Consider the following 253,272-nt stretch of genomic DNA (forward strand, 5'->3'; position numbering starts at 1 on the left):
ATTGGGCTTCATGATAGTGGTAAATTTAGGTCAATAAATTCTGTGTTTATTTGTGATAAAAACGGAAATTTGGCGAAAATTTTGAAAATTTCGCAATTTTCACATTTTGAATTTTTATTCTGTTAAACCAGAGAGGTATGTGACACAAAATAGTTAATAAATAACATTTCCCACACGTCTACTTTACATCAGCACAATTTTGGAAACAAAATTTTTTTTTGCTAGGAAGTTATAAGGGTTAAAATTTGACCAGCGATTTCTCATTTTTACAACGAAATTTACAAAACCATTTTTTTAGGGACCACCTCACATTTGAAGTCAGTTTGAGGGGTCTATATGGCTGAAAATACCCAAAAGTGACACCATTCTAAAAACTGCACTCCTCAAGGTGCACAAAACCACATTCCAGAAGTTTATTAACCCTTCAGGTGCTTCACAGCAGCAGAAGCAACATGGAAGGAAAAAATGAACATTTAACTTTTTAGTCACAAAAATGATTTTTCAGCAACAATTTTTGTATTTTCCCAATGGTAAAAGGAGAAACTGAACAACGAAAGTTGTTGTCCAATTTGTCCTGAGTATGCTGATACCTCATATGTGGGGGTAAACCACTGTTTGGGCGCACGGCAAGGCTTGGAAGGGAAGGAGCGCCATTTGACTTTTTGAATGAAAAATTGGCTGCACTCTTTAGCGGACACCATGTCACGTTTGGAGAGCCCCCGTGTGCCTAAAAATTGGAGCTCCCCCACAAGTGACCCCATTTTGGAAACTAGACGCCCCAAGGAACTTATCTAGATGCATAGTGAGCCCTTTAAACCCCCAGGTGCTTCACAAATTGATCCGTAAAAATGAAAAAGTACTATTTTTTCACAAAAAAAATTCTTTTAGCCTCAATTTTTTCACTTTCACATGGACAACAGGATAAAATGGATCCTAAAATTTGTTTGGCAATTTCTCCTGAGTACACCGATACCTCACATGTGGGGGTAAACCACTGTTTGGGCACATGGTAAGGCTCGGAAGGGAAGGAGCGCCATTTGACTTTTTGAATGAAAAATTATCTCCATCGTTAGCGGACACCATGTCGCGTTTGGAGAGACCCTGTGTGCTTAAACATTGGAGCTCACCCACAAGTGACCCCATTTTGGAAACTGGACCCCCCAAGGAACTTATCTAGATGCCTAGTGAGCACTTTAAACCTTCAGGTGCTTCACAAATTGATCTGTAAAAATGAAAAAGTACTTTTTTTTCACAAAAAATTTCTTTTCGCCTCAATTTTTTCATTTTCACATGGGCAATAGGATAAAATGGATCCTAAAATTTGTTGAGCAATTTCTCCCGAGTACGCCGATACCTCATATGTGGGGGTAAACCACTGTTTGGGCACACGGCAGGGCTCGGAAGGGAAGGCGCGCCTTTTGACTTTTTGAATGGAAAATTAGCTCCAATTGTTAGCGGACCCCGTGTCGCATTTGGAGAGCCCCTGTGTGCTTATGCAATGGAGCTCCCCCACAAGTGACCCAATTTTGGAAACTAGACCCCCCAAGGAACTTATCTAGATGCATACTGAGCACTTTAAACCCCCAGGTGCATCACAGAAGTTTATAATGCAGGGCCATGAAAATAAAAAATAATTTTTCTTTTCTCAAAAATGATTTTTTAGCCTGGAATTTCCTATTTTGCCAATGGTAATAGGAGAAATTGGACCACAAATGTTGTTGTCCAGTTTGTCCTGAGTACGCAGATACCCGATATGTGGGGGTAAACTACTGTTTGGGCGCACGGCAGGGCTCAGAAGGGAAGGCACGCCATTTGGCTTTTTAAATGGAAAATTAGCTTTAATCATTAGCGGACACCATGTCGCGTTTGGAGAGCCCCTGTGTGCCTAAACATTGGAGATCCCCCACAAATGACCCCATTTTGGAAACTAGACCCCCAAAGGAACTAATCTAGATGTGTGGTGAGCACTTTGAACCCTCAAGTGCTTCACAGAAGTTTATAACGCAGAGCCATGAAAATAAAATAAAAAATTTCTTTTCTCAAAAATGATTTTTTAGCCCGCAATTTTTTATTTTCCCAAGGGTAACAGGAGAAATTTGACCCCAAAAGTTGTTGTCCAGTTTCTCCTGAGTACGCTGATACCCAATATGTGGGGGTAAACCACTGTTTAGGCACATGCTGGGGCTCGGAAGTGAAGTAGTGACGTTTTGAAATGCAGACTTTGATGGAATGGTCTGCGGGCGTCACGTTGCGTTTGCAGAGCCCCTGGTGTGCCTAAACAGTAGAAACCCCCCACAAGTGACCCCATTTTGGAAACTAGACCCCCAAAGGAACTTATCTAGATATGTGGTGAGCACTTTCAACCCCCAAGTGCTTTACAGAAGTTGATAACGCAGAGCCGTGAAAATAATAAATATGTTTTCTTTCCTCAAAAATAATTTTTTAGCCCAGAATTTTTTATTTTCCCAAGGGTTACAGGAGAAATTGGACCCCAATAGTTGTTGTCCAGTTTCTCCTGAGTACGCTGATACCCCATATGTGGGGGTAAACCACTGTTTGGGCACACGTCGGGGCTCAGAAGGGAAGTAGTGACTTTTGAAATGCAGACTTTGATGGAATGGTCTGCGGGCGTCATGTTGCGTTTGCAGAGCCCCTGGTGTGCCTAAACAGTAGAAACCCCCCACAAGTGACCCCATTTTGGAAACTAGACCCCCAAAGGAACTTATCTAGGTATGTGGTGAGCACTTTCAACCCCCAAGTGCTTTACAGAAGTTTATAACGCAGAGCCGTGAAAATAATAAATACGTTTTCTTTCCTCAAAAATAATTTTTTAGCCCAGAATTTTTTATTTTCCCAAGGGTTACAGGAGAAATTGGACCCCAAAAGTTGTTGTCCAGTTTCTCCTGAGTACGCTGATACCCCATTTGTGGGGGTAAACCACTGTTTGGGCACACTTCGGGGCTCAGAAGGGAAGTAGTGACTTTTGAAATGCAGACTTTGATGGAATGGTCTGCGGACGTCATGTTGCGTTTGCAGAGCCCCTGGTGTGCCTAAACAGTAGAAACCCCCCACAAATGACCACATTTTGGAAACTAGACCCCCCAAGGAACTTATCTAGATATGTGGTGAGCACTTTGAACTCCCAAGTGCTTCACAGACGTTTACAACGCAGAGCCGTGAAAATAAAAAATCATTTTTCTTTCCTCAAAAATAATGTTTTAGCAAGCAATTTTTTATTTTCACAAGGGTAACAGGAGAAATTGGACCCCAGTAATTGTTGCGCAGTTTGTCCTGAGTATGCTGGTACCCCATATGTGGGGGTAAACCACTGTTTGGGCACACGTCGGGGCTCGGAAGTGAGGGAGCACCATTTGACTTTTTGAATGCAAGATTGGCTGGAATCAATGGTGGTGCCATGTTGCGTTTGGAGACCCCCTGATGTGCCTAAACAGTGGAAACCCCTCAATTCTAACTCCAACACACCCCTAACCCTTATCCCAACTGTAGCCATAACCCTAACCACAACCCTAACCCCAACACACCCGTAACCCCAACACACCCCTAACCCTAACCACAACCCTAATTCCAACCCAACCCAAACCCTAAGGCTATGTGCCAACCTTGCGGATTCGTATGAGATTTTTCAGCACCATTTTTGAAAAATCCGCGGGTAAAAAGGCACTGCGTTTTACCTGCGGATTTACCGCGGATTGCCAGTGTTTTTTGTGCGGATTTCACCTGCGCATTCCTATTGAGGAACAGGTGAAAAACGCTGCGGAATCCGCACAAAGAATTGACATGCTGCGGAAAATACAACGCAGCGTTTCCACGCGGTATTTTCCGCACCATGGGCACAGCGGATTTGGCTTTCCATATGTTTACATGGTACTGTAAACCTGATGGAACTCTGCTGCGGATCCGCAGCCAAATCCGCACCGTGTGCACATAGCCTAATTCTAAAGGTATGTGCACACGCTGCGGAACACGCTGCGGATCCGCAGCAGTTTCCCATGAGCTTACAGTTCAATGTAAACCTATGGGAAACAAAAATCGCTGTACACATGCTGCAGAAAAACTGCACGGAAACGCAGCGGTTTACATTCCGCAGCATGTCACTTCTTTCTGCGGATTCCACAGCGGTTTTACAACTGCTACAATAGAAAATCGCAGTTGTAAAACCGCAGTGAAATGCACAGAAAAAACATGGTAAATCCGCCATAAATCCGCAGCGGTTTAGCACTGCGGATTTATCAAATCCTCTGCGGAAAAATCCGCATAGGACCAGAATACGTGTGCACATCCCGAACCCTAACCCTAGCCCTAACCCTAGCCCTAACCCTAACCCTAACCCTATCCCTACCCCTAACCCTACCCCTAACCCTACCCCTACCCCTAACCCTAACCCTACCCCTAACCCTAACCCTACCCCTAACCCTAGTTCTTACCCCAACCTTAGTGGAAAAAAAATATTTTTTTTTTTATTGTCCCTACCTATGGGGGTGACAAAGGGGGGGGGGTCATTTACTTTTTTTTAATTTTGATCACTGAGATAGGTTATATCTCAGTGATCAAAATTCACTCTGGAACGAATCTGCCGGCCGGCAGATTCGGCGGGCGCTGTTGTGAATTCTGTGGCTGAATTCACTCCTGTGGTCACAAGTGGTACTGCAGCTTCTGAGCTTCCTCCCTCAGGTGTTCTGGTGAGCTCGTTGGCTGCTTTGTTATTTAACTCCACCTGATTCTGTCTTCCTTGCTCCTTGTCAATGTTCCAGTGTTGGATCTGAGCTTCTGGATCTTTCCTGTGGCCTGCTGCTCTGCTTAGATAAGTGCTTCTTTGCTTTTGTTGCTACTTTTTCTGTCCAGCTTGTTAATTCGTTTTGCTGGAAGCTCTGAGACGCAAAGGGTGTACCGCCGTGCCGTTAGTTCGGCACGGTGGGTCTTTTTGCCCCCTTTGCGTGGTTTTTTGCTTTAGGGTTTTTTGTAGACTGCAAAGTTCTCTTTGCTATCCTCGCTCTATCTAGAATATCGGGCCTCACTTTGCTGAATCTATTTCATCCCTACGTTTGCCTTTTCATCTTGCTAACAGTCATTATATGTGGGGGGCTGCCTTTTCCTTTGGGGTATTTCTCTGAGGCAAGTCAGGCTTGTTTTTCTATCTTCAGGCTAGTCAGCTCCTAAGGCTGTGCCGAGTTGCATAGGTAGTGTCAGGCGCAATCCACAGCTGCCTTTAGTTGTGTTTAGGATAGGTTCAGGTATTGCGGTCTACAGAGATTCCACGTCTCAGAGCTCGTTCTATTGTTTTTTGGGTTATTGTCAGATCACTGTATGTGCTCTGATTGCTGGCACACTGTGTTACTGGATTGCCTACATAACAGTACAAGGAGCCAACCTAATGATTCTCAATAGAGGGAAAAAAGAAGTTCTGACATCATTTTTTTTTCTCAGCTCTGTGTTCAGTCTTTTTTTTCCCCTAGACATTTGGGTGTTTCAGGACACAGGTGTGGACATGGATATTCAGGGTCTGTGCTCTTCAATGGATAATCTCGTTACAAATGTACAAAGGATTCAAGATACTATTGATCAGAAATCTATGTTAGAACCAAGAATTCCTATTCCTGATTTGTTTTTTGGTGATAGAACTAAGTTTCTTAATTTCAAAAATAATTGTAAGCTATTTCTGGCCTTGAAACCTCATTCTTCTGGTAATCCTCTTCAACAGGTTTTGATTATTATTTCTTTTTTGCGCGGCGACCCTCAGGACTGGGCATTTTCTCTTGCGCCAGGAGACCCTGCATTGAGTAATGTCAATGCGTTTTTCCTGGCGCTCGGATTACTTTACGATGAGCCTAATTCAGTGGATCAGGCTGAGAAAAATTTGCTGGCTTTGTGCCAGGGCCAGGATGATATAGAAGTATATTGTCAGAAATTTAGGAAGTGGTCAGTACTCACTCTGTGGAATGAATCTGCGCTGGCAGCTTTGTTCAGAAAGGGTCTCTCTGAGGCTCTTAAGGATGTCATGGTGGGTTTTCCTATGCCTACTGGTTTGAATTAGTCTATGTCTTTGGCCATTCAGATCGGTCGACGCTTGCGCGAGCGTAAATCTGTGCACCATTTGGCGGTATTGTCTAAGATTAAACCTGAGCCTATGCAGTGCGATAGGACTATGACCAGAGTTGAACGGCAAGAACACAGACGTCTGAATGGTCTGTGTTTCTACTGTGGTGATTCCACTCATGCTATTTCTGATTGTCCTAAGCGCACTAAGCGGTTCGATAAGTCTGCCGTCATTGGTACTGTACAATCCAAATTCCTTCTGTCCATTACCTTGATATGCTCTTTGTCATCGTATTCTGTCATGGCGTTTGTGGATTCAGGCGCTGCCCTGAATCTGATGGATTTGGATTATGCTAAACGTTGTGGGTTTTTCTTGGAGCCTTTGCGGTGTCCTATTCCGTTGAGAGGAATTGATGCTACACCTTTGGCCAAGAATAAACCTCAGTACTGGACCCAGCTGACCATGTGCATGGCTCCTGCACATCAGGAAGTTATTCGCTTTCTGGTGCTACATAATCTGCATGATGTGGTCGTGTTGGGGTTGCCATGGCTGCAAACCCATAATCCAGTATTGGATTGGAACTCTATGTCGGTATCCAGCTGGGGTTGTCAGGGGGTACATGGTGATGTTCCATTTTTGTCTATTTCGTCATCCACTCCTTCTGAGGTCCCAGAGTTCTTGTCTGATTATCAGGATGTATTTGAAGAGTCCAAGTCCGATGCCCTACCTCCGCATAGCGATTGTGATTGTGCTATCAATTTGATTCCTGGTAGTAAAATCCCAAAAGGTCGATTATTTAATTTATCCGTGCCTGAACACGCCGCTATGCGCAGTTATGTGAAGGAATCCCTGGAGAAGGGACATATTCGCCCATCGTCATCACCACTGGGAGCAGGGTTCTTTTTTGTAGCCAAGAAGGATGGTTCGCTGAGACCGTGTATTGATTACCGCCTTCTTAATAAAATCACTGTTAAATTTCAGTATCCCTTGCCATTGTTATCTGACTTGTTTGCTCGGATTAAGGGGGCTAGTTGGTTCACTAAGATAGATCTTCGTGGTGCGTATAATCTGGTGAAAATCAGGCAAGGAGATGAATGGAAAACTGCATTTAATACGCCCGAGGGTCATTTTGAGTATCTAGTGATGCCGTTCGGACTTGCCAATGCTCCATCTGTGTTTCAGTCTTTTATGCATGACATCTTCCGTGAGTATCTGGATAAATTCCTGATTGTTTACTTGGATGACATTTTGATCTTCTCAGATGATTGGGACTCTCATGTGAAGCAGGTCAGAATGGTTTTCCAGGCCCTGCGTGCTAATTCTTTGTTTGTGAAGGGATCAAAGTGTCTCTTCGGTGTGCAGAAAGTTTCATTTTTGGGGTTCATCTTTTCCCCTTCTACTATCGAGATGGATCCGGTTAAGGTCCAAGCCATCCAGGATTGGACTCAGCCGACATCTCTGAAAAGTCTGCAAAAGTTCCTGGGCTTTGCTAATTTTTATCGTCGCTTCATCTGTAATTTTTCTAGCATTGCCAAACCATTGACCGATTTGACCAAGAAGGGTGCTGATTTGGTTAATTGGTCTTCTGCTGCTGTGGAAGCTTTTCAGGAGTTGAAGCGTCGTTTTTGTTCTGCCCCTGTGTTGTGTCAACCAGATGTTTCTCTTCCGTTCCAGGTCGAGGTTGATGCTTCTGAGATTGGAGCAGGGGCGGTTTTGTCACAGAGAGGTTCTGGTTGCACAGTGTTGAAACCATGTGCTTTCTTTTCCAGGAAGTTTTCGGCTGCTGAGCGTAATTATGATGTGGGCAACCGACAGTTGCTGGCCATGAAGTGGGCATTCGAGGAGTGGCGTCATTGGCTTGAAGGAGCTAAGCATCGCGTGGTGGTATTGACTGATCATAAGAACCTTACTTATCTCGAGTCTGCCAAGCGCTTGAATCCTAGACAGGCCCGTTGGTCGTTATTTTTTGCCCGCTTCGATTTTGTGATTTCGTACCTTCCGGGCTCTAAAAATGTGAAGGCGGATGCTCTGTCTAGGAGTTTTGTGCCCGACTCTCCGGGTTCATCTGAGCCGGCGAGTATCCTCAAGGAAGGAGTCATTGTGTCTGCCATCTCCCCTGATTTGCGGCGAGTGTTGCAAAAATTTCAGGCGAATAAACCTGATCGTTGTCCGGCGGAGAAACTGTTCGTCCCTGATAGGTGGACTAGTAAAGTTATCTCTGAACTTCATTGTTCGGTGTTGGCTGGTCATCCTGGAATCTTTGGTACCAGAGAGTTAGTGGCTAGATCCTTCTGGTGGCCATCTCTGTCACGGGATGTACGTACTTTTGTGCAGTCCTGTGGGATTTGTGCTAGGGCTAAGCCCTGCTGTTCACGTGCCAGTGGGTTGCTTTTGCCCTTGCCAGTCCCAAAGAGGCCTTGGACACATATTTCGATGGATTTCATTTCTGACCTTCCCGTTTCTCAAAAGATGTCAGTCATTTGGGTGGTCTGTGATCGCTTTTCTAAAATGGTCCATCTGGTGCCCTTGGTTAAATTGCCTTCCTCCTCTGATTTGGTGCCTTTGTTCTTCCAGCATGTGGTTCGTTTGCATGGCATTCCTGAGAATATTGTTTCTGACAGAGGTTCCCAGTTTGTTTCAAGGTTTTGGCGAGCCTTTTGTGGTAGGATGGGCATTGACCTATCTTTTTCCTCGGCTTTCCATCCTCAGACTAATGGCCAGACCGAACGAACCAATCAGACCTTGGAAACATATCTGAGATGTTTTGTTTCTGCAGACCAGGATGATTGGGTGTCCTTTTTGCCGTTGGCTGAGTTCGCCCTTAATAATCGGGCCAGCTCGGCTACCTTGGTCTCTCCATTTTTCTGCAATTCTGGGTTCCATCCTCGTTTCTCTTCAGGACAGGTTGAGTCTTCGGACTGTCCTGGTGTGGATTCTGTGGTGGACAGGTTGCAGCAGATCTGGACTCAGGTAGTGGACAATTTGACCTTGTCCCAGGAGAAGGCTCAACTTTTCGCTAATCGCAGACGCCGTGTGGGTCCCCGACTTCGTGTTGGGGATCTGGTTTGGTTATCTTCCTTTCATATTCCTATGAAGGTTTCCTCTCCTAAATTTAAACCTCGTTTTATTGGTCCATATAGGATTTCTGAGATTCTCAATCCTGTGTCTTTTCGTCTGACCCTCCCAGACTCCTTTTCCATACATAATGTATTCCATAGGTCGTTGTTGCGGAGATACGTGGCACCTATGGTTCCATCTGTTGAGCCTCCTGCCCCGGTTTTGGTGGAGGGGGAATTGGAGTATATTGTGGAGAAAATTTTGGATTCTCGTGTTTCTAGACGGAAACTCCAGTATCTGGTTAAATGGAAGGGTTATGCTCAGGAAGATAATTCCTGGGTTTTTGCCTCTGATGTCCATGCTCCAGATCTTGTTCGTGCCTTTCATGTGGCTCATCCTGGTCGGCCTGGGGGCTCTGGTGAAGGTTCGGTGACCCCTCCTCAAGGGGGGGGTACTGTTGTGAATTCTGTGGCTGAATTCACTCCTGTGGTCACAAGTGGTACTGTAGCTTCTGAGCTTCCTCCCTCAGGTGTTCTGGTGAGCTCGTTGGCTGCTTTGTTATTTAACTCCACCTGATTCTGTCTTCCTTGCTCCTTGTCAATGTTCCAGTGTTGGATCTGAGCTTCTGGATCTTTCCTGTGGCCTGCTGCTCTGCTTAGATAAGTGCTTCTTTGCTTTTGTTGCTACTTTTTCTGTCCAGCTTGTTAATTCGTTTTGCTGGAAGCTCTGAGACGCAAAGGGTGTACCGCCGTGCCGTTAGTTCGGCACGGTGGGTCTTTTTGCCCCCTTTGCGTGGTTTTTTGCTTTAGTGTTTTTTGTAGACTGCAAAGTTCTCTTTGCTATCCTCGCTCTATCTAGAATATTGGGCCTCACTTTGCTGAATCTATTTCATCCCTACGTTTGCCTTTTCATCTTGCTAACAGTCATTATATGTGGGGGGCTGCCTTTTCCTTTGGGGTATTTCTCTGAGGCAAGTCAGGCTTGTTTTTCTATCTTCAGGCTAGTCAGCTCCTAAGGCTGTGCCGAGTTGCATAGGTAGTGTCAGGCGCAATCCACAGCTGCCTTTAGTTGTGTTTAGGATAGGTTCAGGTATTGCGGTCTACAGAGATTCCACGTCTCAGAGCTCGTTCTATTGTTTTTTGGGTTATTGTCAGATCACTGTATGTGCTCTGATTGCTGGCACACTGTGTTACTGGATTGCCTACATAACAGTACAAGGAGCCAACCTAATGATTCTCAATAGAGGGAAAAAAGAAGTTCTGACATCATTTTTTTTTCTCAGCTCTGTGTTCAGTCTTTTTTTTCCCCTAGACATTTGGGTGTTTCAGGACACAGGTGTGGACATGGATATTCAGGGTCTGTGCTCTTCAATGGATAATCTCGTTACAAATGTACAAAGGATTCAAGATACTATTGATCAGAAATCTATGTTAGAACCAAGAATTCCTATTCCTGATTTGTTTTTTGGTGATAGAACTAAGTTTCTTAATTTCAAAAATAATTGTAAGCTATTTCTGGCCTTGAAACCTCATTCTTCTGGTAATCCTCTTCAACAGGTTTTGATTATTATTTCTTTTTTGCGCGGCGACCCTCAGGACTGGGCATTTTCTCTTGCGCCAGGAGACCCTGCATTGAGTAATGTCAATGCGTTTTTCCTGGCGCTCGGATTACTTTACGATGAGCCTAATTCAGTGGATCAGGCTGAGAAAAATTTGCTGGCTTTGTGCCAGGGCCAGGATGATATAGAAGTATATTGTCAGAAATTTAGGAAGTGGTCAGTACTCACTCTGTGGAATGAATCTGCGCTGGCAGCTTTGTTCAGAAAGGGTCTCTCTGAGGCTCTTAAGGATGTCATGGTGGGTTTTCCTATGCCTACTGGTTTGAATTAGTCTATGTCTTTGGCCATTCAGATCGGTCGACGCTTGCGCGAGCGTAAATCTGTGCACCATTTGGCGGTATTGTCTAAGATTAAACCTGAGCCTATGCAGTGCGATAGGACTATGACCAGAGTTGAACGGCAAGAACACAGACGTCTGAATGGTCTGTGTTTCTACTGTGGTGATTCCACTCATGCTATTTCTGATTGTCCTAAGCGCACTAAGCGGTTCGATAAGTCTGCCGTCATTGGTACTGTACAATCCAAATTCCTTCTGTCCATTACCTTGATATGCTCTTTGTCATCGTATTCTGTCATGGCGTTTGTGGATTCAGGCGCTGCCCTGAATCTGATGGATTTGGATTATGCTAAACGTTGTGGGTTTTTCTTGGAGCCTTTGCGGTGTCCTATTCCGTTGAGAGGAATTGATGCTACACCTTTGGCCAAGAATAAACCTCAGTACTGGACCCAGCTGACCATGTGCATGGCTCCTGCACATCAGGAAGTTATTCGCTTTCTGGTGCTACATAATCTGCATGATGTGGTCGTGTTGGGGTTGCCATGGCTGCAAACCCATAATCCAGTACTGGATTGGAACTCTATGTCGGTATCCAGCTGGGGTTGTCAGGGGGTACATGGTGATGTTCCATTTTTGTCTATTTCGTCATCCACTCCTTCTGAGGTCCCAGAGTTCTTGTCTGATTATCAGGATGTATTTGAAGAGTCCAAGTCCGATGCCCTACCTCCGCATAGGGATTGTGATTGTGCTATCAATTTGATTCCTGGTAGTAAAATCCCAAAAGGTCGATTATTTAATTTATCCGTGCCTGAACACGCCGCTATGCGCAGTTATGTGAAGGAATCCCTGGAGAAGGGACATATTCGCCCATCGTCATCACCACTGGGAGCAGGGTTCTTTTTTGTAGCCAAGAAGGATGGTTCGCTGAGACCGTGTATTGATTACCGCCTTCTTAATAAAATCACTGTTAAATTTCAGTATCCCTTGCCATTGTTATCTGACTTGTTTGCTCGGATTAAGGGGGCTAGTTGGTTCACTAAGATAGATCTTCGTGGTGCGTATAATCTGGTGAAAATCAGGCAAGGAGATGAATGGAAAACTGCATTTAATACGCCCGAGGGTCATTTTGAGTATCTAGTGATGCCGTTCGGACTTGCCAATGCTCCATCTGTGTTTCAGTCTTTTATGCATGACATCTTCCGTGAGTATCTGGATAAATTCCTGATTGTTTACTTGGATGACATTTTGATCTTCTCAGATGATTGGGACTCTCATGTGAAGCAGGTCAGAATGGTTTTCCAGGCCCTGCGTGCTAATTCTTTGTTTGTGAAGGGATCAAAGTGTCTCTTCGGTGTGCAGAAAGTTTCATTTTTGGGGTTCATCTTTTCCCCTTCTACTATCGAGATGGATCCGGTTAAGGTCCAAGCCATCCAGGATTGGACTCAGCCGACATCTCTGAAAAGTCTGCAAAAGTTCCTGGGCTTTGCTAATTTTTATCGTCGCTTCATCTGTAATTTTTCTAGCATTGCCAAACCATTGACCGATTTGACCAAGAAGGGTGCTGATTTGGTTAATTGGTCTTCTGCTGCTGTGGAAGCTTTTCAGGAGTTGAAGCGTCGTTTTTGTTCTGCCCCTGTGTTGTGTCAACCAGATGTTTCTCTTCCGTTCCAGGTCGAGGTTGATGCTTCTGAGATTGGAGCAGGGGCGGTTTTGTCACAGAGAGGTTCTGGTTGCACAGTGTTGAAACCATGTGCTTTCTTTTCCAGGAAGTTTTCGGCTGCTGAGCGTAATTATGATGTGGGCAACCGACAGTTGCTGGCCATGAAGTGGGCATTCGAGGAGTGGCGTCATTGGCTTGAAGGAGCTAAGCATCGCGTGGTGGTATTGACTGATCATAAGAACCTTACTTATCTCGAGTCTGCCAAGCGCTTGAATCCTAGACAGGCCCGTTGGTCGTTATTTTTTGCCCGCTTCGATTTTGTGATTTCGTACCTTCCGGGCTCTAAAAATGTGAAGGCGGATGCTCTGTCTAGGAGTTTTGTGCCCGACTCTCCGGGTTCATCTGAGCCGGCGAGTATCCTCAAGGAAGGAGTCATTGTGTCTGCCATCTCCCCTGATTTGCGGCGAGTGTTGCAAAAATTTCAGGCGAATAAACCTGATCGTTGTCCGGCGGAGAAACTGTTCGTCCCTGATAGGTGGACTAGTAAAGTTATCTCTGAACTTCATTGTTCGGTGTTGGCTGGTCATCCTGGAATCTTTGGTACCAGAGAGTTAGTGGCTAGATCCTTCTGGTGGCCATCTCTGTCACGGGATGTACGTACTTTTGTGCAGTCCTGTGGGATTTGTGCTAGGGCTAAGCCCTGCTGTTCACGTGCCAGTGGGTTGCTTTTGCCCTTGCCAGTCCCAAAGAGGCCTTGGACACATATTTCGATGGATTTCATTTCTGACCTTCCCGTTTCTCAAAAGATGTCAGTCATTTGGGTGGTCTGTGATCGCTTTTCTAAAATGGTCCATCTGGTGCCCTTGGTTAAATTGCCTTCCTCCTCTGATTTGGTGCCTTTGTTCTTCCAGCATGTGGTTCGTTTGCATGGCATTCCTGAGAATATTGTTTCTGACAGAGGTTCCCAGTTTGTTTCAAGGTTTTGGCGAACCTTTTGTGGTAGGATGGGCATTGACCTATCTTTTTCCTCGGCTTTCCATCCTCAGACTAATGGCCAGACCGAACGAACCAATCAGACCTTGGAAACATATCTGAGATGTTTTGTTTCTGCAGACCAGGATGATTGGGTGTCCTTTTTGCCGTTGGCTGAGTTCGCCCTTAATAATCGGGCCAGCTCGGCTACCTTGGTCTCTCCATTTTTCTGCAATTCTGGGTTCCATCCTCGTTTCTCTTCAGGACAGGTTGAGTCTTCGGACTGTCCTGGTGTGGATTCTGTGGTGGACAGGTTGCAGCAGATCTGGACTCAGGTAGTGGACAATTTGACCTTGTCCCAGGAGAAGGCTCAACTTTTCGCTAATCGCAGACGCCGTGTGGGTCCCCGACTTCGTGTTGGGGATCTGGTTTGGTTATCTTCTTGTCATATTCCTATGAAGGTTTCCTCTCCTAAATTTAAACCTCGTTTTATTGGTCCATATAGGATTTCTGAGATTCTCAATCCTGTGTCTTTTCGTCTGACCCTCCCAGACTCCTTTTCCATACATAATGTATTCCATAGGTCGTTGTTGCGGAGATACGTGGCACCTATGGTTCCATCTGTTGAGCCTCCTGCCCCGGTTTTGGTGGAGGGGGAATTGGAGTATATTGTGGAGAAAATTTTGGATTCTCGTGTTTCTAGACGGAAACTCCAGTATCTGGTTAAATGGAAGGGTTATGCTCAGGAAGATAATTCCTGGGTTTTTGCCTCTGATGTCCATGCTCCAGATCTTGTTCGTGCCTTTCATGTGGCTCATCCTGGTCGGCCTGGGGGCTCTGGTGAGGGTTCGGTGACCCCTCCTCAAGGGGGGGGTACTGTTGTGAATTCTGTGGCTGAATTCACTCCTGTGGTCACAAGTGGTACTGTAGCTTCTGAGCTTCCTCCCTCAGGTGTTCTGGTGAGCTCGTTGGCTGCTTTGTTATTTAACTCCACCTGATTCTGTCTTCCTTGCTCCTTGTCAATGTTCCAGTGTTGGATCTGAGCTTCTGGATCTTTCCTGTGGCCTGCTGCTCTGCTTAGATAAGTGCTTCTTTGCTTTTGTTGCTACTTTTTCTGTCCAGCTTGTTAATTCGTTTTGCTGGAAGCTCTGAGACGCAAAGGGTGTACCGCCGTGCCGTTAGTTCGGCACGGTGGGTCTTTTTGCCCCCTTTGCGTGGTTTTTTGCTTTAGTGTTTTTTGTAGACTGCAAAGTTCTCTTTGCTATCCTCGCTCTATCTAGAATATTGGGCCTCACTTTGCTGAATCTATTTCATCCCTACGTTTGCCTTTTCATCTTGCTAACAGTCATTATATGTGGGGGGCTGCCTTTTCCTTTGGGGTATTTCTCTGAGGCAAGTCAGGCTTGTTTTTCTATCTTCAGGCTAGTCAGCTCCTCAGGCTGTGCCGAGTTGCATAGGTAGTGTCAGGCGCAATCCACAGCTGCCTTTAGTTGTGTTTAGGATAGGTTCAGGTATTGCGGTCTACAGAGATTCCACGTCTCAGAGCTCGTTCTATTGTTTTTTGGGTTATTGTCAGATCACTGTATGTGCTCTGATTGCTGGCACACTGTGTTACTGGATTGCCTACATAACAGGGCGCACTGCACATGCGCCCGCCATTTTGGAAGATGGCGGCGCCCAGGAAAGAAGACGGACGGACCCCGGGAGGCCAGGTACGTATAAGGGGGGGGGAGATCGGGGCACGGGGGGCGTCGGAGCACGGGGGGGTGGATCGGAGCATGGGGGGGTGGATCGGAACAACACGGGGGGGTGGATTGGAGCACGGAGTGGGGGATCGCTGTGCGGGCGGGTGGATCGGAGCACGGGGGGGGATCGCTGTACGGGGGGGAGGATCGCTGTGCGGGGGGGATCGGAGCGCGGGGGGGTTTGATTGGAGCACGGGGGGTGTGATTGGAGCACGGGGGGAGCGGACAGGAGGACGGGGGAGCGGAGCACAGGACGGAGGGGATCGGACCACAGATCGGGGGACTGGGGGGGCGATCGGTCGGGTGGGGTGGGTGCACATTAGTGTTTCCAGCCATGGCCGATGATATTGCAGCATCGGCCATGGCTGGATTGTAATATTTCACCATTTTTTTAGGTGAAATATTACAAATCGCTCTGATTGGCAGTTTCACTTTCAACAGCCAATCAGAGCGATCGTATCCACGGGGGGGTGAAGCCATCCCCCCTGGGCTAAACTACCACTCCCCCTGTCCCTGCAGATCGGGTGAAATGGGAGTTAACCCTTTCACCCGATCTGCAGGGACGCGATCTTTCCATGACGCATATGCTGCGTCATGGGTCGGAATGGCACAGACTTTCATGACGCAGCGTATGCGTCAAAGGTCGGGAAGGGGTTAAGGATGGACTGGAGAGGGGAAAGTCACGTGAGGGGGAGGCCAATTAATAGAGCATTGCAGTAGTCCTGGCGGGAGTGGATCAAGGCGACAGTGAGGGTTTTTGTTGTTTCCATGGTGAGAAAAGGATGGATTCTAGAGATGTTCTTTAGGTGTAAGTGGCACGAGCGGGCAAGAGATTGTATATTGGATGTGAAGGAGAGATCAGAGTCAAACATAACACCCAGACAGCGCGCCTGCTGCCGGGGTGTTATTATGGTGCCATCCACGGAGAGGGAAATGTCAGATTTAGGGAGGTTAGTAGAAGGCGGGAGCAGAAGAAGTTCAGTTTTGGAGAGGTTTAGTTTCAGATAGATAAAACACTGATCTTATTGATACAACTGCACACAGTGCTGCAATGGTGACACACACCTGGAATCAGGGTCATCTCCTTCATATCATGCTGTTCTGACATTCCCTTTAACTTTTAATTATGCATTTCACCATAAAATGAACGAATGATGCTTAAATAACCGGCCATTTCCATATACGGTAGTATGAAAAGTATTAAGAGATAACAATATGAGTGTGAAGTACATAGTTTGTGAATTGTTGTGTCCTGCCATTTTTTTTCTGGTTTCAGCATCATTTTGTTTTGCTCAGTTGTTTTTGTATTTTTTGCTGGGCTTTCTTGGAAGGTAGAAGACACAAAAGAGCACAGTGAAGTCAAAAATACTCTGTTGTAAAAAAAAATCACAGTAATAAGCGAGTGCTAGTCAAAAGATGGAAAAAAAACAGGGTATTTAGTTGATACGTTTTTTTGCAAAAAAATGTAAACTAAGCTGCTCCACCAATCACTCACCTATCCACACTCTCTCTTTCTCGATGTGCTGACTTCTCCCGTCTGTGCTCTCTTCTTTGACCTATCTACCCCATGTGCTATGCGCTCCTCCTGTACAAAGATGGCGGCAGTCAGTGAATCATTCGGCTGATCCCGGCGGCGTGTTCGTGATGGTGTTCCGCTGGTGGCACCACGCAAGAGGCTGCGTTCGGCGTATAGTGTGTGTGTGGTGCGTGCGGCGTATACAGTGTATGTGTGGTGCGTACGGTGTATACAGTGTGTGTGTGTGTGTGTGTGGTTCGACGGTGTTCCGCTGGTGGTACCGCGCAAGAGGCTGGTACCACCGTTAGTTTCCATATTGAGACACCCATGACTTGGATGTCCCAATATGGAGGTCGGTAAACTTCCGCCGCTTGAAATTCTGGGATCCAGACACATCTGGACGGAGCAGGATGTGAAGCCATTACAAGGTAAGTATATATTAAGATGACTTTCTCCTATTTGTTTGGTTACATAAGCTGTAGAAATCTAGCAGTTCATTAACCCCTTCACCACCTTGGGTTTTTTTCCCTTTTAGAGTTTCCGTTTTTTGCTCCTCTTCTTCCCAGAGCCATAACTTTTTTATTTTTCCATCATTATGGCCATGTGAGGGATTCTTTTTTGTGTGACGAGTTGTACTTTTGAACAACACCATTGTTTTTGCCATATAGTGTACTGGAAAACAGGAAAAAAAATTCAAAGTGCGGAGAAATTGCAAATAAAAGTGTAATTCCATAATTGTTTTTATTTTACCATGATCACTAAATGCTAAAACTGACCTGTCATTATGATTCTCCAGGTCATTACGAGTTCACAGACACCAAACATGTCTAGGTACTTTATCATTTAAGTGTTGAAAAAAAACGGTAACGTCTCCATTTTTCGTGATCTTGGGTTGGGTGAGGGCTTATTTTTTGCACGCCGACCTGACATTTTTATTGATACCATTTTAGTGTAGATATGATCTTTTGAGCGCCCATGATTGCATTTTTTTCTTGTTACGCCATTTACCGATCGAATTCTTTTCATATATTGATAGATCTGGCGTTTTTTAACGCGGCAATACCAAATATGCATATTTTTTACTGTTTTATGTTGAATGGGGTGAATGGGGGGTATTTAAACTTTTATATTTTTCTTATATTTTGTTTATATTTTTAAAAACATTTTTTTTACTTTACACTTCCTTCTATAGTCTCCATTGGAGACTAGAAGCTGCGATCATCCGATCGCTTATGCTTCAGTCCTTCTCTGTGTAGCAGAAATGCTCACTTGCTATGAGCGCCAACCACACATAGCTATATGGAATTGACAACCACAGGGGCCTACTGCAAACCCCGGGTTTTAATGCCAACCCATTGGCAACCCGCGGTCAGGGCCGGTTTTAGGCAAAGTGGGGCCCTAGGCAAAGTTTAAAATGGGGCCCCAAATGCTAACATTTTGCCCATCACACAGAAGCATTTCCGTTGTAGTTACATGCGCTGATCTCGGGCCGCTAAACTAGTGTCATTGACAATACTGAAGTCATTGGACGCTTGTTTCCCATCCTCTTTCCACCGTCTGAGAAAGAATGATGGGGACAGAACGATCACTAGTAGATCACTAACAGATCACCATACAGTATCATGTTATCTGCAGCACATCTACAGTTTACACCAGTGATGTGCTGCTGAGAACAAGGATTTTTATTCTGGTATAAACAATCCAATCACCCAATGAATATGCAGCAGTTTGCTTGTTTAGTATAATACACCCGATACTCCTCCACTTAAATGATAAAGTACCTAGACATGTTTGGTGTCTGTGAACTCATAATGACCTGGAGAATCATAATGACAGGTCAGTTTTAGCATTTAGTGATCATGGTAAAATAAAAACAATTATGGAATTACACTTTTTTTTTTTCAATTTCTCCGCACTTTGAATTTTTTTTCCTGTTTTCCAGTACACTATATGGCAGAAGAGGAGCAGAAAACGGACACTCTAAAAGGGAAAAACCCAAAGTGGTGAAGGGGTTAATGAACTGCTAGATTTCTACAGCTTATGTAACCAAACAAATAGGAGAGAGTCATCTTAATATAAACTTACCTTGTAATGTCTTCACATCCTGCTCCGTCCAGATGTGTCTGTATCCCAGAATTCCAAGCGGCAGAAGTTTACCGACCTCCATATTGGGACATCCAAGTCATGGGTGTCTCAATATTATTATTATTATTTATTATTATTATAGCAGCATTTATTCCATGGCGCTTTACATCTGAGGAGGGGTATACATAATAAAAACAGGTACAATAATCTTGAACAACACAAGTCACAACTGGTACAGGAGGAGAGAGGACCCTGCCCGCGAGGGCTCACAATCTACAAGGGATGGGTGAGGATACAGTAGGTAAGGATAGAGCTGGTCGTGCAGTGGTTTGGTTGATCGGTGATTACTGCAGGTTGTAGGCTTGTCGGAAGAGGTGAGTCTTCAGGTTCTTTTTGAAGGTTTCCATGATAGGTGAGAGTCTGATATGTTGTGGTAGAGAGTTCCAGAGTAGGGGTGATGCGCGAGAGAAATCTTGTATGCGATTGTGGGAAGAGGAGATAAGAGGGGAATAGAGAAGGAGATCTTGTGAGGATCGGAGGTTGCGTGTGGGAAAGTACCGGGAGACGAGGTCACAGATGTATGGAGGAGACAGGTTGTGGATGGCTTTGTCTCTGCTCCTCCTGTTGATACCCCCCTTGGCTATGTACAGAGCTTGAACAGCTCCTGGGTTTGCATACTGGTTTTTTGTTATTGGTGATCTGAATCCTCACTCCTCAGCAGATATTTTATTTCCCTTACTATGGGAGCTTTTGCAATTTAATGGCACAGGTTATATACCACGTTAGACTAGACCAGTGGAATCGCTACACAACTAACTCTGTATTATATACAACTCTATACCTTAATGGAGTAGACCTACATGCCATATGTGTGGTTTGGGGTCAATTTGATTCAGTGTGTATGCTTTATTAAGCTTTTGTCTATGTCTTACGTTATTGCAAAAAGGCTTTTTTTTTTTTTTTTTTTGTATATCTGCTTATTTGTGTTACATAGGTAATCCTGCTGGTGTGAGGTATTCACAGACTGGTGCATTATATATCATGGTCACACCTATACTCCTTAGGTTGTGCTGCTTTACCCTATATTCCAATAGTGCTGTTCATGCAGACATCTTACACTGTACTATATATTATTATTAGCCATTACAGTGCGTTTGGGGAGGGATCGCATCTAGGAGGAGGGTTCTATTACGGGCCATTTGTTCATGTTTCTAGGTCCTATGTGTGACCAATTTTAAATGCTTTTAATTGTGTGCTCCATGTGGTTGTTTCCTATGTCCATGAGTGTTATTCTAATAAAATTTGTAATTTTCATATTTAATCCATTGCCTTGGGTGATCCCCTTTTATGGTCTATTTCTTGTGTTGTTTTTTCATGGCTTAGTATAGCATAGACCAGGTTGGATCCCCGTTTCCTATGTGGTGCCCCCGCTCTAGTTATTAGGTTGTGGATGGCTTTGTATGTCATGGTTAGGCTTTTGTACTGGAGTCACTGGGTAATGGGGAGCCAGTGAAGGGATTGACAGAGGAGTGGAGAGGCTGGGGAATAGCGGGGGGACAGGTGGATAAGTCGGGCAGCTGAGTTTAGAATAGATTGGAGTGGTGCGAGAGTGTTAGAGGAGAGGCCACAAAGCAGGAGGTTACAGTAGTCGAGGCGAGAGATGATGAGGGCATGGACTAGGGTTTTTGCAGATTCTTGGTTTAGGAATGTACGGATCCGTGAAATATTTTTGAGTTGAAGGGGGCAGGAAGTGGAAAGGGCTTGGATATGCGGTTTGAAGGAGACATCAGTGTCAAGGATTACCCCGAGACAGCAAGCTTGTGGGACTGGGGAGAGTGGGCAGCCGTTTACTGTAATGGATAGGTTCGTTGGGGGGTCGCGTGAGATGGGGGAAAGACAATGAATTCTGTTTTGTCCATGTTAAGTTTTAGAAATCTAGCGGAGAAGATGGATGGAATAGCGAATAGACATTGAGGGATTCTGGTTAGTAGTGTGGTGGTATCTGGTCCCGAGATGTAGATCTGTTTGTCATCAGCATAGAGATGATACTGAAAACCATGAGATTCTATGAGCTGTCCCAGGCCAAAAGTGTAAATGGAGAAGAGCAGGGGCCCTAGAACTGAACTTTGCGGGACTCCGACAGATAGGGGACGAGGTGAGGAGGTGGTGTGTGAATGGGAGACGCTGAATGTTCGGTCATTTAGGTATGACGAGATCCAGGATAGAGCCAAGTCTGTGATGCCAAGGGATGAGAGTGTCTGTAGTAATAGGGAATGGTCCACTGTCTCAAAGGCAGAGGACAGGTCCAGGAGGAGGAGGATAGAGTAGTGTCGCTTGCTCTTGGCGGTTAATAGGTCATTGATGACCTTAGTTAGGGCAGTTTCAGTGGAGTGGTGTGACCGGAAGCCAGATTGTAAGCGGTCAAAAAGTGAGCAGGAAGATAGATGGCAGGACAGTTCAAGATGGACGTGTTGTTCCAGTATTTTTGAGGCATAGGGGAGAAGTGATATAGGACGATAATTAGATACAGAGGATGGATCAAGAGAGGGCTTTTTGAGGATAGGTGTGATTGAGGCATGTTTAAAGCTTGAGGGGAAAACACCAGTAGTTAGTGATAGGTTGAAGAGATGGGTTAGAGTTGGGATGAAGACTGTGGCGAGGTTTTGGATGAAGTGGGAAGGGATCGGGTCAAGTGCACAGGTGGTGAGATGCGATCTTGAGAGTAGAGTGGAGAGTCGGTCTTCTGTAATGGTGGAGAAGTTGGTTTTGGAGGTGGAGGGCTGGGCAGTTGGGAGGAAGGGCTCTGGGGGTTGTCGACTAAAACTGTCTCTGATGTTCTTAATCTTCTGCTTGAAAAATGAGGCAAAGTCTTCAGCTGAGATGAGTGGGGAGGGAGGAGGTGCTGGGGGACGGAGGAGAGAATTGAAGGTGTTGAATAACTGTTTAGGGTTGTGAGAAAGGGAGGATATGAGAGATGAGAAGTAGGTTTGTTTAGCTGTGGCGAGTGTGGTCTTGAAAGTAGTGAGGGACTGTTTGAATGTGATAAAGTGCTCGTTGGAGTGGGATCTTTTCCATCTCCGCTCTGCAGCCCTGGAGTATCGCCTCAGTTCTTTGGTCAGGCTGGGGTGCCTGTTATGACCTGGTGGTCAGGACAATAATGGACCTGGTGGTTAAGAGCACACGGAAAGACCTGATAGTTACTGATAATAAAGGACGAGCTCTGGGACGTGGGAACTCTGCTGACCGCAATCCCTAATCCTATCAAACACACTAGAAATAGCCGTGGATTGCGCCTAACGCTCCCTATGCAACTCGGCACAGCCTAAGGAACTAGCTAGCCCTGAAGATAGAAAAATAAAGCCTACCTTACCTCAGAGAAATTCCCCAAAGGAAAAGGCAGCCCCCCACATATAATGACTGTGAGTAAAGATGAAAATACAAACAGAGATGAAATAGATTTAGCAAAGTGAGGCCCGACTTACTGAACAGACCGAGGATAGGAAAGGTTACTTTGCGGTCAGCACAAAAACCTACAAAAAGACCACGCAGAGGGCGCAAAAAGACCCTCCGCACCGACTCACGGTGCGGAGGCGCTCCCTCTGCATCCCAGAGCTTCCAGCAAGCAAGACAACAAAAAAAATAGCAAGCTGGACAGAAAAATAGCAAACCAAAGAAATACAAGCTGGAACTTAGCTTCTGCTGGGAAGAAAGGTCACAAGAACGATCCAGGAGTGAACTAGACCAATACTGAAACATTGACAGGTGGCATGGAGCAAAGATCTAAGTGGAGTTAAATAGAGCAGCCAGCTAACGAATTAACCTCGTCACCTGTGGAAGGAAACTCAGAAACACCCACCAGAGGAAGTCCATGGACAGAACCATGACCACAGGAGGGAGCCCGACAACAGAATTCACAACAGGTGCCAGGGCTGTCTGTTGATTTTGCAAGCTTTGGTATTTGTGAGAGGGGCAAGAGATTCCAAAGCTGCAGCTATTGTGGTGTTATATAGAGCGGCAGCATCATCCGCATTGTGTTGGGAACTTATGTCTGTGAGAGGGAGGAGGAATTCAGAGAGTAAGTGTAGATTGAGGTGTTTAAGATCTGCGAGAGTGTGCAAGTTTGTGGGGTGGGGATTGTAGACAAGGAGTAGAGAGGGAAGAAAATGTGAGTAGATTGTGGTCAGAAAGAGGAGAGGTGAGCTAGAGAGGTTAGATAGGGAGCAGAGGCGTGTGAAGATGAGGTCCAGTGTGTGACCATCTTTGTGAGTGGCTGCAGAAGACCATTGAGTGAGGCTGAAGGAGGAAGTGAGAGATAGAAGTTTAGTGGCAGCTGAGAGGGAAGTGTCAATGGGTATGTTGAAGTTGCCCATGATGATAGTGGGGATGTCCCCAGAAAGGAAATGAAGTAGCCAGGTGGTGAAGTGGTCAAAGAAGGTGGTGGCTAGCCCTGGGGGGCGGTAAATGACAGCCAGTTGGAGGTTGGTGGGGGCATAGATGTGCACAGAGTGCACCTCAAAGGAAGGGAGGAAGTGGAATTGGGGTGAAGGAGCAGGTACCTGACAGGAGAAAACCAACTCCTCCGCCATGCTTGCTGCTGGGGCGGGGTGTGTGAGAAAGGTGGAAGCCACCATAGGAAAGTGCAGCAGGAGAGGCTGTGTCAGACGGGGTGAGCCAGGTTTCAGTGATGGCGAGGAAGGAAAGTTTGGTAGTAAAAAAAATATTGTGGATGTAGGAAAGCTTGTTGCAGACAGAGCGAGCGTTCCACAGAGCTCCTGTTAGTGGGACTGGGGAAGTGGGGGCTGGGCGAATGGGTATAAGGTTAGAGAGGTTACGGAAATTTATGATGGAGCATGGATGGGAGGTAGAACTGACTGTGGGGATGTGGTGAGGAGGACCAGGATTTGGAGAGATATCACCAGCAGTGAGAAGGAGCAGAGAAAGTGTTAGCAGGTGGGAGCAGGAGAGGGCATGAGGTGGCTGTTTGTGCTTGGAGACAGAGGATTGTATGTTAAGGAACGGTTCTGAGGAGGAGGTGAGATGGATGGGGAGGATTGAAGAGGAGATGAATAGTTCTTTACTAGGAGTAGGGATTAAGGGAGTTTGCAGAAAGTGAAGAATTATAGGGGTGAAAGTGAAAACAAACAGAAACATTGTTTACAGTGACTGGCCAGTTACCTTCAGTTCCCATCTGGTTCAATTCTGGTTTTAATTCTAAAATTAATCTTCACACTTCTAGGACACACTTATAGGAATCACACAGCAGACTAAAGTCATTGCAGACTTGTGCTATGCAATATATGTACAACTAAGTGCATTCAGGTGTGAAGCAGAGAGGAGTGGTCTCTGCTCATCTTGGTCATTGAATTAAGGGTGGACCAGATGCATACAACAAGCATTGAATAAACAAGGTCATAAATAACACAGGGTAAGCTGGGGTTAGCTGAAAGACATACCATGTGAATGCTAGGAGCAGAGGGAAGTCTGTGTGGAAAGCTGGGTGATGTACTATGTGCACTTTATAGACAGACAAGGCAGGAGAGCTGGGTGCATGAACATACCTGTAGGAAGAATAGACATGCTGTTTAGAGTGCGATGGTAGCAGATAGCAGGGCACAGTCTGTATACATCCTTCTGGTTTTAATTCTAAAATTAATCTTCACACTTCTAGGACACACTTATAGGAATCACACAGCAGACTAAAGTCATTGTAGACTTGTGCTATGCAATATATGTACAACTTTGAATATGGAAACTAATGGTGGTACCAGCATCTTGCGCGGTACCACCAGCGGAACACCGTCACACCACACACAGACACACACACTGTATACGCCATATGCACCACACACACACACACACACACACACACACACTGTATATGCTGTATGCACCACACACACACACTGGATACACCATACGCACCACACACACACATACACTGTATACGCCGTACGCACCACACACACACACTATACGCCGTACGCAGCCTCTTTCGTGGTGCCACCAGCGAAACACCATCGCAAACACGCCGCTGGGATCAGCCGAATGATTCACTGACTGCCGCCATCTTTCTACAGGAGGAGCGCATAGCACATGGGGTAGACAGGTCAAAGAAGAGAGCACAGACGGGAGAAGTCAGCACATGGGGAAAGAGAGAGTGGATAGGTGGGTGAGCACATGAAGGGGGATTCTCAACGCTGCAAAGCCTGCCCCCATCGTGACATTACCGCCCTCCCGATGCGAGAGCATCGGGCCTCCATCTAGTAATATATACTTGCCTTGTAATGTCTTTACATCTTGTTCTGTCCAGATTTGTCCGGAGGCCAGAATTCCAAGCAGCGGAAGTTTACTGACCGCCATATTGGGACATCCAAGTGATGGGTGTCTCAATGTGGAAACGGCTGGTGGTACCAACCTCTTGTGCGGTACCACCAGCGGAACACCGTCGAACCACACACACACTGTACATGCCGTATGCACCACACACACACAAACACACTGTATGCATCACACACTTTTTAAAAACAGTCTGAGTCTGACCATGTATGGAGCATACCACATCTCATCTCCTGGGCAGGGGAGGAAGCAAAAGACAATACTGACATTACAGGAGGATTTCTTTTGTCAGGTAAAATATTTCACTGACTGTTTTAAAACAATATTTTACCTCAAAAAATGTATCCTTTGCGATCTCCTGCTGTAATGTCAGTATTGTCTTTTGCTTCCTCCCCTGCCCAGGAGCTGTGGTATGTTCTGTACATGGTCACGGACAATTTTTAAAATGAACTTTCATTCGTGGGAAAACCCATTTAACCCCTTCATGACCTTGGGATTTTTCATTTTTCCGTGTTCGTTTTTCACTCCCCTCCTTCCCAGAGCCATAACTTTTTTATTTTTCCGTCAATTTGGCCATGTGAGGGCTTATTTTTTGCGGGACGAGTTATACTTTTGAACGACATCATTGGTTTTAGCATGTCGTGTACTAGAAAACGGGAAAAAAATTCCAAGTGCGGTGAAATTGCAAAGAAAGTGCAATCCCACACTTGTTTTTTGTTTGGCTTTTTTGCTAGGTTCACTAAATGCTAAAACTGACCTGCCGTTATGATTCTCCAGGTCAGTACGAGTTCATAGACACCTAACATGACTAAGTTATTTTTTATCTAAGTGGTGAAAAAAAATTCCAAACTTTGCTAAAAAAATACCCGTAGCGTCTCCATTTTTCGTGATCTGGGGTCGGTTGAGGGCTTATTTTTTGCGTGCCGAGATGACGTTTTTAGTGATAGCATTTTGGTGCAGATACGTTCTTTTGATCGCCCGTTATTGCATTTTAATGCAATGTCGCGGCGACCAAAAAAACGTAATTCTGGCGTTTTGAATTTTTTCCCGCTACGCTGTTTAGCGATCAGGTTAATGTTTTTTTTTAGTTGATAGATCGGGCGATTCTGAGCGCGGCGATACCAAATATGCGTAGATTTTAAATTTTTTTTATTGATTTATTTTGATTGGGGCGAAAGGGGGGTGATTTAAACTTTTATATTTTTTTTATTTTTTTCACATTTTTTTCAACTTTTTTTTTTTACTTTTGCCATGCTTCAATAGCCTCCGTGGGAGGCTAGAAGCAGGCACAACTCGATCGCCTCTGCTACATAGCAGCGATCTGCTGATCGCTGCTATGTAGCAGAAATGGAGGTGTGCTGTGAGCGCCGACCACAGGGTGGCGCTCACAGCCACCGGTGATCAGTAACCATAGAGGTCTCAAGGACCTCTATGGTTACCATCCTGATGCATCGCCGACCCCCGATCATGTGACGGGGGTCGGCGATGACGTCATTTCCGGCCGCCCGGCCGGAAGCGGTAGTTAAATGCCGCTGTCTGCGTTTGACAGCGGCATTTAACTAGTTAATAGGTGCGGGCAGATCGCGATTCTGCCCGCACCTATTACGGGCACATGTCAGCTGTTCAAAACAGCTGACATGTCCCGGCTTTGATGCGGGCTCACCGCGGAGCCCTGCATCAAAGCAGGGGATCTGACCTCGGACGTACTATCCCGTCCGAGGTCAGAAAGGGGTTAAAAAGCAAATATCAATGCCAACATGGCTCCTCCTAAAAACAGGAAGGAGAGAGACAGCAGACAAGGGGGATAGCACATGGGGTAGACAGGTCAAAGAAGAGAGCACAGATGGGAGAAGTCAGCACATGGGGAAAGAGAGTGGATAGGGGGGGAGCACATGGGGGGGGGGAGAGATTCTCAACGCTGCAAAGCCTGCCCCCATCGTGACATTACCGCCCTCCCAATGTGATGATAGCATCGGTCCTCCATTTAGTAGATATATAAAAACCGGGACTATTAGTAAATGTGGTTACACAGTGCAGTTTTACGCTTTTTCATCCGTTGATGTACCAACCAATTTGACTGTAACAGGTTTCTTGCCACAATGGCCATAAACATTTCGCATTGTGTACTGGGCTTTTCCATGAAGTCATCCACATGGCTTACCGATATTATTTGTCTTGCTTAGTGAAGCACGGCACATCATCAAGATAGTTTCTCCACAATGTTATAAGCTTTAGTTTATTACTCAGCTTTGCAAGCAATCTACATGGATGACACCTCTAATAAGCCATCAGTCTTGTCCCACTCCAAACCTTTATGATAATGAATAACCGCAAACAGGAGAATTCTGAGCTCGTTAAGTGTTTATACATAAATATTTCTGGCAGAGAAGAATGACGTTTCTCGCTTAGTCTGTGCACGTTCTCGCAGGTTTTTCTATTAGATGCTCTGTTGTGTCAACACATCCTGCGATGATCTGGGCTGTTTATAATGATACATGTGGTCTGGTATATTGAAAATCATGCTTTATTATAAAAAAGTCAGATCTCTTTGTTCCACATCCCAATGTCTGTACATACTTTTTCCTCTACAAGGCAATGGTTAGTTATTCTGCTGCAATTCCATGTTCTAGGATGTGCTGTAGAGTGAAGGAAAGCGCACACAATAGGGTCACCCTATTAGGGGAGTAAGAATATATCAGAAAATGGTATTGCTCACCTGGAAGGATACGGTGTAGTTCTTTATAACTAAAGGTACCTTCACACTGAACAACATTACAACGATATCGCTAGCTATCCGTGACGTTGCAGCGACGTTGCAGCGATCCAGGACGGCTAGCGATATCGTTGTGTTTGACACACAGCAGCGATCTGGATCCTGCTGTGACATCGTTGGTCGGAGCAGAAAGTCCAGAACTTTATTTCGTCGCTGGATCTCCCGCAGATATCGCTGAATCGGCGTGTGTGACACCGATCCAGCGATGTCTTCACTGGTAACCAGGGTAAACATCGGGTTACTAAGCGCAGGGCCGCGCTTAGTAACCCGATGTTGACCCTGGTTACCAGCGTAAACGTAAAAAAACAAACACTACATACTTACATTCCAGTGTCTGTCCATCGGCGTTCTGCTTCCCTGCACTGTCAGCGCCGGCTGGCCATAAAGCACAGCACAGCAGTGACGTCACCGCTCTGCTTTCCGGCCGGCGCTTACACAGTGCAGAGAAGCAGAGCGCCGGGGGACAGACACTCTAATGTAAGTATGTAGTGTTTGTTTTTTTTACGTTTTTCGCTGGTAACCAGGGTGAACATCGGGTTACTAAGTGCGGCCCTGCGCTTAGTAACCCGATGTTTACCCTGGTTACCCGGGGACTTCGGGATCGTTGGTCGCTGGAGAGCGGTCTGTGTGACAGCTCTCCAGCGACCACACAGCGACGCTGCAGCGATCGGCATCGTTGTCGGTATCGCTGCAGCGTCGCTAAATGTGACGGTACCTTTACAGTCGCTCCTGCATTGTGTCTGGGAGATACTGTAACTCAGATAAAATTAACCAGTAGGAAAAAACACTTTAGAGATAGGCTGCTGGATAAACAGTTATTTCTGCTGTTTGTTTGTTTTTTTATTTAACTAGGTGTTTCAATGCCGAATTGGTGTTTTTTCAAGTTAAAAAAAAAAAGTTGGACAACTAGTTCCTGTCAAGTCTTGTATCTTTGTGTGTTCCTGATCCGGTTTTTGACCTAAACTTTTATATGACTCTCCTTCTTGTATTTGTCGGATAAAATCTTGGTACTTGCTGTTCTTCTCTAATATTAATCTTGTCTTTCTTTCTGACTGATTTTAGTGACTGTGTGTTGTCACCGATGAGGCAACCACTCACAACCTACCAAACTAATGGAGGGGGTGGCTGCTTGGCATATTACTGCACGTAAAAGACTTGTATGTGGCGCTGTTCAGGCTTTTTACTATGTGCTCAAAACAATTGGTTCAGCGCTAGTCACATGAGACATTGTGATCATGCCACCTGACCAACAAGCGCAGCTGTCCGGCGCAAAAACTGATGAACTGAACAGGCGGGAATGATAGCATTGGAACAATGGCATCAGATCCTCCATCAGTTTCCTTCCTACATTACTGGTAACCTCTGAATGGAAATGATGACTCAAGGCCAGACATTTGTTACCCAGCATTAGGGAAACATGAGTTAGGTACATTCCCTTTTACAGGAAATCTGTGACCAGTTTTTGCCACTTAATCTGAGTGCAGTATGATGTAGGGTCAGAAACACTGATTCCAGGGATGTTCCACATACTGAGCTGCTTGCTGCAGTTTTGTTGAAATTTCTTGTTTATTGGCAGTAAATTATCACTAGAACACCAGTAAACCTGCTGCCATGTAGTCTTCCTTATATATGAGCTCTGTAAAAACCTCGCCCCCACCACTGATTGATGACTTTCTGTATACATGGTACATAGGCAGAAAGCTGCCAATCAATGGTGAGGGCGGCGTTATAAGAGCTCAGCATTCAGAGAACTGGCAGAACTACAGCCAATTAAACAGCAATTTTATCAAAACTACAGCAAGTAGCCCAGTAAGTGATACATCGCGGCAATCAGAATCTCTGAGGCACCTGTATCATGCTGCAATCAGATGAGGTCACTTTATTTATGTAGTATTGTCTTCACAGTCTCTGCACAATTTTCTATCCAATTTGCCTACCTTTATTTTAGTCCTCTAACAGGCAAACTCTATACACTCCTTGTCTGTGTCAGTGTAATTGGGTGTTTGCATGACCCACTGATACAGGGATATCCAGGAGACTAGGGGTCAACTTTCGAGGAGCCGGGGCGCCACTCTCATCTGTGTTTAGGGTGCCAACCTCCGCTATTAGGTAGGTTTATGTTTGTCAGGTGGCAATAGGGTTTTGGTAGGCAGCACGGTTGTATGATCGTGTGTGTTTTTAGCTTTATTAAACGTTATGTTTTATCTGCTTGATATTTGAATTACATAAGGTTCCATATTGGCAAACTTGAGTTTTTGACCTTATAGACTTATTTACAATTTTCTCTGTAAAACCCCGCCCCCACCACTGATTGACAACTTTCTGTATACATGGTACATGTATTATTGAATTAAAAAAAAAGATTTTTTTTAGAGAGCGAACGAGAGAGAGAACGGAAAATGTGCATGATTTGAATGGAAAAATGTATGAAAAAATGGATTCGGAGACCGGATTCATCATTTCACATCTCAGTTTTATACGCTTTTCGCTGGATCAGTCGCTGGGCGTTTTTTTGCCGGACAGAAAAACGTTCTTCTGTACGTTTTTTCCGTCCGCTGGAAACAGCTTTTCTGACGGATCCGGCAAAAAATGGGTGAAACAGGTGGCCATCAGGCGTAATCCGGCGCTAATGCAACAAGAAAAAACGGATCCGGCGGAAAAAAAACACGGATCTTTTTTTTCAAAACTCGCCAGATTGTGCCTGACGGCAAAAACCTGATGTGTGAAAGTAGCCAGATATATATATGGATAGATATATCTATGTATCTATAGATATATCTACATAGTTATATCCATAGACATATAATAGCAAGGCCTATGTTTCTTAATGAACGTTTAATTAAAACAAAACAAAAAAACGGCGTGGGCTCCCGTGCAATTTTCTGCACCAGAGGGGGAAAGCCGACAGCCGGGGGCCAATATTTGTAGCCTGGGAAGGGGGTAATACCTATGACCCCCTCCCAGGCTATTAATATCAACCCGCAGCTGTCTGCGTAGCCTTTACTGGCTATTAGGCCGGGATCACACATGCGAGAAACACGTCCGTGTCTCGCATGTGAAATCCAAGCTCTGGCGCCGGCACTGTGGAGCGGAGCATGCAGCTCCATGTGTTGCTATGCGGCCGCACACTCCGCTCTGGAGTGCCGGCGCCAGAGGAGGGATTTCACATGCGAGACTCCAACGTGTTTCTCGCGTGTGTGATCCCGGCCTTAAAGGGACTCTGTCACCTGAATTTGGAGGGATCAATTTTCAGCCATAGGAGCAGGGTTTTCGGGTGTTTGATTCACCCTTTCCTTACCCGCTAGCTGCATGCTGGCTGCAATATTGAATTGAAGTTCATTCTCTGTCCTCCGTAGTACACGCCTGCACAAGGCAATCTTGCCTTGCGCAGGCGTGTACTATGGAGGACAGAGAATGAACTTCAATTCAATATTGCAGCCAGCGGGTAAGGAAAGGGTGAATCAAACACCCGAAAACCCCACCCCTATGGCTGAAAATTGTTCCCTCAAAATTCAGGTGACAGAGTCCCTTTAAAATAGGAGTACCCCCAAAAAAATGACTTGGGGTCCCCGTATATTTTATAGCCAGAGAGGCTACGCAGACAGCTGCGGGCTGATATTCATAGCCTAGAGAGGGGCCATGGATATTGCCGCCCCCGGCTACAAATACCAGCCCGCAGCCACCCCAGAAATGGCGCATCTGTAAGATGCGCCAATTCCAGCACTTAGCCCCTCTCTTCCCACTCCCGAGTAGCGGTGGGATATGGGGTAATAAGGGGATAATGTCACCTTGCTAATGTAAGGTGACAGTAAGCCCGGTTAATAAAGGAGAGGCGTCAATAAGACGCCTATCCATTATCAATCCTAGAGTAGTGAAAAAGTTTAAAAAAAATAAAGACACAACCAGAAAAAAGAATTTTAATATTCTTAATTTCACCATACTTGCCATACTCGAAATCCAAACAGGAAGAAAATAGCAGCACCACACAAGTCTTCCAGTAAAAAAAAAATCTTTGTTCTTTATTTTAACAACATGCTTTGGACATGGTTACAGAGGGCAGGATAATTGCAAGACGAACTGGTTAGGTTAATGGACTACGGCCGTTTTGCGTGGTATACGCTTCAACGGGTCATCAGCCCCGCACAGACCCCCGGCAGCCCGCACTGACCCCCAAGAACGCCGCACAAACCCCCGAGAGGCCCGCACAGACCCCCGGCAGCCCACACAGACCCCCGAGAGGCCCACACAGACCCCGACAGCCTGCACAGACCACCGAGAGGCCCGCATAGACCCCCCAAGAGGCCCGCACAGACCCCCGGCAGCCCGCACAGACCCCCGAGAAGCCCGCACAGACCCCCGACAGGCCCACATAGACCCCCGAGAGGTCCGCACAGACCTCGGCAGCCCGCACAGACCCCCGGCAGCCCGCACAGACCCCCGAGAGGCCCACATAGACCCCCGACAGCCCGCACAGACCCCCGAGAGGCCCGCACAGACCCCCGGCAGCCCGCACAGACCCCCGGCAGCCCGCACAGACCCCCGGCAGCCCGCACAGACCCCCGAGAGGCCCGCACAGACCCCCGGCAGCCCGTACAGACCCCCGGCAGCCCGCACAGACCCCCGAGAGGCCCACATAGACCCCCGACAGCCCGCACAGACCCCCGAGAGGCCCGCACAGACCCCCGGCAGCCCGCACAGACCCCCGGCAGCCCGCACAGACCCCCGAGAGGCCCGCACAGACCCCCGGCAGCCCGCACAGACCCCCGACAGGCCCGCACAGACCCCGCCCGCACACACAGACATGCACAGTCTCCCATACTCCGCCCACACACTTCCCTCCTCCCGATCTGCAGTGTTTCACACGCAGCTAAACTGCAGATCTTTTTTACATCTGCGGTTTTGTTGCTGATGTGCCTGACTCAATACAAGTCAATGGGCGCAGAAACGCTGCAGATCCGCACAAAGAATTGACACGCGGCGGAAAAAACAACACTGCATTTCCGCGTGTTTTTTTCCACAGCATGTGCACTGCGGATTTGGTTTTCCATAGGTTTACATTGTACTGTAAACCGCATGGGAAACTGCTGCAGATCCGCAGCGTCAAAAGCGCTGGGGATCCGCAGTAAAAACCACAACGTGTGAACATGGCCTTAACAGTGCAGTATATGTTTATAGTAACTAAAGTTTAATTTTTTTTAATATCATTTTGTCCAGTTATGAAACATTTCAAATCTCTTCATTAGTGGATTTGTCTTTATACCTGAAAAAAAAACAACTGTATGTAAGTGGCTTCAAAAGCCTGCTTCTCCCAGTCTATTTGCCTGCATTAATATCAGAATGTGAACATTTGGAGTACAAATGATAGCAGTGAAAAGAACAGCACTTGTGTTCTTAAGGTACCGTCACACTTAGCGACGCTGCAGCGATACCGACAACGATCCGGGTCGCTGCAGCGTCGCTGTTTGGTCGCTGGAGAGCTGTCACACAGACCGCTCTCCAGCGACCAACGATGCCGGTAACCAGGGTAAACATCGGGTAACTAAGCGCAGGGCCGTGCTTAGTAACCCGATGTTTACCCTGGTTACCATCCTAAAAGTAAAAAAAAACAAACACTACATACTTACCTACCGCTGTCTGTCCTCCAGCGCTGTGCTCTGCTCTCCTCCTGTACTGGCTGTGTGAGCACAGCGGCCGGAAAGCAGAGCGGTGACGTCACCGCTCTGCTTTCCGGCTGACCGACGCTCACAGCCAGTACAGGAGGAGTGCAGAGCACAGCGCTGGAGGACAGACAGCGGTAGGTAAGTATGTAGTGTTTGTTTTTTTTTACTTTTAGGATGGTAACCAGGGTAAACATCGGGTTACTAAGCGCGGCCCTGCGCTTAGTTACCCGATGTTTACCCTGGTTACCAGTGAAGACATCGCTGAATCGGTGTCACACACGCCGATTCAGCGATGTCTGCGGGGTCTCCAGCGACCAAATAAAGTTCTGGACTTTCTTCCCCGACCAGCGACAGCACAGCAGGGGCCTGATCGCTGCTGCCTGTCACACTGGACGATATCGCTAGCGAGGACGCTGCAACGTCACGGATCGCTAGCGATATCGTCTAGTGTGACGGTACCTTTAGCGTTCTGCATATCAGTCTCCTGCAGAAGGCTTATCCCCACACTTAGGGCTGAGTCTGATGGCCATATAACTCGTGCGAGAATTGCATCGCACTGCACAGACTGGCCTGGCACCTCTCCTGACCTGAGCAAGACAGTATGAATGATGTATTTCTATGCAACTGTCAAGCTCAGGTCAGGACAGCCGACAGTGCGAGGTTTACAATGCGATTCTCGCACGAGAAATACGGCAGTCTGTCTCTGCCCTTAGGCTGGAAACAGACTAGCGTATGTTAGGTGTCGAGTTCCCGCCGCTGCACAGGGGGAATCTCGAACCATGTCCGCTGCGGTCTCCCATTCTCCTCCAGCTGCAGTGGAACATGCTCAGCAGAGACGTCGATCCCAGCGCCTGGCTCAAGCTGATACTGTGCGCTTGGTTTCTGCTGTCTTTCCAGGCTCAGCCCCTGTAGCCAGCACTGATCAGTGGCAAGCTATGTCCTGCTTTTCCCCTACTGAGCATGCCCACTGGTCGGCCTCTCATTGAAGGTCGGGGGTCACATGCTCAGGTCGTGTAGCAGCTCATATTGGATCACTAGGAAGGTCCTGGAGAGCTACAGCTATAAAAGGTTCGCATGGCCGCATGGCCATGCGCTAGTATAAGGCTATGTGCACACGTAGGCGGTTATCCCTGCAGATTTATCCCGTTTTTTCTTGCGGTTTCCGCTGCGGTTATTACTCCTGCACTTGTTTTACTATTGATGCTGCATATGCATCAATAGTAATGTTAAAAATAAAAAAAAATGGTTATACTCACCCTCTGACGTCCCAATCTCCTCGGCGCTGCACGCGGCGGTCCGGTTCCAAAGATGCTATGTGAGCAGGACCTTTGTGACGTCGCGGTCATGTGACCGCGACGTCACCGCAGGTCCTGCTCGCATAGCAACCTAAGACCGGACGGCCGCGTACAGCATTGGGAGGTGAGTATATCATTATTTTTTATTTTAATTCTTTTTTTTTACCACAAAAATGGTTCCCAGGGCCTGGAGGAGAGTCTCCTCTCCTCCACCCCGGGTAGCAACCGCACATTATCCGCTTACTTCCCGCATGGTGGGCACAGCCCCATGCGGGAAGTAAGCGGATCAATACATTTCTATGGGTGCAGAATCACTGCGATTCTGCACAAAGAAGTGACATGCTGCGGGTTGTAAACCACTGCGTTTCTGCGCGTTTTTTCCCGCAGCATGTGCACAGCGGTTTGCGGTTTCCCATTGGTTTACATGTTTACTGTAAACGCAATGGAAACTGCTGCGGACCCGCAGCATCAAAATCGCTGCGGTTCCGCGGTAAAAACCGCAACGTGTGCACATAGCCTTAATCAGTTATTGTGTGTGTGTGTGTGTGTGTGTGTGTGTGTGGATGTATGCCTGTATGCCTGTTCTGGTGAAAGCTCCGAATGATTCCCATCCCTAGTGTTGACGAATGTTGGAGCTGTGTAGCGCCAGTTAGTGCCATCCAGCACCAGGCACAATCGACAGCATCTATCAGCAACGTTAGCCAGTGCGGCACCGTGCACAACCAGTGCGCTTACCCGTCCCTAGTTAGGGCGGTTAGTGGTGTTAGCCAGAGCAGCGCTGCATGCACCCAGGGCGCTAAACCTATTTTAGTTTAGTTTACTCCTGACACCACTGTAGCGGTGTTGAGTGCAGGAGGTCTCGAGGGACTCTGACCCTGAGTCTTGGAGCAGAGTTCTGTGACTCCTTGCTTGCGCTCTCTGTGCGGTATCGCGACCCTGTGACGCAACAGGGTTTGTTTCCTTCATACCGGGTGAAGCTAACCCATGTGTGTTTTCTCTTAATACCGCCATGTAGTCCGCCATTACCGAGCAGCAGGTGTCTTCTCTGCACGGTGGACCCCGGACTGCGAACGCATCTTATATTGCCTCTTATTTATATTTGGTGCCACACGTATATTTTTCCCTTGCCACACGCACATATTGTGACTGCCTCCCTGACTGTGATGTGCTGGTCTCAGGAGAACATAAAGGAGCTGGCAACCAGTACTAATGGGTTACTCAGGCAGCTCCACCTAGAAATATCTGCAGCAGAGAAGCCTTCGCCCTTTATTGCAGCCAGATGATTGTGTTGCCTAGAGAGCTACAAGTGTGCGTCCATGAAGTAATAAAGACAGTGTATCCTTTAGTGAGAAGGAGACAAATAATCGGAGACCTGTTGAACTGCCCACATGATGAAACAAAGGTCACTGATAGTGATGAGTGAGTATACTCGTTACTCAAGATATCCTGAGCACGTATTTGTAAGTGCTCGGAGATTTAGTTTTCATCTCTGCAGCTGAATGATTTACATCTCTTAGCCAGCTTGATTACATGTGGGGATTCCCTAACAACCAGGCAACCCCCACATTACTTATGCTGGCTAACAGATGTAAATCATGCAGCTGCGTCAACAAAAACAAAATCTCCGAGCACTAAAAAATACTCGGAGACCCCCCGAGCGTGCTCGAGAAATCTCGAGCAACGAGTATACTCATCACTAATCGATGATCATTTTTTTTTTAAAAACATGGTTATACTTGCACCTATATATCCCCCATACTCTGGAACTCTCTACCGCAACATATCAGACTCTCACCTACCATGGAAACCTTCAAAAAGAACCTGAAGACCTACCTCTTCTGACAAGCCTACAACCTGCAGTAACCACTGATCCACCAAACCGCTGCACGACCAGCTTTATCCTCACCTACTGTATCCTCACTCATCCCTTGTAGATTGTGAGTCAGCTTTATTATTATCTGGGGGACACAAAGATAAAATTATTAATACTTTGGGATACTTGGTTTACTAGTGCCACAAAGAAGGCATTTTTACTTGGCACAAAGGTGGGGGTTCTTCTATGGTGAACACAAAGGGGAAGTATTATTTTGTAAAGGGCACAAAGTGGGTTTAGAAGTATCCCAGTACTTTGTGGGGAGCACAAAGTGGAAATATTTATTTCTAAGGGGCACAAAGTAGGAATAGCAGTATCCCTTTCAAATGGAAGTCAGTTGTGACTCCAAATCAAAACCGCAGGAAAATTATTAGTTTTTTTTCATTCATTGATTATTTTTTAATTATATTTCTTATGGTATTATAACATGTAGTTCAACATAACATCATAGAAAAGACTGAGAGCACAAACTGAGTCACTGATTGTTTTATTATTCTGGTCAGTAATAGTGTGTACTGGTATCATGATGAACACTCAGTACGGATCAATAAGGTGATATTACAGCCCATTCAGCAGTCCTGCTCAGCAATGATTTATTCCTCTGAGCTCCGAGTACGCTGATAAAAGTGTGGGAAAATAACGTCTCCTAAAACAAGTTAAATACACAAGGCAGAGGAAAATATTGACCGCCCATTCATAGCAGCTGCATACAAATAGAAGAGATCAAGGAGCGTTTGATGAAATCTTTTTTCCATTTCAACTTAAAAGATTTTTCCCAAAAACTCAACTTCTCACCATCCATTGCATAGGGGATAACTTGCTTATATATTGTGATCCAACAACTCGGATTCCCCAACAATTCACGGCATAGGATAGTTGTAAATCTTTATTCATTACATAGTGGAATGTGTTGAGAACAATAAAACCTAAAAATGATCAACATAAATCACAACTAATATCCCATGGAGGTCTGGAGTTGGAATGATGCTTAGAATCAAAGTGGAAAATGAAGTTACAGGCTGATCCACCTTCAGTGGAAATGCCTCAAGACAAGGAAATGATGCTCAGTAGTGTGTGGCCTCCATGTGCCTGTATGACCGCCCTACAATGCCTGGGCATGCTCCTGATGAGGCGGCGGATGGTCTCCTGAGGGATCTCTTCCCAGACCTGGAGTAAAGCATCCGCCTACTCCTTGACAGTCAGTGGTGCAACGTGACGTTGGTGGATGGTGCGAAACATGATGTCCCAGATGTGTTCAGTCGGATTCAGGTCCGGGGAACGGGCAGGCCAGTCCATAGCTTCAGAGCCTTCATCTTGAAGGAACTGCTGACACACTCGAGCCACATGAGGTCTGGCATTGTCCTGCATTAGGAGGAACCCAGGGCCAACCGCACCAGCATATGGTTTCACAAGGGGTCTGAGGATCTCATCTCGGTACCTAATTGCAGTCAGCCTACCTCTGGCGAGCACATGGAGGGCTGTGCGGCCCTCCAAAGAAATGTCACCTCACACCATTACTGACTCACTACCAAACCGGTCATGCTGAAGGATGTTGCAGGCTGCAGATCACTCTCCACTGGGTCTCCAGACTCTGTCACGTCTGTCACATGTGCTCAGTGTGAACCTGCTTTCATCTGTGAAAAGCACAGAGTGCCAATGGCAAATTTGCCAATCCTGGTGTTCTGTGGCAAATGCCAAGCGTCCTGCACGGTGTTGGGCTATGAGCCCAACCCCCATCTGTGGACGTTGGGCACTCAGACCATCCTCATTGAGTTGGTTTCTAATCGTTTGTGCAGACACATGCACATTCGTGGCCTGCTGGAGGTCATTTTGCAGGGCTCTGGCAGTGCTCCTCCTGTTCCTCCTTGCACAAAGGCTGAGGAAGTGGTCCTGCTGCTGGGTTGTTGCCCTTCTACGGCCCCCACCATGTCTCCTGGTGTACTGGCGTGTTTCCTGGTAGTGCCTCCAGCCTCTGGACACTACGCTGACAGACACAGCAAACCTTCTTGCCACAGCTCGCATTGATGTGTCATCCTGGATGAGCTGCACAACCTGAGCCACTTGTGTGGGTTGTATAGTCCGTCTCATGCTACCACGAGTGTGAAAGCACAACCAACATTCAAAAGTGACCAAAACATCAGCCAGAAAGCATTTGTACTGAGATGTGGCCTGTCGTCCCCACTTGCAGAACCACTCCTTTATTGAATGTGTCTTGATAATTGCCAATAAATTGGCAATAAAGATTATTTATTATTTATTATTATTATTTTCATCTGTTGTCTATTCCATTTGCACAACAGCATGTGAAATTGATTGCCAAACATTGTTGCTTCCTAAGTTTGATTTCACAGAAGTTTGATTTATTTGGAGTTATATTCTGTTGTGCAAGATCATCAAAAAGTTATGGTAATTTATTTCAGTTCTTCAATACAAAAAGTGAAACTCATATATTATATAGAGTCATTACAGAGTGATCTATTTCTGTTAATGTTGATGATTATGGCTTATAATAATAATAATAGTTAACAAAAAAACACCTGCAAAGGCTTCCTAAGCGCTTAAAAAGGGCTCTTATTCTGTTTTAGTAGTCTCCACAATCAGGGCCAGCTCCAGGTTTTTGAGGGCCCCGGGCGAAAGAGTCTCAGTGGGCCCCCCCTTAACACATACAATGATTCATGATGCACAGATACAGTAGAGAATTATAGGCATAGTACAATGCCAGATTTCACTCCTTACATGAGTGATAGCTATTGTAAATTCTACAGTACCATACAGCAGAGGGGCTTTATATAAGTCAACCCCTTATATGCCAATTTTTGTGACCTACTCCCTCTTCCTCAGGTACGGCTAGGCATTTTATTGTTAGCTGAATTTGCTGCAAAGAAAAAACTGCATACGTTGAATATGACAATTTTTTAATGGAAAACTTTTTAAAGCAAACATTAGAAAGTATTAACGTAGAACATTTGTAAAAGTGCAAAATGGGTAGTATATAGCATAGCCATGTAGTATACAGCACAGCCACGTAGTATATAACACAGCCACGTAGCATATAACACAGCCCATGTAGTATATAGCACAGCCACGTAATATATAACACAGCCACGTAGTATATAACACAGCCACGTAGTATATAACACAGCCCACATAGCTGACGTTCTCTCCTCCATCATTGCTTTGAACTGTAGCGGCAGATGCTGTTATAGTTCAATGCGGCGGCGGGCGTCAGGGGAGTCGGCACTGGCGGCAGGTGGGCCCCCTGACTCACAGGGGCCCCATAGCGGATGCGCGATGTGCCACTAGCTGAGGGCCCCTGGGGGAGCGGGGGCCCTAGGCAGCTGCCTACCCCTAACGCTGGCCCTGCCTGCAGGGGCCCCCTGGAGCCTCAGTGTACTGTACCGTGAATGGGCCCCCATCTCACCAGGGCCCCGGCTCTTGCATTAGAAACATTAGAAAGTATTAACGTAGAACATTTGTAAAAGTGCAAAATGGGTAGTATATAGCATAGCCATGTAGTATACAGCACAGCCACGTAATATATAACACAGCCACATAGCATATAACACAGCCCATGTAGTATATAGCACAGCCACGTAGTATATAACACAGCCACGTAGTATATAACACAGCCACGTAGTATATAACACAGCCCACATAGCTGACGTTCTCTCCTCCATCATTGCTTTGAACTGTAGCGGCAGATGCTGTTGTAGTTCAATGCGGCGGCGGGCGTCAGGGGAGGCAGCACTGGTGGCAGGTGGGCCCCCTGACTCACAGGGGCCCCATAGCGGATGCGCGATGTGCCACTAGCTGAGGGCTCCTGGGGGAGCGGGGGCCCTAGGCAGCTGCCTACCCCTAACGCTGGCCCTGGCTGCAGGGGCCCCCTGGAGCCTCAGTGTACTGTACCGTGAATGGGCCCCCATCTCACCAGGGCCCCGGCTCTTGCCCGGGTGCACCGGGTGCTGACGCCGGTCATGTCCACAATCATGGGGAAGACTACTGACTTGACAGATGTCCAGAAGGCAATCATTGACACACTCCACAAGGAGGGTAAGCCACAAAAGGCCATTGCTAAAGAACCTGGCTATTCACAGATAGGATGACGTCCTGTTTTGGTCTTCACACTGTGGCTCCGGCCCAGGCGTACTTTGTCTGCCCTGTTGAGGGCAGAGCAAAGTACTGCAGTGCGCAGGCGCCGGAAAGGTCAGAGAGGCCCGGTGCCTGCGCACTGCAGTACTTTGCTCTGCCCTCAACAGGGCAGACAAAGTACGCCTGCGCCGGAGCCGCAGCGTGAAGACCAGAAGAGGACGTCATCTGATGAAGGTAGGAGGCGCCGGACCGGACCGTGATACCCATTGGACCAGGACCGCCCCTGGGTGAGTATAATATAACGTCTTTTTCTCATCTTTTAGGATACATCGGGGGCTTATCTACAGCATTCCAGAATGCTGTAGATAAGCCACTGATGCTGGTGGGCTTACCTCACCCTCGATTTTGGGTGTGACAGGTTCCCTTTAATGGAAAGTTGAGTGAAGGAAAAAGTGTGGTAGAAAAAGGTGCACAAGCAACCCGGATAACCGCAACCTTGAAAGGATTATTAAGAAAAGGGCATTCAAAAATCTGGGGGAGATTCACAAGGAGTGGACTGCTGCTGAGTCATTGCTTGAAGAGTCACCACAAGCTGCTTGAGGTCTAATGTGAAATTTCCACAATCAATGATGGTTTGGGGAGTCTTGTCATCTGCTGGTGTAGGTCCACTGTATTTTATCAAGACCAAAGTCAGTGTAGCCATCTACCAGGAAATTTGAGAGCACTTTATGCTTCCCTCTGCCAACAAGCTTTTTAGAGATGGAAATGTAATTCTCCAGCAGGACTTGGCACCTGTCCACTCTGCCAAAAGTACCAATACCTGGTTTAAAAATAACAGTATCACTGTGCTTGATTGGTCAGCAAACTCGCCTGACCTTAACCACATAGAGAATCTATGGGGTATTGTCAAGAGGAAGATCAGAGACATCAGACCCAACAATGCGGATGAGCTGAAGGCTGCTATCAAAGCAACCTGGGCTTCCATAACACCTCAGCAGTGCCACAGGCTGATCGCCTCCATGCCACGCCACATTGATGCAGTAATTGATGCAAAAGGAGCCCCGGCCAAGTATTGAGTGCATTTACTGAACATACATTTCAGTAGGCCAACATTTCAGATTTTAAAATCATTTTTCAAGCTGTTGTTATCAAGTATTCTAATTTACTGAGGTAATGACTTTTGTGTTTTCATTGGCTGTAAGCCATAGTCATCAACATTAACAGAAATAAACACTTGAAATAGATCACTGTTTGTAATGACTCTATATAATGTATGATTTTCACTTTTTATATTGAAGAACTGAAATAAATTAACTTTTTGATGATATTCTAATTTTGTGAGATGCACCTGTACTACGGTAGTTTAATCTTCTCCAAAGAGTTAAACACATGCTTGTAAATGTAAAATGTTTAATCTTTTTTTTTTATTAGCGCCGTTCATAACAAAAAGAAAGTCTGAGGTCTTTAAGCCTCTCTGCAGGATTGTGTTGTAACAAGGTAGTGTGCTGCTGAGAGTTTGTTTTGATCTTTGGATGATATCAAGTAGTTCGTTAAATGAAGTAGCACTTCCCACTGATTTTGGATCAGAGATGAGAATGAAAAGAACTGCATAAATTGAATATAAAGTTGTATAAAACTGATCAGAAAAAAGTGCACTTTTTTAATATTAAACTGCAGGAGAAACTCGTACAGATTCATGGACCTCAGACATTTTGGGGATCCCCAAGAGTCAGATGAGGGTATGAGAAGCTTGCAGTGTTGACTAGGAAGCCAATTCATCAAACAGTTTGCAACAAACATAGCATAAATTAATAAAGAAATGTACTCCAGCTTAAGCTAAGACAGTCTAAGGCTGGAGTGCATTTTTTATGCTGCCAACCGACAGATAAAAGATGCACCAAAGTCATGCATCGCTTAATTAATTTGGTGCATCTTACTCCAGTGAACCCTAGATCAAGACTGGTGTGCAGAATCATTCTTGATAGACCATTTTTATACACATGGATTGGATCTAAGGGGTAATGTTTCTCCTCGAGGAGAATGACAAGTCAGGCCTGGCATGTCAGAGTGAGGAGACTCATGCTCCAAGGCTCCTTTGGGAAATCAAATATGCAAATTGCCTCTTCAGAAAAGAAAAGTGAAATCTAGTGCCACCTATTGGAAGAAGCAATCATACACATGTATGAAATAGTTGATGAATTTACCCATTATAGCTATTCTTGAAAACAAGCAAGCAAATAATTACCGTATACAATTTTTAAAAACTGAGCCAAAGTCAGGAACAGTTTTTCAGGTTGCCCCTAGATTTGTGTATGGGCACTGGCAGTTTTCCAACCAAAGAACCAACCAACTGATACTTGCATCCTGAGGCTATGTTCCCACGATGAGCTTTTGTTGGGTTATTGATGTTGCAGAATTTCTGCACCAGTTATTAAAATTAGGTTACTTGTAATGATAGAGTGTTTGAAGGAGGACGGGAAAATGCCTGAGGAGAGTGAGAGATTAAAGATTATAGTTAGGTGAGTAGTGACGACTGAAGAGAGAGACTGGAGGAGATGAGAGGAAATGGGGTCGGTAGTGCATGTAGTCAGATGAGAAGAAGAGAGGAGCCTGGAGACTTCTTCTTCTGTGATGGGATCAAATGTGGAGAGTGAGCCAGGGGAGATGCAGGGAGGGATGGGATTCACTGAACTTGGTGATTGGGAGCGGATTTGCTGATGGATATTGTCTATTTTCTCTATAAAGTGGGAGGCCAGGTCATAAGCACAAATGTCTGTGATAGGGGTTTGTGCTTTTGGCCTGAGGAGGGAGTGAAAGGTGTCAAAAAGTTTCTTGGGGTAGTTGGATAGTGAGGAGATCAGGGTGGTGAAGTAGGTCTGTTTGGGGAGGTGAAGGGCAGAGTTATAGGTTTTTAACATAAATTTGAAGTGTATGAAGTGTTCTGGTGAGCGAGTTTTCCTCCATAAGCGTTCAGCACTCCTAGAGCATTGCTGGTGAAATCGGGTTTGCGATGTGAGCCAGCGCTGTTTTACTATGTGTTTGGAGGTTCTAATGATGAGGGGAGCTACTTGGTCCAGGGTGCTTTTAAGAGTGTCATTGTAGTGATGTACCGCCAGATCAGGATAGGAGAAAAAGGAGATTGGGGACAGTGATGAGTGTAAGGAGTCTGAAAAAATATGAGGGTCAATGGCTTGTAGGTTTCTGACTGAATGGTAGGTAGGAGGGTGCTGGAGTGAGCAAGGATTTGTGAGCATGAAGGAGAGAATGTTGTGGTCAGAGAAGGGAAGAGGTGAGTTATTTAAGTAGGAGATTGAACACAGCCGGACAAAAACCAGGTCAAGGGTGTTACCGTCCTTGTGTGTCTCAGAGGTTGAGAGCTGTGATAGGCCGAGCGAAGTGGTTAGTGATAGAAGCTGGGATGCAGATGTAGAAGTGGGGCTGTTTATGGGGATGTTGAAGTCTCCCAGGATAAGGGTTGGGAGTTCTGAGGACATGAAGTGCGGCAGCCAGGCAGAGAAATGGTCCAGGAAGTGGGTGGGTGAGCCTGGGGGCCGGTATATGACCGCTACTCTGAGGGAGGGGGAAGGAAGAGCCTGATGGTGTGGACCTCAAAAGAAGGGAATGAGAGTGATGGATCTGGGGTGATGACCTGGAAGGTGCATTGTGGGGAGAGGAGTATGTCGACTCCACCACCAGGTGTGTTTGTGGGTCTCGGGAATGGGAGAATTGTAGGCCACCATGGGAAATGGCAGCAGGAGAGACAGTGTCAGAAACCTAGATCCAGGTTTCAGTGAGGGCCAATAGATTTAGAGAGTTGTTCAGAAAGTAGTTGTGCAGAATAGGAAGCTTGTTACATACAGACCGTGGATTCCAAAGGGCACAATTAAAAGGAGATGAGGGAGTGCAAGTAATATTAATAAGGTTAGAATGGTTTTGATGCGAGGTAGAGTAGCAGTTGAGGTTGTGGGATGGTGGACCAGGGTTTGGGGAGATGTCTCCCAAAATCAGTAGGAAAAGGAAGATAAAAAGCAAGAAGTTTTTGGAATTGTAAGACGTTTTTTGTGCAGTGTGTTTGGGCAAGACGGGCTGAGGTTTTTTAGGAGGGCGAGAAGTGCATGGGAGCTGTACATGGGAGAGGGAAGGAGAGAGGATCTAATGTATATGAGTGGTAATGGAGGGGGGATTGGGTGGTGGATGTGAATGGTAAGGGTACATAGGAGGATAGGATTACAGCACATGGATAGAAGGGAGAGCAGAGTGTGGGTTACCTGACTCCTGCCCTGACTAACTGCCATGGAATAAACTGCTCTATAACTTGATGCTTGTCTAATGCAATGCTTTGCTGAATGCGTGCGACCCCACACATGCGTGCACCCCTAAGAATGAGTCTAAATTTATAGGCCCTCAGTGCAGGGAAAGGACAGCGGGATTATGGGAGCTGGTTAGTTATAAATTAAGGCCCCTTCACATTAAGCGACGCTGCAGCGATACCGACAACGATCCGGATCGCTGCAGCGTCGCTGTTTGGTCGCTGGAGAGCTGTCACACAGACAGCTCTCCAGCGACCAACGATGCCGGTAACCAGGGTAAACATCGGGTAAGTAAGCGCAGGGCCGCGCTTAGTAACCCGATGTTTACCCTGGATACCATGCTAAAAGTTAAAAAAAACAAACACTAGATACTTACCTACAGCCGTCTGTCCTCCAGCGCTGCGCTCTGCTTCTCTGCTCTCCTCCTGTACTGTCTGTGAGCCGGAAAGCAGAGCGGTGACGTCACCGCTCTGCTTTCCGGCTCACAGACAGTACAGGAGGAGTGCAGAGCACAGCGCTGGAGGACAGACAGCGTTAGGTAAGTATGTAGTGTTTGTTTTTTTTAACTTTTAGCATGGTATCCAGGGTAAACATCGGGTTACTAAGCGCGGCCCTGCGCTTAGTTACCCGATGTTTACCCTGGTTACCAGTGAAGACATCGCTGGATCGGTGTCACACACGCCGATCCAGCGATGTCTCCAGGGAGTCCAGCGACGAAATAAAGTTCTGGACTTTATTCAGCGACCAACGATCTCCCAGCAGGGGCCTGATCGTTGGTCGCTGTCACACAGAATGATTTCATTAACGATATCGTTGCTACGTCACAAATAGCAACGATATCGTTAACAATATCGTTATGTGTGAAGGTACCTTTAGGGACAGCTGCTCAACACATCCTGGTGTGGATAGATGATCAAGGGTGTAGTCCTGATTACATCTCTATGCTAAACACCTCTCCTGTGATAAACATCTACAGAGACCCCTCTGGAGCTACAACAGTGAGTACTGAAAACCATGTAACTAATGATGAATTCTAGCAAAGGAGTTGAATGACATGAAATTACCATTCAGGGTGCTTGCTGACACACAGAAAATCATTGCAATATACAAAGACATTCAGGATCCAGGGAGAGCTGGGGATATTCAGTGCATACCATTCAGGGTGCTTGCTGACACACACAAAATCATTGCAATATACAAAGACATTCAGGATCCAGGGAGAGCTGGGGATATTCAGTGCATACCTAGTGAATGTGTAACAGCATAACTTGTGCTTAGCTTTATAGTTTTCCATGAGTGTGAGTTCTGGTAAGTAGTAGAGCTATAGTATAAAGCCACATTCAATATTTTGGTCAGTGTTTTTTACATCAGTATTTGTTAGTCAAAACCAAGAGGGGGTGAATAATGCAGAAGTGGTGACGTGTTTCTACTATACTTTTCCTCCACGAGAATCTTTGCCTACCTTTGAAAATAGGGTAGTAGATGGAGTCACTTTGGACTGTCTGACCTCTGTTCCGATGATAAAAAAAAAACACCAGAACATAGGCGAAAAGGTACTTTACCTGTCACGGCCACTGACCACTTGCACTATCAAGGTGCAGCGGACCCAAGTTCAGATGGCAACTTCACAGGTGCATAAATACCGATGAGGCAGCCAGCCTATAATCAGGGATTGGCAGCTTGGTACACCAGTGAAAAAAGAAAAAAGATAATCTGTATGTGGCATGTTCACACAGAGAATGCAGAGTTTATGGCTCAAAGCCTATTAATAACGCCATATGAGGGGCTAACCAGTGCTGAGTAATGCATCCTGTGTGAACAGAGGCCACAGTTTACAGAGCCATCTAGGACCCACCCGAACTCAGAAAAATATAAACTGCACCAAAAGATAACAATATATGCAAGGTATTGGTTGATATTATTGCCACAATACTTAAGCCAAGGGTCCTTACTAGGGTTGAGCGAAACAGATCGGACAAATTCAAAAATCGCCGACTTTCGGCAAAGTCGGGTTTCATGAAACCCGACCCGATCCTAGTGTGGGATCGGCCATGAGGTCGGCGATCTGCCCGCAAAATTCGCGTTTCTGATGACGCTTTCAGCTCCATTTTTCAGCCAATGAAGGAGGACGCAGAGTGTGGGCAGCGTGATGACATAGGTATCGGTCCCCACCATCTTAGAGAAGGGCATGACAGTGATTTGCTTGCTTTCTGCAGCGTCACAGGGGCTATAAAGGGGCGTGCACGCCGACCGCCATCTTACTTCTGCCGATCTTAGCATAGGGAGAGGTTGCTGCAGCTTCATCAGAAGAAGGGATATAGTTAGGGAGGGAAGATTAACCCCCAAACCGCTTGTGCTGTAGCGATTTCCACTGTCCAACACCACCATTTTTTTTGCAGGGACAGTGGAGGCTATATTTTTGTGCATCAGCTCTGTAGCTTATTAGGCTGCCTTATAAGGCTCCCTGATAGTTGCATTGCTGTTTGTACGCCGCTGTGCAAACCAACTGCTTTTTTAAAAGCAAAAATCCTGTTGCTCCTTTCGGCACAGTTATCTTGTTTATTTGTCCACACTTTTGTGTGCAGCAGTCCTTTTTATTGCTGCCATACTTTTTGTGAGATCATTGTAGGGAGATTGAAATTGTACTACAGTCCTTGTATTTTTTCATATATCTTCCAGCCACTTTCTGCAACATAAATTGTGTTGTTTTATGCACTGGGCCTTAGTTTTGGTTCAGTCTCCCCCCAAATAAGTGAGATTCAAATTCTCACAAAGTGGATATACTGCAGTCCTGTTAGTTTGTCGTATGTCAGCCAGCCACTTTCTGCCACTTAGATTGCATTGTTATATACACTGGGCCTGAGTTTTGGTTCAGTCTCCCCAAAAAAAAGTGAGATTCAAATTCTCACAAAGTGAATATACTGCAGTCCTGTTAGTTTGTCGTATGTCAGCCAGCCACTTTCTGCCACTTACATTGTGTTGTTTTATGCACAGGGCCTGAGTTTTGGTTCAGTCTCCCCACAAAAAAGTGAGATTCAAATTCTCACAAAGTGGATATACTTTAGTCCTGTTAGTTTGTCGTATATCAGCCAGCCACTTTCTGCCACTTACATTGTGTTGTTTTATACACTAGGCCTGAGTTTTGGTTCATTTCAAAAAACCTGATCTGCACATCCAAACATAGACACAGTGTGAACAGGTGCTGAACCCAGAGTCGCCAACTCGTATATATTTAAGTAAATAGGGCAGCACACTGCAGCGCCAAAACATGCAAACTTGAAAACACAAAATTTGAACTGCATTACTGCACTGAAAATATGAAAAATGAGAGCTTTTAGCGCATAAAAATGGCCAATTTTATGTGTACCTCGTAGCCACGATAAGGCATCTCTCTTATACGAGGCCCTACGCTTGACCTACCTCTCTGAGAATAAACGTCTCCATCTGAATGGGTACATGTGAAACCTCTCCTTGGACTCAAATTCTCTCTCACTGTGGAGGGGTATTGGACCTATTGTAATTAAAACACCTGAAGCTAGGAGGCGGGGAGTGCACGATCAGAAGGCTAGAGAATACATTTCAAAAAACCTGATCTGCACATCCAAACATAGACACAGTGTGAACAGGTGCTGAACCCAGAGTCGCCAACTCGTATATATTTAAGTAAATAGGGCAGCACACTGCAGCGCCAAAACATGCAAACTTGAAAACACAAAATTTGAACTGCATTACTGCACTGAAAATATGAAAAATGAGAGCTTTTAGCGCATAAAAATGGCCAATTTTATGTGTACCTCGTAGCCACGATAAGGCATCTCTCTTATACGAGGCCCTACGCTTGACCTACCTCTCTGAGAATAAACGTCTCCATCTGAATGGGTACATGTGAAACCTCTCCTTGGACTCAAATTCTCTCTCACTGTGGAGGGGTATTGGACCTATTATAATTAAAACACCTGAAGCTAGGAGGCGGGGAGTGCACGATCAGAAGGCTAGAGAATACATTTCAAAAAACCTGATCTGCACATCCAAACATAGACACAGTGTGAACAGGTGCTGAACCCAGAGTCGCCAACTCGTATATATTTAAGTAAATAGGGCAGCACACTGCAGCGCCAAAACATGCAAACTTGAAAACACAAAATTTGAACTGCATTACTGCACTGAAAATATGAAAAATGAGAGCTTTTAGCGCATAAAAATGGCCAATTTTATGTGTACCTCGTAGCCACGATAAGGCATCTCTCTTATACGAGGCCCTACGCTTGACCTACCTCTCTGAGAATAAACGTCTCCATCTGAATGGGTACATGTGAAACCTCTCCTTGGACTCAAATTCTCTCTCACTGTGGAGGGGTATTGGACCTATTATAATTAAAACACCTGAAGCTAGGAGGCGGGGAGTGCACGATCAGAAGGCTAGAGAATACATTTCAAAAAACCTGATCTGCACATCCAAACATAGACACAGTGTGAACAGGTGCTGAACCCAGAGTCGCCAACTCGTATATATTTAAGTAAATAGGGCAGCACACTGCAGCGCCAAAACATGCAAACTTGAAAACACAAAATTTGAACTGCATTACTGCACTGAAAATATGAAAAATGAGAGCTTTTAGCGCATAAAAATGGCCAATTTTATGTGTACCTCGTAGCCACGATAAGGCATCTCTCTTATACGAGGCCCTACGCTTGACCTACCTCTCTGAGAATAAACGTCTCCATCTGAATGGGTACATGTGAAACCTCTCCTTGGACTCAAATTCTCTCTCACTGTGGAGGGGTATTGGACCTATTATAATTAAAACACCTGAAGCTAGGAGGCGGGGAGTGCACGATCAGAAGGCTAGAGAATACATTTCAAAAAACCTGATCTGCACATCCAAACATAGACACAGTGTGAACAGGTGCTGAACCCAGAGTCGCCAACTCGTATATATTTAAGTAAATAGGGCAGCACACTGCAGCGCCAAAACATGCAAACTTGAAAACACAAAATTTGAACTGCATTACTGCACTAGAAATATGAAAAATGAGAGCTTTTAGCGCATAAAAATGGCCAATTTTATGTGTACCTCGTAGCCACGATAAGGCATCTCTCTTATACGAGGCCCTACGCTTGACCTACCTCTCTGAGAATAAACGTCTCCATCTGAATGGGTACATGTGAAACCTCTCCTTGGACTCAAATTCTCTCTCACTGTGGAGGGGTATTGGACCTATTATAATTAAAACACCTGAAGCTAGGAGGCGGGGAGTGCACGATCAGAAGGCTAGAGAATACATTTCAAAAAACCTGATCTGCACATCCAAACATAGACACAGTGTGAACAGGTGCTGAACCCAGAGTCGCCAACTCGTATATATTTAAGTAAATAGGGCAGCACACTGCAGCGCCAAAACATGCAAACTTGAAAACACAAAATTTGAACTGCATTACTGCACTGAAAATATGAAAAATGAGAGCTTTTAGCGCATAAAATGTGTTTTAATTATAATAGGTCCAATACCCCTCCACAGTGAGAGAGAATTTGAGTCCAAGGAGAGGTTTCACATGTACCCATTCAGATGGAGACGTTTATTCTCAGAGAGGTAGGTCAAGCGTAGGGCCTCGTATAAGAGAGATGCCTTATCGTGGCTACGAGGTACACATAAAATTGGCCATTTTTATGCGCTAAAAGCTCTCATTTTTCATATTTTCAGTGCAGTAATGCAGTTCAAATTTTGAGTTTTGGTTCAGTCTCCCCCCAAAAAAAGGGAGATTTAAATTCTCAACAAGTTTATATACACCTTCTACCTTGTTTTACAGTACCATATAACGGTTGTTATTTTGGTTAGATTTTCCAAAAAATGAGGAAGTCTGGTGGAAGAGCCCGTGGGCGGTGGTTGCCAGCTGGTACTGATGGTGGTGGTGGTGCATCTGGTGGTAGTGGGAAAAGCAAAATAGCACCTAAGGCTCGAGGTGTTGAGCCAGCGTCACCGTCTGGCTACACAAGGCCTCGAAGGCTTCCTTATCTGGGAGTAGGAAAACAGCTTTTAAAGCCGGAGCAGCAGGAAAAAGTTTTGGCTTTCCTTGCTGACTCAGCCTCTAGCTCTTTCGCCTCCTCTTCAGAAAGTTCCAAATATAAAAGCAGCGAGTCGTCAGTGGATGCTCCTGGTCAGGAACAAGACGTTTCCTTGTGTCCTTCACCCAAACCAAAAGTGAAGGATGCGTCAGGCAACACTACAGGTTACTCCATGGAGCTCTTTACACATACCGTGCCAGGGTTAGAAAGGGAAATTGTTAACTGCTCATTACAAGATGAATCGGACATGGAGTGCACTGATGCACAGCCACAGCTAGATTATTATCCTGTTCCATTGACTCAGATCACTACATTGCCCTCGCAGTGTACTGAGCCAGAATCTGACCCTGATGAGACTATGGTGCCCCGTCCCGAACGCTATAGCACCTTACACGGTGACACAGAGGAAGGTGCACATGACATTGAAGAGGAGGTGATAGATGACCTAGTTGTTGACCCAGATTGGCAGCCACTGGGGGAAGAGGGTGCTGCTGCCAGTAGCTCAGAAGCGGAGGAGGATGATCCGCAGCAGCCATCTACATCGAAACATCTTTCATCTGGCAGGCCCGTATCAGGCCAAAAAAGTTTGTCAAAAACAAAAACAGTTTTAGGACAGCGTGGCCATCCGGTGAAAGTAGCACAGTGAGCAATGCCTGAAAAGGTATTCCATAGTAGGAAGAGTGTAGTGTGGCAATTTTTTAACCAAGATCCAAATGATCAGTCAAAAGTTATCTGTAAGAAATGCTCAAAGACCTTTAGCAGAGGGAAGAATCTTCAAAATTTAAATACAACGTTAATGCTTAGACATTTAACCAGCATGCACTTGCAAGCCTGGACTAACTACCAAACGTCCCGTACCGTTGGTGCACCTGCTCAGAATGAAGGTAGTCAGCAACGCTACATTGCTTCCCTCACTGTAAGGCCACCGGTTAGGACACCACCAGCAGCAAATGTGGAGATATCGTCACAAGGCCAAAGCAGTCAGGGAATCACAAGGTTATTGGTAGGAAACACTGTATGTAGGCCAACATCAAGAATACCATCACCAACCCTCTCTCAATCCGCCATGTCCACCACCACAACCGCTAGTTCCACCATATGCAGCTCTCCAGTCCAGCTCACCCTACAAGAGACTCTCATTAGGAAAAGAAAGTACTCATCCTCTCATCCGCGTACACAGGGTTTAAACGCCCACATTGCTAGACTAATCTCGTTAGAGATGATGCCCTACCGGTTGGTTGAAAGCGAAGCTTTCAAAGACCTGATGTCCTACGCATTACCACGCTATGACCTACCCAGTCGGCACTTCTTTGCGAGAAAAGCCATCCCAGCCCTCCACCAGCATGTCAAAGACCGCATTGTCCATGCACTGAGGCAATCAGTCAGTGGAAAGGTGCACCTCACAACAGATGGATGGACCAGTAGGCATGGCCAGGGACGTTACGTGTCCATCACGGCGCACTGGGTTAATGTGGTGGATGCAGGGTCCACAGGGGACAGCCATAGTGGGACAGTTCTGCCTAGCCCACGGTCTAGGAAACAGTTGGCTGTAGGCGTTCGCCACCCCTCCTCCTCCTCCTCCAGAAGCGAAAGCTCGTCCACAGAGTCACACGACCACTCCATCCGCAGCTGCCAGTGTTGCACACGAGGTGTCCCATCATCGAACAGCTAGTGGTAAGCGTCAGCAGGCTGTGCTACAAATGAAGTGTTTGAGCGACAACAGACACACCGCGGAAGTACTGGCCAAGTACTTGCAGCAAGAAACTCAGTCATGGCTGGGCAGTGTACATCTTGAAGCAGGCAAGGTAGTCCGTGATAACGGAAGGAATTTTATGGCTGCCATATCCCTTTCAGAACTTAAACACATACCTTGCCTGGCTCAAACCTTGAACCTGGTGGTGAAGTGCTTCCTCAAAAATTATCCGGAGTTACCAGCCCTGCTCCTGAAGGTGCGAAGACTTTGCTCGCACATCCACCGGTCGCTTGTACACTCCAGCCGTATGCTGAATCATCAGCACTCGCTGAATCTTCCCCAGCACCACCTAATAATCGACTTTGCAACAAGGTGGAACTCTACACTGCACATGCTTCAGAGGCTGTGCGAACAGAGGCGTGCTGTAATTAATTTGTGGGAGGATACACATACACGGGCAGGCACTTGGATGGCAGACATGGAGTTGTCTGGTGTGCAGTGGTCGAAGCTACAAGACCTCTGTCAAGTAGGGTTGAGCGACCTTGACTTTTTTAGAGTCGAGTCGGGTTTCGCGAAACCCGACTATCTCAAAAGTCGAGTCGAGTGGAATCGGCCGATTATCGTGAAAAGTCGGGGATCGACCGAAACACGAAACCCAATGCAAGCCAATGGGGGAGCATAGTCGGCAGTGAGTGGAGGCCAGGAAAACACCTACAGTGCCCATTTTAATGGCAAAAAACATACATTCTTGTTACTGAAGCTTGTCAATCTAAATTTACCTTATAATAATAGTAAGCCATTGGAAATTGGGGGTCATGTGGCTAAAGTTGTGGGGGGTAGGGCTGGTTCAAGTAATTAGTGGGCCCAGGAAATCTGGACCACGTCACGGCAGTGGAGCAGGGAGAGGTAAGTATTTCAACTTTGCAAGTGCTGTGATCCTGAGCAAGCAGGGGGGGCCCACTCGTTGGCATTGGCACTGGCACAGGGCTCCTCAAAGTACGGCGGTGTGTTTGCACGGCGGGGGCGCCTCCCACCGGCAGCAACACTTTTGCGTACTATGAGGGGCCCTGTGCCAGTGACATCGCCAACGAGTATTCCTCCCCCCACCTGATGAAGGAACCTGCACCTTCATCTGCACCTTCCTCTTTGTCCCCGTATAAGGTGGTATGGTATGCGGGAAGGGGAACCTGACTTTCAGCAGGGTCACAATCTTGCAGTGTAGCGTGCACGGGGAATGTTGCGTTATGGGTCAATGTACCAGCAGACTCATCTATCACTGGCTGGGCAATGGGCAGGATGAGGGGGAAACAGATATGGGCCCAAAGAATAAAGTGGGCTAAATGCAGTTCAAAATTGGTAACAGGACTAACCAGGGGGCATTGCTTTGTTCAGTGGAGGACAACTGGAACGAGAGGCTGACACAGAGAGTAGGCCCAAATCAGTAAGTAGTCTAAATGCAGTTCAGAATTGGCAACAGTAGTAAACAGGCGACACAGCTTTGTTCACTGGAGGAGAACAGCAAGGAGCGGCAGACACCGAAAGAAGGCCCCAACCCAACTAGTAGGCCCACTGCAGTTTTAAAATTCCGATAGGCTGAAAACCAGATAATTGTAGGTCATTTTTTGTAAAGAGGACAGCTGTATTGAGTGGCGCAGCCAGACACTACAAGTAGGCCTTACACCACAAAGTTGGCTCGACGCAGGTTTAAAAAAGGTTACATGGGTACACGGTCTGCATTGGTGTGCTCAGTGGAGGACAATTGGAAGGAGGGACTGCAGAAAGACTTAGTAGGCGTAAAATAACAAAATAGGCTCTATGCAGCTTCGATTATGTGGCAACCTGGAGAACACCTTGGAGCGGCAGACACCGTCTCTACGACCCAGGCCCAACTTGTAGGCCTAATGTAGTGTTGTTTCAACAACTACTTAACACGAGCATGAAGATTGAAGCTATGGAGAGGCAACCTGGAGAACACCTTGGAGCGGCAGACACCGTCTCTACAACCCAGATCCAACTTTTAGGCCTAATGCAGTGTTGTTTCAACAACTACTAAACGAGAGCTAGAAGATCGAAGCTATGGAGAGGCAACCTGGAGAACACCTTGGAGCGGAAGACACCGTCTCTACAACCCAGACCCAACTTGTAGGCCTAATGCAGTGTTGTTTTCAACAACTACTAAACGAGAGCTAGAAGATCGAAGCTATGGAGAGGCAACCTGGAGAACACTTTGGAGCGGAAGACACCGTCTCTACAACCCAGACCCAACTTGTAGGCCTAATGCAGTGTTGTTTCAACAACTACTAAACGAGAGCTAGAAGATCGAAGCTATGGAGAGGCAACCTGGAGAACACATTGGAGCGGCAGACACCGTCTCTACAACCCAGACCCAACGTGTAGGCCTAATGCAGTGTTGTTTCAACAACTACTAAACGAGAGCAAGAAGATCGAAGCTATGGAGAGGCAACCTGGAGAACACCATGGAGCGGCAGACATCGTCTCTACAACCCAGACCCAACTTGTAGGCCTAATGCAGTGTTGTTTCAACAACTACTAAACGAGAGCTAGAAGATCGAAGCTATGGAGAGGCAACCTGGAGAACACCTTGGAGCGGCAGACACCGTCTCTACGACCCAGACCCAACTTGTAGGCCTAATGTAGTGTTGTTTCAACAACTACTTAAGACGAGCATGAAGATTGAAGCAATGGAGAGGCAACCTGGAGAACACCTTGGAGCGGCAGACACCGTCTCTACGACCCAGACCCAACTTGTAGGCCTAATGTAGTGTTGTTTCAACAACTACATTACACGAGCATGAAGATTGAAGCTATGGAGAGGCAACCTGGAGAACACCTTGGAGCGGCAGACACCGTCTCTACAACCCAGGCCCAACTTGTAGGCCTAATGCAGTGTTGTTTCAACAACTACTAAACGAGAGCTAGAAGATCGAAGCTATGGAGAGGCAACCTGGAGAACACCTTGGAGCGGAAGACACCGTCTCTACAACCCAGACCAAACTTGTAGGCCTAATGCAGTGTTGTTTTAACAACTACTAAACGAGAGCTAGAAGATCGAAGCTTTGGAGATGCAACCTGGACAACAACTTGGAGCGGCAGACACCGTCTCTACAACCCAGACCCAACTTGTAGGCCTAATGCAGTGTTGTTTCAACAACTACTAAACGAGAGCTAGAAGATAGAAGCTATGGAGAGGCAACCTGGAGAACACCTTGGAGCGGAAGACACCGTCTCTACAACCCAGACCCAACTTGTAGGCCTAATGCAGTGTTGTTTTCAACAACTACTAAACGAGAGCTAGAAGATCGAAGCTATGGAGAGGCAACCTGGAGAACACCTTGGAGTGGAAGACACCGTCTCTACAACCCAGACCCAACTTGTAGGCCTAATGCAGTGTTGTTTCAACAACTACTAAACGAGAGCTAGAAGATCGAAGCTATGGAGAGGCAACCTGGAGAACACCTTTGAGCGGAATACACCGTCTCTACAACCCAGACCCAACTTGTAGGCCTAATGCAGTGTTGTTTCAACAACTACTAAACGAAAGCTAGAAGATCGAAGCTATGGAGAGGCAACCTGGAGAACACCTTGGAGCGGCAGACACCGTCTCTACAACCCAGACCCAACTTGTAGGCCTAATGCAATGTTGTTTCAACAACTACTAAACGAGAGCTAGAAGATCGAAGCTATGGAGAGGCAACCTGGAGAACACCTTGGAGCGGCAGACACCGTCTCTACGACCCAGACCCAACCTGTAGGCCTAATTTAGTGTTGATTCAACAACTACTTAAGACGAGCATGAAGATTGAAGCAATGGAGAGGCAACCTGGAGAACACCTTGGAGCGGCAGACACCGTCTCTACGACCCAGACCCAACTTGTAGGCCTAATGCAGTGTTGTTTCAACAACTACTAAACGAGAGCTAGAAGATCGAAGCTATGGAGAGGCAACCTGGAGAACACATTGGAGCGGCAGACACCGTCTCTACAACCCAGACCCAACTTGTAGGCCTAATGCAGTGTTGTTTCAACAACTACTAAACAAGAGCAAGAAGATCGAAGCTATGGAGAGGCAACCTGGAGAACACCTTGGAGCGGCAGACACCGTCTCTACAACGCAGACCCAACTTGTAGGCCTAATGCAGTGTTGTTTCAACAACTACTAAACGAGAGCTAGAAGATCGAAGCTATGGAGAGGCAACCTGTAGAACACCTTGGAGCGGCAGACACCGTCTCTACGAACCAGACCCAACTAGTAGGCCTAATGTAGTGTTGTTTCAACAACTCCTTAACACGAGCATGAAGATTGAAGCTATGGAGAGGCAACCTGGAGAACACCATGGAGCGGCAGACATCGTCTCTACAACCCAGACCCAACTTGTAGGCCTAATGCAGTGTTGTTTCAACAACTACTAAACGAGAGCTAGAAGATCGAAGCTATGGAGAGGCAACCTGGAGAACACCTTGGAGCGGCAGACACCGTCTCTACGACCCAGACGCAACTTGTAGGCCTAATGTAGTGTTGTTTCAACAGCTACTTAAGACGAGCATGAAGATTGAAGCAATGGAGAGGCAACCTGGAGAACACCTTGGAGCGGCAGACACCGTCTCTACGACCCAGACCCAACTTGTAGGCCTAATGTAGTGTTGTTTCAACAACTACTTTACACGAGCATGAAGATTGAAGCTATGGAGAGGCAACCTGGAGAACACCTTGGAGCGGCAGACACCGTCTCTACAACCCAGGCCCAACTTGTAGGCCTAATGCAGTGTTGTTTCAACAACTACTAAACGAGAGCTAGAAGATCGAAGCTATGGAGAGGCAACCTGGAGAACACCTTGGAGCGGAAGACACCGTCTCTACAACCCAGACCAAACTTGTAGGCCTAATGCAGTGTTGTTTTAACAACTACTAAACGAGAGCTAGAAGATCGAAGCTTTGGAGATGCAACCTGGACAACAACTTGGAGCGGCAGACACCGTCTCTACAACCCAGACCCAACTTGTAGGCCTAATGCAGTGTTGTTTCAACAACTACTAAACGAGAGCTAGAAGATAGAAGCTATGGAGAGGCAACCTGAAGAACACCTTGGAGCGGAAGACACCGTCTCTACAACCCAGACCCAACTTGTAGGCCTAATGCAGTGTTGTTTTCAACAACTACTAAACGAGAGCTAGGAGATCGAAGCTATGGAGCGGCAACCTGGAGAACACCTTGGAGTGGAAGACACCGTCTCTACAACCCAGACCCAACTTGTAGGCCTAATGCAGTGTTGTTTCAACAACTACTAAACGAGAGCTAGAAGATCGAAGCTATGGAGAGGCAACCTGGAGAACACCTTGGAGCGGAATACACCGTCTCTACAACCCAGACCCAACTTGTAGGCCTAATGCAGTGTTGTTTCAACAACTACTAAACGAGAGCTAGAAGATCGAAGCTATGGAGAGGCAACCTGGAGAACACCTTGGAGCGGCAGACACCGTCTGTACAACCCAGACCCAACTTGTAGGCCTAATGCAATGTTGTTTCAACAACTACTAAACGAGAGCTAGAAGATTGAAGCTATGGAGAGGCAACCTGGAGAACACCTTGGAGCGGAAGACACCGTCTCTACAACCCAGACCCAACTTGTAGGCCTAATGCAGTGTTGTTTCAACAACTACTGAACGAGAGCTAGAAGATCGAAGCTATGGAGAGGCAACCTGGAGAACACCTTGGAGCGGCAGACACCGTTAGTACGCCCTACCGAAGTAGTAGCCCCAATGCAGTTTTCAAATTCCTATTTTTTTCAGCGGAGGACAGCTGTATTGAGTGGCGCAGACAGACACAGGTAGTAGGCCTTAAACAAAAAATTTGGCTCAATGCAGTTTAAAAAAGGTTACAGGGGTACACAGGCAGCATTGCTCTAGTCAGTGGAGGACAATTTCAATTATGGACCGCAGACAGACTTAGTACGCCTACAATAAAAAAAAGATGCTCTATGCAATTTAAAATAGGTTCCAGGGGTATACGGGCAGCAGTGGTCTGGTCAGTGGAGGACTAGTGGAAGGAGGGACAGCAGACAGGCTTAGTAGGCCTAACATAACAAAAGTGGGCTGCAGGCACTTTAAAATAGCTTCCAGGGGTACACGGGCAGCAGTGGTGTGGTCAGTGAAGGACAATTTCTATAATCGACCGCAGACAGGCTTAGTAGGCCTAACATAACAAAAGTAGGCTGTAGGCACTTTAAAATAGGTTCCAGGGGTACACGGGCAGCAGTGGTCTGGTCAGTGGAGGACTAGTGGAAGGAGGGACCGCAGACAGGCTTAGTAGGCCTAACATAACAAAAGTTGGCTGTAGGCACTTTAAAATAGGTTCCAGGGGTACACGGGCAGCAGTGGTGTGGTCAGTAAAGCACTATTGAAAGGAGGGACCGCAGACAGGCTTAGTAGGCCTAACCTAACAAAAGTAGGCTGTAGGCACTTTAAAATAGGTTCCAGGGGTACACGGGCAGCAGTGGTCTGGTCAGTGGAGGACTAGTGGAAGGAGGGACCGCAGACAGGCTTAGTAGGCCTAACATAACAAAAGTACGCTGTAGGCACTTTAAAAAAGGTTCCAGGGGTACACAGGCAGCAGTGGTCTGGTCAGTGGGGGACTAGTGGAAGGAGGGACCGCAGACAGGCTTAGTAGGCTTAACATAACAAAAGTAGGCTGTAGGCACTTTAAAATAGGTTCCAGGGGTACACGGGCAGCAGTGGTCTGGTCAGTGGAGGACTAGTGGAAGGAGGGACCGCAGACAGGCTTAGTAGGCCTAACATAACAAAAGTTGGCTGTAGGCACTTTAAAATAGGTTCCAGGGGTACACGGGCAGCAGTGGTCTGGTCAGTGGAGGACTAGTGGAAGGAGGGACCAGAGACAGGCTTAGTAGGCCTAACATAACAAAAGTAGGCTGTAGGCACTTTAAAAAAGGTTCCAGGGGTACACGGGCAGCAGTGGTCTGGTCAGTGGAGGACTAGTGGAAGGAGGGACCGCAGACAGGCTTAGTAGGCCTAACATAACAAAAGTAGGCTGTAGGCACTTTAAAATAGGTTCCAAGGGTACACTTGCAGCAGTGGTCTGGTCAGTGGAGGACTAGTGGAAGGAGGGACCGCAGACAGGCTTAGTAGGCCTGACATAACAAAAGTTGGCTGTAGGCACTTTAAAATAGGTTCCAGGGGTACACGGGCAGCAGTGGTGTGGTCAGTGGAGGACTATTGGAAGGAGGGACCGCAGACAGGCTTAGTAGGCCTAACATAACAAAAGTAGGCTGTAGGCACTTTAAAATAGGTTCCAGGGGTACACGGGCAGCAGTGGTCTGGTCAGTGGAGGACTAGTGGAAAGAGGGACCGCAGACAGGCTTAGTAGGCCTAACATAACAAAAGTAGGCTGCAGGCACTTTAAAAAAGGTTCCAGGGGTACACGGGCAGCAGTGGTCTGGTCAGTGGAGGACTAGTGGAAGGAGGGACCGCAGACAGGCTTAGTAGACCTAACATAACAAAAGTAGGCTGTAGGCACTTTAAAATAGGTTCCAGGGGTACACGGGCAGCAGTGGTCTGGTCAGTGGAGGACTATTGGAAGGAGGGACCGCAGACAGGCTTAGTAGGCCTAACATAACAAAAGTAGGCTGTAGGCACTTTAAAATAGGTTCCAGGGGTACATGGGCAGCAGTGGTGGTGGTCAGTGAAGGACAATTTCTATAATGGACCGCAGACAGGCTTAGTAGGCCTAACATAACAAAAGTAGGCTGTAGACACTTGGAATTATCTTGCAGGGGTACACAGGCAGCATTGGTGTTGTCAGCGGAGGCCGATTGTAATGAGTGTCTGACAGTTAGTACTCACCAAAAATAAATAGATGTTAATGTCTCGCAATACAACAAAACCAAAAGACAAAAGGGTGGCATACTTAGGTACAGGGGTGGGCTCCTCTGCTGAGTTTCAGACCTAGTAATTTGGCGCAAAGTATTTACTGGTGTAAATATAGGACACTGCCCCTGACTATTTTAAGTAGCATCATACATGTCAACACATTGGTATTACGGTAAGGAAACACGGCACTCAGTAGATATGAGGGTTGGCGGTGCTCAAGTAGGGTGTCCACCCCGTATATTAAAGATGAATGAAACTTGGCACTCAATTTTTGAGAAGAAAAGCTTCTTAGTTTATTGATGCATCCAGACAAACAAAACCGCTAAACGTTTTCGGTCCACACCGGACCTTCGTCAGAGCGTTTCTTAGACATTGACTGGATGAGGAAGCTAATGAGCCTGAATGAGCGTCAGCCAGAGCACGGGATATAGGAGCTGCAGTCTGCACTACTAGCGCTCAGGATCCAGCGCCGTTACTCCCTCCAGGCTTTGTGCCTCTCCTCTGGCGCTTCACCTTCCTTTGTGATCCTGCAGCAGACTGCAGCTCCTATAAAACGTTTAGCGGTTTTGTTTGTCTGGATGCATCAATAAACTAAGAAGCTTTTCTTCTCAAAAATTGAGTGCCAAGTTTCATTCATCTTTAACACATTGGTATTGTCAGTGCCAGGCATTGAAGGATGTCAGCGCATAGACTAAACATTGGTGGAGCTGTGAGAGATAATTTTGCAAGTGGTAGAGCACTTTTTGAGCTGGGGGGGGAACTCTCTTGTGGCCGGCGGTACAGGCCCAGGGCCCCTCATGTTACAACGGTGTGTCTGACGTTGGGTGCGCACCACCACCGCCAGAGACACTTTATTGTACTATGAGGGACCCAGTGGCAGTGCCGTCGACCAAAAGCGTGCACACCCACCTCTTCAGACAAACGGCACTCTCACGGGTGCTTGCGCCAAGTGGCGAGACCACGGCCCCGTGGGGGGAGTTTGGCCATTTTGGGAGGTGTAAACATGTCATATGCTGGACAAACAGCTGCTGCAAATTACGAGATTGGAAAAGTCAGTCAGAGCAGTCCACAAGCAAGACCTTTTCATAGGAAAGCTAGGTGCCAGCCGGGAAAGGTGGGGCAAAAGAATTCGAAATCCAGTTGTGGTTCATTTTAATGAAGGTTAGATCATCAACATTTTGGGTAGCCAGACGAGTCCTTTTTTCGGTTAATACTGAACCTGCAGCACTGAATACTATTTCTGATAGGACACTAGCTGCTGGGCAAGCAAGCTCCTGCAATGCATATTCTGCCAATTCTGGCCAGGTGTCTAATTTGGATGCCCAGTAATCAAATGGGAATGACGGTTGAGGGAGAACGTCGATAAGGGATGAAAAATAGTTAGTAACCATACTGGACAAATGTTGTCTCCTGTCACTTTGAATTGATGCTGCAGTACCTGTCCTGTCTGCGGTCATAGCAAAATCACTCCACAACCTGGTCAGAAAACCCCTCTGTCGAACGCCACTTCTAATTTGTGCACCTCTAACACCTCTGGCCTGTTGCCCCCTGCAGCTCGTGTGATAACGCTCACCGTCGCTGTGTGCTGGGAATGCCTGAATCAAACGGTCAACAAGAATTGATTGTTTGGTTGCTAATATTTGTTCCAGGTTCTCATGTGGCATAATATTTTGCAATTTGCCTCTATAGCGAGGATCAAGGAGGCAGGCCAACCAGTAATCGTCATCAGTCATCATTTTAATAATGCGTGGGTCCCTTTTGAGGATACGTAAGGCATAATCCGCCATGTGGGCCAAAGTTCCAGTTGTCAAATCTGCGGTCGTGCTGGGTTGAGGGGCAGTTTCAGGCAAATCTACGTCACTTGTCTCCCTAAATAAACCTGAACCCGGCCTTGCAACGCTACCAGATACTATTGGCCCCGGAGAAGCTTCCTTATTAAAAAAATACTCATCCCCATCATCCTCCTCGTCCTCCTCCTCCTCCTGTTCGCCCGCTACCTCATCCTGTACACTGCCCTGACCAGACAATGGCTGACTGTCATCAAGGCTTTCTTCTTCCTCTGCTGCAGACGCCTGCTCCTTTATGTGCGTCAAACTTTGCATCAGCAGACGCATTAGGGGGATGCTCATGCTTATTATGGCGTTGTCTGTTGTGGATTCTGTTTTTGGGCTCCCTCTGGTGGTTACAGATGGTACTGGGTGACTTGTGTTTTCTGCGGTCTCTGGTGTCCACCTGTTCTATCAGGATATGGGAGTTTCCTATTTAACCTGGCTTTCTTGTCATTTCCTCGCCGGCTATCAATGTAATCAGTGTGTCTTGTTACCTCTGCTTCCCGCTTCTGTAATCTTCAGGACAAGCTAACTTTTTGATTTTCCTGTTCCACGTTTTGCTTAATTTTTGTCTTAGTCCAGCTTGCAGATATGTGATTCCTTTTTGCTGGTTGCTCTAGTGGGCTGATATTACTCCTCATGTTCCATGAGTTGGCACATGAGTTCAAGTAATTTCAGGATGGTTTTTTGTAGGGTTTTTCGCTGACCGCGCAGTTCACTTTTGTATCCTCTGCTATCTAGCTTTCGCGGGCCTCATTTTGCTGAATCTGTTTTCATAACTACGTATGTGCTTTCCTCTCATTTCACCATCATTACATGTGGGGGGCTGCTATTTCTGTGGGGTGTTTCTCTGGAGGCAAGAGAGGTCTGTGTTTCTTCTAATAGGGGAAGTTAGTCCTTCGGCTGGCGCGAGACGTCTAGGAATCATCGTAGGCATGTTCACCCGCTACAGCTAGTTGTGTGTTTAGGTTCAGGATCGCGGTCAGCTCAGTTTCCATCACCCTAGAGCTTGTTTTGTTTTTTGTGCTTGTCCTTTTGTGATCCCCTGCCATTGGGATCATGACAGTATAGCCGGCCCAAAAGTGGTAATCGTATTGGCTGAAGTAGGAGGAAAAGTAGCCTGAGGAAGTTTTTTTTTTCTCCCCTCAGAGTTTGCTGCCTAGCCTTAATTGCAGCCTGGCTGTGTCTTACCTCCTCTTAATCCTTGAATGGCTCTGACCTCAGCTGTTTATCATGGACGTCCAGAGTTTGGCTTCCAGCCTGAATAATCTTGCTGCTAAGGTTCAAAATATACAAGATTTTGTTGTGCATGCTCCTATGTCTGAACCTAGAATTCCTATCACAGAGTTTTTTTCTGGAGATAGATCTAGTTTTCTGAATTTTAGGAACAATTGCAAGTTGTTTCTTTCTTTGAAATCTCGCTCCTCTGGAGACCCTGCTCAGCAAGTCAAAATTGTTATATCTTTCCTGCGGGGTGACCCTCAGAATTGGGCATTTGCATTGGCACCAGGTGATCCTGCGTTGCTCAATGTGGATGCGTTTTTTCTGGCATTGCGTTTGCTCTATGAGGAACCTAACCTAGAGATTCAGGCTGAAAAAGCTTTATTGGCTCTCTCTCAGGGGCAAGATGAAGCAGAAATATATTGTCAGAAATTTCGGAAATGGTCGGTGCTTACTCAGTGGAATGAGTGCGCCCTGGCTGCAAGATTCAGAGATGGCCTTTCTGAGGCCATTAAAGATGTTATGGTGGGGTTTCCTGCGCCTACAGGTCTGAATGAGTCTATGACTATGGCTATTCAGATTGATCGGCGTTTACGGGAGCGCAAACCTGTGCACCATTTGGCGGTGTCTTCTGAACAGGCACCTGAGACAATGCAATGTGATAGAATTCAGTCCAGAAGTGAACGGCAAAACTATAGGTGGAAAAATGGGTTGTGTTTTTATTGTGGTGATTCAGCTCATGTTATATCAGCATGCTCTAAACGCACAAAAAAGGTTGATAAGTCTGTTGCCATTAGTACTTTACAGTCTAAGTTCATTCTGTCTGTGACTCTGATTTGTTCATTATCAGCCATTTCCGTCGATGCCTATGTGGATTCAGGCGCTGCCCTGAGTCTTATGGATTGGTCATTTGCCAACCGCTGTGGGTTTAGTCTGGAGCCTCTGGAAGTCTCTATTCCTTTGAAAGGAATTGACTCTACACCTTTGGCTATGAACAAACCTCAGTACTGGACACAAGTGACCATGCGTATGACTCCCGTTCATCAGGAGGTGATTCGCTTCCTGGTACTGTATAATTTACATGATGTCTTAGTGCTTGGTCTGCCATGGTTACAAACTCATAACCCAGTCTTGGACTGGAAAACGATGTCTGTGTTAAGCTGGGGATGTCAGGGGGTTCATGATGATGCACCTCCGATTTCTATCGCTTCATCTACTCCTTCTGAGGTTCCTGTTTTTTTGTCTGATTATCGGAATGTTTTTGATTAGCCTAAGCTCAATTCGCTTCCTCCTCACAGGGATTGCGATTGTGCTATAGATTTGATTCCTGGCAGTAAATTTCCTAAAGGTCGTTTGTTCAATCTGTCAGTGCCAGAGCATACTGCTATGCGGGATTATGTTAAGGAGTCCTTGGAAAAGGGACATATCCGTCCATCTTCGTCCCCTTTGGGAGCAGGTTTTTTTTTCGTGGCCAAAAAAGATGGTTCCTTGAGGCCTTGTATAGATTACCGTCTTTTGAATAAGATTACAGTCAAATATCAGTATCCTTTGCCATTGTTGACTGATTTGTTCGCTCGCATTAAGGGGGCTAAATGGTTCACTAAGATTGATCTTCGGGGTGCGTATAATCTTGTGCGGATAAAGCAGGGTGATGAGTGGAAAACCGCATTTAATACGCCTGAGGGCCATTTTGAGTATTTGGTGATGCCTTTTGGACTTTCTAATGCTCCTTCTGTCTTCCAGTCCTTTATGCACGATGTTTTCCGTGAATGTCTGGATAAATTTATGGTTGTGTATTTGGATGATGTTTTGGTTTTTTCTGATGACTGGGAGTCCCATGTTCAGCAGGTCAGGAAGGTGTTTCAGGTCCTGCGGGCCAATTCTTTGTTTGTAAAAGGTTCAAAGTGTCTCTTTGGAGTCCAGAAGATTTCTTTTTTGGGGTATATTTTTTCCCCTTCTACTATTGAGATGGATCCCGTCAAGGTACAGGCTATTTGTGACTGGACGCAGCCTACATCTCTTAAGAGTCTACAGAAGTTCTTGGGCTTTGCTAATTTTTATCGTCGTTTCATAACTAATTTTTCTAGTGTTGTTAAACCTTTGACGGATTTGACTAAGAAGGGTGCTGATGTTGCTGATTGGTCTCCTGCGGCTGTGGAGGCCTTTCAGGAACTTAAGCACCGGTTTTCTTCTGCTCCTGTGTTGCGTCAGCCAGATGTTTCGCTTCCTTTTCAGGTTGAGGTTGATGCTTCCGAGATTGGAGCGGGGGCGGTTTTGTCGCAGAGAAGCTCCGATTGCTCAGTGATGAAGCCATGTGCGTTCTTTTCTAGAAAGTTTTCGCCCACTGAGCGGAATTATGATGTTGGTAATCGGGAGCTTTTGGCCATGAAGTGGGCATTTGAGGAGTGGCGTCATTGGCTTGAGGGTGCTAGACATCGTGTGGTGGTCTTGACTGATCACAAAAATCTGATTTACCTTGAGTCTGCCAAGCGTCTGAATCCTAGACAGGCTCGTTGGTCACTGTTTTTCTCCCGTTTCGATTTTGTGGTTTCATACCTGCCAGGTTCAAAGAATGTGAAGGCGGATGCTCTTTCTAGGAGTTTTGTGCCTGACTCCCCTGGAAATTCTGAGCCCACTGGTATCCTTAGGGATGGGGTGATTTTGTCGGCTGTCTCCCCAGACTTGCGACGTGCTTTGCAGGAGTTTCAGGCGGATAAACCTGATCGTTGTCCGCCTGAAAGACTGTTTGTTCCGGATAATTGGACCAGTAGAGTCATCTCCGAGGTCCATTCTTCTGCGTTGGCAGGTCATCCTGGAATATTTGGTACTAGAGACTTGGTGGCCAGGTCTTTTTGGTGGCCTTCCTTGTCGAGGGATGTGCGTTCTTTTGTGCAGTCTTGTGAAGTTTGCGCTCGGGCTAAGCCTTGCTGTTCTCGCGCCAGTGGATTGTTGTCACCTTTGCCTATCCCGAAGAGGCCTTGGACGCATATTTCCATGGACTTTATTTCGGATCTCCCTGTCTCTCAAAAAATGTCCGTCATCTGGGTTGTGTGTGACCGCTTTTCTAAGATGGTTCATCTGGTGCCCTTGCCTAAGTTGCCTTCCTCCTCTGAGTTGGTCCCTCTGTTTTTTCAGAACGTGGTTCCTTTGCATGGGATTCCGGAGAACATCGTTTCTGACAGGGGATCCCAGTTTGTGTCTAGATTTTGGCGGACGTTCTGTGCTAAGATGGGCATTGATTTGTCCTTTTCGTCTGCATTCCATCCTCAGACGAATGGCCAGACGGAACGAACTAATCAGACCTTGGAGACTTATTTGAGGTGTTTTGTTTCTGCTGATCAAGATGACTGGGTTACCTTTTTGCCGCTTGCCGAATTTGCCCTTAATAATCGGGCTAGTTCTGCTACCTTGGTTTCTCCTTTCTTTTGTAATTCGGGGTTTCATCCTCGTTTTTCCTCTGGTCAGGTGGAGCCTTCTGATTGTCCTGGAGTGGACATGGTGGTGGATAGGTTGCATCAGATTTGGAGTCATGTGGTGGACAATTTGAAGTTGTCCCAGGAGAGGGCTCAGCAGTTTGCTAATAGCCGTCGCCGCGTGGGTCCTCGACTTCGTGTTGGGGACTTGGTGTGGTTGTCTTCTCGTTTTGTTCCTATGAAGGTCTCTTCTCCTAAGTTCAAGCCTCGGTTCATCGGTCCCTATAGGATCTTGGAAATTCTTAACCCTGTGTCGTTTCGTTTGGATCTCCCGGCATCGTTTGCTATTCATAATGTGTTCCATCGGTCGTTGTTGCGGAAGTATGAGGTACCTGTTGTTCCTTCGCTTGAACCTCCTGCTCCGGTGCTGGTGGAGGGAGAATTGGAGTATGTTGTGGAGAAGATCTTGGATTCTCGTGTTTCCAGACGGAAACTCCAATATTTGGTCAAGTGGAAGGGTTATGGTCAGGAGGATAATTCTTGGGTGGTTGCCTCTGATGTTCATGCTGCTGATTTGGTCCGTGCATTTCATAGGGCTCATCCTGGTCGCCCTGGTGGTTCTTGTGAGGGTTCGGTGACCCCTCCTCAAGGGGGGGGTACTGTTGTGGATTCTGTTTTTGGGCTCCCTCTGGTGGTTACAGATGGTACTGGGTGACTTGTGTTTTCTGCGGTCTCTGGTGTCCACCTGTTCTATCAGGATATGGGAGTTTCCTATTTAACCTGGCTTTCTTGTCATTTCCTCGCCGGCTATCAATGTAATCAGTGTGTCTTGTTACCTCTGCTTCCCGCTTCTGTAATCTTCAGGACAAGCTAACTTTTTGATTTTCCTGTTCCACGTTTTGCTTAATTTTTGTCTTAGTCCAGCTTGCAGATATGTGATTCCTTTTTGCTGGTTGCTCTAGTGGGCTGATATTACTCCTCATGTTCCACGAGTTGGCACATGAGTTCAAGTAATTTCAGGATGGTTTTTTGTAGGGTTTTTCGCTGACCGCGCAGTTCACTTTTGTATCCTCTGCTATCTAGCTTTCGCGGGCCTCATTTTGCTGAATCTGTTTTCATAACTACGTATGTGCTTTCCTCTCATTTCACCGTCATTACATGTGGGGGGCTGCTATTTCTGTGGGGTGTTTCTCTGGAGGCAAGAGAGGTCTGTGTTTCTTCTAATAGGGGAAGTTAGTCCTTCGGCTGGCGCGAGACGTCTAGGAATCATCGTAGGCATGTTCCCCGGCTACAGCTAGTTGTGTGTTTAGGTTCAGGATCGCGGTCAGCTCAGTTTCCATCACCCTAGAGCTTGTTTTGTTTTTTGTGCTTGTCCTTTTGTGATCCCCTGCCATTGGGATCATGACAGTTGTCTGCACTAACCAGCCGTGTGCATTCCTCAAAACACTGAAGGACTTGACACATGTCTTGTACCTTCGACCACTGCACACCTGACAACTCCATGTCTGCCATCCTACTGCCTGCCCGTATATGTGTATCCTCCCACAAAAACATAACAGCACGCCTCTGTTCGCACAGTCTCTGAAGCATGTGCAGTGTTGAGTTCCACCTTGTTGCAACTTCGATGATTAGGCGATGCTGGGGAAGGTTCAAAGACCGCTGATAGGTCTGCATACGGCTGGAGTGTACGGGCGAACGGCGTATATGCAAGCAAAGTCCGTGCACTTTGAGGAACAGGTCGGATAACCCCGGATAACTTTTCAGGAAGCACTGCACCACCAGGTTTAAGGTGTGAGCCAGGCAAGGAATGTGTTTCAGTTGGGAAAGGGAGATGGCAGCCATGAAATTCCTTCCGTTATCACTCACTACCTTGCCTGCCTCAAGATCTACAGTGCCCAGCCACGACTGCGTGTCTTTCTGCAAGAACTCGGACAGAACTTCCGCGGTGTGTCTGTTGTCGCCCAAACACTTCATAGCCAATGCAGCCTGCTGACGCTTGCCAGTAGCTGCCCCATAATGGGACACCTGGTGTGCAACAGTGGCAGCTGCGGATGGAGTGGTTGTGCGACTGCGTTCTGTGGACGAGCTCTCGCTTCGGCAGGAGGACTAGGAGGAGGAGGAGGGGGTGCGAACGGCTACAGCCAACTATTTCCTAGACCGTGGGCTAGGCAGAACTGTCCAAAAATTGCTGTCCCCTGTGGACCCTGCATCCACCACATTCAACCAGTGTGCCGTGATGGACACGTAACGTCCCTGGCCATGCCTACTGGTCCATGCATCTGTTGTCAGGTGCACCTTTGTACTCACAGATTGCCTGAGTGCATGGACGATGCGCTCTTTAACATGCTGGTGGAGGGCTGGGATGGCTTTTCTCGAAAAGAAGTGTCGACTGGGTAGCTCGTAGCGTGGTACAGCGTAGTCCATCAGGGCTTTGAAAGCTTTGCTTTCAACTAACCGGTAGGGCATCATCTCTAACGAGATTAGTCTAGCTATGTGGGCATTCAAACCCTGTGTACGCGGATGCGAGGCTAAGTACTTCCTTTTTCTAACGAGAGTCTCATGTAGGGTGAGCTGGACTGGAGAGCTGGAGATCGTGGAACTAGCGGGGGTGCCGGTGGACATGGCATACTGAGAGACGGTTGGAGACGGTATTCTTGCCGGTGCCCTATATGCAGTGTTTCCAACTACGAAACTAGTGATTCCCTGACCCTGACTGCTTTGGCCTGGTAACGAAACCTGCACAGATACTGCAGGTGGTGCGGAAAATAGTGGCCTTACAGTGACGGAAGGGATGTAGCGTTGCTGACTAGCTTCATTGGCCGAGGGTGCTACAACCTTAAGGGACGTTTGGTAGTTAGTCCAGGCTTGCAAATGCATGGTGGTTAAATGTCTATGCATGCAACTTGTATTTAGACTTTTCAGATTCTGACCTCTGCTTAAGGTAGTTGAACATTTTTGACAGATGACTTTGCGCTGATCAATTGGATGTTGTTTAAAAAAATGCCAGACTGCACTCTTTCTAGCATCGGATACCTTTTCAGGCATTGCAGACTGAGCTTTAACCGGATGGCCACGCTGTCCTCCAACAGGTTTTGGCTTTGCCACTCGTTTTGGGCCAGATACGGGCCCGGCAGATGGAACCTGTTGCGATGTTGATGCCTGCTACGACCCCTCCTCCTCCGCTTCAGAACTACTGTCGCCTGCACCCTGTTCCCCCAATGGCTGCCAATCGGGGTCAACAACTGGGTCATCTATGACCTCCTCTTCTATCTCGTGTGCAACTTCGTCTGTGTCACCGTGTAAGCCGGTGGTATAGCGTTCGTGACGGGGCACCATAGTCTCATCAGGGTCTGATTCTGGATCAGTACACTGCGAGGGCAATGTTGTGGTCTGAGTCAAAGGAACAGCATAGTAATCTGGCTGTGGCTGTGCATCTGTGCACTCCATGTCCGATTCAACTTGTAATGGGCATGGCCTGTTAACTGTTTCACTTTCTAACCCAGGAACAGTATGTGTAAAGAGCTCCATGGAGTAACCCATTGTGTCGCCTGACGCATCCTTCTCTGTTGTTGTTTTGGCTGAAGAGGACAAGGAAGCGACTTGTCCCTGACTGTGAACATCCACTAACGACGCGCTGCTTTTACATTTACCAGTTTCAGAAGAGGAGGCAAAAGAGCTAGAGGCTGAGTCAGCAAGGAAAGCCAAAACTTGCTCTTGCTGCTCCGGCTTTAAAAGCGGTTTTCCTACTCCCAGAAAAGGGAGCGTTCGAGGCCTTGTGTAGCCAGACGACGAACCTGGCTCCACAGCTCGAGACTTAGGTGCTATATTGTTTTTCCCACGACCACCTGATGCTCCACCACCACTACCATCATTACCAGCCGGCAATGAACGCCCACGGCCACGACCTCTTCCACCAGACTTCCTCATTGTTTTAAAAACGTAACCAAAGTAACGGTATTTGTTACTGTTAAACAACTTACAAGGTGAACTCAATCTTCTGTAGGATTTAGATATCCCTTTATAGGTGGGTGAGACTGCAAGGAAAATCAGGCACAATGTTACACACTCGGTTTTCTGTGGCACAAAATGAGAGAGATGCCACACACGCAGGACTGTCACTCAAGCACAAATGCCAATATTAATCTCCCACTATTTTTTTTTTCAGGAAGAATTTAAAAACCAAAATAACCAAAAAACAGACACTACGCTTTCTGTGGCCCACAATTTGAGAGAGATGGCACAGACAGGACTGGCACAGAAGCACAAAGGCCAATATTAATCTCCCACTATTTTTTTTTTTTCAGGGAGAATTTAAAAACCAAAATAAAAAAAAGACACTAGGCTTTCTGTGGCCCACAATTTGAGAGAGATGGCACAGACAGGACTGGCACAGAAGCACAAAGGCCAATATTAATCTCCCACTATTTATTATTTTTTTCAGGGAGAATTTAAATACCAAAATAAAAAAAAAAGACACTAGGCTTTCTGTGGCCCACAATTTGAGAGAGATGGCACAGACAGGACTGGCACAGAAGCACAAAGGCCAATATTAATCTCCCACTATTTTTTTTTTCAGGGAGAATTTAAAAACCAAAATAAAAAAAACAGACACTAGGCTTTCTGTGGCTCACAATTTGAGAGAGATGGCACAGACAGGACTGGCACAGAAGCACAAAGGCCAATATTAATCTCCCACTAATTTTTTTTTCAGGGAGAATTTAAAAACCAAAATAAAAAAACAGACACTAGGCTTTCTGTGGCCCACAATTTGAGAGAGATGGCACAGACAGGACTGGCACAGAAGCACAAAGGCCAATATTAATCTCCCACTATTCATTTTTTTTTCAGGGAGAATTTAAATACCAAAATAAAAAAAAGACACAAGGCTTTCTGTGGCGCACAATTTGAGAGAGATGGCACACAGGACTGGCACAGAAGCACAAAGGCCAATATTAATCTCCCACTAATTTTTTTTTTTTCAGGGAGAATTTAAAAACTAAAATAAAAAAAACAGACACTAGGCTTTCTGTGGCCCACAATTTGAGAGAGATGGCACAGACAGGACTGGCACAGAAGCACAAAGGCCAATATTAATCTCCCACTATTTATTTTTTTTCAGGAAGAATTTAAAAACCAAAATAACCAAAAAACAGACACTAGGCTTTCTGTGGCCCACAATTTGAGAGAGATGGCACAGACAGGACTGGCACAGAAGCACAAAGGCCAATATTAATCTCCCACTATTTATTTTTTTTTCAGGGAGAATTTAAAAACCAAAATAAAAAAAAAGACACTAGGCTTTCTGTGGCCCACAATTTGAGAGAGATGGCACAGACAGGACTGGCACAGAAGCACAAAGGCCAATATTAATCTCCCACTATTTTTTTTTTCAGGGAGAATTTAAATACCAAAATAAAAAAAAGACACTAGGCTTTCTGTGGCCCACAATTTGAGAGAGATGGCACAGACAGGACTGGCACAGAAGCACAAAGGCCAATATTAATCTCACACTATTTATTTTTTTTTCAGGGAGAATTTAAAAACCAAAATAAAAAAAATAAAAAAAACTAGGCTTTCTGTGGCCCACAATTTGAGAGAGATGGCACAGACAGGACTGGCACAGAAGCACAAAGGCCAATATTAATCTCACACTATTTATTTTTTTTTCAGGGAGAATTTAAAAATCAAAATAAAAAAATAAAAAAACTAGGCTTTCTGTGGCCCACAATTTGAGAGAGATGGCACAGACAGGACTGGCACAGAAGCACAAAGGCCAATATTAATCTCCCACTATTTTTTTTTTTTTCAGGGAGAATTTAAAAACCAAAATAAAAAAAAATAAAAAAAAAACTAGGCTTTCTGTGGCCCACAATTTGAGAGAGATGGCACAGACAGGACTGGCAGAGAAGCACAAAGGCCAATATTTAATCTCCCACTATTTATTTATTTTTTCAGGGAGAATTTAAATACCAAAATAAAAAAATAGACACTAGGCTTTCTGTGGCCCACAATTTGAGAGAGATGGCACAGACAGGACTGGCACAGAAGCACAAAGGCCAATATTAATCTCCCACTATTTATTTTTTTTTCAGGGAGAATTTAAAAACCAAAATAAAAAAAAATAAAAAAAAAACTAGGCTTTCTGTGGCCCACAATTTGAGAGAGATGGCACAGACAGGACTGGCACAGAAGCACAAAGGCCAATATTAATCTCCCACTATTTTTTTTTTTCAGGGAGAATTTAAAAACCAAAATAAAAAAAAACAGACGCTAGGCTTTCTGTGGCCCACAATTTGAGAGAGATGGCACACAGGACTGGCACAGAAGCACAAAGGCCAATATTAATCTCCCACTATTTATTTTTTTTTTCAGGGAGAATTTAAAAACCAAAATAAAAAAAAAGACACTAGGCTTTCTGTGGCCCACAATTTGAGAGAGATGGCACAGACAGGACTGGCACAGAAGCACAAAGGCCAATATTAATCTCCCACTATTTATTTTTTTTTCAGGGAGAATTTAAAAACCAAAATAAAAAAAAACAGACTAGGCTTTCTGTGCCCCAAAATTGGAGAGAGATGGCACACACAGGACTGGCACTCTAGCAGAAATGCCAATCTTAATCTCCCACTACTTTTTTTTGTTAGGGAGAATTGCCAAGAAATCAGGGCCAGTATTACACACTAGGCTTTCTGTGCCCCAAAATTGGAGAGAGATGGCACACACAGGACTGGCACTCTAGCAGAAATGCCAATCTTAATCTCCCACTACTTTTTTTGGTTAGGGAGAATTGCCAAGAAATCAGGGCCAGTATTACACAATAGGCTTTCTGTGCCCCACAATTGTAGAGAGATGGCACACACGACTAGCACTCAAGCACAAATGCCAAGATTAATCTCCCACTATTTATTTTTTTTCAGGGAGAATTAAAAAAAAAAAAAACAAGGACTGTCCTACAATTACTATCTCCCTGCAGTAATCTCAGCCAGGTATGGCAGGCAGCAATAACAAGGAGTGGACTGCTGCACAAATTACATCAAAAGTGTGGACAAACAAACAAGATAGCTGTGCAGAAAGGAAGGAACAAGAGGATTTGTGCTTTGAAAAAAGCAGTTGGTTTGCACAGAGGCGTACACACAGCAATGCAGCTATCAGGGAGCCTTCTAGGGCAGCCCAATGAGCTACAGCGCTGAGGAAAAAAAATGTAGCTTCCACTGTCCCCGCAAACAAAAGGTGGTGTTGGACAGTGGAAATCGCTACAGCACAAGCGGTTTGGGGGTTAATGGACCCTGCCTAACGCTATCCCTGCTTCTGACGAAGCGGCAGCAACCTCTCCCTATGCTCAGATCAGCAGCAGTAACATGGCGGTCGGCGGGAACGCCCCTTTATAGCCCCTGTGACGCCGCAGACAGCAAGCCAATCACTGCAATGCCCTTCTCTAAGATGGTGGGGACCAGGACCTATGTCATCACGCTGCCCACACTCTGCGTCCACCTTCATTGGCTGAGAAATGGCGCTTTTCGCGTCATTGAAATGCGACTTTGGCGCGAAAGTCGCGTACCGCATGGCCGACCCCACACAGGGATCAGGTCGGGTTTCACGAAACCCGACTGTGGCAAAAGTCGGCGACTTTTGAAAATGAACGATCCGTTTCGCTCAACCCTACTGTCAAGTCCTTCAGTGTTTTGAGGAATGCACACGGCTGGTAAGTGCAGATGACGCCATCATAAGCATGAGCATCCCACTAATGCATCTGTTGATGCAAAGTTTGACGCACATTAAGGAGCTGACATCTGCAGCCGAGGAGGAGGGAAGCCTTGATGACAGTCAGCCATTGTCTGCTCAGGGAACTCTCCTGGACGAGGTGGCGGACAAAGAGGAGGAGGAGGATTATGGGGATGAATATTTATGGGAGGAGGATGCTTCTCAGGGGGCAATACAAACTGGTGGCATTGCCAGGTCAGGTACAGGGTTTTTGCGGGACACAACTGATATTGATTTGCAAGAAAGTGCTCCTCAACCCAGCACAAGCAGTAAATTGACGCCTGGAACATTGGCCAACATAGCTGAGTATGCCTTGTGTATCCTAAAAAGGGACCCCCGCATTATCAAAATGATGACCGATGATGGTTACTGGTTGGCCTGCCTCCTGGATCCACGATATAAAGGAAAATTACAAAATATCATGCCACATGAGAACCTTGAGCAAATATTGGCTACCAAACAAGCAACTCTTGTAGACCGTTTGGTTCAGGCATTCCCAGCACACAGCGGCGGTGATGGTTCTCACAAGAGCCGTAGGGGGCAACATGGCAGAGGTGTTAGAGGTGCACAAATCCAAAGTGGCGTTGGACAGAGGGGTTTTGTGACCAGTTTGTGGAGTGATTTCGCAATGACCGCTGACACGACCAGTACTGCTGCATCGATTCAAAGTGACAGGAGACAGCATCTGTCCAGTATGGTTACGAACTGCTTTTCCTCCCTTATCGATGTTCTCCCTCACAGGTCATTCCCCTTTGATTACTGGGCATCTAAAATAGACACCTGGCCAGAATTAGCAGAATATGGATTAAAGGAGCTCGCTTGCCCTGCTGCTAGTATGCTATCAGAAAGAGTATTCAGTGCTGCTGGTTCAATACTGACTAAAAAAAAGGACACGTCTGGCTACCCAGAATGTTGATGATCTAACCTTCATTAAAATGAACCAATCATGGATTGCAAATTATTTTGCCCCACCTTCTCCTGCTGACACGTAGCTTGCCGGAAAAATGTCTTGCCTTTGGCCTCCTCTTACTGACTTCTCCAATTCCTCCATTTGCAGCTGCTGAATGTCCACCAAAGGCCATTTTTATAACTCCCTAAATGGGCTTACTCCCCCCACAGGGCCATGGTCACCACCTGGCGCAAGCACCCGTGCGAGTGCCGTTTGCCTGGACAGGTGGGTGTGCCCGCTCTTGGGCTACGGCACTGGCACAGGGTCCCTCATAGTACAATGAAGTGTCTCTGACGGTGGTGGTGCACAACCAACGTCAGACTCATCGTTGTAATATGAGGGGCCCTGTGCCAGTACCGCCGCCCACGAGAGAGTGTTCCCCCCAGCTCCAACAGTGCTCTACCACTTGCAATACTTACCTCTCCCTGCTCCACCACTGTGTAGTCTGTGCTGTTAAATCCTTCAATGGCACTGCCAATACTAATTTGTTGAAATGATAGATGATAGTTAAAATATACAGGGGCCCTGAACTCCATTTAGACCAGTTAATACTTTGCACCTACTACCACTGTCTGCTACTCAGCAGAGGAGCCCACCCCTGTACCTAGCTATGCCCCCTGTTTAGTCCTGTTACCCATTTTGAACTGCATTTAGCCTACTTTAGTATTTGGGCCTACTAACTGTGTCTGCCACTCATTACAGTTGTCCTCCACTGAACAAAGCAATGCCGCCCGTTTAGTCCTGTTACCAATTTTGAACTGCATTTAGCCTACTTTATTTTTTGGGCCTATATCTGTGTTTCCTCCTCATCCTGCCCATTGCCCAGCCACTGCTAGATGAGTCTGCTGGTACATTGACCCAGACCACTACATTCCCCTTGCACTCTACACAGCCAGAATCTGACCCTGCTGAAAGTCAGGTTTCCCTTCCCGCATACTATACCTTACACGGGGGCAAAGAGGAAGGTGCAGATGAAAGTGCAGGTTCCTTCATGAGGTGGGGGCATACTCGTTGGCGACGTCACTGACACAGGGCCCCTCATAGTACGCAAAAGTGTCTCTGCCAGTGGGAGGCGCCACCCGCCGTCAAACACACCGCCGTACTATGAGGGGCCCTGTGCCAGTGCCAACGAGTGGGCCCCCCTGCTTGCTCAGGATCACAGCACTTACAAAGTTGAAATACTTACCTCTCCCTGCTCCACCGCCGTGACGTATTCCACGTTTCCTGGGCCCACGAAAATCTTGAGCCAGCCCTACCCCCCCACAACTTTAGCCAAATGACCCCCAGTTTTCAATGCCTAACTATTATTATAAAGTAAATTAAGATTGACAAGCTTAAGTAATAAGAATTGATGTTTTTGGCATTACAATGGACACTGTAGGTGTTTTCCTGTCCTCCACTCACTGCCGACTTTGATTCCCAATTGACTTGCATTGGGTTTCGTGTTTCAGTCGACCCCCGACTTTTCGCAATAATTGGCCGATTTCACCCGACCCGACTTTTGACAAAGTCAGGTTTCGCGAAACCCGACTCGATCCGAAAAAAGTAAAAGTCACTCAACTCTAGTCCTTACATCTTGCCAGTCCTAATCTAAAAAAAACATCGTAAGAGGAAAAACCTCCACTAACTATAGACACAAAAACACCAGTACACAGGCTGAAAGGTACTTTACCTGTCACGGCCACTGACCAATTGCACTATCAAGGTGCAGCGGACCCAAGTTCAGATGGCAACTTCACAGGTGCATAAATACCGATGAGGCAGCCAGCCTACAATCAAGGATTGGCCGCTTGGTACACCAGTGAAAAAAGAAAAAAGATAATCTGTAGGTGGCATGTTCATACTTAAGTATTGTGGCCATACTATCAACCAATACCTTGCATATATTGTTATGTTTTGGTGCACTTTATATTTTTCTGGGTGCGGGTGGGCCCTAGATGGCTCTGTAAACTGTGGCCTCTGTTCACACAGGATGCATTAGTCAGAACTGGTTAGCCCCTCATATGGCATCATTAATAGGCTTTGAGCCATATGCTCTGCATTCTCTGTGTGAACATGCCACATACAGTTTATCTTTTTTCACTGGTGTATCAAGCGGCCAATGCCTGATTGTAGGCTGGCTGCCTCATCGGTATTTATGCATCTGTGAAGTTGCCATCTGAACTTGGGTCCTCTGCACCTTGATAGTGCAATTGGTCAGTGGCCATGACAGGTAATGTACCTTTTTGCCTGTGTTCTGGTGTTTTTTTGTCTATAGTTAGTAGAGGTTTTTCCTCTTATGGTGTTTTTTTTCTCTGTTACGATGATGTCTGTCTTTCTGGACATGCACAAAAATGTGGTTAACTACGCTTTTGTTCATTCCTAAAAAGATATGACACCGCCAGAGCAGAAGCCATAAAGAGTCCGAAGTGACTACATCTGCCACATTAGGATATGCGCACCTGATGACTCTTTCAGACAGAAACCACCTGAAGAACGAATCAGAAAACACTCAAAAATGAACATATGCATTTCTATATAAAACGATTTGCAGATCAAATGTTCAGTTTTTCAAATATCCACTTTCATTTTTTAAAATGCCAAGTGATTAAAAGAAGCGACCTGTAAATTCTTCTCTAGTTTTCCACTAGGAAATCTGCCCCGAGCTTGAGAGAATTTCGACGACAGTCAAGCCGAGAAGAGCCGTGCGACGACTGCGACCGCAGAGGCATACCTGCGAGAGAGGAGGAACAGTGCAAGTGAGCAGGTCCATCACTTCCAGCTATCACCTACGATACCGGGGTCGGCTGGGACTACTGTTACACGTTGGGAGGGGACCGGTTGGTGCGTGGGAGATTTAACGGGTTTTAATAGACTATGTCAGGAAGAGACTTGTGGCCTAGCGGGAAAACCTGGCGACCCCCCGCTAGAGCCAGAGCTTCAAGTGAGAACTCACACGTTGTCTCCCAAGACTGGGCGCACCACTAACATTCAGTACTGAGAGACTTTCTAGCTTCTTCATAACCTGTTATAATTTTCTATATTGTTAAATTGCATATTTACTAACCCTAATTGTTTAGAAGATATTAAGGTATAAAAATACCGATATATCAACCCCTGGCTGTTTCTGCCTCGTGATCTCTGTACGTTGCATCCAGGCACCTACATTACAATAAAACTAGATATATCAGGTTGTGTATGTAGCAGGCCTTTGGATTCTGATGAATTGATGGGTGTTTCATTTTCATAAATTTTTCCTGAGGCTTTCCACAGACATTTTTGTCCAATTAGTCGTAGCCTTCAGTTTAATTTCCATTGTCTCTATTTTCAAGACAGAGGATATACCCGTCAGTAAGATCAGTGGGAAGGACATGTTTCCAGTATCAGAGCCGGCTGAATGGTTTGCACAGGGAGCAGAATTTGTCATTGCCTGCATACAATTCCACCAGCTAAGTGCTTTTCTTGAGGGTTCGCTTGATCCGCCCCACCTATTGGTGACATGTACAAAACTGGAGACTAAGGACCATGGTGACCCCGTTGTGCTAGAGTTATGTGAGATGTGACAGCTGGCTTAGAGTTACTTACCTACCCAATTTCTTTTCTGCTGCCAAAGAGACGTCCTTAAGAATATCAGAATACCTGCAAAGATTTACTGTCACAGTAGTTTATGAGAGGGTGCATTTTTTACCTAAACGTCTATAAGACACAACTTAATATTGTTATAATATGTATATATATTATAGTTGACTGAAATGCACATGTAATAAAGACATTATATAGAGTATATATATATTGTTATATGTATTACACAGACACACACATGTTTATGTATATTATTATTATTATTATTATTTATTTATATAGCACCATTGATTCCATGGTGCTGTACATGAGAAATATATACAGTATATATATATATACTAGATGGTGGCCCGATTCTAACGCATCGGGTATTCTAGAATATCCACGTAGTATATTGCATAGAGCCACGTAGTATATTGCCCAGCCACGTAGTATATTGCCCAGTTACATAGTATATTTCCCAGTCACGTAGTATATTGCACAGCCACGTAGTATATTGCCCAGTTACGTGGTATATTGCCCAGTCACGTAGTATATTGCCCAGTCACGTAGTATATTGCCCAGCCACGTAGTATATTGCCCAGTCACATAGTATATTGCCTAGTCACGTAGTATATTGCCCAGTGACGTAGTATATTGCCCAGCCACGTAGTATATTGCCCAGTTACGTAGTATATTGCCCAGTGACGTTGTATACAGCACAGAGCCACGTAGTATATTGCCCAGCCATGTAGTATATTGGCCAGTCACGTAGTATATTACCCAGCTACGTAGTATATTGCCCAGCCGCGTATGTCACAGGTTAAAAAATAAAAAATAAACATATACTCACCTTCTGAGGGCCCCTTGTAGTTCGGTCACATGACCGTGGCATCATGGCAGGTCCTTCTCGCGCAGGCGCGTAGGGCCTGTGATGACGTCGCAGTCACATGACCGTGACGTCATGGCAGGTCCTTCTCCCATACCATCCTTGCCACCAGAACCTGCCGCTTGCATGGAGCGGTCACCGGAGCATATCCAGGAGCGGGAAAGGCGGCGGAAGGTGAGTATATAATGATTTTTAATTTTTTAAATTATTTTTAACATTAGATGTTTTTACTATTGACGCTGCATAGGCAGCATCAATAGTAAAAACTTGGTCACATAGGGTTAATAGCGGAGGTAACGGAGTGAGTTACCCGCGACATAACGCGGTCCGTTACCGCTGGCATTAACCCTGTGTGAGCGGTGACTGCGGGGAGTATGGAGTGGGCGCCGGGCGCTGACTGCAGGGAAGTAGGGAGGGACTAATTGGACTGTGGCCATCGCTGATTGGTCGCGCCAGCCATGACAGACAGCTGGCGAGACCAATCAGCGACTTGGATTCCATGACAGACAGAGGCCGCGACCAATGGATATCCGTGACAGAAAGAATGACAGACAGAAGGACAGACAGACGGAAGTGACCCTTAGACAATTATATAGTAGATATATAGATATATATATATATATATATATATATATATATTATTTATAGATGATCGCAGTATTGTGTTGAACTGGTTTGCTCCTGTTCACCATAGCAAGAATCACTCCATCCGTTGACAACTATTATCTGAACAGTGGTGGACTGAGATATTGGACATTCGGCAGGTGTCACCAGCTCCACTGGACACAAAGTAAACAATTATATCAAACAGTTGGAAATAATCAGTATTTTCATATATTGTTGAAACAGTCATTAACTGAAGCAGAAACAGCGGTGTAGGGGGAGCTAAACTGGATGAGGAACAGCCAAACTGCCACAAAAGGTGAGGTAATGAAAGACCGTTTCATGTCACAAGTCATACACTTTGACAAGACAGAGCACCACAACAAAACACAAGGTGGTTATACTGCATCAGCAAGGCTTCTCCCAGGCCAAGTTTTTGAAGCAGACTGGGGTTTCAAGATGTGCTGTTGGAAGTTATTTTTAAGAAAAATAAAAAATTTGCAAAGTTGAGGACTGTTGATGCGGTGGTCGGCCAAGAAAACTTAGTGCAGCAGATGACAGAAGCATCATGCTTACTTCCTTTTCAAATTACAAGATGTCCAGCAGAGCCAGCAGCTCAGAACTGGTACCAATCAGTGGCCAGAAACGTTCTTCATGGAAGAATTTTGGCTTAAAAAACACGTTCCAACTGTTGACTGTTGCACAGTACTGCATAGCTTAAAAATTCCACCAACTTTTTCATAACCAATATTAATAAATAATTATAATTGTATTTATATAGCGCCAACATATTCCGCAGCACTTTACAATTAATTATTCAAAGTAAATCATAGTTTTATGCCAGATTATGCTCTATTATCTATGCACCAAGGAGTCACAAGCAGGACACTAGAGGGAATGCCAAGTGACTTTGCTGGAGCCTAGACAATTTCTTGAGAATGACATTAGAAGGGCATTACCAGGAAGGAGAATGATGAGTGGGGGTTGTGACAGGGCTTGGTTTGTTAGCTTTACTATTTAGCAATCCTTTCATCAGTAAAGGAAACTGGAGTATGTTACAAGAGATAAGGTACTCATTACCTAGCAAGGTGCAGATACCTGTATTACCATACAATGCACAAGTGAAGAACTCTCCTAATAGGCTGTAGACCCAAATAATATACATGAATCCCTCTCCTGGGGTGTAATAAGGGTCCCTATATTAGCATGCATTCTGAAGAAGCTGCTTCTGTGTTTGTCCCTGAATAGCTGGCACAATAGAGGAAGGACAATGAAAGCAATGAATGCAGAGGTTGGACTCCCCTCAGAGCTCTAAGGCTTCATTACTTGGTGAAGGAGTTAAGGGAATACATCACACACCTCTGCCTTAGGAGGCTAAGTTTTGCCAGGGTAGGAAGCAGGCAGGGCTGCTTTGCCTGCTAGTAGTGCAAGGCTCTCAGGTGACAAGCCCTCAGGTAGACAGCAACATGACTTCATTGGGGTGGAGCTAGGAGCTGTACAGGTGTCTGCTTCAGACAGGTTACTAGCACTGGTACAGCTGATCTCTGGCAGCGCTGACTCATTCCATTGCTGCATGCTGGGGCTGCTAAAATAAAACTTTGCGTTGTACATGACTGACCATGGACACCAAGGACCCCAATGGGAAAGATGGCGGGGGGTTCAAGAAGAAGAACTTGACTTTTCTGAAAAGCAGGCTGTACATGTTAGAGAGGCGCAAAACGGATACAATTGTGGAACATGTTGTGAATGAGGACCTTGGAAATACAGGTACATTGCGAAGGACTCAATCTGACAGGACGGAGTACAACCAGAAGCTTAAAGGTAAGGGTGACATACTGTGCTGCAAAATTCTCCAACTCTACGTAATCCAGAGAAGATACAATTTGATGTATAAAAATGTTCATGGAGGTATAGGTCAGGAGGACCTCCCAAGGTACGCGTAAGTTGGCATCTATTAGAAGTATAAAACTGATAAATGCCACTATCCATACATTGGCACCCATTACAAAGGCTTCCGCAGGATATATTTATTTATTTTATACTGGATGCATAGACCGGTAGTCCATACAGAAAATATATATATATGTACAGTACCAACAAGATGGGGGCCGAAAGGACTCCTTTTGACCTCTATCAGAAGGTTACATTTGCCATGTATACGCCAGGAGCTATTTCTTGCGAACATCAATTAGACAGTACAGAACGTAGTGTGAAAGCCGCCTTATGCTTGTAGTTATCTTACAGGCCTTTTAAGAAAGTAAAGGCTCATGAGAAATCTCCTGTATTTCTGCACATGTTGGTGTTTGGCACATATCTGTGGAGACATCATGCTTTATTGCAGGTACACCTGCTGCATTATCTGAGAGTTATCTCGATACACAAATAATGAACGATGAAGTCAGCTCTGCTCGCTCTATAAATGCTCCAAATGAGTAGATTAACTATTTATTCCTATGATTTGAATGATGGACCAATGCATGTAAACAATATTTGTAAAGGAGGATAGATATGTCGCCCTTGTTATTTCCTAGGACTATAAAGCACATAGGGGTCAGCCATGTTGGCTTGATAAATATGTTACAAGGCATTATCCAAAACGTCCATGACTGCAGAGGGGATGGATGGATGTGCCTGTCTGTTGTTGGAATGCACACAGCAGGGGTGTCCAAACTTTTGTGTCTTAGGCCATTGTGTTGAATTTCTACAGCCCCTTGCTTTTTCCACTTTGCTGGTTGCATACTTTTATTTTGCTTGGAATAACTAATCTTTGCAACCAGGTAATGCCATATTGATGGCGTGACCAGATCGTATTAATTGCAGTCTTCTTACAGTTATGTGTAATGCCTAAAGGGGTTGTCTCATGTTCAGAAAAGGGTTAAATCTCTAAGTGCTTGTAAAATCAAGCAACTTTGCAAAGTAGCTCTTTGTAAAAATCCAATCCGTTATCAGAAATTTGTAATACTATAATTTACATTAGCCTCAGAGCGACCGTTTACCCAGGCAGGGAGCCCGTGCCACTAGAAGGCATTAAGCTTGCTCGTGCCGGTCTGAAGCTGACCGAATCCGACCACCTTCAGCTCCCTGGTTCCTCTCATAGGCCAAGTTGGCATTGCTAACAGCTTGAGAGAGCGCTCACTTTGGACTAAACGCGCAAACATGCTGCTGGCCCGAACTGTCAATCTTCAAGGTACACCGCTCCCTGGCAAAGCACTAAGTCCAGGAGTGGTGCGCTCCTCAAGATACATATTGAGAACATCCCTTTAAGGATGCTGTGTTTGGTGACATTGGAAGAACTGCTGCTAGAAGTATTCATTAATGACCTTCTATACTAAAAGCTTATAACATGCCAGTTCCCAAAGTATGGTATGCACTTCAACTTAATCCTTTGCTTTCTACTTGTACATTATTAAATGATTACAATATTAATTGTGTATTATGTTATAAACATTCCACATCCAGTAGCAGAATTCCTTACTTTTTCTTTGAAGGGGTTGTTCCATGAGCTGATCTCCAGGGGTCTGTCTGCTGGAGGCTCTGATATTAGTGGGGGAAGCTATCGGCTTTTACACATTTCCCCTGCAGCAGTTATATGATGCACTCCATCATTGCTGCTGCACAACTGGCAGGTAAAATGGCAAAAACTAATGCAACAGAAAAAAAACAAAAAAAAAAAAAAAAAAAGTTAGTGCAATTCCAAAGTTAATTTCATAACATATTTGTGATGTATATTAATTAATAATAAAACCATGACTTTATTAGTTTAAAATAGCACAACATATAAGATAATAAATAATATTGCATATAAATCAGAGACCCAAAAGTCAATATCAGAAAAAAAATCCAGATGAAAAGAGGGAATGTAGGCTCCTTGCATAGAGAGGGTGTAGTACAGACAAATAGGCCCCGATTTATTAAGAGGACAGGTGTTGTGCGCGGCGGTCTACATGAACGGGGCTGCTGCAGTAAGGTGCACCTAATTCATTACAATGCGCACCCCACTTTATGAATTAGGTGCATCTGACAAGGCCTTGTGACTCCAGCAGGAATGTACCCAGTCAGGTGCGTTTCTGACATATCACGGACAGTTTTGGTGTAAGTTATGGCACTAATGTGGCGTACCTGTTCATGAATTAGTCTGGCGGGTTTAACCACGCCCTGTCCCACCCATGCTGTGCCCATCCTCTCACATAGCTGTCTGGGACTGCTGTGAAAACAACAAAAGTTGCAATATTTTTGAAGTTGTTCCAATATATTGTGACTTACCAAGGTGTTTTATACCAGAATTCTGGGGTAAACACTTTAATGAATTGGCACTGTAGGATATAATAAATGGCAATGGCCCTTAACCACATCACAATGTACTAATAGACCTAGAACGATAATCCCCAGTAAAATGTACAGTATAGTGCAAGTATAACACACATCATTAGGAGATAAATCACAAGTATTGCCACAAGAAACCCTTACTATTCAGCCACCTATCCTCTCCTACCGCATCCGATGCAATATGCTAATGACACTCCGCTCCAGCTCTGCAGCGAATGGAGCCCAGTGTCCATGAAATGTACTACCATCCTCTTGCATGTGAGAATCAGAGCACAGGAGTGGAGGAGATGGAGAAAGTCATTTCTTCTTGTCCTCCAATCCCGGCGTCCGCTGTAATCGCACTGCACATGGGTGACATCCGAGTGCAGTGCGATGTTTCGCACACACCTATAGTCTTATATGGGTGCGTGCGATCCGATTCTCGCTGCCACTTGCAGCATGATGCGATTGTTTTCTCATGTCAAATCGACATGAAGAAATAATCGCACGTGTGCACTGCCCCATAGAGCAACACTGGGCCAAGTGCTATCCAATTTTTTATCGGATTGCACTCATCTGATTTATTCACGTGAGTGAGCGTTTATTGTAAAGTGTGAACTCTGCTGAATCCACACAAAGAATTGGCACGAGATTTAATAATCTCAGTTTCCATGCAGAAAATATCCGCAATGTGAACAAGAGCTTTGTTGAAATCTCGTCTGCTTAGCTAGCGCTGTGTGAGGAGCAGGAAATACGCAATATGGGAACATACCGTAAAAGGTTTGTTGAGATTGGCCGGAGCCCATTTTTTTCTGCCAAAGCCCAGAATCACTTCAGTAAACATATAATGATCGATGAGCATTTACACTGCTGCCCCCCAGATAAACGATTTTGGGGTGTTCACAAACCCTTTAACTCATTCAATCACTCTCATTGTGCAACTTTAATGTTTCATTAACCCCTTAAACTTTTAGTATTCTGCTGTTTTGTAGGAAAAACTGTTTTTACCAAACTTACAATGAGGATTTTAGGGAGAGCGATTTTTGTAATTTTCGTTAAATGTCGTTTACCTTGGTGAAGAAGATTGATGAGAGGTGCTGTGCTTCTTGTCATGTATGCTAGGGTGGGAGAGTTGTATATATGTCACAGTGACTGATTCTTATTTCGGGGACAGTCGGTTCCTAGTTGTGATGAGTGTCGGAGTCTCACTGGCACTGTGGCTGAGATTCATTGCTCCAGGCTGTGAGCAGTATGTAGCAGAGTGCAATAAACCTTCCGCGCCGTAAGACACCGGCTCATGGTGTGTGTCACTACTCGGCACATAGCTCACGACAAGACTCGCTTAGTAACAGATCCAAGGAGATGACATAACACACGGTGACAAGACAGTGCTTCTGACTCTGGAAACTAGTTTATCAGGCGAACAATGGAAGTATGAAACTTCCTCCAGCTGCTTAGATAAGGATTCTGATAGATCTGATTTCTGTCACCATCATCATTCCAAGCCTGCTGTAATACAAGTATAGCCTTCACCATAGCTGCAAGTACTTTACAATGTGAAAACAGTGCTGTTACGTGTTGCGGAACCACTCAGCACCCAGAATATGTTGTGCAGTTATATGTATGTATAATAGGTTCCATGTGAGATGCATGTCCCTAATGCATCAGTCCACAGGCTGCGCCCCTGGGCAGAGGGGACATGATATTCCCCTTTTGTCTGCCCCCCACCTTTGTAATTCCTACAGTAAATATCGGCAGGCTCCGGCCACCTGCGGCTATTGTAATGTATGTCTGGCCTGCCGCTTTTCTATTGGCCTGCCCTGTGTATCTGTGTGATATATTCTGTGTCCTGTGAGTAAAGTGTTGTTAGACTGGAAATACGTGGAGAAGCAGTGATCTTTTATATGCGCCCATGTAACCAAGCAATTCCAGCCAGCGTCCTTCATTCAGACTTCAGCCAAAGCAGAGTGGACCTCCTGAAAGACGGGGTGGTACTGAAAGAGGTACCCCAGTTTGGTAGACCTTGTTACAAATGCAATTAGAAATAGTGCAAGTGGTATTGTCCACAGCAACCAAAAATATTCCAGCACCCTTTTCAAAAGGACCTGAGTTCTAGTTTAAGACACATTACTGATATAGAGATCCCCATACCACCGCACACATGCACATTACTACTACGTATTTGTAGGGTCACCTGGTAAGGTGACGTGGATTCATGAATCAGTTATGATAAAGTCAGAGTTTTCTCTGCTGGAGATCTAGCAGAGCTCAGATGTGAAGCTGTGTATAACCCTTCCCACACCATAGCTTTCTGTGTAAATTGCATAGTGACACAAAGCTGCTAATCAGTTCTGGGGCATGGTTGGACCAGAAGGCACAAGGCCAGTTGTCCTGTAGTGATAGCTTCCTCTAAACACTGATTGTGCTGTATTGACAAATCACAGCCCAGTAAGTGACACACAGCTGTAATCAGGATCTATACCACTACATCATGGTGCTCTGAGATGAGATAGTAAAATTCTGGTGACAGATTCCCTTCAGCCAGCAGGTCAGAGGGTTTCTAAAACTCCCCAGAATTAGCAAATATAAATACACACATGCTAGCCACCTTAGGGAGAGACCCAAGTTGGGCTAAATGTAGCGGGACGAAAGAGACCGAAAAGCCCTCTACTTAAAGGAAATACATAGTGGATGCTTTCCTGAAACGGAAAGTACTTACAAGCAGCATAATACAAAGAATAGCTGGTTTACCCAGAATCCTTTGCAGTAGGCGTAGCTATGCAAATCATCTCTTTCCACCCCAGTCTAATCCACAGCGCTTGGAACCGCCAAGCGTGCAATGCTGCGGATTAGTTTCTAAAATTACACAGCCAACCAATTCCTACCTGTGGACACGTGTTTCGGGCTTTAGGCCCTCATCAGCACAGGGCTGGAATTGGTTGGCTGTATGGAGTGGGGCTCGGTGAGCAAGCGATAGACACATGCTAGCCACCTTAGGGAGAGACCCAAGTTGGGCTAAATGTAGCGGGACGAAAGAGACCGAAAAGCCCTCTACTTAAAGGAAATACATAGTGGATGCTTTCCTGAAACGGAAAGTACTTACAAGCAGCATAATACAAAGAATAGCTGGTTTACCCAGAATCCTTTGCAGTAGGCGGAGCTATGCAAATCATCTCTTTCCACCCCAGTCTAATCCACAGCGCTTGGAACCGCCAAGCGTGCAATGCTGCGGATTAGTTTCTAAAATTACACAGCCAACCAATTCCTACCTGTGGACACGTGTTTCGGGCTTTAGGCCCTCATCAGCACAGGGCTGGAATTGGTTGGCTGTATGGAGTGGGGCTCGGTGAGCAAGCGATACACACATGCTAGCCACCTTAGGGAGAGACCCAAGTTGGGCTAAATGTAGCGGGACGAAAGAGACCGAAAAGCCCTCTACTTAAAGGAAATACATAGTGGATGCTTTCCTGAAACGGAAAGTACTTACAAGCAGCATAATACAAAGAATAGCTGGTTTACCCAGAATCCTTTGCAGTAGGCGGAGCTATGCTATGGGGTGGAAAGAGATGATTTGCATAGCTCCACCTACTGCAAAGGATTCTGGGTAAACCAGCTATTCTTTGTATTATGCTGCTTGTAAGTACTTTCCGTTTCAGGAAAGCATCCACTATGTATTTCCTTTAAGTAGAGGGCTTTTCGGTCTCTTTCGTCCCGCTACATTTAGCCCAACTTGGGTCTCTCCCTAAGGTGGCTAGCATGTGTGTATCGCTTGCTCACCGAGCCCCACTCCATACAGCCAACCAATTCCAGCCCTGTGCTGATGAGGGCCTAAAGCCCGAAACACGTGTCCACAGGTAGGAATTGGTTGGCTGTGTAATTTTAGAAACTAATCCGCAGCATTGCACGCTTGGCGGTTCCAAGCGCTGTGGATTAGACTGGGGTGGAAAGAGATGATTTGCATAGCTCCGCCTACTGCAAAGGATTCTGGGTAAACCAGCTATTCTTTGTATTATGCTGCTTGTAAGTACTTTCCGTTTCAGGAAAGCATCCACTATAAATAGTGTAGTGAGTAGAGTCTTTAAATGACAGTTCGTAGTGCTTACTGCAAATGATGGATTAACAGAATCCAAACAAACGGTATGTGAACACAGTACCTTCTTACCACTCAGACGTAGGTGTGTTCAGCTGGGTCTTGAGAGGCCTGGTGAGATGATGTCACTGAGACACATTGGGCAACTTGTAAAACCTGATGTGGAGCACAAAAAACGGCAATGGCAACAGGGGAAGGGAGTGGAGCAAGACCGGACTAAGACGAGTACGTAAACGTATAGTGCCTAATGTGGTCCATTATAAAGGGGAATATAGAACACTTTAATAATGACATTGCTAAATAACATTCAGTCAAAAAAAAGCAGCGGCAAGCAGGTTTCTTTATGCAAAACCCACATGTAGTCAACTTTTGACCAGATCGACCGCATCATAACAGCGTTAAAAATTGCACTAGCATTATCCATGTTGCCACCTCAGTGCCTTTTCTACCACAACAAAAAAATACACTATTTTTAAAAATTGGGGAAAAAAATGTGCCAAAATAAGATACCATGGCTGCAACATGTGAATGCAGCCTTAGACTTAACTGGCTGATCTGACATAGTGGCAAATGCTAGTCCGATTTTGCCAATCATGTCACACATATGATTTCAGCCAACTACAACCAAAGTTTTCCAACTTGACAGATCATATTTTATAGCAAACAAAGGTTGCAAATGATAGTTGGACAAAATACTGCACACTTGACCTACGGTTGACGACGACCGGTTTTTGCTTACATTTTCTCTTGTGAATGGGTTCTTTTTTATGTAATGGATTAAAGGTTATTTTATGCATGTTTTACACCCCCATCAATTGGTCCCGGTGTGCATACACCCTCTTTACTATGGTTTAAGGCCTCGAGGCCAAATTTAGATACAACCTAGTAGAACATGCTTCAAACCTGTTCACTAACATAAAAACCATTAACTTTCTCGGATTGATTTCTTTACTTATCAACCTTTTTAGACATTTACGTATATAAGGCCCTGCATAAGTAAGAAGGGTTTCATCTATATTAGCATGTGAGGTGTTTTATTATTGCAGGTTTGACATACTGTTTATGCCAAAGTGTTATAAAACTTTTCTAGCTCATAAAAAACATTCATCTTCATGGATTTTATGGATGGCAATAATAGTGATATATCAGAAAGGACAGACTTCTGACATGTCTGAAGACCACAAAGGTGCATATAGCCTTTACATCTTTCCTGATGAGGTTTTAAAGGGAACCTGTCACAAAAAAACATTATTTACCTGCATCTGTAGTGCTAATTTGCATGTAAATAGCTTTTATGCCATTGGCTAAGTTCGGCTTTTACTCAGTGGATGTCAGTCAGAAAAAGATGAGCTGATCACTTCACGCAACCCCGGTCCAGGTCAATGCTGTCTAGCTGTGGACAGGAACTGCGGGAATTTCTTGTCCTTCCAGGATCCCTGGCTTGTCTTATGATTTGCTGGTCAGGCGCATCGTCACCAGTGCAGCATACAGATGACGTCACACCAGGCCAGCAAATCAAACGCCGCACTGAGCCACCCGGAAGATCAGGAAATTCGAGAACTTCTATCTATGGCCAGAGAGCATTGACCTGGACCCTAGAACAGGGTTGGACAAAGCGATTGCCTCCTCTCTGTTTAGGGTCAGTCTTCTTTAGTAAAACGATCTGTGTGAATAAGTTGTATGACTTGTTACTGATACACACTCTCTTGGCTATAGACATAACTGAAAGAGCAGGATGCACTATGCATAGTACAAGATGTACATTTGCTGGCATATGGCCCTCCAATAAAGATGTCAAACTGCACTTACACCTATAAACTCTGTAATGCATTCATTGGTATCAGATTCGGTAAGGACAAAGGTTACACGGTCTGTCCTCTTTACCCGTACATTATTGTTAACAATTGTCCTCTTTCCTCTTCATGTCTACATTTGTGACTTTGAGTTTTTTCCTAAACAATTCTTTATACGCTTAGAATTCTGTGATGATGCTTCTTGTTCATTTCTTGTCTGGCTAAGGAGCTTGAAAATTAATTGATTTTTCCGAGCACACAACAAATTGGCTTGGGAATTGGGGATTTGGTTTCCAGGTGGTTTCAAAAACAAATTTTCTTCTCAGTTGATGTACACAATCTGTGTTACTGTACCTTAAGATTGCAGTCAATTGAAAATGATACAAAGTTTTGCAAATCACTGGTGGGCTCTTCCGCTTACCCCAAATCATGATCAAGATAATACATACACTAAAAGTCTCCATACACCTAATACTCTTCCAAACCCCTTGGTTCTGATGGGATCAGCCTTAAAAGGTCTCATGCATGTGACAGAGACTTTTGAAATGAGCAGCAGGCACATCCAGCACCATATAGAGCCTTTGTGAGGTGCCGCCTTCAAGGAAAGAATACCTTCATAATATAACATGCAATGGTATTTTTTATGGACTATGTATGCCAAGATGGAAAACCTAAAAATGCTTCCACGTGAAGGCACACAGATTTACTATATAGGCCTGTGAATATGGACACTGTGTTACATATGTGCATAAGTCTAAAATAAATTTATGTAAATGCTACAATGTTAGATATTATTTCCTATAGGCACATAGTCTCTTCAGAAGGAAGTGAACTTGATTTCTAGTGTGACCTATGGGATATAGCTAACTTGAAAACTCAATATTGAGCCTTGTCACATGACTTAGGATAAAAACTCCATTTGCAGACATACAGTTAAGTCCATATATAGTTGGACAGAGACAACATTTTTCTAATTTTGGTTATAGACATTACCACAATGAATTTTAAGCAAAACAATTCAGGTGCAGTTGAAGTTCAGACTTTCAGCTTTCATTTGAGGGTATCCACATTAAAATTGGATGAAGGGTGTTGTGAATTCTGTGGCAGAGCTCCCTCCTGTGGTCACAAGGGGTACTTCGGCTGATTCTCTCTGGGAGCTTCCGTTTGTGGAGGAAACTGGTACTGCTGCTTCTGAGTTTCCTTCCTCAGGTGATCTGGTGAGGTCGTTAGGTGCTTCTCTACTTAACCCCACCTAATGCTTTGATTCATGCTTCCTGTCAATGTTCCAGTGTTGGACTTGTGTTTCTCTGGATCATTCCTGTGGCCTGCTGCTCTGCATAGCTAAGTGCTTCTTTGCTATTTGTTGCTACTTTTTCTGTCCAGCTTGTCTATTTGTTTTGCTGGAAGCTCTGGGACGCAAAGGGTGTACCTCCGTGCCGTTAGTTCGGTACGGAGGGTCTTTTTGCCCCTTTGCATGGTTTTCTTTAGGGTTTTGTGTAGACCGCAAAGTTATCTTTCCTATCCTCGTTCTGTCTAGAATATCGGGCCTCACTTTGCTGAATCTATTTCATCCCTACGTTTGTCTTTTCATCTTACTCACAGTCATTACATGTGGGGGGCTGCCTTTTCCTTTGGGGTATTTCTCTGAGGCAAGGTAGGCTTATTTTTCTATCTTCAGGCTAGTTAGTTTCTCAGGCTGTGCCGAGTTGCATAGGGAGCGTTAGGCGCAATCCACGGCTGCCTCTAGTTGTGTTTGGAGAGGATCAGGAATTGCGGTCTGCAGAGTTCCCACGTCTCAGAGCTCGTTCTATTATTTTGGGTTATTGTCAGATCACTGTATGTGCTCTGACCTCCATGTCCATTGTGATACTGAATTGCCTTTCATAACAGAAGGGTTTAGGAGTTTCAGCTCCTTTACATGTGCCACCCTGTTTTTAAAGGGACCTAAAGTAATTGGACAATTGACTCCAAGGCTATTTCATAGACAGGTGTGGGCAATCCCTTCGTTATGTCATTCTCAATTAATCAGATAAAAGGCCTGGAGTGGATGTGAGGTGTGGTGCTTGCATTTGGAAGGTTTTACTGTGAAGTAAACATGAGGTCAAAGGAGCTCTCCATGCAGGTGAAACAAGCCATCCTAAAGCTGCGAAAACAGAAAAAACCCGTCCGAGAAATTGCTACAATATTAGGAGTGGCAAAATCTACAGTTTGGTACATCCTGAGAAATAAAGAAAGAAAGCACTGGTGAACTCATCAATGCAAAAAGACCTGGGCACCCACGGAAGACAAACAGTGGTGGATGATCGCAGAATAATCTCCATGGTGAAGAGAAACCCCTTCACAACAGCCAACCAAGTGACCAACACTCTCCAGGAGGTCGCCGTATCAATATTCAAATCTACCATAAAGAGAAGACTGCATGAGTCTCAACAGTAATGACATAAGGTCTTTAAAATCCCAAGAACAGGGCCCCGTCACTAAAAATGATGGAAGCACACATGTTTGACCTCCAATCCATTGATTGACCATGGGACTGCCGAGTGCTGCGTTAGTGGCTAGTCTCATGGAGAATGAATGGACCAGAAGCTATTCAAGTGGGGTGGCAGAGCCCTGATCTTTGGGTTCTCAAGTCCTGGTCTTGGTGTTGCTGGGAGTTCCAGCATATGATTTGGATGTAGTACTGCTGTATTGCATGAATAGGAGACTTTTTTTTTTTTAAATAACTGTTTAATTGTGCTACTGCTGCATTTTGGATGCAACTTTGACTGCGGCAGATAGATTTACCAAAGATCTTCCCATATTTTTTAGTAGCCTAAAACTGGGCTATTTAATGAACTTTCCAAAAATCTGAAAATGGTTTTCTAAATCCCATTTACAAATGGTTCTTGTTTAAAAGTAATTTCACAATCACACTTAGCTTTTCATTTGATATTTACAAACCTCTGTACACAATCCCCTTCTAGTAGACCATTACCTGGATTTTATGAAGATATGAGTCATTCCTTGTTTACAGCTATTTGCATGATGCCTTGATATGACGATAGTGCTAATGTGCTTCTGCTTTTAAAAGAGGTAAAGTACATAGATGAGTATTGTAAAAAAAACATTGGCCATTCAAATAGTACAACAGAATATATAGACTCATGTAACACTAATCTACCTGAGGAAATACACATTTCATATTAAGTTTACACCATGTTCTGCGATCAAAGTATGAATATTATAGGCTCTTTCTATGGGCACCATGTTACAAGTGGTAGTGTTCATGAGGCCTAAGTGAGACAAGGATATAATGAGAAACAACCAGGGATCAAGCCCGATGTCCATTTTGTTGTAGATTTCAGCTTTCAGCAGAATCACCAGCACTCTGATATTGTGGAACAATGAAATGTTTCCCTTAGGGCATACAGCAACCATTATTTTCATTATCACAACATGGGGGATTACAGGGAAGAGAACTCAAAACACAAGCAAACCTACAAGGTCATACAATACAGTATGTTGTCTACTCAACATGATCCTCAGAACATAAGCCTGCAGTTGTTATATCCTCCAGCATGCCTTCACAAGTACCAAGGCGCTGTCTATTAGGTTTAGCTTCTTCATTAGTCTTGAACTTTCTGCAATCAATGGGTTTGGAAAAATATCCGCCAACATGTTCTCATTTGGACAGTATTGTAAATCCAAATGACCTTGTTCTTGACAGTTCCTCAGAAAACGGACCTGCACATCAATATGCTTCATTCTTGGGCTAACTTTTTCCATTTATGTGTCTGCCAAATATCCTTTATTGTCATGCATCTATTTCATTTTGTCCTCTGTAGCCATTATCTATTCTCCATGAACTAAAATATATCTTGTCAATATCTGGGCTCGTATAGTCATGGCTAAAAGTGTTGGCACCATTGAAATTGTTCCAAAAATTGAAGCATTTCTCCCAGAAAATTATTTCAATTACACATGTTTTGTTATACACATGTTTATTTTCTTTATGTGTATTGGATCCACACAAGAAAAACAGAGAAAAAAGGCAAATTGGACATAATTTCACACAAAACCCCAAAAATGAGCCGGACAAAATTTTTGGCACCCTTAACTTAATATTTGGTTGCACACCCTTTGGAATAAATATCTGCAATCAATCGCTTCCTATAACCATCAACAAGCATCTTACACCTCTCAAAGGGAATTTTGGACCACTTGTCTTTTGCAAACTGCTCCAGGTTTCTCATATTTGAATGGTGCCTTCTCCCAACAGCAATTTTAAGATATCTCTACAGGTGTTCAATGGGATTTAGATACAGACTCACTGCTGGCCACTTCACAACTCTCCAGTGCTTTGTTTCCATCCATTTTTGGGGACTTCTTCAAGTATGTTTGGGGTCACTGTCCTGCTGGAAGACTCATGACCTAGGATGCAAACCCAACTTTTTGCCATTGGGCACTACATTGCGACCCAAAATCCTTTGGTAATCTTCAGATTTTATGATGCCTTGCATACTGTCAAGGCACACAGTGCAAAAGGCAGCAAAACCACCCCAAAACATCTTTGAACCTCCACCATATTTGACTATAGATACTGTGTTCTTTTCTTTGCAGGCCTCATTCCGTTTTCAGTAAACAGTAGATATGCTTTACCAAAAAGCTCTATCTTGGTCTCATCTGTCCACAAGATGCTTTCCCAGAAGGATTTTGGCATACTCACGTACATTATCACAAACTGCAGTCAAGCTTTTTATGTCTGTGTGTCAGCAGTGGGGTCCTCCTGGGTCTCCTGCTATAGCGTTTCATTTCACTCAAATGTCAACTGATAGTTCAAGCTGACACTGATGCATCCTGATTCTGCAGGACAGCTTGAATTTTTTTGGACTTGATGGGGGCTGCTTATCTACCACCCAGACTATCCTGTGTTGCAACTTTTGTAATTTTTTCTCTGCCATCTACTTCCAGGGAGATTAGCTACAGCGCCATGGCTTGTAAACTTCTTGATTATGTTGCGCAAGGTGGACAAGGGAACATCAAGGTCTCTGGAGATGGAATTGTAACCTTGAGATTGCTGATATTTTTCAACAAGTTTGGTTCTCGAGACTTCAGACAGTCCTCTTTTCCTCTTTGTGTTCTCCATGCTTAGTGTGGCCCACACAGACACACAATGCAAAGATTGAGTTAAATTTTCCTCCTTTTATCTGATTTCAGGTTTGATTTTCATTTTGCCACACCTGTTACTTGCCAGAGGTGAGTTTGAATGAGCATCACATGCTTGAAACAAAAACCCACAATTTTGGAAAAATGCCAACAATTTTGTTCAACCCATTTTGGAGTTTTGTATGAAATGATGTCCAATTTACCTTTTTTTCTGTTTTTTTGTGTGTTGTTTCAATACACATAAAGGAAATAAACATGTGTTTTACAAAACGTGTAATTGCAATAATTTTCTGTGGGAAAGACCTCATTTTTTTGAATAATTTCAAGGGTGCCAACACTTTCGACCATGAGTGTACAGGTCCTTCTCAAAAAATTAGCATATAGTGTTAAATTTCATTATTTACCATAATGTAATGATTACAATTAAACTTTCATATATTATAGATTCATTATCCACCAACTGAAATTTGTCAGGTCTTTTATTGTTTTAATACTGATGATTTTGGCATACAACTCCTGATAACCCAAAAAACCTGTCTCAATAAATTAGCATATCAAGAAAAGGTTCTCTAAACGACCTATTACCCTAATCTTCTGAATCAACTAATTAACTCTAAACACATGCAAAAGATACCTGAGGCTTTTGTAAACTCCCTGCCTGGTTCATTACTCAAAACCCCCATCATGGGTAAGGGTACCGTCACACTATACGATTTACCTACGATCACGACCAGCGATATGACCTGGCCGTGATCGTAGGTAAATCGTAGTGTGGTCGCTGGGGAGCTGTCACACAGACAGCTCTCCAGCGACCAACGATGCCGAGGTCCCTGGGTAACCAGGGTAAACATCGGGTAACTAAGCGCAGGACCGCGCTTAGTTACCCGATGTTTACCCTGGTTACAAGCGTTAAACTAAAAAAAAACAAACAGCACATACTTACATTCTGGTGTCCGTCAGGTCCCTTGCCGTCTGCTTCCCGCACTCAGTGACTGCCGGCCCGTAAAGTGAAAGTGAAAGCACAGCCGCTGTGCTCTGCTTTCACTTTACGGCCGGCAGTCACAGTGCGGGAAGCAGACAGCAAGGGACCTGACGGACACCAGAATGTAAATATGTGCTGTTTTTTTTTTTTTTAGTTTAACGCTTGTAACCAGGGTAAACATCGGGTAACTAAGCGCGGTCCTGTGCTTAGTTACCCGATGTTTACCCTGGTTACAAGCGAACGCATCGCTGGATCGCATCGCTAGATCGCTAGATCGGTGTCACACACACCGATCTAGCGATGACAGCGGGAGATCCAGCGATGAAAGAAAGTTCCAAACGATCTGCTACGACGTACGATTCTCAGCAGGATCCCTGATCGCTGCTGCGTGTCAGACACAGCGATATCGTAACGATATCGCTGGAACGTCACGAATCGTACCGTCGTAGCGATCGAAATGTTATAGTGTGACGGTACCCTAAGACTAGCGACCTGACAGATGTCAAGAAGGCCATGATTGACACCCTCAAGCAAGAGGGTAAGACCCAGAAAGAAATTTCTCAACAAATAGGCTGTTCCCAGAGTGCTGTATCAAGGCACCTCAATGGTAAGTCTGTTGGAAGGAAACAATGTGGCAGAAAACGCTGTACAACGAGAAGAGGAGACTGGACCCTGAGGAAGATTGTGGAGAAGGACCGATTCCAGACCTTGGGGAACCTGAGGAAGCAGTGGACTGAGTCTGGTGTGGAAACATCCAGAGCCACCGTGCACAGGCGTGTGCAGGAAATGGGCTACAGGTGCCGCATTCCCCAGGTAAAGCCACTTTTGAGCTACAGAGAAGCAGCACTGGACTGTTGCTAAGTGGTCCCAAGTACTTTTTTCTGATGAAAGCAAATTTTGCATGTCATTCGGAAATCAAGGTGCCAGAGTCTGGAGGAAGACTGGGGAGAAGGAAATGCCAAAATGCCTGAAGTCCAGTGTCAAGTACCCACAGTCAGTGATGGTGTGGGGTGCCATGTCAGCTGCTGGTGTTGGTCCACTGTGTTTCATCAAGGGCAGGGTCAATGCAGCTAGCTATCAGGAGATTTTGGAGCACTTCATGCTTCCATCGGCTGAAATGCTTTATGGAGATGAAGATTTCATTTTTCAGCACAACCTGGCACCTGCTCACAGTGCCAAAACCACTGGTAAATGGTTTACTGACCATGGTATTACTGTGCTCAATTGGCCTGCCAACTCTCCTGACCTGAACCCCATAGAGAATCTGTGGGATATTGTGAAGAGAAAGTTGAGAGACGCAAGACCCAACACTCTGGATGAGCTTAAGGCCGCTATTGAAGCATCCTGGGCCTCCATAACATCTCAGCAGTGTCACAGGCTGATTGCCTCCATGCCACGCCGCATTGAAGCAGTCATTTCTGCCAAAGGATTCCCGACCAAGTATTGAGTGCATAACTGAACATTATTATTTGTTGGTTTTTTTGTTTGTTATTAAAAAACACTTTTATTTGATTGGATGGGTGAAATATGCTAATTTATTGAGACAGGTTTTTTGGGTTATCAGGAGTTGTATGCCAAAATCATCAGTATTAAAACAATAAAAGACCTGACAAATTTCAGTTGGTGGATAATGAATCTATAATATATGAAAGTTTAATTGTAATCATTACATTATGGTAAATAATGAAATTTAACACTATATGCTAATTTTTTGAGAAGGACCTGTATATATTGACTGTGCTTGCCTTGTATGAGATACATACAGGTAGTTTAACTTTGATTTAACTTGTTGAATGCCTGTGTTCTGCATATAGGTTTTGCTGTATCTTCTTATTTTTAGTGTGTGGCCTTGCACTGACTTTAGCCATTTGTTTAGGCGTAGTCTGATTCAGCTTTTCTTTAGGAACTTGTGGCCATATCGTTTTAGATTTAACACAGTTTTCATATCTTACCGTATTTGTATAAGTGGACACTAAAACATCCTTGCTTAGGTTCAGTTCCTTAATATTTTCTGGATATCCATGACTCCTTTGCCTTGTGTAATTACAGTCATTGTTTATACAGTCTCACTTGTTCCTTTACTTTGTTGAGAAGATATAAATGCTTATCTGATTTAACAATGTGTATTTACCAATTTTCATCCAGAATGGCACACTTGTCATCTTGGAAATTTACAGTGAGTCCTTTAGCTGTGATGTCCGCTCTCCGTAGACAGTGCTCATCTCCTGCACTGGCACTCAGTGTGTACCGCTCCTGCAGGGTCAGGGTGCGTGAACATGGCTGCATTCAGTTCAAACAGTGCTGTTAATCAGCAAAGGAGGAGGGGCAGAAGGATGCACTGAGGGTTTTACCACACCAGGAGTTCACCAAATGGCCCTGCGCTTAGTAACCCGATGTTTACCCTGGTTACCAGTGAAGACATCGCTGGATCGGTGTCACACATGCCGATTCAGCGATGTCAGCGGGTGATCCAGTGACTAAATAAAGTTCTGGACTTCTAGCTCCGACCAGCGATGTCACAGCAGGATCCTGATCGCTGCTGCGTGTCAAACACAACGAGATCGCTATCCAGGACGCTGCAACGTCACGGATCGCTATCGTTCTAAAGTTGCTCAGTGTGAAGGTACCTTAAAGGGAACCTGTCACCTGAATTTGGCGGGACTGGTTTTGGGTCATATGGGCGGAGTTTTCGGGTGTTTGATTCACCCTTTCCTTACCCGCTGGCTGCATGCTGGCTGCAATATTGGATTGAAGTTCATTCTCTGTCCTCCATAGTACATGCCTGCACAAGGCAAGATTGCTTTGCGCAGGCGTGTACTATGGAGGACAGAGAATGAACTTCAATCCAATATTGCAGCCAGCATGCAGCCAGCGGGTAAGGAAAGGGTGAATCAAACACCTGAAAACTCCGCCCATATGACCCAAAACCAGTCCCGCCAAATTCAGGTGACAGAGTCCCTTTAAGTGTAAATTGTCATTGTTCAATAGGTTATGGGATTTATGAACAAACTGGATCAGCGATATGGATCTTTGTATTATACATACAGGCTTTTGAAGGATTTTTGGACTGATTTACCCAAATATGATTTTTGCAAAGGTTGTCGCACTGTAGTTTTATTGGCTATGTCATCCTTGTTGATAATCTTTACAAACCAATCATTAAGACATTCAGCAACAGCCATCTGAAATCCCTTTTCTTTGCCAATTTTAATGTAAATATCTCAGAGCATATGGCCATTTCATTTTATGACAGCAATGATTTTAAGGCCCCTGTACACATTAGATTATTGTCATACCAACCAAATTCACTGGGTCAGACCGACATCTAATGTGTGGTGGTGAGAGTGCATGTGTATGAGAAGATCAGGAAAGATAGCAGCTTGTTCAGCCATCATCTTAGGTGTATGCAAACTTTTATCGCTAATTAGACATATACTTTGGGGCACATGCTTTGTCTACTTATTGCCAATGACAATGTCTGCACAAAGTGATTGATCTGCTCATTACCATGTTTTTCTTGTAAACAGTTAAATATTTCTGTTCAGTGGACTCTATCCTAGTTGCCCCAACCTACTGGGGTTATTCTAAAGAGGCCATAAGTCTCTTTCATCTGTATCTATACATATATTTATTGGTCTATAGCAGGGGTGGGGACCCTCCGGCCCTCGGCAGATTCCGAGGACCGCAGTGCTCGGGCCAGCAGCCGCGTTTTTCCAGCTGCTAGCCCTTTAAACTCCCCACTTGCACTGTGAGCACGCGCATGCAGCATTCGCTTCGACAGTTTAGTATTCAGAAATTTAATTTGAAAAGCCGGAGAGGAGACTAGTCCAGAGTCACCCCCGGCCTGCTTTTCTCAAGATAATTGACAGGTCTCTCCCACAAGTGTACTAACAGAGAGACTTGTCAGCCAACTGGAACAATGCAGACAGAAGATTGTGGACTAGTCTCACACCCTGCCTATGGTCTCCGGCCGGGTCGTCAAACTATATTTCCTCTGAAACACCTGTCTTAATTTTATGATGGGATAATAATGGGGCAGTGTAAATATCCCAATGACACTGAGGAAGAGGTTAATCATTTCACTCCAACCACTGCTCTTCCATAACACAGCTAGAACGTGATGAGGACGCGTGCTACAACGTTATCATGACTTGCTCTGTGCCTGCGAGGCACGGATGCCATTTCCTACTACAGAGATCAGTACACAGACATGACACATTAGTTCCTGTTGTGTTTGTCATGTGTGTACCAAGGGAGTATATTTGCATCATTCTACATGAACCGTCCTGACAGCAACGCACAGTCAACAGAGCTGGTGGGAAATATTCAGTCCCATATATCCAAATATGCCCAAACTAGCTAGGCAGGAGGATGACATAATAAACTAGTGCAGGCTCTGCTTGCTTGTAGTACAGGGCAAACAAATGGAAGACACAGACAATAGCAGATTTTGTTTACCTCTGTCCAATCTAGATGTCCTTTGGTGGAGCTAATCTCACATTACTACATTTGTTTAGGCTTTTCATGTATTTGTCTGATCAGAGAGAAGATAACATTTTACACAAGTCATGTCAGTAGACCAGTGAAGTACAATTTGACCAGTGTATTCTATGAGATTCCCATCTAGCATGTCATGAATCATGATAGGTTTAAGCCTGAATACCTCTAAGGGTACCGTCACACAGTGGCATTTTGATCGCTACGACGGCACGATTTGTGACGTTCCAGCGATATATCCGTGACGTTCCAGCGATCTCGCTGTGTCTGACACGCTCCTGCAATCAGGGACCCCGCTGAGAATCGTACGTCGTAGCAGATCGTTTGAAACTTTCTTTCGTCGTCTAGTGTCCCGCTGTGGCGGCATGATCGCTTGGTGTAACAAAGGTGTGCACAATATTGTATACGATATGCGCATAGTAACCAACGGCTTCTACATCGCATATGCGTCATGAAATTATCGCTCCAGCGTCGTACATTGCAAAGTGTGACAGCAGTCTACGACGCTGGAGCGATATTGTTACGATGCTGGAGCGTCACGGATCGTGCCGTTGTAGCGATCAAAATGCCACTGTGTGACAGTACCCTAAGGCTACGTTCACATTTGCGTTGTTGGGCGCAGCGTCGGCGATGCATACCGACGCATGCGTCATGCGCCCCTATCTTTAACATGGGGGGCGCATGGACATGCGCCAGTATGCGTTGTACTGCATTTTACGACGCATGCGTCATATAGACGCACAAGACAGGGCGCAGAGGACGCTACTTGTAGCGTTTTCCCTGCGCCGAAATTCCTGATCTGTAGGATCTTATGACAACGCATGCGTCGCAAAACGCTGCATTGTGTACATGTGTTGTTGGTTGCGTCGCGTCACCGACGCTGCGCCCAAAAACGCAAATGTGAACGTAGCCTAAAAGGGGTTTTATCACAAAGTGCATTTTGATTAACAGATGTTGGGCTAAAATAAGGTTCCACAATTGGATGTGTTACAAAAATATTCCTGTGCTGAGCTACTTTTATTGCTACTTTTATTTATTTTATTGTATGCATCTGCCTCAGCTCAGCAGGGCTTCACCACCTTCCCCTATTGCTGTTTCCCTCTGCAGTGCTCCACATTGAGTTTTCCAAGTGGCCCAGCGTGCTCTCATTAGAGTATCTGCTTAGGTCTAATAAGGTCCACTAAAATAAACACGTGTATCTTGGTATTAGTCATGTTTGTTGGCTTTGCTACTCCATCAGCATCTGGCCCGCATCTGCCTTAATACTCTAGTGCCCCGTATTTGGTGTGCTTCACTGTTTGTATTCCAACACTCTTATCCTGAATACCTACAGCTCAGCAGGTTTACACTCGCTTTGCCATCTTTGCATTTAGCCATCAATTGCAGCAAACAAACTTCTGCTGCACTCTGTTCATGTTGCATTCAGTCTTGCTTTGCTCCACCTAACCTTTTCTACTTGTAAGAGGGTGACCGGGATGGTCATGTGCTTCTCCCTTGAATAGAAAAAATGTTATAACCTGTGTATACGAAAAAGTGTTTTATACTGCATAGAACCTTATAGGCACCAAGGTGCACGCCTAATGTATTGCTATAATATGTGGTTGACTCACTGTGTTCTGATAAATGTATTCAATATAGGGAAAGGATAAGATTAGTACAAAGGACATAGGTTACAAAATAGGATTGGGTAGTGTGCTGTGGTGGGCACAATAAGTTCAGGAAGTAGACAGTTTTAGGATAGAAACAGACAATGTATTCAGGAACAGCCCCAGTGGGGAAGGTGCAGGGCCAGATAACAAGAGGAACACTTCCTGATTAGTGCAGTCAGAGTAGGAGATTAGATGAAGAGATACCAGCAGCAGTTGGAGGTCTGAATGCACGAGGAGCAAGGGCTGTTCAGCAGCAAGAGAACGTCAGCCATAAACTCAGAGCAGACATTGCTGGAACGTTTGGGGCCTATGATCCAAATGAGGCACTGAGAAGCGTGTCTCAATATTTTCCTAGGAGAGGAAGTTGGACAGGGAATCGCTCCAGAGTCGGACAGCAGGGGTTAGAGATGCGAGTGAGGAAAGGGAGGGAGAACAAGGCAAGTGAACAGCGGACATCAGAACGTTCTGAGCTATGGACTTTGAAAACGGAAAAGTTTGTGCCCAATTGCATGTTTCAATATGATGTAAATGGACAGTTAAGTAAACTTTTTTCTAATTATAAAACGAATTTGACGTCCTCTAATTTGCGGCGGTTCCTGTTGAAAAAACGGAGACAGCAGAGGCGTGTGACCAAAACGTGAGCATTACGCACCACACGTATAACACAGAAGAATCGGGACACCACTTATTTGTAGGGTGCAATGATGTGGGAACATAACAGTCCCTTGCCCATGAGTGAGTACTGCCCTGTGCACCTTACACACTGGTCCTGAGTTTCCTGCGTCTGACGTGTCCTTCCATTCCATGTGCCTGCTACTCCAACAACCTGGTGTCTGTGTGCCCTGGGCTTAGTATACAGGACACCGCAGGATCGCAGCTGCTGCTTTCTCTGGGGTAAAACGTAAAAAATAAGCAGCAAAAGCTTTACCTCAGAGATAGAATCAGCTGTATTCCCCGTGCTGTAATATCTGTATACTCTCCTGCTTCCTTTGTCCTTGTGCGGTCAGACACAGCCATTACACAATACACAGCATGGGCACATTTATAAGATTATCTCAGCATAGGAACATTTTTTAACACACCCTATTTTGGAACTTATTATTATTCCAACATCTATTGATTAAAATGCACTTTATTCACGGGATGACACCTTTAAGGTTACCTGTAGTCCATCATCACAGGGGGTGCGATTTATTTATTTATTTAAACAAAAAAAAAGCAAAACTAGAGTACAGATAAAGTGGCAAATAATGCAGTAGGCCCTGGTGCGTATTGAGCACTTTCCCTGCACTAAAGAGAAAAGTACTTATTGGTTTGATAACTGTGACTGTAACACAAGAATACGCCGCAACATTTCCAAGGAGCAAGTCACAGTCTCCACCGCATCAGAGTACTAAGCAAAGACGGCTTTCTTCCAGAGATAATATCCCTCATTGTGACGGAGCACTCGCCATTATTTCAGTGGGACACATGTGGTACTGCAGTGACTGTGGTGAAGGACATGTTGGAGTGGAGTTTCCACACAAATGAACGACCAACGACCACACGTATTGATGTTTAGAAACTGATGATGCAATGAAGGATGAGTACAGAAAGCAGTAAGTGGTGATGACAATAACCAGATACTACTTGAGAATGTGACATGGCTACCAAAATGATGATCATGAGGAGAAGGAGGAGGACTGATGGAACCTCACTCATATTACTGGCCAGTTTGCTTTGTCCATGTGAGCAGGTGATGCTCCCTCATGTGCTGATTGAGAGTCAAAGATTGTAACTGATTTGTGTATGGACATAAATTTATTTTAATAGCTTTCACACTGCAATAGATTAATCTTTCAGCAACAGAGGTAAGATGACCACCCATTGGATTTGCCACTACCATGACCACAGCTTTCAGATGCAGTTGAGCCTCCTCCACCAACACGCTTGTGGCATCACCTGTCCCCAAGTTGACTGCAGAAGAAGCAGATATGCCCCTAGAAGAATTTTTTTATGAACTTGACCGCACTATTTATCGCCAATGCCACCACCTTCCTCCTTTGATGACATTACCGTCATCCCGATCTGGTTCCCAGGTCCTATCTACAACACAGTCATCATCATCACTGAATCAGCGGACAGTTGTCTCATTGTGGGAAATGTCCTGGGAATCTCTCAGCGTGGGACGCTCTCTAAACTTGTTAAACCACTAAGGCACAATAAGCACTATACAGTATAATAATTTTCAGGTTCACATTTAACTTCAAATATGTAGAAACAGAACCTATCTCCAGCAAATCTAGGGTTCTTGATTTGCCAAAATTCTCCTCTCAGTGCTCACATGAACTCACGAGACACGACTCTTAGGCTACGTTCACATTAGCGTTACGCTAATGTGCGTCGCTGTTGCGTCGGCGACGCAGCGGCGACGCAGCGGCGACGCGCCCCTATGTTTAACATAGGGGACGCGTGCGTCTTTTTGCACGCGTTTTCCGACACGTGCGTCGTTTTAGACGCTAGCGTCGGACGCAAGAAAACGCTACAAGTTGCATTTTTCTTGCGTCCGATTTCGGCAAAAAACGACGCACGCGTCGCAAAACGCGCGCGTTTTTGCGCGCATTTGCGCGCGTTTTTCCGTGCGTCGCCGCTGCGTCGCCGACGCAACGGCGACGCGACGCTAATGTGAACGTAGACTTAGCTTATTGTTGCATAACAATAGATAAGGATATTCATCTATAAATGATAAAATGTGAATTACAAACGCCATTTAACTACAATAAATTGCAATTTCCTTATCTGGAAGATGTTTCTGCGATGGAAGTTTGTCAGCAATAATTTCTAGATGCCGGATTCAATTCAACTGCTTTGCTATGGTTCATTATTACAAGAGCAACTTCATCATGTGTGGGAATAACTTAAAATAAGACTTTCTTAAGTATATATTTACACCATTCTGGGCTCTCTAAACTACATACATAAAAATAAATACATTTTTTTTCAGTTTTTAGCCGTCAGGCACAATCCGGCTAATTTAAAAAAAAAAAACGGATCCGTTGCAAATTGCGAAAAACTGATGCGACGGATCAATTTTTCCGCTGGATCCGACTTTTTTTTTTTACCCGAGGATAGAGTTTGTATTTCCTATTCAGGAGAGAGAGAGGGGGAGAGAGAGAGATCGCCGGATTCCATCATTTCACCTCATGTTCCGTTTTTCGCCAAATCCATCGCTGTGTGTTTTTTCGCTGGATAGAAAAAATGTTCCTCGGATCCAGAAAAAAAAGGATGAAACATGAGGCCATCCGTCGCAATCTGGCGCTAATACAAGACTATGAGGAAAAAAACGGATCGGGTGAAAACTTTTGCTTGATCCATTTTTTCAAAATTCGCCGGATTGTGCCTGACAGCAAAAACCTGATGTGGGAAAGGGGCCTAAGGCTATGTTCACATCATGAATACGGTGATATTATTTTGGTCCAAGTGCTCTCTGTGAAAAAAAATTACTGAAATCAGACCAATGTTATTCATTGGGGATGTTCAGATGACCGTTTTTTTTTTCATGGATAAGAATATGTGTGGAAAAATTCACATGAAACCATATTTTTTCAGTATTTTGGATGGGACTTGCCTATTCATGTCTATTGGTGTGCCAAAAAATCGTATCCCATGCGATTCAACTATATTGTATCTGATTTTTATGGATACTTTTCAATTCTTTGAAATAGGAAGCTGTATTTCGTATTGTACATTTTAGCAACTGTTGATGTATAAAAATGGATGCTGTACGGATTGTATACAGATTATAATAAAGATAAAAAAGTGTTTTTTTTCGGGATCAAAATCAGATTTTTTTTTATATCACAGGGAATAAAGCTCCTCCAATTTAGGAAGGGCAGCTGAGATGCACAGTGGTCAGACAGCTGGGAACCCTGCATAGAAGACCGAAGTGGTTTATTACTGCTTCTGTCTGTTCTTTGTTGGAGGCATTGTGCTTAATTAAATCTATTAATTAAATGAAATATCGGAACTGTTATCTGTCTGGCAGAGCTTCTACTTTGTCACTGATCATCTGATATCTGGCTCTGCAGCGGCTAGAAATAAGCAATGTATGGAGCAGCCTCATATATTGTTTATAGACTGAGTACTGCATTTTATGTCCAATCAAGTCAATTAGAAAAGCAGCATTATAAAGGCAGTGCAGTGAAGATGTAACCAGAAGCTGTATTACTCATCATTACCTAATCATTCCTTGATGCTATTAGCTAAAGAACTTTTCTACCAGTTATTTATAGGAATATGATACATCAATTTATGAAGAATTATAATTTATTACTTGCACAAATGTTGAATAAAAGGAAATTACATAAGCACCAAGTATTTGTTTCAACAAGTATGAAGTACATTCACTAATGATAGGTCACTTATGTTACTTTTCTTTGTGAGTCATGCAGAAACCTCTACTGTACTAGAAATAATATAATACAAATACATAGATAGATAGATAGATAGTAGATAGATGGATAGATAATAGATATATATGAGACAGATAGATAGATAATATAGATATATGAGATAGATAGATAATAGATAGATAGATATGAGATAGATAATAGATAGATAGATAATAGATATATATGAGACAGATAGATAGATAGATAGATATTAGATAGATAGATAATAGATATATACGAGATAGATAAATGATAGATCTATAGATAGATATAAGATAGATAGATAGATAGATCTATAGATAGATAATAGATAGATGATTGATAGATATAGATAGCTTGATAATAGATAGATAGATCTATAGATAGATAATAGATAGATAGATAGATAGATAGATATAGATAGATAGCTTGATAATAGACAGATAGATAGATAGATAGTAGATAGATGGATAGATAGATAATAGATAGATAGATAGATAGATAGATAGATAGATAGATATAGATAGCTTGATAATAGACAGATAGATAGATAGATAGATAGATATAGCTTGATAATTGACAGATAGATAGATAGATAGATAGATAGATAGATAATAGATAGATGGATAGATAGATAATAGATAGATAGATATAGATAGCTTGATAATAGATAGATAGATAGATAGATAGATAGATAGATAAATAGATAGATATAGATAAATTGATAATAGACAGATAGATAGATAGATAGATAGATAGATATAGATAAATTGATAATAGATAGATAGATAGATAGATAGATAGATAGATAGATAGATAGATAGATAATAAAAGACAAGGCATCCAAAGCCTTCTATGCCATCAGAAGGCGTCTGTACCACCTCAAGGCACCAGTAACCGTATGGCTAAAAATTTTTGACTCCATCATTGCCCCAATTCTTCTATACGGTAGTGAGGTCTGGGGCCCAGTCTCATACCCAAACTGGTCAAAGTGGGACGCTGGGCCGACAGAAATATTCCACCTAGAGTTCTGCAAGCATCTTCTCCAAGTCCATCGGAGCACATCAAATAGCGCCTGCCGAGCAGGGCTGGGCAGATACCCACTACACATCGCAATAAAGAAGAAGGCGCTGTCATTCAAGGCTCATCTACAAAGTAGCAGTCCCAGCTCCTACCATCACAAAGCCTTCCTACACCAGGAAGCCTCAGGAAGCCTCCCAAGAAAAAGTACCCAAAGCCAGTCTGACCAAGCCATCAACCTCCATAGCCTGACAAAAGGTGAAATCCAGAAAATGGTACACAAAGTCAAAGAGGAATATCTCAGCATCTGGAGGAACGACATAAACAAATCCCAGAAACTGACAATATACCGGAATCTACAGAGGGAGTACAAACTGGCCCCATATCTAGAGAAACTAGAAAACCCCAAAGATCGACAGATCCTGAGCCGGTACAGACTGAGCGCCCACAGCCTACTCATCGAATCCGGGCGGCACCGACAGAACTACAAGCCTCGAGAGAACAGACTCTGCCAGCAGTGCCCCCAGGAGGCCGTGGAGGATGAGGCCCACTTCCTGCTGAGGTGCCCCAAATACTCCGTAGTGAGGGACACTCACTTCAAGAGACTGTCTGATCTCCTCCCAGACTTCACCTCCAAGGAAGAGGAAGAGAAACTGCCGATAATACTGGGGGAAGAGGAAAGTGCAGTGGCCGTAGCAGCGGAATATGTCAGTGCCTGCCACAGACTAAGAGGAGCCTGATATGTCATGGACTCCTGTATCCCAACACTGGACACGTCCCTATCCCCCGACTAAAGAGCCTGATATGTCATGGACTCCTATACCCCACCCTGGACATGTCCCTATCCCCCCACTAAAGAGCCTGATATGTCATGGACTCCTATACCCCACCCTGGAAACATCCCCTATCCTCTAAAAGGAATTTGATATTCCTTGGACCTCTATATCCCCCCCTCCCCCACCCCCGTATTTTTACCATATGCTTTGGCAATGCTAACATGTACTTAGTCCTGCCAATAAAGCTCATTTGAATTGAATTGAATTGAATAATAGATAGATGGATAGATATATATACATGAGACAGATAGATAGATAATATAGATATATGAGATAGGTAGATAGATAGATAGATAGATAGATAGATAGATAGATAGATAGATAGATAGATAGATAGATAAGAGATAGATAATAGATATATATGAGATAGATAAATGATAGATCTATAGATAGATATAAGATAGATAGATAGATAATAGATAGATAGATAGATAATAGATAGATAGATCTATAGATGTTACGCCCACAGGGCATGGGGAAATATAGTGGACTCACTAGACCACTGATGGAGCAGTGGCAGCTGTATACCCGGTACACAAGAGACAGGAGAATGGCTTCAAAAGGCAAAGGTATTTAATAAAATGAAGTTTTAAACAAACAGAAAGAGGTGCCTGAGAGAAGAACCCTCTGGACCACAACACTGAACCACGTAGTGGAGCACCGGGCAAGGTGTACCCCTATACAGGGATTCCCCCGTCACAACACCAGATGGCCTAAATGCCGCAGTACCCGGACCAGAGGGACGACCCGTACAGACCATATAAACAAGACGGTGGAATTCAAGCTCTATCAGTGAAGAGGATCCTGGAAGCTCTGTGTAGTTTCGGAAAGGCTGATCCAGCCGGCAGCAATATCAGGATAGTTCTGCGAGGAGCAGCTCAGTCGGCCTGGAGTGGAAACCGGGGAGTCCAGAAGGATCCAGAATAGGGAACTGCCAGCGGAGGATACTGAGGAGACAGAGGGATTAGAAAACCAAAAGTAAACTACACTTTGCAGAGCAGAGCACAGCAGAGTGTGGACTGAGCAGAGGGCCATAAACAATAGAATGAACACATTGTCCAGGCACCTCCCATAATGGGAGGATGCCTTTTATGCACAGAGCATCATAGCACAGAGAGCCTTAATAGAGAACAGGTGCTCTGCTGTTTTAAGTATGTGCAGGAAGCGGGGCGCGCCTCCTAAGAGCATTTCCAGGAGACCTGCCAAGAGGATGCAGGTTCTTAGCAGAGAAAGGAGCCGCTGATCGTCTGGAGCCACGGACAGGGTGAGTAGTACCAGTGGAGCTGCGTGAAAGGTGCCGGTCTCCCTTCACAGCAGAGACCGAACCTGCAGCTGAGGGCATGATAGTACCCTCCCCCTTACGCCCCCCCTTCCTCAAACCTGCCAGGAACTTTCTAAGAAGGACCGGGGCATTAATGTTCTCCTCAGGCTCCCAGGACCTCTCCTCAGGACCATATCCCTTCCAATCAACCAGAAAGAGCGACCTGCCTCCTCTTTTCTTCATGGCCAATATGTCCTTCACCTCATAGACATCCTCAGAACAGACAGGAGGAGGAAAATTACCTGGATCCTGGGTAAAGCGACTGAGAACAACTGGCTTCAGCAGGGAGACATGAAAGGAGTTATGGATCCGTAAGGAGGCAGGCAACTTCAAACGATAGCACACATCATTGATCCGGTGGAGCACTTCAAAGGGACCGATGAAACGAGGAGCCAGCTTATAAGAAGGGACCTTAAGACGGATGTGCTTAGAAGACAGCCATACCTTACCTCCTGGTTGAAAAGGTGGTGGATCCAGACGTCTCTTATCCGCATGCTTCTTGGTTTGAACCGATGCCTTCACCAGAGAGGTCCTGGTCTCAGTCCAAACCTTTGTGAAGTCCTTGGCCAGGGAGTCAGCCGCAGGATTGCCGGAGGCAAGAAGCAATGGAGTCGGGATCCTAGGATGCTGTCCATAAACAATGAAAAACGGGGAGTTAGAGGAAGACTCACCAACATGATTGTTGTAAGAAAACTCCGCCCACGGCAGCAGTTCAGCCCAGTTGCTGTGGTGACCATTCACGAAGTGTCGCAGATAGTTGGTGATGACTTGATTCACTCTCTCCACTTGGCCATTAGATTGTGGGTGATAGGCCGAGGAGAAGTCCAGGGTGACCTCCAACAGCTTACAGAGGGACCGCCAAAATCGGGAGACGAATTGAACTCCTCTGTCGGAGACAATGTGCAGTGGAAGTCCGTGAAGCCGAAGGACATGCAGAATGAAGAGCTCCGCAAGTTTAGGAGCAGAAGGGAGACCAGATAGCGGAGTGAAGTGTCCCATCTTGGAGAACCTGTCCACAACAACCCAGATTACTGTACAACCAGATGATGCTGGCAAATCTGTGATGAAGTCCATGGCAATGTGTTGCCAGGGAGCAGACGGAATGGTAGCGGGAGGAGGCGACCGGCTGGCAGTTTCTTGGGTGTTTTATTACGAGCACAGGAGGGACAGGCTGCAACGAAGTCCAAAACATCTTGGCGCAAGGTGGGCCACCAGTAGTGTCGAGATATTAATTGTAAAGTCTTCTTTTGACCGGCGTGTCCGGCAAGCTTAGAAGAATGACCCCAGTGTAGAACTCTCCTCTTGTCTCTTTCAGTTACAAGGGTCTTAACGGGAGGGGGCTGCGATAGCTTGACTGGAGCCATCGTGATCATCTTGGACGGTTCAATGACATGCTGAGGCTCCTCTTCAAGGTCGTCAGACAGGAAGGACCTGGAAAGCGCATCAGCTTTAATATTTTTTTCTGCAGGACGGAAATGGAGAGAGAAATTGAACCGAGCAAAAAATAAAGACCAACGAGCCTGGCGAGGGTTGAGTCTTTGAGCAGACTGAAGATAGGACAGATTTTTATGATCAGTGTAGATGATGACTGGATGAACTGCGCCTTCAAGCACATATCGCCATTCCTCTAAGGCGAGCTTAATTGCCAGTAACTCTCTATCCCCAATCGAGTAGTTACGTTCACAGGGCGAGAATGCCTTAGAGAAGAAACCACAGGTCACCATCTTACCGGTAGGCAGTTTTTGTGTGAGGACCGCTCCGGCTCCAGATGACGAAGCGTCCACTTCAAGGAAAAACTGTTTGTTGATCATTGGTCTGTGCAGGGCCGGTGCGGTTGAGAAAGCTTGTTTGAGGGAGGAGAAAGCTGACTCAGCCTCAGGAGTCCAATCCTTAGGTTTGGCACCTTTACAGGTCAAGGCAGTGAGTGGACTTACCAAAGAGGAGAAGTGAGGGATGAATTGCCGATAATAGTTGGCGAATCCCAGGAACCGCTGAATGGCCTTGATTCCCTCAGGTCGGGGCCACTTAAGCACGGCAGAGACTTTCTCTGGATCCATCTCGAGACCTGTATCGGAAATGATGTAGCCAAGAAAGGGTAAAGACCTCTGTTCAAACAGACATTTCTCGAACTTTGCATAGAGACGATTCTCCCTCAATCGTTGAAGAACAAGACGAACATTCCTCCTGTGACTTGGTAAGTCGGGAGAAAACACCAGGATGTCGTCCAGATACACCACCACACAAACATAGAGCAGGTCACGGAATACGTCATTGACAAACTCTTGGAAGACGGCGGGTGCGTTGCTTAAGCCGAAGGGCATCACCAGATATTCATAGTGACCATCTCTCATGTTGAAGGCAGTTTTCCACTCATCCCCAGATCGTATCCTGATGAGGTTGTAAGCCCCACGGAGATCCAACTTGGTGAAAATTCGGGAACCTCGAAGACGATCAAAAAGCTCTGGAATTAAGGGAAGAGGATATCTATTCTTTACAGTAATTAGGTTGAGACCACGATAGTCGATGCACGGGCGAAGAGATCCATCTTTCTTCTTGACGAAGAAGAATCCAGCTCCAGCCGGAGAGGAGGACTTCTGGATAAACCCTCGAGCCTAATTCTCCATAATGTACTCGGTCATGGCTTGAGTCTCAGTGGGAGAAAGAGGGTAGATCCTACCTCGAGGCGGAGAAGATCCAGGAACAAGATCGATGGGACAATCGTAAGGCCTGTGAGGAGGAAGAGTCTCGGCTTCCTTCTTGTCGAACACATCTGCGAAGGACCAGTAGGCACGAGGTAACCCGGGTAAAGCTGCAGGAGGCCGCAGGATAGAACCAGGCCGAACCGGTTTGAGGCAGTGATCGAAACAGGACTGACCCCAACGAAGGATATCCCCAGACAGCCAATCCAGGACAGGTTCATGGAGACGCAGCCACGGAAGACCTAGTAGAAATGGTGGAGAAAGATTCGGTAACACATAGAAAGAAATCTTCTCCCTGTGGAGTGCTCCAATCTGAAGTTCCACCTCCTCGGTGATGCCAAGAATGGAATCCTTCAGGGGTCTTCCATCTACAGAGATAATGCACTGGGTCCGCTGTAGAGGAATGATTGGGATCCCGAACCGCCTGGCCACAGTTTCTTGAATGAAATTTCCACCAGACCCAGAGTCCAGATAGGCCATCTCGGAGAACCGCACCTTTCCGTAGATCACCTGTATGGATATAGTTAGTGGAGGAGAGGAATCATTCTCACTTAGGGAGACCTCCCTTACCTGTCCTAGGCGGAAGAGTTCTTCCGGCCTCTCAGCTCCACTGCATTGCTCGGGAGCGAAGCATCCGCTATAACAATACGGATTTCTAGTGGGCATCTCCTGCAGATTCCTCTTCACCTTTACGCGATCAAGCTCCATGGGTCCATCCCCAGAGACAAGAGCATGAGAAGGTGGAAACCGGGGTTTCGGTGAAGAAGATGCTGGATGTGGAAATTGCTTCTCGAAAATCCTCTCTCTGGAGCGCTCCTGAAGACGCAGGTCAATCCGAATGGCGAGGGATATGAGATCATCCAAAGTCTCGGGTAGGTCCCTGACTGCCAACTCATCCTTAATTCTTCCAGATAGCCCTCGCCGGAAGGCTCTGACCAGAGGCTCATTGGTCCACTGGAGCTCCGAAGCTAGGGTGCGGAAACGGATGGCATACTGACCGACCGAGAGCGAGCCCTGTTGCAGATTGAAGAGAGACTCCATGGCAGATGTAGCACGACCAGGCTCGTCAAATATCTTGCGGAACGTGTCCAAGAATACCTGCAGATCAGACACGATGGGATCATTCCGCTCCATTAGGGGGTTGAACCAAGCTAAAGCCTCTCCCTCCAGATGAGAGGCAAGGAAAGCCACCTTGGCCATGTCTGTCTGAAAATGCTGAGGCAAAAAATGAAAATGCAGCAAGCATAGGTTGAGAAATCCTCTGCACAACTTGGGGTCACCATAGTAACGAGGAGGCTTGCAGAGACGAGGACAGGGTCTCATGGTGGGCTCAACCGTCAGATGCTGTACCTTAGTTAACCGGTCATCCACAGAGGTCATGAAGTCCAACAAGCGGGTCTGCGTCTCAAGTTGGCGATTGAATTCCAGACGGAGCTCTGCTAGCTGTGTCATGTTGGTGGACTCAGCAACCTGTAGAGTAGATAAGCGGGTATCCAGAGTTTGCATGAAGGAAACTAGCTGATCCTGGTCCTGACAAAGCGTAGCCAGCTCTCTCTGAACTGAGTATTGGGTATCAGCGGAGTCCATGGCCTGGACAAACTGTTACGCCCACAGGGCATGGGGAAATATAGAGTCGGGACGACCCGTACAGACCATATAAACAAGACGGTGGAATTCAAGCTCTATCAGTGAAGAGGATCCTGGAAGCTCTGTGTAGTTTCGGAAAGGCTGATCCAGCCGGCAGCAATATCAGGATAGTTCTGCGAGGAGCAGCTCAGTCGGCCTGGAGTGGAAACCGGGGAGTCCAGAAGGATCCAGAATAGGGAACTGCCAGCGGAGGATACTGAGGAGACAGAGGGATTAGAAAACCAAAAGTAAACTACACTTTGCAGAGCAGAGCACAGCAGAGTGTGGACTGAGCAGAGGGCCATAAACAATAGAATGAACACATTGTCCAGGCACCTCCCATAATGGGAGGATGCCTTTTATGCACAGAGCAGTGGAGCTGTCTGAAAGGTGCCGGTCTCCCTTCACAGCAGAGACCGAACCTGCAGCTGAGGGCATGATAATAGATAGATAATAGATGATTGATAGATAGATAGATAGATAGATAGATAGATAGATAGATAGATAGATAGCTTAATAATAGACAGATAGATAGATAGATAGATAGATAGATAGATAGATAGATATGAGAGATAATTCCTGTATCACTGTTTGCACTTTATGCAAGTCAATTATAATGTAAATACATGCTCTCACAATGATGATTAATGCAAATTATTTAATCATGTATACTCTTTATATACCTGGCATTTTCACATGTTCACTGCTTGAGAAAGGTTCCTGTTGGGACCGAAATGTCGCTTTCTGGGCTGATTAAATAGCTCCTTTTCACTATTTTTCTGGATTTTTAGATATGAGATAGATAGATAGATAGATAGATAGATAGATAGATAATAGCCCTGGTGGCTTGGCAAAGTTTCAGCTACAAATGCTCATTCTAGCCAAATCGTCACCATGCCACCAGGGCTATTAAGGTCCCTTTTGTATTTTTGAAAATAGTGGAGTGCTGCCTCTTTTTTCTGAGTTTATATCCTTTGGCACAGAGGGGACTCCTTGCCGAGAGGCCCTGCACCAATAGTACTTTTATATGTATGCTGTTCCAATTTTTTGCTCTAGATAGATAGATAGAGATAGCTAGAACCTGTCTGTCACATTAAACCTGATGTCTGCAGCATGTTATAGACCAGAAGTAGCTGAAAAGATTGACCCATATGTCTATGGGAATAGATTTAGTATGACATATTTTATTTATTGACATATCAGTATCTGTTCTTCTTCCATGTTGTTGTACGCTGCACCTTGTACGGTCATAAGAAATACAACAATTCTTCTCTTCATAGCACGAAACATAGATTTACTATATAAGTAACTGGCTAGCAGTCATGTTAAAAAAAAAAAAGAACTCCTCTTCCTGCCGAAGAAGCTATTTGCATATTTAAATCCCAGAGGAATATTGCGTGGCCTATAAGTCTCCTTACACCAACTTGGCACTTTCCTAAAGGAGAGACATTACCCCTTAGACCTCTGTATAGTATGTCACTGTCAGTGATGATTGGACAATATCAGACTGTGCAGAGATACACCTTCAACCGGTAACACCTAGTTGTCAATTTATTTATAATATTCAAATAGGAATAACAGAAACAGAAAATCACAGAGGTTTTTTTAAATGTAACATTAGATACGTTTATTCACGTGACTAAGATATTGTATGACTCAAAAAACAAAAGGAAGCTTTAAATCTCATACGCTGTGTAGGAAAGCATGAGCTCATCTCACCCCAGGACATAGCTTTTAGCATCACACCTCTTTCCACAGTAAACGCCTCCCAAAGCTGATCCATAACTTCCAAATAACCTTTATGCTGTAGGATACACTGATTGTGTGAATAAACATAGCTGTCCCAAAAACCCTAATTTTTAGAAAGGGCAACACTCCACCATCAATTGAAACATGATGACCCCTAAGACAGTAAGTCTCTTAGGATCAAAAAGTGTACAGAAATTCAGGATTCCAGAAAAATATTAGGTATAAAACATTATTCTTTATTAACAATCATATACGGTAAATAGAAGATAGAGAAAAGATAAAAATAAGGTACCTTATGCCAAGAAGAGACATAGTAATATACCTTTTATGGGCAATATACAGTGGGGCAAAAAAGTATTTAGTCAGTCAGCAATAGTGCAAGTTCCACCACTTAAAAAGATGAGTGGCGTCTGTAATTTACATCATAGGTAGACCTCAACTATGGGAGACAAACTGAGAAAAAAAAATCCAGAAAATCACATTGTCTGTTTTTTTAACAATTTATTTGCATATTATGGTGGAAAATAAGTATTTGGTCAGAAACAAACAATCAAGATTTCTGGCTCTCACAGAACTGTAACTTCTTCTTTAAGAGTCTCCTCTTTCCTCCACTCATTACCTGTAGTAATGGCACCTGTTTAAACTTGTTATCAGTATAAAAAGACACCTGTGCACACCCTCAAACAGTCTGACTCCAAACTCCACTATGGTGAAGACCAAAGAGCTGTCAAAGGACACCAGAAACAAAATTGTAGACCTGCACCAGGCTGGGAAGACTGAATCTGCAATAGCCAGCCAGATTGGAGTGAAGAAATCAACAGTGGGAGCAATAATTAGAAAATGGAAGACATACAAGACCACTGATAATCTCCCTCGATCTGGGGCTCCACTCAAAATCCCACCCCGTGGGGTCAGCATGATCACAAGAACGGTGAGCAAAAATCCCAGAACCACGCGGGGGGACCTAGTGAATGAACTGCAGAGAGCTGGGACCAATGTAACAAGGCCTAACATAAGTAACACACTACGCCACCATGGACTCAGATCCTGCAGTGCCAGACGTGTCCCACTGCTTAAGCCAGTACATGTCCGGGCCCGTCTGAAGTTTGCTAGAGAGCATTTGGATGATCCAGAGGAGTTTTGGGAGAATGTCCTATGGTCTGATGAAACCAAACTGGAACAGTTTAGTAGAAACACAACATGTCGTGTTTGGAGGAAAAAGAATACTGAGTTGCATCCATCAAACACCATACCTACTGTAAAGCATGGTGGTGGAAACATCATGCTTTGGGGCTGTTTCTCTGCAAAGGGGCCAGGACGACTGATCCGGGTACATGAAAGAATGAATGGGGCCATGTATCGTGAGATTTTGAGTGCAAACCTCCTTCCATCAGCAAGGGCAATGAAGATGAAACGTGGCTGGGTCTTTCAACATGACAATGATCCAAAGCACACCGCCAGGGCAACGAAGGAGTGGCTTCGTAAGAAGCATTTCAAGGTCCTGGAGTGGCCTAGCCAGTCTCCAGATCTCAACCCCATAGAAAACCTTTGGAGGGAGTTGAAAGTCCGTGTTGCCAAGCGAAAAGCCAAAAACATCACTGCTCTAGAGGAGATCTGCATGGAGGAGTGGGCCAACATACCACCAACAGTGTGTGGCAACCTTGTGAAGACTTACAGAAAACGTTTGACCTCTGTCATTGCCAACAAAGGATATATTACAAAAGTATTGAGATGAAATTTTGTTTCTGACTTATTTTCCACCATAATATGCAAATAAATTGTTAAAAAAACAGACAATGTGATTTTCTGGATTTTTTTTTCTCAGTTTGTCTCCCATAGTTGAGGTCTACCTATGATGTAAATTACAGACGCCTCTCATCTTTTTAAGTGGTGGAACTTGCACTATTGCTGACTGACTAAATACTTTTTTGCCCCACTGTACATGATGACTAACAGTTACTAGCTAAATTATTAGTCATGGTACATACACTATGAAAAATATATATATTAGGCAGTCATGCAGAGTTCCAGATAGAAATGCCCAAGGTGGATCAAGCAGAGTTATGAATGGTAGAAATGTAATTATTACTTAGGCTACTTTCACACTAGCGTTTTCTGCAATCCGTCACAATGCGTCGTTTTGCAGAAAAAACGCATCCTGCAAAAGTGCTTGCAGGATGCATTTTTGCCCCATAGACTTGTATTGACGATGCATTTGCGACGGATTGCCACACGTCGCATCCGTCAAGCGACGGATGCGTCGTGCTTTGGCGGACCGTCGGGAGCAAAAAACACTACATGTAACGTTTTTTGCTCCTGACGGACCGCTTTTTCAGACCGCGCATGCGCAGCCGGAACTCCGCCCCCACCTCCCCGCACCTTACAATGGGGCAGCGGATGCGCCGGAGAAATGCATCCGCTGCCTCCATTGTGCAATGCGTTAAACGCTAGCGTCGTAATCTCTCCCAGACGCATTGCGACGGGGAGATTCTGACGCTAGTGTGAAAGAAGCCTTAAAACCAGAAATGCTGATGAAGTCCACCAGAGAGGTTATACTGCGTCCCTCCATCCCGACGCACGTTTTACCTTGCTGCTTCTTCTTGTCTGAAGCATTATTTTGTCATGATTATATCATTTATACCATCGGTAAATAAAATATAACATTACATTCATACTTAATTTTCGGCACCCAGGATGATCCAAAAATTGGCTAGCTTAAAGGGAACCTGTCACGTAAAAAATGCTATTGACCTGCACATGTGGGTTAAACAGAAGGTTAATAGCCTTCTGAAGCTGCTTGGCATCCGCACTGAAAGACCCACTGCCAGAAGGAAATTCACTTTATTCCTCCCAGCAGCCTCAGGCTTTCAGTCATAGGGGTGTGGCCAATGCTGCTTCACTCACCGCTAAGTACATAGTGAGCAGTGGCTGTAACCGCACATCTGTCACTGACTGAAAGCCCGAGGCTGCCAGGAGGAATAAAGTTCATTTCCTCCAAGTAGCTAGGCTCTTCGTGTGGGCACCAGGCCGGTCCAGAACACTATTAACCTGCAGATTAACCCCATATCTGCTGGTCAGTTCCCTTTACCAAAACATTATGTTCTTGGAGTATGCTAAAATTGTCACTAGGGTTTCCTTTGGATTCCTTTCTGTGTTGTCACATACTTTCGACTCTGTGTTGATTTCTGCCCTTAATTGTGTATGGAATTTCACTAGTAGAGAGAGAAGGACAAGAGGGCTGGACATGACGTTAGAGGGAGCTTGGCTGTGTCGTGCTAGCACTGGGAAAGAAGCTAGCGCAAGGCAGAGCTAGAAACTTTTTGCAGCAGTAAATAGGTGCACAGTGAGATTAGGTGTTAAGAATCCTGAAAAAGGAAAAAATATATCAGGGATGTTGGGATTTTTAAAAGTAAAAAGATCCCTATTATTAACAGCTCTCTTGCAATGAGTAGTGTGAATCCTTTTCATCTAGCGAAGGTTATCTCGCCACGGTAGAAGACTTATGCTAACAGTCTGTGTGACACATGCTATAGGTAACGTTGCACTTCTGCAAGGTTTTGTTTGCAAAAGTAAACAGCAACGATGGGCACAGGGCAGCCTTGTCTTATGATGGGCACAGGGCAGCCTTGTCTTATTTCCTTACTCTAATTTAATGTGAAGATTTTTGGCTTGTGTGTGCGCCGAGCGATAAAGCCATATCATCAATGTCCACCTCTACTGATCCTGCAAGGTACAATGATGAACACTCCATGAAATACATACTGTATGAAGACCACAGCTGGAATTCCACCTTTTACCATACGTAGGCATGGCTAGGCTTTATTTGGTGCAGATTACATGATTTGGGTTTTAGTACAGATAACAAAGACCTCAAGGTTTATAAACTGTAGAAAAATAAAATGCTTTCTACAGGACTCCAATATACTTTGGTCATCAAGCAGTTGCCATAATTCTAGCATAAATCTACTTGAAATATTTCATATGTTTTGCGCAACTCAAAGTTTTCACGTCAGTCTTGGCCAGCTGTGAAAAAATGTTAGAAAAGTAATCTGGAAGGAGAGTAGCTAATCCCCCTCATCATAATGTATACCACAAGGGTAGCGTAAATTGTGCAAGGAATGGACGACAGACCATGGCAACTGTATGATGTACCAAATTCGCTCATCTTCCTTCAGTGCTCTATTCATGCTGTGTTTTAATTCCTCACCATTGACTTTTAGTTCTCAGTTACAGGCAAAATTATTCATTTACAAAAGCTATAACAATAATAAACCTAATACCACTCAATGAGTTGGCCGCATGAGTATGGTCAATCTGTCACAGTTTTGTGTCTTCCAGAGTGTTTGTTGCACCTTATCTCAGGTTGGCGGGGGTCTTGGTATTTAAATGTAAAGTTGATTGGGTCCCGCCAATCAACTTTTTAATTTTCTATATCAAACATGTTAATTTGGGAAACATTACCTTCAACAAGGTATTGCTGAATCTGCACAGTACGTTACAGGGGTTTAGTGGTTTAATCAGTTTTAAAGGACTGTTAGTCCACATTGGCTGATGTTGTGTTCTATGCTACATACAGAAAAGATGGCACCCAATATTGCCGTGTCGGCTCCAACCTCACCAATGCAGGACCCAGAAGAGCTCCAGAGGAGAAAGATGGACAAAAGGGCAAAAATAATAGCTGAGCTGATACAGACAGAAAAAGATTATCTGACTGACCTGGAACTCTGCATCAGAGAAGTAGTGCAGCCTCTCAGACAGCACCATGTAAGTGATGACTCTTCCCACCTAGTGGTCCAGAAGTAACAATACCCAACTGTGCTGATCTCTTACAGCTTTATCTGCCAATTTTACATGTTCGCTTCTAACTAACCGGGAAATAACCAAGCTGAAGGTGAATCTACACTTTATTTTTTTTCCATACATTTTCCTGAAAAATAAATCCTTCATATAGCACAGAAGACCCATCAGGATACAGGTTCGCCCAGTCTAAACTGCACATATCACTTATCTTACATATATCTAAAAATGTATTCAAATACATGTAGCATTACGTATTGCATTCATTTACATTCCAGATTAAACTATAAGGACGTATAGCACGGGCTGGCTGGCGGCTCTCCGGACAGCTGCATAGAAATACATGATGCTGTCACGCTCTGGCGAGGAGAGCCGCCAGCCAGTCTGTGCACTGCGATGCCATCATTGGACATGTTATACATCTGTCTGACTGTGCCCTAAAAAGATTTAGTAGCAGGTGAATCTCCACTCCACAAATTAGTGAAAGCCAAAGACAGCAATAGGAAATCTGTCAGCAGGTTTTTGCTATTTAATCTTATAGCATTATGACGTAGGGCCCTGTTTACAGTGATGTGTCACTTACTGATTTGCATTTTGTGGTTTCAATACAATCACTGATTTATCAGTAGGAGATTATCATTAGAGGACTAGTAACCTGTAGCCAGGTAGTCCATCCACACCCCTACCACTGATTGGCAGCTTCCTGCCTATGCACAGTGTATATAGAAAGTTGCCAATCAGTGTTGTGCGCGGGGTTATGCACAGCTTAGCATTCAGAGAACTGCTAGATCTGCAGCAGAAAAAGCAGCAAGCAGCGCAGTAAGTGACAGATCACTGGAATTAGGTTGTCTGTCTCTACATCATGCGGCTCACAGATTACATAGCAGAAAAACCGGTGACAGATTCTGGCCTTCACATCAGAAAACCCCTTGTTTTTATGATCCCTCACCCTTTAAAACTTAGTGCACCAGGGAATTCACTCGGTTGTCCGTTAAGAAGAGGGCCCTTTGCTGTCGAGACCTTTGATGACCATCAGAATGAGGAGGCCACAGAGATATGTCTCCTTCACAGGGTTTTCTGCACAGTGGCACTTCTCCCCAGATTACCATCCAACTAAACACCCTAGATAGGTTATTTTGTCCTTCCAGTTGACAAAGGATTACGCTGATTAATATCTGAATTCTTCCAACTCTGTTTCTTCATGATTCATCCTACCCCCAATGAATTATACTTGTTCCACACAATGGGTGAGAGGCCATGGAGAAGTGTGACCTATTTTTAGTTGTCTCAGTTCTGTATTCTCAATACTATTAGATCAGCCCTTTATTAACCATATGCCTTCCAGGTGTTATGCTACAAGTAAGCACAATGTGTTATCTACTATTAATAAGCCTTTTTATGAATCTTCTTTCACCAGCCAGAACGCTTTGATGTGGATGCGCTATTCAGTAACATTGAGTCCGTCTGCCAGATATCGACCAAAATGGTGTCCCTGTTGGAAGAAGCCACAACAGATGTGGAGCCAGAGCTACAAGTGATAGGTACATACACTTTTTCTTTCCTTGAATATGCAGTAGGTATCTATTTCGTGCTGCCTGATCTGGTGTCAGCTCATAGCTTTCACTACACAAAAGGCCTCTGCGAGGTGAGACGCCCTATGGAAGCTCAGCGTAACCCTAGTACTCAATGCCATTAACTTCACAACTTCATGTTTAATAATGAGGGCTTCTCATGTGGATGCTTGGAAAGAAAAATTATCCTTTCACCATGGAGGAATATATTCTTCAGCAAAGCTTTTATAAGACATTGCAAAAAATGTCCATATATCATCCATCAACAACCTATTTTTAGTGTCAGTGTCCTCCAAAAGGAAACATTAGCATTTGTAGAGGAAAATAAATCTCCTAGGGGTTATGCTATTACAGTACCTGGAACAGTAGCTTGTCTCCATCTGTAGACTCATGTTATTGCAGTGCCTCAGAAAACCCAATAGTCATTATCTCCGTAAATTAGAATAATTAACAAAAAACACCTGCAAAGGCTTCCTAAGCTTTTAAAAAGGTTCCTTAGTCTGTTTCAGTAGGCTCCACAATCATGGGGAAGACTGCTGACTTGACAGATGTCCAGAAGGCAGTCATTGACGCACTCCACAAGGAGGGTAAGCCACAAAAGGTCATTGCTAAAGAAGCTGGCTGTTCACAGAGTGCTGTATCCAAACATATTAATGGAAAGTTGAGTTGAAAAAGGTGCACAAGCAACCGGGGTAACTGCACCTTGAAAGGATTGTTAAGAAAAGGCCATTCAAAAATTTGGGGAAGATTCACAAGAAGTGGACTGCTGCTCAAGTCATTGCTTCAAGAGCCACCACACACAGACGTATCCAGGACATGGGCTACAAGTGTCGCATTCCTTGTGTCAAGCCACTCATGACCAATAGACAACGCTAAAAGCATCTTACCTGGGCCAGGGAGAAAAAGAACTGGACTGTTGCTCAGTGGTCCATGGTGTTGTTTTCAGATGAAAGTAAATTTTGCATTTCATTCGGAAATCAATTATTCAGAGTCTGGAGGAAGAGTGGAGAGGCACACAATCCAAGCTGCTTGAGGCCTAGTGTGAAGTTTCCACAATCACTGATGGTTTGGGGAGCCATGTCATCTGCTGGTGTAGGTCCACTGTGTTTCATCAAGACCAAAGTCAGCGCAGCTGTCTACCAGTATATATTAGAGCACTTCATACTTCCTTCTGCCAACAAGCTTTTTGGAGATGAAAATTTCATTATCTATCAGGACTTGGCACCTGACCACACTGCCAAAAGTACCAATACCAGGTTTAAACACAACAGTTTCGCAGTGCTTGATTGGCCAGCAAACTCGCCTGACCTTAACACCATACAGAATCTATGGTGTATTGTCAAGAGGAAGATGAGAGACACCAGACCTAACAATGTAGATGACCTGAAGACCGCTATCAAAGCATCCTGGGCTTCCATAATACCTCAGCAGTGCCACAGGCTGATCGCCTCTATGACACACCACATTGATGCAGCAATTGATGCAAAAGGAGCCCTGACCAAGTATTGAGTGCATTTACTGAACATACATTTCAGTAGGCCAACATTTCAGATTTTAAAATCATTTTTCAAGCTGGTGCTATAAAGTATTCTAATTTACTGCAAAAACATTTGGGTTTTCATTGGCTGTAAGCCATAATCATCAACATTAACAGAAATACACACTTGAAATAGATCACTCTGTATGTAATGACTCTACAGTATATAACATATGAGTTTCACTTTTTGTATTGAAGAACTGAAATACATTCACTTTTTGATGATTTTCTAATTAAAGGGAACCTGTCACCTGAATTTGGCGGGACCGGTTTTCGGTCATATGGGCGGAGTTTTTGGGTGTTTGATTCACCCTTTCCTTACCCGCTGGCTGCATGCTGGCTGCAATATTGGATTGAAGTTCATTCTATGTCCTCCGTAGTACACGCCTGCGCAAGGCAAGATTGCTCCAGGTCTGAAACATTCTCTGTAAAGTATTTATACTGGGAGATGCTTTTGTCTTTTTTCTGACACCAATTAAAGAAGTGAGTCTAGAAACTAGCGGCCAAGCCTCTCTCTCCATACACCTCCTCTAATATAAATCTTTATTTTTATATAGCGCTAACATATTCCGCAGCGCTTTGCAGTTTTGCACACATTATCATCACTGGGGGCTCACAATCTAGAATCCCTATCAGTATGTCTTTGGAATGTGGGAGGAATCCAGAGTGCCCGGAGGAAACCCACGCAAACACGGAGAGAACATACAAACTCTTTGCAGATGTTGTCCTGGGTGGGATTAGAACCCAGGACCCCAGTGCAAGGTTGCAGTGCTAACCACTGCGCCACCGTGCTGCCCAGCACTGCAGCCTTGCAGTGCTGGGGTCCTGGGTTCTAATCCCACCCAGGACAACATCTGCAAAGAGTTTGTATGTTCTCTCCGTGTTTGCGTGGGTTTCCTCCGGGCACTCTGGTTTCCTCCCACATTCCAAGGACATACGGATAGGGATTCTAGATTGTGAGCCCCCAGTGATGATAATATGTGCAAACCTCCTCTAATATAGCCACAATGTCTTCTAGAATTTTTCGTGGTGACGCGAGACACCACTTCACTATTTCCCAGGCTTCTCCCTCTAGCATGTAGTGTGACATCAGAGTGCAGCTCCTCAGCAAGGTTGTACAGTCTGTATGTGCTTCACATACGATCGGTCCATTCTTCGATTGGCATGTTATAGCCATCAAATGTTGCAAGTTGTCTCAGTATGGACCCTGCTGCTGACAAGCTCAGGCTCTGAGCATTTAGAGACGGCGGGTGAGCAACTAGGACAGGTGCTCCCGCGATCCCTGCGGCCTGTACTGCACTACCATCCCGATCGCGATCCGCATTGTGATGCTGTACCCTGCTCGCAGCTCCAAATGAAACTTGGATGAAGGATGGCCATAGCCTGAGGCTTACATCAGCAATCAGCAGACACATACAAAGATTAGATAATATAATATAAATAGTTACTAACCATTTTATAAAGCAAAGGAAAAGACAGCGAAGCATGGTTGGGGAAACATCATGCTTTGGGGGTGCTTTTTTGCAAAGGCCACAGGACTACTGCACTGTATGGAAGAGAGGTTGGATGGGGTCATGTATAGCGAGATTTTGGCAAACAACTTCCTTCCCTCAGTAAGAGCATTGAAGATGGGTCGTGGCTGGGTCTTCCAGCATGACAGTGACCCGAAACACACAGCCAGAGCAACTGAGGAGTGGCTCCGTAAGAAGCATTTCAAGGTCCTGGAGTGGTCTAACCAGTCTCCAGACCTGATCCCAATAGAAAATATTTGGAGGGAGCTGAATCGCAATGTTGCCAAGCAACAGCCCAAAACCTGAAACATCTGGAGACGTTCTGTATGGAGGAGTAGGCCAAATTCCCTGCTGCAGTGTGTGCAAACTTGGTCAAGAATTACAGGAAACGTCTGACCTCTGTAATTGCAAACAAAGGTTTCTGTACCAAATATTAAGTTCTGTTTTTCTATTGTATCAAATACTTATTTCATGCAATAAAATGCAAGTTAATTACTGTGTATACTCAAGTATAAGCCGACCGAGTGTAAGCCGTGGCACCTAATTTTACCACAGAAAACTGGGCAAGCTTATTGACTCGATTATAAGCCACCCGGCGTTGTCCCCTCATCCCTGTCCTGCTATGTGTGGCTCCCCTGTTCTCCTAGCTGTATCCGTGGCTCGGCATCCTCCCACTTGTATGCATGGCTCGGTGTCCTCCCCCATCCTTCCCCTTGTATGCATGGCTCGGCCTCCACCCCCTTGTATGCATGGCTCGGCTTCCTCCCCTGTCCTCCCCCTTGTATGCATGGCTCGGCATCCTTCCCCATCCTCCCCCTTGAATGCATGGCTCGGCATCCTCCCCCATCCTCTCCTTTGTATGCATGGCTTGGCGTCCTCCCCCATCCTCCCCTTTGTATGCAAGGCTCGGCATCCTCCCCCTTGAATGCATGGCTCGGCATCCTTCCCCTTGAATGCATGGCTCGGCATCCTCCCCTGTCCTTCCCCTTGAATGCATGGCTCGGCGTCCTCCCCCATCCTCCCTCCTGTATGCAAGGCTCGGCGTCCTCTCCCTTGTATGCGTGGCTCAGTGTCCTCCCCCTTGAATGCATGGATCGGCGCCCTCCCCCTTGAATGCATGGCTCGGCGTCCTCCCCCATCCTCCCTCATTATACTCACCCTACTCGCGCGGTCGCAGTTGAGTGCGACAGTCAGCAGCGCCATAAAGAATGAATGTAGCAGTGGTTGAGCAGCTGCACTGCAGCTTGATTCAAACAGGGATAAAAGTGCCCCATTCTGGTCATCGGTGTGTATCCCAGTGGCCAGACCTCCATTGACCTCCACTTGTTTCTCTAGGAAATGTATTTTTCTTTTTTATTATTCATATTATATTTTTCATATCAAGATCTGCATTTAAAAACAATTTGAAATCTTGCAATTTTTACACAGGCCTTTATGCTTAATTCTACTTTTTGTTCTCGCAGAAAAGCCACATGGACGTTAGCACCAATAGACTGAATGTGACCCTACTTAGTTGTATGTAATGAGTACACTCTGATGAGGGCATAGGTCATTGTAAAGGGAGGTGAGCAGGGTCATCTGTGACATCTCCTGTGATTGGTGGATCCTGTGTTATCTGCTGTATATACAGGTGTTACCTATAATTGTAATGAAAATTGACTGTATTCCATCGAGTGTTACAAATTAGCATTTCATTCATCTCATATGTATTAATCTAATTATGATTCTTATTTAAGCAATTTGATTGCAGAATAATTCTAGAACAATGGTACTCTTATACAGTATAAGGCATTGTGCTGGAAACATTTACAGATATTCATATAGGTAATTCATTGTACAGGTAATAGTCACATTCACGTATGTGCATTCCATAACTGAAGGGATATTTCTAGTAATAGTAATGGAATGGTAGAGCACATGCTTGGCCTCCGTTCCATTCATTCTGCATAGGACTTCTGGAGACAGCTGACTACAGCATTCGGCTTTCTCAAGCAGTGCCATAGAAAATGCATGGATCGGCAATCGGACATGTGCCTATCCTATGAATAGGTAGATAGGTGATAACTTCTTGCTATCAGAACACCCCTTTAATAATATGGAGGTAACATTTTAGTTAATCAGAAATATTAATGGATTTGTTGGCTAATGGCAGTAACAGCAGTCATGAATACAGCGTTTGTGTACCATAATGTGACATAAAAGCATTTGAAGCTGAAAGCCAAACAAGTCGCCTAAAGTTTATCACAAGGAACATCTACTTAAAACGTAATCACAGAGACAAATATTTTTTTTGGCTCAACTTGAAAACCTCATCCTGGGATAGAGTTTTCTTGTTGCTGACGTAGCACAATAGTCAGGACTATGTGACTTGTGCAATAGTGATCTCCCAGCTTAGGGGAACGGTGACACATTTCAGTATGACAGTACCGTTCTGTAAGAAGTGGCCTCAAGCCTGTGGCTCCCAAAGAGTTGGAAACTTGTGGGAACTCGTGGGAACAGCTGGAGAGGCGCAGGTTTGAGATCTATGTGACGAGAAACATATTAACTTTGTATACTAAAGGATCTTACAGTACAAGTGGCTAGATTCCCCATTAAAAGAGATTTAATATATATTCTATAGTTTGAATATCTTGATTGAAAAAGATTTTCTGGTCACCTACATTTAAAAAGTGTTGGCTGGACTAGTGATCAATGTTGAATTGTGGAGGCTTGCCTGCTGGGACCTCCACTAATGTCTGGAAAGAAGAAACTATATATTAAGTATATAGGTCACTGAGCGTAATAAGGTTGCAGTGTATGCCATGAAGTTGCGACCTTTGATGCTTGGACGCGGCCAGAAGTCCTAGACTACAGTGAAGAGACTGCAGATGTGGAGCTTCAGGGTGGAAAGAAGCGTACGGGCAGTGGGTAGCAGTGAGGGATTAGTTTTTTAGGTTTTTTTAACATCTGACTAGGGCTCATATGTACCGTAATTGAATCCAGTGAGCAACCCTCATGCACCAGTGGTTGCCCTGTGCTGACCCGCGATGACCCTCCACAAAGTCCAAAGTGATGCAAACTCCGAGGCACCAGAGAGTATGTGGGGATAAAATGTAGCTTTAATCACATAGCTAGGGTACAAAAATGAGGTAGACAATGAAACGTTTCGGCCATTACAGGCCTTTATCAAGTCTGAAATACGGGTAATAAAAATTCAGCCATAACATGTGGCTGACACAACTGAGACTTTTTATATACATCAGCCATCTAATTGTCGGACATACAGACACATTAAAATACAATAAACTCAATTACAGTTATATAAACATAGGCTGTACTGGAGGAAAAATGGAGGTATGCTTATGCCAGGATGCCAGAGAGATTCAAAGAGATATCAATTGCACTTGTAGCGTTTCCCTTACTTCAGGTCTTGGGGGACACTCGCTTTGCACGGAAATAACGCATACAGGCACGATTTTTCCATGAAAACAGTCTATTCCGGTTTATTAAACGTCATAAACCACAACACAAACAGTTCATCATTTATATCAACGGAACACATTAACCACCGATAGTCTGTTCCAATGGCAGATCCGTGTCTGCCCGTAACCCCTTGTTACCTGGAGTTACCTTACAGAAGCTCCGGCTCCACACACTGACTCCTGCCAGTGCTGGTTTACAGGGAAACTGCCTCACTGAGATCACCGTCCTTGTGCCCAGGGCCCTCAGATAGTCCAGTCCCACAGTAGGAACTGTAGCTTCCCCAACACAGAAACCGTCCCAGGCTCTGTAGATGCAGCCTTTCCATGCGCTTCCAGGAAGTTCAGTCACAGGCACTTCCAACACACAGGACATCTGTCCATGATCTTACCAAGTGCTTACAAGACTCCAGTCCATCAGTGGACAATCCAACACTCTGACCATTCCAGGACTCACACTCTTACCATTCCAGGACTCACACTCTTACCAGGTGCTTGCAGGACTCCAGCCCATCCCAGGACAATCCAACACCTTCGAGCATTCAGTCCATAGCCTCAGCAGTGCTTCCAGGACTCCAGCCCACTTCAGGACAATCCAACACATAGGCTAATGCAGGACTCACAGTCTCAGTGCTTCCAGGACTCCAGCCCATACCAGGACAATCCAACACTGACCGTTCATCAGGTCCACGGTCTCAGTGCTTGCAGGACTTCTCCAATGCCAGCAGACTCCAACACCGACCATCCAGGACCTTGCACATAGACCAAACAGATCCATACACAGGAACCATACAGGAACATGTGACCCACACCCTGGTCACATTACATACCTGTAACCCTGGGTAGGAGTGTGGGTGTGTGTGACTAGTCTGACCCTCCCATCTCTCATAACTAGCCCTGCCAATCTCCCATTAGAACTACACAATTACTTGTGGGACTACAGGTCCCAGAACACCAACCAAACTTCAGACTGACAGCGCAGAGTATCTATTACACTCCTGCCGGACTTTGTCTCATCACATTTATGCCTCCAAGCGCATCTTGAAGTGCACACTGGCTGTAACGTGGGTCACTGCACCACACACTTCACATGTAAACAGATTTATATAATATATATTGTCGCCCCCCCCTCCCCCCCCGTAAATGAAATAGGATAAAGGGGGGCTCTCATGGCTATACGGGCCGTCAAGTGCTACATCTCTGGTTTAAGCATATGGGCTATTTTATTCACTCAAAGATGGGGAAACAAAGGGTTAATATTTATAGCCTTTGTTTTTGTTAGTTTAACCGGCTCCAGCTGGTTTGTTTGGCGCCGTTTCTACGGGCCCTGATTGGTGGAGCTATTTTTAGCAGGCTTTTGTGATTTATAAAGCTGTGCTGAGGTGATTTTCCTGTCAGAAACAACGGTTTTCACTGAAGATAAGAAGGTTTTTCTTCGTCATGGACAGCCTTTTCCAGCAGCTTTTTTCTAGGGCCAGCGAGGAGGATGGGCTTGAGTGGCTTAAGAGCTGCCTTTCTAAGGGACCACCTAGCTCTGCTCCTGAGGTTAATCCTCTTACCTCTGTTCAGGACTCGCAAGTTCCTCCGTCTCCTCTGGCTCCATCTGAGCCTGCGACTGCCTCAGCGCCTTCTTCTTCCGGAGCAAGGACCAGGAGACCTCCGGTGTCTTTTTCCCCTTCGGCGTCTCCTCTGCGCTCCAGCTGTCATATCCGGGAACGCAGCAAGAAGTCCGGCCCTCCTTCATCAAGCAAGTCTCACAGCCCGGCGCGAGATTTTCCTCAACGTCATCTTCCTGGGCCGGGTATGTCGTCTGAGACCGCCGGTAATGCTGACAAGCGCCGTGGTCGTAAAAGCGCCGCGGTGTCTTCACCAGCTGACAGGCCGGTGGTTTCTATTCCCACTTCTCCCGCCATCGCTGGAGCTCTGCCAGTCCTTCAAGCAACTTTAACCCCTCATGCAGCGCCGTCCTCTGAAGAGGATGAAGATGAGGATTCAACTTCTAGATCCTTTCAGCCGCACTTGCCTAACTTGGCAGGCTCGAGCGCGGGCTGTTCTTCGGACCTACAGTGTAACACCGCAAGGAAGGGTGAGAACTTTAATGTCCCCTTGTCAGTCCCTCCGTTTGATTTTAAAATGTTTATTAGAAATGCCGTTACTGAGGCTTTGGGTGAGGCTATTCCCTCTGGTGTGCTAGCTGGTGGTAGTATGGGTGTTCCCAATTTATGTCCCACAAGCAATAAAAATACTTTCAAAGAAGCACTTACATGCGACCTTTCACCCTTGGGCATCCACTTGAGCTCTTCTGTGAAAGAGCTCATTTGGAGCAATAGTTTTGTGGATCTATTCTCCCTATTGCCTCGTAGGGATCAATCGTTCAGATTTGAAAAAAAAAGATGACAAATCCGATTCTGATGATTCAAAACGGAGTCCCCTGAAATCTTTTAACAATTGGATACAAGCTTTTGCTATTTATTCGTCCGTCTTGGGAGAGAAATTTCCAAATTTGTGTAGTAAATTGTTCCAACATCTCAATATTATTCTGGAGGCGTACAGGAATTTTGGCGGATCTGCTTGGCTCCTCTATGATGAGGCATTTAGACAGAAGCTAGCGGTCCATCCTGAGGTTTCATGGGGTGTTAAAGATGTTGGATTGTGGATAAACTTAATGTTACCTCAAAGGCAATCTTTTAGCAAAAAGGCCTTATCTAACCCTGTTAAAAAAGGCGTTTGCTTCGCATTCAATGAGTCTACTTGCAAATGGAGCCACTCGTGCAGATTTCGGCACGAATGCTCATTCTGCGGCTATTCTCACCCAATGTCCAAATGTTTTAAGAAGTTGTCAGCTCAACAATCAAATCCTAAGGACACTAACCCAAAAGGCACGGACTCCAGTGAATCTGGAAAACATGCTTTTTTGGTTAAGCATTTATCCAAACAGGGAGAGCAGTAAATTGATTTTTGAAGGCTTCTCATTCGGTTTTCACATTCCTCCATTTAAAGGTGAAGGTTGCAAAATTGTCAAGAATTTACCGTCCCTTTATGCTCATTTGGACATTGCCAGGGAGAAGATTTGGAATGAGTTGGAATTGGGTAGGATCGCAGGCCCATTTTCTGCTCCCCCCTTTTCAAACTTCAGAATTTCTCCATTGGGCATTTTCCCTAAGAAAGAACAAGGTTCTTTTCGTTTAATTCATCATCTATCGTATCCTTCTGGATCTTCTTTAAATGATGAAGTGGGCAAATCCTTATGTTCTGTGTCTTACGCCTCTTTTGATACGGCTATTGATATCCTTAGGAAGTTTGGTTTTTGCGCCCTTATGGCGAAGTCCGATATCAAACCTGCTTTTAGGCTTCTCCCCGTCCACCCACTTGGTTTTAATTCTTTAGGTTTTTATTTTGAAGATGAATTTTTCTTTGACAAATGCCTCCCAATGGGTTTTTCTTTATCTTGTTTTTACTTTGAGAGTTTTTCTTCATTTCTTCATTGGGTTTTGGAATCAAATAGCAAGGAGTGTGGAGTGTTACATTATCTGGATTACTTTTTATTTGTCGGATCTTCTGCATCTTCTGATTGTTTTCATACTCTTTCCACTTTCCTTAAGATCTGTGAGAATTTCGGGGTTCCAATTGCAAAAGATAAAACTGTTTTTCCTTCCACCTCCATTGAATTTTTAGGCATCACATTAGATTCTGTGAAAATGGATTGCTCTCTTCCCGCCGAGAAGGTGTCTAAATTGAAAAGTGCTTTGCTGAATTTTATTTCCAGGGATAAAGTTACTCTTAAAGAATTTCAATCACTTTTAGGGTTGCTGAATTTTGCCCTTCGCATTATTCCTATTGGTAGGGCTTTTTCTAAGCGAATGTACGACGCTACAGTTGGTTTTTCCTCTCCTGGTTCTCATATTCGAATTCACGCGGATCTAAAGGAGGATGCCGGGACATGGCTTCAGTTTTTAATGTCTTTTAATGGCAGGTCTTGTTGGCAATCTGCTTTTGTTAGTGCAGATTCTTTGCCTTTTAATTTTTCCGTTCATAAGTCTTTCGGTTGTGCGGTTCTTTTTCGTTCGCACTGGTCGGTTTTTAATTGGCCCCAATCTTTGGTTTCTAATCAGCTGATTGAGAAGCCTATGATCTTGGAACTCTTTGCGGTTTTGCTAGGTATTTTTCTTTGGGGCGATCTTTTCGGAATTCCAGAATTAATTTTCTTTCTATGGATCAGGGGTTCATTATGGCAATTAACACCTTGTCTTCTAAAAATAAATGTGCAGACAATATTTTGAGACACCTAGTTTTGTTATGTCTCAAATGTAATATTTGGATTAAAGCCAAAACTGGTACGAGTGTTTTGAGTGCAGCTACGGATTCACTATGCAAAAATCAGTGGTCCATTTTTTATCTGCAGGTACCAAACGCAGACAGAGAAGCAACTCCTTGCCCTCTGGAATTCTGGGACTTAATTGCAATGTAATAGATTATTTCATTCAGCATTCATTATCTGAACGATCATGGGCTGATTATTCAGCCGCATGGCGCCAATGGTCCGATTTTTGCAACATGAATAGTTTGGATCCAAAGGTTCCTAATGTTACATCTGGTCTAAGGTTTATTGAGATTTTAGTCAATAAAGGTCTATCTTATTCAAGTGTATCTAAATCTCTTGCTGGTATATCTTTCTTTCTTAAGCTTTTTGGTAGTACCCCATTGACAGCCCTTTTTCCTATAAAGCAATTTTTAAAGGGTTTTAGAAAACAGCAATTTAAACCAGATTCTAGATGCCCAGTGTCTTTTTCCTTATTAAGAGATTTATGTTTGTCTCTTTCTAAGGTTTGTTTTACATATTACGAATCAATCCTGTTTCAATTGGCATTTTTGCTTTCTTTTGGCGAATTAATTTCTTCCAATAAATTTCACCCGTCTGGACTCATGTCATCTGATCTGGAACTTCATGACTCACGTATCATAATATTCATAAGAAAGTCTAAGACAGATCAGATGGGTAGGGGTTCTAGATTAAAAATTGATTCTGTTCCTGATTCTATAATTTGCCCTGTCAGTACTGCTCGCAAATGGCTTCAAGTTAGGCCTAACGTTCATGGCCCTTTATTTTTGCATCAGGATAATTCTCCTGCCACAATTTTTCAATTTAATTTCATCCTGAAAAAGTGCTTGTCAGTATTAGGTAAAGAACATCTTAAGATAACGTCTCACTCATTTAGAATTGGAGCTGCGACAGAAGCAGCTAGGGCCGGCCTTTCTGATTCTAGAATTCGACAGATGGGTAGATGGGAATCCAAAAGGTTTAAATTGTATATTCGCCATGAATTATATGATTATTAATATTCTTTTAATTTTAGGCCCTTTGGTGGTTTGGATCATCGGCCATTCATTCGTGTTTTGGGCCCAGAAGAGGGCGAGACAACGCTCTTATTCTGAGAATTTATCCTTTGATCCTAATTTAGTCCTTATTTTCTGGCACAGTGTTCGTGGGATGAAGTGGTCAAGTTTTGTTTTAGAGTTTAAGAAGTGTCTAGCTTTGTTTCCTACTCCTGATCTCGTTATCTTTCATATTGGAGGTAACAATATTGGAAAAGTCAGGACCTTAGATCTTTTGGCTATTATGAGGTCAGATATTTCTTCATTGAGGCAGTCTTTCCCCCCGGGTTTTTTCTTTTCTGAAATAGTACCAAGGCTTTTATGGTCTACGATTAACTGTCATTTTATGGACAAAATCCGTATCCGGGTGAACAGGAGCCTCAATAAATTCCTTCCACTAATTAACGGTTTTTCCTTTAGGCACATCGACTTGGAAGGTTTTCTTCTGGGTTTTTATAGGCAAGACTTGGTGCATCTATCTGATGTGGGGTTGGACATTTTCAATCTGGAATTTCAGTATATGTTTGAAAAATGGCTGAGTTTGTTGGGGGGCCACGCCTTTTTAGGCGTGGCTTTTGGGGAAAATCGCCCCTTGTTTTGGGGCGGATTGTTCATTGGTAAAGTTTTTATTATTATTTATTGGATTATTTATTGAAAGTTTGGGATTTATTTAACTTATCTAACCCATAATAAAACTCACGGCCATTTTTCATCCATTAAATTGGTGTTGTGTCATTTATTTAATAAGAGTTTAATCGGTCCTGTATGGCCATGTCGGCCCCCCCCCCCCCCCGTAAATGAAATAGGATAAAGGGGGGGTCTCATGGCTATACGGGCCGTCAAGTGCTACATCTCTGGTTTAAGCATATGGGCTATTTTATTCACTCAAAGATGGGGAAACAAAGGGTTAATATTTATAGCCTTTGTTTTTGTTTAACCGGCTCCAGCTGGTTTGTTTGGCTCCGTTTCTACGGGCCCTGATTGGTGGAGCTATTTTTAGCAGGCTTTTGTGACTTATAAAGCTGTGCTGAGATGATTTTCCTGTCAGAAACAATGGTTTTCACTGAAGATAAGAAGGTTTTTCCACACCCCCCTCCCCTTTTTTCAATTCTTTTGTCATGAGTTTGTTTGAGGGAAAATCGCCCCTTGTTTTGGGGCGGATTGGTCATTGGTAAAGTTTTTATAATTATTTATTGGATTATTTATTGAAAGTTTGGGATTTATTTAACTTATGTGACCCATAATAAAACTCACGGCCATTTTTCATCCATTAAATTGGTGTTGTGTCATTTATTTAATAAGAGTTTAATCGGTCCTGTATGGCCATGTGGTAGAGCTTAAATAAAACACCACAGATGTCTAATTACCAAACATTATATAACTACCAACACAGCCACCATCCAATCAGATGGCATCAACAGAAGGAAGACGTCATCGTACCATGTGACAGGTATCACATGACGATCAGTGAGTACATCACAAGGTCCTGTGACGGGAACGTCACAGGGAACGTCACCTGATCGGGTAGAACTTACTGGCAAACCAATGTTACACATATGTGACAGTCAAATGGTCACTCCCCCGCTATTGAAAAAAAGCTTGAGGACTAAGATATACCATTTTTCAAAAGGTTATGGGGGGAAATAAGGGGCGCACATCACAAAAGCGTTAGCGAAACATATATAGCACATCACCAGATTGCAGAAAACATGCTTATAAATGTTGCAACTTACGCACTGATCTATATGATCAAGCTATTATGTCACAATGATCATGCAAGGCTGCACCCATGAGACCATTGTGCCATACCAATATTTCACATGGACACAGCCCTTTCAATAACGAAACGTGCAACCGCATTCTCGGTGGGGGAGTTTATCATACAATAACATATATATACAGTGGGGCAAAAAAGTATTTAGTCAGTCAGCAATAGTGCAAGTTCCACCACTTAAAAAGATGAGAGGCGTCTGTAATTTACATCATAGGTAGACCTCAACTATGGGAGACAAACTGAGAAAAAAAATCCAGAAAATCACATTGTCTGTTTTTTTAACATTTTTTTTGCATATTATGGTGGAAAATAAGTATTTGGTCAGAAACAAACAATCAAGATTTCTGGCTCTCACAGACCTGTAACTTCTTCTTTAAGAGTCTCCTCTTTCCTCCACTCATTACCTGTAGTAATGGCACCTGTTTAAACTTGTTATCAGTATAAAAAGACACCTGTGCACACCCTCAAACAGTCTGACTCCAAACTCCACTATGGTGAAGACCAAACAGCTGTCAAAGGACACCAGAAACAAAATTGTAGCCCTGCACCAGGCTGGGAAGACTGAATCTGCAATAGCCAACCAGCTTGGAGTGAAGAAATCAACAGTGGGAGCAATAATTAGAAAATGGAAGACATACAAGACCACTGATAATCTCCCTCGATCTGGGGCTCCACGCAAAATCCCACCCCGTGGGGTCAGAATGATCACAAGAACGGTGAGCAAAAATCCCAGAACCACGCGGGGGGGACCTAGTGAATGAACTGCAGAGAGTTGGGACCAATGTAACAAGGCCTACCATAAGTAACACACTACGCCACCATGGACTCAGATCCTGCAGTGCCAGACGTGTCCCACTGCTTAAGCCAGTACATGTCCGGGCCCATCTGAAGTTTGCTAGAGAGCATTTGGATGATCCAGAGGAGTTTTGGGAGAATGTCCTATGGTCTGATGAAACCAAACTGGAACTGTTTGGTAGAAACAAACTTGTCGTGTTTGGAGGAAAAAGAATACTGAGTTGCATCCATCAAACACCATACCTACTGTAAAGCATGGTGGTGGAAACATCATGCTTTGGGGCTGTTTCTCTGCAAAGGGGCCAGGAGGACTGATCCGGGTACATGAAAGAATGAATGGGGCCATGTATCGTGAGATTTTGAGTGCAAACCTCCTTCCATCAGCAAGGGCATTGAAGATGAAACGTGGCTGGGTCTTTCAACATGACAATGATCCAAAGCACACCGCCAGGGCAACGAAGGAGTGGCTTCGTAAGAAGCATTTCAAGATCCTGGAGTGGCCTAGCCAGTCTCCAGATCTCAACCCTATAGAAAACCTTTGGAGGGAGTTGAAAGTCCGTGTTGCCAAGCGAAAAGCCAAAAACATCACTGCTCTAGAGGAGATCTGCATGGAGGAATGGGCCAACATACCAACAACAGTGTGTGGCAACCTTGTGAAGACTTACAGAAAACGTTTGACCTCTGTCATTGCCAACAAAGGATATATTACAAAGTATTGAGATGAAATTTTGTTTCTGACCAAATACTTATTTTCCACCATAATATGCAAATAAAATGTTAAAAAAACAGACAATGTGATTTTCTGGATTTTTTTTTCTCAGCTTGTCTCCCATAGTTGAGGTCTACCTATGATGTAAATTACAGACGCCTCTCATCTTTTTAAGTGGTGGAACTTGCACTATTGCTGACTGACTAAATACTTTTTTGCCCCACTGTATAAATATATATATATATATATATATATATATATATATGTATATAAATACAACCAGGAAAAGTCAAAAGCAGGGGAAGAAGAGGAGAGGGGTAGAAGGATGAGAAGACAGAAGGGAACAATGTTGCATTTAACAAACCTATTCTTTGAAAAAAAAAAGAAAAAAACACAATATATGAAAGTATAAGTCCACCCCAAAGTCCACAAAAAATATAAGTCCATAAAAAAGGAGAAAAATCCAAAAAGGATAAAAATGATTAGTTATGGGACCAGCATACTTACATACTCCATTATTCCAATGACAATCCACCCAGGAAGTATCCATTAAGTAAGTAACACTGCTGAAACAAAATAGAAAACTAAATAAAGGGTAGAAGATTACAATGAAAGTTCATCCCTTTAGGAGTTAACGTACCCAGTTTTTTAATCCAGAACATTTAATTATTTTTAAGTTTTAGAAATCTATCACCTCTCGATCTTAACCCCTTTACCTCTAAGGGTGGTTTGCACGTTAATGACCGGGCCAATTTTTACAATTCTGACCACTGTCCGTTTATGAGGTTATAACTCTGGAACGCTTCAACGGATCCCGGTGATTCTGACATTGCTTTGTAAAGACATATTGTACTTCATGTTACTGGTAAAATTTCCTTGACATTACTTGAGTTTATTTGTGAAAAAAAAAAAACGGAAATTTGGCAAAAATTTTGAAAATTTAGCAATTTTCCAACTTTAAATTTTCATGCCCTTAAATTACAGAGATATGTCACACAAAATACTTAATAAGTAACATTTCCCACATGTCAACTTTACATCAGCACAATTTTGGAACCAAAATTTATTTTTGTTAGGGAGTTATAAGGGTTAAAAGTTGACCAGCAATTTCTCATTTTTACAACACCATTGTTTTTAGGGACCACATCACATTTGAAGTCACTTTGAGGGGTTTATATGATAGAAAATACCCAAGTGTGACACCATTCTAAAAACTGCACCCCTCAAGGTGCTCAAAACCACATTCAAGAAGTTTATTAACCCTTCAAGTGTTTCACTGGAATTTTTGGCATGTTTAAAAAAAATGAACATTTAACTTTTTTTTACAAAAAATTTACTTCTGATCCAATTTGTTTTATTTTCCCAAGGGTAATAGGAGAAATTGGACCCCAAAAGTTGTTGTACAATTTGTCCTGATTACGTAGATACTCCATATGTGGAGGTAAACTACTGTTTGGGCGCATGGCAGAGCTCGGAAGGGAAGGAGCGCCATTTGACTTTACAATGCAAAATTAGCTGGAATTGAGATAGGACGCCATATCGCGTTTGGAGAGCCCCTGATGTGCCTAAACAGTGGAAACCCCCCAAAAGTGACACCATTTTGGGAAGTACATGCCCTAAGCAAATTATCTAGATGTGTGGTGAGCACTTTGAACCCCCAAGTGCTTCACAGAAGTTTATAATTTAGAGCCGCAAAAATAAAAAATCTTATTTTTTTCACAAAAATGATTTTTCACCCCCAATTTTTTATTTTCCCATAGTTTGTAAGCTTGCGAGCAGGGCCCTCACTCCTCCTTTTATCTGTTTTGAACTGTATTTCTGTTATGCTGTAATGTCTATTGTCTGTACAAGTCCCCTCTATAATTTGTAAAGCGCTGCGGAATATGTTGGCGTTATATAAATAAAAATTATTATTATTATTATTATAACAGGAGAAATTGGACCCCAAAAGTTGTTGTACAATTTGTCCTGAGTACGCTGACACCCCATATGTGGGGGTAAACCACTGTTTGGGCGCATGGCAGAGCTCAGAAGGGAAGAAGCGCCATTTGACTTTTCAATGCAAAATTGGCTGGAATTGAGATAGGACGCCATGCATCATTTGGAGAGTCCCTGATGCGCCTAAACATTGAAATCCCCCACAAGTGACACCATTTTGGAATGTAGACCCTCTAAGGAACTTATCTAGATGTGTGGTGAGCACTTTGAACCCCCAAGTGCTTCACAGAAGTTTATAATGTAGAGCCGTAAAAATAAAAAATCTTATCTTTTTTCACAAAAATGAATTTTTGCCCCCAATTTTTTATTTTCCCAAGGGTAACAAGAGAAATTGGACCCCAAAAGTTGTTGCACAATTTGTCCTGAATACGCTGATACCCCATATGTGGGGGTAAACCCCTGTTTGGGCGCACAGCAGAGCTCGGAAGGGAAGGAGCACCGTTTCACTTTTTCAACGCAGAATTGTATGGATTGAGATCGGACGTCATGTTGCGTTTGCAGAGCCCCTGGTTTGCCTAAACATTGGAAACCTCCCAATTCTAATTCCAACCCTAACCTCAACACACCCCTAAGCCTAATCCCAACCCTAGCCACACCCCTAACCCCCACACACACCTAACCCTAATTCCAACCCCAGCACACCTGAAACCCCATCATGCCCCTAACCCTAATCCCAACCCTAACCAAACCCCTAACCCTAACACACCCCTAACCCAACTGTAAATGTAATCCAAACCCTAACCCCAACTCTAGCCCCAACTCTAACTTTAGCCCCAACCCTAGTTCTAACTTTAGCCCCAACCCTAACTTTCGCCCTAAACCTAACCCTAACTTTAGCCCCAACCCTAATGCTAACTTTAGCCCCAACCCTAACTTTAGCCCCAACCCTAACTTTAGCCCCAACACAAACTTTAGCCCCAACCCATACCCTAATGGGAAAATGGAAATAAATACATTTTTTTATTTTAATATTTTTCCCTAACTAAGGCGGTGATAATGGAGGGTTTGATTTTCTATTTTAGAGGGTTTTTATAACGGGTTTTTATGATTGGCAGCTGTCACACACTAAAAGACACTTTATATTGCAAAAAATATTTTTGCATTACCACATTCTGAGACCTATAATTTTTCCATATTTTGATCCACAGAGTCATGTGAGGTCTTGTTTTTTGCGGGACGAGTGGAGATTTTTATTTGTATCATTTTCAGGCACATGACATTATTTGATCGCTTTTTATTCCGATTTTTGTTAGGCAGAATGAACAAAAACCAGCAATTCGTGAATTTCTTTTGGGAAGGGGGCATTTATACCGTTCCGCGTTTGGTAAAATTGATAAAGCAGCTTTATTCTTCGGGTTAGTATGATTACAGCGATACCTCATTTATTTTTTTATGTTTTGGCACAATTATACAATAAAAACTATTATTTTTGCATCGCTTTATTCTGAGGGCTATAACTATTTTATTTTTTTGCTGATGATGCTGTATGGTGGCTCGTTTTTTGTGGGACAAGATGACGTTTTCCGCAGTACAATGTTTATTTTTTTACGGTGTTCACTGAAGGGGTTAACTAGTGGGACAGTTTTATAGGTCGGGTCACTACAGACGCGGCTATACTTTTATTGTTTTTTTTATTTACATAAAGAAATTTATTTATTGGAACAATATTTTTATTTATTTAGGATTTTTTCATTTATTTTTTTCACACATGTAAATATTTTTTTTTTTACTTTTTTACTTTGTCCCAGTGTGGGACATTATCATCATCGCTGATCTGACACTTTGCAATGCACTGTGTCAGATCAGGGATCTGTGGTAATGCAGGAGGCTTGCCAGCGCTTGCTGTGAGCAGACGCTTGCAAGCCACCTCCCTGCAGGACCCGGAAGGAGCCCCGTGGCCATCTTGTATCTGGGGCCTGCAGGGAGGAGGACGGAGGAGATGCTCGGAGCAACGCGATCACATCGCATTGCTCCGAGGGTCTCAGGAAAACACGCACGGAGCCTCCTCCCTGCGCGATGCTTCCCTATGCTGCCGGAACGCTGCGATCATCTTTGATTGCAGTGTTCCGGGGTTAATGTGCCAGGAGCAGTCCGTGGTACTCCATCAATAAATTGATAATGTAATTGTGATGTCTTATGACTCGCTTACACAAAATGTTTGGGGACTGGAAGGTTAATCTTTTTTTAATGTATTGTAGATTTATGTTGTGCTATACGGGCCTTCACCTCCTGGGTTGTCTCCCCCACATAAGTGTGACACCCCAGGAGTTCGCTTGTCACAGTGGTATTGCCTTCCTCAAAGGGAGGGTGATGCCATGCTTGGAAGCAAGGAAGATCCATTTAACAGGTAGCACGTATACACAGCACTGTTCTGACTCCAGGCCAGAAGGGGGAGCTCTGATCCAGTTTGTGGGTGGCTTGCCTATATATTCTGGCTGGAGGAGGAGTTAGAGTTAGTCTGTCAGCGAGCAGTAAGGAGTGAAAAGCTGGGGCTGTGCAGACACGTGGTTCTGCAGCTCCTGGAAAGAGAAGAGAGGGACAGAGAAGTCTGTGAGAGACTGCGAGGGGAGAAGAGGCAAAGGAGAGGAAAGATACTGGGAGTGGAGCTGCGAGAGGGCTCACTCCAAAATCAGCGCAAGTAACCAGAAGCCAGAATTTCGAGGTTGGCGGGTAACTGTATGCCCCACAGCAAAAACTGGCGGGTAGGAGATTTCAAGTCGCCTGCCCACCATTACATCCAAAGGCACAGCAGCATATAGAGCCCGGACTCGCACGCAACTAGGGACACCTGTAAAAAGGCTCGAGTTGCCTGCCATATGGATTATTGTCCTTCTAACAGGACAGAGAGAAAGTGAGGACCTTGTGTGAAGCCTTAGGCAGCAAGGGACTACATCACAGTGCAGTAAGGAAGGCTTCAACCCCACCTGACTAGGGGAATTCTGAATCGCTTCCAGGCTGGCCGGACCTCATCAACACCTGTGACCCATACCCTGGACTATGGCTGCATACTACCAGTAAAGGTAAAGAGACTGCAACCTTGCGTCCTCTAATTCTTTTCTGCACTTCACCATCTATAATCCTTACCAACTACACTGGAAGCCCTGGGGACTAAGTTCTACCTGTGGGGAACTATACCACCTCTGCCTGCAATACCATCATCCCCAGAGGACCCCTTTAAGCAGCGTCGGCCATCCCTGGCCGAATACCACAGGTGGCATCACGAACACTACTCCCATATACTTTTCCCCTTTTATTGGACGCCCGGGGCCACGGACCGGGTCACTGCCACCGTGACACATCCCTTCAAGAACCGTCCTGGTTCCAAGTACCCCACGGTCCTAGCGGGCGCTCCATGAGCACATCAGAACATATACTACGCACTCAAAATTACATGTGTAGTAATCATAAATTTTGTATTTTTTCCAGTGTAAGAGTGTTGAAAGGTATCACCCTTAGTTATATTATCACAATTAAAGCAGGGAAAGGCATGGAAACGTCCCATATTTTGGGGTTGACAAAAACCATTGTACTTTTTTTCTCTCGCATCAGTGTCATGAATTGACTGGGTTGGCAATGTGTCATGATTGGTGGTTCTTAAAAAATGTCAATAGAAGGACGTGTATTCTTAAGGTACCGTCACACTCAGCAACTTTACAACGAGAACGACAACGATCCGTGACGTTACAGCGTCCTGGATAGCGATCTCATTGTGTTTGACACGCAGCAGCGATCTGGATCCCGCTGTGCCATCGCTGGTCCTAGATGAAAGTCCAGAACTTTATTTGGTCATCAGGACGGCGTGTATCGTCATGTTTGACATCATAAGCAACGATGCCAGCAATGTTTTACATGGAGCTAACAACCAGCGAGAACGATAAGTAAGTTGCCGTTACGTCACTGGATCGCTCCTGCATCGTTCTGGAGTTATTGTGTTTGACGTCTCTACAGTGACCTAAACAGCGACGCTCCAGCGATCGGCTCATTGTCTATATCGCTGCAGCGTCGCTGAGTGGGACGATACCTTTTATGGCAATGCCAATGTTTCCTCACAATATTGGAGATTTTTATTTTATGTGTACCAGACGTAGTGATATGTGGGATTCTATCCTTCTTATTTTTCATGACTGGAAGGTCAGTATGTGTACTATTTCTCCATGACTGGTCTAATACTTCACCAGGGTATCTACAATTATTGAATTTCTGGATCATGTCTTTTCTGTCTCTCTTTTTTAATCAGATCAGATACTATCCTCTCAACACATTGTAGTTGACATTTATGTAGAGAGTGAATTGTTGCTTTTGGATGAAAAGTATCATAATGAAGTCATGAGTTTCTGTCTGATGATTTTACAAAGAGTTCCGTGCATAATTTGTTACCTGCAATGTACATCGTTTATTGGCCAGTTTATATATTTTTTATTGTGTTTAATACCTATATTTTCGAAAGATTTGGTCTCCTCTAGATCTAGGCTTTAACTTCCCTGGAGACCAAATCGATAAATGTTGTTTACTCCTAACTTGAGGCCCCGTCACACATAGCGACGCTTGAGCGATTCCGACAACGATACGACCTGTCAGGGATCGCTCAAGCGTCGCTATGTGGTCGCTGGTGAGATGTCACACAGTGCGATCTCCCCAACGACGCAGCAGCGATGCGGCGAACTGTAGCGACCTGTAGCGATCTGTAGAACGATGCTATTTCATGATGATTCAATGGGACGTCCTGTCAGCGAGGTCGTTGGTAAGGTGTCAAACACAGCGATGTGTGCTACCCAGCTGGACCTCAACGATCAAAAAATGGCCCAGGCCATTCCGACACGACCAGCGATCTCACAGCAGGGGCCTGGTCGCTGCTACGTGTCACACATAGCGAGATCGCTACTAAGATCGCTGTTGCGTCACAAAACTTGTGACTCAGCAGCGATCTCGCTAGCGATCTCGCTGTGTGTGACGGGGGCTTAAGGCCCAGAGTCTTACCCTGAAACAGGATAACATCACCTGATACCTCTTCAGGAGAAGATGACAAATCAACCTCCCACTCAGTTTTCTTGAAAAAATATTTCCACCTTAAGGACCTAAAAAAACGAGTACGGTCAGTTTCAATGTCAAAGGAATCTGTCCGGGTCACCGGACAAAAGAATAAACCTTTGTTGAGGCCAAATAGTTTAGCCATATCCATAACCTTAGATGAAATATGAAGTACTAAATCTGGGAGAGTATCCTCTGTTGTGGGGATTCCTCCGAGGTTGTCATATGCAAGTTGGATGTTTATAAGTCAGGGACTGCCTGCACTTATATATATTAGTAAACTCAACAAAGTCATGTCCCAAAAACATATATTAAAATAAATAGGTTAAGGGACCAACTCCCTTTAAACTAGAATTTAGACTAGCAATGAAGGGTTATCCATACCTATCAGATACCTGTGAGTCTGCAGCAAGAAGTAGCCATACATTTGGGAAATACTGGAGGTGCCCTTTTTTGGGCTTATTGACACACTGTTTTTTTTTGCTGAAAAAATAATAGAGTTCTCCAGTACCAGCAAAGTAAATGAGATTTCTGAAATCAAATGTCATGATCCATTTTTGCATCTGTGGCAGATTTGGCATTTCATATTAAAACTTTTTTCCTCTCAGGCCACCTGGGGTTAATGTCAGTTTTTCCTCCCCCCCAGTGGCCGCTGGTGTAATTACATTGCTGCTGAGTTGGCTGATGCAGAAGGTGACCACTCCCACCTTCCTTCAAAAGGTCATCTGATGCATCAGCTGACTGTTGGTTATACAGGTCCTTTTGGATACCAACCGGGATGAAGACTGAAGGTTTCTTTAGGCAGTGGTGCTTCAGTTAAATGCTGTAATTTGGTGCTTTACTCTGCTGTGCGGTGCATTTCAACAAAGAAAAGCTAACTGTTGTTTTGTGTTTCCTTTTCCCCGTGGTGTTTATCTTACCTTACCTTGTGTTGTTTTAGTGCAGCGGTGGGACCATTATCTTCACTTACCAATTTCCTACTTAGGGTTAGGAGCAGGGAAAGTGAGGGTTTAGGTATCCTGCTCGGCAACGGGTGAAAGAACCCATATAGGGACGTCAGGGAGATTAGGGTACAGCCGCAGGTGAGTGCAGGAGGTGTCCATTCCCCTGATCCCTATTGTCAGGGACCACTGTTGTTATTTTGTCCTCGGTGTACCCTTGTGTGTTTTGCTGTTTGGTGACCGTCCACTCGTCAGGTCGTGTCACGCTAGGACAGTCACTTCGTGACATCAAAGCAAAAGACAAAGTGTGAACATACCCTTAGGGTCAGTTTACATGGACCAACATACTACGACCGCTGAACGGTAAACTTTGACCAATTGGCAGTTGTTTCAATGTGTTTTGCTCATTCATTGGGTGATTGACAGGTTATTTATGCAACAAGATATAAACTTAGCTAGCAGACAATACTATATATACCGTAAATTCGCATAATGACAGCAGTGTGTATTGAATTCATAGAAGCGCTGATTCTCGTCTGCAGGTGAATTGTTTCTGGAGATTAAATGTCCACTAGAAGAGGTGTATAAGATCTACTGCTATCACCACGATGAAGCCCACTCTCTACTGGAGTGCTACGAGAAAGACCCCGAAATGAAGGAACATTTAAGACAGTATACAAAATCATTAAAGTAAGACTATCTTCAAATATATTTTTGCAGTTTTGTTCCTGAACATTTTAGGCTTTGGTCTGTTAGCAAAGGACAATAACTTCTAGGCTACATCAAATCCTATTAGAGATCATAGAAATTATATTTTATTTATAAACTTGCATTTTCTATTATGTGTATTGAGTGAAATGTAATACCTGAAATATTGACATGCTATGCTATAAAGATATGCTTACCAAGAAACATTGCTTATAGTAAAGAAACATCTCTGTAATATTGTGCTATATCGTAGCACCACGTGGTGTGAATGCAGCCCTGTAGTATTCAGCTCAGTGTTTCTTATGGAAAACAATTAATTTTATAATAAAATATAGTTACTAAAATGAAAAAGAAAAATAAACTAGCGCTACCTGATGGTTTTTGCTTACTGTGTTGATGCAATGATTCATATCGGTAATGTGGGTAATCATAGACATAATCGTTCAGGCACATTAAACAAAACCACCAGAGAGCTGTGGCGCTACAATTGAGGTGAGTAATAGGTCTTTTATTATTTTTCTATTCCTCCTTGTAATCACATTTTTTCTAACATTGAAAAATCCCTTTAAACATTTTACTATTAGGGAATCACCTGATGAGATGGACGCTCTAAACTGTAGTTGAGCATTCCAGAAAGTACATTGATCACCAAGAACCAGGATACCAGGGTAAGCAGAATAGCAAGCAGACAAGTGGAGCTGGAAACACCAGAAGACTGAGAGCCAGTAGAGCAGACATACATAGGAACTGTAGATGTATGGTCAGTCCAGGACTTGCAGCAAATAAATGATTAAAGACGGAGTTGAATGTTATCAGCAGACAGATGGTCTTTGGCAGGAACATAGGCACCATTGATGAACAGGGAAACAGAATACTTGCTTGCAGAGAAGATACATATTGCTGCAGCAGCATTTGTTGTGTGAACAGCACTAGAAAAGGTTTCTTATGTTTCCAGCAGATGATGGATTAACTGCAGGTCTGAGTCAGGACATAAATGCAGATAGCTGAGAAACAAGCAGAAGTTTGCTTAAAGAGAACATGTCATCACAATTTTGCCTGTTAAAATAAAGGTATGGCCATATTGGCGCTGTTATTCAGATTAAATAGTTACCTTTAGTGAAAAAATCCGCATCTTGGTTGTTTTTTAATCAGCATTTGAAGTTTGAGTGAAATAAGTTTTAGGGGCATAGGGGAGGGACTGAAGGTAGGGTCATTAGCTCCTCTGCTCCTACCTGGAGCCTCCACCTGCTTCTGGTGTCTGTATCTGCCTCCTGGTTTAAAGTTCATGCCAATGCTGACATCACCGTGGGTAGCATATGCCCAGATTGATCTCCCAACAGTCTTCAGTAAAATGGTGCTGGTGCTTGCACAGACTAACCTGCCGCCAGTATTAAGCGAAATAGCGCCAGTGGTGGCACATGCTTAGATTGAGTTCTCGGCTCAATAATGAGCCAAGATCTCAATCTGGGTATGAGCCACCACTGGTACCATCCTACTGAAGACCGCCAGGAGATCAGTCTGCACAAGCACTGCCAGCAGCAAGGACCACTGCCGATGCAAATGTTAAAACAAGTGGAAGATACTGACACCAGAGGTAGACGGAGGAGCCAGGCAGGAACCGAAGACCCTACCCATAGTCTCACCCCAATTCACCTACAGCTTGTTACACCAAAACTTCAAATGTTGATTAAATTACAACCAGGATGTGGAATTCTTCACTAAAGGTATCTACTTAAAGGCAACCTGTCAGTTGATGCATGCTGCCTATATCGTTGGTAGCATGTATCAAGCACTGACTGTATAATCATAGCCATGTATGTCTGTCTCTGAAACACTGCTGGGAACTGAGCCGGGCGGGGAGAAACCGCCGGGGACACGTCGGTATAACTAGTTCACAGTGCGACTCGTTCCCCACCAACTATCTGCGGGCGTTTCAGAGACAAACATACATGGCTGTGACCGTACAGCCAATGACTGTCACATTCTGCCCACAGTTTGCATCACCTGACAGGTTCCCTTTAATCGGTATAACAGCATCATTATGGCCATGCCTTTACTTTACCATGGAAAATCATGAAGAGAGGTTCTCTTTAAAGAGACAAATGTCTCCTGAGAGGGATGGGTGATGTGGCAAACTCAGAACATTATAACTGAAAACAAAGTTTATTGAATACTCAAACGTAAATGTCTGATTCGGCATTCGAAGGCCCAGGGTGAGAATGTCACAAGACTTGACGGACTTCTTGAGAAACCCAACTTGGACCACAGAAAAGGGATACAGAAACTGAACAGAACATCCAAGTTTTTTAGGCATTTTGAGTTTTTGAGGAGAATTTGGAGAGTCTCCGTTCCAAAACCTCATAAAAAATCAAACTCCTTGTGCACATACCCTAATATTAAATACCATATGCTTCGTATAGTTTCTTATATAGGTTTATTCACGGAACAAAAGGCTCAGGACGCATTGCCAACATTCGTCTTGAGTAAAATATGACATTAAACATGAATCTACGAATGGCACTGATTATTTTTTCATTATTAATTTCTCTAGAGATTCAAATTTTTTCTTATAATTCTGCTGTTATTCTTAATCCCATTCTCAACAAGTAGTGGCTTAAAGGGACACTGTCACCTGAATTTGGAAGGAACAATCTTCAGCCATGGAGGCGGGGTTTTGGGGTTTTTGATTCACCCTTTCCTTACCCGCTGGCTGCATGCTGGCTGCAATATTGGATTGAAGTTCATTCTCTGTCCTCCATAGTACACGCCTGCGCAAGGCAAGATTGCACCTTGTGCAGGCATGTACTACGGAGGACAGAGAATGAACTTCAATCCAATATTGCAGCCAGCATGCAGCCAGCGGGTAAGGAAAGGGTGAATCAAAAACCCCAAAACCCCGCCTCCATAGCTGAAGATTGTTCCCTCCAAATTCAGGTGACAGTGTCCCTTTAACTTGAGTCCTATGGCCTCCTATGTAAAACATGAAACTAGGCCCCTACAAGCATGTTGGTCGTATATACGGGCCTTTGTAGTGTTTTAGATTATATAAAGACATAGCTCCTTTATTAAAAAATAAAGACTACAAATAAAATAGATTAATCTCATAGAAAACATGGCAATAAGATTCAAAGTAAAATTTCTAAATAGAAGTCATATAGTTACCAAATATCAAATATCCCCATATTTTTACTGAACAAGCCGACTATACTAAAACTAATATATTAATAATAAACAACAATACAGTAGTAATGTACACCATTTCCCCTTCCATAAGGTAATAGCGTTCTTTTTTTATGCCTCGACACAGTTGGAACGTCCCATACCGTGGCTCCTTAAATTAAAAATCTATGAACACCAGGGAATATTATTGAAGTCCCTCATTGTGGAGTAATAGTGTCCTTCATGCTAGCCCCCATACAATAATATAATCCCCCACTTGGCCCCAATATAGTAATAATGTACCCCAATTGGCTTCCTTCAGTAATTATGTCTTCAGCTTGCCACCATAAACTAGTAAAGTATGTTCTTTATTCTGTCCTCAATATAGTAATTATGTCACCCATCCTGGACCCTACCTGTAATAATGTCCCCCATCCTGGCCCCTATTCTGTAATAATTTTCTCATTTTGTCCTCTTTAATAATGCCATACATCCTGGCCCCTATCCTTTAGTAATGATCCCCCATCCTGGCCCACATTTTATAATAATGTTCCTTGTTCTGGCACTTTTCTCTAACGCAGAAAAACAATAAAACAATGATTAGTCTAACTTGTCCTTTTCCTCCTACATAGCTGGCGCATGGAACAGGGTGGCGCATGGCAGTGACATCATGCGCTGCCTGAAACTGGTAAACCTCTGTTAGGCCAGCAGCCATTATAGCTATTGCGGTGCAGGAAGTTGGTGGCTTTCTGCGCCACAATGTATTTCAGCTGAACGTGCACGAAAAGATGCATATTCAGCTGAAAACTGCGATGGCGTCTGCAAGACCCCTTCCTCTGCAGTCATTACGCTCCTGCCGACAAAGATCTCTGTTTTGGGGCGTAGTAAACCTTGCACTTAATCACTACAGCCAAGGTTTTCTCTACTGCTATCAATTGTGCATTTACCAAATGTGGCCCATCATAGTCATAACTGGAGATCTGTAGTCTTTTACATAGCACTGGAAAATTGCATCTGAGCAGAGGCGTAAACATTGTGTCAAAGTGGTGAGAGTGGGAAGAATTGAAGAGGTCTAGACGGTGGTGGATTTATTCAATAGCATAGCATAACATAGCATTATTGTTTCTGTTTTTGACATCCAGGTAAGAGGAGTCTGGTGTCTGTTTTTCTTTCTACTCCTTTTCCAAGGACTAATGACCTATTTGTTGTGTGTTGACGGAGTACTTCTATAGATAGTTACAGGTTCTCTTTACCAAGTAGCATGGGATCAAGAATCTCTTGACCCCACACTCTAAGGCTGGGTTCACACTGCGCTAGCAGCAGCCCGTTCAGCACATACGCTAACGGGCTGCTGCTAGCGCAAGTGCTGGCGTTCAATGGCGCTAGCGAAGATAGAGCATCTGCTAGCTCTATCTGAGCTAGCAGTGACAGACCCAGAAACGCTGCAGCCCGCATCTCCGGGTCCGTCACTCTATGACGGCACATCATTAGTGCACGCCCATTGTGGGCGTGCGCTAGCGATGCGTCCGACATTGCAGTCAATGCATTGCAGTAACGGACTATGTTACACCGCGTTTATGCCACAGTGTAACGTAGTCCGTCTATCGGACTGCCTTGACGCAATGTGAACCAAGCCTAATTATGATAAGTAAAAGAACGATTTTGAATTTTATTTTTTGGATGTCCAATAGCCAAAGTAAGGACTGTCAGATTGGGGTAGTAAAATTGAGATTTGAGGGGTGTCTATACACCTTAGATAGATTTTGGTCGAGTGGGTGACAGCAATCTCTGCCATCTTCCACATATGCATTGGCTAAGCCTTGATGTATTTTCACTGGATATAGTAAACCAGCCAGACAACTCTACCATCTCCTTTTCTCCTTGGAGAAAGAAAGGAATTGGCCTTGAAATTTAACCAACCTGATCATTCTCCCCTGTGAGTTAACCTCAATTCTTTCTGTACAAACTTGAGCACCAATCCCTTCCGCTGATATGAGCCTCCATTGCCTAAGACCTGAATACCATTTTTGTTTTATTGCTAGTCTATAATTGTCATAGGTGGATACTTCATAATGAATCGTAATTACCATTTCAATTAAAATGTGAAACGATTGATTCCTCCATGTGCTTGAGGCAGGTTAAGTAATGACCCATTCTTCAAAGCCTGAAGAGCATTTTTATTTCGACAACTTACAGACGTCTTGGTCTGGTTTGATGCTTATCCCCATATAGCACATTGATCAGTGGTCTGCCCAGGTTCTTCCCAAAGCAAACAATCTGCTGGCTCCAACCACATCACAGGAACGGCCCAGCCTTTCTCACATAGTTTTATAATATCTTTCTCTTTTGAGAACATGAAATGCGCCTCTGTCTGACACCACAGCCCGGCTGGTATTGAAATCAAAGAATATGAACAAGAAAAAGAAGCTAATTATATTGAATTGCAGGCATTGAGCAAAATGTTAAATAGATGTTCAAAATGGGTATTCAGCATAGAATGTTGCTTTTATCAGATAGTGAATGACACAGAAAAGATGGGCTTTACCACAAGGAATATGGGAATGCTGCTCCTATTCAAAGCATTTTAATTATTTACTCTTAAAGGCGCAGTTATCATAAAAATATGTTCCTTCATTGTTATTGACTGATGCCATAATGAGCTGACATTTTCCCTATGACGATCTATTCACATATGCACTTAATATGCACAGGTGCATGGGGGGTTTACAGCAGTATTTACGGTAAGTTTATTCAACAGATCGGGAACGGTATAATACCTATTGATATGAGGCATTTTCAGGAAACCTTGGGATACACTCCTCCATGCCTTTTGTAAAACCTGTGCAAATCTTACTAATAATAAAATTAATAATAATAATTATAAATTGCAATCCGACTCTTCATAATGGCATAATAAGAAATTACTATAAGTATAAAGTACAATAATACTGTAAAATATCTGGTGACAAAAAATGTACTAGTCATGTCTGTGCCAGTATCGTATGTAGAATTAATCCCATTAATAAAATGTTTCACCTAGGCAGTAAATATATAATAGCTGCGTGTTTCACAGATTTGAACTGGATCCTATGCCCCAAGACCTATAGCACACATGTGTGACCACATCTCCATTTACTTCTAAAGGTCTATAGGTAGTACACATGCATGTCCCCAGCTCCCATGCGGTAGTGCCCTTGTGTAAAGTAAGTGGTAGTGCATATGTGTATTCACTTCTAAAGGTCTATAAGTGTCACAAAACATTAAGAGACTTTTGGCAGCTCTGGGTCTGCTGGAATTTAAATGTAGTTTTATTCCTTTGGTCCAGCAACAGTTAATGTCAGTCTCTTGCCGGCAGCTTCTTTCAGGCTAGTCAGCTGATGTTGGTTGGTTATCACCCCCACCTCCCTTTAAATAGGCACATAGTCATCTTTGGTTGTAGAGTTATTTCTATGTAGACCAGCTAGGTGTGTGGACTTCTCCTTTGTCTGTGGTATTGTGGCTGTTGGAGTCCTGTTTACCTAGTGCCATTTACTATGCTGCTATGGAGCATAACAGCAGATTCTGAGTTGAGTAGTATCTTTTCTGTCAGTTAAAGACCTTTTTTCCTTTCTGGTCATCGGGGGTTAATGCAGTTTCTTCCCCCCGGTGGCCGCTGATGTTACTGCATTGCTGCTGGCTCACCTGATGCTTGTGATGACCACTCCCTCCATCCTTTAAAGGTCACCTGGTTCATCAGCTGACTGTCGGTGTTAGTTCATTCTTCAGCGACCAAGCCAGGAGTAGGAGCTAGCTGGGAACTGTTGTTCTACTGCTTTGTCCGTTTACATCTGGTGTTTCTTTCTGCTGTGCTGTGCCTTGCAGCATTAAGCTAAATTTGGTTTTCCTTTACATTGTCTGTTTTCCTGTTATTTGTTATATTTATTCTCTGGTGCAGTACACCTCCCTTGGGGGGAGTGGGGGTCACTATAGGGCTTGCTTAGGAGACAGGGATACGCTGGCGGCTCGGTCCTCCTAACCTTCATAGGTACCCCCGAGATAAGGGAAAGCCAGGGCCCCTTATAGTGGCAGGGACAGGTTCGGGTTCCAATACGCCGTCCTGCCCCTTTGTCGCGGTAGACGGCGTGACAGGCACACTCCCATGAGGAAGTGCATACGCAATACCACCTCACCTGCAGTTAGGTTATTCATTTTTTTTGAGTAATAACCTCTTAAATAAAAACATTTTTAAGCAAAAGATGTTATATTTTCTTGGTGAGTTTCTTCTTTGCTGAAGAGTACATTGTTATAGATACACATTGAGATTCATTCATCCTAAGGAAAATGGCACCACCTGTAGACACCAGGTGTTACTACACCATCGTGTTAGTTTCCTCCCACACTCCAAAAACATGCTGATAGGGAATTTGAATGTGAGAGCCTCTGAGAAGTGAGAGTGATAATTCTGTAAAATCCAGTGGAATGTGTTAGCACTATTTAAGCAACCATAATTTGTACATACAAACTGTGACAATAATAGCACAATTAGGCCATGTAGGCTACTTATAGTAGCACATGCTACATACTACCTAGCATCATGTTAAAAAATGGCTTTTTGAGACATTTTCAGATTGTCTTATGAATGTGTCTTCATGGTGTACCACATATTGCTTCCAGACCAATCTTCTGCTATTATCGCATTCGACACTAAAGTGGGATTCATCGTTGAAGAGGATAGACCTCCATTCCCGCTTCTATTGCTGTTACTCTTCACCATTATAGCTCTTGTGAGTAATGATGTGAGGTCAATAGAACACATGTAACTGGACATTTGGCTCATAGCTCGATGTCATGCAAATGCTTTCTGATGGCTTGTGTAGACACTGGCATCTTAGGTTTGTTATGTGACATCTAATGTCACTTGCAGTACAGAATGGATCACTAAGCACCACTCTTTGAATCTGAAAAGGGCACATGGCAATGCGTTGAAGAGCCCTTCTCCATGGAACATCACACAGGTTCTACTCCCAGGATCATGGTGTGGGTTGGCGTAATGTACTGGAGCTGAATCACTTTTAGCTCACCACATTACATTTATTTTGGCAGTGGAACGAGTGGTACGGCCATTTCTCTAAAATGTTCCAGGAACCAATTTCCAGCACAACAACGCCAGGCACAGGTTGCTCATGGTACGTCTCGCAACATCTCCAGACATGTCTTCCATCGTACACATCTGGGATGTTATTGTCAGCAATTACTAGGGATCTTGATGATTTGCATGCTTAAATGCATTCAGTGTGGCAGAACATTCATCAGACAACCATTACTATCCTCATTGATACCATGCCAAAGCGAGTATGTCTGTGTGTGCCGCTCCTACTTTTTTATTGATAAATCAAGATGTTTTGAGAAGTTATGTACATTCACAGTATTTATGTTAGTTTATTTTCTTTTAACCCCTTAGTGACAGAGACAATTTTGTGCTTAATGACCGAGACAATTTTTACAATTTTGACCACTGTCACTTTATGTGGTTATAACTTTGGAACGTTTCAACGGATCCCGCTGATTCTGAGATTGTATTTTGTGACATATTGTACTTCATGTTAGTGGCATTTGAAGTGACTTTGGGGAGTCAATATAACAGAAAAAACTCAAAAGTGACACAATTCTAAAAACTGCACCCCTCAAGGTGCACAAAAACACATTCAAGAAGTTTATTAAACCTTCAGGTGCTTCACGAGAACTAAAGCAATGTGGAAGGAAATAATGAACATTTTACTTTTTTCACAAAAAATTTACTTTAGAATCATTTTTTTTATTTTCACAAAGGTATCAGGAGAAAATGGACCACAGAATTTGTTGTGCTATTTCTCCTTAGTACGCCGATACCCCATATGTGGGGAAAAGCTACTATTTGGATGCATGGCAGGTCTCCGAAAGGAGGGAGCACCATTGACTTTTTGAATGCAAAATTGGCCGGAAGCAATGGTGGCGCCATGTCGCGTTTGGAGACCCCCTGATGTACCTAAACAGTGGAAACCCCCAATTCTAACTCTAACCCTAATTCCAACACACCCCTAATCCCAACCCTAACCATAATCCTAACCACAAACCTAACCCCAAAACACCTGTAATCCCAACCATAACCATAACCCTAACCACCAACCTAACCCTAACACACCCCTAACCTTAATCCCAACCCTAACCCTAATCACCTTAATCCCAACCCTAACCCTAATCCCAACCCTAACCATAATCCCAACCCTAACCATAATCCCAACCCTAAACCTAACCCTAGCCCTAATCCTAGCCCCAACCCTAACCCTAACTTTAGCCCAACTCATTTTAGCCCAAATCACTTTAGCCCAACTCTAAACCTAATGGAAAAATGGAAATAAATATACATATTTTTATTTATTATCTTTCCCTAACTAAAGGGGTGATGAAGGGGGGTTTTATTTACTATTTTTTATATTTTGATCACTGTGATAAGGTCTATCACAGTGATCAAAATGAACCAATAAGTAAAATTTCCTATTGTTGCTGGGTGCCGGCCGGCAGATCTCGGCGGACGCACTTGCACATGTGCCCACCATTTTCTCCCGGAAAAAGACACCAGCGGCCCGGGGGACTTCATGGGGGCATGCAGAGACAGGAGAAGTACCGGGGGGGTGATCGGGTGACCGGAGGACCCTATTTCTCTCTCCTCTGATGTGTGATCACATCAGAGGAGAGAGAAATTAAATGGAAAATTGATTTTCTTTTTGCGGTCGCCACTATAACGGTGATCGCAACAGCGGGGTCAGTAAAAAATGACCTGAATCATGTTCTTTGGGGTCTCAGCTACCCCCAGTAGCTGAGACCCCAGAGAAATTCTGACACTGGGGGGCGCTATACCCTTATTCCTTAGCACCGTTAATTAATGACGCTGTGGATTAAGTACCCTTAAAGGTACCTTCACACATAACGATATCGTTAACGATATCGTTAAGGAAATCGTTATGTGTGACAGTGACCAACGATCAGGCCCCTGCTGGGAGATCGTTGCTCGCTGAGGAAAGTCCAGAACTTTATTTCATCGCTGGATCTCCCGCTGACATCGCTGGATCGGCGTGTGTGACGCCGATCCAGCGATGTCTTCACTGGTAACCAGGGTAAACATTGTGTTACTAAGCACAGGGCCGCGCTTAGTAACCCGATGTTTACCCTGGTTACCAGCGTAAACGTTAAAAAAACAAACACTACATACTTACCTTCAGCTGTCTGTCCCCGGCGCTCTGCTTCTCTGCACTCCTCCTGCATCCTGTGTCAGCGACGGCCAGCCGGAAAGCACAGCGGTGACATCACCGCTCTGCTTTCCAGCTGACCGGCGCTGACAGTGCAGAGGAAAGCAGAGCGCCGGAGGACAGACAGCTGAAGGTAAGTATGTAGTGTTTGTTTTTTTTAACGTTTACGTTGGTAACCATGGTAAACATCGGGTTACTAAGCGCGGCCCTGCGCTTAGTAACCCGATGTTTACCCTGGTTACCGGGGACCTCGGGATCGTTGGTCGCTGGAGAGCTGTCTGTGTGACAGCTCTCCAGCGACCAAACAGCGACGCTGCAGCGATCGACATCGTTGTCGGTATCGCTGCAGCGTCGCTTAGTGTGACGGTACCCTAACTGCTGCCATTAAAAGGCGTATAGGCGGTCATTAAGGGGTTAATTAGATACACGCAAAGTGAATGAACAAAAGAGAAATGCTAATTAAATCAATACTTGTTGTGACAGCCATTAGCCTTCAGTATTATTTCTTCTAGGTACACTTGCAAACAGTTTTTGAAAGAACTCGGCAGAGAGGTTTTCCCAAACATCTTGGAGAACTAACCACAGATCTTTTGTGTGTGTAGGCTTGTACAAACTCTTTTATCTCTTCATGTAATCCCAGACTGAGTCAATGATGTTGAGATCCGGACCCTATGGGGACCATGTCACTATTTCCAGGAGTCATTTCTCTTCTTTACACTGATGATAGTTCTTAATGGTATTGGCTTTGTGTTTGGGGTCATAGTGCTACTGCAGAATAAAACTAGAGGCTGGCTGGGAGGTTCCTGCCTGATGGTGTCTCTTGATAGATAAATATCTGCCGGTATTTTTCAGCTTTGAGGACACCATTAATCCTGACTAAATTGCAGCCCCAGATTTGCGATGAACCTCCACCAATGTTCACTGATGCCTGCAGACACTCCTTACTGTACTACCTCAAGGCTTTGGCGAACAAACTGCATTCTATTACAGCCAAATATTTCACATTTTGAAACATCAGTCTACAGCACCTGCTGCCATTTTTAGACACCCCAGTTCCTATGTTTTCATAGCTGAGTTACTTGGCCTTGTTTCAGTGTCAAAGATAAGGGTTTTTCATTACAATTCTTCCATGAAGACTACTTATAGCCAAACGTCTCCGTTTTGGTAGATGGGTGTAGATGGGTCCCTCTGGTTCCTGCCAGTTGTCAGCTGATGACACTACTAGACATCTTCCAATTTCAAAGGGAATTAAACATGATATGTCTTATCCGCTGCACTAACTTTCCTTGACCGACCAACCACTGCGCCTATGGTCTTCAACATGGCCTGTTTCTTGCCGCTTCTTAAAAGAGTTTTAATTAAGATGTCTCTAAACCCCAGTCTGCTTTGAAATTTTGTCTGGGAGAGACCTTGCTGATGCAGAAATAATTACCTTGTGTCTTGTTGCTGTGCTCTGTCTCGCAGTCTCGCCATGACCTGTGATGGGAAACTGTCTTCCACAGCCTCACCTTTGTAGCAGAGTTTTGCTGCTCCTCACCTAGCTTTAAGCCTTCTACACAGCTGTATTTGTTTTAGTTAATGACTTGAAAATGATGATCATCGTTACCTGTTTGGTTCAATTCATCATAACTCATACACCTGACTGTAATCATACAGAATGTATTACTTTGTATAAGTATACCAAGAATTGTCTCTCTTTTCAAAACAAAGAGGGGTCACACCAAATATTGGCTTGTTTTAGATTTCTCTTTTGTTCATTCTTTTCATTTATAAGAATAAAACATGAACACTTCTATTTTTAATAACATTTGTTACTTTCAGCATTTTTCCACACCTACCTAATGCTTTTGCACAGTGCAGTATTTGCCTTTTTTTCATACACTTTTGATATTGCCATATTATGTTTTAATACCTTTACATGCAAATAGATTAATAAATGTAAAAAAAATGAGAATACACAGAGATTTAGCTTTGTAATTAATTTACTAATTGTTTTATATTATTGTTTTACTATATATATTGCTGTGCTGAATGCTCTGTTCCGTGAGGTTAGGCTTAGAAATATGCCTGTGACTGTGGCACCTATGTGAATAAAATATTAATTTGCAATCTTGCGTTCAACAATTTTTTTTACACTAATACTGATAGCTGCCAGATGTAATATTTCCGGACACTGTCTGTTGCCTACACGAGTAAGTGCTCTGTCAGACAGCAAAATTCCCCTAAAAGTTCTGATTTCAGAAAGGCAATGTGACTCACTCTTCATGCTAGATATTGATCAGGAGGCATGAGTCACTGGAGGAAATAGTTTTTAATCTACTGTGAGAAGAACGGCCCAGAGTGTGGCGCAGCTTGCGCCCTCTATTGGATAACATGATTTAACAACATATACAGAATCATTATATTATTAATTATATATTTAATATTATTATATATTTAATATTATCATGCCAGTATTTCTTTAAAAAAAGTTGTTCTAAAGATTGATGCCAGTCCATTAACTCTGCACCTTTATATGGACATATTTCACAATTTACTATTTATAGGGGAAGATATTTCAAGACTAACGTTCTATTTGTCCGTCTTGAAAAAGGTTATTGGAGTAAATTACACCACATTTAGTATAACTATCATACCACTTAATAAATACATCTGTTTTAAAGTCTACTAATGTCAGAATATTAAACCTACACCTCCTACATTCAGGTACAGATTTGCTCCAAAATTCATTATATTTTGTAGCATAAATGGTAATAAACTATCTTTAAATTGTTGGCCATGCCCACTCCTGGTTCTCCCTGGCCTCTTTTTCAACTTTCAGCAATTATGTTTTTTTAAAAGATCTGTTTACACAATTTTTATATATCTTTCCCCTGCATTGCCAAAGCTGGCGTGAAAGCGCCAAAAGTTGTAAAATCTGAAACTTTCTTAAGTATTTTATGCCAGATTTCTAGTGTAAATATGGTTGCCACTAGGAATTCCGTGGCCCCATACTGGCAACATTTTCGGGGACCCCTTGAGACCCTGCCCAGGCTCCACCCCAGCCACCCCTCGAACTATCCACAGTCCTACTGCGCTCTCTTGGAAAAACTTCACGTCTCACCAATCACACATTAACAGTTCCCATCACCAGGTCACACATATAACCAGCAGTCTTCATTTTGGCTAAAAGATTTTTTAAGCCGCCAACACGATATGGTAGACTCTTTTGGCTGGGCCCTGCTCTAACCTATTAAACATTTGTTAAAATATGCAATACAATTTAGGTATATTTTTTAATTTTTAAAATGACCAATAATATCACACACAAGGGACAAATCCCACCGTACCATGACCAGACACCATAATACCACCACATAGAAACCTATAATACCACATACAAGGAACAAAGACCGCCACACCATGTCCAGATCAAATATTACCACCACAGTGACCGAATAATATCCCATACAAGGGACAAATACCACCACACCATGACCAGACACCATATTATCACCAGATAGTGACCTATAATACCACATACAAGGAACAAATACTGCCATACCATGTCCAGATCACATATTACCACCACAGTGACTGAATAATAACAGATACAAGGAACAAATACCGCCACACCATGACCTGACCACATATTACCACCACATGGTGACCAATAATACCACATACAAGAAACAAATACCACCACACCATGGCCGGACAAGATATTGCCACCACTTTGTGACTGAATACTACAATACTGATCAGTAATAAAAAACACAATACTAATATCACAATATGTGCCATTATACACAGGAGATCTTGGCACTTAGTATGCATTGTCAGTGTACAGGTAATACAGTGATCACTGGTGACATTATACACAGGAGCTCTGCATATAGTGTATAATGTAAAGGTAAAACAGTGATCACTGGTGACATTGTACACAGGACCGCTGTATATAGTATACAGTGTATAGTGTCAGTGTATAGGTAACACACAGACTCACCAGTGACACCTCTAGGTGAAGTCTTTCATCTTCATCCAGCACAGATTAATGTCACTTCTTCCAGCCAGGGCTCATCTCTGCAGGAAATAACACAGTTATCTAGAGCTCCACTTTCAGAACACATTACTTATTTTTTTCCCAACTTCTACACTACACCAGATGAAGAATAAAAGGTGACATAGTATGACTCTGCACAGTAACAGGACCGCCCCCCATTTAAAACAGTATCCTCAAAAAAGAAAATAAATACATTACTGCAGTAATAATATCCCTTAATTAGCCCCTATGGTAATAATATCCCCCATCCTGGCCCCCGTGTATCTCATTCCTGGCTCCAGCCATATGTTCTCCCATCCTGCCCTCATGAGTATCCATTCTGCCCACATATGATCTCCCCATCCTGCCACATCTATCCCATTATCCTGTCCCATGAACCTGCACCATCTGTCTCCATCCTGCCCCATGATCCTGCCCCATCTGCCCCATGATCCTGCCCCATCTGTCCCATGATCCTGTCCCATGAACCTGCCCCATCTGTCTCCATTCTGCCCCACCTGTCTCCATCCTGCCCCATTTGTCTCCATCCTGCCCCATGATCCTGCCCCATCTGTGCCATGGTCCTGCCCCATCTGTCAAATGATCCTGTCCCATGAACCTGCACCATCTGTCTCCATCCTGTCCCATCTGTCTCCATCCAGACCCATGATCCTGCCCCATCTGTCTCCATCCTGCCCCATCTGTCTCCATCCTGCCCCATCTATCTCCATCCTGTCCCATATTCCTGCTCCATCTATCTCCATCCCGCACCATGTCACCAATCATTCCCCCTGTGTCTCCAATCCTGCTCTGTGTCTCCCATCGTGTCCCCTGTGTCTCCAATCCTGCCACCATGTCTCCCATCCTGCCATGTCTCCTATCCTGCCCCCGTGTCTCCAAGCCTGCCCCCATATCTCCAATCCTGCCCCATATCTTTCATCCTGCCACCATGTCTCCAATCCTGCCCCCATATCTTTACTCCTGCCACCATGTCTCCAATCCTGCCCCCATATATTTCATCCTGCCCCTGTGTCGCCAATCCTGCCCCCATATCTTTCATCCTGCTACCATGTCTCCAATCCTGCCCCCTGTGTCTCCAATCCTGCCCCGTGTCTCCAATCCTGCCCCCATATCGCCACTCCTGCCCTATATCTCCAATCCTGCCCCATAGCTCCAATCCTGCCCCATATCTACAATCCTGCCCCCTGTGTCTCCAATCCTGCCCCCTGTGTCTCCAATCATGCCCCTGTGTCTCCAATCATGCCCCCATATCTTTCATCCTGCCACCATGTCTCCAATCCTGCCCTCATATCTTTCAGTCTGACCTGTGTTTCTAATCCTGCCCCCTGTGTCTCCAATCATGCCCTCTGTGTCTCCGTTCCTGCCCCCATATTTCCAATACTGCCCCTGTGTCTCCAGTCCTGCCCCCTGTGTCTCCAATCCTGCCCCCTGTGTCTCCAAACCTGCCCCTATATCTTTCATCCTGCTCCGTGTCTCCAATCCTGCCCCCTGTGTCTCCATTCTGCCCCCTGTGTCTCTATTCTGCCCCTTGTGTCTCTATTCTGCCCCGTGTCTCCAATCCTGCCACCTGTGTCTCCAATCCTGCCCCCTGTGTCTCCAATCCTGCCCTCTGTGTTTCCAAACCTGCCCCCCTGTGTCTCCATTCTGCCCCCTGTGTCTCCATTCTGCACCGTGTCTCCAATCCTGCCCCCTGTGTCTCCAATCCTGCCCCCTGTGTCCATTCTACCCCGTCACTACTCTGGCCCCGGAAGGATAATAATAATAATAATCTTTATTTATATAGCACCAACATATTCCGCAGCGCTTTACAGTTTAACAATTTCAAACATAACAGTCATAAGTAACAATGTTAACAATACAATAATTAAAGCAAAATAAGACGACCCTGCTTGTGAGCGCTTACAATCTACAATGAGGTGGGGGAGATGCAAAGTACAGGTGTGTATTTACAATGGTGCATTTACAATGATGGTCCAGCCATTTTCAGGGGGTGGGGGATAGATGGAGATAGTGAATGGGCTACACACACACATACAAACATAAAATGACTTTGATTAGGGAACGTGATAGTCCGCTCTGAACAAATGTGTTTTGAGGGTGCACCTAAAACTATGCAAATTGTGAATGGTCCTAATATCTTGGGGTAGAGCATTCCAGAGGATTATCGCAGCACGGGAGAAGTTTTGGAGTCGGGAGTGGGAGGTACAGATTAGAGCAGAGGTTAGTTGAAAGTTGTTTGCAGAGCGCATCCTGCCGGCTTGCCACTTTCAATAAAAATAAAAAAAACACCTTTCTTCTTACCTTGCCGCGCTCCTGCGGCGAGCGATGTTCCCTCCAGGCTGAAAGCGCGCACTCGCCGGCAAATGACATTGATGTCAGACACTGGCGATGTGCGCGCTGATATCAGCTGCCAGCCTCCGATTGGCTGGCGGCTTTAACAGCAATAGAGTAAACCGACCCCTGCGTCTCGGATGCAGGGTTCAGTGCACAGGCAAAATCCTGCCTCTGGGGCCCGATCAGCAGAAGAGATGAGGCCCAATGCGGGCCCCCTCTGCTGACCGGGCCCCATACACTTGTAAACACTTTGAGGAGTCAGTCACTGGGCCTTGGATGACTACTTCGAGGCAGGTCCTCAGCAGCTTCTCCCTGCTCCCATAGATAAGCAGGTTCATCCCTAAACGCACATAAATCTGTTAGTCATGGGGAGAGGAGATGACGCTAGGGATTGACCTTGGAATAGCCATCACTGGTTAGATTTTCAAAGTATGTTTCTTCTAAAATATCCATCTTTTATAGTAAAGCAATCATGGCTTCAATAATGAAGCCAGAGTCTGATTCATGCTGCCTGCACTCCAGGAAACTTGAATCAGCAGACAGGTTCCCTTAAAGTTTGGGTTAAAACAGGTTTTATGGTCATTCTTGTCCATATCTTCATGTGATTTTTGTCCAGCTTTGCAGCAATGACCTCACATCTTCCAACCACATGTAGGCATAATGTCAGCAATGAGCATGCAATTTTGTGGTGGTGTAGTGTTACCACGAGCTATTATACAGAAGTCTCCGATAGAACCAGAGTGCATTGTTTCATGCCTGACTATGCCTCTTCACAGTAGTGTCGGGTCCCAAGCAGTGTTGTACTGAGGTTCCTTGACTACTATCATTATAAGATCTCATTCCCGGTCTATAAAGAACATACTGTATATATGTACGCTTTTAAGCACGTTTTTATCTTTGTTGTCATCGTCGATGCACACATAGTACACATAGATAAGATCTAATTTATTATATGTGAATTACCCAAAATGAACTTAACCCTAGTAGCAAGTGATTGTTTCCAAACTCTGAACCATATAGAGTTGTTTTCTTATGGACCTCTATGGTTATGTTGTATAAGAGGCCTACTATTGTGATTCGTCTTGACAACAACATGATCTAATAGTTTTGTTCACCTGCACCTGTCCCATGCTGGTTCGAAGTAGTCACAAGCAGAAGACTTAGGCCATGTGCACACGTTCAGTATTTTTTGCGTTTTTTTTGCGTTTTTTCGCTATAAAAACGTGATAAAAACGCGAAAAAATCGCTTACATATGCCTCCTATTATTTACAGTGTATTCTGCATTTCTAGTGCAAATGTTGCATTTTTTTCCGCTAAAAAATCGCATTGCGGAAAAAAAAGCAACATGTTCATTAAATTTGCGGAATTGCGGGGATTCCGCACACCTAGGAATGCATTGATCTGCTTACTTTCCGCATGGGGCTGTGCACACCATGCGGGAAGTAAGCAGATTATGTGCGGTTGGTACCCAGGGTGGAAGAGAGGAGACTCTCCTCCACGGACTGGGCACCATATAATTGGTAAAAAAAAAATAATTAAAATAAAAAATAGTGATATACTCACCCTCTGATGGCCCGGTGTCTTCCCGCCTCTCATCGGTGCACGTTGCCGCTTCCGTTCCTATAGATGCTCTGTGTGAAGGACCTGCGATGACGTCGCCGTCTTGTGATTGGTCGCGTGACCGCTCATGTGACCGCGACGTCATCGAAGGTCCTGCACACACACACCATCTATAGGAACGGACGCCGCTGAGATGGGCTGTCTGCAGGTAAGTATAACCATTTTTTTTATTTTTTTTATTATTTTTAAACATTCTATCTTTTACTATAGATGCTGCATAAGCAGCATCTATAGTAAAAAGTTGGTCACACTTTGTTAGGGTTGGCGGAACGCACCAAATATATTATTTATTGAATGGAATTGGTGCGTTCGCAACCCGGGATCCACCGTGCAGGAAAGTACCTGCTGCTAAATAATGGCGGCTCTATATGGCGGTATATACCTGTTAGCGTCACAGAGTAACTGCGAGAGGAAAGCTCTGTGCCCTGTTAGACTTTCACAGAGGCACAGGCCAACTACCCAGATGTGAGCAGTGAGTGGTCATGCATGCATACAAAACTCCTCGCCGGAGATGCCAGCATTCTAGAGGCTTATTTCAGCCGGGTCCCTGAACACATTCAAATGCATGACCACATTGGCGCAAAGCATATAACATAAGACGATACTAGCGCATGGCCGTGCGGCCATGCGAGCCTTAAATAGCTGCAGCACATATAGGACCTGTGAAAGAAGGACCAATGGAATTGCTGCAGCACCTGAGCACGTGACCCCAGACCTCCACTGAGAGATCCTGCCCTGGGCATGCTCAGTGTGCAAAGCAGAACTAGTCCTAGTACCTGCAGGACCTTCCATGAGAAGGACCAATCGGAGTCGCTGCAGTACCTGAGCATGTGACCCTAGATCTCCACTGAGAGATCTTGCCCTGGGCATGCTCAGTGTGAGTAAATAAGGACTTAGTCCCAGAGAGGCTCGCTCGCCGCAGATCAGTGCAGGGTACAATAGGAGAGCCAGAAAAGGCAGTAGTGACCCTATGCACCGAATCAGCCCCAGCGAGACGCTGGGAGCGACGTCTCCGCTGAGCAGACCCCACTGCGGCCGATGCAGAATGGGAGACCGCAGCAGACACGGATCGAGATTCCCCCTGTGCAGCAGAGAAAACTTGACTCCTAACACACTTGTCAAAGACTATGCTTGACAAGTGTGACCAATCTGTCAGTCAGTTTTCCAAGCGATGCTACAGATCGCTTGGAAAACTTTAGCATTCTGCAAGCTAATTTCGCTTGCAAAATGCTAAAAAAAAAACGCAAAAAAAAATGCGGATTTCTTGCAGAAAATTTCCGGTTTTCTTCAAGAAATTTCTGCAAGAAATCCTGACGTGTGCTGCTCCATTTACTGTATCTCAGTGAGTAGCAGGTTACAAGTAAAATGTACAAACTCCAAATTATCCGTAGCAGGTAGAAACTTGCTAACCTATAAAATAATGTTTTATGTATAACCTACACTTTATATTACAGTACAATAGATACTTTTTAACTGATTTTTAGTGACTATTTTGCCCATTTTGAATACCCCCTTACTTCCATACCAAGTGCCAGCACATATGATTCCATTGGATACGCCATTGGTTATGTCACTACATTAATCGAATTATACAAAGATAACGTTGAACTGTGATCTGCTTCATAATAACTGCGTGCAAGAAGCAGTCTATTCATCATCAATAAGTGTGATATAAGTTTCTGTCCCTCTGGTGACTAAGTGACCTCTTTATCCTAGATAAATAGGGACTGAGCCTATTAGAAGTTATCTTTTGTTAAAAGTTGGAATAATCGTTTATATTTGGTGTGATAAATTTGTGTCTTTACAGCTAGAATGATGTAGTTAGTTGTTCTAATGCTATCCATTTTCTTTTTTACTCCACAGAAAAATATATGAAGAGCAGTAAGTATTTTAATACTACTTTTATACTATTTTTATTAGTATTAGTAGCTCTATGGGTCAATTTAGTTGTAGTTTTGTCTAATCTAAAACATGACAAAACTCTAGACTACTGCCGTTTTTGTGGACTATGAAAAGACACCAAAACCAGGATGATTATACCCTTAAGGTACCATCACACTCAGCAACTTTACAATGAGAACGACAACGATCCGTGACATTGCAGCATCCTGGATCGCGATCTCGTTGTGTTTGACACGCAGCAGCGATCTGGATCCCGCTGTGATATCGCTGGTCGGAGCTAGAAGTCCAGAACTTTATTTGGTCATCAGGTCGGCGTGTATCGTCATGTTTGACAGCAAAAGCAACGATGCCAGCAATGTTTTACATGGAGCTAACAACCAGCGAGAACGAGAAGTGAGTCGCCGTTACGTCACTGGATCGCTCCTGCATCGTTCTGGAGTTGCTGTGTTTGACGTCTCTACAGCGACCTAAACAGCGACGCTCCAGCGATCTAGTTTAGGTCGGCTCGTTGTCTATATCGCTGCAGCATCGCTGAGTGTGACGGTACCTTTAGAGAATGAAAGCTGGTATATAGAGGCAACTTTACGCATAGTCATAATTAAAAATTATGCAGATGTATGCATTCTTATGGTAACAGACAGCAAACATGCTCTTTGTAATCTGATTCTGGAGTTATCCATCTTTGTATCAATCACCTACTCCTTGATAACATCTATTTGAAAAGTTAAAGTCAGCCATACACATTAGATGACAGTCGGTCAAACAATGCATCAGCCAATGGTTCAACCGACAGCCATCTTGGCTGTGTCTCCCATACACAGGAGCATTTCCTTGGCCAAGTGCTATTGTGTTTTCTATGGGAAATCTGTCAACAGATTTCTCTTCTGACACCTTATCTCATGGAGAACAATGCATTTTGCAGTCTGAAATGGAATATGCTTAATCGATATCTAAGACATATAGCAGAAGGGGACATCGAGTCAAGACGCAAGTCCTTGATATATCCAGCATTCCCAATAAACTCACTAGACAAATGCACGCATAAAATCAGTATATGGGAATGGTATCAACTGCCCAGTGGTGAGTCTGACATATACAAAGTTATCATCATCCATTTAGCACATGATTAGAGCAGATCAGCAGAGACAATAATGACTAACCCTGTTTAACCCCTTAGTGACCGAGCCAAATTTTTGAAATCTGACCAGTGTCACTTTATGTGGTAATAACTCTGCAACGCTTCAACAAATCCCAGTGATTTTGAGATTGTTTTTTCGTGACACATTATACTTTATGATAATGGTAAATTTTGTTCAACATTTTTTGTGTTTATTTATAAAAAATATCAAAAATTTTAGAAAAATGTAAAAAAATTAGCAATTTTCTAAATTTGAATGATTATCCCTTTAATCCAGATAGTCATACAACAGCAAACCATTAATAAATAACATTTCCCACATATCTGCTTTACATCAGCACCATTTGTAAAATGTTATTTTATTTTGTTAGCATTTTAGGAGGTTTAAAAATGTAGCAGCAATTTTTCATTTTTTCAAAGAAATTTACAAAATTTATTTTTTTAGGGACTTATCCATGTTTGAAGTGACTTTAGGGGTCCCATATATTGGGAAACCCACAAACGTGATACCATTTTAAAAACAGCACCCCTAAACATATTGAAAACTGCTGTCAGGTAGTTTATTAACCCTTCAGGTGCTTTACAGGAATTAATGCAAAGTGGCATGACAGAAATGAAAATGTGTATTTTTACCACCTAAGTGTTGCTAACTTCTAAACAGATTACTACAGCCGTCAGACTCTAAGGCCACTATTTGGTCATGAATTGCCATTGCAAACATCAGGACAACAAAATCATGATCTGAGGGCACCAATTGTGACAAAGAAGAAGCCCCCACACTCTGTTAACCATTTATAATGATGTAGTCACTATTGACAGCAGCATCTAAGGGGTTAAACAGATTTAGATGGTGCAAATACTGATCGTGGCTGGTACAGCAAGTTGTCAGCTATAGTGTACAACCGACAGATGCTGGATTGTCATCTGTATGGGGAGGCTATTCTCTTATATCTCAGGTCAGTTAAAAGACGTATTGGCGGTCATTAAGGGGTTAATATGGTAACTAGTAAGGGCCAACACTGTCTTAAGGTACCGTCACACTTAGCGACGCTGCAGCGATACCGACAACGATCCGGATCGCTGCAGCGTCGCTGTTTGGTCGCTGGAGAGCTGTCACACAGACAGCTCTCCAACGACCAACGATCCCGAGGTCCCCGGTAACCAGGGTAAACATCGGGTAACTAAGCGCAGGGCCGCGCTTAGTAACCCGATGTTTACCCTGGTTACCAGCGTAAAAAAAACAAACAGTACATACTTACATTCAGCTGTCTGTCCCTTGCCGTCTGGTCCCTGCACTGACTGCTGGCCGTAAAGTGAAAGTGAAAGCACAGCACAGCGGTGAGTGACTCACCGCTGTGGCTGTGCTCTGCTTTCACTACGGCCAGCAGTCAAGGCAGGAACCAGACGGCAAGGGACAGACAGCTGAATGTAAGTATGTACTGTTTGTTTTTTTACGCTGGTAACCAGGGTAAACATCGGGTTACTAAGCGCGGCCCTGCGCTTAGTTACCCGATGTTTACCCTGGTTACCAGTGAAGACATCGCTGAATCGGTGTCACACACGCCGATTCAGCGATGTCTGCGGGGAGTCCAGCGACGAAATAAAGTTCTGGACTTTCTTCCCCGACCAGCGATCTCCCAGCAGGGGCCTGATCGCTGCTGCCTGTCACACTGGACGATATCGCTAGCGAGGACGCTGCAACGTCACGGATCGCTAGCGATATCGTCTAGTGTGACAGTACCTTTACTACTTACCGGATTATCTTCCAGTGAGTTCTTTTCGACTGTGCATCCATTGATAAAATGCTGCTAGTTGCTTTCTTCATTCCTGTGTAAAACCTGTTTAATATGTTATTATAGCAAAGCAATCTGAAAGACCTGTAATAAATCATGCATGATAGATCAGATAATAGTTCACTGTTAAATAACGCATATCTCTATTTTCATCCCATAGAGGTAAACCGAATCTGCTGGACATGGGATCCCTGATGATTAAGCCTATCCAGAGAGTAATGAAATATCCCCTGTTGCTTTGTGAACTGCTGAACTCCACTCCCTCATGTCACCCAGACTACAGGACACTACAGGAAGCCTTCACAGCGATTAAAGACATTAACGGCAACATCAACGAGCTGAAGAGGAGGAAGGATCTAGGTACGCTAAAGGTACCTTCACACATAACGATATTGTTAACGATATCGTTGCTTTTTGTGACGTAGCAACGATATCGTTAATGAAATCGTTATGTGTGACAGCGACCAACGATCAGGCCCCTGCTGGGAGATCGTTGGTCGCTGAATAAAGTCCAGAACTTTATTTCGTCGCTGGACTCCTGCTGACATCGCTGAATCGGCGTGTGTGACACCGATCCAGCGATGTCTTCACTGGTAACCAGGGTAAACATCGGGTAACTAAGCGCAGGGCCGCGCTTAGTAACCCGATGTTTACCCTGGTTACCATCCTAAAAGTAAAAAAAACAAACAGTACATACTTACCTACGGCCGTCTGTCCTCCAGCGCTGTGCTCTGCTCTCCTCCTGTACTGGCTGTGAGCGTCTGTCAGCCGGAAAGCAGAGCGGTGACGTCACCGCTCTGCTTTCCGGCCGCTGTGCTCACAAACAGTACAGGAGGAGAGCAGAGCACAGCGCTGGAGGACAGACGGCTGTAGGCAAGTATGTACTGTTTGTTTTTTTTTACTTTTAGGATGGTAGCCAGGGTAAACATCGGGTTACTAAGCGCGGCCCTGCGCTTAGTTACCCGATGTTTACCCTGGTTACCGGCATTGTTGGTCGCTGGAGAGCTGTCTGTGTGACAGCTCTCCAGCGACCAAACAGCGACGCTGCAGCGATCCGGATCGTTGTCGGTATCGCTGCAGCGTCGCTAAATGTGACGGTACCTTAACAGCAATGTACATTACCTTGTTTACATACATAAAATAATATTCAGATACTCTACCTTACTGTGTTACAAGTAGTTTCCTTATATATTCTCATGAGGTTCTGCATCAGCTTGTATATCAATTTTTACTCTCCAACATCTTGACTGCATCCTTTATTAGGATGACTAATCATTCTTAACTAATACTTCTATTTATAAATGGGTTTTTCAGCAGAAGTCTTTATTATTTCTTAAATTGCTGTGCAACAGTGAGAGCAGGAGCTGCTGATGGGAGTATACGTCAGACGGGCCTGCGCTGTAAATAAATAATTTTTTTAAATGGCATGGGTTCCTCTGTATTTTTAATAATCTGACAGGCAAAACTCACAGCTGGGGGCTGCAGCCCTCAACTGTCAGCTTCAGCAAGGTTGGTTATCAAGAATAGAGGGGTCCCAACACTGTATTTTTTAATTATTTAAATAAATAATTTAAAAAAACTACATAGGGTCCCCTTCATTTTGACAACCAGCCAAGCCAAGGTAGACAGCTGGGTGCTGGTATTCTCAGGCTGGTTAGGCGCCATGGATATTGGCCCACCCCAGCCTAAAAATAACAGCCTCAGAAAAGGCTCATCTATTAGATGCACCAATTCTGGTGCTTTGCCCGGCTCTTCCCACTTGCCCTGTAGCAGTGGCAAGAAGGGTTCATATTTGTGTTGTGGGGTTGATGTCTGCCCCATCCATTACTAATCCTATGGTTACATGGTAAATAAAGACAAAGGCAGAATAAAAGTCTTTTATTTTGAAATTAAACAAAATACAATTGTACTTTTGTATTTAAAAATAAACACAGTTATACTCACCTAACTCCTAATTCCACTGAATCCCTCATCTCCTGTAATAAAACAAAAATAAAAAAAATAACAACATCCCTCACTTGTCCGTCGTTCTGTCCCACGCCATAATCAGTGTCTGAGGGTTAAATAGCTTTCAACCTGGATAGTGCCAAGATGTAACCATCAAGGCTGAGAACCATTGGTGAATGAGCTGCTATGAGCGCAGCATCAGTGACTAGCAGTGACATCATCAAGGTTACTACCGGTCACTGAGGCTTCATTCCCAGCCAGGCTGAATTACGGTGACCTCGGTGAGATACCTGCTAGCACAGTGAGAAAAAGTCTCACGGTGCAAATGTCAGTTCACCACATTCAAATTCACCACAGTGACATTCTTCCGGTGAACTGCGGTGAACTTGCCTCTGCACCTAATACATGCGCCTTTTCTTGCCGTCTGCGTGTTGCTATTTTTAGGCTGGAGGGACAATATCCATGGTCCCTTACCAGCCTGAGAATACCAGCCGCCAGCTGTCTTTTAAATAATTAAAACATGTGGCATGGGTACCCCTCTATTCTTGATAACCAGCCTTGCTAATGCTGCCAGCTGATGGTTGCAGCCCTCAGCTGTGAGTTTTGCCTGCCTGGTTATCAAAAATACAGGGGGAGCCATGCCGTTTTTTTGTTTTTTTTAATTATTTATTTACAGTGCAGGAGCTGGCTGATGAAAACTCCCAGCCGCTCCTGCTTTCACTGTTATTAGTGGCAGCAGGCGTTGGTTGATGGGAGCAGTAGTCCCATAAGTCGACACCAATAACTGGAGGTAAACTTTATACTTCTGATCACAGTTGTGCACTCACGCTGTCATTTTGACAGATTGGAAGCTTCGGCTCTCTGACCGGCAGTGATGATTTAAACGTTAAACATCAGGACAAAAGGAAACTAAGCCACAAATTTCATTATAATTTTTGTAGTTCATTACTAAACTCAGCAGTTAAAAAATGTTCCCTCTACTTTGAACCTTTGACTATTAATTAAACAATCATCCTCTATTAGCCCAGGCCACTGTGTGTATTTTCTATTTTTTATGTTGAATGTTAATATAACACAAAAGTTGCTTACCCTTAACCATCTGGGTGTCATATTTTATGCCTTTTGATATCTGTATTTTTAGTGCTGAAGTACAGGAGGGTAGATGAAGAAGAATCTCTGAAAGACAAACTGTCCAAGCTCAGTATTCATTCAATTACAAAGAAGTCAAAGAGAGTGACCAGCCACCTGAAGATACTTACTGGTAGAGAACAGGCACGTTCCATTTACACGTATCATAGTTTTTAGATATAAAACACATATTGCATCAATGTATCATAAAAGGATGCGACACATGCTGCATTTGCAATGTAGACTGATCAGAAAACATTACATGTGTTTTAAATGTAATTACATAGAACGTACTAATACACTTGAATTATCAAGCTGTCCCAATCTCATGTAGTAGCAAAGATCTCGGCAGCTTCAATACCAGCTTACGTTTTACCAAGAACATAATTTGCTGTGTCGTTATGTCATCAGCGCTGTTTGTTAGGGAGGTTGACAGATTGTTATTGTCACAGACGTGTCAGATGCTACAGACAGTCGCTCTGCATCTGGCTGGAGATGGTCTCTGTGTTTGGCAATGCAGATGCCTTTTTAATCCTTCTGACTTTTGGACCCAGTGGCAATCTTCCTCAGGCTCTATTTGACATACCTAGACCTGGGTGTTTTTAGACTCCCAGTCTGCTTCAGGGAGTCGCAGGTGATATTCAAATTTTTCCTTTGTGAAGGCTTGAAGCTATAGCAGTCTGCTTACTTCCTCTATGGTGCTGTTGGAGGGTGTTTAGTGTTACCAATCGGAGTCTGCTCAAGCTAAGTTTCTTCCCCCTTGTTTGTCTCCCTTCTTCTCTTTAGTGTACAGTGAGGACTGACCAGTGCTCATCCCATCCCCCCTTCCCTATTCAGGGCCTAGCTCTAGGGATATACAGGGCTTAGGTTCCTGCTCAGCAATTGGTGTGGAACCAATATAGGGACAGTATGGGATGCAGGGCGCTATTAGATCTGACTAGGGTTTGCCACCCCCTTTTCCTTAGTGTTTGGGCTTCCTTCCCCTCTCCCCCTCATGTTGCACTTTCCACACTCTGTGTAACAGTTATGGACTGACCTGGGTTGGAGTTATGGTATTGCAATCACTAGGGGCAGCATCGGCAGGTAGCGTAATCAGAAATAGCCAGGGGTCTGTACATAGAGAAGCAATGTAATTAAAGGATCAGCAGGTTGTGTAGTCAGGAAATAGCCAGATGTTAGTACATGGAGAAGCAATTCAGCTAAAGGATCAGCAGGTTGCATAGTCAGGAAATAGCCAAGGGTCCGTACACAGAGCAGTAGTATAATTTTGTAATGAACCAGCAGAAAGGGAAGCTTCACTAAAAGATGGGAACTCAATAATCCTGCAAATAAGTAAGGGCAATGCAAGGTTTAAGTAGCGTGTTCTATCAGGGTTGAGCCAGTCAGGAACTCAGGGTAGAGACTATCAGGGACTCGGGGTGGAGACAGCCAGAAACAACACAGGTACTAGTATCTGGGCTAGCAAGGAACTGCCCAGCGATCTGAATAGGTCATAGGGAAGAGCTGCCGCCTGGTGCACAAGAGCTGCTGGGTTCAAGTCCTGACTGCCTCTCTTCAGTAGTTAAGTCAGTCTTTTACTCTGACACAATCAATGCATAGAAAAAAAAAATAAAGAGCTAGCTTACAAGCCAATCAGCCACCAAGAAGAGATTTGGAAATGGAGCTTCAGAGATAAGTGACCGACAATGTTATCTGGAGATCAGGACAGCGTTAATATCCTTTTCAACATGAAAATTGCAAAACCAATAAGGAAAACTAAGGAAATTGTGAAAATCACAGGATAGGTAGACATGTTAAGGATATACACATGAAAAAATGGCATGCTAACAATTAAATTATTAATGATTATCTGAGGAATGCACACAAATCATCAAGATACACTACTGGCAGCTCCCTTTGTAATTACCGACCAATGACATCGCAGATGTGTTTGAGAGACGAGTCTGGAGATGCTGCAGCCATGGTAGTACATTTAGACTACACAGACTGCTCACGGTAGTACAAGCAATATATGACCATGGCTCCTGGGAAACTGGAGAAATGGCCAAACAACTGGTTTCACAATTAATCTATTCTGCACTGCAAGAAAAATTGGACATCATATATCAAGACTAAGATGCTATTGTCTATGCAAACCATCACAAGGCATTTTCTCAGCATTGGGATTAGGGCCAGACACCCCATTACAGGTTTTCTATTGATCTCATGCCACTGGTCTCAAAAGCTTCCATGGTGCAGGGCAAGACAGGTTAGTTTGGAGATGGGTTGAAAGTTCCATCCTCAATTTTTCCAAGAAAATGTACAAAAACTATTTTTTAGGGACCACGTCATATTTGAAGTGAATTAAATTAGAGGCCTATGTGACAGAAAATGTCCAAAAGTGACATTTTAAAAACTGCACCCCTCAAAATGCTCAAAATCACATTCAAGAAGTTTGTTAACCTTTAGATGCTTCACAAAAATTAAAAGAATGTGGAAGGAAAAAATAAAAACATTTCCCACAAAAATGTTGCTTTAGGCCCACCCACATTTTTCATTTTCACACACAAGGTAACAGGAGAAAATGAACTGTTCAATTTGTTGTACAATTTCTCCTGAGTAAGCCAATACCCCATATGTGTTGGGAAAACTACTGTTTGGGTACATGGCAGGGCTCACAAGGGAAGGAGCATCATTTGATTTTTGGAGCGCAAAATTAGCTGAAATATATAGCGTACACTGTGCCGCATTTGCAGAGCCTCTGATGTGTTTAAACAGTGGATAAACCCGACAAGTGACCCCATTTTGGAAACTACACCCCTTAAGAAATTTATCTAGATGTGTGGTGAGCGCCTTGAATCGACAGGTGCTTCACAGAATTTTATAATACATTTTTACCACAAATTGTTGAGACCTGTGTAGTCTCGAAAGCTTGCAATTTGTTACCATCTTTTCAGTTAGCCATTAAAAGGTATCAACCACTGAGGACTCTCAATTCTAAATATTTTGCTTTAACTCCAAATTTTTCATTTTCACAAGAAAATAGAAAGAAAATAGACCCTCATATTTGTTGTGTGATCAGTGATACCCCACATTTGGTGGAAAATACCTGTTCATTCACACAGTTTTGGAAAGCTGACTTTGCTAATAGGGTTTGCTGATACTGTGCCACATTTGTAGAACCCTTGTACTGCCAAAAGATCAGTAACCCTCTACAGATGACCCAATTTGGAAACTATACCCCTGAAGGAATTAATCTAAGGCTATTGTGAGCATATTAAATCCACAGGTGCTTCACATAATTTTATAACATTGGGATATGAAAATCAAAATTTCATTTTTTTACAGAAAAATGTTCTACTAGCCCCAAACATTTAATTTTCACAAATACTAATGAGAGGAAATGTCCTCAAGCATTGCCCTATATGCCCTATATGTGGTCATGCACGTCTAGGCATAGAGAGCCCCTAAGCTTCCAAAAGAGCAGAAATCCCTATAAAGTGACCTCATTTTGCAAATTAAACTCATGGAAATCATCACAGGATATAGTGACTATTTTGACCCCACTGGCATTTTCCAGAAATTAGTGCACAATTTGGAGACAGAATGAATAAAACACAGGAATTTATAAATGATTTTTACTATTTTTTTTCTCAAGCCATTTAAAGGGACACTGTCACCTGAATTTGGAGGGAACAATCTTCAGCCACGGAGGCGGGATTTTGGGGTTTTTGATTCACCCTTTCCTTACTCGCTGGCTGCATGCTGGCTGCAATATTGGATTGAAGTTCATTCTCTGTCCTCTGTAGTACATGCCTGCACATGGCAATCTTGTCTTGCGCAGGCGTGTACTATGGAGGACAGAAAATGAACTTCAATCCAATATTGCAGCCAGCATGCAGCCAGCGGGTAAGGAAAGGGTGAATCAAACACTCAAAAACCCCGCCTCCATGCAGAGGCGTAGCTAGAGCTTTTGCCGCCCGGGGCTGTTCCCGAGTTTGGCGCCCCTCCCCCCCCCGGCTCAATACACACAAAGGTTACCAAAAACGGTTTTCCTGTTTTGTAGAACTTAAACTGGGCCTAATGGTGTCACCCCCACATGCCACACCTGTGACTTAATACCACCACACCATGACCAGGCCACATAGTGACCGAATAATACTACATACAAGGGACAAATACCACAACACCATTTCCAGACCACATATTACCACCACATAGTGACTGAATACTACAATACTGATCAGTAATAAAAAAAAAACCACAATACTATCACCATAAGTGCCAGTATTCACAGGAGATCTGTACTTAGTATGCAGTATCTGTGTAGAGGTAATACAGAGATCACTGGTGACATTATACACAGGACCTCTATATAGTATACAGTGTATAGTGTCAGTGTATAGGTAACACTGACTCACCAGTGACGTCTCTAGGTGAAGTCCTTCATCTTTCATCCAGCACAGACCGCCATCATTCCTTCCAGCCAGGACTCGTTTCTGCAGGAAATAACACAGTTATCTCGAGCTCCGCTTGCAGAACACATTACTTAATTTTTCACAACTTCTACATTACATCACATGAAGAAAAAAAGGTGATATAGTGTCACTCTGCACAGTAACAGGACCGCTCCCCCATTTAAAACAGTATACTCAAAAAATAAAATAAATACATCACTGCAGTAATAATATCCCTTAATTAGCCCCTATGGTAATAATATTCCCCACCCTGGCCCCGTTTCTCATTCCTGGCTCCAGCCATTTGTTCTCGCATCCTGCCCTCATGAGTATCCATTCTACCCCATATGATCTCCACATCCTGCCCCACCAGCCTCCATCGTATCCGTCCTGCCCCATGATCCAATCCTGCCCCGTGTCTCCAATCATGCCCCGTATCTACATTCTGCCCATGCCTCAAGTCCTGCCCCCAGTGTGTCCAGCATATTACCCCCATGTTGTCCAGCAATCTGCCCCAGTGTGTCCAGCATATTACCCCCATGTTGTCCAGCAATCTGCCCCAGTGTGTCCAGCATATTACCCCCAGTGTGTCCAGCAATCTGCCCCAGTATGTCCAGCACTGCCCCCAGTGTGTCCAGCAATCTGCCCCAGTGTCCAGCCTTTCCCCAGTGTGTCCAGCAGTCTGCCCCAGTGTGTCCAGCATATTACCCCCAGTGTCCAGCATTGCCCCAGTGTGTCCAGCATATTACCCCCAGTGTGTCCAGCAATCTGCCCCAGTGTCCAGCATTGCCCCAGTGTGTCCAGAAGTCTGCCCCAGGGTCTCCAGCATTGCCTCAATGTGTCCAGAAATCTGCCCCAGGGTCTCCAGTATTGCCCCAGTGTGTCCAGCAATCTGCCCCATGGTCTCCTGTATTGCCCCAGTGTGTCCAGCATTCTGCCACATGGTCTCCTGTATTGCCCCAGTGTGTCCAGCATTCTGCCACATGGTCTCCTGTATTGCCCCAGTGTGTCCAGCATTCTGCCACATGGTCTCCTGTATTGCCCCAGTGTGTCCAGCAATCTGCCCCATGGTCTCCAGTATTGCCCCAGTGTGTCCAGCAATCTGCCCCATAGTCTCCTGTATTGCCCCAGTGTGTCCAGCAATCTGCCCCATGGTCTCATGTATTGCCCCAGTGTGTCCAGCAATCTGCCCCATGGTCTCATGTATTGCCCCAGTGTGTCCAGCAATCTGCCCCATGGTCTCCAGTATTGCCCCAGTGTGTCCAGCATTGCCCCAGCCCCAGACAGTCAGACATAAAGAAAAAAAAAAAAAAGTAAAATCCTCACCTCTCCCGTTCCTAGCGCAGGTCCGGTGCAGTCAGCGTCTCTCCGGCTCTGCGACGCTCAGGACAGAGAGGCAGAGCGGCGCGCACAGTAGTGACGTCATCGCGCCCTCTGCTCTGAGACGTCGCAGAGTCAGAGGACGCTGTAGCTGCCGGCGCCGCAGGAACCAGGAGAGGTGAGTATAGAGCGGGGGGCGGGGTCCGGTGGTGGGGGGAGCTGGCCCTGGTCGTGGCGGCGGACGGCGCCGCCCGAAGATTTAAAGGGGCGTCTTTTTTTTTTTTTTTTTTCTTCTCCTGCAGCGCCGGCCGCCCCCCGCATTGTGCCGCCCGGGGCGGACCGCCCCCCCCGCACCCTCCTTCCTACGCCACTGCCTCCATGGCTGAAGATTGTTCCCTCCAAATTCAGGTGACAGTGTCCCTTTAACTTGCAGTAAAAGTGATCAGGCAGTTTTATTCTTTGGGTCAATACGATCGCAGTGATACCAGATTTATATAGGTTCTATAAGGCTTGTTTTTGCAGGACAAGATAACGTTTTTATTGATAACATTTTTTTTGTATGCCATTTTTGAATCACTTTTTATTCCATGTTTTGTGTGTCAGTATAATGAAAAGGCTATATTTTAGGCGCATTTTTTATTTACTTTTTTAAAGGTGTTCACCATACAGGTTACATAATATGACAGTTTTATAGATTGGTTCGGCAATTCCAAATATATGTTTTTTTTGTTTTGTTTTTACAGAATAACAGCATTTTTACTTGCAAAACTTTTTTCCAATTTTTTCTACTTTCCCTTTTATTTTTTCACATTTTTTCAAACTTTATTTCACTATTTATTTTACAGGAAGTGTGTCAGGTCCTGCTCACAGGCCACCGTACCTGAGTGACCCCGCTGCCATTTTCAGCCTGGGGTCACCATGGAGACCATTGGCAAGATGCAATCTCAATCGAATCATGCCGATCGGAGCAGAGCGGGAGCTCACACCCACTACTAAGCAAATCACTGTCGCTATTGACAGTGGCATAAGAGGGGTTAAACAGGCGCTATCGTCTCTAGCATCGATCATTGGCATTACTGCAGGGTATATATCATAGTTGACAGCCACTGATGATTTCCCCAGCTTTGCTAGTGAGCCGGTGTGATCGGTGTGCCGTACATGTACGGCGGATGTCATGAAGGGATTACTCTCCTTGGCAACAAGCTGTACGCTATGTCACTATGTAAGATAAAATCTCTAACAGCAGCATATCCACAGCAGATAGAAAAAGCAATTCAATTGCAAACCTGCTTATTTTCTTGCTGTCTAAATAATTATGCCAATTTAATAACATAAGAATAAATACCCCTTCAAGACTGACAGATTTTTCATTGAGCTGAAAGTTGGTTTGTCAATTAACTTGTGCTATGTATCGAAAATGTATCATCTTGCTGATACTGCATATCGTATCAAATTGCAGGTGAAAGACCAGATATTTAACAAAGAAGAAAAAACTTTCAGAGGTTTGGAGAAGACTGTCAGGTGCTGCGTCAAGAACATTTCATGTACACTCCAGCTTATGCAGGTGAGCCTTGATGTAAGCTATACATTTGTATACCGCTATTATTGGCAAATATTGGTTAGATTATAAGTCTTCAACCATTTCAAAGTCTAGTGGACAAACAAGCCACTGTCTATCTTAAATAAGCACTATCAAGAAATCTGTCTGTGTATGTAATGCGGTGTACACTGATGAGCAAAACGGTAACAATGTTTTGAACTTTAGAATTTCAGGCTCCAAATCTCACCATCCTCTACTGCTTTGAACGTGAGATTACCATCATTTTATAGACAATCATCTTGGCTATCTCACACATAAATTTGACATGTAGCTATTTAGCATATGATTAGTTATGCAGATTCTTGTCATGTCACTGCTTTGTTACAGTTTTTTGCCTGATGATGGAAAAAGTCTTTTTCGTCCTGAATACTACAAATTACAGCCTTTTCTCACATTCCCTAATAGCTTAGTGTGCTTTTAGGTTGATTCCCAAGCAAAAGGTCAAATCAAGGAGCAGCCATGAAGAAGATTTCCCAAGAAAAGAGAAACAGCCTCATCCAGCTCATCAATAGCGGTCCCTCGGCCAAGAAAATTGCCAACTGCATCATGAGATTGCCACAACAGTTGGAAGAATACGAAATGAAGTCTGTTCATCCATTCAACAGTCAAGAGGTGGACGTCGAGGCAAAATATCGGAGTCTCCCAGTCGTCTCATCACAAGGTCTATCAGTTCTAGCGCGACAAACATGGCAGTGAAGGTGCCTTGTATGCTTTGTAATAGTGAGATCACAGACATGCACGGAAGCACTGTACAACGCATGTTACACAAGTCTAGAATTGTGGCCCGAAAAATGGTGAAGAAGCCCTGGCTTCATTATCGTCATAAGAAGCGTTGGCTCTAGTATGCCAAAAGGCACAAAACTTGGAAGTAGAAGATTGGAAACGGCTAAATTGAAGCAATGAGGTGAAAGTCAATAGACTAAGCTCTGATGGGTGCAAATGGGTGTGGAATAAACAACGGGAAAAGGGGATAACAGATCGAGAAATTGAAGGAACTGTCCAGTTCAGTGGAGGATGACTGATGATATGGGATGTTTCACAGACAAAGGTGCTGCATACTTAACCAGGAGCGATGGTTGTTTCAATGCTGAGAAATATGTGTGTATCCTAAAAGATGAGCTACTTCATAAACTTGAGTACTATGGGTATAAAAAGGACTACAAAGCGTTCCAGCAGGACAGCGACCCGAAGCATATATCATGATTGGTGAAGACTCAACAGGCAGCCCTGGCTGACCAGCCTAACCAAAGAATTGAGATGGGCTTCCAGGATCGCTGAGCGGAGATGGAAGCAATCCTGCTTTGCCGACCACTTCACTGCATACAAGCAGTCCATCGCCAGCTTCAAGTCTGTGCTCACTGCTGCAAAACAAACTTACTTCTCATCTCTCATATCCTCCCTGTCTCACAACCCTAAACAGCTTTTCAACACTTTCAATTCTCTACTCCGTCCCCCAGCACCTCATCCTTCCCCCCTCATTTCTGCTGAAGACTTCGCCTCTTTCTTTAAACAGAAGATCGATACGATCAGAGAAAGCTTTGGCCCACAGCGCCCACTGCCCCTCTTAGCTGCTCAATCCTGCTCCTCCAAAACCAGCTTCTCCACCATGACAGAAAATCAGCTCTCCACCCTCCTGTCAAGATCACACCTCACCACCTGCACGCTTGACCCGCTCCAGTCCCACCTCATCCCTAACCTTTCCACGGTCTTCATCCCAACCCTAACGCACCTCTTCAACTTCTCACTCACAACAGGTGTCTTCCTCTCATCCATCAAAGCATGCCAAGATCACACCCATCCTCAAAAAGCCCTCCTTCGACCCATCCTCTGTGTCTAGCTATCACCCGACATCTCTTCTCCCTCCAAATTGCTGAAGCAACACGTCCATCTTGAACTGTCCTCCCACCTCTCTTCCTGCTCCCTCTTTGATCGGTTACAATCTGGCTTCCGTTCCCATCACTCAACTGAAACTGCCCTAACTAAAGTCACCAATGACCTACTAACTGCCAGGAGCAAGCGACACTACTCTGTCCTCCTTCTCCTGGACCTGTCTTCTGCCTTCGACACTGTGGACCACTCCCTTCTACTACAAATCCTCTCATCTCTTGGCATCACAGACTTGGCCCTTTCCTGGATCTTGTCATATCTAACAGACCGAACATTCAGTGTCTCCCTCCCCCACACCACCTCCTCACCTCGCCCCTTGTCAGTCGGTGTTCCTCAAGGCTCTGTTCTAGGACCCCTACTCTTCTCCATCTACACTTTCGGCTTGGGACAGCTCATAGAATCCCACGGTCTGCAGTACCATCTCTACGCTGATGACACGCAGATCCACCTATCCGGACCTGACCTCACCTCCTTACTTACCAAAATCCCACACTGTCTGTCTGCTATCTCGGCCTTCTTTTCTGCTCGCTTTCTACAACTGAACATGGACAAAACAGAATTCATCATCTTTCCCCCATCTCACTCTACCCCTCCAACAGATCTATCCATCAATGTCAATGGCTGCTCACTTTCCCCAGTCGCACACGCCCGGTGCCTCGGGGTGATCTTCGACTCTGCCCTCTCTTTCAAGCCACATATCCAAGCTCTTGCCTCCTCCTGCCGTCTCAAACTCAAAAATATTTCCCGGATCCGTGCTTTCCTTGACCGCGACACCACAAAAATGCTAGTGCATGCCCTTATCATCTCCCGCCTCAACTACTGCAACCTCCTACTCTCTGGACTCCCTTCTAGCACTCAGGCACCACTCCAATCCATCCTACACTCTGCTGCCCGACTAATCTACCTGTCTCCCCGCTATTCCCCAGCCTCTCCCCTATGTCAAGCCCTTCACTGGCTTCCTATCGCCCAGAGACTCCAGTTCAAAACCCTCACAATGACATACAAAGCCATCCACAACCTGTCTCCTCCATACATCTGTGACATGGTCTCCGGGAACCTACCTACACGCAACCTCCGATCCTCTCAAGACCTCCTTCTCTACTCCCCTCTCATCTCTTCTTCCCACAACCGCATCCAAGACTTCTCCCGTGCTTCCCCCATACTCTGGAACTCTCTATCCCAACACATCAGACTCTCGCCTACCATAGAAACCTTCAAAAAGGACCTGAAGACCCACCTCTTCCGACAAGCCTACAGCCTGCAGTGATCCTGAACTTACTGCACCGCTACACAACCTGCCCTACCCTCTCCTAGTGTTTCATCACCCATCCCCTGCAGACTGTGAGCCCTTGCGGGCAGGGTCCTCCCTCCTTATGTACCCGTGTGCCTTGTTACTTGCTCATGTTTAATGTATTTGTCTATATTTGCCCCGTATTCACATGTAAAGCGCCATGGAATAAATGGCGCTATAAAAATGTATAATAATAATAAAAAATGGTTCAATAACAATGAAGTAGAGATGCTGGATTGGCCCCCACCATCCCCAGACCACAACCCAGTCGAACACTTGTGGGTAGAGTTGAAGAAAAAGCTGTATACTTACCCAAGTGAGTGAACAGTACGCACCAACTTTAGGAACATGAAGAAGAGTCCTGGAATCAGATTTCGGTCGAGACCTGCTTGAATCTGATCGAGAGCATCCCCAGAAAGATTCAGGCAGTGTTGAAAGCCAAAGGTGGATTTACTAAATACTAAATATTAAAAATTAAAATGTTAATTTTTAGGAGCAAAACAGTAACAATGTAGTGACATGACAACAATCTGCATAACTAATAATCTGAAAAATAGTTGCAAGTCAAATTTATGTATGAGATAGCCAAGATGATTGTCTATAAAATGATGTTAGTCCCATTCGAAGAAGTAGTGGATGGTGAAATGGAGCCTGAATGTCATAAGTTCAAAACATTGTTACCCTTTTGCACGTCAGTGTTAGTGAACTAAAATTCTCACTGATCTCTAACTGCCCTGGTTAGCAGATCTGCTCCGGTCTTCTTTGCTCACGTGACTTGACTACTGACTTGCCAGATCACACTGGGGTCTACATTTCAGCTGAAAATTTCTTTATAATATAAGTCCATGGAGCAACAGAAAACGATTCCATAGGGTTACATTGTAAAAGCGACTTCCAGGTCAAACAGAACCCAGTGTGAACCGGCAAGTCAGAATTTCAGTCACGTGAGTGAGAAGAGGACTGGAGCAGCGCTGGGAACCACAGAAGATGGCAATCGAGTATTCTATTGCACTTACATATGTCACATACACATTTAGATGGGTTTAAGGAATAAACATGCATTGAGAGTGTTTTTTTTAACTCAACCATAATTCTGAGTGAGCTTATTTGAAGGTATGAAGTAGCTGTTAAATGGCTATCTATTGCGTCTTTCTAGGATGCTTTGCCCTTGGCTGACCAAAATGTTATTGGGCTACAAGATTTATTGCATGATGACACCCAAGAAAGTCATGAAGACTTAAATCCGCAAAGCAGCGTGGGAATACAGTATGAGAAACTGGTGAGTTTAATGTTTCTAATCACCTAAGCATTGCTAATCAGCATTTAGGATCTTGGATTAGATCACAGTAAATACAAATTTCTTAAAGGGGGTAGACTGGTTCTTTAAAATGAAGTAATGGGTTATCCAGGACTATATTAATTTCTTACTGTGGGCCAAAGAACTAATGCTGTATGCTGCCTGCATGCTGCAGAATGCAGAGGAGAGAAAATTATCTTTATTCTGCACCCCAGCATTCGGTATTCAGTCATGGGGGCGGTGACAGCGCAGTGACTGAAGCGGTGGCGCGCCCGCCCCTATGACTGAATACAGAATCCTGGCGGGAAGAATAAAGATAATTTTCTCCCCGCTGCATTCTGCTGTGTGCAGGCACCAGACAGCATAATAAAGCTGTTAACAGATTAACTCCATATCTGCTGGTTAACAGCTTTATTCCTGGTGACAGCTTCCCTTTAAGTACTTGCCTGTTCTGCCCAGCTCGGAGCTGTCACTAACCAAACCTGCTGGCGATTCTGTGTCTTCCCTTGATCAACAGAGCAGCTTCTTCTCTTCTGCTCTGCTCTGTTGACGGTGCTTGAATGCCGACGTCAACTGCATAAATGCGGGAAGCCGGCTGTCAATCAGTATGATGTCGGCAGTCATGCCCCATCAATAGAGCAGAGCAGAAGAGTAAGAGCTGATCTGTTCATGTGGAGCAGCTAAATCACTGGCAGGAGCAGTAAGTGACCGCTCTGAGCCAGCGCCTAATAGAACAGACTAACTAGCAACTACCTGCCTGTTAGTTTGTTGGCTCATAGTAAAAAAAACATTTTGCCCTGAATAATGCTTTTAAGTTTAACTAATCAACTATCTGAAAGAAGCCACAGCGACGTGTGCTCTTTATTATTCACACTGCTCCGTACTGCGCTGCTCTCTTTTTAGTAGTGGCTATGCCTGATATTGCAGTTTGCTGCAGCTCTGTCCTAAAAAGAAACTCAAAAGGTTTTTCACATGACAGTGAACATGTTAGAAAGTTTAATTGATGGTATCAGGTGGCTTGGTACTGCTTGCCAGTGAGGACAAGACCTCCAGCCATTTTGGCAAAAATGACATCATCACAATCTGCTGTCACTGACAACCTGTTATTAGCAATACCGGGAGAGAAATTGCCAGTTTATCGTGTGTTTCTGAGAAGCTAATTCTTAGGTGACCACCAATGTGTAGACAGATCCTGTTTTTTCATATTTTTCAATGTACCCTACTCACAAAATGTTAGGGAAATTTGACTTTTGGGTGAAACTTCAGGATGATCCTAAAATGCCATCTAACCTTTCCAGGTGAACTTAAAGAGACCATCTCTAAACCTTTGAATATACATGTCCAACTGTTCAATGTTTCAGTACTTTTTGCACAACTTGCTATTCTCTAACAAGGAGCTTAATGGCAATATTAACAACAGCTGTTTGATCCATGAATAACCCAATAAATTTTGGGGATCAATTAGAATTGGTATTTAAACAGTCCTCCTCATCATATTATTAAAATTTTGACATCATGAAACCAAAGCAAAACCTAACAATTGATCAACCGCACCTTGCCATTGCAAGGCGTCAAGCAGGATGTTCTCAGACGAAAATGGTCAATGAGCTTAGAGTGTCACAGAGTGTCATCAGCACGTTGCATCAGAGATTCAGAGAGACTGGAAGAGTCCCACAATGATGGCCGCTTCATTGTGAGCAATTCCCTTCGGAACCAGATGATGAATGCCACAGAACTCCAGGTACATTTAAGGAAGGTGAGAGGAACCCAAGTGTCACATCAGACTATTCAAAACTCAAAACAGTTTACATCAGCGTGGTCTGCATGCTAGATGACCTGCAAGTGTACCTGACCACATCACCATCATCTTGCATGGGCCAGGGAGCAACTACGTTGGACGAGGGACCAGTGGGACTCAATGCTGTTCACTGATGAAAGTTGATTCACGCTGAGCATAAAATTATGGCCACCAATGATGTTGGAGACTTCAAGGAGAGCACTATGTTGTCACCAGACAAGCCTTTGGTAATGGTGGTGTTACAGGTTCTAATTCAATGACATCATTAATCCAGTCATTATGCCTCTGCATGAACAACACAGGCCTAATTTCATCTTTATGGATGACAATGCTCCATCTTATCAAGGTTGCATCGTTAGGGAACGGCTCCTGAAGACTGAGGTACTTCAAATAGAGTGGTCTGCACTTTCTCCTCACCTGAATCCCATGGAAAACCTATGGGATCAGCAAAGTCGCCATGTAGAGGCGTTACTCTGTACCCCAGAACCTCAATGACCTGAGGGCGCTCTTCAAGAAGAAAGGGATGCCAAGCCTCAGCAGACAAGTCCACTTGTGAACAGCATGAGACCTCGTTTTTAACCTGTAATTGATGCTCAAGGCCACTTGACAAGTTCTTGAGACATTGACATTTTTGAGGGGGTATACCCACCACTTATGTTAGCTTTTGTTTCAATAAACTGTTTGAGATGAGGAAATTGCCATTGCCCCACTTTCATGATAAAATATCACTGTAGTGTGAACTTTTTACGTTTTCCATAAATTTCACCAGAAAGCCAAATATCCCTAACTTTTTGTGAGTAGTGTATAATTGATTAACTTTGACTGCTTTATTATCCATTTCTCATTTTCTTGTTTTAGAACCTTATTATGTGTAATACTAGGTTTTGGGAAAAGACTGGCATATGGTTTTGATATTTGCATTCCAGTTACAGATTCATGCCAGTATATATGAATATTAAATACATATACAATACCCTGCTTCATATATTGAGACAGTCGAGAGGAACACTGATATAATGGTGACAAATATCATGGACTTCATAAATAAGATCTTCCTCTAGTGGAGAATTCCTGTATATGTAAAAGTTTGGTAGAACATGCCCATACAAAAAGGCAATGTGAGCACTGAATATTATTGGATTCAACCGATTTCAGTGTGATCCGTCAATAACTGACATCTTCCTGACATCTTCTGGTAATGAGGACTAGCCTTGTTTGATCTATTAAAATACAAGTGTAGCTGTCTGACATACTTATTCCTTATGGAAAAGGTACACACGGCACTCAAGGTACTCATTGGTGGTGCACAAGTCAGGTTTCCAGCCCGTCAATAAGTAATCTCAAAACACTTGGCACTCAGAAGTTTTTTGCAGAAAAAAGTTGAATATTTCATTTATTGTGCATCCAGTTCAAAGATTTTTAAACGTTTTCGGTCTATTCACAAGACCTTCATCAGAATAATCTTTAACAAAACTGAAATATATACAAAATCACAAGAAATTGTTTATAACGACATAATATGAATGATGCACAGTCAGAGAATATCCCAGCATGCACCTTTTTAATGAAACCACATTAGAAAAACTATTACATAACTAAAATAAATAATGAGCCATTTAGGATGAAAATCAGTATTAGTTTCGGACCATCCTTTGAAGGCCAAGGGGTGAGTTAAAGGGAATTTGCCACCAGGTTTTTGTTAACCAAATGAGAGCAGCAAGCTGTAGAAGCAGAGACTTTGATTCCAATGATGTCTAACTTACTGGGCTGCTTACTGCAATTTGGATAAAATCAGTTTCCTCTGCTGCAGATCTATCAGGTCCCTTAATGCTGAGCTCTGTGTAACCCCACCCACATCTCTGATTAGCACATTTCTGTGTACTCTGTGCATAGGCAGAAAACAGCCAATCAGTGGTTTGGGCAGGGTTGTACAGAGCTTATGAATATGGAGGACTACATTGAAGCAGGTTTACTGGTTCTCTAGTTGTAATCTCCTGCGGATAAAACTGTGGTTTTATCAAAGTTGCAGGAAGCAGCCCGACAAAGTAACACATCAGTGGAATCAGGGTCTCTGTCTCTACATTATGCTGCTCTCAGATTAGGTGTCAAAAACATGGAGACAGTTTCCCTTTAAAATTTTGCTATCTACATATATACATAATTTCTATGTGATCTTTTTGTCCATTTATTTGTCCACTCATACCCCTTTTACGGCAATAAAAATCTCATTGTTTTATTCTTAAAAATTACCTTTATAAATATTAAAACTAGATTAATCAAAAGGCAGATTTGATTTCCAGATAGGTATCATCATTTGTGTGTATAACTATGTCAATTAATTCTAAGGACACAGACAAATCTGAATGTGATTACCACTGACCTAGCCACACAATCAAATTTACACAGTGATCTACATTTTAATGAACATGCTAATATAAGATTGGAGGTGTAGTAGAGGAAATCATCTAGCTATACAGAGCAAGCCTTGTAAATATACTTCGTTTGGAATCTAAATGTAATATTTTTCTGAAAGTCTTATGACTAATAAGGTTGAAGATAGTCTCCGAAAATGGAAGGTGGTTTCCATATACCGTATTAAGATGTATTGTACAATCACCAGTTCCCATTCTGTGTTGTCCCCAACCATCTATGGCACCCGCATATGAGGAACGCCACCCTGTTCAGTACTCTAGAAAGGATAAGGTGGCTGTGTATGATTGTTTCTTTCCCCATCGTAATTTATTAGAGTTGTGAAATGCTTAGCATATTCTCTAATTCTTATAAGCCACCTTTTCTCCGGAGTGTCACATAGGGGTGCAAGGACTCCCATTCTTCAGTTAAGTAGAAGTTTTAGAAATATCTGACAAGTGGAACCAACACTTGTCAAATATTTATGATATGTACTATCACATATGAATACTACCTTAATGTTTTTTGTGGCCCAACTGGGAAGTTAAATCTAACAAGATGACCATTGGGCCAAAAGGTTTGGGCACCCAGATTATTGCCAGCTTTCTGTATGAGTGCCCTCTAACTCACATGAAAAACCTGACACGTGTTATGATTGTGTTATTGTAGTTCAAATGATCATGTAAAGTTGAAAAGTTGACATTAGAGATCACTACATACCAGCCTCCGTCACTTTTTATTCACAAAAAGAAAACCTATTAACCTTGGGAAAAACATCAGATAACCTTTAGTATTCCAATTTTGCAGACACCACTAATTGGTGGGCCATTAATCAGAGACCTGAAATTGTCATTAGATCCTGCAAAACTGGTGGCCTCTGGGCCACAAAATCTCCTATATAGACACAGGCTTGACCGAGGGTACACTGATCCAACATTTCTGAAGTATAGAATTCACATTCAGGTCTTTCAACCACACATGCTATTTCACCAAACAAATCTTACTGGGCTACTACTTACTGGGAGCAAAAAAAATAAACTGTAAAAAATTCTTTAAAATACGATCTTTTTTTTCAACATCAGAAGATCTACTAGATTCACCCCAATAGATCTACTGAATAAAGCCCCTTTGTACAGCCTGCTTGATGTTTACAGTACCCATGCACCTTGCATGATTGTTTGGCCAACATTTAGCATTCTACATCTCCTATAAGTATGCACAGTAGGGTTGGGTGGAATAAGCCACTGCGTGAATCTTTTGCTGATGGCTTATTTCTCACAAAAATAAGGATGGGACATCTGCTGTGGGGCATGGGGGGAGAGGTGATGGGAGAACTCCATACAGATTAGATCAATTGGTTTTGATTCAACCAAATTAAAGTTGTATTCTAAAGTTTAGAAGTTAGCAACCCATGGGATAGGGTATAAGTTCTTAATCCAAGTTCTTGGGGTCCAATTACTAAGACACATACTAATCCCAAGAACCGGGGCTTTCAAGAGCCCCATGTGAATGGAGTGGGAGTGAACCTGTCACCATGCTTGACCGGTACAAGTTACAGCCACCCCCTTTCAGGGCTTATATATATACATTCTATAATGCTGTATATAAGCCCCCATCTAACCTGTAAGAGAAGAAAAATAACTTACCTGTGGGAGTCCAGTCCGATGGGAGTCGCCTGTCTTGGTCCGGTGCCTCCCATCTTTTTGCGATGTCGTCCTCCTGTTTGCTTCATGTGGATGATGTGTCCCTGCATTTGCAACACCCCAGGTAACCGGTTGTTGCAGTGATGTTGCCTTCCTTTCGGGGAGGGTGATATCATGCTCAGAGGCAATGGAATTCCCTTTATCAGGTAAGGCACTCACATGCAACATATTCCAAATCCAAAATTGCATGTAACCTGCGCTGTCTATTATATATACAAAAATCAAACAATCACAGTGCGAAATTACCTGTCAGGTGAAGAACATTGATCGAATTTGGAGTGTATATATAAACTCAAACAGGTGCAATAAGCAACTATAGGGGGAAAAAGGAACAAGAAAAGGAAGATCAACAAATAATTCCTGTTTAAAAAATATATAGTGAGGATACCGCTATACTATATACTAATCTTATCAAAATGGTAAAAAATATATAAAAATATATTATGATAAAATAATATGCTCCTGTAGTTTGAGCGCTGTTAGTGAAACACCTGTAGCTGACTGAAGATAGAATCAGTATAGTAGCAGACAAGTGCTCGTATGTAGTTCAATATAAACGTAGCAGCTACACGTGTAGTCCCAGTGCAGTACCTGTAATATAGATAGCTGTCTGAAAGATCTCCGTAGAAAGAAAAAAGAAAAAACATGAAGAACTAAGTACCGAGAATCAAAAAATTTTTAATCTAAGTACTTATGTATTAAAGGAAAATGAAACTGGGTTATTACAAAAAGGTTTAAAGTTTGCACCTACAGCCAAATTTAATAAATTTCAGGCGTTTATTGGCATCAAACAGTTTATGCGAAAACTGGCAATAAAGAAATATTTTATAAAAAAACCACCACAACTAACAATTGGATTTAACGAGATACGACCTAATGACTATACCGACTTAAGAGCTAAATCGAAATTTAATCCAGTTAACGAGTACTCGGAATCCTTTAAAGCTTTCCAAAAAAATGTCATTAACGACATAAAAAAAGTAAGTGAGAAAAAATGTTCAGAAATCCGCTATAATCTCACTCGTAAAGAAAGGGAAGCTATCCGAACACTACAACAACAGGAAGACATTGTGATACGCCCCACAGACAAAGGGGGCGGGATCGTAATCCTGGACCGATCTCAGTATGAAAATGAAGCACTACGTCTTCTGGGGGATAATAGAACATACTCAATCCTTCCCAATGACCCTTCGGTTCAGTTTACTGGCGACCTGAGAAATCGATTGATTAAAGGTTTGGATAATGGGTTAATTAATAAACAAGAATTTGAGTATATCTATACACCACATCCTAGGATGGCGGTATTCTATCATCTCCCCAAAATCCATAAGGATATAAAAAACCCACCTGGTCGCCCTATTATTTCGGGTATTGGTAATCTAACTTCTAATTTATCACACTATGTTGATTGCTTCCTACAGAAATTGATTCCCTCTTTACCATCTTATCTGAGAGATAGTAAGCATATCCTACAGATACTAGAAAAATTTAAATGGCAGGAAAACTACATCTTGGGTACGCTGGATATTGCATCGCTTTACACTGTAATACAACACAATAAAGGAACAGAAGCAATGGGATACTTTTTAAATAAGTCACAAAGTCTATCATGTGAGAAGGTTGACTTTATTAAAGAATGCGCCGTTTTTATCCTTACCCATAACTATTTTAGATATGGGAAGAACTACTACACCCAGCAATGGGGTACAGCTATGGGGACCAGATTCGCGCCCAGCTACGCAAATCTTTACGTGGGTAGGTGGGAGGATCTCCACATCTACCACGGGGGCGTGCTGCGCGCGGGTCTGGTCCTCTGGCTACGTTTCATAGACGATGTCTTTTTTATTTGGAACGGGGGCGAACAAGCTCTAGCACAATTTTTAATAGATATAAATAAAAATGAATTTTATCTTGAATTTTCGTCAAACATTAGTAAGGACAATGTACATTTTCTGGACCTTATAATCTCAGCCAGTGAGGGAAAATTGCAAACCCAGACTTACATTAAACCTACTGACTCAAACAGCTTTATTTCTATGAATAGCTGTCACTTACCACGATGGTTGCTAAATGTTCCCCGTAGCCAGTTCATTAGATTAAATCGTAATTGTACCAACATAGATGATTTCGATAGGGAGGCAGATACGCTCATCAACAAGTTTGTAAATAAAGGGTACGATAAAGAAGCTTTAACCCTAACTAAAAATACGGTTAAAAAAATCTCTCGAACAGAGCTCCTTGCAGATAGTGATAAGGAGGAACCGGATCCCTTTAAACAGCAATCCCAGATAGTGATACCTATTATCACTCAATACAACTCAAACATACAAATCGTGAGAAAAATTGTAAATAAACACTGGGACCTTTTGAAAGAGGACAACACAATAGGAGACAAACTATCTGAACGCCCACGTTTTGTTTTTAGGAAAGCACGTAATCTAGGCTTATTAATTGCCCCCACTGTGCGGAATCCAAATCCCCCGATTAGAACAAAAGGCCCCTTTAAACAAATTATTCAGGGCTTTTTTCCGTGCCAAAAATGCAAAATGTGTAAATCACTAAAATTAAGTAAACAAAAAGAGGTGAAATCACGGAATGGTACGGAATTCCCTATCACGGACTTTATAACCTGTACAACGCAGGGGGTGATATATGTTATCGAATGTCCATGTGGGAAACAATATGTGGGATGCACCAAACGGGCTCTAAGTCAGAGGATAAATGAACATCTTCGAAATATACGTAAGAAATATACGGACCACCCACTGTCTAAACATTTTTTAATCCATCATGAAGGACATACGCAAGGTTCTAAGGTGGTGGGCATGAAGGTGGTACATCGAGACTGGCGTAATGGAGATTTTATTAGCCAGATGTCCCGTGAAGAAACTAAATATATCTTTGAGCTGGATACCTTGAGACCAAAAGGACTCAATAATGAGGTGGAACTATTTGCATTTAATTAAGCCTATGAGAGACATACCGCAGGTATATATAGCTATTCCAACGCAGGGGGAGCCAACCCTGATGAAGGAATCCGCGTCATTCCGAAACGCGTTGGTTTTTGGCTCCCACTGCGATCCGTAGTGTCTCCAGGGGCACCACGTGACTCAAGAACACGTGACCCGAACGTCACTGCAGGTCCTGCGAAGCATCTTACCAGGACTTTCAAGCCGCGGCTGCGCAAGCGTCTGTCACCGGCCGGGACAGCGCCTGCATAAGCTGCTCGGAAGATCACCATTCTCGTGTCCACAAGCTGAGCATTCAGCAGCATCCACTTGCAGCAACTACGGAGATCTTTCAGACAGCTATCTATATTACAGGTACTGCACTGGGACTACACGTGTAGCTGCTACGTTTATATTGAACTACATACGAGCACTTGTCTGCTACTATACTGATTCTATCTTCAGTCAGCTACAGGTGTTTCACTAACAGCGCTCAAACTACAGGAGCATATTATTTTATCATAATATATTTTTATATATTTTTTACCATTTTGATAAGATTAGTATATAGTATAGCGGTATCCTCACTATATATTTTTTAAACAGGAATTATTTGTTGATCTTCCTTTTCTTGTTCCTTTTTCCCCTATAGTTGCTTATTGCACCTGTTTGAGTATATACAGTGGGGCAAAAAAGTATTTAGTCAGTCAGCAATAGTGCAAGTTCCACCACTTAAAAAGATGAGAGGCGTCTGTAATTTACATCATAGGTAGACCTCAACTATGGGAGACAAACTGAGAAAAAAAAATCCAGAATATCACATTGTCTGTTTTTTTAACAATTTATTTGCATATTATGGTGGAAAATAAGTATTTGGTCAGAAACAAACAATCAAGATTTCTGGCTCTCACAGACCTGTAACTTCTTCTTTAAGAGTCTCCTCTTTCCTCCACTCATTACCTGTAGTAATGGCACCTGTTTAAACTTGTTATCAGTATAAAAGACACCTGTGCACACCCTCAAACAGTCTGACTCCAAACTCCACTATGGTGAAGACCAAAGAGCTGTCAAAGGACACCAGAAACAAAATTGTAGCCCTGCACCAGGCTGGGAAGACTGAATCTGCAATAGCCAACCAGCTTGGAGTGAAGAAATCAACAGTGGGAGCAATAATTAGAAAATGGAAGACATACAAGACCACTGATAATCTCCCTCGATCAGGGGCTCCATGCAAAATCCCACCCCGTGGGGTCAGAATGATCACAAGAACGTTGAGCAAAAATCCCAAAACCACGCGGGGGGACCTAGTGAATGAACTGCAGAGAGCTGGGACCAATGTAACAAGGCCTACCATAAGTAACACACTACGCCACCATGGACTCAGATCCTGCAGTGCCAGACGTGTCCCACTGCTTAAGCCAGTACATGTCCGGGCCCGTCTGAAGTTTGCTAGAGAGCATTTGGATGATCCAGAGGAGTTTTGGGAGAATGTCCTATGGTCTGATGAAACCAAACTGGAACTGTTTGGTAGAAACACAACTTGTCGTGTTTGGAGGGAAAAGAATACTGAGTTGCATCCATCAAACACCATACCTACTGTAAAGCATGGTGGTGGAAACATCATGCTTTGGGGCTGTTTCTCTGCAAAGGGGCCAGGACGACTGATCCGGGTACATGAAAGAATGAATGGGGCCATGTATCGTGAGATTTTGAGTGCAAACCTCCTTCCATCAGCAAGGGCATTGAAGATGAAACGTGGCTGGGTCTTTCAACATGACAATGATCCAAAGCACACCGCCAGGGCAACGAAGGAGTGGCTTCGTAAGAAGCATTTCAAGGTCCTGGAGTGGCCTAGCCAGTCTCCAGATCTCAACCCTATAGAAAACCTTTGGGGGGAGTTGAAAGTCCGTGTTGCCAAGCGAAAAGCCAAAAACATCACTGCTCTAGAGGAGATCTGCATGGAGGAATGGGCCAACATACCAACAACAGTGTGTGGCAACCTTGTGAAGACTTACAGAAAACGTTTGACCTCTGTCATTGCCAACAAAGGATATATTACAAAGTATTGAGATGAAATTTTGTTACTGACCAAATACTTATTTTCCACCATAATATGCAAATAAATTGTTAAAAAAACAGACAATGTGATTTTCTGGATTTTTTTTTCTCAGTTTGTCTCCCATAGTTGAGGTCTACCTATGATGTAAATTACAGACGCCTCTCATCTTTTTAAGTGGTGGAACTTGCACTATTGCTGACTGACTAAATACTTTTTTGCCCCACTGTATATACACTCCAAATTCGATCAATGTTCTTCACCTGACAGGTAATTTCGCACTGTGATTGTTTGATTTTTGTATATATAATAGACAGCGCAGGTTACACGCAATTTTTTATTTTATATATTTTATTCATTTTTCTGTGTGTGGTACAGAATATTACCTGCTGCGTCTCACTTTCATCTGCACTAGCGCCGCTATTTTTATTTATTTTGCTTTATATTCCAAATCCAGACCAGGAGGGGGAGCTCAGGACCCTGATTCAGGAGAGCTTCCCTCAAATATGGATATATGTCCTGGTCTGGAGGAGGAGTTAGTCAGTCTGGGAGAGACACAGAAGGAGAAGGAAGTCTGAGAGAGCAGACAGAGAGGCCCAGCAGCCACGTGGGAGCTGCAGCCTCTGGAAGGAGAAAGACCCAAAAGGTTGTATGTGGTGGAGCTTCAGAGGAAAGGAGCAGAGGAGAGGAACAGGGCTCAGAGGGGAACTGTGACTGGGCACCCTCAGAGCCGAAGCGCAGTACCGGGTACTGGGAACCCGAGGCTATAGTGGAACTGTAGGACACTTGGCAAAACCGGAGGGCTCAGAACTTTAAGTGAACGACCCACACCACACCTGAGATGCAGCAGCACCTGAGGAACCCGGGGCATGATAGAGTCCCTGTAAAACGGCTCAAGCTGCCCGTCATGCAGGTACCTGTCCCAGGATAGGGGAAAAGAGGACTTTGTCAGTAAGCTTCAGGCAGCAAGGACCTCACATAGAACGGCGCTAGTTGGAAAGGCTCACGGACCTCAACTGGAAAAGGGTTTCTCCCATTGCCTCTGAGTCGGCCGGGCCGCATCACCATCCGTGCCTGGTACCCTGGACTGTGGCCTGCCAACTAAAGTAAACCAGGTAAAGACTTTTCAACTTGTGTCCTTTACTTATTGCCCGGCATATACCATTGTCGCCATACACAATAGGACCCCTGGGGACTCCGCTTCACCTGTGGGAAGCATTACCATCTTTACTGCAACAACATCCCCCAGAGGACCCCTTTAAAGCAGCATCGGTCCCCCTATTGACCGAACACCACAGGTGGCATCATGACAAACTCATTTACGATATCCCTTTAAAGACCATTCCTCTTTAATTGGGTGCCCAGGGCCACGGACCGGGTTGCAGCCACCGTTACATCCCCTTTAATAGCGACCGGATCCGGTGCCGAGTACCCCACTGCCCTGGTGGGCAACTCACATCACCCACACAGGCTCCCCAGAATCACGCTCTTGTGGAAGCTTACTTATCTGCCCTGTTGAGATCAGAGCAAAGTCCTTCAGTGCGCAGATGCCGGGCCTCTCTGACCTTTCCCAGAGCCTGCGCACTGCAGTGCTTTGCTCTGCCCTCAACATGGCAGATAAGTATGCCTGCACAGGGACACGATTCTGAGGAGCCTGTGTGGATGACGCAGGGACGCATCATCCACATGAAGTAAGTGGAAGGACGGGGATCGCAAGAAGATGGGAGGCGCCGGACCAAGAAGAGCGACACCCATCGGACCGGACCACCCAGAAGGTGAGTATAATCAAAGTTATTTTTCTTCTCTTGCAGGTCGGATTATAGAATGCTGTAGATAAGCCCTGAAAAGGGGTGGCAGTAACTCGTATCGGCCAAACCTGGTGACAGGTTCCCATTAATCGATAATGAGACAACCAGAGATGACTGGTAAAAATGAGAGCGGCACTGTGCATGATCAACCTCTGCACTATTCCTGCTGGTTTCGGGATCAGTGGGGGTATCAGCGGTTGGACACTTAGTGATCGGGAAGAGAACTTACAAACTTGAGACTACCCCTTTCAGGCAAGTGTGTAGATGCAACACAGTTTCATATATCATCAATTTTAATAAATCATTAGACAAAATAGTCAAAATGTCTTCATGAAAGTTTTATGAGGACAACAGGAATAATGTCTGAAATTAAATGCTAATGGTGTATTGTGTTATTGCCCAATCTTGTCTGATGCGACCCTGATTCACTTTGGTACTTTATGAATTTTTAGGATATTTATGTAAAAATGTGTTCCCCTAATTGGTAAGTTTAGTATGGCCCACTCCAGAAGCAGCTGGTATATAGAAAGCATACAAAGTAGCCAAAAGTATAAATTTAGTGTCAGAAGACGTGACCAACTATAGCGAAGACACTCTGCTACTCCTCTGCATCTAAGCTTTAGATGTATTTCATACATTTTAAATTCTGTGATTCATTCACTGTAAAATGGATCCATTTACAATATTTTATGGTTCCCTTATTTCACAATGTATTTCAATGCCCTGTTTTCTTTAGTTTCGACGTTATCCTTGAAACAACCTAACTTATAACTTGAAGTTGTCATTTTAAAAGTTCTTGGTTTGGTACTACCTGTTTACTCAATGCCATAGGTCATATAAAATACATTGCACTTTTCATGTAATATGGACACTTTGGAGACATTTTTTCTTGTATTTTAGCTAAAAATCATTTTTGAAGTTGGGTTTCATGGAAAATTTTGCAGTGTTTGGCTTTTACAGGCACTTTGTTTCCCTGCATATTGCTGAATACAGAATCAGTTAAATGAAAATCAATCAGTATGTTTTTCCTATAGGAGGTTTGTAGGGCTACGTTCATTTTTTAATTTTGACATTGATTGTCTGTTCCATTATTATGTGAATCCTATCATACAGCTGCCAGCTAAGTAACAAGTCCCAATGCACTATCAATGCAACTAAAAAAAACCTAGAGAATAGAATAGAAAATATATGACTATATTGGACACAGAAAATACACAAGTGGGTGACCTACAGATATCTAAAATTCAATGAAAAAAATCACATATAGATAAACTGACATCTTAAAAAATTATACATATTTTAGTTTATTAGTATAAAAAGTCAGAGCCTATTTTAAATGAAAGGGGGTGTTACCAATAAGAGATATGTAAATCAGGAGAGAAGACAGTCATTACATATTTCACATTGGTCACTCACAAATTCCTTTTAATAACACATCCCCTGTGTCCTTTAGTCATGGCCGAAAATAATTGCAATTACACATATCTATAATATAAAGCTGGGAGCGTCACTCTGTCTGAAGCCTTTATAGACTGCGCAAGTGCAAGCGCCGGCGCAGTCTGGCCCCCACAGAGTGACGCTCCCAGGAGATCGCGGTATGCGTAAACACTGAACGCACACCGCGATCTCCACCGAAGAGTCAAGGACCGCCAGGAGGGTAAGTATATTCACCTGTCCCCCGTTCCAGCGCTGCCTGCAGCTCCATCTCCCGGGTCCTCTGCTGTGACGTTCACAGTTCAGAGGGCGCGATGACGCGCTTAATGCGCGCCGGCGCCGCCCTCTGACTGAACAGTCACAGCCAGAGGAGCCGGAAGATGGCGACGCGCAGCGGTGGAACGGGACAGACAGGTGAGTATAGCAAGTGCTGGGGGCCTGAGCTAGCGGTGATACCGGCACCTGACCCCCACAGCGCGCCGGTGTCCCCGCCTGCTCAGGCCCCCAGCACTCGGCGCCCAGTGACCATAGGTGAGTATGGTATTTTTTTTTATATATATGGCAGCAGCATATGGGGCATACACTATGGAGCATCTTATGGGGGGCATATAATACAATGGAGCATCTTATAGGGGGCATATAATACAATGGAGCATCTTATGGGGGGCATATAATACAATGGAGCATCTTATGGGGCCATCAACCATAATGGAGCAGTGTACGGGGGCATATATTATGGAGCATCTTATGGGGGCCATAAACCTTTATGGAGTAGTGTACGGGGGCATACACACTGGAGCGTCTTATGGGGGCCATAAACCTTTATGGAGCAGTGTACGGGGGCATACACACTGGAGTGTCTTATGGGGGCCATAAACCTTTATGGAGCAGTGTACGGGGGCATACACACTGGAGCGTCTTATGGGGGCGATAAACCTTTATGGAGCAGTGTACGGAGGCATACACTATGGAGCATCTTATGGGGGCCATCAACCTTTATGGAGCAGTGTACGGGGGGCATACACTATGGAGCATCTTATGGGGGCCATAAACCTTTATGGAGCAGTGTACGGTGGGCATACACTATGGAGCATCTTATGGGGGCCATAAACCATAATGGAGCAGTGTACGGGGCATATACTATGGAGCATCTTATGGGGGCCATCAACCATAATGGAGCAGCTTATGGGGCATATGGATGGGAGAAGCAAATTAAAGAATGGTGGCGCAGGATGGGAGCAGCACATGACAGAACGGGGGCACAGAATGGGAGCAGCACATGACAGAATAGGGCAGCACATGACAGAACGGGGGTGCAGGATGGAAGCAGCACATGACTGAACGGGCACAGGATGGGAGCAGCACATGACAGAACAGGGGCACAGGATGGGAGCAGCACATGACAGAACGGGGGCACAGGATGGGAGCAGCACATGACAGGATGGGGGTGCAGGATGGGAGCAGCAAATGACAGAATGGAGGCGCAGGATGGGTGCAGAACATGTCAGAATGGGGGCGCAGGATGGGTGCAGAACATGTCAGAATGGGGGCACAGGATGGGTGCAGCACATGTCAGAATGGGCGCGCAGGATGGGAGCAGCACATGACACAATGGGGGCGCAGGATGGGTGCAGAACATGTCAGAATGGGGGCACAGGATGGGTGCAGCACATGTCAGAATGGGCGCGCAGGATGGGAGCAGCACATGACACAATGGGGGCGCAGGATGGGAGCAGCACATGACAGAATGGGGCGCAGAATGGGTGCAACACATGACAGAATGGGGGCGCAAGGTGGGTGCAACACATGGCAGGATGGGGGTGCAGGATGGGTGCAGCACATGACAGGATGGGGACGCAGGATGGAGCAGCACATGTCAGAATGGGGGTGCAGGATTGGAGCAGCACATGTCAGAATCGGGGTGCAGGATGGGTGCAGCACATGACAGGATGGGGACGCAGGATGGAGCAGCACATACCAGGATGGAGACCATATACCAATATAGATGCTCGCCACCCGGGCGTAGAACGCGTTCAATAACTAGTTTTGTTATATACATGCTTACTTCTTTTGTGTGTATTGGAACAGCAAAAAAAAATACAGAGAAAAAAAGATAAATTAGACGTAATTTCACACAAAACCCCATAAATGGGCAACACAAAATTGTTGGCACTTTTAACAAAAATGTGGGTAAACAACTTTGTTTCAAGCATGTTAAACTCACCCATAGCAAGTAACAGGTGTGGGCAATATAAAAATCACATCTGAAGCTAGATAAAAGGGAGAAGATGACTCAATCTTTGCAGTGTGTGCTACACTAAAGCTTTAGTCACACTAAACGACTTACCAACGATCACGACCAGCGATACGACCTGGCCGTGATCGTTGGTAAGTCGTTGTGTGGTCGCTGGGGAGCTGTCACACAGACAGCTCTCTCCATCGACCAACGATCCGGGGAAGGACTTCGGCATCGTTGAAACTGTCTTCAACGATGCCGAAGTCCCCCTGCAGCACCCGGGTAACCAGGGTAAACATCGGGTTACTAAGTGCAGGGCCACACTTAGTAACCCGATATTTACCCTGGTTACCATTGTAAAAGTAAAAAAAAAAAAAACACTACATACTCACATTCTTTTGTCTGTCACGTCCCCCGCCGGCGTCCACAGGGTTAAAACTGCTTTCGGCAAGAGCGCTGCTAATGCACGCGCTGCTGCCGAGAGCTTCCCTTCACTGACTGTGTCAGCGCCGGCAGTAAGAGCGTGTGCTCTGCTTTACGGCTGGCACTGACACAGTCAGTGCAGGGAAGCTCTCGGCCGGAGCGCGTGCATTAGCAGTGCTCCTGCCGAAAGCAGTTTTAACCCTGTGGACGCCGGGGGACGTGACAGACATCAGAATGTGAGTATGTACTGTTTTTTTTTTTTTTTACTTTTACAATGGTAAGCAGGGTAAATATCGGGTTACTAAGCGCGGCCCTGCGCTTAGTAACCCGATATTTACCCTGGTTACAAGTGAACACATCGCTGGATCGGCATCACAGATGCCGATCCAGCGATGACAATGGGTGATCAGCGACCAAAAAATGGTCCTGATCATTCCCCAACGACCAACGATCTCCCAGCAGGGGCCTGATCGTTGCTCGCTGTCACACATAACGAGATCGTTAGCGGGATCGTTGCTACGTCACCAAAAGCGTGACGTTGCAACGATATCATTAACGATATCGTTATTTGTGACGGACGGTACCTTGAGTGAGGAGAAAAGAAATAGGAGAAGAGAACTATCTGAGGACTTTAGATCCAAAACTGTTGAAAAATACCAACAATCACAAGGTTATAAGTCCAACCCCAGAGATCTGAATGTTCCTTTGTCCAAAGTACACAAAATAATCAAAAGGTTTACAACCCATGGCATTGTAGCTAATCTCCCATGATATGGATGGCATATAAAAAATTAATGACAGGTTGCAACACAGGATATTCCAGATGGTGGATAAGCAGCCCCAATCAAGTTACAAAGAAATTCAAGCTGTGCTGCATTCTCAGGGTGTCAGCGCAAGCCAAAATGTATGGGTAAGTCAAAATCCTTCTGGGAAAGCATCTTTTGGACAGAAGAGACCAAGACAGAACTTTCTGGTAAAGCACATCCTTCTGCTGTTTACCAAAGACAGAATGAGGCCTACAAAGAAAAGAACTCAGTACCGATAGTGAAACATGGTGGTGGTTCTAAGATGTTTTGGTGTTGTTTTGCTGCCTTTACCGCTTTGCCTTGACTGTGTTCAGGGCATCGTGAAATCTGAAGATTACCAAGTGATTTCTGTATGTATGATGGAAAAGATCCACCTATGGGTTTAAAGAAGAAATTTATAAATTTTTATAAAGATTTGCATAAATTACTTATGTCCTATACAATTGAGCGGCCATTTGGAGTAACTAGATGTCTGAATTTTTGGAAACAAATATATAGTAGCTGTAGTTGGTTCTTTAACCACTAATCCTTTAATTGCGGTTTATTCATTATACAGTTGTCAAAAACTCTCCTCAAGATCTCAAGACTGATATTTGTCACGCCGTTCTGTCTGGATCTGGTTTTCGGCGTGACAATGCATGTCTTTGATTTAACCCTTTGCTCCTTTTCCCCTAATTGAGCTGGGATACTGTTGGCTGTTAAGGCCCCTTCACATTAAGTGACGCTGCAGCGATACCGACAATGATCCGGATCGCTGCAGCGTCGCTGTTTGGTCGCTGGAGAGCTGTCACACAGACAGCTCTCCAGCGACCAACGATGCCGGTAACCAGGGTAAACATCGGGTAACTAAGCGCAGGGCCGCTCTTAGTAACCCGATGTTTACCCTGGTTACCATCCTAAAAGTAAAAAAAACAAACAGTACATACTTACCTAACGCTGACTGTCCTCCAGCGCTGTGCTCTGCACTCCTCCTGTACTGTCTGTGTGAGCACAGCGGCCGGAAAGCAGAGCGGTGACGTCACCGCTCTGCTTTCCGGCTGACCGACGCTCACAGCCAGTACAGGAGGAGTGCAGAGCACAGCGCTGGAGGACAACAGCGGAAGGTAAGTATGTACTGTTTGTTTTTTTTACTTTTAGGATGGTAACCAGGGTAAACATCGGGTTGCTAAGCGCGGCCCTGCGCTTAGTTACCCGATGTTTACCCTGGTTACCAGTGAAGACATCGCTGGATCGGCGTCACACACGCCGATCCAGCGATGTCCACGGGAGATCCAGCGACGAAATAAAGTTCTGGACTTTCTTCAGCGACCAACGATCTCCCAGCAGGGGCCTGATCGTTGGTCGCTGTCACACATAACGATTTTATTAACGATATCGTTGCTACGTCACAAAAAGCAACGATATCGTTAACAATATCGTTATGTGTGAAGGTACCTTTACCTGTATGGAGCCTGCTTAGTTCTCTGGTCTGCTGTGTAGCCGTACATGGGTGGTTGGGTCTTTGCTCTTCTGCATTACCATCCGCTTGTGCGGTCCCTGGTTGGTGGAAGCTGTCCGCGGGTTGCAAGGTCATTTGCAGCTGGTGCATGACTTTCCACGTGTGTCAGTGCATTCAGTCTCAGCCAGGTGCCCTAGGCCACAGTTCCTGCACTGATTGTGTTGTAATGGTTTCTGTTTGTGCTTAGGGCATGCGCGGCCACACCTCCCCTGTTTTTATCAGGGTTAGGGTGTGTACTTGAAATGCTGTCCCCAGCCAATTGCTGAGGGGCAGCTCCTATATAATGTTCCCCTGCCCTATGGGCGGGGCCTGAGCTACTCACAAAGCTCCTGAACTTTGCTATGTGTGTTTGTGTTCCTGCACCTCTCCTGTCTATGTTTTGGTACCAAAGTCCTTGCCTTGATTCCTGTTTTGTCCTGTTCTGGCGTCTGTCCTGGAGGAGGTATATCCAGGCCTGAATCCTTGATCCTATACCTGTCCTGTACCTGAACCGTCTGAACTGTGTCTGCTGTGATTATGTTCCTGGAATCCCTCTGCATCTGGAGCCTCACACCCTGTGACTTTGAGTCTCTTGTAACCCGTGTTTCTGTTGAGCATCTACTACTCTGTGCTCTGACTACCATGCAGTGTTAACTCCGTCTGGCCCACGTCCAGTACGGTGGTGCTTGCACCATCACGCTTGAGTTCCTTCCTAGGTCCGATGCCCGGAGCCTGACAATCGCAGTCTGGAACCTGATAACCGCTGCCTGGAGCCTAATGACTGGTGGTGCTTGTTGGTTGTGTCGGATGTCCAGAACCGAACGACTCCTGTCTGATGTCTGCCGGTGACCCTGGGTCCAGATGTCCTGATGTCCTGTCTGTACCCTGTAACTCTGCCTATGTCCTGATGTCCTTCCTATATCCGATGTCCTGATGTAACATATGCCCTGGGCTGCCACGCCAGTGTCCCAGCTGACGACCTGGGCTGCCACGTCAGTGTTCCAGATGTCTATCTGGTATTCCTGATGTCCTGATACCCTGCCTGTGTCCTGATGTCCCGCCTATATGTGCCTCGATGATCCGTTGGTACCTTGGGGTCCACTGGGTGGTACCCTTGTTTAGGTGTGGAATCAGGAGCCTGGCATAGTCATGTTTTGTTTATGTACTGTGTGACTTTACTTTAGTAAACTTTACTTTCTCTATACCTGAAGTTGTGCGGTGTAATCAGGACCTACGTGTCTCTTTCCTTGTCCACATGCTAAGCTGCCACAGAACCCTCCCTGGTCTCTGCCCTCCCCTAGTTCGGAACAAGAAAGAAACAATGGAGTTGAAGTCCATAAGCAAATATTTATTATTTACAACAATTGGCAACCATAGCCAAGAAGCATACAGATATCATAATTCAATTAGACATTACACATAACTGAAAAGGAGGATGAATGGTGGCAAAAGATGGAAATAGACACCATGTGGGTAATACCAACTTTAATATTAATAAAGTGCATAGTGCCACAAAGTAACCGGGAAAAGGACCAGATGATATAAAGCTACCCCTATAAGTCTATACTAATGGCTGTATATGCATATAACTAGCCCTGCGCACAGGCTAAATGACCACTGAATCTGGTCAATAGTCAAAGGCCAAAAAGAAGAAGGGAAAAAAACGCCATACATAAACCCTATTGATCCTTACCCTAAGGTTGGTAACCAGGATGACCCACGCGGTGGCCCCAACGCGCATTTCGCGTCAGCTTCGTCAGGGGGCAGTGTTGCTACATGTCCTGGGTGTGCCTTGTAAATGTACACAATCAATTGTGATGTTTTCCACCTGATGCGGCGCATATCGCCGCTCGTCCGGCCGGGAATTGCATCCCCAGGCGGCATCCAAGATGGCGCTGCGGCCAGTTCCGTCGCACTGACGTCACTGAACCGCTCGCGTCATCAGGCGGCGCCGCCCACAATGCCCCGGACCTCAGACGTCAGCAGACATGCGCACAGTGGAGCTGTGCTGCTACAAGGAAGGTAATGTGACTCATAGGGGCGGAACTAACAAACAAACAAAGGGCCGGAGCCGAAAGTGCCTCAATTATAAAAGAAGAAAACGATTAACCCTTGAGCAACTGTGTCCTCTCCTGCATGCCCTATAACCGTGATTAATATAGTACGATTAATATATTAAAACTACATATAATAACATTTCTTAATAATGTCATAGATTTATAAAAGCCCATAAAGAACAGAATTACATGTGCGGGTGCATGAAACATGCAAAACATTGAATATCACATAATAAAATACATAATATGACATATAATTAGTACCGCATATAATACTTTACACCACATTAGAAATATACAGCACAGTACATATGGTGGTGAAGGTGAACCGCAATAATAAATGCAGAATATAAATAATGATAAACATAAAAATGAAAAAAGTTTTTTTCTTTTTTTCTTTTTTTCCCCATAAGTGCTGTGATTTCAAGGACGTCAGAGAAGACAGATTCAAAATGTCCAAGGATGAGCCAAGATGAACTTCGCTGAGGCACAAAAACTCCACTCAATGGCACACCGAATTGTATGGTAAATATAAATAAATTGAAACTAAAAAAAGTACAAAAGAAAAAGTAATGATTAAAAATAACCAAAGACAACTCACAACACCAAATAATAGCATGCATATAAAAAATACATATAAAAAGGCCGGAGACAAATACTATAAAAAGGAACTGAAACTAAGCTGTTCGTTAAGACCCGCTGGAGCAAGTGTATGTAATATTGCAATCCAGCGGCATTCACGTTGGGCCAGTTTTTGTTTGGCGTCACCACCTCTTATGCCTGTATGGATCTTCTCAATTCCCCAAACTTTAAGATCCCTGGGATTACAATTATGATGTTTCCGAAAATGTTTCGGAATTGGTTTCAAATTCTCAATATCCTCCACCTCTCTAGCTGCCTTGATATCGCATACGTGTTCACGTACACGAACACGTAACTCTCTTGATGTTAGGCCGATGTAGATGAGTTTGCAAGTGCAGGTCGCATAATATACGACATGAGTCGTGCTACATGTGATATGGTCTTTAATCCTGAACTCACGTGCACCATCAGATGAAATAAAGGTGGAGGATCTAACCATATTCCTGCAGGCCAGGCAATCACCACACAGGAAGAAACCATTTTTTTGTTTCCCAGCTTTGAATGGATCCTGGGTTTTCGCCACGTAGTGACTGTGTACTAAAATATCTTTGATATTGTTACACCTACGTGCTGTCATAAGAGGTCGTGCCGATAGACAGTTCTTGAGCAAGGGATCGGTTGTTAGAACAGACCAGTGTTTATCAAACACTCGCCTCATCTGTTCCCATCTATGGTTATAGGTGGATATAAACCTAGGCTGATTTTCCCATGCTGTTCCCCCAGTCCTATCTCTTTCCACCAAAAGATCATTTCTGCTTGTATGTTTTGCTCTTACATACCCCCTCTTTATAGTCCGTTTGCTGTATCCTCTTTGACGGAAACGCTCCCCAAGGTCCACGGCCTGCCTCTCAAATGATATATCTGAGGCACAGATCCTTCGAGCCCAAAGGAACTGTCCTATAGGAATGGCTCTTATCGTGGAGGGAGGATGAGATGAAGAGGAGTGAAGAAGAGCGTTTACAGAGGTCTCTTTACGAAATATGTCCGTATAGATCTCTCCACTTTCTTGCACCCTGAGTGTGATGTCTAGAAAAGAAATTTCTTTTTGATGATATGTAAATGTGAGCTTGATGTTGGAGCCGTTGTCGTTCAATCCTGACATAAATTCCTGTAACTCCAGGGCAGGGCCATGCGATATAAATAGAACATCATCCATGTATCTGTACCAACCAAGAATTTGGTGGACAAAGGGGCGGGTTGTGCGCCGCCCTGGAAGATCTCACATTCCCAATAACCCCAAAACAAATTAGCATAAGACGGCGCACAAGCCGCCCCCATGGCAGTGCCCTGCCGCTGGAGGAAAAAACGATCTTTGAATACGAAAAAGTTATGAGTCAGGATGAACTCCAACAGCTCCAACACCAGCTCACGTAAATCAGGGTCAAGGTTACTGGATTCCAAAAAGAATCTTGAAGCTCTCAAACCGTCAACATGACGAATACTTGTGTACAGCTGTTCAATGTCAGCAGTAACCAGAAGCATATCCTCCTCCACGATAAGGCCATCCACACGCCGGAGGACGTCCGTAGTGTCCCTGACATGCGAGGGCAGCGTCTCCACCTGTGGTTTAAGATAGAACTCAATAAATTTACATGTTGCGTCTCATAGCCCTCCCATGCCAGAGACAATCGGACGTCCCGGTGGAGAGAGGAGGTCTTTGTGGACCTTGGGGAGAAGATAAAAAGTGGGTATCACAGGGTGCTGTGTAAGCAGCCCACCTAAGGTTTTCTTATTAATGATACCGCTTTCAAAAGCTATTTGTAGAATAGTTTGAAGTTGTTGTTTCAATTTGGGGAATTGAGAAGATCCATACAGGCTTAAGAGGTGGTGACGCCAAACAAAAACTGGCCCAACGTGAATGCCGCTGGATTGCAGTATTACATACACTTGCTCCAGCGGGTCTTAACGAACAGCTTAGTTTCAGTTCCTTTTTATAGTATTTGTCTCCGGCCTTTTTATATGTATTTTTTATATGTATGCTATTATTTGGTGTTGTGAGTTGTCTTTGGTTATTTTTAATCATTACTTTTTCTTTTGTACTTTTTTTAGTTTCAATTTATTTATATTTACCGTACAATTCGGTGTGCCATTGAGTGGAGTTTTTGTGCCTCAGCGAAGTTCATCTTGGCTCATCCTTGGACATTTTGAATCTGTCTTCTCTGACGTCCTTGAAATCACAGCACTTATGGGAAAAAAAGAAAAAAAGAAAAAAACTTTTTTCATTTTTATGTTTATCATTATTTATATTCTGCATTTATTATTGCGGTTCACCTTCACCACCATATGTACTGTGCTGTATATTTCTAATGTGGTGTAAAGTATTATATGCGGTACTAATTATATGTCATATTATGTATTTTATTATGTGATATTCAATGTTTTGCACGTTTCATGCACCCGCACATGTAATTCTGTTCTTTATGGGCTTTTATAAATCTATGACATTATTAAGAAATGTTATTATATGTAGTTTTAATATATTAATCGTACTATATTAATCACGGTTATAGGGCATGCAGGAGAGGACACAGTTGCTCAAGGGTTAATCGTTTTCTTCTTTTATAATTGAGGCACTTTCGGCTCCGGCCCTTTGTTTGTTTGTTAGTTCCGCCCCTATGAGTCACATTAAGGCCCCGTCACACTAGACGATATCGCCAGCGATCCGTGATGTTGCAGCGTCCTCGCTAGCGATATCGTCCAGTGTGACAGGCAGCAGCGATCAGGCCCCTGCTGTGCTGTCGCTGGTCGGGGAAGAAAGTCCAGAACTTTATTTGGTCGCTGGACTCCCCGCAGACATCGCTGAATCGGCGTGTGTGACACCGATTCAGCGATGTCTTCACTGGTAACCAGGGTAAACATCGGGTAACTAAGCGCAGGGCCGCGCTTAGTAACCCGATGTTTACCCTGGTTACCATCCTAAAAGTAAAAAAAAACAAACAGTACATACTTACCTACCGCTGTCTGTCCTCCAGCGCTGTGCTCTGCACTCCTCCTGTACTGGCTGTGAGCGTCGGTCAGCCGGAAAGCAGAGCGGTGACGTCACCGCTCTGCTTTTCGGCCGCTGTGCTCACAGCCAGTACAGGAGGAGAGCAGAGCACAGCGCTGGAGGACAGACGGCTGTAGGTAAGTATGAAGCGTTTGTTTTTTTTTACTTTTAGGATGGTAACCAGGGTAAACATCGGGTTACTAAGCGCGGCCCTGCGCTTAGTTACCCGATGTTTACCCTGGTTACCGGCATCGTTGGTCGCTGGAGAGCGGTCTGTGTGACAGCTCTCCAGCGACCAAACCGCGACTTTGCAGCGATCCGGATCGTTGTCGGTATCGCTGCAGCGTCGCTAAGTGTGACGGTACCTTTACCTTCCTTGTAGCAGCACAGCTCCACTGTGCGCATGTCTGCTGACGTCTGAGGTCCGGGGCATTGTGGGCGGTGCCGCCTGATGACGCGAGCCTTTCAGTGACGTCAGTGCAACGGAACTGGCCACGGCGCCATCTTGGATGCCGCCTGGGGATGCAATTCCCGGCCGGACGAGCGGCGACATGCGCCGCATCAGGTGGAAAACATCACAATTGATTGTGTACATTTATAAGGCACACCCAGGACATGTAGCAACACTGCCCCCTGACGAAGCTGACGCGAAACGCGCGTTGGGGCCACCGCGTGGGTCATCCTGGTTACCAACCTTAGGGTAAGGATCAATAGGGTTTATGTATGGCATTTTTTTCCCCTCTTCTTTTTGGCCTTTGACTATTGACCAGATTCAGTGGTCATTTAGCCTGTGCGCAGGGCTAGTTATATGCATATACAGCCATTAGTATAGACTTATAGGGGTAGCTTTATATCATCTGGTCCTTTTCCCGGTTACTTTGTGGCACTATGCACTTTATTAATATTAAAGTTGGTATCAGGATTACCCACATGGTGTCTATTTCCATCTTTTGCTACCATTCATCCTCCTTTTCAGTTATGTGTAATGTCTGATTGAATTATGATATCTGTATGCTTCTTGGCTATGGTTGCCAATTGTTGTAAATAATAAATATTTGCTTATGGACTTCAACTCCATTGTTTCTTTCTTGTTGCTATTGTGAGGAGTGTCCACTTTTACTATTGGTATTGAATATCTCCCTGGGTGGCTCCCCCACTTGGGGTGTGAGTATGGTGGAGATTTCGGTTACAGTATCTTCATATTTGGTTTTTTGCTGCCTCCCCTAGTTCGGGTAGTTCCGGGTTTCCCTCTGCGGTATAAAGGGTCCGTATTGCGTCCCCAGGGGACGCGTGCCCCATGCCTTTTGAGGTCAGTCAGCTTGGGGGCATCTATGGGCTGGGCCGCATCAGCAGCTGCAGCTGACAGTGACAATATTAAGATAAGGGGGGTCAGGTTTTATAATAAGATATTTTAGAGTTGTTTTTACATCTCCCATTGTTCAGCTCTATAGGCAAAAATTTGACATTACCTCCTGAAGGCTTAATAAGAACTTCTTTTATGTCTTTAAACTCCTTCAGGGACACCCATTGTCTATTGTGATAAATTTGGGGATTCACTCGGGGGCACATAGAAAAATGGGTGAATTTCCTAGATCTAGGGAGTGGTTCTTTTGGGTACCTATGTTATTCTCTTGTTGTTCCTGGAAAAACTCCATAGAAGGATTCCAAGGCCTGCTGTTCACATTTGGTATTAAAATTATCCTCCATGGTATCCGTCTCAAAATTTAATGTAGATCTTCCACAGCTGAAAAAGAATCAAACCTTTCTGTTGTTGAAAAGGTCAGCCCAAGGATAAGTACATCAACTTGGTCATTTGCTAATGGTATCTTTGAAAAGTAGAGTACCTTGTGGGAAGGAGATGAATCCGGGTCTTTAGACGTTGTTTGGGCTGGTAGTTGGGTGAGCATATCTACTTCAGTTGTCTTGACTTGGAGGCCATCTACTCACTTTTTTATTATTTTCCATCATGGAATGATTTTTTTGACTGTAAAACAAATATATGAATATTCTTTCCTAATACGCCAATTTATCTGGTTGTGATTTTCTCATTGAATTTCAGTCATTGTTTATATGTCACCCACTTGCGTGCTTTATGTATCTAGTGTACTCATAGACTGGCGTTTTTAACCTGAATTTGAATGACGTTTCTTTTCATATTTTGGATATTTCCCTGTCCTGCAGTTCAGTTTACTGGGTTCTGTTTTGTAAATAGAAACAAATTGAATTCATATAAAAAAACACTTCTGTTGTATTACTGATGCTACTGGAAGAAGAGGGACCCCTCTGACTATTACATGGTCCCTTCAGGTTCTGTTTGTGTCTGTTTTAAAAATGTTAGAAAAAGAACACCATGCAGAACTTTTTATTTTGTCCTAGAAACAAATACATAAAGGAACCCAGACAGACTCCATAAAAATTTATGGATCCATTTGAATCCGTTTTTAAACATCCATTTTTTACAACCACAAGTGTAAACATGGCCTGACTCTATTATCTGTCTTTTTCTGAATACCTATGTTTTGACCAAAGACCACATCAAAGCTGAGCTGAATGTTGATGTGGTCCTAGATTAACTTAAAAGAGTTCAGGAAAAAACAGAGTTACAAACTCTCCATCTGAAGTTCATTGATGGATTCTTAGGGAACATTTATACTTACCGACAAGGACCATTAAACAATTACGGATTAGACACAGGTAAGCCAGTTGGTGGTCATTTCATTATCTGTTCACACAGGCCAAACGCAATTCTTTGCACACAGAAAACTGGTTAATAAAATCGTTCAGTACGTATAGAATATCTTTGCTCTAGGCAGCACCTCTTGTTTACACATGGTGATGTGCTGCCAAGAATCATAATTTTTAAGAAAGCTTAAAAGTAATTTTACCCAACAAATGAGCATTTAGCAAATTTTTCGGGTGGTTGGCAGCCTGTTTACACAGGCAGATAATTGAGAATGTGTGCTGCTAGGAACAGTTCTTTCCAGATTATATATATAATCGTCTAAGGGGTACTTCCGTCTGTCTGTCTGTCCGGCCGCAAATTCGCCCCTTCCTACTCTCTGTCAGTGCCCCCTCCAGTCAGCGCTCACACAGGGTTAATGGCTGCGTTACACCGCGTTATGCCGCAGTGTAACGCAGTCCGTTAACGCTGATATTAACCCTGTGTGACCAACTTTTTACTATTGATGCTGCCTATGCAGCATCAAGAGTAAAAAAATCTAATGTTAAAAATAATAATAATAAAAAAAAATCATTATATACTCACCTTCCGTCACCTTTCCCGCTGCTCCTTGTGACGCTCCGGTCCATGCATTGCGGTCTCGCGAGATGATGACGTAGCGGTCTCATGAGACCGCTACGTCATTATCTTGCAAGACCGCAATGCATTCTTGGGACCGGAGTGTCGCGAGGAGCATCGGTAAACGCCTGGGCTGGATCCGGGGGCCGACGGAAGGTAAGTAAATAACTATTTTTTATTTCAATTCTTTTTTTTACAGGGATATGGTGTCCACATTGCTATATACTACATGGGCTGTGTTAGATACTGCATGGGATGAGTTATATACTACGTCTTTGTGTTATATACTACGTGGCTGTGGTATATATTACGTGGCTGGGTAATATACTACATCGCTGTGCTCTATACTACATGGCCTGTGTTATATACTGCATGGGCTGTGTTATATACTACGTCTCTGTGCTATATACTACGTGGCTGTGCTATATACTACATGGCTGTGCAATATATTACGTGGCTGGGCAATATACTACATGTCTGTGCTATATACTACGGGGGCTGTGCTATATACTATGTGGCTGGGCAATATACTACGTGGGCTGTGCTATATACTACGTGGGCTGTGTTATATACTACATGGGCTGTGTTATACTATGTGGGCTGTGTTATATACTACGTAGGCTGTGTTATATACTACGTGGGCTTTGTTATATACTACGTGGCTGGGCAATGTACTACGTGGGCAGTGCTATATACTACGTGTGTTGTGTTATATACTACGTGGGCTGTGTTATATACTACGTGGGCTGTATGCTACTTGGCTGTGCTATATTTCTCTGCTGTATCTGTGCATCATGAAACGTGGTATGTGTTAAAGAAGGGGGCCCACTGAGACTCTTTCGCCCGGGGCCCTCAAAAACCTGGAGCAGGACCTGGCTTTACTGATTGTTCGCGGCCGGGTGTGACCAATCAGCGACAGGTGCAGTCCGGGCCGCAAATTGGCGCGGAATTTGAACCACGTTTCGCTAATTGGTCGCGCCCAGCCGGCCGAATCCTGTGTATAAATTGCATTATTCTGAAGACTTCATAAATAAACTACATACATATTCTAGAATACCCGATGCATTAGAATCGGGCCACCATCTAGTAGATTATGAGCTTGCAAGCGGAGCCCTCACTGTTGGTTTATGTGTTACTTTGTGAGGTCTTTATTGTTTGTACATCTCCCCGCTTAATTGTAAAGTGCTGCAGAATATGTTGGTGCTATAAAATAAAATAATTATAATTTTTTTTGTTACTATTAGATTATCGGCCAATGTAAATGCACCCTTAGTTAATCTTATAGTTCAGCCAGCAATGAGTTGAGTAGCAAACAGCATCAAATGTCTAATGGCGGAAACATTTTAATGAACCCAAAATTCATACATGATCTTTAGCCCAAAATACAAGCAATTAAGTAAAAGCAAAAAAAAGATATATATATATATATATATATATATATATACTGTAGATTTCCCCCTGAAAGTGCCCTTATCTTTTAGCTGCTACCTTTGTGTTATATGTATAACAACCACTATACCCGTCAAGTGTCTCAAGGAGGGGGAAATTTACAGTATATATACTGTAACATAGTAACATAGTAACATAGTTAGTAAGGCCGAAAAAAGACATTTGTCCATCCAGTTCAGCCTATATTCCATCATAATAAATCCCCAGATCTACGTCCTTCTACAGAACCTAATAATTTAAACATATTGACTACAGGATAAGAAACCTTAGTCACGAAGTGTATAATATAAAACAAAATCTTTATTGACATAAATGACACATACAAATATTAAAATAGTACCTCACAATCAGATGGAATACTAGATCAAGGTAAGCGACCCAACCCACAGGATATGTACCCTCCTAAATATACATAAGTTATTTTAGACCATATTAGACATAAGACCTTCCAATTCGGCCATATCCTTAAATGTAAGTCCTATATACAGACCCTATGTAATTTCATGCACACACCTGCCAACTTGCCATACAATGGGTTAATCCTTATAGTCAAGATGTACCTAAAAGACCGGAGGTCAATACCTCAGTGCAAGCAATACAGTGCTAAAAAAGCCCCTCATATTACATATAAGGAAGCCATACCAATTTGTACGGCAAAGAACCCCCACCAGGACAACACCCAGGAGGTCTCTCACTCTATATCACTAATTCATAGTACCAGCTATATCAGCAAAGTGAAAAATGCTTATATGTCTTCTAAATTACATGGGCACATTGCCCGGTACATATTACCTGTGTTCCTGTCGTCCTGCCTCGTGGCACGCTAAACCTTGATTACCCCCATCCAGTTCAGCCTATATTCCATCATAATAAATCCCCAGATCTACGTCCTTCTACAGAACCTAATAATTGTATGATACAATATTGTTCTGCTCCAGGAAGACATCCAGGCCTCTCTTGAACCCCTCGACTGAGTTCGCCATCACCACCTCCTCAGGCAAGTAATTCCAGATTCTCACTGCCCTAACAGTAAAGAATCCTCTTCTATGTTGGTGGAAAAACCTTCTCTCCTCCAGACGCAAAGAATGCCCCCTTGTGCCCGTCACCTTCCTTGGTATAAACAGATCCTCAGCGAGATATTTGAATTGTCCCCTTATATACTTATACATGGTTATTAGATCGCCCCTCAGTCGTCTTTTTTCTAGACTAAATAATCCTAATTTCGCTAATCTATCTGGGTATTGTAGTTCTCCCATCCCCTTTATTAATTTTGTTGCCCTCCTTTGTACTCTCTCTAGTTCCATTATATCCTTCCTGAGCACCGGTGCCCAAAACTGGACACAGTACTCCATGTGCGGTCTAACTAGGGATTTGTACAGAGGCAGTATAATGCTCTCATCATGTGTATCCAGACCTCTTTTAATGCACCCCATGATCCTGTTTGCCTTGGCAGCTGCTGCCTTGCACTGGCTGCTCCAGGTAAGTTTATCATTAACTAGGATCCCCAAGTCCTTCTCCCTGTCAGATTTACCCAGTGGTTTCCCATTCAGTGTGTAATGGTGATATTGATTCCTTCTTCCCATGTGTATAACCTTATCTTCTCTTGTATTAACTGCTTTACATAGTTTTGTATCATCTGCAAATATCGATATTTTACTGTGTAAACCTTCTACCAGATTATTAATGAATATGTTGAAGAGAACAGGTCCCAATACCGACCCCTGCGGTACCCCACTGGTCACAGCGACCCAGTTAGAGACTATACAATTTATAACCACCCTCTGCTTTCTATCACTAAGCCAGTTACTAACCCATTTACACACATTTTCCCCCAGACCAAGCATTCTCATTTTGTGTACCAACCTCTTGTGCGGCACGGTATACTGTATATATTTTCTTTTACTTAATTGCTTGTATTTTGGGCTAAATATTATGTATGCATTTTGGGTTCGTTCTGTAGTGTCATCATAAAACTGATTCCAAGTCTACATTATGCTTGTATTGTAGGCAAGCAAATTGGAGCGACTGGTCTGTACACCACTTAGTTCTTTGCAGTCCATGTTCCCGATACCTCAGAAGCTCATACAAAAACGCTATGATAAACTCCTGGATTACCACAGCTACCTCCAGAAACCAGCAGATTCTCAGCTAGACCAGGCCAAGAAGGACTATGAAGCTCTTAACGCCCAGCTAGTAGAGGAACTGCAAGTGTTTAACAAGGCGGCAAAAAGCATCTTATTCAACTGCTTGTATTTCTTCATCACTCTTGTGAGAGATGTCATGACCACCGCATTGGACTCCTGCTCACATGCTTCTGACAGAGTTCCGGTACGTTACAAAAATACTTTTTTCCTTGTTGATCCTGGAATGTTGACCATAGAAATGAGTCATGCTATCACTTTATAAACCATTTAATGCCTATTGGGGGCTGTTTAAATTCTTGAATGGCCATTTTTGAGGAGAAACATGTACAGGATTCTAACCTTTCCCACCTCTTGAAATTTCAGCTGATCTCCAGATTCCTTCCTTCTGACCCATATCCATATGTTACATTTTCCTGGTTTCCTTGTTTTAGTTTATAAACCTCCTTTACTAGCTCTATAGTCACTGTTTCTTTTAGCTTGTGGTAGGTTTGTAGTAATTATGCTAATAAGCAACAGCCGATGGTAGCAAAACAAACTGGGAGAGTAGAATAGATATTGCCAGAGCTGCAAAGTGGTTTGCAAACTGTTTTCTCAGGACATTTTAAAGCATTAGTTAGGGAGCACAGATTACTAAAGCTTAAAGAGGAATTATCGCAGTATTAAACAGGGGTTTTTCTATATAAAGTGTTGAAAGATGGCAGTCACATGCAGAATATAGTACCTTAACCCATTACTTGCCAAATTAGAAATTTTAATTTTACAGATTTTTCAGAAAAGGGCATCCCAATATTCAATTAAAAATGACAATGACATGATTTCCTATTTTGAAAACATTCATTTTACAAACACAACGCAAAAAATTGGACCTAATTATAAAAATGATAAAATCGTAGTTGCTAGAAGCAAAAGATTAGGCGTCCCCAAAAAAAGGACATTGGTAGATAATGGGTTAATATTATAAATGCCACATGTTAGGTGGGGGACCTTGATTTTGCATTGAGGGCCAGGAGTTCTTTGTTACAGCTCTGTTCTAACATGGGAACTTACAGGCTATAAAGTTGCAATGAGAATTATGCAACCCCCACTGCAAATTAGATTTACACTATTAACACATTTTATTACACATTTCTGCTGTTCCCAATAAACCATTCAAACAAGAACAATGTAAATAGTTCAAGATAACTAATGTAATCAGTGGTTTCTCCACATTTAGCACAAAATCTCACTTTTTGTGACTGCTGCCATCTCTGAATTATTCAACCCCCTTCATGATTAGTGTCTTTCTTTCGTACTTATTAAAGCACCTTTGCTTGTTATGACTAGCTGCAAAAATGATGCATAACCAGACAACAGCTTATGGCAATATTCTCGAGGAATCTTAGACTGTTCCTCACGGTCAATGGCCTTCAGTTCAGTTATATTTGTTGGATTGCATGCTGCAACCTCTTCCACAAATTCTGCTGAAACTAAGCTTTGCTGGACTTGGAGGTAAGATGGGAATCATTGTCCTGTTGGAAGGTCCAATTCCGCCTAAGATTCAGCTTCCCCACATAAAACATGATGTTTTCTCCTAGGGAAGTTTTCCCCAACTCCGGTCCTCGAGAGCCACCAACAGGTCATGTTTTCAGGATCTCCTTTGTATTGCACAGGTGATAATTGCATCACCTGGCCAGGCAAGCATTCAATCACCTGTGCAATACTAAGGAAATCCTGAAAACATGACCTGTTGGTGGCTTTCGAGGACCGGAGTTGGGTAACACTGTCCTAGGGTTTCCTGACTCTTAATTACCTTCTTACCCACCCCATGCTGCAGGTTTCCACCACCACCACCACCACCACCACCATGCTATGTTTTCGTATCCTTTCCCTTGTTTGTGCAGTTATGATCCTGTCTCTTATCTTTTTGGGCGAATCTCTGACCACTCCAGACTATTAGAAAAATGGAGGCCATTTCCCATTAAGAATGTGCTTAGATCCCTCTGGATTGCTATCAACAGCTGAGGGTTGAATAATTTTGATTGCAACTGTAACTCTCAATGCCAAAATGCTGTATTTAGGTCAGTCTTCCTCCAAGTCCATATTATTTATTTTTTAAATACATTTATTTAAAACTAATAGAGACATTAGAGGAAACTTGGAAAATGAAGAAAGGTTTACTAGGTTTAATTACAGTTTAAGAATAAATACATTAATTTTATTTTGGGAATTATGTGTATGCCGTGCTTTTATTTATAACCCAGAAGAAACCTCTCAGTATACTGAAAAGTTGTAAATATTAATTTATTTTTCTTAGACTTGCTGAGACTGGAGACAAAGCATTATCTGTCTGTACATGAACAATCCAACATGTTAGTTCAATGTTGGGATATGATCAACAGCAACCCAATAAAATACAAAACAATTCTTTACCAGCTATTTCTATATCCACTAGGGCAGAATTCTATGCTATTTACTCTAGGAACACATTTGAGTATTAAAAAAATGGAAACAAAAATAATAAACATTTTTATTAAACTATTACAAACCAAGTAAAGCTCCCAGCTTGAATGCCATTCATCTGATGGAGGTCAAAAGAGTCCTCTTAGCTTCTATAGGGTTTGTGGTAGATCGACTCACTCGGGTGCACATGGAGGTAGTCACAAGAACACTGCGGCTTGAAAGATGCACTTGATTTATTAAGTACGGCATAAACCAAGGGTTTAGCACAAAATAAACATAGCCCTCTGGGCTAAACAAAATGGTAACTCTATGTACAGACCTTGTAGTAGCCGGTCATCCCGCTCAGGGTTAGCACAACCCACAGTTCAGGCATAAATCACAGCACAAAACCACTTCACTGGAGTGTTCTTCTCCTGACCCACAACACTGCAACCTATGAAAGGAAGCTACTTAAGCCCCAGGCCATGTGACTCCTCCATCATGTGACTGATCACATGACTGTGGCATCACACAGGTACTGTCAGGACACGGTTGTGCAGCTCCGCAGGTGGAGATAAGTTGGACATTCTTCCTCCCGCTCTATGAATGTCCACATAAAACCAGCCCATTTATGCAACTTTAGTTTAAGCCTCACCACACTTTAGAGTGCTGGAAGAAAATACTGTGGCTTTATATCACTGACGCCATTAAGAGTAGTGTGACACATTTCTCCCCTCCAGTACTTGACCAGTGACTTTGTCACATATCTCCCCTTTGCCCAAAACCAGGGGTTTTGGCATCTCCACTGGCTAAGCAGGAGACTCTGGACAGTACATCTGGGTTTCCATGCAACTTCCCTGGCCTGTGCTCAAATGAAAGGTAAAGTCTTGGAGCACCAGAAACCACCCAGATACCAGGGCATTCTTCCTCTTCTTTTCCCTCATCCATCTCACGTTAGCAAGATCTGAAACAAGTCTGAACTTTCTGCCTAACAAGTAATATCTCAGGGTGTCGATTGCCCACTTGATGGCCAAGCAATCTTTTTCTATGATGGCATAGTTCTTCTCACAGGAGGAAACTTTCCTACTCAGGCATAGGACTAGATGTTCATCTCCATCTTTTTCCTGGGACAGCACAGCTCCTAAACTGACCTCAGAGGCGTCTGCCTGAAGCACGAACTTTTTAGTGAAGTCTGGTGCGACCAAGACGGGCTGTGTTCACAGGACTAGCTTCAAATCCTGAAATGCCATTTCAGCTTCAGAGGACCATTTGACCATTGACAATTTTGTGCCCTTAAGAAGATCAGTCAAAGAGAGCGGCTATTATGGCGAAATTCAGGATAAATCGCTGATAATATCCCACAATTCCCAGAAACTCCCTAATCTGCTTCTTGGAGACCGGCTGAGGCCACTTCTGGATTGCCTCCACCTTGTCTATTTGTGGCTTAATCTTGTCCCTTCCAATGATGTAGCCCAAGTACTTAGCTGTTAAGATAGGCAATTCAGTATCACAATGGACATAGCGATCAGAGCACATACAGTGATCTGACAATAACCCAAAATAATAGAACGAGCTCTGAGACGTGGGAACTCTGTAGACCGCAATCCCTGATCCTAACAAACCACACTAGAGGCAGCCGTGGATTGCGCCTAACGCTACCTATGCAACTCGACACAGCCTGAGAAACTAACTTGCCTGAAGATAGAAAAATAAGCCTACCTTGCCTCAGAGAAATACCCCAAAGGAAAAGGCAGCCCCCCACATATAATGACAGTGAGTTAAGATGAAAAGACAAACGTAGAGATGAAGTAGATTCAGCAAAGTGAGGCCCGACTTTCTTAACAGAGCGAAGATAGGAAAGATAACTTTGCGGTCCACACAAAACCCTAAAGAAAACCACGCAAAGGGGCAAAAAGACCCTCCGTACCGAACTAACGGCACGGAGGTACACCCTTTGCGTCCCAGAGCTTCCAGCAAAACAAATAGACAAGCTGGACAGAAAAAATAGCAAACAAATAGCAAAGGAGAACTTAGCTATGCAGAGCAGCAGGCCACAGGAATGATCCAGGGAAAAACAAGTCCAACACTGGAACATTGACAGGAAGCATGGATCAAAGCATTAGGTGGAGTTAAGTAGAGAAGCACCTAACGACCTCACCAAATCACCTGAGGGAGGAAACTCAGAAGCTGCAGTACCACTTTCCTCCACAAACGGAAGCTCCCAGAGAGAATCAGCCGAAGTACCAGTTGTGACCACAGGAGTGAACTCTGCCACAGAATTCACAACACTTAGCCTATATAATAATAATAATTTTTATTTATATAGCGCCAACATATTCCGCAGCGCTTTACAAATTATAGAGGGGACTTGTACAGACAATAGACATTACAGCATAACAGAGATCACAGTTCAAAATAGATACCAAGAGGAATGAGGGCCCTGCTCGCAAGCTTACAAACTATGAGGAAAAGGGGAGACACGAGAGGTGGATGGTAACAATTGCTTTAGTTATTCGGACCAGCCATAGTGTAAGGCTCGGGTGTTCATGTAAAGCTGCATGAACCAGTTAACTGCCTAAGTATGTAGCCTCTTCTTTTCTGAGGGCACACTTCTTTAGGGTTTATGGTAAACCCTGCCTTCCTCAGTCCAGTACCACCTGGACATTCTGCAGGTGACTTCCCCAATCCGGGCTGAAGATCACGATGTCATCCAAGTAAGCGGTGGCATACTTCACGTGAGGAACCAGTATCCTGTCCATAGCCCTCTGGAAGGTAGCTGGGGCTTCTTGTAGTCCGAATGGCATCCAGGTATACTGGAAGCACCCGTCAGGTGTAGAGAAGTCCATCTTCTCATTGGCACTTGAAAACAAGAGAATTTGCCAGTAGCCTTTCATCAGGTCCAGTGTGGTGATATATCTGGCTGATCCTAGCCTCTTAGTAAGCTCATCGACTCGGGGCATCGGATAAGTGTCAAACTTGGACACGTCATTGAGCTTCCTGTAATCATTACAGAAGCATCACTCTCCATTCAGCTTCAGCACAGGAAAAATAGGGCTGGACAAGCCTCTTTTTGACTCCTTGATGATGCCCAGGGTCAACATTCTCTTCACTTCTTCAGAGATCACCTCGCGTCGAGCTTCAGGAATCCAATACAGCCTTTGGTTCACCCTCACATGTGATTCAGTCAGGATTTCATGCCCTACAACCTGCGTACATCCTGGTAACTCCAAAAACAGGTCTTGGTTCCGCTGATGCAGCTCACAGCACTGTTGTTTCTGGGCCAGCGACAGTGTCTCTGCCACTGAGGCATTCGCGACCTTGGCTTCAGGATAGGCTCCTAGGCACATTGCTTCTACCAGATCCCTGTCTCACCACGGTTTCAGCAGGTGAATGTGGTACATCTGGTATGGTTTTCTTCTCCCTGATTGGTGGACCCTGTAGATGACATCACTCAACTTCTCAAACACCTTGTATGGTCCTTGCCACTTGGCCAGGAATTTACTTTCAATAGTGGGGATCAACACGATCACCCGGTCCCCTGGGCTAAACTGTCTCAGTTTTGCCAACCGATTGTAGACCCTTTCCTGGGCCTTTTGTGTTTGGAAGAGATTCTCCTTCACAATCGGCATCACACTGCTGATGTTGCAGTTGCTGTTGTGCTTGTAGCAAATGTTTAATCAGGTCCTCCATCTTGCCTGATGTCACACTCTGACTTGTGGCCATCACATGTGTTTGCTGAGAATGCTGCCTGCACTTCTAACACCACCTGTGGTAGATCAACTCACTCAGTTGCACACGGAGGTAGTCACGGGAACACTGCGGCTTGAAAGATGCACTTGGTTTATTAAGTACAGCATAAACCAAAGGTTATGCACAAAATAAATATGGCACTCTGGGCAAAGCAGCAAAATAAAACAAAATGGTAACTCTAGGTAAAGTCCTTGTAGTAGCGGGGCAGCCCGCTCAGGATTAGCACAACCCATGATTCAGTTAAAAATCACAGCCCAAAACCACTTCTCTGGAGTGTTCCTGACTAGACCCACAACACTACGGCCTCTGAAAATAAGCTACTTAAGCCCCAGACCATGTGACTACTCCATCATGTGACTGATCACATGCCTGTGATATCACACAGGTCCTGTCAGAACATGGTGGCGTCAGCTCTGCAGGTTAAGATAAGGTGGACATTCTCCCACCCGCTCTATGAATATCCACATAAAATCAGCCAATTTATGCAACTTTAGTTTAAGCCTCACCACACTTTAGAGTGCTGGAGGAAAATACTCTGGCTTTAAATCACTGACGCCTGTAACGAATGGAAACGGAGGCACAGATGGTGAAGTTCACATTCGTTTTTATTGTAATTTAACGATGAACCTCGGCACCACGGTCCGTGGGGCTCTGAAGGGGGCGTGACTACGTGAGCCCCAGACACCCGTGGTAAGACCCCTCGAACAGGGTCAGAATGGGATGCCTGGGGGACACGGGTGCTACCTCCAGTTAGACCCCGGACTCTTGGCATCTGACCCAGTGGGACAGACGGACAAGCAGGGTTAGAAGGTGACGTAGAGCTAACCGGTGGGTACCGGGGGCACGGGTAGCAGCTGGTTCCAGCGGTACGGATGTTGTCCAGAGGTTCAGGTAACTGAATGGTGGGACGAGACGTAGCTGGAGTAAGCAGATTGGAGATCGTCCAGGAAAGCCAGGTAACGGGTAGCAGATAGTCTGTGAAGACAAACAGTGTAAGCGGAGCACTGGCAGAGAACTTCATAAACAGAAGCACATGCTAGCAGGAACCGGAAGTTAGCAACTGAGAATACTTGTTGCTCTGGCACCCTCCCTATGGTGGAGGGGCTAGACATAGTAATCATTAACTATTGGTCAAAAGCACTTTTTGGAAAATGTGCGCTGTCTCTTTAAGAGACCGGGAGCGAGCGCGTGCACGACCTAAGCACACAGACCGAGGACCTGCTGGCTGCATGCCAGGAAGCAGAGGAGGACGGGGAAGCAGAGGACCTGTCAGGACAGCATGGAGCTGGCACAGAGCGGGAGTCCCGACGGGGACCTCGCGAAGGTACAGGGACCGGACCGGATGTAACAACGCCATTACACCTATCTCCCCTCCAGCAATCATCAGAAAATTAGCTATTGTTTAAATCAGGTTTTTGTGTTATATGTATTACTTTTATTTTTAGCAATGTTTTCCCCATATCATAAACTGTATTAAAAGTGAAAAAATAAATAAATCTTGCAATTTTCACACTGCCCACTAGGACTTTGCTAAACTTTAATTTCCTGATGTTTCAGGAGACAACACATGGACATCAGACACATCGTACAGATACCGACACTATCTTTAGTATTGAAGCATCTAATTGTTGTGTGTCCATGTCAGTGTTTCACTGACCGCAGATGGACAGTCAGAGTATCAGAAGTGGAGTGTTGGCGCTGAAATACTTCCCTCGTATCCACAACAATGTTTAGAGATTGGACTTATTAGGACAGTCTAGGACCCCAAGAGGGCACTCCTATTGAAGTCGTGTCTGGCTGCAAGTGTTGACGTGTCCGTGATGTAAGTGCAATTAAAAGCATCCGGACACGAGCATAAACTTGTAAATGTAACACTTAATTATTGAAGAAAACTTTGGAACCATAATGCAGTCTCATTCCTAAAGGCACATTAGATGTAATTCCCTATCACAGAGAGTAGAGTAGAGCGAATTTGTGGCTTGGCAGTCACATAACACTGGCCCCCACCGGAGAAGCACAAAAGACCAGTACAGCAAGAGACCATTTGTTGAGCCCCACGTTTCCTAATTATCGAAAACCATCACTCCCTTGTGGAGGTAGCTATGTGGAGAATGATGTCCCCCTCAGCGTGAACTGGAATGATATTCCGGGTGTATCGGTGCTTCAAGTTCACACAATGCCATGAGGGTCTGCTGTATTTTGACCCAGTAAGATTAAATTGATCTCCTTGACAATAGCAGGCCTTGTTTATCGGAAAGACCAATTCACACCTTTCTGGAAGCTTCTAATACATACCTCTCATGCGTATACATTAGCAAGTCGATGGCAGTAAAATACAAACGACATTGCACATTAGGCAATCAGTAGTGTCAGCACATAACAATTAATGCATTATGCATTTTCTAACTCACAATGCCCAAAGGGAATTCTGGCACACTGTAACAAATACACTTCCTCACGACAATCATTTCACTCGGCTGTAGAATGATAGTACAAGGACAACAAATAATGAGTGTGTGCAAATGGCAATGTGAAGGGTGAGGGACCAGGGTCAGAGGGATCAGCTATGTATAGAGATGTTACCTGTCATTGTGATCCTTCTGATGATGAGGAGCCAGCTGAAAACTCTTCCTGAAAGGACAGTAAGGATGAGTCTAAAATAAAATTCAGTGGCCAGCGTGAAAATTGCAAGATTACTAATTTCGTTGTTTAACAAAGATTATGATATGGAAAGAAAAACATGAAACAAAAAAATCTGCTTAAACAAGCTCTTTTGAAGAAACACCAAGAAATGCGCAACATGGATTACCGTAAATGCAGTGGTCAGCCAATAAAATTTAGTTCAGCTGTATTTCCCTTCAAAATTTAAATATGTCCAGCAGTGCCATCAGCTCAGATCTGACAACAAACTGTGGGACTAAACTACACCAATCTTCTTTTCTGAGAGATCTTGCTTGAACTGACCTTAATGGAAGAATTGTGGTCAAAAAATCATATCTTCAGCATGGCAACAAAACCAAGAGGCTCAAATATGCACAAACATAGGAACTGAGGTTCAGAAAAAAGGCAGGCGATGCTCGGGACTGATTTGTCAAAGTTTGAAATATTTGGCTATAACAGAAGGCAGTCAGTTCACCAAAGGGCTGGAGTGCAGTAAAATAATGTGGCTACAGGTACCAGTGAAGCATGGTGGGGGCTCTGGGGCTGCATTTTAGTAAATGGAGTTGGGGATTTGGTCAGGATTAATGGTGTCCTAAACGCAGAGGAATAGAGGGAGATACCAAACCATCATGCACTATCATCAGGGAAGCATCTGATTGAGTAGTTTTCCTGCTACAGAATACGTTCAGATGCAAACATACAGCCAATGTCATTAAGAACAATCTTCAGAGTAAAGAAGAACAAGAAGTTCTGGAAGTGATGATATTGCCGCCCAAGTAGTCCTGATCATCGAATCTGTCTGGGATTACATAACGAGACAGAAGAATTTGTGCAAGCCTACATCCACAGAAGATCTGTGATTAATTCTCCAAGATGTTTGGAACAACCTCCCTGACAAGTCCCTTCAAAAACTGCGCAGTGTACCTGGAAGAATTGATGCTGTTTTGAAGGGAAAGATTAGTCACACCAAATATTGATTTGATATAGATTTCTCTTGTACTCCAGTTTTTAGCACTTTGATCTTTAACAGTTACTGCTGCTTTAGCCCTTCATGAAGAAGTATCCATCCATATATACACTAATACTGAGGCTGATCGGGTCATTTTTTACACACCTGCCTAACACTTTTGCCCAGTACTGCATCTCTCAGATGAAACTCCGGATGCAGTCTGCATAGAACCTAAAACTGGCTATACACCTTCTATAGCTGTTGGCTGAGCTATCATGCATCTGTCAGCTCTCTCCCCATTATTCTCCGAGGAAGAGCCACTGCCAGGCTCCTTTGTCAGCAACTTATCTCCAACTGCCCAATACTTATAGTTGTACTTGTGATGCCCTCCAGTCTTAATGAAGTGCCACCTGAAGTACACTGACTGGATTCATCAAGCAGCATTTGCCACTCAATAATTCAGACGTGTCTGGTACCCAGCGTGCACCGTCTTCAGAAATGTACATTAGCCGGTATCATAGCTTATGATAAATTTGACAGGCGGGCATGACAATGCACTATTCTGCCCATGCCTTCACCCTGCGAATCCCATATCGCCACAGCTGGCCGGGAATGGTGTGGAAACACCAAAAATCACAATATTTGTATGCAACTGCTGATTTGCAAAAATATATTGCAACTTATTTCAGGGGTAAGCACATTAATGATTCACTGCCATAGCTTCCAATGTAATCTGGAAGGGAACATTTACGAGCTCCCATACACATCAGATGGTTGGCTGATAATACCAAAATCGGTGGGTTCTGCCGACTTTTATTTAATGCGTATGGGGGCATTAAGAGTATCCCTTTAAATGAAACAAGTTCCAAAAATATATTTCTACGCTATCACTATGGGGTCCCAGAATGTAATATTAGAAAGGACTTTATACAGGTCCTTCTCAAAAAATTAGCATATAGTGTTAAATTTCATTATTTACCATAATGTAATGATTACAATTAAACTTTCATATATTATAGATTCATTATCCACCAACTGAAATTTGTCAGGTCTTTTATTGTTTTAATACTGATGATTTTGGCATACAACTCCTGATAACCCAAAAAACCTGTCTCAATAAATTAGCATATTTCACCCATCCAATCAAATAAAAGTGTTTTTTAATAACAAACAAAAAAACCATCAAATAATAATGTTCAGTTATGCACTCAATACTTGGTCGGGAATCCTTTGGCAGAAATGACTGCTTCAATGCGGTGTGGCATGGAGGCAATCAGCCTGTGACACTGCTGAGATGTTATGGAGGCCCAGGATGCTTCAATAGCGGCCTTAAGCTCATCCAGAGTGTTGGGTCTTGCGTCTCTCAACTTTCTCTTCACAATATCCCACAGATTCTCTATGGGGTTCAGGTCAGGAGAGTTGGCAGGCCAATTGAGCACAGTAATACCATGGTCAGTAAACCATTTACCAGTGGTTTTGGCACTGTGAGCAGGTGCCAGGTCGTGCTGAAAAATGAAATCTTCATCTCCATAAAGCATTTCAGCCGATGGAAGCATGAAGTGCTCCAAAATCTCCTGATAGCTAGCTGCATTGACCCTGCCCTTGATGAAACACAGTGGACCAACACCAGCAGCTGACATGGCACCCCACACCATCACTGACTGTGGGTACTTGACACTGGACTTAAGGCATTTTGGCATTTCCTTCTCCCCAGTCTTCCTCCAGACTCTGGCACCTTGATTTCCGAATGACATGCAAAATTTGCTTTCATCAGAAAAAAGTACTTGGGACCACTTAGCAACAGTCCAGTGCTGCTTCTCTGTAGCCCAGGTCAGGCGCCTCTGCCGCTGTTTATGGTTCAAAAGTGGCTTTACCTGGGGAATGCGGCACCTGTAGCCCATTTCTTGCACACGCCTGTGCACGGTGGCTCTGGATGTTTCCACACCAGACTCAGTCCACTGCTTCCTCAGGTTCCCCAAGGTCTGGAATCGGTCCTTCTCCACAATCTTCCTCAGGGTCTGGTCTCCTCTTCTCGTTGTACAGCGTTTTCTGCCACATTGTTTCCTTCCAACAGACTTACCATTGAGGTGCCTTGATACAGCACTCTGGGAACAGTATATTTGTTGAGAAATTTCTTTCTGGGTCTTAAGGTACTGTCACACTAGACGATATCGCTAGCGATCCGTGACGTTGCAGCGTCCTCGCTAGCGATATCGTCCAGTGTGACAGGCAGCAGCGCTCAGGCCCCTGCTGTGCTGTCGCTGGTCGGGGAAGAAAGTCCAGAACTTTATTTCGTCGCTGGACTCCCCGCAGACATCGCTGAATCGGTGTGTGTGACACCGATTCAGCGATGTCTTCACTGGTAACCAGGGTAAACATCGGGTAACTAAGCGCAGGGCCGCGCTTAGTAACCCGATGTTTACCCTGGTTACCATCGTAAAAAAACAAACAGTACATACTTACATTCAGCTGTCTGTCCCTTGCCGTCTATTTCCTGCACTGACTGCTGGCCGCAAAGTGAAAGTGAAAGCACAGCACAGCGGTGAGTCACACAGCGGTGACTCACCGCTGTGGCTGTGCTCTGCTTTCACTTTGCGGCCAGCAGTCAGTGCAGCAAACAGACGGCAAGGGACAGACAGCTGAATGTAAGTATGTACTGTTTGTTTTTTACGATGGTAACCAGGGTAAACATCGGGTTACTAAGCGCGGCCCTGCGCTTAGTTACCCGATGTTTACCCTGGTTACCGGGGACCTCGGGATCGTTGGTCGCTGGAGAGCGGTCTGTGTGACAGCTCTCCAGCGACCAAACAGCGACGCTGCAGCGATCCGGATCGTTGTCGGTATCGCTGCAGCGTCGCTAAGTGTGACGGTACCTTAACCCTCTTGCTTGAGGGTGTCAATGATGGCCTTCTTGACATCTGTCAGGTCGCTAGTCTTACCCATGATGGGGGTTTTGAGTAATGAACCAGGCAGGGAGTTTATAAAAGCCTCAGGTATCTTTTGCATGTGTTTAGAGTTAATTAGTTGATTTAGAAGATTAGGGTAATAGGTCGTTTAGAGAACCTTTTCTTGATATGCTAATTTATTGAGACAGGTTTTTTGGGTTATCAGGAGTTGTATGCCAAAATCATCAGTATTAAAACAATAAAAGACCTGACAAATTTCAGTTGGTGGATAATGAATCTATAATATATGAAAGTTTAATTGTAAACATTACATTATGGTAAATAATGAAATTTAACACTATATGCTAATTTTTTGAGAAGGACCTGTACATGCCGGTATTGGTGATTCTTACTCCGAAGCCTTGCAAGTAAATTTCCAGTGATAATAGAAAGAAAGCAATATGGAAAGCCAGCATGTGTCTCGTCTCCAGCATGTTGGCCATCTCATACACATTTCAGCATGTTCGCATCTGTTGGGTTCCAGGCTTGGATTAACTCCCTGCATCCCGGAGAACCTTGGGCAGGGAATGACAATTAGCACAACAATGCCTTCTGTGGCTTTGTATTAGCAAGGGAGATAAACAATGGGATGCAAGGGGTATCAGCAGTCACATGGGTCTTAGGATACCGATAAGCCACAAAAAGAAGCAGCTTATCTGTGTTGCCTCAAGCTTATCAGCTTCCAGTTTATATCCTGCTCAATCCCCACAGAGCTGAGCTGAATTCCAAACACCTCTGTATCCACAAAGCCACAGCCAATCACCTCGCTCATATATCTTCTGTCCGCGTAGCGTGAATCCTTTTATTTTACTTGACATTTATTCATAGCAGATCATCATCCCAGAAACGAAAACCAGTTTCAGGAGACAGACTTGAAGCTGCTTGCAGAATATGCTTCTTGGGCTATATGTGTGTGCATTTAATGTGTCTGGAGCTAGAAGGCAGGCAAAATACTATACATGGCCCTGGCTAAAAGGGAGATGGTCTAAAGACAAGGCGACCAGATCACTTGCCCCCTGTCTAGGTGTCACATTTAAATAAGCTGAAGGTGCTCTTCAACATGGTATTGATACAAACCAAGATTACAAGAACATCATCAAACAAGGTTACAAGAACATCATTTTCTACTTGATTCCCACTCTGGGGGTTCATTAATGGTAATGGTCCATGAAAAATCATAAATACGTTTTATGGTATGCCAGCACGTGAGCTGAACTGTGTGTGAACACAACCAGGTGACTGGCTCCTGTCAATATCTAAGCCAGCCACCTTCTCAGACATGGTTAATGTAGCCACCTTCTCAGATATGGTCAATGTAGCCACCTTCTCAAACATGGTCAATGTATATACAGAGAAGGGCACTAGCTTAGCTATTAATGTATGAATAAGAGCCGGACTGCACGATTTCAGACAGGTATATTTATCTCTAGAACTCTCCAGCAGTAAATACTCTCATACATATTAGAATAAAGTCATATGAACCTTACAATTTCCTGGAGACTGGCAAGCAGTCTACAGTGTGTCCGTAAAGTCATGGTGCACTTTTGACCAGTCACTGGAAAGCAACAAAAGACAATAAAAATGTGAAATCTGCTCCAAATAAAAGAAAAACTCTCTGAGTTTCATACCTATTCAGTGCAGTTTGATATGGGCTCCATTTGTTGCCCTACAGATATCCAAACAATAGTGAAGTTCTTGCCACACACGGGTAAGGACGTCTGATGTAACAGAGTGAATAAAATCTGTGATTCTCTGTTTTAAGTGATTAATGTCGCTGATACGTTCAGTGTACACATGTTGCTTCACATAACCCCAAGCTGTCACAGACCGTTCCGCGAATAAAAAGGAGCCTCTCACCTTATCATGCATCAGGCCACATCACACGTTCACTTTAGGGGTGTTACGTTCATACTCATCGTAGGCATGAGGATGTTCAGCAGCCCATATTCAGACGTTATGGCGGTGAACATGTCCACAGATATGGAAGGTTGCCTCATCGCTAAACACAATCTTCTGCAAAAATCTTGCATCATTGTCGATCTCATGAAGCATATCTGTAGCAAACGCGCATCGTTTGGGTCTATCCGCCGGTTTGATAGCGTGCAACAACCGCAATTTGAACCCCGTAAAACAGAGACGTTTCTTTAACACCTTATGAACTGTAGTCTTGCTTAGGTGTAATTGTTGAGCAGACGCATGCACAGATTTTTTAGGGCTCCTTAGGTAGCTATCCCGTATAGCCTCTACAGACTCGTCACTGACTGATGGCCTACCAGAACGGAGTTTCTCCACCAAACTGCAGGTTTCTTTCAACTGCTTATCCCACCAAGCAATGTTATTCCTATTTGGTGGCGCTTCGTTATAAATGTGCAAATATTCAAGTAGCACTTTGGTCATGGAGTCGAATTTAGTGAGCCACAGAACACACTGAACTTTCCTCTGTGCCGTCCACATCTCGACAGGCATGGAAAACCACACAGCTGGCATAAGCTATCACAGACCTGGCAGTGTATTAATCAGAGTTCAGTTTATCAGGGGTTAATCTGACTGGGGGCTCAGCAACAGCTTAAATGAGTTTGTGTTGTTTGACTGGCTCTTGTTATGTCTCCTCATGAACAGGTCTGATATGATTGGGCCAGAGAAAGGGCGACAAAATTTAAACTATAAATAGATCCTGTGACTGGTTAAAAGTGCACCATGACTTTACGGACACACTGTATATTTACTTGTCCAGTAGTAACCAATTAACGGATCCAGCAGCAGCAATCCTTTGGCAAAAAAGTTGTGGAGACACAACTTTTAAGCCCATTTTTAGATACACTAACTCCCATCTCCCCCCACCCCGTCACATAATGTTGGGGAAGAGAAGGATCTGGCACATCGAATTTCCAACAGCTGATCCTTTTTTGTGAACTTTTGATCAGGGTCATTTGGATGTTTTGGGTTGTCATTATGATTTAAAAAGAGAAAACACAATAGTTTGACAATAAATGGTTTCACCCAACCAGTGGAGAAAAGTTTGGTGTTATCATTCATATTCTCTGCCAGGGTCTATAAACTTTTGAGAAAAGCTGTATAAAACTTACTTGTATTTCTGATTTTATTATTAATATGTGTTTTATTTCATAGTCCTGCAAAACTGCAGAGTTTTTTTAGAAGTTATGTGGCAAAAGAAATTAGTGTAGTATTAAAATTTCTGGACTATCAGATGCTGGAATAAAAGAATGTTGCTGTACTGCATTAGCACTGATGTATTTGCACTCCCACTCATATTTTATATTTACTGACAGTTCATCATTGCCAATGTGAATGAAGGTCAGCAGCGAATCATGGATGAGCTTCAGAATCTAAACTTTATGAAGGAAAATAGCAATGCCACTTTTATTGAGCGAAAGCTGAGCTTTGAGAGGAAGAAGACATTATCTCCACTGGTAAGTGATATTTGGTAATACATAGTGACATGGCCATCTTCAGTCCTAGTGTATATAAGTGTGTGTACTGCTTTATGAAGGGTTAAAGCAGCAGTGACACCTAGAGGTCATGAGAAAGTACTACTACTAAATTCTCTTAAAATCCTGCTCCCCATTTAGAATTCACTAAAAACATTGCATATTTCCTACGTACCGTAATTGTATTGTGATCAGTCATTTGAATAGTTGGCTGACAAATACTGTCAAAAAGCTACAGCCATTTAAAGACTGCTCTCAGACATCTTATTCCTAGCAGACAGCTTCATAGCATTGTCACAGAAGGATCTTACAACACTGCATCAAGCGTTCTGGAGGACTCAATGCAGGTATTACACGGTCACTCAATCATTTGTATGTTCACCATGTAATACCACGTTTCCCCTGTAGTGGCCACTGTAGGAGAAATTTGCAGTCATTCCTAGTTTTAGTCCACAATATCAGCGGATCGCCAGAGGTTTCATCAGCTATTGATTAGCTGAACCGGCAGCCATGATCTGATCATCAGTGGGTCCCCATTTGGAAAAGGTGGCACAACCCTTTTATAAGTTTCCACTAAATTGAAGGCCCTTTGTCCCAATTTAAGGCACTGAAAAATCAGGCGACGTTCTAGTTTACTGTACCAATATGTAGTGATCATTTTGTTGTGTAGACTGTCTCTGAAGGAGTGAAGCAAAGCAACATCTTTATGTCATATGTTATGTGGTTATGAATTAGGCCTTTGTCTATCTATTAAAGTACAAAGTAATTAGAATTATTTCAATAAAAGGAATATATTACAATTACCGCGAATTGTCAGGATACGGCAAACATGCCACACATGTGATACCTTGTCATTGTCCACTTGTCATGGAACAGTTAACCCTGCTTCAAGCTTTCAGCCGGAATAAATCACTATATAAATTGACAATTTGCATCAGCAATTTTTGCAAACCCTTTAGTCAATAATTTCCCTGTTTGTTTTCCATTAAGCCTGAACTACCTCGACAGACCGAGAGCCACAGGTGCAAGCTCTTGTCTACCTATGGTGCGGAGAAAATTTACCAAGCAAAGCGCAAGTGCAACGCTTCCCAGGAACTTGATATAGATCTGTATGAGGGGGAGCTGGTGGCTATTGTGGAGCACAAGGACCCTTTAGGAAGTACTAGCAGGTGGTTTGTGGACACGGGAAGTAAGTAGAAGAACACTCAATCAAACATTGACTTTCTTTTGTGTGTCCTCTCTCTCCGCACAGTGGTTTCCTTCTTATTAAGCAACTAGAAAATTACTTGATTTTCATGACTTTCAAAGTTATAATCTCAGCCTCAATCAAGAGGCCTTGTCCCTAACTTATAAAGTTTTCACCCCGACCATAAAATGCCTGGATGAAGTGCTGAGTATAGGACTGGTGCTGTGTTTTATACCCCCAGTGTTGCCATTAATCAGTGTTGCTTTTATTCTAAAGTTAAAATGCAGATTAAGAAAAGACGCATTTTTAGTGATAAAATAAGCCCATTGCTCAGGATAAATCAATTATACCACAACAGAAATGTTCCCCAGTCAGTGGCTCAGGAACCCCCTGCATGTACACTATTGTGCAAAGTTTTAGGCAAGATTGGAAAATGCTGTTGTGGCTCGAATATAGTATTCGACAACGCCGAAGATGCTCTATTAGCACACAAGCGTGCTAACCCTTATCTGAGCACATTCTGAGCACATTCACTCATCACTACTCATCACTAATTGTGCCTTAACTTTGACAGAGATGTCATAATACTACTTAAAATTTCCACTCGGGTCAATACCACATCACTGCCAGATTTAAGAAATTAAAACAGAATAAGTAATAAAAGCACATTATTGAACTGATAAATGTTCACCACTCCAAGGGCAATCACTGGGCACAGTGGTGATGCCATTGAATACGACTCAGGACCGCTAAGGCTAGTGATTGTCTGAAGAGGTCATGTTTTATATTATTACAAGTGCGGCAAGTTTTTCTACTTTTGAAATACCCCCTTTATACTTGAGTAAGATCCGTCCAGGGGCTATTCATCATCTGCATTTTTTTAAATTCATTTTTCTTGTTTTATCTTGCAGTCACGAGTATGTCACGTTCTCCTGGTAGATCTGGAGTTAGGCGATCTTTACATACTGTGAATCACAGGTCTTCCATTAGCCTGTGTGATTTGTTCCTCATATTAAATAGACTGTGTTTCCTTTGGCGCTGAAGAGGTTAATGACTCTTTGTATTCTGGTTACAGACATGCAGCTCCATCTCACAGCTGATCCTGACCTGCTAATTTCATTTCTCTATAAAATTTGGCTAGACCTTCTCATCCCCACCTGTGAAAGTTTACTTCCTGGCTAGCTGGAGTTGGTGTGCTGAAGTTGGAGTTTGTAGTTGCTGTTGGAGATTGTTGTATGCTGTTTTGGGATGTATTCTTTCTCAATTATCCTATCCCCATTTGGTTTGTACCTTCCTATCCTTCCCTTTATTCCTCTCTACCCTTAGTGAGCATTTTTGTATGTAAGTTGCTTTTTGTTATCCCTGTTTGTCTTACGTATTAATACCCTAACATATCTGTCCCAGGCCTTCTTAGGACATTAACAGGTGCATAGTAAGATCGGAGACTTGGGCATCTCTTCCCTTAAGAGTACCCCCAGGACAGGGATAGTTAGGGTGCCAGTTCCAGGGACAGTTTGAAGACCCCCTTCCTTACTGAATACCGCAACAGCGTGACAACAAATTCTTCAAAGTGGTGCAATGTGGTTCATGAATTTTGTGCAAAATCAAAAATGCTCTTTATGCTTGCCTTTAACTTATTTTGAGATGTTTTAGTGTGAAATGTTCTGCTAAAGTGTTGCAAAAGTTGCTGAAAAAAATCCCTGTGTACATAAAATCACTTCAGGGGGTGCTGGAGTATATTTCAGCAAAAATGTTTCAACTTTTTAAAAATTCGCAATTGATAAATCAGCTGAAAACATCAGGTAACTCCAAACCTCGACAAGCAATATAAAAGACAGGCAAACAGATATAGAATAGACTTTAAAAAAGCGCAAAATAAAAGAAAAGAGTAAGGCACAAATGAAAAACAGGTGAAAAGCACCAAAATCTAATATATAAAGCTGAATGTGTGTGTGTGTATGTGTGTGTGTGTATGTATGTCCGGGATTGGCATCTGCACCGTCGCAGCTACAGCCACAAAATTTTGCACAGTCACACGTCTGGACCCCGAGAGCGTCATAGGCTATGTTGTGAGGCGAAATTTTAACCCCGCGCGTTCCAATTCACCAAACAATTTTGCCCCTATCTACATAATGGGGAAAAAAGTGAAAGGAAAAGTGTTGGAGGCGTCGCAGCTACAGCCACAAAATTTTGCAAAGTCACACATCTGGACCCCGAGAGTGTCATAGGCTATGTTGTGAGGTGAAATTTTAACCCTGCGCTTTCCAATTCACCAAACAATTTTGCCCCTATCTACATAATAGGAAAAAATGAAAGGAAAAGTGTAGGAGGCAAATTGACAGCTGCCAGATGTGAACAAGGGGGACTTAAAGAATGAGAGCGATGGCGCCAAAGAGTATATACCGTACAGTTGCTATGAACACACACACAAAATGCGCCACACACTACCATGTGCTTGAACACATATTACCCTCAGCACACATTTCACCACAAATACACCAACCTCGCCACATAAAAGTCGAAACACAAAAGTCGCCACTCAAAACTCGCCACGCGCAAAACTCGCCACATGCAAAAACTAGGCTCTTGCAAAACTCGTCACAAGTGCAAAACTTGCACACGCGGAAAAATTGCCACATGCACAAAAGTTGCAACACATGCAAAAGTTGCCTCACACAAAACTTGCACATACTCAAAAGGCACCACACACAAAACTCGCCACGTGCAAAACTCGCCATGCGCAAAACTTGCTGCACACAACTTGCTACACTAACCTGTCACATGCAACTCGACACACAAAAAGTTGCTACACGCATGTTGCCACACAAAACTCATCTCACAAAAGTCGCTACATGCATGTCGCCACACGCAAGTCAACACACAACTTGACAAACGAAACTCGTCCTAAAACACACACAAGTCTGGTATTATCCTTCAAAAATAAAAATCTGATTAATAAGCAGACAAACTACAACAAATGTACCATATAGGAAATATGGCAGCTGTCAGTCACATGACCTGTCTATTATGTGTATGTGTGAGCTAATATATACTGCCAGGGGGAGGGCTTCCTGTTGGCTGGGGATTTATCAGGCTGCCAATTTAGCTTACAAATACTGAGGTAAAAATACTGAGCAAATAACGTGTGAACGAGGTCTAATACAGGAGGAGATGACACACAGGTATATACTATATACAGGGGAGATGACACACAGATATATACTATATACAGGAGAGATGACACACAGGTATACACTATATAGAGGAGGAGATGACATACAGGTACATATATATACAGGAGGAGATGACATACAGGTATATACTATATACAGGAGGAGATGACACACAGGTATATACTATATACAGGAGCAGATGACACACAGGTATATACTATATACAGGAGGAGATGACATACAGGTATATGCTATATATAGAAGATGACATGCAGGTATATACTATATACAGGAGGAGATGACACACAGATATATACTATATACAGGGGAGATGACACACATGTATATATATATACAGGAGGAGATTACATACAGGTATATACTATATATAGAAGGAGATGACATTCAGGTATATACTATATATAGGGGAGATGACACACAGCAGGTATATACTTTATACAGGGGAGATGACATACAGGTATATACTATATACAGGAGATGACATACAGATGTATACTATATATAAGGGAGATGACAAACATGTATATACTGAGGTGATGAGGTGAAAATGAGAGGTGTGAGGTGAAAATGAAAAGGTGTGAGTGCAAAATGAGAGGAGTGAGGAAAAATAGTGGAGTGATCAGAAAATGACAGATGTGAGGTTGAAATGACAAGTGTTAGGGGGGAATGAGAAGAGTGAGGGAGAAAATGAGAGATGTGAGGGGGAAAATGAAAGAGGTGATTGGGAAAATGAGAGGCGTGATGGGAAAATAAGAGAAGTGAGGTGCTATAACTAACCACAGATATTTACTATGCCCAGGCAACTCCGGGCTCTTCAGCTAGTTAGACAATAAAGATGCAAACGCAATAATGTATTAGGCCCTTGCTGTATTTATTGTCAGGCGTGAAAAAGGTACGAGTCCATGAATAGTTTTTCAACTTGATTGGTGCTATCTCACACATTCTTTCCAGTTTTAAAGCAGGTTTTATAAAAAAAAAAAACATGACTTTTACAATGGCCCAAAACACATTAATGGCCTATCATTTCAAATAAAACCGCTATTCACTGTCAATACCACCCCGCATTGCCGTAAAGTAGAAACCAGTGCACCTATTTGAGGCTTCATTTGATCCACGACACAAACAGTGCTCCTTGTAAGCATTAATAGCAGAAAAAAATATGAATAGTCCAACTAATACGGATAAAAAGGTCACTATTCTATTTCAGCAGCATCTGAACAACTGTCAGCATGAATCACAGCTTGATTGCAGCCAGGTATGTTTCATTCTGAAATATTGCTGCATTTTAGCGAAAATATATTTTGGGACTATAGGAGAGAGCTGATTTGTCTAGTGTGGCGTCAGCTGGCTTTTTGTTAATCAACTGGAGCGGTGCAGGGAGAAACTGGATGGGGATTATAGGGAGAGAGTTGGCTAGTCCTGCCGGGCCCCACCGGCTTCTCCCGGGCACCATAAATCAGAGCCAGACAGCTTCATTGCAGTCAGGTATGTTTAATTATGAAACATGCAGCAATTTTGAAAAGTTTGAAAAGCCTTCTGGAGACTATAGGCAAAGACCTGACTAGTCGATGACACCCCTGCCGGCTTCTTGTCAATCAACTTGAGCGGTGCGGGTCAGGCAGCATTAATCTAATGACAGGTTCCCTTTAACCAACAGGGTTCAAACATATACTTGTCCATATTCATGGTACCAGTGATTTTTTTTTCTGCAACACATTTTATATGGATCATATTTTTTGATGTTTAAAATTCTGTGGAAGTAAAATAGTAACATTTTTTTTTATCTGTATTGGCTTGACTATTTCCATTTGTTAATGGTAAAGGTAATTTGAGGCAGTGAAACTCCTCAGGCTGCAGTCATGTCCTTCCAATCGTAAGTTTCAGACTTAGATGCCAGTGCGTCTTGTTGCTGATTGGCTGAATATTTGACCTGACTGTTAGTAGATACAATTAGCTATAGTGTGAAATGATCACCACTATTATTGTACTCTCAGGGTTAACAATGTAAACTAGCTTGGAGGATACCCCTATAATAAAATATAACTTTTAATAAAACGCATAAAATCTATATAACTCAACTAACAAAAACCAAAAAAGTGCTCATGTGAGCCAGTGCTCAAAAGATAAAAATTGGTTGGATCACACCAATGATAGCAGGGCGGTATGTCTCTCCAATAATTGCAGACGTATGGTCAGCAAAGAATACCTCCCAGTATCCTTGACTGGAGGTTCGTAGTCCACGTATAGGGATAGGGGCTGGGGCTGCTATCACGCCCCTCCTGTGCGCTATAATACATTTTAGATAGGAGCGGCTGCGCAATGATACTGAATACTCCATACTGCGCATGATAGCGCTAGCACCCCATTAATATAGGTATGCTCATGCACAATAGTGATATATACATATCTAAAATGCGGCCCAGTATTATAGTGCACAGGAGGGGCGTGATAGCAAGATACACACCACCGGAAACGACACACACAATATGGCGGCCACACTTCCGTTTGGCAAGTGTTCCAGTATTTGGAGCGCAAGCCATTAACACCGCGATAACGGTGTCCCCTACCGGAAGTGACACACACAATATGGCGGCGGCACGTCCGGTCGACAAGCGTTCCAGTGCTTGGAGCGCAAGCCATTAACAGGTGCGTGGGGTAGGCGCACGTGATGCCGGCGTTACCTGTAAGTATAGTAAATCCTATACCAACCCCCTCCCTATATGGTAGCCTTGATGGGCACATGTTAAAGGGCTAGCTAATTATTCACAGGTGCAGAGGCGTGCCTCAATTCATCAGCTATTTAAGGACATGTTTTGTGAGTGGGGTTAAGGATTGTTACCGAGAACACAGATGGATTTATGGGTACCTAGCCACTGCGGGTCCCTGCATCTAAAAGGACTTATATTGGACCTCTATTGGACTATTGGCCAGATCCTACTGGCATGTCTGCTCCCCTGATGAGTCTCCGCTATAGGATATGAAACGTGTTGGGAGAATCTGCTACTGTCCATGTTTTGGTGGAGTCCATAGTTAGGGATCACTTGGGGCCTGTCCTTGTTAGGACAGGAGTTCGAACGGGTATAACAGGGAAGAAAGATATCACCCCACACCCAGCCCCTATCCCTATACGTGGACTACGGACCTTCAGTCAAGGATACTGGTAGGTATTCTATGGTGACCATACGTCTGCTATTATTGGAGAGGCATACCGCTCTGCTATCATTGGTGTGATCCAACCAATTTTTATCTTTTGAGCACTGGTTCACATGAGCACTTTTTTTGGTTTTTGTTAGTTGAGTTGTATAGGTTTTATGCGTTTTATTAAAAGTTATGTTTTATTATAGGGGTATCCTCCAAGCTAGTTTACACTGACTGTTAGTAGCACAATACATTAGAATGTTAGAGATTTAGTACTAGTGCTCATGCTATATTACCCTGAACAGTGTTCTAATACATGAATTATGGAGTATGGAGGGTTGGTTGTCTTGCATATTTTAGCTTTCACCCAGTAATCAAATATTGGACAACCCCTAGTAAAATAATAACACTTATACTCCACTCTGATGACGGCGCCATTCCTGCGGTGTCGGCACTGTGTCTCCTGGGGCTTGCATAACATTATTATGTCACATAATCCCTGCAGCCAATCAGCGCTGGTTTCAGTCTCCCCACCTTTGGACGTAACACATACATCTGGATGAAGTAAGAGAGAGCAGCAGTGTTGTTTTATTGGAGGAAACATACAGAGTGAGAAAGGGTTGTTGAAGTAGTAGACAACCCCTTTTATTCAAGACCATCTGCTAAACAGTTCTCACAGTATAAGCCTGCAGCTTTTGTATACTCCAACAGGTTGCATCGATCTTTCTTACACTTATCCCCTTACTTTCCCTTTACAGTACTACAAGGCTATGTCTATTCATCCTTCCTCAAACCCTACAACCCAGGACGGCAACAGAAAGATTCATCAGACAGTGCTTTTTGTGAAGAAGATTTTGATGACCTAAGCCTGTTTGTCTCGCCCCGGCCTTCTCGTGACAGAAACAGTCGTGCGTCACAGGGAAGTGCTGGAGACAGCAGTCCATCCTCCAATGGAGATGACGAAAAGCATGAAATTAATGAAACCGATACAGACAGTTGTCAAAGCAGTGAGGATTGCCATGTAAGTATCTCCATTTCCGTTTCTTTACAAATATGGCAGTGGCATGTTATCATTACTTGTTTTAAAAGAATATGCCTATTAGAATAATAGAGTATATCATTATTAGTGATCAGCAGTCCTACTCTTACACAACTTCATAACATTTATACCTAGCAGTCTATGTAATGGGCTCTTTTTGTGTATATTTCAGATTTTCTATGCTGTTTATGCTTTTGAAGCCCGGAGTCAACAGGAACTCACCCTTGAGGAGCATCAGAGGGTCAGAATCATTAGGTTTTGTGACCTGAGTGGAAACAAAGAGTGGTGGCTCGGAGAGGCACATGGCCAAAAAGGTTATGTGCCAGCCAATTATCTTGGGAAGATGACATACGCCTAGAATCATGTTCTTCTCTGTTTTGGGACAGTGATGGTTTAGAATCCCTCTTTAGATGCGTCCTATATTTATCTGATGTGAAGGATCCATTTCTTGGGGCTGTAGACAAAACAATGTGACATGAGACGGTAACTGAAGTCGAGGAATAAACCCGCCGATAGGTTTACTGATTGTAACCTCTATAGAGCAGAGATATTTTAAGTGTAAAGCACTTCTATGTTTTATTTGTGTATGATGTCCATCATTTCACTGTACGTATGAAGCATGATCAATGCACTGAACGTAACAGAATCCAAAGATCAGTGAGACCTACTAAATCAGAGTACACTCAAAACTACTCTCTGTAAGTCCAGGTAAAAAAAAAGATTCTGTTCATGTTCTTTACATTTAGAATTCCCTTGATAATACAGCTTTCTGTAAGTGAAGAGTTAAAGGGATTACTCACGTCTTTGGATTTAATGACATATCTGTACATTAGGACACCGCATTCACCGTGCATCGTGTAATGTCTCCTGTGATGGCACCATTGGAGAACTGATCAAGGACTGCTGGGTTCCTAGCTCATTTTTTTAATGGACCTTGTTCTCCTAATAAATGGTTCTATAATGTCAGTCAAGTTTTGGAAAGGATGACATTGAGTCAATAAATACACGACCTTATCCAGCGCTCTATATAAGAATTACCCCCATTTGCTCCAGTAGTATTGTGGAATAAGGCAATGTGATCTAGCTAAAATTGGGGACATATGGTAAGGGGGCACCACGAAATAAATACTGAACTGGGATCCAACCCTGACCTTAGTACACAAATATGTAGAAAACAAAAAAGAAAAAGCAAAGGCCATACAAGGGGATCACCAGACAGCAAAGAAATGTGCAACAAACACAGCTTTTATTGAAGTATAACACAGGACAAAAACATTAAAAACATCTAAAAACCATAGAAAAACAATAGCCTAAAATAAGGCATGTGCCTGTATACAAATGCAGGGGGAACAAAAAGGTACAACAGGTATAAATTATCCTCAGACTCCTATATGGACAGCATATTAGCTAATATATTTGCCACATAAAGAAACACAAGTAAATCAAATAAGTAACATATACAACATAGGAGACATGAGGTAAATGGATATACACAGTAAAAACCACTTAGGGAAAGGCCGATGATAAGGCCTGAGCTGCTAGGAACCAAAACTATGGCGCCACAGATAATAGCATACAGATAAATATAAAAGGGCACGCGGCTCCATGTGTCCTAATATCCCCACTCCTTGAAAGTGATGCACATCAAAAAGTAATACTTAGATAGACTAGTTAAGAGTAAGGCATAAGTCATGGAAACCCACACACAAACCTTCCCAAGTGGTATACTGTAGATCAAACTATATGTCCTAGTCCTGGAACATACCAAGACAGGCCCATAGTGTAGTGCTCAGAAAGAGCAAAGTACCAAGACACTCAACATGCGTACCAAAGTTCCCCCAGAACCATATGGGCATAATAACCCGAAGTAAATAGCAGGCACAAAGACAAGCGAGTACCCTACGCGTGTCGCCACTACGGTGGCTTCATCAGGGGTATCAATAAAAGCTGTGTTTGTTGCACATTTCTTTGCTGTCTGGTGATCCCCTTGTATGGCCTTTGCTTTTTCTTTTTTGTTTTCTACATCTAGCTAAAATTGAAAACTGTTCAGTATTCCCGATGTGTTGCAGTGGTCAAGGTCTTGTGTACAAATCCTATTTCTTTATTGGGGGTTGAGAATCTAATTTGATAATTTGTGACGCTGCTTATATGAAATCAGAAATAACTAGAGGACCCAGAATAGTGATTATAAGAGGCAATCATTTCAGTGGAATCACCATTTAATATGCTGATTTTCTACAAATAACATTTCACATTCTCAAATGATGTACTGCTGTTGTTAAAGTAAATTTGTCAGCAGATGTTTGCTATGGAATCTGATAGCAGGATAATGTAGAGGCAGAGAGCCTGATTCCAGGGACGTGTCATTTACTGGACTGCTTGGTGCAGCTAAGTCTTCTGATCTGTGTATAACCCTGCCCCCACCACTGATTGGCAGCTTCTGATGTACACAGTACATTGTCAGCAATCTACCAATCAGTGGTGGTGGGCGGGGTTACAGATTAGCCTGACTGCTCTGCACATGAGATGTAGTCCTGTAATGTTAATCTTCTGCTGATAAAACATTGATTGTAATGAAACTACAACACACCCTAAAAAAGGACACATCCCTGTAATCAAGTTCTCAGTGGCTACATTATGCTGCTCTCAAAGGAAATTTGTCAGCAGGTTTTTGCTATTTAATCTAAGTATATACATCAAAGGGGTTGTCCAACACTTAATACCGATGGCCTAGGAATATCGACAATGTTTGTTTACATGAGACAGTGCCTTTAAGACAATTTGCATCTCTGATGTTACCATTCCATGAATCAGAGAACAATCCTGAGAATCAGCTAAGAGAAGGAGCTGTGATCAGGGTTCATAGTGTTATTAACACTATCAAGGTTTCGAGAAGACCATTACATCAGAAGAGCAGTTACATTCTGGAATCACATGCACGTCTTTTAGGATCTAGTCCCAAGTGTAGTTCAAAACACATCCAGATAAACTGCATGCGTGATGCCAGCCCAAGGGTGCCCGACCCAAAACCTAGTACAAGAAGGAAGCATTGCACAGGGTGAATGTAGAAGCCTGTGTTTGATGTGTTATACATACTGTCGTGCTCTGTGCTAAGAATCAGAGAACAGTGTTATATACAGATGTGATATTGTCAGCAAAATAGTATTCCCAACCTTAGTCATGTAAGGAGATTATGGGAGGACTTTCCAGGAATGATGCTCTACTGATCCTCATGGAGGTATGAAGAGGACAGTTTTATACGGGAAGAGTGGACTACTATAGTTTCCCAATTAGCGTGCAGATGTACAGTGGGGCAAAAAAGTATTTAGTCAGTCAGCAATAGTGTAAGTTCCACCACTTAAAAAGATGAGAGGCGTCTGTAATTTACATCATAGGTAGACCTCAACTATGGGAGACAAACTGAGAAAAAAAAATCCAGAAAATCACATTGTCTGTTTTTTTAACATTTTATTTGCATATTATGGTGGAAAATAAGTATTTGGTCAGAAACAAAATTTCATCTCAATACTTTGTAATATATCCTTTGTTGGCAATGACAGAGGTCAAACGTTTTCTGTAAGTCTTCACAAGGTTGCCGCACACTGTTGTTGGTATGTTGGCCCATTCCTCCATGCAGATCTCCTCTAGAGCAGTGATGTTTTTGGCTTTTCGCTTGGCAACACGGACTTTCAACTCCCTCCAAAGGTTTTCTATAGGGTTGAGATCTGGAGACTGGCTAGGCCACTCCAGGACCTTGAAATGCTTCTTACGAAGCCACTCCTTCGTTGCCCTGGCAGTGTGCTTTGGATCATTGTCATGTTGAAAGACCCAGCCACGTTTCATCTTCAATGCCCTTGCTGATGGAAGGAGGTTTGCACTCAAAATCTCACGATACATGGCCCCATTCATTCTTTCATGTACCCGGATCAGTCGTCCTGGCCCCTTTGCAGAGAAACAGCCCCAAAGCATGATGTTTCCACCACCATGCTTTACAGTAGGTATGGTGTTTGATGGATGCAACTCAGTATTCTTTTTCCTCCAAACACGACAAGTTGTGTTTCTACCAAACAGTTCCAGTTTGGTTTCATCAGACCATAGGACATTCTCCCAAAACTCCTCTGGATCATCCAAATGCTCTCTAGCAAACTTCAGATGGGCCCGGACATGTACTGGCTTAAGCAGTGGGACACGTCTGGCACTGCAGGATCTGAGTCCATGGTGGCGTAGTGTGTTACTTATGGTAGGCCTTGTTACATTGGTCCCAGCTCTCTGCAGTTCATTCACTAGGTCCCCCCGCGTGGTTCTGGGATTTTTGCTCACCGTTCTTGTGATCATTCTGACCCCACGGGGTGGGATTTTGCGTGGAGCCCCAGATCGAGGGAGATTATCAATGGTCTTGTATGTCTTCCATTTTCTAATTATTGCTCCCACTGTTGATTTCTTCACTCCAAACTGGTTGGCTATTACAGATTCAGTCTTCCCAGCCTGGTGCAGGGCTACAATTTTGTTTCTGGAGTCCTTTGACAGCTCTTTGGTCTTCACCATAGTGGAGTTTGGAGTCAGACTGTTTGAGGGTGTGCACAGGTGTCTTTTTATACTGATAACAAGTTTAAACAGGTGCCATTACTACAGGTAATGAGTGGAGGAAAGAGGAGACTCTTAAAGAAGAAGTTACAGGTCTGTGAGAGCCAGCAATCTTGATTGTTTGTTTCTGACCAAATACTTATTTTCCACCATAATATGCAAATAAAATGTTAAAAAAACAGACAATGTGATTTTCTGGATTTTTTTTTCTCAGTTTATCTCCCATAGTTGAGGTCTACCTATGATGTAAATTACAGACGCCTCTCATCTTTTTAAGTGGTGGAACTTGCACTATTGCTGACTGACTAAATACTTTTTTGCCCCACTGTATATCCCCAGAAGTCGCTGCTGACCTGGACACGGGTCCTTTTGTCCTGTACTCCTTCTGGGTAATGCATTGTGTGGGGAGATTTGTGTCGGCAGATAACATTGCAGTTGAGGTTACCCATGAAAGCATACGTTGGAAGTATCCAATGCATGTCGAAGGGCACTCTTCTGCCATACAGTAGGTCAGTGAGAGCTCTGGGAATATGTTTATCATATGAAATGCTGTCCACCCCTGTTTAATACAAAAATTAAGTAAAAATGAAACATAAATGTATACTCAGAAGTCGATCCCCTGCTGCTCTGCGATTCCTCTTCTGGCTGTGATGGGCATATGATGGACGGTCTTTATCCGTTCTGCTCTGACTTTAAAAGCCATATAAGTGCTGCAGCCAAGCACTAGCAGCAGCGTTGATCAGGAGGACTTTAAATTAAACTTAGTGGACCCTGGGTAAGAGTCTATAGCCTTCCATAAACATTAAATTAATGTAAATAGAGGCCGCCAATATTAGCAGGTTTGGCGGACTCTCTGATGTGCAAAGTGGCCCTGGACAGCTTCATAATCGGGGAGCTACCGTAAATGCTTGGCATGTCCAATTTTCGACTGCCGAGCATTTTGTTCTGCCAAAGATTAACATGACTGGTGGCCCTCTCATTGGGCCCATAGGAGCGCTCGGCCAACCAGCGCTCCTTTTTTTGGGACAGTGACCCAGATGGTCGTCAATGACAGCCATATCCTGTGTACAGCAGGCTTTAGAATATGCAGCATCTAATCCTTTAAGGTGAATTGCACCTAGATGGCAGCTATAACAGTGCCATGGGCAAGAGGGGCATTAGAGGGTAGTTATGTACTCTTTGATGATAGGAGTCCATGGAAATTCTTTACCTCCTGTTAGCTTCCTATTTATGCGAGACTTGACCCGTTATAATTTGTCGGCTCCGTTGGTCATTCTGACTATTTCTAGTACAAACGTGTGGTCTATGATTAACAGCGCAGTCTGAGGAGCCACCGGTCACCATTTATCACTGTTGCCATGGTTTCTCAGAGGCAAAGGCCAAACAACCTATTGAGCTCCACATTAATTACTTGTAAAGCTGTGTTGTGTCGCTGATTTCTGCCCGTGTGGTTATAAAATAACTCTTCGGGCAAAGTCATGAAGCTGAAGCGGCTTTGTTACAAGACTCCTGGCCTTCTAATAGGCCTCCTAATACGCTAGTGAATTGCTGTCATAGCGATTAATAATTGATATGCGATGTTTTCCGGTTATTCATGTGTGAGACCAGAGCAGAAGCCTGTACACCGAGGTATAACTCTGTAACTGCCAGAATGAAGCACGCTGTGAAGGTCCATGGTACATATGTGCAGTGTGCAGACATGCAGCCAGAAATACTCAGCAATTACGTATAGGCACGTACATTAGGCTGGGGCTACATAGCAAATTTAGCCTCAAAAGTCAGACACTGCGAGGTCAGAGATTGTTAGGTGCTAATTGTTGCTGTAAAATGGTTGAAATAAGGCTACATTCACACATTCAGTATTTGGTCAGTATTTTACATCAATATTTGTAAGCCAATAGCAGGAGTAGGTGATAAAAACATAAGTGGTGAGGTGACGTGTTTCTACTATACTTGTCCTCTGATTAATACACTCCTGGTTTTGACTTGCAAATACTGAGGTAAAATACTGACCAAATACTGAGCATGCAACCGTAGCCTAAGTCTCTCTCTCTCGGAGAAGTCCATGTTTGGATTTCAGGTGTCCGGTACGAACTCCGAACTTTAAAGGTCATGTTCGCTCATCTCTAATCAGCAGCACAGAGCGAACCTTCAACATGGAACCAGAGGCAAAGTCGTTGTGTAGCCCAAGCCTGAATGTGAGGCGCCAACTTTGATAACATGGCTAGCGTCTTTTTTGCAATTTATTTTACTTATTTTTTAGTCTTGAGGTAAAACTGCAGCATGGAAGACATTTTCTGCTCCTGAGGCCGGTTTCACCTGTCCAGATAATTCCAGTACCGGAAAAAATCGGTACCGGAATTATCCGTGTCCGTGTGCCCCTACGTTTCTGTGGTACATCAGTGTGGCACACGTGCGGCACACGTGTGCCGCCCGTGTGCCCACTGGGTACCACACGCACCGTGCTGGGTACCACACGTACCAGCATCTGGTGCTGAAGCCGCGATTCATATCTTCCCTGCAGCAGCGTTTGCTGCAGAGAAGATATGAATAATAGTGTTTAAAATAAAGATCTATGTGCCCCCCGCCCTCCCACCCCCAGTGCGCCCCCCCGCTGTTCTGAAAATACTCACCAAGCTCCCTCTTTGGCTGTCGCTGCTGTATGTATGCGGTCACGTGGGGCCGCCGATTACAATAATGAATATGTGGCTCCACCCCTATGGGTGACCGCATACAGGAGAAGATGCGGCCAGAACAGGAAGCAGCGACAGCCAACGAGGGAGCTTGGTGAGTATTTTCAGAACAGCAGGGGGCGCACAGGGGGTGGGAGGTCGGGGGACACATAGATCTTTATTTGAAACACTATTATTCATATCTTCTCTGCAGCAAACGCTGCTGCAGGGAAGATATGAATCGCGGCTTCAGCACCAGTGGGGGGGACAGCGCTTAATGTAGCGCTGTCTCCTGCACGGCACACGGACTGCACACGGACAACGTCCGTGTGCGGTACGTGTTTTACACGGTCCCATTGACTTTAATGGGTCCGTGTAATATGTGCGCTCCCACGAACACTGACATGTCTCCGTGTTTGGCACACGGAGACATGGTCCGCAAAAAATCAATGCCATCTGCACAGATGCATTGATTTTTATGTGTCTACGTGTGTCAGTGTCTCCGGTACGTGAGGAAACTGTCACCTCACGTACCGGAGACACTGACGTGTGAAACCGGCCTAACTGAAACTTGGAGGCAGATTGCTTTTGAATTCTTTATGTGCTTTTTTGGTAATTCTAGCATTTATTTTATACTGTAGTTTTTAGAAATTGAAGGATGCAGCCTACAATACAAAAATAAAACAAAATGCCTTTAGTGCCTTCAATGCTTCTGTTACATGCTGGTGTCATGATGTGTCGTCCATAGGGGCAAGACTTTAGAGGACTGTGAAAGCCACTAAGATAGCCTAGAAGTCAGGTGGCATGCGGCAATACATCATTATTAGTGATGAGCGAATATACTCGTTACTCGAGATTTCTCGAGCACGCTCGGGGGTCATCCGAGTATTTTTTAGTGCTCGGAGATTTAGTTCTTTTTTCCGCAGCTGAATGATTTACATCTGTTAGCCAGCATAAGTACATGTGGGGGTTGCCTGGTTGCTAGGGAATCCCCACATGTAATCAAGCTGGCTAAGAGATGTAAATCATTCAGCCGAGGTGAGGAAAACTAAATCTCCGAGCACTAAAAAATATTCGGGAGGACACCTGAGCGTGCTTGAGAAATCTCGAGTAACGAGTATATTCGCTCATCACTAATCATTATACCAGCAAATAACACAGAAGAAAGACGTCACCCCAGCCATAATCAGAAGTCAAAATTAGGGATCTGTCACCAGGCCATTAAAAAAATAAGTGTAAAATAAGTGGAAACAGTAATGACGCTTTATTACCAAGATGCTTGATTTAATATCTGTGACTATGCAGCCAGTTAGGTGAAATTTTGCTTTAATAACACACCATATTAATGTGTAATATCCTGCTAGACGGTTACACTAATGTAAACTGTATGATAGCGAAAGATATATGATCGCAAAAGATGTATGATCAAAAATGCTAAATGATTTTTATATTGTCATAAACCTGCAGCTATAAATGTACAGACAGAAATTTACTAAAGAACTGATTTACGTATAGATGCTAATATATATTAAATGTTTATATTCCAATGTCCGTTTTTGTGCTTTATTATATACAGTTTATTACTATTGCTAGATGGAGGCCCGATGAGGACGGTAATGTCACGATGGGGGCAGGCTTTGCAGCGTTGAGAATCCCCTCCCCCCATGTGCTCCCCCCCATCCACTCTCTCTTTCCCCATGTGCAGACTTCACCCATCTGTGCTCTCTTCTTTGACCTGTCTACCCCATGTACTATCCCCCTTTTCTGCTGTCTCTCTCCTTCCTGTGCTGTGTTCTCCCCTCATGCGCTGTCCCGATGTGCTTCTATGCATTGTTTTTGTCCCAGCGATGCTGTTGCTCAAGAGTCTCATTTGCCCATTGTTGTCTTCGACGTTGTGCCTTTGCTGCTTTCCTTTCATTGTCATTGGTGTACTTTTTATGCGGAGCCATGTTGGCATTGATATTTGCTTTTTAAAAGGGTTTTCCCTCTCACGAAAGTTCATTTTAAAAATTGTCTGTGTCTGACCGTGTACAGAACATACCACAGCTCCTGGGCAGGGGAGGAAGCAAAAGACAATACTGACATTACAGCAGGAGATTGCAGAGGATACATTTTGTGAGTAAAATATTGTTTAAAAACCTCTGTGATCCCCTGCTGTAATGTCAGTACTGTCTTTTGCTTCCTCTTCTGCCCAGGAGATGTGGTATGCTCCGTACACAGTCAGACACAATTTTTCAAATGAAAAACCCCTTTAATGTGACCGACTTCCTCTGCCTGTACACACGTCGCGCATCAGCCGCCGGGATCAGCAGAATGATTCACTGCACCTGCGCAGAATTCGCGCAGGCGCAGTAAATCAGACCACCGTCATCTTTGTGCAGACAGATAGCAGCGGTCACATTAAGACTGCACATCCACTCCTCCTGTACAAACATGGCAGCGGTCAGTGAATCATTCGGCTGATCCTGGCGGCGTGTTTGCGACGGTGTTCCACTGGTGGTACCTCGTAAGAGGCTGCGTACGGTGTATACAGTGTGTGTGTGTGTGTGGTGCGTATGGCGTATGCAGTGTGTGTATGTGTGGTGCGTACGGCATATATAGTGGGTGTGTGTGTGTGTGGTGTGTACGGCATATACAGTGTGTTTGTGTATGTGGTGCGTACGGCTTATACAGTGAATTCGTGTGTGTGGTGCGTACAGCGTATGCAGTGTGTGTGTGTTTGTGTGTGTGGTGTGTACGGCATATACAGTGTGTGTTTGTGTGTGTGTGGTGCGTATGGCTTATACAGCGTATGTGTGTGTGTGGTGCGATGGTGTTCTGCTGGTGGAACCAAGCAAGAGGCTTGTACCACCAGCAGTTTCCATATTGAGACACCCATCACTTGGGTGTCCCAATATGGAGGTCGGTGAACTTCCCCCACGAGGAATTCTGGGATCCGGACACATCTGGACGGAACAGGATGTGAAGACATTACAAGGTAAGTATATATTAAGATAATACATCTTGCAAAGTCTAAACAGATGTTATGCATGGAAAAAGGAAACAATTGGTCATTCATAGGGATTAGTGAGCTTTGACAAAGAACACCTTCGTACAGCCTATGGACATATCAGAAAGAGCCCACCATAAATATACATACAGTGGGTGTGGAAAGTATTCAGACCCCTTTAAATTTTTCACTCTTTTGTTTCATTGCAGCCATTTGGTAAATTCCAAAAAGTTCATTTTTTTCTCATTAATGTACACTCTGCACCCCATCTTGACTTAACAGAAATGTAGAAATTTTTGCAAATGTATTAAAAAAGAAAAACTGAAATATCACATGGTCATAAGTATACAGACCTTTTGCTCAGTATGGAGGAGAAGCACCCTTTTTCAGCCATGAGTCTGAATTTGGGGATCCTCTGCCATTCTTCCTTGCAGATCCTCTCCAGTTCCGTCAGGTTGGATGGTGAACGTTGGTGGACAGTCATTTTCAGGTCTCTCCAGAGATGCTCAATTGGGTTTAGGTCAGGGCTCTGTCTGGGCCAGTCAAGAATGGTCACAGAGTTGTTCTGAAGTCACTAGTTTGTTATTTTAGCTGTGTGCTTAGGGTTATTGTCTTGTTGGAAGGTGAACCTGCGGCCAAGTCTGAGGTCTAGAGCATTCTGGAAGAGGTTTTCATCCAGGATATTGCTGTACTTGGCCGCATTCATGTTTCCTTCAATGGCAACCAGTTGTCCTGTCCCTGCAGCTGAAACCCTCCTTCCCCCATAGCATGATGCTGCCTCCAAGTTTCACTGTTGGGATTGTATTGGGCAGGTGATGAGCAGTGTCTGGTTTTCTCTGGTGTTCTCCGCCAATTATCACCAAAAAGGTCTATCTATGTCTCATCAGACCAGAGATTCTTATTTCTCATAATCTGGGAGTCTTTCATGTGTTTTTTAGCAAACTCTATGAGGGCTTTC

At 44.1% G+C, this 253,272-nt stretch overlaps 1 protein-coding gene across 3 annotated transcripts; it reads left to right on the forward strand.

The window, feature by feature from the left end:
• The first annotated feature begins 82,709 nt into the window (after positions 1-82,709).
• On the forward strand, positions 82,710-243,356 carry ARHGEF38 (Rho guanine nucleotide exchange factor 38). 3 transcript variants are annotated; one of them, XM_069743688.1, is made up of 14 exons: positions 82,710-83,006; positions 121,883-122,070; positions 123,521-123,644; positions 147,341-147,488; positions 167,791-167,808; positions 170,921-171,120; positions 173,849-173,979; positions 181,051-181,155; positions 185,526-185,648; positions 217,204-217,524; positions 233,354-233,494; positions 234,503-234,701; positions 241,789-242,051; positions 242,242-243,356. In XM_069743688.1, the coding sequence occupies exons 1-14, from the start codon at positions 82,805-82,807 to the stop codon at positions 242,425-242,427; spliced, it is 2,349 nt and encodes a 782-aa protein (XP_069599789.1). In that variant the 5' UTR covers positions 82,710-82,804; the 3' UTR covers positions 242,428-243,356. The 3 variants fall into 3 exon arrangements, with proteins under 3 accessions (XP_069599789.1, XP_069599794.1, XP_069599801.1); XM_069743693.1 differs by lacking the exons at positions 233,354-233,494; positions 234,503-234,701; positions 241,789-242,051; positions 242,242-243,356 and having other exon boundaries at positions 82,713-83,006; positions 217,204-217,701; XM_069743700.1 differs by lacking the exons at positions 167,791-167,808; positions 170,921-171,120; positions 173,849-173,979; ... (5 more) ...; positions 241,789-242,051; positions 242,242-243,356 and having other exon boundaries at positions 82,729-83,006; positions 147,341-147,492.
• Positions 243,357-253,272: the final 9,916 nt, after the last annotated feature.

The sequence above is a fragment of the Ranitomeya imitator genome, chromosome 1 (genome assembly GCF_032444005.1).
Source record: "Ranitomeya imitator isolate aRanImi1 chromosome 1, aRanImi1.pri, whole genome shotgun sequence".
Lineage (NCBI taxonomy): Eukaryota > Metazoa > Chordata > Amphibia > Anura > Dendrobatidae > Ranitomeya > Ranitomeya imitator.

Coding starts and splice junctions, on each gene's coding strand:
- ARHGEF38 (XM_069743688.1), top strand. CDS start 82,805: ATGGACACCAAGGACCCCAATGGGAAAGATGGCGGGGGGTTCAAGAAG. Junction 185,649..217,203: donor GAATACAGTATGAGAAACTG/GTGAGTTTAATG, acceptor CTTGTATTGTAG/GCAAGCAAATTGGAGCGACT. Junction 217,525..233,353: donor ATGCTTCTGACAGAGTTCCG/GTACGTTACAAA, acceptor ATTTACTGACAG/TTCATCATTGCCAATGTGAA.